Source organism: Vitis vinifera, chromosome 17 (genome assembly GCF_030704535.1).
Source record: "Vitis vinifera cultivar Pinot Noir 40024 chromosome 17, ASM3070453v1".
NCBI classification, from domain to species: Eukaryota; Viridiplantae; Streptophyta; class Magnoliopsida; order Vitales; family Vitaceae; genus Vitis; species Vitis vinifera.
In genome coordinates this window covers 2,173,355-2,453,660 of record NC_081821.1, presented here as the reverse complement: position 1 = coordinate 2,453,660, position 280,306 = coordinate 2,173,355, and the positions used below count along the sequence as shown (strand labels likewise).

The following is a 280,306-nucleotide window of genomic DNA, read 5'->3' as shown; positions in this document are numbered from 1 at the left end:
GCCTGAGTTTGAGAATGTTAGATCCTCAATTCAACACCAAGTTCCTTCACCGGACATTGAGAGAGCGGTTGCTGATGTGAGATCCGAGGAGACTCGACTTGCTCCCCTTTACTAGGTTGGGTGTTGGGGCTCGATTTTATATTACTTAGGGTGCTTCAGATCAGGTTCTTGCAGTTGAGCATGCTACAAATGAACATGTATGTTATTTAGTATTATGTATATGCATCATGCGAAATTATCTTCAAACTCTTGATTTACAGGGATCATATTTTACAATCATAATTGGGGACCTTGTCTACACTTTTGACATTAAGTGGGTGTTTGGTAAACCAACTTAATAACTTAAAGTAATTTAATAACTTAATTTCATTTTTTAAGTAAATTAAGCATGTTTGTTGATATAATTTAATCGTATGACTTACAATCAATAACATTTTAAGTAATAAGTAAAAACAATTAACTTATTTTTAAGTTCACATTTTTATTTTACATTTTTTTGTTTTCATTTGTCATAATTATTTCAGATCTCTTTCATTACTTCATAACTTCCATTATTACTTGACATTTTTTTTTACTCTATTGCAATTTATAAGGATAAATATGTCAATTTGATATTTTATAATAAGTTTTAAGTTAATTTTATCAAATAACTTTAATATTTAAAGCAATAATTAATTAATTAGTTTTAAGATAACAACTTAATTATAATTTAACTTAAATCATTAAGTAATAAATATTAAATTTTACAGAGCAAATATGGTGATAACAATTTTGACTCCACTACAACATTTTTATGCTTAGGTTTTGCTCACAAAGTTGCAAGCATACATCGTTAAAAAGTATTCCCAAACAAACATTTGAATGAAACTCAAACCATGAAACAATTTCATATATTCTAAATTTATATCATTAAAAAAAACATGTTGCTTGATATTTGCTAATTTATTTAACATTTCATCATAGAATACATGAATACATAAATTAAACTAAGGGACAAAATTAATATATTTCTATAAAGTGGGATAATAATTTTTTAGACAATATTCTATCATTTGCTAATTAATTTAACATTTCGTAATAGAGTATATGAATATAGAAATTAAACTAAACCATCAAAATTTTAATATTAGTATAATATGGTAAAACAATTATATATACATATGTGTGTGGTTTTTTTACTAGACAAAGGGTTGAGTATATGATTTTTAACACAAATATTTTTAGAATGCGTTTGGTAGTGATTGTTTTTAACATTTTTAATACTTAAAATATAAAAAATTTGTAAGTATTATAAATATTATAAACATTTCCTATAATTACTATTAAACAGATTCTTAGTTTAAATATCAAATTCTAGAGTACGTAAATTCTTCAACATATAGATACTTTGAAACAAGTTGAAGATTGATTTATAAATTGACTCTTCATTTAATTCTTTGACAACCTTTCAGCCAATAAAATTCCCTTAATTGTTTCAAAGTAGCTACTTCACCCAAAAAGAATATATATAGAGAGAGATAAAAAAAAAAAAAAAAAAAAAGGTATTTACAAAAATATTAAATTAAAAATTCAATAGAAAAATAATTTATATATTTTTTATTTAATAGCACATTTATGATTTTTAATATTTTTATAATTCTTTATATTAAATAAAAAAACCACTCTTAAACTTGTATTTATTCGCATTTATAATTATAAGTATTAATTTGTCTATCCTGATACCTCTTTCCATATATAGGGTAAATTTTTTATTATTTTCTTAAAGTTAAATTCAAAACTATGTCTTCTACTAGTATAATTTAAGATAACTAAAATTTATATGATAATCTTATGATTTGTTGGATTGTAGAGTTTAAATCGATTTTATTACATTTCACATATTGGGCTATTCGATCAACTTGCAGTGAAATAGGAATACATTGATCATCAAAGTACTCTTCTTGATTTTGTGCGTGTGATGACCAAAAGTCAAAACCCATTTGCATTATCATTTATTAAAGTAAAAAAAAAAAAATGATTTAAAATACACTATAGAGGCTTTCCAATAAACTTACATTATTTATTTGTTTATTACCTTCTATACTGCATAGGACCATTACGATTTTCACACGTGTTATGATAGGGGGTGGGGTGTGGGGTTTGCTTTCAATTTGCCACTCATCGATGAAATTAACTATGAACAAAAAAAAAAAAAAAAACAAGAGTTCTCATTTGCACAACTATTGGATTAAAGTTTAGTCTTAATAAATAATATAAATTGTTATAAATAAATAAATAAATAATTAAAGAATTAAAAATTTATCGTTGGGACTAGTTCAAGTTTTCTACCACACAATGATGCTAGATTAACTTTTAATTTTCATATATAATACAAATTCCTCCATAAACAATTAATTGAAATAATGAAAACCGATATATTTTGTTTTACTTAAGAAAAAAACATCGAAGGTGAAATAATTTTTTGATGGGCTATTTTATTATTCATTTGTCATGTTTATTAACTCAAATATTTTCCCTGATCATGTTTTGATGATAATAAATTATTGTTAATTGCTTATAATTTAAAACCAAAATAAGTTTTTTTTTCACATTTTATTTTAAAAATTCAAATGAAAAATCAAAATAATCATCAAACGATAAAAAAAAGAAGTGCAAATTCAAGTGTGCATAATAACTATTTAAGCTTATGAATCATTTGTAAGATAATAAATACATAGATGCACCTAAGTTTTTCATGTTAAAACATGTATTACTTCATACTCGGTTTATGCATTAAAATTAAAATTTCATTAAAACCTGAGTATTTCTACTTAGGACTTTAGGTGAAATGATTTAAACTTGACTTACTAAAACACCTAGATATTTTGTCTAAGTGTTAGAAGAAAAAAAAAATTGAAAAATATAAGTTTTATAATGAGAAATGACCAATAGGTCAAGGATAGGACCAACTAGTTAAGTTAGTTGGGAATCGGTCAAATCGACTATTTTTTATCGATTAAGGATTGGTTAAAGGGTGTACAATAACCTTATTTATTTTTCATAAATATTACTTTATCGATTAAGAGAACCCTTTCCAGGTTGAGGGTTACTTATTATCGTTTAAGGTTTAACCAAACCTTAGTAGTCACCTATCATGCATTTAATGCCAAAATTGATAAAGGTAGAGCTCGACTGGGAAAGGCAAGTTTGAGATTTTTTTGATGTTTGATAGAAACCTATAAATTGAAAGTTATATTTCATTTATGGAATAATAAACACGTGTTATTGCCTCATTACTTGCTTGTTTCTCATTAAAAGTTCTCATATTATCTTTTGGTGTATTAAACAATCACTCACAAATCATTTTTAGTGCACTCATCTATTCATCCTAACTTCAATTGTACTTGTTCATTGAATGTGTTAGTTTGAGTGTTCCCTTATTCACTTTCATAAAAAGAAAAGTTGGAGTGTCAGTGCTTCAAGTTGAGGTTCACTTAAAAAAGACTTGTAATGTCTATTGGAGCCGACAATCCAAATGTAAAATATTTGAAACTTGGTTGAAGATTCATAATCTCCAATATTACATGTTCAACTAATCATAAGTTATACACAAGTGCATGTTGGAATTGGTTTTAATAGATAACGACAATTAAATTATTTTTTAGGGATCTACTTATTAATTATTTCGATAAATAATAATACACAAAAAGTTGTATTATAAATGTTTAAATTGTTGGAATATGTGCCCATAAACAAATGAGATGTTTTTTATTTTGCTGATTATTAATATTTTTAAGGAATTATTTCAATATTATTGTTGCATGCATGTTTTAGATGCTTTATAAATATCGAAAACCCTAGATTATTTAATTGTAACTTTAAATATTGTATATTATATTATCGGTTCCCATAAGAATTCTAAGATCCTTTTGGTGGAGTTCAAATTTATCAGCCTAATCGCAAGGTACAATTCTAAATTACCTATATTTGTTATTTCATTAAATTAATACAAGTATTAATCATTGAGAAAAAATTTTGAGAAAATTTTTCTGGCTTCCGTTTTTCTTTTAATTATCTGGTTTAAAAACCAACATAAATCAGTATATAAATTTATATATCACAATGATCCATGTTTAAATCTATTTAATCATAGTATAGTTTTGACGATCATTATGATGGAGAATGTGATTTAATTAAATTATATTTTTTAATAAATAACACATATATTTACTATAATCTAAATGCACAAGCACCTAACATGATGAAAATAATTACCAAACATGTTTAATATTTATAAAAATTAAAAACAAAAAATTAGTTGTATATATCTTTTTACATTTTCGAAATTAATAAATAGAAATTAAATTGGCAGCCTAGGACACCCATGACGCATCCGAGGTCAGCCTGAAAAGGCTCTTGGTTGAACCGAAGGGCAGCCTAGCCCAGTCAAAAAACAAGCAAAGACTCAAGATCAAGAGGGCCCAGCTCAACCCAAGCCAAAGATAGCCCGGCCCGGCCTGCCGGTTTACAGGCGCGGGCCGCTCTATCTCCTTCTATGTCCAGAAGCCTGAGCTAAAACCCTCCCCTCGACTGTTATACAGGAGGAAAAGAAGCAGCAGCCATTACAAACCCATTTCCTTCCATGCTCTTTTATCCCTACGTCTTTCTTTCTTCTTAGAACACCATAGAAAATGGCGGCCTCAAGATTCTCACTCTTCGGAACTTCAGTCCTCCGCCACCGCACCAACGTTTCTCCAATTCCTGCAATTCGACTCTCCTTTTCCCCATCTCGTTTCACTTGTTCCGCTGCGGTCGATACTGTCACTGCCGACAGCACAGACTCCCACCACCGCCATCCCTGGCCCGAATGGGTGACTTTCATCGACCGCTTGAAGACCAAAGGTTACTTTAGCGAAGCCCTTCCGGCCTCGGCCGACTACGACACTAATATGAACCTCTTCAAGGATGCTTGTCTCATCTTCGCTCGTGACCGCTTTGACGTTTTCAAGTAAGACTTTCGTCTGTTTGGTTCCTGGAAATTGCAGGAAAAGGAAAAGCAAATTTTTCTGGGACTACTTGTCTGTGGAATATTTAAGATTGAGGTTTTTCTGTTTGGTATTATTGTCGTATATTTTTGTTAGGAACCAAACGGTCTATAATTTGTTTGGTAGGCGAAAAAATTACTTTTGAGCATCCAACCTTGTGTTTAAAATCCAAACACCAATGCATGGTCGAGTCTTGCTGGCTCTCTTCCTGGAAAATGGAGAGGAAGGACGAAAATAGACGTGCAAATGGCTAGAGAGCTCTTAATAAGAGTTTTTGACCTTCTAAGAGATGACATTTTTTGTAGTTAGAAATTTCAATGCAAGAGTTAAGATAAGTTTTTTTTTTTTTTGATAGGTAAAGAGATTTCATTAAGAGCCAAAAGGCTAGAGAAAAGGTATACATGGAGTATACCAGAAACAAAGAAGCAAAAAGCAAAGGGGCAAAACAAACCTGACCCATACTTGTTGGCCAGCCAGTCTACAAAATCTATCAAAGACAAAGTGTGTTCTTCTATATATACCCTAGCCCAATTCACAAAAGTGTACAAAAAAATGGATTTAATGTCTTGATCGTTTCTCTCCATATCATCGAAGACCCTCCTATTTCTTTATTTCTAAATGGTCCACATCAGGCAGAGGGGGGCAGCTCTCCAAGCTTTCTTTGTTTTCTTGCCCACAAAGGATCCATGCCAACCCAGGAGGTTTCTTTTCACAGAGGAGTGCATCACCCATTGCACCCCAAACAGGGAGAAGATTAGAAGCCATAACATTCTGGCCTTCTCGCAAAACAAAAGAAGGTGATCCGTGGTTTCCTCCTTATATTTACACAAAAACCACCTGTTGGGGATGCTCCAACCAAATCTCTTCAGGCGGTCTGTGGTGAGCACCCTGCTCCAAGCCGCCTCCCAACCAAAGAAGCTAGCCCTAACTGGAACCCAAGGCGTCCAAATAGTTCTAGCCGGGAAGGGGGGTTTGGTGTCCCTTGAGAATGAGCTATAAAAAGACTTGACATAAAAGGTTCCATTCTTGTTCTCTTTCCACCTGAACAAGTCCTCCACACCTCTTCTAATGGTCAAGGGATGAAGTTTGCTTAATAAGCTTTCAACTTCTCCCACCTCCCAATCATTAAGGTGTCTATTAAAACAAAGCCCCTAGCTACCTCCACCTTCGTCTTCCTTCCAAGCCTCAACAACCCATCCTTCTTTATTGACAGAGAGGTTAAACAAGATGGGGAAAGCTTCTTCCAGAGATTGATTTTCACACCACAAGTCCTTCCAAAACTTCACTCTGGTGCCGTCCCCAATGATGAAGCGGGAATGAGAATGAAATTTCTCCCAACCTTTTCTGATGGCCTTCCAGACCCCCACCCCATAACGGTTTCTTACACCTTTGGAGCACCATCCTCCCTTTTGAAGATCGTACTTACTAAAGATAATGTGCTTCCAAAGGGACTCATTCTCATTAGTGAATCTCCACAACCATTTCCCAAGAAGGGCCTTGTTAAAAAGCTAGACTACGAATGCCCAAGCCACCTTCCTTTTTATCGGCACAAATAACCTTCCAACTCACCAAGTGAGGTTTATTCTCTAAGGCTCCACCGCCCCATAAGAAATCCCTTTGGATCTTTTCAAGCCTTGCACACACTCTCTTGGGGATCACAAAAAGAGAGAGAAAGTAGGTTGGGAGGCTTGAGAGGGTGCTTTTCAGCAGGGTAAGACGGCCGCCTTTGGAGAGGTATTACCTTTTCCTGAATCTTTCTTCCACTGCATCCCACACCCTAGTGGATTTGTAGGGGGCTCCAAGGGGAATACCCAAGTAGGAGGTAGGTAAGCTCCCTATCTTACATCCCAAGACCGACGCAAGAGTCTCCATAGGAATGCCTTCCCCCACTTGGATGGCCTTTGTTTTACTCAGATTGACTTTTAATCCTGAAATCGCCTCAAACCACATAAAGGTTCAACTAAGGTATTGCAATTGATTTGCATCGGCATCACAAAAAATTAAGGTGTCACCGGCAAACAAGAGATGTGACATGAACAACCCCTCACTTTCTCTTCCTCCTGCTCTGAAACCAGAAATAAAGTCCCCATTTCTTGCATGGGTCAACAATTGGCTAAGAGCTTCCATGTCAAAAGAAAGAGATAGGGGGATAGAGGGTCGCCTTGTCTCAATCCCCTAGAGCTACGAAAGAAGCCCGAGGGGCTTCCATTGATGAGGATCGAGAAGGAAGCTGTGGAGCAGCACCATTTTATCCAATTAATCCATCTATGCCCAAATCCCATCTTAGACATCACCTCCATGAGAAAGTTCCAATTGACATGGTCAAAATCCTTCTCAATGTCCATCTTGAGAAGGAGGCTCGGGATGTTGTCTTTCAATCTAGAATCAAGGGCTTCGTTAGCAATAAGAACAACGTCTAAAATCTGTCTCCCATGGACGAAAGCATGCTGAGAATCAAAAATCACCTCCCCATCACTGTTTTCAGTCTGTTGGCTAGGACTTTGGCAAGCAATTTGTACACACTCCTAACCAGGCTGATTGGTCTGAAATCTTTTAGGTCTTCGGTCCCCTCCTTCTTAGGAATGAGCAAGAGGAACGTGGACTTTAAACTTCTTTGGAAGGTCCCAAGGAGGTAGAACTCCCTAAAGAGACCCAAAATCTCTGGTTTAACGACGTCCCAACAGAATAACCAGAAGGCCATTGTGAAGCCGTTCGGACCTGGGGCTTTGTCTCCACAAAAACTGCTAGGGCTGCGAAAATTTATTCCTCAGAAAACATAACTTCTAGGTTGCTGGCCAAGCCTTTTCCCAGTTCCTTGAAGTTCAGGCCGTTTATACTAGGCCTCCAATCCTCAGGATCAGAGAGGAGGGTCTGGTAAGCACTGCAAACACCTTCTTTTATATCTGCCAAGGAAGAGAGATTCACCCCGTTCACTTTAATTTTGGATAGGAAATTCCTTCTTACCCTAGCATTGGCCATTTTGTGGAAATACTTGGTATTTTTATCACCTTCTCTTAACTAGATTTCTCTTGACTTCTGTCTCCAATAAGTTTCTTCCAGAAGGGCCCATTTCTTATATTCCTCAAGATCCAGATTTTTAGCCTCTAGATCTTCAGGAGTAAGAGTGTTCTCATTCTCCTTGACCTCCCACTGCTGCAAGCGGGAGAAGGCCTCTGCTCTATTGAAATAGACGTTGCCTACCATCTCCTTGTTCCATTTTTTCAGGTCCTTCTTAAGAGCTTTGAGTTTCTCAGCGATGCAGTGGCTGCTATAGCCTTCAACCGAATATCCATTCCACCAGCTTCTTATTAGGTCTTTGAATCCATCTATTTTCAGCCACATATTTTCAAAACGGAAGGGGCTTTTGCCTGAAGAGAAACCACCAGCTTCTAGAACTATGGGGCTGTGATCAGAGATCAAGCAAGGGAGAGTAGATTGTGTGATGGCAGAGAAGTGGTCCTCCCATTGGTCAGAGATTAAAAATCGGTCCAATCTAGAGGCAGCTTGAGAGTTCAAGCCCCCTATCCAAGTGAAAGGACCTCCAGCCAGTGGGATATCCCTCAGCCCCAACTCCCCTATCACCTCTGAAAATCTCCTCATAACGGCTGTGAGTCTAGAAGCATTTCTTCTTTCCTCTGGATATCTAACAACATTAAAATCCCCTCCTATGCACCAAGGGTCTTCCCAGAGGCCACAAATGGCTCCAAGCTCTTCCCAAAAGTCTTCCTTTTCGCTACCTATCACTGGCCCGTAAACTCCAGAGAAGATCCAAGAGAAGCCGTTAATGCAGTTTCTAAAACGAACAGAGATGGAGTACCCCCCACTTTCTACCTCCAAATTCTCCAAGACTCTGTTATCCCAAAAGAGAAGGAGGCCTCTTGCCGTGCCCTTGGCGTCCACTGAAGCCCAATTAAGAAATCTTCCTACTCCCACACTTTTCACCAAATGCATAGAAACATCTTTCACCTTCGTCTCCAAGAGACATACCAAATCTGGTTTTTGATTCCTCACCACTCTTTTGATTAGTTTTCTTTTTTCACAATCATTAAGCCCTCGGACGTTCCAGCAAAGAATTTTAATTCTCATTAATCAACTGGAATCAAATCCCATGAGCTTTGACTGGATTTTTTGGTTATCCCTGATGTCCCTTCATAACTAACAGAGCATTCCAATCTTTTTAACTCTCTTTCAAATCGGGTGGAACAAGATTTTTTCTTCTTCCTTCTCTTGCCGAGAGAGTTACTTCCAGTCCTCAGCTTCAATTTCGTAAGCAACTCCAGAATTTCGACTTCATGCCCTTCAACAGGCATTCCCAAGACTTTGCTAAAATGTAATAATTTGAAGAGCTCCTCTTCTGACCAACCTTCCTCACACGAAGGGTAATCTGACAAGTCCCTCTGCTTCACCATGTCTTTTTCCAGATCAGAGGTCGGGGCTTTAGTCAAAATCACTGTCGACCCATCTTTGAGCATGATGGACAGGGGGTTCGGCATCACTTCTACATCCCTTGCCATTGAAATTAAAAGACTAGAGCTAGGTCCCCTTCCCCTTTCAAGCCCCATGTCCCAGAAAGGAGAAGAAGAAGAGGACGACTCCCCTCTCAAGGAGATCGAGGGTAGAGAAAGCATACCTTGTTGATTGCGAGCTTCGACGGGGAGGGAAGGCTTAAATGCAGGCGTTGGCGCTTCCAAAAGGGGTGACGCTTCCAGCCAAGGGGTTTTGCGAGCTTCGACGGGAAGGGAAGGCTCAAATGCAGTCGTCGGTGCATCCAAAAGGGGCGACGCATCCTTCTGGGAAGTCTTTGCGATGGAAAGAGTCATAGCGGGGGTTCCACTCCTCCGACGCGGCGAGTAGCTAGGGCTTTCTTGCCCTAAATCCTTGGAAAGGGCTGGACCGAGGGGTTTACGAGAAGAACCCAAGTAGACTGGGACCTGGGCCTTCCCTAGCCCAAGCCCAAAGGAACTTCCACAGGCCAGGCCCGAATGGGCCATGGCATCCAGATGCTGTCCTGTTTCCTCATTGTGGGCTTGGGAAAGGGAATGCTGGCCCGTCTCCACAGCGTGGGCAGGCGAAGGGCGAGCAGCTGCACCCGTCATGTTTGAGACAGGTGCACCAGTCCCCAAGACCGGTGGGGGCAGCTTTTCAGGCTGCAGAAAGACTGTGGAAGAAGGCTGGGGGTCCACGCTTCCCTTAGTGCGTGAAGGGGCTTGCTCTTCTTCCTCAATCTTCCAAGCACCAGACCCGTGGGCGGGGATCACAGTGGAGAGGCAGGGCTCTTCTTCCCACCATAGTTGCAGAGCATAACAAGAGGAGCCAGGGACCACCTGCAGCGAGCTTGGGTGTTGCCATCCTCTGGTTTCGACGAGGACTCTGGCCCACTTGAGGTTCCGACGCTTAGCTGTGTTTTCATCCATAGCCACGAACCTTCCGCAAGAGTCTCCGAACTTCTTGAAGAGGCTTCTTCCCCAGAGATCCAGAGGGAGTCCTAAAATTCTAACCCACACATGGCGTGCATCCCCTCTATCTCCCTTAAGACATCCCACAGATGGCTTCCATTTTTCTAGGCAGAAGCTTCTTCCTCTGAAATGTCTCGTCCCTGAACTATACACCCTCTCTGCTTCGTCCTCCAATTCAAACTCCAGAAGCATGAGATTTTCTCTCACGTTAGATAGCCAGAGGTTTCCTTCCAAGAACCATGAGTTCTTCGCCCATGATCCGAAAAAAACGAGGTCAGGAAGACGATCAGCGTCTCCCACCCAACAGCCCACAAGACACCTACCTAGCAGCTCCTCATTCCTATCCAAAGTTTCTTTCTCAATTTCTAGCTAGACGGCATCGCGTGGCACGGGGCAGTCCCGAAGAGAAGATGAGTCTTTGACTACACTACTGCTGGGCGAGACTTGGGAAGGTAAGTGGTTGTCCAGCAGAGCACCTTTCCATTGGAGGGGAGGTGACTCCCACACTTCTCAGTTTACTAGCAAGCATTTTCTAGCCTCCAACAAGCCCCTTTCCTTCAGGAAAAGCCAAGGAAAATCTTTTGTTCTCCGCATCTCTTACAATGCAAAACAAGAATCTTCCTGCTCTATTACTTCTGAGTTCCAGACTGTAATCTTTATCACCTTCTGACCAAAACTTCCTGAAAAGAGTTCTTTCCTTTAGCCCACAACATGACTCAACCCCTTCTAGCAGCAGAGATAAGTCTTTTCCTCCAAATTTGATCCATGAAGAAAACTTAGGGCCTCTTTCACAGATCTTTCCACGTACTTTACCTTTGTGTTCTTCTATGTTAATCTCAAAGGTCTTCAACTCGACGCCAAACTAGCACCTACCACTGGGGGAAGTTACCGACATTTTTCATTAGTTAGAGAGCTATTGATAAGAGTTTTATGATCTTTTAAGAGAGTGCCGCCATTGTGTATGTGTATTCTATTGAACATTGAAATAGGAGTGTTACTTAGTTATTGGTCCTTTTGTATAATTTTTTTTTTGTTTTTCACTATTCTAGTAATAATATTTATGGAACTCTAGCTTTTTTTTTTTCAGCTAGAAATTCTTGGAAAAGTAGACTTTGGTTGTTAATGGATTGAATATCTATAACAAGGCTTTCTGTGTTATTTAATAGAAAAGGTTTGGGACAGGGGAACCCCTTTTTTCCCTATCTATTCATTTGAGCAATGAAGGCTCTTAGTCCTCTTTTGTAGATGGTCAGGGAGGGAGGTTTTTTCTGAAGCTTAAAGGTGAGGGGAAGGGGTGAAGAGGGGATGGATTTGTCTCATCTTTTCTTTGCAAAACAATACCGGAGATATGGAGACCCTTGTTTTCTTTGAACCTTCTTAAGACCAGTTGTTATTTTAAAGTTGGACTTTCCTATGGTTTAAAGCTATCTTTAGGTTAAAAATCCATTTTGAGAAGAGTGAGTTTTTCCCATTGGGAGGGTAGCCAATGTAGAGGAGTTGGCTTCTTTATTAGGTTGTAGGGTTGGGCAAACTTCATACTACTTACATGGGTTTTTCCTTTGGGTGCTTTCTTTGAAATTGACGTCATTCTAGAATACGGTATAAAAAGGATTTCTCAAGAGGCTAATTATGTAGCAATATCTATCAAGAGGTGTGAGGCTTACATGATCAGAAACACCTTATTCCACTGCCTATATATTTCATGTCCTTGTTTGTTATCACAAAAAAAGGCAATCTTGAGGCATGGGAAGATTTAACAAGACTTTTTTTTTTGGGTGAGCACATGAAACAAATGTCTCATTTGGTAAAATGATCGATTGTCTTCATAGAAAAGCAAAAAGGGGGACTTGGAATTAAATACCTCTCTTCTCTTAAAAAGGTAGTTTTTGGTGAGTAGAGTTGGTTATCACTAGGAAGTTTGGGGAAAGAGAGAGGTTTGATTTTCTCATGAAATGCAAAGTGAGAGATGAGTTTAGAGTTGGTCTATAAATGGGTTTTAGGAGATATTTTGTCAAATGTAGAACCTCCTTTATTCTGGGTAGTGATAAGAGGGTAGAGTTTGGAAGGGTAGATGGTATGGGAATTGCCCTTTGAGTGTCTTTCCCCCTATTATTTGTTGTAGCTTCCACAAAGGTTGCTTGAGTGGCTGATTTCAGGGACTAGGTAGGTAAGGAAGGTCATTGGGAGTTGGATGGCATAGACGCGTTTCTTAAGATTTCAAGAAAAGTTTGTGAATAGAGACGAGGAGGATAGGATGATTTAGATGGATTTGAGGAGTAAAAAGTTTCTAAACCTATCCTTCTATTATGTTTTAGTGCCTACAAGATCAATGTCTTTTTCATGTGGGGGTAATTTGGAATCCTTGGGTTCCTACAAAAAATGAGGTTGTTTGTTTAGGGAGCAACTCAAGGAATGATTTTTTTGTTTTTTTATCAGAAACAAGAAATATATTTATATTAATGAAAACATGAGAAGGATGAGAAGTCCTTCCCACTATTATAAAAAGAAGTGATCATAATATGATTGACCTCCTCTACCATACAAGGAATCTATACAAATTTTTTTTACTACAAACACAACTCCTCTCTATGATATCCACAACCTTTTGATTTACAAACTAGAACCCAATTGAGTTGGATAACATTAAGAGGAATGCCTTTAAAAGCCTTGGTGCACAAGGCCCAGAAAGAGGAATAGAACTTAGGGAATGATTTTGACTAGTTACAAAGGAGAGGATGGATCTTGGTAAATAGATGTTTTCTTGCAAAGGAAAAAAGGGAACAAATGATCACATTATCCTCCATTACATCTGAAGTAAGGATTTTATGGTAGCTGGTTTTCTCTTTGTTTCACATAGCTTGGGTGCTGCTCTCTTTGGCTAAGATACTCTTTTGGATTGACTCAAGTCTTTTATGGAGAAAAAGTGTGAGAAGGTTTGGAGGGCTGCTTCTTTGTGCATTTTATGAACTATTTGGAAGGATAAAAATCAGAGATTGTTAGAAAGTGAGGAACAAATGGATCAAATGCTCAAATCCACATTTTACCTATTAAAAAAAAAAAAAGAAGCTCAAATCCACATTTCTTTCCACACTTTTGATGTGGTTTAGGATGTTTACAGATTGGGCATTAAGGGAGGGGTTTTTTTTTCCCCTCTTTCTTGGGCTTGCCTTTTGGCTATTTTTTTATATGCTTTCTATACTTTAGTGCGCTTGTTTTCTAGGAACTTTTAATAATTTTTTTTGCTTGTCTATCAAAAGAATTAATAATATTTATTGTGCTCCACTGTAGTTAGCATAGACTTGAATTCAATAATCTGTTTTGTGTAAATTGCATGAGTATATTTGTGAAGTCTTAAAATGCTTTTGTGAAGTCCTAAATTTAACCTCCTTTGCTTTTTCAATGCAGATCATTGTCCAGAAAAGATATTCAAACTGTTGTGGAGGGTGGCTGCCCCAACCTTTTTCGAAAAGCTGTTAATTCAGCGAAAAGGTTGAGAGCATTTGTGCGATTAGATGAAGGAGATGTATGGTTTGCTTTTATAAAAATGGATACTAGATATAATTTTATTTACCTGTTATTATAGTTCTTTTTTTTTTTTTCTTGTTATTCATTTATTTTTATATTTCGGTTTACAGTCAATTTTGGGATGGTATTTTTGTTGCCCGGGACCATAAGAGCTATGACTTTTGGTTTGATTGAAACATTTATGCACACAGGTATGTAGTGCCTGCAATTTGCGAGGATCATGTGATAGAGCCTATGTGTTGCTAAAGGAATCTGAAGCAGCTGCCCGTACAGTAGATATTGTGCGTATTTTGTTGTTCTATGCTCTAGATCCACTTGTTACTTCAGGAGAGAAACCTCCTGGTAGAGAGCTTGTTGAGGTATCAGCAAGGAAACTGCTTTCAGAGTTGATTGAACTGAGCGACACACCTCTTGACCCAGCACTTGCAAAACCTGCTGCCATACCTCCACGTCGTAAGGAACAACATATGAATCTCACGGATGATGAAATGCCTCAAAATGTTCAAATGAAGAAAGGAGATTGGATCTGTCCTAAGTAAGTACCATTGGAAACCTTTTTAGTTTAAACATTTTAGCTTAAGGTTTTATTCCTTAAAAGCTTTAAAATAATTGTTGTTGATTTTTTTTAGGGTTAATTTCATTCACCTCCTTTGAGGTTTTTGGCTAAATACACTTAATCAAACCAATGAGGGTCAGGTGTATTTAACCAAATCCTGAGGGGAGGTGGGTGAAATTAACCTTTTTTTTATTCTTTTATTTTGATGGAGATGCTCTGAAATCAATCCCATAAAATTGATGGACCTAGTACCCACATCTGGATCCAACCATTCACTGAAAATTCACCTTGCTATGTTTGATCATTTCATAATTTCCTTAGGTTAATGTCTGAATTGAATAACCAAAGACACTTTTAACTCTTGTTGTCTGAAGATGACTTTCAAATGTCTTGTTGTCTTCCCTCTTGTAACATTGTTGTCTTTGTTCTTTTCCATGCCTTGCATTCTAAATTGGTTATAATATGTTTATTTGTCCATGAACTGATTGTTTGTCAATTTTGTTGTAGCTGCAATTTCTTGAATTTTGCTAGAAATACACAATGCATGAAATGCCGTGAAGATGGCCCTAAAAGAGATAGTTTGAATGTGATTGAAATGAAGAAAGGAGATTGGACCTGTCCCGAGTAAGTTTCCAATTGTCTTAATAGCTTCAACTGATAATTAAGTTTACGATTGGTGATTTTAATGGACAGATTATGTGTCGCCACCACACTCATTAGTCACTTGCATATGATGTGGTCGTTGGATACACTTGTATACGATGCAGTCTTTGGATACTGTGGTTTTATAATGTCCATACCATACATTAAGTTTAACAAGTATATCTTTCAAAGCTTTATGGTGATATGATGACATGCTTGTATGGTGGTATATTTGGACCCAAGGGGTATCATACCGAGTGTCAAGAAATAGATCCATTGAGCCATTGAAATAAGGTGTTGATTTATGGTCTCATGACCAGCTAAGTAGCCAAATGCTTACACAAAGGTGGCATGCTCTTGTTGTCTCTGTTAGACAGATTCCGTAACACTCCTCGAGCACTCCTCCTGACATATGAGACAAACCCAGGACACACAAAATGTTAGGAGCAATTCTTTTCTTGAATTTCTAGTACTCAGCCTACATGTGCTGGACATGTAGCAGCATTACCAATGTGATTTTCCTTTCATTTTCAGAATGGAGTATATGATTGTGAAGAAAAAGATAACTAAATGATAGTTTATATGCAAAGTATACGTATCTGGGAATAAAATAGAAGAAGCAAGCATATGGCAACATGCATGGATGTTGGGCTTACCATTTTCACATGCTTACTGTGTCAGTGTCCTTTTACCTTCTGTCTTGACATGTTTATACTGTATCAAGTCCCTGTCTATGCAAGATATTTACTCTAGCAATCTCCATATGCCATAAAAAAGTGTGAGAAAAGGTTGATTACAGTCTGCACAGATGATCTTTGGTTGGACCTTCTAATTACTCCAGATTCAGCTCAGGTGTTATGGGGTGGCATATTGTTTTGTATCATTTATATGCTGTATCATGCTGTATGAGGCTTAAGAAAATTCTTTATAACTTATTTGTATTGTAACTTCTAATCTTATCAGGAATTATCTCTGTATTAATGGAATTTTACTATTTGACTTCTCCTTTTTTTTTATTAGAGTCCATTTAGTTCCCTTCTTTCTGGTATATGTCTATATGGTTCTGCAGATTAGAAGTTTTCCATTTTTAGGCATGGATATTAAAGTTTATGTCTATATAGTTCTGTAGATTAGAAGTTTCTCATTTTAGTTATGGTACCTTTATAAAAAGGTTTGAATTTATATTGGAAGCCTGTTAAATTCTTTTGGTGGGCAAGGTTGCTGTAACATTTTTGAGAAGCTGAAGTCATATTTGCATGTTAGAACATAGAAGCATTTTCCCAAAGATATGGGATAATTTGTCTCTATTTTGAAAAAGCTGTTTTTGCTTTTCTTGAAGATATACCGCATTTCTGTTTACTAATAGGATGTATAAACTGTTAGAGAGCAATGATATACATTATGGGCCCTAATTGTAACAGCTTGAGCTTCTAGGAAATTTTTTTATTTGACATGGCATCAGAACCTCATTTAGTGGAAAGTCCCGAGTTTGAACCTTACCGTTTGTTTGTTTTCTCAAATTATTGAGCCCACATGCATGTGCAAAGGAGATGATCGTGATTGTTTGCTGATGGCCTTGTATCTCTTCATGTGCGGGTATCAGGCCGAACGTCGGGGAGGGTATTAGAGAGTGTGATGTACATTATGAGCTTAAATTTTAACAGTTTAAGCTTTTAGAAAAAATTGTTTTTCAACATAAAGAAAAGCTATATTTCTGTTTTTGTAAGCTTTATTTGTTTCAAATTATTTAAAGCCTAGTTTTTTTATTTATTTCTGTAAATCTAAAGGTATCGATTTTTATGGATAGCAAAAATGATAATTTTGAACTCATATTATATGATTTTAACCATAGAGAGATAAGTGAGTTGAATCAATAATAAATAATTATATAAAATTAGAAATTGCAAGCTTTAGTGACCCTGGGCACTTGTGATCATATCTGGGCCTTGGCAGGGGTTGTAACAGGGGGTGGTTGTCCTAAGTCTGGACGCCTAGATTTCTTATGTATGTGTGTGTGTATAAAGTGAAAGTGGAGTTCTGGTGTATGTGTCAAGTGATGTTAATTTCACATTCAAAAACATGCAAAATTACAAATAACAAAGAATCTTGAGTAAAGGATGCATTTTTGACAAGCTTTGCTAAGTCTTTGATTTTTTGATAGTTTCATTTAGAGTGAACACAAGTTCTAATGTTTCCAATTTTCTTTTCTGTTTAACAACTGCTTGTCTGCTTTAACATGCCAAACAATGGATGCATATTGAAATTGCAGCTACATTCTGCAAGTTCTCGTCATCCTTAAATTTTGGAGAAATATGCAATACTATTCCACAAATGCCTTCAAGTGACCAAAGTAGCTTTATTGTGTATAGTTGAAATGTGCTAGAATCAGTTCCTTTGATGATGTTCTGAGAATCCCTTGCCTGGAAGTCATGCCATCTCTAGTTGTTCATGTAGCAGCACTATTTTTAAAACCTCAAAAGACATCTCTTGATGAGGACGGGCATTAGTATTAGTTGGAATTAAATTATGGTTAATATTTATTGGAGTCGAATTAGGAGTATTATTAGAATTCTAGTAGACTTTGGATTTTTTAGAGAAACCTATAAATAAGACTAATTAATGTAAACCAAAGTATTGATTGGTAATTAAATAATATTACACGTTCTTATATATTTTGCAATTCTCAATGGTGAGACTCCATTGATGTTCTTCTAGTTGAGACTTCTAGAAGGCTTAGTACGGCTCTTAAGGTTTTATCCCTTATTCTCCTATCTTCTTTCTCTATATATTTTTTATTTTATTTTTCGCTGCCATAAACTTCATCCCTTGTTCCTCTCCTTAAATTCTAAAAGTTAAAAACCCTAGCCCACCTATTTGATTGTAGGCAACCATCCGAGGGTTTTCCTACATTAATTTTGGTATCAAAGCCAAAATATCTTGGCTTGAAGGCATATGCATTGATGGACGGAGCAACTTATGCAAGCATGAGTTTAAAAAATGCTTCTAACAATCAAGATGCTATTGAACACGCTTAGAGGAAATTTGTGCCACACAAGAATCCTATCAAGATGCTATACTACAACTAAATAGCAAACTTGATGAGATCATGAAGTTATTAAAAAAGAGTTAAGAAAAATGACCAATTGAAGATGAGATTGCATGCCATCAATTTGGACAATTGCCATATAGACCACAAGGAGAACAAGACAATTTTATGATGGGAATTCAAAGAAGGGGAGATTTTTGAGTAAGATGATGTTGTGACAAAAAAGGTACACCCCTTTAAGTTGCTGAATTTTATAAGAAATAAAATCTAATAGTTTTTCTTGATTGGATTATGTCAATGGAAGATTGCTTTGATTGGTATGCTATGCCTGAAAATAGAAAAGTTTATTTTGTGAAAGTAAAGTTGAAAGGAGCAATACATTTATAGTGGCATAATATGATAATCAAATTTATAGAATTGGACGACCACTTATGGACACATGGGACAAAACGAAGTTGAAGATTAGGAGCACTTTCTCTAACTAAACAACTAACAAACCATTGAGCACGACAAATTTCCAAACCTCTAACCATGTGAATGGTGAGGGGTAACAATCACCCAACTTTGAATGTGCCTTGTAGAAATGCTAACAAGGGTAAAACTTGAAGAGTCTTGAAGATAAAAATGTAGGCCTAACTCTTTTATGCTTTATGTGGTGGGCATGGTCATTATGTTGTGCCTAAGCGAAGGTTTACACTTTTGTGTTGAAGAACCAAAATTTGAATTGGAAAATTATCCCAAGGAAGATAAAGACTTACAATGAAGATGAACTTAGTGAAGAATGTGATTACTATGATGGTATGATGGAGCCATAGTCTCGTAGTGCGACCTTTGTTAGCTGTTCCAATGGTTAAAAGACAAGAAGAGTGACAACATACTAGCATTTTCTGTACATGTATCTCTTGCCACCAGAGGTTATGTACCAGGATCATTGATGAAGATGGTAGTTTAAACATAGCTTTGCAAGAGCTTGTTGAGAAACTAAACCTTAAAATAGGGAAATATCCAAATCCATTTTGAGTAGCATGAATTAACAACACCTCCATTCTGGTAAGTTTTTGTTGCTTGGTCACATTTCTTTTTGGTAAGGACTTTGAAGAGTCTATGGTGTGAGTCTTATTGATGAAAGTGAGTCATATTTTGCTTGGAAGACCTTGGTTTTTTGATAGAAGGGTTCAATATGATGGCTTTGAAAATACATATACTCTCATACATAATGAGCTTAACAAGTTCCTTAGTTCAATGAAAGAAGTTTTGCTAGTTAAGAAGCCAAAGGAGACACAACAAAAAAAGGTGCTTACTATGCATTGATTTGAAAAGGAGAGATGGAAATTAAAATTATTTTTGCTCTAATGGCTAAAGAAGTGGATGAATTTAAAGAGAAAGATAAGGACCATCCAATAGAAATATGGACTATCCTTTATTTTTCTGACTCGTGGTGAACAAAATTACCTAATAGACTTCCTTTTATGCTTGACATATAACTTATGATAAACTTGTTAATGACATATAATTATTTTGAGAACTATCAACTTGTTTCATAGCAATGGAAAGTCTTTCGAAGTTTGATACTTGTCTTGCATGAAATTGAAATAGTTCAAGAAATCTGGAAGTCCTATTTTACTGTGGTAAAAAGTTGATGAAGAACAAAATGATGGAAGACATTGCTTTGGGTTCATGGTTCAAAGTCGCGGTATCGGTCTCGGTGTATCGGTCTCGGTGTATCGGTTTGGTATCGGACGATACGTAAAATAAGCTAATTAGAAAATTAAAAAAATTATAAAAATTATTATGTAAATCATCAGAAAAATATATACACTTAAATAAACTCAAAAAATTAATAAAATAAAATTGTATCACATTTAACAGTATTTAAATAGTTATAAAAGTATTTGCTCAAAGTTATTTATGATAATGTTAATAAAAGTAAATATATCAGTCTTGAAATCAACTTGAAGTCAACTATAATCAATATGACCTTTAGAGGTAAGATCTATAGACGGGGGTGCATAAATAAAACAAAATTATCAATTTAGACTAATGCATCAACATAATTATTATTTTAAGCAATTACTTAAATTATCAATCTCCTTCCGAGGTAATATTAATACATTATTCTTATATGATTCTTTAAACAAATTTTAATTTAATTTTTTTTATATATAATTAATTTTAATGATATTTGATTTTTTTTTTATATTTTTATAAAAAATCATGCATGAAAATTTTATTTTTCTTAATATATTTTTCAAGAAATTATTTTTTTTTACATAAGCTTAAAACACCAAATTTTTATTTATTTATTTATACAGAAATACATGGACCGTAGGCTTTCATGAATTGAACTTGGGCTGGGCCTAATCTGGTGGGCCGAACCCATAAAAAAATGTCATGGTGCTGAGCCACATAGGATCACCAATCCTCAGCCTCAAGATCTATTTTCTCCTATCTTGCCCTCCACTGAAAGCAGAGAGTGCGAACTGCAGAGAGTGAAACCGCCATGGCCACTTCTCTCTTCTCCTATCTTGCCCTCCATCTTGGACGCTCACACCGTTGGTTCTGCCGGTGGTGCCATCAAATCCTCTTTCCTTCACTGCACAAAGCTCTTCTCTGCTCTCAAACTCGGAAGGAGGGTTGTCTAGTCGGCGTCTAGTCACCGTTGCGGCACCAGCAGCGCACCAAAGATGTAAAATCTACACTCCTGGTTTCTCTGAAAATGTTGATTCTTGTTGTGATGGGTTTTAGAATCTATTGATTGTTTTTTTTTTTCGAGTCGACCGAGTTAACTTGGAATATCGGTCGAGTCATCCGAGTCTAACCGATTCAAGGCTGAGTCTAGGTATAAAATGTATCTAGTATCAGACTTGTCACGGTCAGCGTCAAGACGGATACAATTCGGCCGAGTCGTACTGGACTCGGCCGATTTTTTGAACCCTGTTTGGGTTTCAATTTACCATGGAAAATCACTAAAACTTGAGATCGGGTTAAGTCACTAAAACTTGAGATCGAGTTAAGTCGGGGGATTGATGAGGATGGACATTAGTATTAGTTGGAATTAAATTAGGATTAATAGTTATTGGAGTCAAATTAGGAGTAGCTAATTAGGTTATAGGAGAATTAGAATTAGAGTTATAATAGGTTATTAAAGTTCTAATAGTTATTGAATTTCTTAGAGAAGCCTATAAATAAGGCTAATTGATGTAAACCAAAGTATTGATTGGTGATTAAATAATGTTATGTTTTCTTGCATATTTTGTAATTTTCAATGGTGAGATTCCATTGATTTTCTTCTAGGTAAGATTCCTAGAAGGCTTTAGTATGACTCTAAGGTTCTATCTCTTCTTTTCCTATCTTTCTCTTTTTTGCTGCTATAAACTTTATTTCTTGTTCCTCTCCTTAAACCATGAAATATAAAAATCCTAATCCACCTATTTGATTGTAGGCAATCATCTTATGGTTGTTTAGTATCATCACCCCCCAACCCCCCCTTTTTTTGCTTCTCATTGTATCATAACATTAAAGGGTTGCATCCAAACTTGTGACTTATATTTACTAGTCTGGTAACTAATGTCCTTTGCATTTTGTTGCAGATGTAACTTCATGAATTTTTCCAGAAATATACGATGCCTAAAGTGCAGAGCAGAAGGGCCTAAGAGGGTTGATGCAGCTGATATTCCAATGAAGAAAGGAGATTGGAATTGCCCACAGTAAATTCATTATTTTCATCCTGCTAAGCTGTGGTTCTTGGAATATTGTTTTGTTCTTGTGGTGGGCAGACAACATATATTTTAACCATCACTGAATGATAATTGCATATGCGATATGTTCCACTATAATCCGAATTTGGCTTTATGATTTGTTTTGGCAGTGAAATTTTTATAGTCATCCCCCATGGCCTATTATTTTCCTTTTCTTTTCTTCATTGTTTTTTTTCCTTTTCTTCACTTTGCTATGCTGCTGATGTTTATTGTTGTATCAGTTTTGATTTGCTAAATACATTTTCTGCTTCTGACAATCTAAAAAATGATTATAGTTAGTCAAATGAAGAAAAAGGTGGCCTATGGATGTTGTGTATCCTCATTTAAATGTGCTTCATATTCGAAGCAAAATCCAGGACCTTAAACTATAGGCTATTGTCATTTATTGAAGCCCTGTTTCTCCTGGGAACTAATCTTGTGTGGAAAATCTGATCATTGTTTCCTTGGAGAGGTCATAAGGATATGACAACCTGCATAATACAGTATCAATTTTCTCCTTCTTAACAAACTTTCAGGAAGAAAAAAATTCTTTAAAGAATTCTTTCTTGTTAGACATTTTAAAGTCTTCATTCTGATGTGACAATAAGTAAACCACATGCATTTTGACCCTCTTTAGTGGTGTAACAAGGAATAAAAGACGCTAGAATATCCTTCTGGTATGTACTGGATTTACATCCTAAAGATGGGAGCCAGACATAACATTGCTGTTGGATTATCATCTCTGGGGTGGACTTTGTTTTTAGTTTTCGAAGGAATTATCACCTCTGACATGAACTTCCTTTTGTAATTTGCTTAATCTAACTTTTGTTCACCTGAAGAATTTTTATGTCCTCATCACTCAAATTCTTTCTTGCAGGTGTGCGTTCATGAATTTTGCTAGCAAAACCGAGTGTTTCCGCTGCAGAGAGCCACGGCCCAAGAGACAGTTAAATCCTGGAGAATGGGAATGCCCCTCGTGAGTGTCTCTCACACCATCTTTCTGTCTCTCTCTCAAACACACACACACGTGCTTGTGCACACATCATACGATGGGATTTGAGGTTAAGTTGTAAAATTATTCATGCATGGATTGCTTTCTGCAGATGTGATTTCGTGAATTACAGAAGAAACACTGTCTGCCTGAAGTGCAATCGTGACCAGCCCAAAGAGGCAGCAACACCATATGAAGAGCATGTATGGAAGAAGCCTAGTAATCTTGGATAAGGGCTAGGTAGTCCCTTTGACAAGCTCAGACACATCAATTTATACATGGAAATGGTCATGATGAGCTTATTGCATGACATACCTATCCAGCACAGACCCCCGCCCCTGCCCCCCCACCCCCTGCTGTCTCTCTGTACAATTGGCGAGATGGATTTTTCAGGCTTTCTCATCTTATATTATTTTGGCTGTTATGTTTTCATTTTCTTGTAAGTTTCTTATTTGCCTATTCACAGAAGCCAAAAGGCTGGATTTGGTGGTTGGTGACTGAAGTTCCCATCATATTTATGGCTCCTCATGCTATTTATGGTAGGGTAGATCAGATATTCACATATCAACCAGTTTGATACCATAGTCCACAGTGTCCGTTCTGGAGAATTGCCTTGAATTTTCTGCAACATAAGAAGTGTTGGAAGTTGATATCCACAGAGAAAGAAGAAATGAGCCGGTTTTCTCGACATATTTTCCCATTGTTTGTCTGTCCCTTTTTGTCTCACATTCAAACAGTTCCTCAAAATGGTAACCAAGGAACCCTCTATGGCTCTATGGCCTAGCCCTTTGGACTTTCCATGGGATTCATCCAAATTAATTTATCAAAATCAATAATAATGTGAAATTTTGACTGATGGAATTGCATCTAACTGGCCTTATCTGCCTTATATGAAGTGGGATTTAGACAAGACTGAATGTAGAAAAATTTTAAAAATAATAATAAAATTTTTAATTAATTAATATATATGAGAATTAAATGGCAAATTTTTTTTTTTTTTTTTTTGCATGAGACGAATTGGAGGGAAAAGTTTGGCGGTTTTTATTTGGCGGGACTTCTAAGGGACTCAAAGTGAAGTGAACAAGAAAATGACAAAAATGCCCTTTCCACCGCAACATTTGGTTATATAAAGGGCTAGGGTTTTGCAAGGAAAGGAGTTGAGTCAATCTGCTACTAGCCTACTGCCAACGGTATAGTCCTGTGTGGGATGGGTGGTGAGGACGACTATAGATTCATGGCCATAGAAGATGCCATGGCCTCACTCAACCAAAAAGTTAACATCATCGGCGTTGTAGTGGAAATGGGCATGCCTAAGCGGTCCAAAGGAACTGGTACCATCTTCAAACATTTGTTTTTTTGGTTTTTTTTTTTCTCAAAGAGAAATAATTATAGTGAATGATCGATGATTATTGCCTCTTTCTTCCAACAAACAGTTGGTTTCTGATCGCATTTTCACAGTTTGGTGTGGAAGGAGTTTCAGTAAGAATGGAAAGAAATTGGGGGCTGGAGTAGTTTCTTTGAAGTGACACTCTTTTAACATTTCTTTTTGAGATTTATTTACTTAAAATTTAAAGGTGTTGAATTGTTATTTGTGATGAAAAATATTGTGAGAGAGAATTTGGGTGTGGATTTTGAATAATGATGCGTTGTGATTTGAGTATTATTCTTATACTGGGTATGTTATTGATTTTGATTTTTTTAGTTCTTATTATACCGGGGGTTTTTCTTATATCTGAGATTATATCCGGCATTATGTGTGCATTCCTAAAAATTCATATGGAGTAGCTGTAATTCTGATGAAGAATCCTCTCAGTGATGGAGAAGTTGTGAGGTGTGGAGTTCTAAGACTTATAATGAGATGCATCTTGGGTAGTAAGAATATATCTAAAATTATTAATCTTGTTTTAGATGTTTTAGAGTAATATAAAAGGTTGACAGACAAAATGGCGAAACAGCAAGAAACCACACTTATCTTCTTGGCTTCATTTAGTAATATAGATGTAGATGCAAAAATCTATAGGAAACCTGTTGAGGAAAATTTATGGTTGGCTTTTTTACTTTTATGCCTTTTGCATGGACATGTATCGGCATAAGGGAACATTCTTTTAACATTTTCCTCTGTGCTTACCAATGACAATTTTCTTTGGTGGTGTTTGTTTTTTGTTTGAAATTTGAATGGACCTAAATTTAGGTTAAATAGTTGAATACATAAGTTTGAATGATATGTTTATTTTTATTAATGTTTGAAAGCTATTAAGTGTTAATTTTGTTTGTCATTTTATGCTAAAAACATCTAAAATTGTAGTAATTAAATGTCTTCACTATTATAAAAAATAATTATTATGTTCATTTTCATTTAAAATAATTAAAATTTCAAAATAAAACATCTTAAAATAATATTTTGACCAAACAATAGTAGTTTAGCATATTTCCAAATATCTCAAAATATTTGTAAGTTAATAATTTCAAAAAACTTAAACCAAATAAAAAGAAGTATAACAATTTTATCACATATGTCCAAATATATATATAATGATTTGGAAAAATCTAAATGAAATTACAAGAAAAATATAATAATTGTATACGTATTTCTAAATATCCAAAAATATCAAATTTTTTATAATAGCAAAAGTATAGAAAATGATGATATTAATTAAATTCTTGAAAGAATTCATTTGTGATTTGATCTTGAAGGTGTTGCATGAACTGTGGTAAAAAGTTTGGACTCTGAAAAGTGACCTTTTCCATTTAGAGAACTAAAAAAAAAAATTTCACTTTTCATTCATGAAAAGTTGTTTTAGGAACAGTGATTGGTTAAAGAATGGATACTTGCAAAAGTGAAATCTCAAAGAAAGTTACTTTCAGACTTAGTAAAAAAAACAAACAAAGCCTTAATATTGGAGCATGTAGATTGGATTTTAAGACTTATTCTTCCAATTTTTTTGGCAGCCAACAAAACTGCTTTCTTTATCTCTTCTACTCTCTCCTGCATCCTCTTTATGAGATCCATAAATAAACACAACAAGCTCACTTGGCAAAGTGACAAAGTTTCCCTTTTGTTCAAATATGAAGCATCATCTTAGCTGATATTTGCAATCATGTTTTTGGTTTCAGAAATACACCTTTGCTCCTTATTCAATGGGAGGATAAAGAAGAAATGGAAAAAGAAATTCTAGAGGCTTTTGGAAAGCAAAGTGATTTGGGTCAATATCCAAAGTCTTGCCCAAGAGACCTTCTCTATAGCACATAAGAGGATCTTCCATATTATAACTTCTCCATCCAATTTAATAGCACCGACAAACATCTGATCAAATTTGCTAATAAAGTTGTGCGAGTGATTTTTTTTTTTGGTTGAGTTACCCATAGGCATGGTTTGGTTAGTCTTTTAGAAGTATTTTTCTTGCCATTAAAAGTAAAAAGATTTTGGATTTTGAATATTAAAGGGGGGAAAATACTTCCAAAATCTCAACCAAACGATCATCATAATGTTAATCAACTACATACAATGAATTTGTTATGTGTTTTGTTGTACTTCTTTTAGAGATTTACTTGATTAGATAATGCATAATTCATGTCAAGCCTCAGATTCTGCTGTTTTAAGCATAAACATGAAACTCATCAAAATGATTAAAAAATGCAGTTAATGTTCAGAACCATGACTCATTTTCCCCCCACATATTTAGTACTAATATATAATTCGGCCAGTCTACAATATTGAAAAATATGGAGGAGAGAGAACTAACTTTCCAAATAGTGTACTATATGGGAAAGCCATTGCACAGTTTTTCTAGAATTTCTATGAATATACTTGTTTTAAGGTGCTTGATGGGGCAATGATTCATGGGGATCTACCTACCTTTATAATCTCAATTTCCAAATCTTTTTAGAGTTGTGATAGCTAGAAATTCTTATATTTCATCCATCCTTGACATCTCTACCCTTTTTTTCTTGGAACTTTAGCTTTCATTGTAACCTTATTGATTTTGAGATAAAGGACTTATATCCTCTCCCTCTCTCTCTTATGTGTACTTGTCTCTGTTTGTCCTTGATTTGAGAGTTTGGTCATTATTTTCTTCAGGTCTAAGTTAAAACCTTTCCTTTTAGCCCTATTCAATCTATGAACTCTAGTTTATTTCTCTCAAGCAAAATTCATTTGCAAATCTAAAGCTCCATCATAGTCAATTGCTATGCTTGGTGGGTAGCCAACCAAAAGTTTAGTACCAATGACTTGCTAGAAGTGAAAGGACATTATAGACTTAGTCTTGATCGTTGCAATATGTGTATTTAGACTTAGGAGTTAAGAGTCGATTGATCATCTTTCTTTATAGTGTGTGATGATTTTGGGGCTATTACATAGAATATTTAGACTAGCCAAGTGAGATTAGGATTCTCTTAGGAGCATAAGTGACGTGATGAACATTTCCTTTAAGGGTTTGGGGAGAATAGTTGGAGGTAAGGTTCTATGACAAATTGCTTGTCTTGCTCTAATTTGGATAGTATAGCGGGAAAGAAATGCAATGATTTTTTAGGATAAATAGAAGATAGTAGGAATAATATGAGATCTAATTTCATCTTGCTCCTCATTTGGGGCTTCTACTACTACAACTTCCAAGGGCACTCCTCTTAGATTGATCGGAATTTAGTGTATAGATCAAGAGGGTTAAAATAACAAGGTATGGGATAATGCTTTAACTTCTTTTGTAGGAAATGTATTGACCCCTATAGGGTGTAGAGTTGCTTTTCCTTGAATGGTTTCATGTGGTACTACCATACTATATCAATTTATATGAGCCTACCAGGGTCGCCCAGTTGGTCAGGACATGTGTTAGGAGGTGTGGTTCCAATAAGAGACTTGGTCTCGAGTTCGACTCCTACCACTGATGATATCTTGATTTACTCGGTGTTGGTTGTTGTGGATGCGATCAACACTCCAAGGTTTGGATTCCTATGGAGAGTCCTATGGGCTTTGCTATGGAAGGTTCCTCGATTATAAATATATATATATATATGTCGTTAGTATATTGGAAAATGCTTATCCATCTTCTATTGATTAGATTTTTTTTTATATTTGGAAAGGATTCCTCATCCTTCACTTGTACTTTTAAATCCTTATCAATGTATATTTTGTTTATGATAAGAAAAGAAAAGAAAAAAATGTTGCAAATAACACGGGTAATGGATATACCAGAATTGAACCATAAGCTAAGCCCAACATCTGCCAGGGAATTCTCAACTATTATGCTCGTTTCAAGGTTTTAAAAGTTTAGACCAATTATAAAAATCATTTTGTTAGTTAGCAAAGAAACTAAAGATTTTAACAAGAATTGTTAGTTTCAATTTACAGGACATGCCTTAACATCTTAGATGGGCCCATGCTCATATGTGACTCTGAGATGGACTTCTTTGTGGTGAAGCCTCAAATTTTCATCTCGAGTCAACTCAAGACAAGATTTGACACGTAAGCCCCATATGCTTTGTAGAAGATTATTTCTTAATATAATTTATTTTTATCAGCTGATGTTCATAGAGATCCAGATTTATCATAATTAGTTTGATGGGACTAGATGGCAACCATCTGTATAAGTCATAGGTTTGGTTTTCCTAACTACTAACTGGTCTCCACCAAGGCTTGCTGTTGGACCTGTCTCCTCCAATCAGTGGCTCAGGATTTAGGCATCAATTGATGGGGTTGAGGCAGTGGTTAGAGCCATTTGTATCTCAATTCTTGATGTACAGAACCAACCCCAAATAATCATGATGAGGTTTAATTATTCTAGTAAATGTGCTTGGATTCAAATTATAAAAAGGAAAACCCTAGCCTTCCTCTGATGCTCCAACCTATTTTCTCAAAATTTTTTATGATCTCAAAACTCTACCAAGAAATGGAGATGGCAATTGACTTTTACTAGAATTCCTTAGTGGGTTCCATATTGTGTAGTCACACATTCAGCTGTGTAGTCAATTCCACATTCCTTATTGGTTTTTTCTTGTGTTCCCTTAATCTTAAATCTGTTCATATGGTAAAGTGATATTGAACATTGTTTCTTACTGGCTATGATGACAAAAAGGCCGGACTTACAGCTGCTTCCAGTGGGTTGGTAGTAGAATGATGAAGTTTTGCTAAGGTGATTCTGAGCCAGTTAATGTCATATTTGAAATATTTAAAATTATTGGCCTACTTTTGGATGTGTAGGCTAAAACATTTGTCTTCTTTGTCTTTTGCTTCTTGACACTTATTAAGTTTGTCTTTGCATTTTGCTCTTTGACCAGTTTTCTCTCTGTTTTAATGGAATTTTTTGAAGAAATTTAACAAATCTTGATATAATTATTTTCTTATTGTTCTCTTTCCCTCTCTATGTGTGTGTGTCTGTGTGTATGTGCTTATCATGGAATTGGAAGTCAAAACAGTTTTCTCTTTTTGTTTTTATCTAGCTTTGCCTTTCACCACAGGTATCTCTAGACTTACCTCTCCAACCTCAGTCCTGCCACCATATTTTAGTTTTGCTCTTGTTTCAGATGACTCTCTAGTCCTTTTTGTATGCCAACTTTCTTCTTATAAAATTTCTTTGCCTATAACAATGAAAACTAAAAAATACTTGAAATTTGGGAACGCAAAATGTAGCATCTCCTTTATCTCTTGGGACTATCCATCTGATTCTAATTTCTTCTGTTTTTCCTTATTACACGGATAAAAATACACAGGAAAGAAACAACATAAATGGATTGATGGACAAAGGGTGTAAAATGCTAAATAACTGGACATTAGTGATGGTAGATTGATTAGCATATGAGTGTAGCAGTAGAAGCAGCTCCACATTACATGATACTTCATGTTTGTGCTCTTTTGGGCCTTATCCAGATTATGCTACAAATGAACAGTGTCTAGCTTTAAATTAGGAGGGAAATAACTCATCTGTAAAGCAGTCTATTCTAGTTCATGAGAACACATTGTATGGGCCACTTCTTAAATTCTAGCTTTTTTTTTGATAAGTAAAGGCAATTGTATTAAAAGAAAAAGTATACACGACATATACAAAACAATCAAGGTGCGAATACACAAAAACAAGCAACTGCATCCTAAGAAGAACCTAACCAATCCACAAAATCTAGCAAGGACATAGAACCATCCCCAATGTACAATCTAGCCCAATCCCAAAATAAATACAAAAAGGAGCTTTTAAAAGTTTGGTCTTAAATTGTAGCTTGTGATTGGCTTTAAAGACTCTGGTTTGGAGCTTTTGGTAAATTTTGAATCTCTTAGTTGGTTATGTTACATGTTTCCTTTCCTTTTATGGGCATATGTTTCTACATTATCAGCTATTGTAGTAAGGACTCTGCTTTGCACATGAACAATGGTATAGTAATATAGATTGTTGTAAAAAAAATACCTCGAAGTATCTTTTTTTTATGCTTCTATTGAGCCCTGATTGTTTTCTTAGTCACTTATACGAATTTATTCCAAATGAGTTTGCTTATTTCTTTGCAGATTGTTTTTGTACTGTAAAGATAGTTGATCAATCACACAGGAGTTCTGGGATATCTGTTAATGTTTTTGCTGAAAATATGGAAAAGCTTCCACATGTCGAGTCAGCTGGAGATATTATTCAGTTTTCCCATGTAGTGGTATTTCCTGAGAGAAAATTCCCCTGAAATTATAATTTCCCCGGTGCTTCTACTAATGGGAACAAGTATTAAATGTTTCTAATTTGTTGTCCATATCTTTTCAAGTTAACCACTTTTAGTTTATTATTCTACATCACAGGTTTTACATCATACATATGGTGTTTTCCTGATTCCATGTTTTCTTTAATGTAACTGTAATAAAAGATAAATTTTTTTATAAGTTCCTACAGTTGTAAAGATGAAATAACATAGAGAACAAAAAGGATGACAGAGAGAAAAAGAATAGGGAGCTTGGATTCTTGCAGAGAACTCACTACAACTTTATGGATGCATAGGTAATAATTGATTGGCCAGTGTAACATGTAGGATTCCAAACAATGATTGGTGGTTTCTTTGCAAATTGTATTTAATGATAGTACCACCACCATCACTTTGATGTCCATACACATTGTTAATGTTATCCTACTTTTGATTGTTCCACATGTGAAAGATCAGGTTAGTGCACAAGGCAATGTTGCTATGCACATTGGATTAAACATGTGGACACAGATATTCACTGTTTTGTGTTTTTATAATCTTGTAGATCTGTTCAGCTGACCTTATGACAAAGGATGACTTGGTCTCACACCATCTTGAACATCTTTGGTCTTTCTCACTTGAAATGATTTCTGTCTACACCTATAATTAAGCAAGTTCTTCATTTGGATTTAAAGTCCTGATCTCCATTATGGAGATTTGACTCTTCATACCAAGTCTAACTCAATTTTGAATATGGATGGATGGTGTTATTATTGAAACTGGATTCAGCTGAGCAAGTTGGCTTTTGTACATATGCTACATGGTAGAAAATCAGGTCTATTTAACATTCAAGAAGAGAGGTACTATGTTAGAAACAGGTTCTTACTGATCAAAATAGTAATGCTTGTGGAACTTGCTAACTTGAGTATTTTATGGAACAACAAAAATAAGGCACAAATCAGTGATAGGTTTGCCTTTTGTGTTTCCTTTTGTAAGAAAATTTGATTTCTTGTGAAGTTGAAAACTCATCGATGAGTGATGAAATTAACTTCCTATTTTTAATCTTATGTTTAAACTTCACCATCCATTAATGTTTATGTCAACATGTGAGAATTGAAGCATTTCTTTTAAGTGGCACTTTTCGTTGCAAGGATATTCTTCAAATATCAGTTCAACAATGCTTCTTAAGTATTGTTGATAAAATTGAGGGTTCATCTAGTTACTCAAGATATTTTGGAACTGGTTCACAACTTTAGATGGGCTAAACTAAGCTTGAGGTCGCCTAGCAAAAAAAAAAAAAGAAGAAAAACTAAGCTTGAGCTGGCTGATATGAGCTAAGCTTGAACAAGATGCAAATGACCCACGTCTTCAGCTATTGTCATTTATGTAGTTACCTATTGAACATGATTTATTTCTCTAGTCTTTCCAAATGGCATTTTGCTTGAAGATGATTTCTTTTGGATAATTCCTAGTTTTTAGGTTTTGAATTTGAAGAATTTCTGAACTCCTTTATTGATAATAAATCGGTACACACCATACACATATATATACACAAATGACTGAATAAGAAACAATCAATCTAGCTTAATTCTCTCCTAAAATTAGGAAACTAAATCATAAGGAAATATCCTAAATGATCTCTCCTTTTTTATTCCTAAATTAAAGTCCTAACTTTGGCATTATTTCAACACTCCCCCTCAAGCTGGAGAATATATATCATATAATCCCAGCTTGCAAGTTAAGTCTTCGAAGTTAGGCCTAGGTAAAGCTTTGGTGAGGATGTCTGCGGTTTGGTGCTTGGTAGGAACATAGTTTAATTTGACCGTCTCACTAGTCACCTTCTCTGTGATAAAGTGTCTGTCAATCTCAACATGCTTGGTCCTGTCATGATGCACGGGGTTCTTTGCTATGCTTATAGCTGCCTGATTATCACACATCATCAGAATTGGAGATGAACTCGTTTGTCCCAGTTCACTAAGAACCCTTTTTATCCAAATCCCTTCACAGATTCCCTGTGCAAGAGCTCTGTACTCAGCTTCTGCACTACTTCTGGCTACAACTGATTGCTTCTTACTCCTCCAGGTAACAAGATTTCCCCAGACAAAAGAACAATATCCGGAAGTGGACCGCCTGTCAATGATGTTTCCTGCCCAATCCGCATCTGAGTATACTTCAGTGTCACGGTTCTCTGTCTTTCTGAAGAATAGGCCTTTCCCTGGTGTCATTTTTAAATATCTAAGAATCCTGTAGACTGCTTCCATGTGTTCCTCAGTGGGGCTGTGCATGAATTGACTTACAACACTCACTGCAAAGCCAATATCTGGCCGAGTGTGTGAGAGATAAATCAAGCGCCCGACAAGCCGCTGATATCTCCCCCTGTCTACCGGTGTACTTTCTTTCTCGATACCAAGTTTCTTCTGACTCTCCATAGGAGTATCAATTGGTTTGCATCCAAGCATACCGGTCTCCTTAAGAAGATCGAGTATGTATTTTCTTTGAGAGACTATGATTCCTTTCCTTGATCTAGCCACTTCCATACCAAGGAAATATTTCAAATTTCCAAGGTCTTTAACTTCAAACTCTTCTGACAAATACTTCTTCAAATTCTGTAACTCCCCCATATCATTTCCAGATAGAATAATATCATCGACATAGACTATCAATATGGCCAATTTCCCGGCATGAGATTTCTTGACAAATAGAGTATGATCAGCCTGACCTTGTTTGTAGCCCAGCTTCAGGACTGCTTTTGTGAATCTATCAAACCAGGCTCGAGGAGATTGTTTAAGGCCGTACAATGATTTTTGGAGTTTGCAAACCTGATTCTTTGCCATACTTTCTTCGAAACCAGGTGGTATTTCCATGTAGACTTCCTCTTCTAGGTCCCCATTTAGAAACGCATTTTTTATGTCCAGTTGTTGCAAGCACCAATCTTGATTGACAGCCAATGAGAGAAGGATCCTGATAGTGTTCAGTTTTGCAACAGGAGCAAAAGTCTCCTGATAGTCTATCCCATAGGATTGTGTAAACCCTCTAGCTACCAAACGAGCCTTGAATCTTTCGACTGATCCATCTGCTTTGTATTTTATGGTGAAAATCCACTTGCACCCCACAGGCCTCTTCCCAACCGGCAAATCTGTGATAGTCCACGTCCCATTCTTCTCAAGTGCATCAATCTCATCTTGTACTGCCTTCTTCCATTCTGAAATTTTTAATGCCTCTTGTATTGTGTTGGGAACCTGAGTATCATCAAGAGAAGTAGCAAATGCTCTGTAAGATGGTGATAACCCTTCATACGTAACATAATTCCCAATTGGATGATCTGTACATCTCCTAACACCCTTCCTCAATGCAATTGGCAAAGTAGAATCATCAATGCTGGGAATTAACACCTCTCCAGCCCTATCCTCACCTATGTTCTCTTCAGGAAGACTTGAATTGGAGTCAATATATTGGCCACATGTTGACTGTGATCCGTGCTCTAATTCCTGTCTTTTCCTCCTCCTGATGTAAACTTGTAAGTTCTCATTAGCAAGTTGTGGGGCTATAGGTTGAATAGGCATGGGAGACTGGATGGTCACGGGAGAAGGAACATTTGTGTGCTGGGCTGGCTGAACTGATGGCGGCATGGGTGTGGACAACTCAGTGGGCGCGAATTGGGAAGGATTTGGTGACTCTGAGTGAAAAGAAGGTACACCATCAAGAAAAGACTCCCAAACTTGATGTTCATTCATGCTCTCCCCCTGAACATGAGATTTGGGATAGAAGAAGACATGTTCAAAGAAAGAGACGTCCATGGTGGTGTAAAATCTTTTGTTGGTTGGAGAATAGCATTTGTACCCTTTTTGGGTTGGAGAATACCCTAGAAAAATGCACTTATTTGCTCGAGGAGCAAATTTGCTACGATTTTGAGGATACACATGAACGAATGCCGTACAACCAAATACTTTGAGTGGTAAATCAGAAGAGGCGGCATGGGTGTGAGGAAACTGTTTTAAGAAAAGTTGACATGGGGATTGAAAGGTAAGCACTCTGGATGGCATACGGTTAATCAAATAGGTAGCTGTGAGAATAGCTTCCCCCCAGAAATAGTTTGGAACATTAGAGGAAAACATAAGGCACCGGGCAACCTCCAAGAGATGTCTATTCTTGCGTTCGGCCACCCCATTTTGTTGTGGGGTGTCAACGCAAGAACTTATGTGGATAATGCCATGATTTTGAAGATAAGTACTGAGACTACTAGTAAAGTATTCCTTTGCATTATCTGACTTGAGGACTTGTATTTTGGAATTGAATTGATTTTGAACCATACGATTGAAGGTTTGAAAAATGTGCCCGACCTCTGACTTTTCTTTCATAAGGAAAACCCATGTTACTCGAGTATGATCATCAACGAATGTCACAAACCATCGAGTGCCAGAAATATTTTTTATCCGGGAGGGACCCCACACATCACTATGTACTAGAGAGAAAACAGTCGAAGGTTTGTATGGGATTTGAGGATATACTGTTTGAGTATGCTTTGCAAACTGACAAATTTCACAGTGATAAGATGCTGGATTTTTATTGATAAATAATCTGGGAAACAATTTTGCAAGGTAAACAAAGCTAGGATGACCAAGGCGATAGTGTAACATTATAATCTCACTATCTTTATTGACCTTAGAATTTGACACAGAATTGAAAGACTCTGACATACTCTGAGACTGTACGCAACTTGCTTGAGAGACTTGGTTGGAGAATTGGCCACATGAAAGGAGGTAGAGCCCGGAACACAGTTCAGCACTGCCAATCATCTTCCCCGATTTCAAGTCCTGAAAAACACACAAGTTTGGATAGAATTTAGTAACACATTGGAGATCATGAGCCAATTTGCTAATGGACAAAAGATTGCAATCCAAGTTTGGAACATGGAGGACAGAGTCAAGATATAAGTCTTTAGTAAGTTTTATAGAACCTGTCCCGGCAATTTTTGACTTTGAACCATCAGCAATATGGACGGATGAATGACCATTACTTGGCTTGTAATTTTGAAGAATGGCAGCATCTCCTGTCATGTGATCAGAAGCACCTGTGTCTACTATCCACGGCCTCATTCCTCCTCGATTAGCAGTGAAGGCTACATCGGTAGTACTGCCACTGCCAACTTGGCTTAATAATTTCTGTAGCATCTCCATCTGCTCTTTGTTGAATGGACTCGGCTCGGGAATAGAGGTGCTCTCAGAGTTGGTAGCCACGTGTGCTCTGCCATCTCTGTCAAACCGTGGCTTTGGTTTCCAATCAGCAGGTTTGCCATGAAGCTTCCAGCAAGTCTCCTTATAATGGCCTGGTTTCTTACAATAATCACACCAAGGCCTATCCCGTTTCTGACGATCTCCACCACTACTATTAAATGACCGAGCCGCAAGGGCAGAGGCATCCAATGTTGGGGCAGGTTGCTCTTTTGATCCCATCATCACTTTCTTTCTACTTTCTTCACGTCTAACCTCTGAAAAAGCCTCCCTGAGACTTGGCAGGGGTTTAATGCCCATGATTCGGCCTCTAACATCATCCAATTCCCTGTTTAGTCCTAGGAAGAACTTGAACAGTCTCTTTTGTTCCACAATTTGCCTGTATGTTGCTGCATCATCCGAACATTTCCATGAGTGAGTCTCAAATAAGTCAAGTTGCTGCCAATACCTTGTGAGTGTGTTGTAATACTGAGTAACTGACTGCTCTCCTTGGCGGAAGTCATGTAGAGCTGATTCAACCTGAAACAGTTCTGAAGTATTTTCAGAACTTGAGTAAGTTTCTTTGGCTGCATCCCATATGTCCTTTGCAGTCCCAAACAGCAAGAAATTTTCGCCTATGTCATTGTTCATGGAATTGATAAGCCATGACATGATCATGCTGTTTTCAATCTTCCACTTCCTGAAACCCGGTTCTGTAGTTTCTGGCATGACTGCTTCTCCAGTGAGGTACTCATCCTTTCCTTTACCGCAAATGAACAGCAACACAGATTGTGACCACTGTAAATAGTTATGGCCATTTAATTTGTGTCCTGTGATGAGAATAGGAGAGGAATCATTGCCACCAAGGTTTGGAATTTCAGATCTGCCCCCTGATTCTGGTGACGTGACGCTGGATACTTGTGATGATGCCATTCCGTATTTTGTCATGGACCGGAAAGGTAGAAGAACACTTTTCAAGGCACGTGCAGGGACTGGAGTTGAGAAAAAATAGCCGAAGGACGCCGGAAAATCTGATCAGAGGGCCCGCGGAAGCAAAAGAACCCCAAAAGAGGCACGTGCAGGGCTCAGATTGCACAAACAGGTAGGAAGGGTGGCTGGTCGGCGTCAGGCGAGCCTGGAGGAGGAAGCGCGTCGCCGGAAAGTGGCTCACGCGCCCTCACGCGCCGGCGCGTGAGATGCAGTCGTCGGCCGGAAAAACGCGCGTGGGCGGCGCGTGGATGGGTTTCTGGTTCCGGTGCTTTGGGACAAATTGGAGATCTCCTCCAGGCGCTCCTTGCGGTGTAGAAAAAAAACCGTCGCCGGAAAGTTCGCCGGAAAAGTTCGCCGGAAAAGTTGCCGGCGGTGAGTGTTTTCTGACGACTATTCGACTGACTGGAAAGTGTTTTCTCCCTTGGCTCTGAGAACAGGGACTGATGGCCGGAATGAGAGAGAGAGAGAGAGAGATGATCGGATTGAGATATGGCCAGAAAGATTTGGCCGGAATGAGTGATGGCCTGAATAAGAGGTGGCCAGAAGGGATTAGGGTTTCAGAAAACTGGCTCTGATACCATGAAGAATTTCTGAACTCCTTTATTGATAATAAATCGGTACACACCATACACATATATATACACAAATGACTGAATAAGAAACAATCAATCTAGCTTAATTCTCTCCTAAAATTAGGAAACTAAATCATAAGGAAATATCCTAAATGATCTCTCCTTTTTTATTCCTAAATTAAAGTCCTAACTTTGGCATTATTTCAACAGAATTTATAGATTTACTATTATCTATAGATTCCCAATTTTAATTTTTTTTTGTTAATCCTTATAGATTTTCTATTTATTTTCATATTATGGTGAGGAAGGTAATTATGATCACAAGTCTTTTTCCTCTTCTTTCTGTGATTATTAGATCTATAAATAAATTATTAGGTTAGAATTTGGGGAGTTGTTAATTTTTACCAAAAAAAAAAAACAGTTATATAATTTCTTTTGAGAATTCTATCAATGAAGATGGTAACCTTCTTCTTTCTTGTTTCTATTTTTATTGGTATTCTGTGCAATCAACAAGACTTTAGATGATGAATTCTTTGTATTTTCTCTAAGAAAAATACGCATGCTCCAGAGAGTGGTGCCTTTTTTGGTCAGTTGTATCTTTACGCACTTGCTGTATCAAGTGGTATGAAAGCTGAAACCATAGATCAAAGTTGTGAATTAGCAAAGACTATGGATTCCATTAGGCCATTGTAATTGGAGTGGCCTCATAGATTGGGGTTTTCTACCAATCTATGATGAATACCTTGAGGATGATGAATGTCATTCACTTTTGTGTTCACCATTTCACAACCTTAGAGGGTGATTGGAGTAAACCACACATATTTTATGAAAAGTCATTCATTTTCATTATGAAAGAAAATTTCTATGTAAATGACTGTTTACTAAAGGAGCAGTAAATTGAAGTACACGTTGATTATTCTGTTAATCACAAATATGATGATCTTGGTGGTTGAATTTGCTTCAGCTCACATCCTTTATGAATTATCAGAAAATAAGTAATAGGTCCTTTTATAAAGTTATTGTTGATTGATTGGGTGCACACTCCAGTGGAGTTTGGAAAAATTCATATCTCTTCATCATTTACAACACAATTTCTTGTTCCATGGGAAAGTGCAATTAATTCCAAAAAACCATGTTACTATGGGAAGGACTTATCTCATTGATGAAACATTTTATCATCAAATCAAATTCAAGAAGGAATTCTTTTCAACTTGGGAGAATGATGCAATTTTGGTGCATAAAGATGATTCTATTGGATAATTCCTAATCTTAGGTTTGTTTCCATTCTTTTTCTAGATTTCCTGATTTTTTTAGCCTTTTGTTTTTAGTTTTGTACTTTATCAGGGTAATCAGGTCAATTATGACTACAATTCTTTTTCCATTCTTTCTAGGATCATTGGGTCTATAAGTACCTTGTTTTAGCTAGGATTTAGGGAGATTGTTATTATCTTTCTTTTTAAAAAATAAAATAAAATTAGTGTTCAAAAGTTCTTTTGAGAATCCCAACAAAGAAGATGGTGATGATCTTCTTGCTTATTCTTATGATTTTTGGTATTCTGTGGAATCAACAAAACTATGAATGCCTAGCTTTTGGTATCTGCAAGAAAATGAACAAGTTTTACAACATGGTGACTTTTTTGTTACTCAACCATGCGCCCCCCCCCCCCCCCCCCCATGCTTGCTGCATCACATTTTTTTTTAAACTTATACGTATTGCTTATTAAACTTCATAATAGGTTACTGGTAGTATTTGATGACCCCAAAGAGATCGTATTTCCCATGGTATTTGATTATAGTGAACTTGGCAAGGACACTAAAATCTGGGGCACTGTTTTGCTGCAGATGAAGACTCATGGTCAGGATGTAAATGCTGTTTTCAACAAAAAATTCTCTTCATTTGCCATCTTTGAAGGGAAATATGGTGAAGATTTCAGTCCTTATCAAGTTTCTTCAAATTTCCGCCCTAGAGACCAGGACAAGAAGTTTGTAAAAGACTTGAGAAAATGGTTGGCTGATTCTGAAATTGATAAAGGTATCTCAATGATACATTGATATCAACTAGCCAAGATTTTTTTTTGCTTAATGTATTGAAGTCACATCTTTTTTTTTATTTTTGTATTTTTGTATTTCCATTTTTAAAAACTAAAATAACATTCAGATATTATTTATTGGTTGATCACATTTATGTATGGTAGAAATCTGAATTCCCCATTAAACCTGATCACATGTATATTTCTTTTTGTTCTTGCCTTTAGGTGCCTCTTGTAAACTCCCTATATGTTTTGGGTTGCCCTTAAGGCGCCCTTTTCTTTTAATATATTTTTTCTGTGTGTTCATCTATAAAAAAAAAAAGGAAATGAGAACTGTATCATCATTTTTTCTTTTTCTTATAAAATGCATTGTAAATTTATTTACAAAAGACATTTAAAATGGATTCAAAATTGAGAAGCCTCAAGCAAAAGGTGATTTATAATTTTATTCAACATTTAATAAGCAATTCAGCCTGGACAGCAAAAGGTGATTTATAAGTTTAACCATCTTTAGGTTTTCCCTTGCTATGCACTTTGTTACATTTGGAGGAAGAAATGAAGTTGGAAATCCTCATGGTGGTCAAGTTGAGATAGTGAAGCTTTATGATTTAGTTTTTAAAATCCCTCTATGGGTTTCCCATATAGGTGATTTTAGGCTGTGTCCTTTTACACTTTCTGAAGAGATGCTAGCTCAGCTATTTTCTAATATTTTGCTTCTTGTTCTTTTTTTGAGTTTACCTTTTCCTAATGCTCTAGTAGGTGGATTTTTCACTCTTTTCTCTATCAAGTTTCAATTTTCCATCTAAAGAAGCACTTTCACATTCTTGGGCATCATATGGCACACATTTCACCTGTTGGGGAAAGTTTACTTGCTAGATGCAAGGTGATTTAGGATTGGTAAAATATTGTCTGATAATTTGGAATTTTTTTGGGGATAATATGGGCTTTTAGATATTTAGCAACTACGGAAACTGAGAAATTTTGGAATTGTGGTTTTCTGATATCTAAATTTAATTGCCATGCCTCTGTTGGTGACTCCTTTCATAACCTCAGAGTATTCTTTTGCTTCAAGTTTAAACCATGCCTCTTGTCCTGAGGCAAAGCTTCAATCTATATAAGTGTGTATATGTGCTTGTTAGGGATGAAAGAACCCCTGTCGTTGAGAGAGATCAGGGAAGGAGAACGTGTTGATTTGTTTTGTAAGGTAATTCAGTCATATCCTTTTATTGCTCTGTACATTTTACGAAGTTGATCCACTGATGGACTATACTGCCCAATAATTTTGAGCATATTTTATTTTATTTAGAAATATCTTAGGAGCTGATGTACTCTGCAGCTTTAATTCTGAAGTACTGACCAGTATTCGTCTTTTTGATTTTTTTGCCATGAGAAGATTCTTCATATCTGTGAAGTCACTAAAGATGAGTGGATAATCTTTGTTTGGGATGGAACTGATACTCCTCCAGTTAGTGTCCAGACAGTGTGAGTGATCATCAGTTTATTTTTCATCATAGGCTGTAAAACATTTCTTTGCTCATTGCATGCAAATAAAAGTTGATTGTCAATAGTGAGAAAATTGTCCACTATTCTGTTGTTTCACACTGTAGCAGATTAGACAAAATCAAATCAGTCATTTCTATTATGTTTGATTCTGTGTAAGAAGGCAAGAGTTTGGCATAGTTTAAGGGAGTGAATATGTGTTTTTTCTCCTGTTCTGCTTAAATATCCATGTTCTGGCTGAAGCCTATTCTGTTAAGTGCTCGGACTGGTGCTTAATGTCCATATAGGATAGTCTAGATTTTCCCTGAAGTTTTAAGGCTGTATCTTTTAGAGAATGGATTTGGGATTGTGTTCCACAGACAAACTGAACCATTTAACTAATGAATCAAAATATGGATTGGACCTATGAAGTTGGCCATGGTGCCATGAGCTTCCTATGACCATGTTTGAAGTGATGGCGATTTGGTCTCCATCTGGTCTCCCTTAGTTTCAGATTTCTCCTCCTTTACAAAAAGTGCGATAATCCCTTTTTATGACAACTGAGAAATCCTAACCGTTGTTTTTATTCTGGAGACATCAAATGGAAAAGAAACCAATATTGGTCGTTTGACATCTACTATTTTGAGATTGGCATCTCCTCTCCCACTGAAACATATCATTTTGGATTTTGCTTCTGTGTTTCAGAAGTCTTTTCTCTTTCTTGAACTTTCAGTATTTTGTGCTATTTGTTTTCTTTTAGTCATTTTTTATTATTGTGAAGAGGAGGGAGAAGGGAGGAGGTATAGGAAAGGGAAAAGTTGCTGCTGCCGTGGTGCTGATGCACTATGCCTATGTTTTTTTTGTTTTTTGTTTTTTTGTTTTTACAATTTTTAGAAACAGGAAGGGGAAGGGTAGGAAGGAAAAAACAAAGAGTGGTATTTTAGACATTTTATTCTTCTTTCAATGACTTACGTGTTGAGGGGTGTGAAGGCATTTTTTAGAAAAGGAGAGTTTCTATGTGCATTTAAGCCTAAATACAGGGGTGCAAACCGTGCAATTGAACTTGCTGATTTTATTGTTCTTTGTTCTGCAGAGTTTTCTAAGCTGTCTTGGCTATATGAGAATTACTCAAGCTTATGAAATGATCAACAGTGTTGTTTTTCCATATGATTATAAGTTGTGTCTTCATTTGACAAACTGTGTTGCACACAGACATTGATTTGTTAATTTACTATTTTGCGTGCACATGAAATTTACTTTAAATATAGGTTTTTTATTTGCTGTTAGAGATCTAATATTATCTAATCAAAATACTAAAGTTGCTGGCTCTGAACTACAGGCTGGAAGATGAAATGGACAATCCACTTCCTTTACAATTGGAGTCTTTGCCTTTAAGTAGAGATATTTTGTGTACATTTCCTACTGTGGGAACTATATTAAGGGTGATTGTTGATCAAGGCAGTGAGAAGCTTAGCCTCCACTTACTAAAGGTTGGAAAGTGGGTGAGATTTCTCAAAATAATCTGTGAAGTGCAAGCAGGATTGTGGCGTGGTGTGTTGATGCCTTCAACAAAGCTTCGATATATGCCAGATGCTGACCTTCTTGTATCACAACGGCAAAGGTTATTTTTATTTCAGTTCATACATCATAGATGTTACTTCACTGAGCACTGCATTTTTAATGAAATTTTTTATGCAATGCATTTTTGAGTCAGATTTTATGATGAGCGGCTGTCTTCAAAATGGGAGCGGATGCCATTGTCAAGCTTTCCTTGGCCTTCTCGTATCACAGGTTTTGTATTGTTAGTTTGTTGAGAATTGAGTTCTTTGTTTCGATTTCTTAGGGCCTATTTGGTCATGTTTTTTAAAACTTGTATTTAAAAGTTGAAAGAACAAAAAACCAGTTTTTCCTAATATAATCAAAATAGGGTGTTAGGCAATTTTTTTTTTTTTAAAACAATTTTTAAAGAACAAAAATATGAAAACTTGTTTGGATAAATAATTTTAAGTTGTTTCTTAAATATAATTTTACTATTTTGATTATACAAAAAAATTGTAAAAATTCGATCCTTATATTAATATTAAATTAAATTTAGTTTAAGTCTTACTAAAAATAAAGAAAAGTTTTGCAACTACAAATCAACTGAAGGCAAATAGTTTTTAATCAAATATAAATACTAATATTATAATAAAATCGTAAATTATATTTTTTTTATTAAAGAAAAATGACACCATTTTAGTAGATATTATAAAATATGGATATTAACATCTTAATAAAGGTCTAATTGTATATAAAAAATGAATAATATATACATATATATATATATGTATGTATGTATCTATGTATGTATGCACATAATATGCATATAATACATAAATCTTTTGTTTCAAGGAATTCCTAATATTTTAGTTTTTAATTCCAAATTATTCTTAAAGATTATTAAACTCATTAAAGCTTCAGGTTTTGCTTAATTTTGCATCTATTTGTCCAAGTTAGGAAATTTGAAAAAATATTACTATGTGCGAGCATAAAAGTTTCCTAAAATTTTTGAGAAATATTGGTGGCCTCTGATATGATATTTGATGAAGTAAGCCATCTACTTTTTCCTTGATTTTTCAGGTATGATTTCTTATATTTTAATGTGTTCTACTTTGTTTTGTTTTTATGATACTTTAAATTTCTTTTTATTTATCTGTATTTTTCTTTTATTTTAAAAATAGTTGAAAACAACTTTTGTTTGTTCTTTAAGAACTGTTTTTTTTATCAGGTTTTTATATATCTTTCCAAACAACTACTAAACAATGCTATGAATTTTTACTAACATTTTTTTTTTAATTTTTAAAAAATTGAAAAATGTTTTTAAGTCACATGGCCATAAAAGCTCTTATTTTCTACTTCTCTAGTTCAACATTTTGGAAGTTGTCATCTTTTGTTTTGTAACTTCTATAATGGTGTTGATCTGTTTACATTGTCCTTTTTTTTCCCCTTTTCATCAGAGACTGATTATGAGCATGTGCCAGTTGTTACATTGATGGATGTTGTCACCCATTCAGAGGTACCTTATCTATTTCATTGAATCCTTTTAGGAAATGGCTATTAAGAGCCACCCTTAAAATTGAACTTTGTGGCCTGTGCTTTCATGCGCACACCTATCATACCCTCTGGGTGTGAGGAACTTGTCATCACCTTTGATGGGGCTGAGATAAAAAAGATCCAATCAATATCCATAATGCCTGATTACCATTGCTCAAAATCATGCATCACCATTGTTGATCCATAGTGGTTGTGGATCTATGTTGAAAACTTATGAGTTAATAAGATGTTCAGGCTATAAATTATAGAGTTAAAACTGGATCAACAGGTATCAATAAATTCCATTGACACACTAATTTCTATATACTATATATCCATCATCATGGTTTGGTTTATTTCCAAATGAACTTGTACAAGTCCTCATGGAAATAAATAAGAAATAGAGAGCCAAAATGCTACCTTGAATCACAAAAAATGGATAACTGCCTTACACAGATTTTTCTTTACTGATTTTTATTTTCTTGAGATTCTATTTGTAAACACATTTCCTCGTCTAACTTAAAATTCAATTTAGATCTCCCAAGCCATCTTTCATAACTATTTGCTTTGTTCAGGATCATGTAACATTAAAATTTTGGAATTACATAAACATTATAATAGAGGGTAATTGTCACAATTTGCTTGTATTTTCTGAAGTAATCTCCCCCTCTCTCTCTAAAGAGATTTCTGTAATCATAATAGAGTAATAATTTTTTGGTTTTGTTATTATTACTCCTTGATTTCTACAGTGTGAAAGTTTTCCCAACTATTTGGGAGCTGTTACACAGACAATTCATCTGCTGATTTAGGGATTTTTGTTTGACTTTATTTTATGTTTCTAGTTTGTTTTTCCAGAGATTGATTGGAAATTTGGAACTATAAATTGGAAAGCTACCTTTTATGTTGAGGAACTTCTGGCTGCTTGAAAATTGATCAGGGTGTTCTTGAAGTAGTGTCCAAACGAGGGTTATTTTGTTTTATTTTATTATTTTTATTTTTTTTGTTTTTGATCTTTTAACTTTGAAGATTATGATGATATAGCCATAATACATTGCTAACTTGTGTAAACACGATGGATTATTTTAATTTCCTTGGGATGTATATAAGCTTGCTATGCCTTTAAAAACTGTAAACCCTTTTCTTACCTGTCCTATATGTTAGTTTAAGATGTGGCTTGAGTTAAACCCAAAAAAAAGAAACAGAAAAATCATGCAGGAGCTGCATGTAACCCATTGTTTCTTCATGCTCGGTCTGCCTCACACCTTACAGGTAACAGCTAAATTCAAGTGTGTAGTTCGAGTTGCAGCAATAGTTCCTTGGCGTGCAGAGGACTTCTGCTCTCCTCCTGGAACATATAGGACGAGGTTGACTCTGGAGGATCCAACTGCCAGAATCCATGCTTTTGTGCATGCTGAAGATGGGGTAATAATATGATCTTGCCAGTTTAATTTACATTCTCTAATTTAAAGATCACAAGATACAACGACAATTAAAAGTTCCAGGTACAAAAAATCGTTCATTCAATATTACTTTCTCATTTGCTTTCCTTGTGTCATGCTTGTGGATTTAAGCCTGCTATGCTTGTCACAACAAATTCATATATATATCTTTTTTATTTCAACTAGTGTGACACCTGTTTGTATTCTCCCTCTTATTGCATAAGCAACTAGGGCAAATTTCAAATTCATTTTCCAAGAGAACATTTAGTGCATTGTTTGAAATGCTGTAATAGGGAACGAAAATGAGAAATTTATTGTCTTTCATGCATTACCACATTTGGATTACTTATGATTAGAAATAAAAAGTACATTCTTATTGGAGTCAAAACCCGCTCTTATTAGGATTTTGATTTCTTTCTTCAACTATTCCTGTACTTATTTAAGTGCACCAAACACAACCTTGGATATGTTTAGAATGTTGGAATAGGGAATGAGAATGAATTTCCATTCCCTATTTATTATTGCTTTTAGATCACTTATTATTAGTAGGAATAAGAAAAAAAATTCATTCTGGAAAAATTTAGGACCAGATATATGAATATACATTTTCTTAACTGTAATAGATGAAAAAGCACAGTTACAAAGCTCCTTTTAGAATTGCTTTTTAACAATTTCCTTTGTATCTTTTGGAGTTTGCCCTTGCTCAATTTGCTCAACGGTGTACATGGTTAGTCATTTCTTTCATCTTTGTCCATGGTAGGAGAAGTTTTTTGAGGGTTATCCCCCAGTTGATGTGTTGAAAAGGAAACGAAACAAATTGCTGGGCATAGCTGAAAGCGATGACGGCAATGAAATCAATAATGCTCCCAGAAATCCACCATGGGTGCAGTGTTGCATTAAGTCGTATTACCTTGTAAAGGGTGATGTTTGGGGCAGTAGGAGGTATCGAATCTTTGGCACCAGGCTGGTAACGTAAGAGTTTTATGACCATGGTTAGATGTGTAGCTTACCTTTTTTCCTTCTCTTTTTGTTTTCCCCACAATGTACAAAGCAGTTCCACTGCATGTGTAAATTTTGTCCATGGACCCAAAAAAAAAAAAACAATTTGTAGAATGATGAATTTGTCATCAAAGTGGTAGAAATAGGTTTTGTTTGTTTGGTTCCAATTTTCAAGAAAAGTTGGAGATGGTTGTTGCGTGGTGCCTTGTGTTTGGTAAGTGGTTGGATGATTTGGGAGGAGTGTTGGGCAAGTGGATAAGCCATTGACTTGTCACCCCCCATCGTCCTCCCCGTGACTCAGTCGTCTTCTTGAGCCTGCGAGCACGTCGTAGTCCTGCTTTGATGTCCACGTGATCCTCATATACTACCTGTCAAGTAAAACCCTTTCTCTTGGATGGGATGAGTTATTGATTTGGTGTCAACTAATTTTCATATTTAATAAATAAAAGTCATTTTTTTATTATAATAAACTTATCTGATTGAAATATGAATTATATAAAATTGAAATTAATTTGATTATTAATTAAAAACACATTATTTTATTAAATAAGTTAAATAGGTTAGGTGAGTTGGATATCTTATCTATCTATTAATTAGATAATACTTGAGTTTATTTTTTAAAATTGATTATCATTTTTATCAGATTTGAGTTCATTTATACAATAGAATGCTTAGATTTTGATTAGATGCAAGGGGTCCATCAATACCACTTGTGGTGCCTAGTCAAAATAATACAATCATAATAATAATTTTTTTTTTCCATTTTCCATAAAAAGTTAAAAATAGAATGTTTCATTTTCATATTAGATAAAGTTTATTTCATATACATTGATAAGTCAATATTTATTATTAAAATAACATAGGATGTTTATTAAAATTTAACATTTATTATTTAATAACTTAAGTTGAATTTAAAATTTATTATTTAATTATTATTTTAATATATTATAGTTATTTGATAAAATTAATTTAAAATTTATTCTAAATCATCATATTAATATGTTTATATTCATAAATTATAATTAGAATAAAGAAAATTGAATATTAATGAAAGTTATAGAGTAGTAAAAAAAATCTTGAAAATAATTAGGGTAAATGATGTAAAAAAGTAAAATAAAAGTTAATTTTTTTTATTTATTATTTAAAATTATTTTTAATTTTAAGTTATATCATTAAATTATTTTATTAAATATATTTAATAACTTAAATTAAGTTATTAAGTTATTTTACATTTTAAGTTGGTTTATCAAATATTCATTTATTTTCATGCTTAGAGTTTACTTAAAAAAAATATTTTAATTTTTAAAAATTCATAAAAATTTTATATTATCAATATTAACTTTTAAATTATAATTTTTATGAATTTTCAATTTTCAATTAAATAGAAAGCAAAAAGCCAAAAACTAGCTTATAATAACCGATCAAAACAATACAAAATAAAAAATAAAAAATTTCATAACACATATAACATGGTGAAGTAAAGAATGAAAATGGAGGAGAAAAGAAGGAAATGGTTGGAGGTAAGAAAATGTGGAGAAGGGGGGAGCCACGTTGAAAAATAGAGAGGAGAGAGACATGGCGTCGTTGACTTATTCACGCCACCGGAATCTCCGGTCAATTACCACTATTTCATCACCTCCATTCGTCTCCCTCTTAATTAATTAAACCCGCCATATCCCTCCCAAGCTCAAATTTTCCACATCCATCTTTCTCTCTTCCCCACCTCTTGTCTCTTCTTCGTCGATTCAGCCTTCTACGGGAGAGCTGAGTGGTAGGGCCCCACTAAACTGTGTCCTGGTGCTGTTATTTTTTTTTTTTTAATTTTTTTTATGGGGTCTGATTTTAATGTTAATTAATTATTTTTCATGTGGGTTTTTTTTTTTTTTTTTTTTTGGCTTTTTGCTTGTTTTGGCGTTACAGAGAATTTGGAGGAAGAGTGGTGGTGGTGGTGGTGGTGTTGTCACTGTTATTATTGCATTGAAACCATCGTTTTATATTTAGTATAAAAGGAAAGATTTCAAGAAAAGGATGGAGTCACCACCAAAAAGTCCAAACAGAACCTCTGGAACCTCTCTCATGGAAAACTTGCTGGGTCTTCTCAGAGTCCGCGTCAAGAGAGGTATCAATCTCGCTGTTCGTGACGTCCGTAGTAGCGATCCTTATGCTGTCATCAAGATGGGGAAGCAGGTATTTTTTTTCACGTGGGTTGAGATTATGGTCTTGTGGGTTTGATTTGATTTTGTGTCCATGAACATCTTCAGCCTTGAATTCGTGTGATTTTTCCCATTTTGGTTGATTCTTAGCTTGATCAGGAAAACCTTCATTGAATTTTATGAGAAAGGGGATGTTGAATTTCTAACTGGCATTGAGCTATGCAAATTTAGATTGGCTGGGTATGGGGATTCTTTGATTTTGGACATGGAAAAGCCCGAAAAGAGGGTAATTGAGGTGGGGAGGAAAGATATATTGTGTTTGATCTGAGGAGGGTATGAACTGGGATCAAATTGAAAGGCGAAGAAAGATTTGTGTAGCTGCCCAAGGCAAAGAGGGTGTTTGGAATTGGGTTTTTATTAACTTGAGTGAATATGAAGGGCATTGGAGATGGACCCACCACCAATACACACCTCAAAAAGAGAATCATTCTTGGGCTTTATGAACAGATTCCAGTCCTTGTCAGGACATAGAAGATAAAGTTGCCCAAAAAAATCTTAACTGTGAGGGTGTCTTCTATTCTTCAATACCAATGCTTTGTCAACTTAATACTTTATTTATTTGCTCATCTTTTTGCAAAGCATCTTTTGTATTGGAATGAGAAAAATTTTCCATTCTTTAGTCAAGCTTTTGGTGTCAACCTTTTATTAGGGGTGCCCTTAAATACTGGATTTTGTCTAGAAATGCTGATTCATAATAAGTTTTAAGTGATGATATCAGCTTGTTGCAAGGAGTTCCATTAGTACCATATTATCACCATGAGTATTGGGCATGGCTAAATCCCTTGTTTGCGAAGTGTTCAGAGTGTTGTATTTAATTCCAGAACAAGATGATGACGCCATTTGTAACATCTAATAGAGAATTATATTAACTTTCACATAATACAGCATTCAAGATGGTTGTTAGCGCTTTTGGAATATATGGTGTTTATACTGCACAAACCACGGTCAGAACCCATATGTTTCTCTCCTTAATTTGGTAATTGATAACCTTGTCAGTTGTTTTTTGGGATAAAATAAAGGAATGCTCAATGAGGGTGTAGTCTGTCCTATATCGCTCACAGGATGACCAGTGCATCTTTCTGCTTTTGAAATTTTCTCATTCATTATAATCAATAAGCAAAATATAGTCTGCACTATGGTAGTGAGAACTTTATTTCATATTCTCATGTGATGCTTTTCAACTACTTGGTGTTTTTCATTTCTTCTAATGTTATAAATGTAAACTTTTGATGCAGAAACTGAAGACACGTGTAATGAAAAAGAATGTTAATCCTGAGTGGAATGAAGATCTAACTCTTTCTATTTCAGATCCTAATCTTCCAATCAAGCTGGTAAGTGCTTCGTTCATTGCGACTAGATGGTGCGAAATTCATTTCGTTAATGAGCAAACATATTTTCCACTAATGGCTATTATGGTCTACATGAAAAATACAGCATAAATCCCAATTGGTCAGAAGACTGAAAAAAACTTCTGATGCTGTAAAGAGAAACCCATTTACACATTGAAATATTCCTCTTGTTAAAAGATATTGTAGGATGATTTGTTCAAGTTTTTGGATAGCACATGAGGTGAAACTGTGTACTTTATGGTTTACTTCTCATTGAAACTGATACTATACTTCCATGCTTCTCTTTTGGTACAAGGTGATGCTTGTTGGAGCATTTTTTATTTTTTTTAGTTTACAATGCTGATTTACTCTTCTTCTTAACAAATTTATTGTGTCTGGAATCATTCCTTTGAGATGATGGATCATCTCTCTGCTGCTATGTAGGTAGGTTTTGAGTGCATTCTTGCCAGATATTTTTTGTTCATTTATTGGTTTTTGTGTGGTGATTCCCTAAGAAGACAATGAAACACCTTCACATGCACATGACTTATGACTCATTGAAAGTGCTTTTAGGCTACAGCAAGACATACTAAATGATTGAAGTGTTTTCAATTTGGTTATATGATTTCATGAACTTGGCTAAATCCATGAATCGGTAACTTCATATGGGCCAGAGGTAATAGTTATGGGAATAGTACTGGGCTCTCTTTTTCTCCCTTCTAATTTGTCACAACCTTGTCTGTTTCCTTGTCTCTTTGGACTTCCTGTTGATGATTAGTGTCAAATCATATTTAAAATAGAAAGCTGTCCAACAGCTACCTGGTTCATCAGTCCAGAATTTTGAAGATATAAAAGGCAACATGTTTGATGTCAGGGTTTTTTTTCTTTCTTATTCTTAGGGTGTGTGTGTGTTGGGAAAGCCACCTTCCAGAGCTAGAAGTTCAAAATTTCAACAAATTTACTAAGAGACTAGAGTCCAAAACATTAATTAACCCCTAGCTGACCATAAGAAAAGCAGTTGCAGCATGGCATATTTGTTGCCTTTTCTTTCCTTCCTATTCACATATTTATGGTTATTATTTTTGTTCATTTTCAGACCGTGTATGACCATGACACATTCAGCAAAGATGACAAGATGGGAGATGCAGAATTCACCATCAATCCATATCTAGAAGCTTTACGGATGCATTTGGAAGGTCTCCCCAGTGGTACCATAATTTCAAGAGTACAACCGAGCAGGCAAAACTGCCTGGCAGAGGAGAGCTGCATTGTCTGGACCGATGGCAGGGTTGTCCAAGACATCTGCCTCAGATTGCGAAATGTTGAATGTGGTGAAGTAGAACTCCAACTGCAATGGATCGACCTTCCGGGTTCCAAGGGCCTATAGAGTTTATCAATGTTCATCATCCATTTGTTCCCATGCTCAAGTAGTTGGGGTCTTCCAAAGCTCTCATTGCCCAGTATCTTTTGAGTCTCATTTTGAGGGTGGTTTGCTCAAACATGTATAAGAACCTGAGTTTGTAACCTATATTACCTATTCAAATGACTTATATAGCTTAGTAAATAGAACCATGTTTTTCCTTTTTTGGTTCTTTTCTGGTTATATATGTCAAGGCATTCCCAGCTTGCAAGTCAATGAAAAACTCTTCTTAGTGGGTGTCTCAATGTGTGTTGACATGGAAAGAAAATGTGTTTCTATAAATTATATTAAAACTGTCGATGGATTGTTAGCATCTTTTCCAGGTTTATGGTATCTGCTGTGCTGTAAGGGCTGCTTCCTAGATGGTTCTTGATGACAGTTTCAACCCATCCGTGGAACCTGAAACCCATCCCTAATTTTTCTTTAATATCCTCCCCTCTCATCCTTTTTTTGGATGAATTACTTCTAACGTATGCAGGGCATGCCAGACTCAAATATGCTGTTAAACAACTTAAACCTATGTCACTGTAAGCAGACTCTGGCTTCGATGGACTTGAGATTGAATTTAGTTAATGTGGCACTAATCTAATTTCTTCACATGATTGTCAGCTGCCCTAGGCTCTTTGCTGTGTCTTGCTTATTAAGAATTTCAACTTTGCAAGAAGGGATGGTGGTATATATGACAACATAGAAAACTAATATGTAATAAGAGTAGATGTGCAGGGAAGTAAATTGTGATGAAGGTAAAATGGGGAATCTATACATTGTAAGTGTGGTGGAAAATAAAGACCAATAAAGTTCAAAGATTAAACTGCAAGTAAATTAAATTGCTCTTGATTGTTCAATCATTCATAACCAGAGTTACTTTTAATAAATAATCACTATGACTTGGGCTTGGTCAATCATTTTCTTAGTTGTTAAGGTGAAGAATTGAACTAAGAATTTTCTTTTTTCGGCATCAATCTAATTACGTTTTACAATTTAGTATTTTGTTTTATCATCAATTCAATCATCAAAGTGAACTCAAATTAAAATATATTACAATCTTCATTAATTCTAGGTTGATCCTAAGAAATGATAAGTTAGCATACCTATACCTATCATTGATCAATTTATCGTTTCCCAAGGATTTCAAATCATATTGGATAAGAAAGAAGTCATAAATAAAAGAAAATATCTCTATAAAGACAATCGTATAATTACATATTAATTAGATATGTTGCTTCCACTAAAACAAACTGAAAGTTACTTCTCATAACGTGTTTCATCCAATGCATATGCTATTACACGTTTTGTCTTTATGAAAATTTTATAGATGGATCTACCACATAAGGTGATTATAACATGATCGCATGACGACACAAATGATAAGTACACAATGGATGAGTAGCATGGTAGTAGACTACGATAGCACTAGAGTAATGGTCTTCTTATTATGGTAGTAGATTATGTTCTTCATCACCAACATTTCTACAAGTTCTATGAATATGTTGATGATGTGTTAGTTTAACACAACAATGAGCCCTATTGAAATGCCCTATCATATGCTTGCAAAGCAATATCTGATAATTTAAATAAATTATTTTACTTCTAGCATTTGATTATGCTTAATCACTTGAAAGTCCATGGAAGTAAATAAAATAATTTTAATAATGATCATTATCTTTAAACTCTTCATTTTACAAAAACCGACCAAGTAAAGAAACATTATATTACATATTAGATAGCGAATTTATGGTTTAAAATAAATTAAAGTATCCACGGTTGTTCGATGAGGTTTCTATCATCATAACAAGATCATTAATGAACAAACATACATATTATAAATGCTACTACCATTAAATTATGAAGTTCAAGTACATTAAAGGAACCCAAGGCATTAATGGAGATGATTCATCATTCATTGAGCATTTTAAAATTCCTTTTTATAGTATGTTATATTGAAAGAACTTTATATTAATTTTGACTTAGAATTTAATATATATCAGATGGGATTTGGAATTTAAATTTGAATGGAGGAAGGTACAATTTTGCACATTAAGAAAGAGGGGAAAAATAATTAAAGACATGTAAATAAAAATTTGAAGCCAAAGAGAGGGTCTTAAATTATGCACAATGTATAACAATTGCAGATTCAAATATCAAATGTCATCCATACATACGACTTAAATTTGTACAATTGAATTCTTTTTTTTTTTGATAAGTGCGCACAAATATATTAAAATAGGCAAAAAGCCACAAGGCATACAGGACGTATACACAGTAGCCAAACCAACAACCACCACTCACCACCCCTTAAGACGCGGCGAGCCATTCCAAAAAACCTATAAGCGAAGAGGACTCCTCTCCCATATACACCCTAGCCCAACTCCACAAGTTACAAACAAAAGAATTCTTTAGCTTCTGAATAGCTAGAGAGCCCCCCCTAAAAGCTAATCTATTTCTCTCCTTCCAAACCGTCCAAAAAATACACAACGGAATGGAAGTCCAAATCCTTTTCCTCTTTCTCCCCACAAAAGGGCCCCTCCAACTGACTAACATATCTTTGACTCTCTCTGGGAACACCCAATTAGCCCCAAACAAGGCCAAGACAATCTCCCAGAGAGCCCTTACAACTATACAGTGTAAAAGTATATGATTTACATTTTCCTCTTCACAACCACATAAGAAACACCTGTTAGGAAACTGCCATCCCCTTCTTTGAAGCTTGTCCAAAGTGAGAACTTTCTCCCAAGACGCCTCCCAAGCGAAAAAGGCAACTTTGGTTGGAACCTTATCCACCCAAATGCCCTTTTTCGGGAAGCTAATGACATTAGACCCTGCCAAAAGCTTGTAGGCATCTCTAATCCGAAAGAGGCCGTGACTCTCTCCTTTCCAAATCACTGCATCCTCTTCAAGAGAAGTCCTCAAATCCCTCAACACCTGCATCAACTCTCCAAAAGCGTCCAACTCCCAATCATTAAGGTTTCTGGAGAGTCTTATATTCCAACCTCCTTGGCCGAGGCTAGAATCCCACATCTCATTTACCGAGGCGTTCCTTTGGACTGCCAATTCAAACAACTGGGGAAAGGTTTGAGCCAGCACCTCATTACCACACCAATGGTCAATCCAGAAACACACCTTAGTCCCCTTTCCCACTTTGAAATCAATATTATCCCAACACCAAGACGACTCCTTCAAGATATCCCTCCAAACCCCCACCCCAAACGTTCCGCGGGCCTCCTTAGTTCTCCAACCAAAACCCAACCGACCATACTTCACCTGAACCACCTTTCTCCAGAATAAATCTTCCTCAATGGCGAACCGCCAAATCCATTTCCCCAACAGAGCCTTATTCAAAAGATCAATTTTCCGAATACCTAGGCCCCCATTCTCCTTTTGGGAACACACCACCGCCCAGTTGATAAGATGAATCTTTCTTTCCAAACTTCCCCCTCCCCAAAGAAAATCCCTTTGAAGCTTTTCAAGCCTTTTAACAATCAGCTTCGGCATGCGAAAAAGAGACAATTGGTAGATCGGCATGCTGGCCAAAGTGCTTTTGATGAGGGTAATCCTCCCACCCTTTGACAAATATTGTCTTTTCCATAGAGCAAGCCTTCTTCTCATTCTTGCTTCAACCCCATCCCACATAGCCATGGCCTTGTGCTTGGCTCCCAAAGGCAGCCCCAAATAAACCAAAGGGAGGGTCCCCACTTTACACCCTATCTCCACCGCCAACATCTCAATGTCTTCCACCTCTCCAACCGGGATTACTTCACTTTTAGCAAGATTTATTCTAAGACCAGAGGCTGCCTCAAACCATACCAAAATCCAGGTTAGGTAAGTAATGTGATCTTGCCTTGCTTCACAAAAGATAATCGTATCATCAGCAAACAGTAAATGGGACACATTTATCTCCATTCCCCCTCTCCCTTGGATTCTACAACCTGAAGTGAAGCCCCCATTAACAGCCCTTCTCAACATAGTGCTTAGAACTTCCATGCCCAACACAAAAAGGTAGGGGGAGAGTGGATCTCCTTGGCGTAACCCCCTAGAGTTGGAGAAGTAACCAGCCGGCACCCCATTAACCAGAATAGAGAAGCTTGCCGTTGAAATACACCACCAAATCCATTTCAACCACCGGTCCCCAAAGCCCATCTTCCGCATGACCTTCATGAGAAAGTTCCAATCAATACTATCATAGGCTTTTTCAATATCCAGTTTACATATCACCCCTTTCTCCTTGCGTTTAAGCCAATAGTCAATTACCTCATTGGCTATGAGTGAAGCATCTAAAATCTGTCTTCCCTTCACAAAGGCATTTTGGTCCGGCGAAACCACCTTGTCTAGCACCTTCTTAATTCTGTTGGACAGCACTTTGGCCAAGAGCTTATAAACACCCCCAAGCAAGCTGATTGGTCTGAAATCCCCCAAATCCTCAGCCCCCCCTTTCTTAGGAATGAGGACAAGAAAGGTAGAGTTAAGGCTCTTGGCAAACGACTTGTCTTCATAAAACTCCTTGAATACGTCCACAATTTCCTCTTTCACGAACTCCCAACAAAACTGCCAAAAGGCCACTGTGAACCCATCCGGGCCTGGGGCCTTATCACCATTCATTCCCATCAGAGCCAAGTGAATCTCTGCCTCAGTAAATGGCTGCTCCAATCCTTCAGCTTCAGCATGGTTTAAGCTTTTGAGCTGCAGCCCTTCTATATCAGGTTTCCATGATTGGTCATCTGACAACAAACATTGAAAGGCATTCACAACCCCCTCTCTCACCTCCCTCTCCTCCTCCAACCACCTCCCATTGATTTTAATCTTATCCATGGAGTTATTTCTTCTATGAGCATTAGCCATCCGGTGAAAGAAACCCGTATTCTTATCACCTTCCCTCAGCCACAACTCCCTAGAAGATTGTCTCCAATGCATTTCTTCCAAAAGGACCCAATTTTTGAAGGCCTCCTTAGCCTCAGTTTTCAACTCTGTCTCCCTTTCAGTTAGGCTCCTGTCACTCTCCACACTATCCCAAAATTCTACCTGTTGCAAGGCTAGATTTTTATTGACTTCCACCCTACCAAACACTTCCCTGTTCCAAGACTTAATTTTATCCTTCAGAAACTTCAATTTGTAAGCCACTCTGAAGCTAGCCCTCCCCCTCCCCCCCGCCTCCTGCCACCACCCCCGAAGGAGATCCTTAAACCCCTCAACTTTGAGCCACATGTTTTCAAACCTAAAAGGGGAGGGGCCCTTTCTTACCCCCCCGCCTTTCAGTAAAATGGGAAAATGGTCAGAGACGGGTCTGGGCAGCCTGCACTGAAGGACCCCACTGAAACAGTCCAGCCAATCTTGGGTCACCAGAAACCGGTCCAGTCTCGCCCAGGCTTGGTTATTCCTTCCCCCACTCCAGGAAGCCACCCCCCCATGCACAGGAATGTCCAAAAGCTCTAACTCATCCGTCACTTGGGCAAATCTTCTCATAGCGCCAGTCAGCCTCCCCTGATTACTCCTTTCCCCAAGCTTTAGAGTGACGTTAAAATTGAATTCTAATATGATGTATAATACATAAATATTAATACGTTTTTCCAACTCCACTTCTGTCATTAAAATTTTCATGTACAAGAAGCAAACTAAGTAAGAAAAATGAAAATGTAAACGTTTTATCTTTTCAAAATAATAAGAAACCGAGCATGCATGGATTGTTGCTTAGAATATTAAAACGCAAAATAATATAGCCAAAAAATAAATAAAAAGGTAAATAGGAATTCAAAACAAAGAAAACCAATTGAAAAAGAAACTGATCAATGGTCCAAAGTTACGTGGCTTAATGAAAAAATGAGAAGACATGATAGTAGTTTATCATGATAGGCAAAACAGTTGCTTTAGAACCATTGAAAAGCCTTTAATGGGAATTTATTTAAATTTTGCATCATATAATTCGTTTTAGGCTATGTTTGGTTATTCGAAAATTACTTTAAAAAAAAAAAAAAAGGGTTCATGAATTTTTCATGTTCAGTTTTGCCATGAAAAATGCAAAAGGAAGTTAAATTTAATTAAAATTAGTTAAAAATTTATACATTTTAAAATTATTTAATTTTTATATAATAAAAAAGGAAATGAGTTTGAATAATCATATAAAAATAATTCATTAACTTTAAACTTATTTTTTATTTTCTTTCACTTTTCCTTTTTATATCTCACACCGAATACGAATTAAAATACAACTTATAATGAGACTTTTGTTCCAAGTAAAACAAAATACAAAAACTAAGAATAGAAAATTTAAGTGGGAATGTCTGGAGAACCTCAATTTTGAGCTAATGAGACAAGTGCTTCATTGTATCCGAATTTAATCATATTTGGAACGTTGTTCGAATAGAAAATAAGAATAAAAAATTAATTCTATTCTCATTCATTCATTAATCAAAGCAGGAACAAGAATCCAATGAAGGGATCAAAGGGTTATCGGAAGTGGAATTAATTAGGTGGAGAAAGAAATCATACCCAAGAAACATTCCTAAAATCATTAGCAATAGTCCGAGAACACATTTTCAAATATTTAATTACAATAAAATAGTTATAAGCTGAACATGATCAGAAGGCAAAATCTTTCAGACCTCCAACAACATAGCAATCAGCAATGGAGGTTGGCGTCAAGGGAAACATATATGGAGAATATTCTTCAAGTCTGGGTTGACCAGATGACAGGACCATCTCCACGCCCAGCAATTTGATGGCAGTACTCATCACAAGCCCTATGGCAAGCATTCACGCTCGCCGTTGCTATCTTCATGCACTGCGGCATGCAGTCTCTAGTGATGCACTGTGGATCAAACTGACCCGCCTCGCTCTGGCCGGCAAAGGCCAGCATCGCCATTGCCAAGATGAGTAGAGCAGCACTTGTTTTCTTCATCATGGCCATATTGCAATTTCCTGGTGAGAAAACGAAGGTTCCTTTGGGTAACATATAGAGGCAGATTGGATGGAAACGCAGCTATATCCTCGGAAAGAAATCTGCTATTCCTCGGGTGGCTTGGAGGAAAACATGGAGAAGCTCAAACAGATTTTATGGTTGGGAATTAAAATACTCCAAGTTATGTTTGGTTGTCTGGAAAAAGTATGAAAAGCCTTTAACGTAAATGCATGAAGAGTTATTTTCGCTACGTGTTAGAAAACCTAGAAAAAAAAGCTACAATAAATAAAATAATTATATTAAAGTCACCTATAATGTGAGAGTGCCAAAAACTTTGAGTAGGGTAAAAAAAAAAATGTGAGGATACTCACATTTTTCGTATGGCCTTCGCATTTTTAGTATATTTCCCTTTATAAAAAAATTAAATAGTATTGTTAATTTATTTTATAATAATTTCAATTCAAAAAATAAAATTAATAATTAAAAAAATGTAAAATTTGAAAGGTATAAAAAATATGATGAAAGTATGAAGAATGTGAGGAGGATAACAAAATTTTGAATGCACAATGAAATTGAAATAATGTTGTAATTATTTCAAAGCATATTGAAATATTGCACTTTTCAAACTAAATGATAGAAGGTAATTACTTGATTAACTAAGACTGTATTTTGGAGTGATTTTAGGAAATATTTTTAGTATTTATAACACTTAAATGATAAAAAATTTCAAATGTCAAAAATAATAGAAGTGTTTTATAGAATCACTAACAAATGAGATTTAAGAATAATTCCAAAATTGTAAAGCATAATAGATTTTACCTTTTAATCTTTAAGAGGTTAGTCTTTCATAGAAAATAGTGCATTTAAAACTTTGTTTTAGGGCATGTTTGGTAACTATTTTTTAAAACTATTTTCTAATTTTTGTAGAATAAAAGTTTATTCGAAAACCTAAAATGTTTTTAACCTATTTTTAATATTTTTAAATATGTTTTAAAAATAATTTTTATATCTAGTACTTATTTTTAACCATGGTTCATGTTTGTATAATTATTTCTTAAAACAACTTTTAGAAAATAAGTGAAAACAACCAAAAAATATTCTCTTAAAACACTAAGTTTTTTATTCTTAAGAACATAAAATAAAAAATGGTTTTTGATTGTCAAATGTGTTTTAGTAATTTTGTTCTGAAGAACAAAAAATTGTTCTCAAAAAACCGTTTTTAAACAGACCCTCATATTTTGTGTAAATTTGTTATTATCTCAAACAAGATAAACTGTCTTCATTTTGGTTTTCTTTTTATTTGGTAGGGTATAAGATAATATACTACCTAATTCTATTATTTGCTTGCTTTGTCATCCTTTCTCCAAATTCCATGCTAAACTTTGGTAAAAAAATATTTGTATTATATTTTATTTGTTAGGCTAAAACGCTTTCTAAAATTACTGTCAAATGAATTCTTGTTGAAAAACAAAGACAAATACAATGCAAATCAAAGTAGTAGAAATGAAATATATCTTACTTTGATATATAATAGGGAAGAAGAAATCAGATAAGAGAGTTGAAAAGTTGAGAGAATGAAAAACACAGAGAGAGAGAGAATGAGAGGAAGAGAATATCTTACTTTTGCTCGGGGATGCTTCTTACGTAGGGTGTAAGAAGCCTTTTATAGGCTTCACAATATGAACTCCCATTACTCATCTTAAAGATGAGTAAATGGAGTTCATAAATGACCATCAATGTGGTCATTCACTACTTCATTTACAACACTCCCCCTTGGATGACCACCATGAATATATCTCATTAAAACCTTGCTAGTAAAAAACCCTTTAGGAAAAACCTAACGAAGGAAAAAGAGTACAATATTCTTTTCTTGGTATATTAGGATTGCCTCGTTAAAAACCTTGCCAGTAAAACCCAGTAGGACAATACCTTGTCAAAGGAAAAAAAAAAGTACAGTACACTAACACCCTTTTACAAGCATACTCCTCCTCATGTCGATATCCTTGAGTTGACACATTCCAATCTTGTGTATTAACTTCTTTAATGTTGAGGTTGGCAATGATTTTGTGAATAAATCTGCTAGATTATCATTTGAGTGTATTTGTTGTACATCAATTTCACCACTTTTCTGGAGTTCATGTGTATAAAAGAATTTTGGTGAAATGTGTTTAGTTCTATCTCCTTTAATATAACCCCTTGTTATTTGTGCAATGCATGCAATATTATCTTCAAATAATATTGTCGGGCCACCTTTGATAGAGGAGAGTCCACATGATTCCCGAATATGCTGGATCATAGATCTTAACCATATACATTCACGACTTGCTTCATGAATTGCCAGCATTTCTGAATGATTTGATGATGCAGCCACCATTGTTTGTTTGAAAAATCTCCATGAAATAATAGTACCATTGCAATTAAACACATACCCTGGTTGTGACCTACCTTTATGTGGATCTGAAAGATATCTTGCATCTGCATATCCAAGCAATTGTTGCTTTGATTCCCTTGAGTAAAATAAACTCATATCAGTAGTTTTGCGAAGATAACGCAATATATGTTTGATACCATTCCAATGTTTTCAAGTTGGAGCGGAATTGTATCTTGCTAATAAATTGACAGAAAAAGCAATGTCTAGACATGTACAATTGGAAAGATACATAAGTGCACCAATAACACCAAGATATGGTACTTCAGGACCAAGTAACTTTTTTTTTTCGCAAGGATGAAATGAGTCATTTTTCACATCAAGTGATCGGACAACCATTGGAGAACTTAAAGGATGCTCTTTATCCATATAAAAACGCTTCAAAACTTTCTTAATGTATGTTGATTGATGTACTAAAACTCCATTTGGAAAATGCTCGATTTGCAGGGTGAGACAAAATTTTGTTTTTCCAAGATCTTTCATCTCAAATTCTTTTTTCAAGTAATTTGTTGTTCTTATGAGCTCTTCAGGAGTTCCAACAAGATTTAAGTCATCAACATACACTGTAATAATTGCAAATTTGGTTTCTAATTTCTTAATGAAGATGCATGGCATATAGGGTTATTCACATACCTTTCTTTTAGCAAGTATTCGCTAAGGCAATTGTACCACATGCGTCCAAATTGCTTTAATCCATACAAGGATCGTTGTAACTTGATTGAGTACATGCTATGAGGCTTTGTACTATTTTCTCCAGGCAATTTAAATCCTTCAGGGATTTTCATGTATATATCATTATCCATGGATCCATATAAATATGTTGTAATAACATCCATGAGATGCATATCTAGTCCTTCTGAGACTGCCAAACTAATTAAGAAATGAAATGTGATTGCGTCCATGATGGGAGAATATGTTTCCTCGTAGTCAATACCAGGTCTCTACGAGAAACCTTGTGCTACTAATTGTGATTTATATCTTATGATCTCATTATTCTCATTGCGCTTTCGTACAAATACCCATTTGTACCCAACAAGCTTTACATCTTCAGGTGTTTGGACTACAGGTCCAAAAATTTCTCGTTTTGTTAATGAGTTTAACTCTGCCTGTATAGCTTCTTTCCATTTTGGTCAATCATTTCTATGTCGACATTCTTCCACATTTCGTGGTTCGAGATCTTCATCATTTCTTATGATATCAGAGGCCACTTGGAAAACAAAAATATTGTTAATAACAATATTATTTCGATCCCATTTTTCTCCCATGTGTACATAACTTACTGAGATCTCACAATTTTCAGGTACTTGTGCTTCTTAAGGGGCTTCTCGTTCAATATGTGGCTCTTCAGGGGCTTCTTGTTCAATATGTGCCTCTTCAGGGGCTTTATGCATTATTTGTGGCTCTTCTAGGGTTATAAATTTATCAATTTTAAACTGATCAGTCATTTTGATGGCCTCTTCTAGAGTGCCAAGTTTTTCTTGGGTTCTCCTCTTCCTAGGAGTTACATTATTTGAGCCAACGGGTCTACCACGCTTCAGGCGTATCTTAGATTCATTTGTTAACTATCCTACAAGGGCATCAATCCATGCTGGAGTATTTGCAGTCGGGATATGTGACTTTGTCACTTTCTTTGTATCAATGAATGCATCTGGTAATTGATTTGCAAGATTTTGAAAATGAATGATCCTTTGAACTTCTAGTTCACATTGATTTGTACGAGGATCAAAATGGGTCATAGACTAGTAGATGTCTTCTAACTAATTTCTCGTCATTCTTCAGGAATCGACTTTTCTCCTCCTAATGACGGGAAAACATTCTCATTAAAATGGCAATCCGCAAAGCGGGCTGTAAAAACATCGTCTGTCAAAGGTTCAAGATATCTTATGATAGATGGAGAATCAAAATCTACATAAATCCCAAGTCTTCGTTGGGGACCCATTTTAGTGTGTTGTGTAGGTGCAATTGGTACATATACTACACAACCAAAGATTTGTAAGTGAGAGATATTTGGTTGTTTTCCAAGCACAAGTTGTGAAGAGAAGTATTCATGATAAGTTGTAGATCAAATACAGACTAAGGTTGCAACATGCATAATAGCATGTCTCCAGGCAGAAGTAGGTAATTTGGTTTTCATTATTAATGGTCGAGCTATTAATTGGAGACATTTGATGAAGGATTCTGCTAAACCATTTTGGGTATGAGTATGAGCAACATGATGCTCAATATTTATTCCTACTGACATGCAATAGTCAATGAATGTTTGAGAACTAAATTCGCCAGCATTATCAAGACGTATTGTCTTAATTGGATAATTTGGAAATTGTACTCGTAATTTGATTATTTGTGCAAGGAGTCTAGCAAAGGCAACGTTACGTGTAGAAAGAAGACAAACATGTGACCACCTAGTATAAGCATATATTAAGATCATAAAATAACGGAATGGTCCACATGGTGGATGGATAGGCCCACATATGTCCCCGTGTATTCTTTCTAAAAAGACTGGTGACTCATATATGACTTTAGTAAAAGATGGTTTGATTATCAATTTACCTTGTGAGTAGGCAGCACATAAGTATTCATTGGGCGAAAGAATCTTCTGGTTCTTTAGTGGATGCCCATGTGAGTGTTCTATTATTCGACGCATCATTGAAGACCTTGGGTGACCTAGCCTGTCATGCCAAAGGACAAAAACTTTTGGGTCGTTGAACTTCTGGTTCACGACAATATATGATTCAATAGGCTTTATAGTTGTATGATACAAACCAGAGGAGAAAGCTGGGAGTCTTTCCATTATAAGCTTCTGGCCAAATATAATGGAAGTAATGTAAAGATATTCTACATTATCTTCATTCATAGTTTCAATATGATATCCATTTCTGCGGATATATTTAAAACTAAGCAAATTTCTTTTGGATTTGCTAGAATATAAACGTCATTTATATGGAATCTAGTTCCATTTGACAACGTTATGTTTGCTCTTCCAGAGCCTTCAACTAAGTTTGTAGTACCAGATATGGTACTTACATTAGCTTTTACTAATGTCAATTTGAGAAAATATCTTTTATCTCGAAGAATTCATATATAAAGTAATATCAATCAATGTTAATTTTCTTATCATTTATCAAATGATCTGTTTTTTCATTGGGACCTCCAAAGAAATCAATGTCATAGTAGGTTAGGTGCAATCCATTACCATCGGTAAAGTTCATCTCTATCTCTTTTCCTTTTGCTTTTATTGATGCTTGGTAGAGGTCGACCAAATGTTTGGGCGTACGACATGTACGAGACCAATGCCCCTTCATACCACATCTATAACAATTATTCTCTTGGTTCTTAGGAGATTTATCTTGTAAACGCTTCCCATTTTCTTGTTTTGCCTTAGTATTGTTCCACTTCTGGTGGTGCAATGAGGCTTTCATTTTTTGAAAATTTGATGAATTATTATTGTAAGAACCATGGTATCAGGGATTTCTTCCACAACCACAACCACGTCCTCATCCACGTCCATGAGTTTGGGACGATATTGCATTCACTTCAGGGAATGATTCAGATCCAGTTGAATGAGACTGGTGATTTCTTATCAAAAACTCTTTTTTTTTTTTTTTAAACCTTCATGGAGATGATGATGAAGGAAAATCACTGTTTCAACATGATCCTGTAGGGATGCTTGATTTCCTTCTTTGATCATAGCTCCAAGATTCATTGCATCAAAATGTATTTTAGCATCAAGGATCCAAGATAAATAGTTCTTTCCGAAATGTCAAGTGCCACAAATTCGAGTTTTGTGATATTCGACATTGTCAAATAACTTCATATATATGACAAAACAATATTATTAGAATCAATTATAATAACTTGATAGCATTGGTATAATTTTGATTATAAACAAAATCAAATAATTTGTTTATAACTTTTAACAATATGTAACAAAACAAATTAACAATAATATAAATATGTAAAATTTTATTCTATATAAATAACTTCAAGTTTAAGATACGAGAATTACCTTCAGAGCAATTCGTGCTGATAACGTATTGTAAAACAAGGACAAATACAATGAAAATCAAAGTAGTAGAGATGAAATATATCTTACTTTGATATATAATAGGAAAGAAGAAATCAGATAAGAGAGTTGAAAAGTTGAGAAAATGAAAAATAAAGAGAGAGAGAATGAGAGGAAAAGAATATCTTTCTTTTACTCGGGGATGCTTCTTACATGGGGTGTAAGAAGCCTTTTATAGGCTTCACAATATGAACTCCCATTACTCATCTTAAAGATGAGTAAATAGAGTTCATAAATGACCATCAATATGGTCATTCACCACTTCATTTACAACAATTCTTAATTTGATTAACTTATGCACATAGAGAGAGAAAAATGGTAAAAAGAAAAAGCTTAATTAATATGTACGTATACATTACATTCTTTGATATAACATTCCTTAAAACAAAAAAACCATAATCTTTTAGACTTCCAAGAACATGGGAATTAACGATGGAGGCGGGGATTTCATAGTATATATGGAGAGTATTATTCAAGTTTGGGTTGACCAAATAACGGGGGACCATTTCCACGTCCAGCAATTTCATGGCAGTACTCATCACAAGATCTTTGGCAAGCATTCGGAGATGCCGTTGGCAGCTTCAAGCATTCCGGCATGCAGTCTCGAGTCATACACTGCGGATCAAACCGACCCACCTCGCTCAGGGCGGCAAAGACCAGCATAGCCATTAATGCAGAGATGAGGAGGCCGGCACTTGTTTTCTTCTTCATGACTAGTTTTCTGACTTCTGATGACTTGATCTTCAGTCTGGTAAGAATATCACGAGGTTCCTTTTCTGCAATATATTGAGGCTTACGGCATGGAGTTGGGGCTATATCCTAGGAAAGAATCTGGTGTTCCTCGGTTTTGGGTGGGTTTCGAGAAACATGGAGAAGCTCAAATACATTTATGGTTGAGAATTAAAATGCTCCTAGTTATGATTTTGAGGATCTAATTAAGCAATGAACCATAGAAAGAATGGGAAGAAAAGTAAGCCACACATTTGTAACCCTCAAGCAAAACACCCAAACCAATTACCGAGTAAAGAAATAAAATTTAGGATTTGGAACTATTTTCAAAAATAATTCTGAGAATATTTTTTGAATTTTGTTCTTTGATTTTTTTAGAATAATTCTGAAAATAGAATCTAAGGGTATATTTGGGACCTGTTATTTATAACAGTTTTCTGTTTTGCAAAACAAAAAACATAAATTATGGTCTCTGAGGCAAATTCTGTTCCTGACTTTACCATAAAATCTACCATAGTCTGTTCCTGACTTTACCGGAGATAGAACAAGTTCGAGTTTCACAGCCTGTAGAAAAGTGAAACAATATGATCTCTGAGGCAAATTCTTCTAAGAATCCATAGATTTTCTTAACCCTTCTAAGGGAAGGGCAAAGAAGAGAGTTAAACAAATGGAATCACAGCCGGTTGCAATTCAAAAGGCTAGCTCAAAAAGTCCAACAATAGAGCTAAGTAACTAGTGTCTTCAATGGAACCCTAAAATTAGCATACTCAATAGTAGTTGTTACTGTTAATTTTTTTTTTGATAACCGTGGATGTCCGGACCAACTTACTCACACCTCGACTAATCCCACGGGACCTTGAAGTTAACAACTGGGTAAACCTCCAATGACGACTCGAATTGGTGACCATTGGAGAGTAAACTCAAAATCGGACCAACTGAGCTACCCCTCAGGGTTTAGTTGTTACTATTAATTCTAATATCATCATGCTAGTTGTGATCACAAATTCAATCTGATTAGAAGAACAGCTCACTCAAATAACTAAACAAATTGAAGTCCTTGTTAAAACCATGAATGAAAAATATCCTCAAATTGTTTTGCTCGAAGATGAAAATCAAAAGTATGGAAGAATTTAATCAAATTATTGTTGATTCATCAAAGGATTTCCACAAGAGAAAATCCTTCTCAAGTTGCTGACAATTCCCTTAAAAGCATTGAATCAACCAAATGAAAATCATCTTTGAAGCTCTTAAAATCAAATATGAATCAGTAATCTTATCTTCTCATAGTTATGCCAAGCCTGCCTTTACAGAGCATCAAACAATTAAGAATGTATCTAGCCTTTCAACCTCCAATATTCTAATATCTCAATGGAAAAGGTAGCCCAAGACAACATATCACTCACTTTGTGGAAACTTACACCAATGCACCCATTGAGTGTAGGCAATTGCTATAATTAAGAATGGCAGATGTTGCCTTTTAGTAATATATTTTCCAATTTTCAATATCCACAAAAATAAGTATCACATGTACAGCTTGGAATAGTACCAGTCTAGCTATACATATTTTTTACATCTTCATATGAGAAGGATGTGTAAGTTATCAATCATAGTTTTTTTGAATCATGCCTAGAATCTAATGGAACAATAAAATTTGAGTTTCAGTAATTGCTATAAACAAGAATGATTTAGGTTGCCCTCTAGCTACATAGTTTTCAATTTTCAATAATCTGAATGGTTCTGGTATAATTTGAAACAGTCTGGATAAAATCTGATATATTCAATGAATCTAGTATCTCTAGACAAGGCAAATGACATTGTAAATAGCAAAAGAAAAAAGAAAAAAAATATAAAACAAAACAAAACAAAAGAGGTTAGATTAGCAATAACTTGCCATCAGATTTTCTATCCTGCTCAGGTCTTAAGTATGTGCATTGCGAAAGAACAATGACAAGATACTTAGCTCCAACCTCGATGAGGTGGAACCGAAAAGAGGACATGAAGATATATGATAATGCTCAATGATTATGGTATTGATGAATTAAATGAATTGAGTAAAGAGCCACCATGATTTTGCCGATGTCTATGAGTTGGGTAAGATAATTATGATGAAAAACCCAAGGTGGACTGAGCATCATGACATGAGAGCTAAGCTCAAGGTGGAAAGATTGGCAGATTGGCAAATCAGAAAACCCAAGCTCAACTTCAGGGAGGCTAAGTTTCTAGAGGCTGAAGATAAATCCATTGGTTTAACTTTAGAGAAAGTGGCTTCTGAGCAAGCACAAGGAAGTGCAACATGCAAGTTTAGGACATGGACCAAGGGCTAAGACGCAAAATAATGGCATATATGTGGGTGACAGGCAAGTTCTATGCATGAGGCCAGGGCAATGTTTTCCAACTTGCTAAAAGTCCTAGAGGATGCCCTCAAACAAACAAGTATAGCTATACGAGTTACTAAATGGCTCGATCAAAAAAATTAAAATAAAATCCATGACTTCTAAAAGGAATTTTACTTCCATCAATTGCAACCATGCCCTTCAATGAGAGTTTTAAGAGCCCATCAAAGCATAATATTGAACCAAAAGCTTGGAAATTTCAGCATAATCCCCATAATTCCTAATTTCTCAAACTAAATCTCATCCACAACAATAATAGAAAATAGAGCATGAAGATCAAATCATTAAGATTTGCAGAAAGAACTGGAGACCAGTTATATGGTTCAAATTGACTTTGGTTACAAGCGGAAGAATTTTTAGGCCTTTTACCTAAAAAAAATGTCACTAAAAAATTGCTCCTGGCCCAAACCTTCCAAGAGGGTCTGATCTTCATTCCCCTAAAATTACATCATAAACAGGCTTTGAAAAGAGTTATGATCCTAATGAACAATTTTTTAAAAGAAAAAAATACAACCCTAGATTGATGTGTAGAAAAATTTAGAACCCAACAAAGTAGTATATAGCAGTAATGAGACATAGGCACTAACTGCTAGATGTTTGGCCTCCCACCATTTAACTTTACATTATGCAGGCAACAAATGGAATGTGCATATCTCATGACATTTGTTAGGTATCTTATCTTTTCCCACAAGATCATCACTCAACGATTAAAAAATACAATTCTCATGTCAATGAATTACTTTGCTCATTTCTATTTTTGGTGTAAATGAATGTGGATACCACGATTAGACTTGGAGACATACCCCCCACAACTGCAGTTCACATGTGCCATATCTATGTTAAATACTGGGTTCTGATGTGGAGGCAAAGATCATCTCTTATTTCCTCCTTGCCAAGTCTCTCTATTGTACAATCTACCTAAAACCAACAGCTCAATTTGGTGACACCAAAACAAACACCTATACATAATTCTTCAATAAAAATCTTTACCTTTTTTTCATGCATGGAGACTGCAATAACAATCTCATGATTTTTAAAGAGCATCAGTCCCACTAATTAATGGGGTGCAGCAAGTACACCGTGCTCATTGGGAAGGAGTGGCAGGGCTGCCTCTGGAGCAGCAGCCACATGCCTACGTTGTCGTTCACGAAGGTAAAGGACTGTCAGTAGGCAGACAAAAAGGGTGAGAATTGTTGCATTTCCTTCCTCCATGATCACATTCTCCACCCATGCTTCCACTTTTGGATAGACTTCAGGCAGTGAATCGACCAAGTCAACCTAATAAAACCCAAGCACAAATCCAATCAGTTCATAATCCTGAGAATGGAGATTCCCTTTTTCTCTATTTAAAAAATTCAAAAACTTAAATGAGAAGACAGAAATAAAAATAAAAATAAAGCATAATACAAGGGCATTCTGCATCTGATCATAGTAATTCACAAATTTAATGATTCACTAATAAATGGGAGGGGAGCAGGTAGACCAACTATAGTTACCTCCAAGAGACTGTTATTCATTATGATTTTGCAAATACAAGTTCATATGTGAGAATTTTTATGTAAGTTTTTCTCTTTGATGCCCTGTTTACGCTTCAGGTGTACATGGGTTGTACAACCACTCTTTGTTAGGTGCCTTTCAATATATTGCTCTTTGCCTATGAAAAAAAGAAAAAAATTGTAATTTGCACATATCAGGATATCACTTAGATTCTGTTCAGCAGCTACATTGCATTTTAAAAAAAAAAAATCCTTTTCCCTTTTTGGTATCCCTACTAAGGGACTCAAAAACCTAAAACTTCCCACATCCCTACCTCAACCCCTTGCCACTTAAGTCAATCCTTAAGGACCACTGTTCACCTCCTTCCATTATGGTCTTGAAAAAAGTGGGATTGGCAAAGGTTTTTGTCTGATTCCAAAATACATGGAACTAGAATCAGGAAAATAACCAGAGTGGAAAGGACAACACGATTATCAAGGGAATTAGAATCAAGCTAAAACCAACTTGGGCATCATTAAATTCATCTCAACATTATCAATTTTCTTTGCTTAATTTCTGTGATTATCTGATCAGAAATTTTTCATGATCATGCTTAAGAAGGGAAGCAAATGCAAGACAAAGAAACATACTAGGAAACTGCTGGCATAGTTCTTTCGTATCCACAAGCTCGTAAGAGCCAATGTAACAGGCAATTTTGCAGCAGAATCAATCTCTAGGGCTTGATCATAGTAACGCTTTGCAAGATGAAGATCAAATGGAAGTCCTTGTCCATGCTCATGCATGTACCCAAGGTTGAACATGGCTTGTGCATTGGATTGGGACTTGGCATGCATGTATGCCTTTGCAGCTCGATCATAATCTCTCTCAGTACCCTGAGAAAGGGAAAGAAGGTAAACAATAAATAAATAAAAATTAAGAAAATTTACATTGTATGGAGAACATAAATGCATACTAGAATCAGAAGTCCTGGACCTAGAGCTCCGACAGGATTAACCCATTTATAGACACATACCCGACCATAGTAATAAGCATCCCCGATCAGCAAAGCAGCATGTTCATTACCCTGCTCAGAAGCTTGCCACCACAAAGAATGTGCCCGCTGAAGCCTTTCTGCATCTGTACAAAATCCAGATTCTCCTATGCACATACTACGTTCCCTATATTTGTCAAGAATCCATGCAGCATTACTTTGTGCCACCTCATAGCCTAGCTCAGCCATCCTAGAGTACAAGAGGAACGCCTTCCCCACATCACCTTTTAGGTATGACTCCAGTGCCCATCTAGACAAGGAACTCCATGGTCCCCGTTCTGCAACTAGTTTGTATAATGCAGTAGCCTGAACGCAGTAGAACTCAACTATAAACAGCTACATAGATGGGCTTATGCATCTCAAGGAAATTCATAATGAATATGAAAAAAAAAAACAAATAATAACAGGAAAATAACACTGATTTTTATTTCTTGAGAAATTATTCATGTTTTGTAGTTAATGCAACATTTACCTAAAATGGAGAACAGTGACACAAATTTCAGGAAAATTCTTTATTTTGGTGAATTGATATGTCAGTTCCACTTCGTTTACAATAATCACATAAGAAAATCATCGGTATTATTCCATCTTCTGGTGATTTAGAAAATAGGGGGAGAACACAGATAGGCCATGTTCATTTTCAAATAGATGGAAGAACAAGAGCTTCTAGCCAATGAAGACAAAAGTAGATATCAGGAAAAAAAAATCAAAACCTCATACATGAGCATATGTACAATCTCAGGTCGATCACATTAATGAAGATGATGAGTCAAACCACTAAAATCAAGAACCATTAATTATAATTATATTAACTTTCAGCATATCATCATTCTAATAGTTGACACTTAAGAGAGAGTGAAATGTAAACTTAGTTTGATTATTTTTATTTTTTATTGCCAATAAATAATAGGAAAAGCACCTCAAGAGTTCCAATGCAGGTGAAAAAAATGCAAAGCACCCACATAAAACAATGAGAAATCTAAAACAGACCAAAATCCAGATGGCATAGTGAAAGGAGCAATGATAACATACAACAACCCCAACCCGTCAAATAGCTCATACTACTAACAAAAGCTTAGACAGAATGCCTCCTAAGTGCTAACTCAGAAAACACTCCCTGTTTGAATATGCAAAGATCTCACACAAGTACTTTGATCTTGCTTTCAGAAGTTTCAAACCACTAAAAGATTCTTTTGTTCCATACCTTCCAAAAATTACTCAGCCAAACATAAAGCAGTAATACTCCACTCCTCCTATATCTTTTAATGAACTAGACATGGTAGCTTGAAAGCACATCTATCATCATCCTGGGAAGAATCCAACTAACCTAAAAAGCATAGAAATGAAATATCTCAAGCAATCAGAGAACAAGTCAAAAGATGGTTAACTGACTCAATTAATTTGCAAATGCAATATCAATTAGCCATGCTCCATCTTTGATACTTCAAGTGTTCAATAGTCAAATCTTATCCTGACTGCTATCCAAACAATGAAAGCCACTTTTTAAGGGCTTGCTGAACTCCAAGTGTTCGATGCTAGGGATATGGCATCCCCACCAAAAGACAATACCTGGAGAAACAATCTTACTGAAATCTGCCTTTCATCAGAATCCCTCCACCTCAACCCATCCCACCTTCCCAGGTAGAATGAAGATATATAAGCCCCATAAAGGATCCAACTCTTTGTCACATGGGATCTTGATACAGCAGAAGGATCCAATTCCTCATCACCTGTGATTGTTAAGAGCTCATTCTCACAAGCTTTGCAACTCTCTACACATCCAAAAAACCTTCAAGTCTCCTCATCAACATCTTTCACCTCCTCAATAGTCTCTCCAGGTGGAAACAAGTCCACCTCTACGTTTGAACAGAATTCCTTAGAACCAATTTACCTGGGGGCCAAAATGTGATGGTTCAAAACCCATACAAGTCATAACCTGGTTTTTAACACAAAAGGACATGCAAAACTCACAACACACCCAAGAAGCAACTTTCTTTATAATGATCGGGCACTGATTAAATTCCTTAGAACCAATTTGAATGGGGGCCAAAATGTGATGGGTTCAAAATCCATACTAGTCATAACCTGGTTTTTAACACAAAAGGATGTGCAAAACTCATAAACCACTGGAGAAGCAACCTCCTTTCATTTATAATCATTGGAAATTGATTACACCCAACCTTTAATTCCATCTCCCACACCATGATTAACCATCTTCATGATCCACTTTATAATGCCCCCAAATCCCATGAACCTAAATCATGATTTGACAATTAATATATGGAACTTAATTCTCAAAAATAAAATGGCAAATACCCAACACTCAACTTGTCAAATAATCAACCATTTGGATAGTAAAACCCATTAGCACTATTAACATTGTTAGTGCATTAGGTTATTTCGATTAAATTGACAATTTTGTTCTATCCATCCTGGTTAGAACTCTGCATATACTCCTTTTGAAGATTTAAGGTTGCTACAGAATCAACCTGAGATTAAACCAATAAATATAGTTGAGTTAAGTAAGAACAATGATGTAAAAGACATAGAATGAAGAATTTTAAATTGAAAATTTTAAAAGAATTTTTTAAAAATAATAAAATTAATTTGGAAAAGAATTTTAAATTGAGAATTTAAAAAGGATAATGTTTCCAAATCTTTTAAGAAATTTGGAAAGAAATTTAAATTAAGAATTTTAAAAAGAAAAATCTTTCTAAATATTTTTTTAACTTCAAAAAAATCGAAAAAATATTTCCAAATATTTCTAAGATTCTTAAGTTTCCTAAATTGTTTTTTGGTAAAATATGATTTATAAATTGACTCCAAGTCCACAAGGCTTTCTCTAATATATGTCTATTAGGAGAGTTCTTTCGAGAACTCGTGTGCCTAAACTTAAAGTCATTATTTTTTGCACTTTACCCGAAATTCTCAAAGGTGCTCATTTTTATTTATGGGTTTGTAAGAGAGATTTGCATCCCCTTAAGGTGCTAAAGAGTCCACCAAGAAGCATGGCGGTGTTGCATCACAAACGTGAGATTAGGTGTAGGTTCTCAGGGATATCAGTCTCAAGAAATAGCAACCACTATGTAAATCTATGTACCTCTTCTTCATATTTAGTGAATTATAGCTTCATGATCTTTGACCTCATGATTTTTATATCCGCAAAGTCTATGAGAGACTTTGTGGATGGTTTCCCCACGTAAATCGTTGTCTCCTTATGCAATTAAATTTATTAACTTCATCTCTAATTCTTAAAGTGAAATTTTAAAAATAATAATTTGGGCTAAAAAGAAATAACTACCTATTCAACCCTCTCTAGGTACTCCATAACTAATATTATTAACTTTCAAATATTATTGCAGCCTGAGTCGGGCTGGAAATGAGAAACTTCCATATTCAATTTCATGTACCAAAAATATAAATAAATTAAAGCAAAAAAAATGCCAATCAGGAAGAGAGAGAGAGATTGAGATTGTATAGCTCATTAACAATTAAATATTCATTTTTATTATGACTCCAATCTGAATCAAACTAGATGATGTTGGAAGCTTAACTCGGCAAACTATATGGGAAATGTATCATGCCAAACAATTTTGTGTACTTATATTTTAAAAACTTAATTTAACAGAGATACAGGACTCTGAAAAATCATCCTCGGACCTGACAAATGATGCATCCAGGGATTTTAGGAAACCTATTTATGATATCAAAGGGTAATTAAAAAAAAATTCTATGGTCTGAACCTTTTTCCCTCCCTCCCTCTGTCACCCAGCAAGACTTGTGAAAATTTTAGACCAAGTAAGGTTGCTCTCATTTCAAATTATAGCATATTAGCGTGCAATACCTATTTTTATATAAAATACACAGCTGTTTATGACCATGATGCAAAAATATAAAATGAAAAATGAAATATTACTCTAGCATAAAGCATAAATTATCTAATAGATAGTTGACAATATTGCACATATTAGGACATAGATATCTTGAGCTTTTCTCAAGCAAATTTCCACCAAAAGGGATCTGGATTAAAGATAAAGAAACATGAATAATGAATCATGTAGATTAATAAAAAAATAAAGCTTATCAATAGGTAAAGGCAATTAAACAAAAGAAAACAAACACGGGAATCCCAACTTACCATAGGAAGATTCCTCTTAAGCCCCACACCAGTATGGAACATCTTTGCCAACTGGTAAAATGCCTTTGGCTGCCCTTCTTTAGCTGCCATTATAAAATAATTGCAAGCTAGCTTCACATCCCTTTTTACTCCAACTCCTTTGAGATACATTACACCTAGGTTATAGTGCCCACCAGCCTCATCATGATCAACAGCCTTCTCAAAGTATTCTTTTGCCTGCAATGAAAGAGAGTCAGCAAGTGCCGAAAACTTAGGAACTAACAAATATGGTAACTAGAGGGCAGTTATTGCTGAAAATTAACAAAGTTCTACAATGAGGTATGCTACTTTCTCTGTTGTTGAAATTATTTCGTGGAAGAACAGCTTTCATTTCCTCTTGCCCTTCACAGATAAATATAAATCTAAATCTTATTCTTACAAGGAAAATGGGAAGGGAAAGAAAAGTTATCTAAGAATTTTCCTCAAGCAATGGGATGGAAAATGAAAAACTGAAAGAGACAGGAATAACATTAATTAAGAAAACACTATTTTCTTCCCATCACAAAGATAGTATAGCATCAGAAGGTCAATACCAATGGCTTACTTCAAGCGAGAAGACCTTTCAAAGCCCTTAGTCTTAATAATTGCACCATATGCATGGTTAATGGAGAATTGATTGATCACTTCTTTTTACATTTCCCAATGATTTAGGGGCTTTGGCACTTGCTATACCGGATTCCTTCTAGAAGCATAAATGACATGATGACCATTTCCTCTAAAGGTTTTGGAAGAACCATAAGAGGCAAAGTTTTACAGTAAATGGCATGTCTTTCATTGATTTGGATAATATGGCAAGAGAGAAATGCAATCACTTTTTAAGACAAATGGAGGACTTAAGAGAAGATATGAGATCTAATTTATTTCTAAGTTGAAAAATTATTGGTCTTGCTCCAAGTTGTTCATAGATGTAGGTCCATTATCATTGATCAACTTTTTTGATTGGTTGGGTTCTAAATGAGGGTGGGTAAGTTTTTGTAACCCTTATTCTTCTTGGTTTTCACCTTGAGGCACCTCTTGTATACTCCCGGTATGCTTTGAGCTGTCCTTTGGGCGCCCTTTTCTCTTTATATATAATATCCTTTTGTCTTTTACTTATCAAAAAATAAATAAATAAATATTTCTACTTCTCCTTATGGGCCTGTGCTACAAAGCATTTAAGGGCACTCTCATCAATGTGATTTAGCTTGATCGGAAAGTGTTGTGGATCAAAGGATTAGGATAGAAAAGGGAGGAATATAGCATTTTGTGGTATTCTATCAATGTGCAATTCCTAGTATTTTGAATAAGGCTTCTCCTCTCCTTCTTTTGATTAGAGTTTGTAATTGTTGGGAAGGATTTCTCATCCTTCATTTACAATTTTATTTCCATGTAAACAAATGTTTTTTTTTTTATTTAAAAAAAAAAGAAAAAAGAAAAAAAAAAGAGTGCACAAATATATAGTGTATAAAAACATGCCAAAAAGCCACACAAAGCAAAGAGAGAGACATAAAAAATAATAGTCGCTCCCTCTTTAAAGCTCAATAATCGATGAAGTCTGCCTAGACATTGAGTAATCACCTATGTACTCTCCAACCTACCCCAATAAGTTAAACATAAACAACCATTTGATCTACATTTTCATTGTTTTCAAAAGCTATCCTTCCAAATGGTCCAAAATAAAAACTAAAAAGACATTTTTCAAGCTTTCTTCCTATTTGTCCTGACAAAGGATCCATGCCAACCCAAAAAGATGCTTCTAACTGAGGAATGCATCACACACTTTATTCCAAATAGGGCATAAAAAATTTGCCACAAGATGATTGCCTTTACATAATGGAAAAGGATGTGATGGGGTGTTTCTTCTTCTTCTTTACAAAGATCACACATGTTCAGCAACTTCCATCTCCTTTGTTTTGAGTTGGTCCAACATTAACATCCTTTAAAGAGGAGTAGAGAAATTTAATTGAGAAATTGCTACCCTTCAAACTCAACCATAATATATCGTCCTCTACTTCCCTACTAATAGTGTAACCTTGTAGTCTTCTAAAGAAAGCCTTCACCCACTCAAGCTCCTAATCATGGATTTGTCTTGAGAAGCGGGAGTTCCAACAACCTCTCTCCCATTCCTGCTCCCACATCTCAGCTAGCCAAGCATCTTTAGCAGTGCAACAGAAAACAACTCAGCTATTTTTGATAACTATATAATTATAAAGTATAAACAGTATCTCCATTCATCTACTTGAATTTTTATTTTTAGTTTTTTTACATTTCGGATGCATTCATTGTGCTCTTCAATCATTTTGGTTTTTGCCAAGTGTTTGCCTTCTTCATGCCACACCAAAACAATTAAATGGATATTTCCAACATATTGCACTCTTTAAAATACAGTGAGCACTGCCAGTATTTTATGATCTTACAAGCAATATCCTTGAGCATCTTTGTATCAAATAGAAAGACACAAGTATGTTTTTTCCTTCTGAGACAAAAGGAATTTTCTTTTGTTCTAAGGTTGAGAATGTGGTACTGAGATATATTTGGTAAAGAAAAGAGCAGGGGCGTGTATAAATGCATTAGTTGTTTCAAGTAATAGATTCTTAATATTTGTGTTCCTCACTAGATGATGCGAACTGGAGCAAACCAATGCCACTAACAATAGAGAGCAAACACAGCCATACCAAAAAAATAATACTGAACATAAAGCAGTATCTTAGCTGAAGCAACTTGGAAGGTGAAAAAAGAAAACCATCGCTACAAAAAAGAAACAGACATACCTAATGAGTAAGCATAACTATATAAGTGAGATGGAAGATAAAGAAACATGGAATGATGCAGTAAAAAAAATATACAGATAACTCTTACTTTGGTGTAGTTCTTCTTTTCCACTCCGTAACCTTTCACATATAAATACCCCATCCCGTTATAAGCTGAAGGGAGTCGTTGGGATGCGAGCGTTAGCCATTCCAACGCCTTAGTGTAGTTCCTCTCAACACCAGCTCCCCTTGCGTAAATCTCCCCAAGAAGTTCCATGGACCTTGGCTCCCCCTTCTCCACAGCCTTTAGAAACCACAACAATGCCTTGGCACGATCACGCCTCAATCCTCTCAATCCAAAGTAGTAAAATATCCCAATTTTATACATAGCTGCTGCATTCCCTTTTTGAGCCTGGTATTCCAAGATCTGGAAGTCTTCATCTTCCTCCCCTCTAGACTTCCTCAGGGCCTCTTTGTTCTCTTCAGCTCCATTATGGAGCCTAACAGGTTCAATCACTGGTGAATCCTTCGAAATTAAAAAACTGTTCACAGCTATTTCTGCTAATTCAGCATATAGCTCAACCGCTTTATCATACATCTGAAAACAAACAATCACCAAACTCATAAACAAGACTATTAAGAAGAAAATAAAAACTTCTATAATGATTTTGTAGAGCTTGTGTTTCCATACAAAAGTTTCAAACACTTAAATTGTTTTCCATAGTACATTTGGAAATAAATTTTTTTTCAAAAACCTCAGTCTGCATTCTGAGAAAACTGAGGGAAGAAAAAGAAAAGACAGAAACTTATGCTTGATGAGATGATTAAAACTCTAAGCATCAATCTATCTTCTACACTTTCCCATCTTTCTTGGCAGTCAAATGGGTCATAATTTCAACAAGTATTTCCATACATCAGAAAATTGGCAAATCTTTGAACTTCCAAATATGAGAAAAATATTATATTTCAATACGGTTGTTTGTAATTGAAGCTTTACGTTGTTACTATTCGGAGAACCTTTGGATGCATTTTGTATTATGCTTAATTGTATAAATTTTTATTATTCCCTCAATTTGATATTGGATAGGAAAACTACCTATGTTTGAGTTGGAATTGTTGAGACTCTACATGGTTGAAAGTTGGTCTAGGACTTTCATTTGAAATTAGATTTCAGACTGCTCAAGGAAAAGTAAGTTAACTAGTTTACAATAAAGGCCAAACCAAAATGACCAAAAACCTAAAATTGAAGCCTTCTATATTTTGCTTCCATAAATTTTACCAGAAACCGCATAGAACAGATAGGTTTCCGAACATGAGAAACTTATAGATTTTTCAACTATTTCCAGATCTAGGTTTCCAGCATCGATAAAACTCTCCCATAATAACTATATATAAGGTTTCCACAGGCTTTGGAATTTTAACTATGAGTAGAATTTCTGCAAAAATTATAATAATAAATAAATAAATAAATCACCACACTCAAATTCCCATTACCTCAGCGACCAAACAGAACCAAAATCCACTCAAACAAAATTAAAGAGCTAGGGTTTCACTCACATCTTGGCGCGAGTAAGTGTAGGCAAGAACCATCTTAGACTGCGTGTTACCGCCATCGGTAGCAAAGTAATGATACATAAACGCCTTGGCTTTGTTCCTCTCCCTCATCATGCCCGTCTCATACAAAAACCCTAACGCCGACTGCGCAAGGGGGTTCCCCGCTGTCGCGGCCGCTTCAATCTCCGATGCCGCCTCCTCCATGACCCTCGGTCCGCCAGAGCTAGCAGCAGCGATCATCTTCGCCACGCCGGAGTAGTACACCGCCTCATCCTCAGTCTTTGGTTCCGGACCCGAATCCGGCTCCAAGATCGGGCGCCAGGAGCCCGGGTCGAGCTCGTCGTCGAGCCTGGCGTCGGAGTCCCCGAACTCATCCCAGTCCGACGTGTCGCCGCTGTCCGCGGCGGATTCGGAGGACGGTGGTGCGGTGTCACTGAGGTCGTCGGGGGTGAGGATGAGGACGAATGGGCGTGCGAGTGTAGAAAGAGGGAGGAGCGCAAGTACGACGAGAAGAGTGTAGCAGAACCTGCGCATGTTTGGAAGAAGAGATGAAGTGGCGCGTGCAGTTTCAAGCCGGACTGTTTTCTTATTGTTCCGGCAAGATGAACGTTAACAGAAATGGAAGAGTGTGCTTGGTGTACCATCGCCACGTCAAGTATACCATCCTTCTTCCAATAATAACTTGCCACGTCGTCCCACCAGTTGTTTTGCCCCAAAACTTTAAATTAGACTTCTTCCTTGTTCCATTTCTATTACAAAGTCGCGCTGCTCTTTCGGAAAATTGTATTTTCTTACACTCGTACGAAAAATTCTCATAAAATAACATCTCAATTTTATAAACTATAAATTAAATAATTATTTAAAAATAATTAACATTTCTTTCTTTCTTTTTTAATCAAATATACTACTTTTAACTATTCAAATATAATTATATCCTTTTTTTTATATATTTTTCCTTCATCTAGTTAAGATATTAAAATGTATATTATTATTATTTTATAAGTAAACACATAGAGAATATATATATTAGAAAAAATGGCACCTTAAGGCTAACCCAAAAGCATACCGGGGGGTATACAACAGGCGCTTAAAAGCAAAAACAAAAAAAAGAGGGGATACAAAAATTCACCAGCCCTCAACTAGAACCCAATCAATAAAAAAAAACTGAATAAATGAAGAGGTCCTTCATTTACAACCGATTTAGTCCAAAACCAAATGTTACATACAAAATAATTTTTCAACCTATGAATCGAAAGGTCCTCATTTTCAAATGCAATCCTATTTCGCCCAAAAAATACACAAAAGGGCTCTATTTCACACATTTCTATGTTTCTTGCCCATGTTAATACCACGCCAACCAAGGAGGGTATCTCTAATCGAATAAGGAATGACTCAAATTATGCCAAAAAGAGCAAACAATAACTCTTGCATTTGTGCAATGAATTAGAATATGATCAATAGACTCTTCTTCCGCATAACAAAGGAAGCATCTATTAGCTAAAGTTCACCCTCTCTTTTTAAGTTGATCCAAAGTTAACACCTTACCCCAAGAGGCTTTCCAAGCAAAAATACCCACTTTAGTAGGAACACAGGGACTCCAAATGATGCTATTAGGAAACTAAACAACACTTCTTGAAACTAGAGCACTATAAAGATATTTAACTGAGAAATCTCATCCTTAGTCTCTTTGCATAGCACTCTATCTTCCAAATTAGGATTAAGCCTCCCTCCCGGATTGTCAAAAGTAATCTCTCCACCTCCCAATCATTGAAGGGCTTAAAGAACCTAAGGCTCCAAACCCCATCCTCTCCCGAAGAGTCCCACAACTCCACTAACCAAGACTCTTTAAAAATCGCAAAAGCATACAAAGAGAGGAAAGAATTACAAAGAGTGAAGTTCCCATACCATTTATCTTTCCAAAATTTCACTTTTCTACCATCCCCCACAAAAAATACAACTTTGTTTTGCATAAGAGACCCTTCCTTCCTTATTTCCTTCCAAAAACCTACTCCAAAACCCTCCCTTACTTCCCTAGTATACCAACCCCCTTATTCCTTCCCAAACTTCTTACTAATGACATGCCTCCAAAAAGTCTCCCTTTTAATAGCAAAGTGTCAGTTCCACTTACATAATAGGGCCCTATTGAGAGTAGAAAGACGTCTAACTCCCAAACCACCTTTTCTTTTGTCCAAACATACAGTATCCTACTTTACTATATGAGACTTCTTCTCCAAAGCTCCCCCTCCTCACAAAAAATCCCTTTGAATTTTTTCCAATCTTAAACTAACCACTCTTGGAATACGCAATAAAGACATCAAATATATGGGCATACTTGACAATGTGCTTCGAATTAGAGTGATTCTCTCTCCTTTAGAGATAAGTTGTCTTTTCCACATGGCAAGTCTTTTCCGAAATCTCACTTCCACCCCATCCCAAATAGCCACAGACTTGTGATGCACACCTAAAGATAGGCCTAAGTAAGAAGTTGGAAGTCTTCCCACTTTACAACCAAACTCAAGAGCTAAACCTACAGATTTTCGACTTTTCCTATCGACAAAATTTCACTCTTATCCAAATTGATTCTCAAACCTGAGATGACTTCAAACCACATCAACAAATAGCTTAAATAAGTTATCTGATCTTGGGAAGCTTCACAAAATACTAGAGTATCGTCAGCGAAAAACAAATGAGAGACCAAAACCCCATTTCCACTTATTCCATTTATCCTACAGCCTGAAAGATACCTCTCTCCCCTCACTGCTCTAAAGATGAGCCTACTAAGAGCCTCAATGTCGATCACAAATAAGTAGGGATAAAGTGGATCCCCCTGACGCGGCCCCCTTGAACTGTTGAAGAATCTTGTCGGAGTACCATTGGTCAAAACAGAAAACGTTGCAGTGGAAATGCACCAAGAAATCCAACCAATCTACTTCTCCCCAAAACCCATTCTTTGCATCACAAACAACAAAAAAATTATAGTTTAAGTGATCATATGTCTTCTCCATATCCAACTTGCACAACATCCCACTCTTATTCTATTTCAACAAAGAGTCTATTGCCTCATTGGCAATTAAGGCATCATCAAGAATTTGTCTTCCTTCAACGAAAGCATTTTGAGCTTAAGATACCACGTTTTCCACTACCTTCTTAAGCTTATTAGCTAACACTTTTGCCAACAGTTTGTACAAGCTTCCCACCAAACTAATTGGTTTAAAATCTCTAAGGTCCTCCGTGCCCGTTTTTTTTTTATTAAGACTAGGAAAGTAGAATTCAAACTCCTTGCAAATCTACTTTGCTCGGGGAACTTTTTCAAAAAACCCATAACCTTATATTTCACAAAATCCTAGCAGAACTGCCAGAAACTTAGAGAAAAGTCATCTAGACTAAGAGTCTTATCCCCGTTTAGATCTGAGAGAGCGGAAAAAACCTCTTCCTCTATAAAAACCTCATCCAATATATCTACTTCCTCAACGTCAATTCTATCAAAGTCTAATCCATCCAAAAGTGGGTGCCAATCACCAAGATCTGCCAGAAAGTTCTGGAATGCACTAACCACGCCCCCATTAATTTCTTACTCTTCTCCTAACCAGATTCAATTTATTTTAATCTTAGACAAACAATTTATCCTTCTATGGGAATTGGTCATCCTATGAAAGAAGCTCGTATTTATGTCACCCTCCCTCAACCACACTTTTCTTGATTTTTGTTTCCAAGAAATCTCCTCCATAAGAGCTCATTTCTTATAATCCTCTTTTGCTTCCTTTCTAGTTTTCAGCTCATTCATTGATAAATAACACAACTTCTCATGAGAGTCCCAGAAAGCCACTTTGTCCAAAGCCAACCTCTTATTCACCCATACCTTCCCAAAAACATCCTTGTTCCAAAATTTTAAAATAGCTTTCAAAGCCTCTAATTTCTCTGCAATGATGAAGCTAAAGAATCCGCTAAAACTTAAACCTTGCCACCACCCCTTTAGTAGATCCTTAAAATCCTTATCTTTCAACCACATGTTTTCGAACCGAAAAGGAGTTGACCACCTCCTCACCCCTTTCCCATCCAATAGAATGGGAAAGTGACCAGACACTGGCCTGGGAAGAATACATTGCACTACCCCATTGAAATGGCCCTATCAATCCTCCGACACCAAAAACCGGTCCAATATTGACATGGCTTGGTTGTTCAACCCACCACTCCAAGTAAACGGGCCCCCCTAAAAAGGGAGATCCCTCAAATCTAGATCATCGATCACCTCCGAGAATCTTCTCATTGAAGGAGACATCCTCCCTCATCTTCTACATTCATTTGGAAATCTGATAATATTAAAATCTCCTTCAATGCACCACGGGTCATTCCAAAGCCCACGAATGACCCCTAACTCTTCCCAAAAAAATTATCTATATCTTTTCATAGTAGGACCATACACTCCTGAAAAAATCTATACGAAACCATCTTCATAATTATTGAATCGATAGGAAATGGAGAAAAGAACCACCTCCATCCCTACCAACTCCAACACTCTGTTATCCCAAAAAACTACCATCCCTCCAACTGCACCCCTAGCATTCAAGGCTCTACACTCCTAGGCTTCACACCATCCCTAAAGACATGTCTGTCATTTTAGTCTCCTGCAGACGGACCAAATCCACTTTTTGAGAACTTATTCAGGCTTTGATTATTTTCCTCTTATTTCTATCATTGACCCATCGAACATTCCAAGATAATATCTTAATCTTCATTTAAAATACAGAACTCTATCTACTCTTTTTCTGTCTGAACCATTCTTTCTGCTCACTCCATCATAATTAATTGAACATTCTAACTTTTTTACTTCTCGAGTTCTCGTTCAAACCTAGTCGTCCCTAAAGTTCCCCTCTTCTTGCCTTGGACTCTTCTATTTTTCAAACTTATAAGCAATTTTAGGATTTCCCATTCCACACTTTTTGTTGTAAACCCCAAAGATTTGCTGAACTTTGCCAGACAACTATCATCCAACCTACTGCCAGGAACCTCCATTTCCTATAGTGCCTCATCAAACTCAAGCTTATCAACTTATTCCCTTACTTTGATCTCAACCAAAGACTTTTCCCCTTTTGTCTCCATCACCCATGGATTACCATCAGTAAAAACAGCACTCAACGGAGCCTGAAAACCGACTCCTTCAATGACGTCCACCTCTCCCAAGCCAGAAAATTCCCCCACCACCAAAGCCCGATCATACCCAGAGGAAGGAGTAGAAGAGAAGATATCTTGATCTCTCCCAAAGACAGAGAGAAAGGAATCGTACCTGGATGCCTCGGCTACCAACGCTTTATCAGTGATTTTCACTTTAACATTTACCGTAAGAGACTCTGAATCCCTCGTAGCCCTTCCGAGAAAGCAAACGAGCCCCTTATTCTCTCTATCTTAAGCTCGCAAAGCCTCCTCTAATGTCCTAACTTCCATCTCAACAACCACAAAAAGGTAAAGAGCTTTATCTCTTTTTAATCCCACTACTCTAGGCCCAAAGGCCATTCCAAACAACTCCTTGCAACCCACTAAAGATCCCTTAAGTAAGAAGGGCCTCTCTTCACAACCTACCAAACAACCTTTTAAAATGATGGGCCTTGGCTTGCTTTCCATCCCTTGCAGCGGGACCTCCACATGAGCAATCTCGTGACTAACCTCCCCAAACCCACTTTTATTATGGGCCTCCCAAAGAACATGCCCAATTTTAACCTCTTCAAGCCCTATTCCTTAAGCTTTCTTTTCCATCAATCGTCTCAGGACTAGACCCCCCTGCAGAGGAATCAGAGGAAAAGCCTGTAGCACTTTTTGAAAAACTTCCAAAGGGAAACATAACTTGTACTCCAGTTTGCTCCTTGGACTGAAACTCATTTTCCAACACGCTTCCACTGCACGCGGCACATGGTTTTCCCCCTGCTTCATCTTCGTCTATTGAAACCCCCTTCCCAAGAAGACTTCCCGCCGGCACCACCTAAGAAAACCAAGGTGGGGTTTTCCACCATAGATGGACTGAGAAACACCTTGACCCAACTACAATTTAAACAGAGGTAGATAAGTCCCTACCAACCACTTTCACCAAAATTCTGGGCCATTGCAACTTTGCCATGGAATTCGTATTTTTGTTCACAACAATGAAACCTCCACAATCGTCACCTATCAATTTAAACACCTCGCGGCTCCAAATGTGAAGATGAAGACCCACCACTCTCACCCAAGCTTCGTTAGCATTGGCTCCATTACAGAAGCACCCCACCTCCGAGTACCATTTTTCCAAAAATAAGACGTTGTCTTTAACCATTCTCTTGTCTCTTACTAGAACACATTCAATCTCACTTAACAACTCGAACTCAAAAAACATGAGTCATCTTCCCAACACAACTATGTTCAACCTCCCTTTGAGGAGCCAAGTGTGATAAGCCCAATTCTTCAGAAAATCCAACTCAGGGAAATGGGTCGAAACATTTTCCCATCTACCCACTAAACAACAATCCAACTACTCCAGTCTTCCATGCATCTCCCTCCTTCCTAACTCCAACTATACTTTATCTCCTAACCTACCCGTTTTCGATTTTGCAACATCTGCAAAAGTCCTTGGTTTTAGCTCATTTTCCTTCCTAAGCATCTCAATGGATAGAGAATCATTTAAACCTCTAGTGGGAACTACCCCAATCTCTCTCAACTTCTCTGCCAAAATATTCCATCCACCAATCAACCCATTCTCTTCTGGAAAAATTAGGCAAAAACGTTTTGCCTCTAGATCACGAACAGAGAAAATGAGCAATCTTCCCGCCTCGTTTGAACGGCGCTCCAGCCTGTACTTCCTTCACTTTTCATCCCATATGAGGGACTAGCTTCTATCATCATTTCCTCTACAACAAGTCTCAACTCCAGTCAACAAACTACTAAGGCTTGCATCCCCAAATCTGATCCAGAAGGTTCGTCCTCTGCATCTCTCCCAAATGCACCCTCCCAACTTTTCTCCTATGTCGTCAATCAAAAGCTCAAAAGATTTGGACTCCATAGCAAACCATCTTTTTCCACTCCTTGGGTCTTCCTTCAAATTTCCAATATCTATATTAAAATATATATTATAAACAACTTCTTCCCTCCCATACAAATATTGTCTTATTTTGGTCTCATAAACCTTTGCAATCCATAAACCTCACAGGAAGAAGGATATGCTTACCTTGGAAAAAATGCATTGATAATATTGGTAATGGTATCCCTTCTAAAGCTTAATTTGCAATATCATTTTATCATTTTGCTAACACTTGATATAATTTTTGTTAATAATATAACATTTGGTATCACATGCTTGAATGATCATATTTGTTAAACCAATGTTTGGATTAAAAATAAGATTTTTTTAATATACACCTAAGTGAAATTGAATGATCATATGCTTATATGTTCTAATAGTGTTATTCAATGCATGAATATATATATATACATATATATATATATATAGCTTGAATGATCATATTTGTTAAACCAATGTTTGGATTAAAAATAAGATTTTTTTAATATACACCTAGGTAAAATTGAATGATCATATGCTTATATGTTCTAATAGTGTTATTCAATGCATGAATATATATATATATATATATATATATATATATATATATATATATATATATATATATATATATTTAATACATATGTTCTCCCATAATTTTTTTTCCAAATTATGCTTTAAATTGGGAATGCTCTAAGGATGAGCAATCATTTATTTAGAAAATGTTCTTAAATGAAAAAGAGGGAGATTCATTTCTATGAGAAATCATATCATACTTATTATTTATTCTTTTTAAAACAAGACTTTTGATAAAATGTGATTCTCCTTATATACTTTATTGAGACTTTTTGTTGATGATAAAAAAGGGGAGAAGTAATGGTAGGTTGCTAACTTGGAAAGAAATGTCAATATTGTTTTAGCAATCCTATTCATATTAATGTTATATGCTTTATTGGTTATAATTGCATGCATTATATTTAATAATAATGTTTTGCCAATTGCTAAATTGCTCTTTATGCTATATATGTTTGATTATATCTTTTTAAGCATCCTTAATATACTCTTTGAAGTTTTTAAACTTTAATATTTTCTAAATTCAAAGGAGCATATATCGAAATGTAGCTTTTTAGCAACTTTGGTTTTGTCATCATAAAAAAATGGGAGATTGTGAAACTAAGATTTGGTTAATCTCGGGTTTGATGATAACAAAACAAAGTTTAGAATTAATGATTATATTTAAAGTGTGATTAGGCAAGAAGATTTTCAAAATGGCAGTCACAAAAACAAATCAAGTCAAGGAGAAATCATGAAGAAAAAGACCACCTCAAAGAGAAGTGTTTTTCAAGACCCAAGTTTCATAAGATCTCTTCGTAAGATTATTGGTGCACTAGGATTTTCATACATACATTATTTAATTATGTACCAAAATCATTCAAGAGTTATTTTGTTTCAAATATTTTAAAATTGGATGATTTCATGTTTTCAACTAAAACCTTGTGTCAAATGTTTTTCAAACTTGTTTAAAAGATTTTAAGTTGAAAAAATTGGTTGTTGAGCCAAAAACGGTTCAACCGGTTGAATCGAATGAGTAACCGGTCGACCCCCAACTCAAGCAGTCTAAGAGCAAGTCGACCCCCAGTTCAACCGGTCAAGGGTCTGAATAATAACCGATCAACCGCCAGCTCAATCGGTCAAGGGGTGCAAAAAACCTTATCTCTCTTCCATAATGGTTGTTCAACCAGATGAGGAACCGATCGACCCACACCTCGATCGGTCGAGGTCCAACAATCACCTACCAAGCATTAAATGTTAATGGTTAGTCAACCGGTCAACCCCCAACTCGACCGGTCAAACCCCCAATGGCTAGTTTGGATTTTTTTTCCTTTATAAAAATGCTTTAAATCTTCATTGTTTGAGAGCTCAACCTTCTCAAACCTTTCTTGAATATATTTGAGCCTTAGAAGAGTGTTTTTAATGTACCATTGTTCTAAAACTTGCATATCATTAGTGTACATTTCAATCCTAGTTTTCTTGTATTATTTAAGCTTAAAGTTTTTGTACTTGGATTTTGTGAGATCAATTATTTATATATCTTTGAGATTAAAATTCTCAAGTGTGAGGTATCACTTGAGAGGTTGTTCAAGAATGGGGTATCTTTTGAGGATTGTAAAGGGTGCTTGGAGCCAAAAGTCCAAAAGGGTGGATTGGAACCAAAATCCAATTGTTTTGCTTGAAGGCTTGGTTTGGAAGCTTTAAATTAGTGGAACTTCAAGTTTGGGATTGAAGTTAGAGGAAAGTAGATGTAGGTTGGGTTGCGCTGAACCACTATAAAATCTTGTATTTGCATTATCTCTTCTCTACTCTTTTACTTTATATGCAATTGTCTTTATATTGTTTTATTATATATTTGCATATATTTGTCTCTTACATTAAATTTACAAAAAAAAAACCATCACCCTATTCACCCCCTCTCTAGAGTGATTATCATAAATTGGATTAGCTTAATTTTTCTAACAGTTTATTTTGAGGCTATGACTCTAGTTTGTTTTTAGAAGATTTTCGAGAGATTATAACTTAATTGAGAGAGTATTTTCAAAAATAATTTTGAAAATTAATTATTTAGAAAATGTTTTTAAAAATATTTATGAAAAATCATTTTTGAAAATAGTTTTTAAAGCAATAAACTATTTGAAAAATTAAAATATTCTTAACCTATTATTTTTTTGTTTTTTAATATGCATTAAAAATATTTTTTATACATAAAAACATTTACAAAAAATAATTATTGAGAATATTTTTAAAACAATAAATTATTTAAAAAATTAAAATGTTTTTAACCTTTTTTTTTTAATATTTTTTAATATACATTAAAATTAATTTTTATAAATAATATTTTATTTTTTATATTTGAATGATTATTTTTTAAAACAATATTATATATATATATATATATATATATATATATATATATATATATAGAAACAACTAAAACATATTATATAAAACATCTTTCTAACTTTAAGAATAAAAATATATATATATATATTTTTTTTGTAAAACCTACTATTTTTTTGTTATGTATAACAAAAAATTGTTTTAAAAACCCGCTACCAAACCCAAACACGAAATTAAATTCTGTAATGAATTTGTTGTTTGTTGTCCAAAAAGTTATGTTTGATAATAAAAAATTAAAAATTAAGGGAAGTTTATTTTTTATGTTTGTAAAATATATATAAATATATATATATATATATTTGATAATTAGAAAATAAAAATAAAAAAATTATTTTTTAAAATGTAAATTAGAGTGTCTTTTAAAAACATATTTGAGTTGTTTTAAATTATTTTTATTTTTTTATGAAGGTTTTTCAACTATATATATAATTACGGGGAAGGATTAAAATAAAACATTACAAATAAAGTTATTTTTAAAAAATATCTTAAAACATAAAAAAAAAAAAACTAAAAACATTTTAATTTTTCAAATAAACCTTTGTCATACGACTCATACCACGTTGGACAAGGGACAACGCAAATTTAGTTTGGAAGAGAGCTGATTTTGCAGATCAAATCTAGGCTAATAGCTCTAGTTTTGGCTCTTGAACTCGCCTTTGTGGAGTAGGGGGCGTGGGCAATGTCAATAGAGATCAAACTTTTCCGACCTAACCGCATCTATTTTCCCGCCGTAATCACATGCTCTCCCCTCCTGTTCTCTCCTTTTTGATTTCTTTAAAATTTTTCTCTAAATGTTGAATTTCAGGAACCTCTTGAAGGCAAAATCATCCTGAAGTCACCCTCTTCAATTTCTCACTATGGGATTCGCCTCACTCTCGATGGATCCGTCAACCGACAGGTGTCAATTAACTCCTCTGTTTGGCTTCTCGAAAAACCCTAGGGAAAACCAGAAATGAAAGAAGAACTCTGCTTATGTTTGAGAAATCTTCCTGACCATTACGATAATCTATTCTGAAATTGTTTTGTTGTTGCTGATAGGTTCGGGGAGGCTCAGCAGGAGCAATTGAGGCCTTGTATGGTGCTGTCAAGCCTATACGCATTGTGTAACGATCTGTCTCTGATGGTTCTGTTCCAATTTATTGCATTATGTATTTGAAATATGATTTCAGTTAATGTGGAATTAGGGAAAAAAAACCAAAAGAGTGTATTTGATTAAGTAGTTGGAGAAGATGGTGGACAGTAATGGCCGAGAAATGTCAAAAATCCCAGTTCACTAATTGCTTCATTGGACTAATGACTGAGAAAATGTGTGAAAATTTAAGAAACTAAATTTTTCACCATAAAATTATCATCATTTGGAGCCCCCCAGATAATGAAAATGCCCACCAAATGCTTAATATAATGATTTGGTATAGCTAGTTAAGTTTTTCACTTGCTGTGAAACAAAACAGCTGGAAATATCAATCAACAATTTAATTAAAGCACTTTTTTTTATTTTATTTTTTTACTTTTACTCCACAGGCTAATAGAGCATGATTTTTATGTAGTTTCTAAGTGTTTCTTCTAAGCCTCACACTCCATTTGTTTCCATAGAAAAAAAAAATCAGGAAATTTTAATTCCGACAGTGAGCTGATTATTGTGGAGATTATAAGATTTAATCTGTAATCTCGATGGATTTACATAATAAGATGGGTTGAAGAAGTTAGTGAGTCTAGCTTACTTCTTGGAGAATGGCATCTCAAAGAAAGTCCATCTTTTCAAAGTACATTATTTTATCAGCAAAGCTACCATGCTTATATCCTGCATGTACAACAATTGGTAGTGGTTCTTCCCAATGGAGTCTCCATATCCTTAACTTATAGTCACCTGCCTCCATTTTATAAAATTACATAAAATATGTGTGCATGTGTGTTTGTGTCTGAGTAGACTCAATACAGTAAGCTGATACACATGATAAAAAACTGCAATCTCCAAAGTTATTTCTTATTGTTAAGTGACAATTATCTTGTTTTAAGCAATAAAATAAATTTGAATTATAGAGAGGATGTCTCTGATGATTTGGCTGTCTTATTAATTCGAGCAAAAAAATATAAAAAAAAAAAAGAAAAAGAAAGAAGAAGGTGCTAAAGTGATAAAAGAGTAACTCTTGTCTATCTCATGGGAAGAATCTTACCAACTTTTGGAGTGCAAAAGGATTACAAATTTGTTGCTCATTTAGTGATACATCATTCTTTTGCCCGATTAGCAAATTGGATATAATGATATTTAGGAGCAAATGAGTCATTTAGTGTTGTATATAGAACTTGAAATTGTCCTCTTAGGGCTCTCCCCAGGTGGAGCTGGATTTGGTGCAAATGAGCTGGAAATTCCACCTGCAAATGATATTGATTCGGTGTCAGCCATAGAAACTGATGGGAATTTTTCTTAGACTTTATTGGTGGTTATTGTGCATACTTTTGTTGTGTGGCTCCTTATGTTTAGAGCTAGCTTAACTGGTGGGAATTGTGGGATATAAGATCCTGACTAGGCCCTGATTTCTCAGAATTGGATCAAGCCTAATCCCTTTAATTTGGGGGCTAGCTTAATTATGTAAGGAAGTTATGCCTTTGTTCTCATCTGGTTCATTCCATCACATTTATTAGGGTAGGATTTTCCTGTGCTAGAATTGCACAACTTAAGGACTGGAAAAACTTAAAATGGGGGAATATTAGAAGCCATCCAGCAAACACTTGGCTAACTTTTGGTATGAGGTGTTCCCCTAGCAACCACCTTGTTGCTCTAGCCCAAGGTGCACTAAAAGGGACCACTTGTTTGGTTGTTAAGCCAAGATATAACTTAGGTGCAAGGATTGTGGGCCCCATTAGGGTGTTTGATTGCTACTTCTCTTGGAAATCTATATTGGCAAATTAGGAAGCTGACAGGGTTGCAAAGAGAGGATCCTCTTCTCTAGTTACGAGCCTAGGGATTTTTTGCAAAGGAGTTTTGTCTCTCTTTTATGTACTCACTGTACATTTTCTTTTCTGAATTACTTCTCATTCTTCAATATACATACATATATATAATATTACATTTGTCTTCTATCTTTTGAGATACGGATATAATTTATTATAAAAGGATTCAAGGTTATAAACATCATCAGTTATAAGCCATGTCTCACTACTTTCAGTTACAATATCTTTATGTATTTTCATACATCACATCCTTGTCTTAAATGCACAGATATTACAATTTCTCCATTGTAATATGAGGTGAAATTAGTAATTATCCTCATTTGCTTTTTTTTTTTTTTCATTTTGAATTCTTGGCTTGTAAGGATAGCTGTACAAATAACTTAATCTTTACTCATTTTCCATATTATTTCCTCCTTTCCTGATTTTTTTCTCTTGGAAACAGGAACAAGAGTGTTGAGATTAGACCTGCCGGAAAGATTGGTTCAGGTACAACTGAGGTAGTATGTTAGAAGAGCAGCATTAGTTTAACATTGCTTTTAGTTTTAAAACCATCTTATGATACCTGATGTGGTTTTAGATGGTGAAATCACTACTGAAACTAAAATCTCTTTTGTTCATAGATTGAAGGCTTTTGAATCTGCTGTATTTTGGGTCTACTAACTTTAGAACTCAATTTCCTGTCACAAATCTTCTCACTCCCATTATGGTTGGTGGGAATTTGTCTTTCTTGTCCTTTCGGCTAACTCCTCTCATCTGATGTTCGTCTGTTTTCTTTTTTCAAGATGTTAGCATTGAAGATTCAGTCCCTTCTTTAATGCACTTTATATTTTATTTTATTTTATTATTTCTAGTTGTATGCTTTTATACTTATTTATTTGTTTGTTTGTTTGTTTTCTTTCAAGAGTTCTGGTAGATGCCATGCTTGTTGTTGTTCTCAGTTTGGCTTTCAGTTTTCAGTACTTGTCTATCCTAATTGAAATATCTGTAGTTTGGTTACAAATTTAATGTAATTTTTTGCTTGCTGGGACAGATACCATTTTCTGTAATTCTGAGGCAGCAAGGAGATGATAGATTTTATGAAACCTTCCATGGGGCAAATATCAGCATCCAGGTAAGGGTTTGTCTTTTTCAGAAAGGTGCAGATCTTCACAGCTTTTGCTTTCTGCTGAGGTTATTGTATCTATTTGGTTTCTCATGATTTATGAATACTGTGGCAGTATCTGGTAACTGTAGATGTAATGAGAGGATACCTATATAAATCATTATCTGCTACAATGGAGTTTATAATTGACAGTGATAAAGGTATGATCCCATTGTGCTATTTCTTTATAATTTCTTCTGTGACTGAATTGGAAAAGTCTCCATCTTTCTGCTGCTGTTCTGCTTTCAGCTAATCTTTTTGAGCCACCAGTTCCTCCTGAAATGGTTATCTTCTACATCACTCAGGACACACAAAGACATCCACTGCTTCCTGAGTTAAGATCAGGTTCTCACTTATTCATCCTGTTGCCCTAATGTCCTTTAATTCAAATCTCAAATAGACATATTTTACTTTCCATGGGTTGTTGGATCTTTTAAGTGACCATTTATCTCAAACACATGCAATGAGCATGAGTTACATTATTGGGTACTTAGGCTCAATACATTTAGAGTTCTTTATTAATCAAAACATGGTAATGCCATCATCACCTGCTGATGGTAGATATTGTTGACTAGGTGGATTTCGAGTGACTGGAAAAGTGTCCTCTCAGTGTTCTTTGTTAGATCCTATCAGCGGTGAGCTAATAGTAGAAGCATCTGCAGTTCCCATTCATTCCATTGATCTTCAACTGCACCGTGTAGAGTCAATTCTTGTTGGAGAGAAGATTGTAACTGAAAGCTCTTTGATTCAGACAACGCAGGCATGTAGCATTTCCCAACTTATCGAGTTATATTAACCTCACTTTCATTTTATTCAACTTTTTTTAATTCCTTCCTCCCATTTACTAGATAGCAGATGGAGATGTGTGTCGTAGAGTGACCATTCCAATCTATGTTATTCTTCCTCGTCTTTTGACTTGTCCGACAGTCTTAGCTGGGTGAGTCCCTGATGCATGATTGTTCCATAATTCCATTTCAATTTCCTTTTTCTATCCTTAATTAAGTTATAGAATGTTTTTCCATGGCATTGATTTTTATTTTGGATAGTTGAAAGGTGTAAATATTCAACAAACCTACCAATTGGGATTAAATTTTGCTGTTTTATTATTACTTCTTGAATACATTTACCTGGCTCATGTTAGCCTCTTTGTCCCTCAAAATGGAACATCACTGCCCAAGGCATTATAACTCTGTATTCTTTGCAAGTTGATAAACGTTTGATTTCACACTTCCTTCTTCTGCTTAAAGAAGTGTGTTATTTTCTTGATTCCTTGACCTCCCAAAATTGATTCCACGAGTTGAGTAGTAATTATGAACAATTGTGCCTTTTGAGTTCTAATTCTATGACTGCTCATTGGAATGCTCTGACTTCAGCTGATATGTTCGGTTTCTCCGCTTCTTCATTCTGGTTCATTTAGACACCACAACTACAATTATAAATCTATAAACTAGCTCATTAAGTTCTGTGTGCAGTCCATTTTCAATTGAGTTCAAAATCTCCATCGTCATTACCTTCGAGTCAGAACTGGTGAAACTGCATCCAAAATCCGATCCCAAAACTCCCAGACTCTGGGTAAGTATAGTTTCAGCAATTCACGAAGAAATGGCAGCTATTTCTCATTTCTAAAAAATTTTCTTTACAACTTTCAGCTGGCAATGGAAACTATACCACTGGAACTGATTCGAACAAAGTGAGATGATCTGCATCTTCTGATCAAGACGAAGAAAACTATGCATGATTTTTTTTTTTTTTCATTTTGAATTGTTAAGATACCCTTTGATGATATATCTGCGGAATAATCACTGCTGATTGTTTATGCTTTTAGTTTTGTTAAGTACATTTATCGAGTTTTGGGATCTAAATTTTGAATCTCGTGAGCAGCATATTCAGAGTGAAAAACATCATATTCATAGAGCTATTTCTTTTATTTAAATTAGAGACTGATATTTAATGTAAAGATTACTATTGTATTTTTCTTCTATATATTCAAATAGAACCAATTTCCTTTAAAAAGTATTTTTGATAGAATTGATACCAAAAGAGTGTTACCAAACTCATTTCTCATCATTTCATTATTTAAGCTTATTGTTATTCAGATTCCATGGTCTCACAGCCATTGAAAACCAAACACAGAGCAGACTTTTCTCAAATATATCTGCTCCTTCACTCAACGGAGAACTCAAACAACATGGTGTGTTGATACTTCTCCCCTGGCTGGACGACGATGGACGGGAAGTTTGGCTGGTTAATGGCGTTTGGGTATCCCTGTGTCTCCAAGCAGAGCCCTGAATGCTTTCCATAAACAGCTCCATCTTTTCCAGCAACTCCATTCACATAGTTTGCAGTGTAGAACTGCATGCCTGGAGCAGTTGTCCACAAGTTCAGGACCCTTGAGCTTGATGGGTCCTTCACCTTTGCAGCATGTTTCAAGCCCTCTTTCTCCTCACCGCAGTCGAGTGCATAGTTGTGGTCGTATCCTAGGCCAACCTCATGGATTGAGGTACCAATCTTCTTCTCAGTCGTGAAATCAAATGGGGTGGCTTTCACTGGCGTGATTTCACCGGTTGGGACTGTGTTCTGATCCACAGGAGTGATATGAGATCCCCATATCTGAATGGAGTGGTCAAGTATGTTGCCGGAGCTGTGGCCTGCTAAGTTCCAGTATGTGTGTTGAGCTAAGTTGATTGGAGTGGGCTTGTTCTCAGGCACAGCTTCCATGTCAAGCCTCATTGTTGTGCTCGAAGTAAGAGTGTAAGTTGCAGTTACGGAAACATCTCCTGGGTAACCTGTTAGAACAGTAACAGAAGAATTAAAAGAGAGGGGGAGAGAGAGAGAGAGAGAGAGAGAGTGGGGGGAAGAGATCGAGGGAGAGAGAACCTTCTTCCCCGTCGTGACTATGGTACTTGAAAGTGATGGATGGGGTTTTGCCTTCTTTCCTTTCAGCCACCTCCCAGACCTTCTTGCTAAAGCCCTTGTGCCCACCTAAAGACAAGAAAATATATAACTTCTGCATAAGAATTCATTCTACATATAACTACATTCAGGTCATGAAATTCTCAACTATGAGCATCATACTTCCCATTTTGAACAAGCAGACCTAAGGCCTTCATAACTATGTTTTCAAAAAAAAGTTGCAAGCTTTCAATTGTTTTTAGGAACAGAATTCTACTTGGGAACTCAAATATGAAAAACATTTTTCCCGGGTTAGTCTTTGTGAAGGTATTGTACACTTTGTATAACGCAAAAGTTTTCAAAGTATTTTCCATCTTTTCAATTATTGCTCAACACTATAAAAAAATGGTAAAAAATCGGACCAAAAAAAACCTTTTGTTTTCCTTCATTTTCTCATCAACCAAACTGGGGGAAATTTGTTTACAAAACTGATCTATGAATTTGTAATTTGATAATCAAAACCGGAATGACAGAAAACATATTTAAACCCAAATACTTATGATAAGGCTTTGTTTGAGATAAGTTCATTCAAGTTATTAACTATCAAAAACACACCCAATGAAGGGGAAAAATGAAAAAAAAAAAAACAGTTTATAAGGAGAAAATTCCATACAAACAACCAAGGCCACAAAACCATTTAACATCACCAGCTCAAATGGTTCAGTGTGCAATAATTTTATCAGAAATTATTTTGTATTTCGGTTTCCATTACCAAAAGGCTGATTGGTAAAATACCTGCAAAGGTGCTAGAGGGCAACTTTCAAGTTTTCAAATAGATCTAACAGTACTGATTAAGCTTCAAAAGACCCAAAAATTTTTACGCAGAAACATCAAAAGCAAGACCATGAATTACAACACAACAACTGTACAAAGTCCATGGAATTCTAAGATTTGGATATTAGGAGAGACCATGATGATGAAAATGTTGAACATTGCAAAAATGAAAAGTCCTTTGTTCAGATGTTTTCAGTATTTCCCTTTCCTTTCCTCAATTTTCCTGAGATCCAAACAAAACCCTAAGGCAATTGAGAAAATCATTAGAATATAAGAGAACAGACAAATTCCATACCGTGGAGACTGTTTGGGGGCTTGTTGATGGGCAATTGGTATTCAATCCCATTGAGAGTAAACTTCCCATCTTTGATTCTATTTGCAACTCTACCAACAATGCACCCAAAATAGGGCACATCACCTTTCTGATCACACAGAAATAACCCAAAAGGACAGATAAAATCAAGCCAAATTGCACCAGAACAGTGAAATTCCAACAAAATATCAACTGGGTCACTTTTCTTTTCCATGAAAAAGGAAAATTCAATCCACCCAGATTCAATTTTCTCATGAAATCTAAAAAACATGAAGAGAAATCAAATGGGTTTGCTTTTTAGCAGTGAAATCCTAACAGAATATCAACTGGATCGCTTCTTTCCCCCATAAGACCCATATTAAAAAAAAAAGTATGCATACCCAAAATCAATTTTCTCAAGGAATCACAAAATCATAAGAGAAATCAAATGGGTTTCGCTTGAAAAGTGAGTAAAAGAATTTACCAGATATGGTTCCAGAGAATCGCACCCAAGAACAACATCAGCCAAGTTTCCTTCAAATTCCCAGAACCCAAACATCAGCAAAACATCTGAGAGCAAAATGAGAGGAGAAACCAATCAAAAGAGAACTGAAAAAAATTACCATCTTTGTCTGGTACAGACAAGGAAGTGATGGTGGCACCATAGTTGGTGATCTTGACCTGCATGGTCCCATTGTTGAGTTCAAAGATCTCTGGTTTCCGCTCAGAAGCCATGGATGATCTCAACACACCAGAAAAGGAGAGTAGAACCAAAGCAAATTATTAGAGTTTGGTCAGGTTGTAGCAGAGAATTGGATTCCTTTGTATAGTTTATTGTGATGATGATGATGTCAATTGCTTATCTTTTTAGTGAGAGGATAAAGCCAATTTTAAAAGGTCAAGTCCTTCCCTTCCCATCTATTTCTCCTTCCTTTTCTCTTTTCAGATTACTTCCCAAAAATGAGGTTTTTATAACGGTGGTTGAAGTTTGTAGAGTTTCTAATCAATATCACACCCAAAAGTAGTGTCATTCAAATTTAAGACTTGGTAGGTTTGAAAATTTTCTACTTTAATTCATGTCTATGAGAAGTAATCATATTAAAAATAAATTTATTTTATAAATAAAATATTATAATTTTTTATAACTTATTCTATTGCACAGTGATTTTTTATTTTATATGTTAATTTTAAAAAATTATTTTTAATTTAATTATATATATAATCGGAATAAGGTGAAAATACCCAATTAGGTTTCAAGAAAATCAAAATTCACTCTAATTTATTATAGGTTTTAAAAAAATTTCATCATTTTTGTGAGCAATCAAAAAACAATATTTTCAACATAAAAACAAATTTTCCACACCAATAAAAAAGTAATTAGGTAAAATTTACCATATATAACTTTCCATTGTTTTGGAATATATGTAGGAACAATTATGAAAACCTAATTATAATAATAATAAAAAACTAAACTTCTAAAAAATTATGATTCCAAATCTCATATGATATATTAAGGAAGTATTGTTAAATATATTTTTATTAGATGTGGATAAAAATATTAATTTAATTTGAATAAGAACGCCTAATTTGAATTGAAACTTAGCATTGTATAAATATTTATGATTTATTATAAATACATTTTTTTATCATTTATTATAATTTTTTTTTTATGTGTTTGTTTTTTAACCTTTTATCGAATGTATTTATTATAAAAATTTTATTAAATAAAAAAAATTAAATGTTTTAATTTTTAAATAAAAAAATAATATATTGATTTTTTTATTTAATATAAATAAAAATATTATAAAAATAAAAAACTTAATAGTATTAAATATTATTTAGTTTTAAATTATATTTAAAATTAAATAAACAAACAAAAATCACTTTGATTTTTTTAAAATAATAAAAAAAAAAAAGCAATATATTGATTCTATTTTAGTTATGATTTTTTGCATTTATTTTTTGTTAGGGTTTATAGTAATTACTATTTACTACTAGGGGTTTTTTCGGGGTTGTTTTTTTGTTAGGGCTTTCTATTTTTTTTTTTTGGTTTATTATAATTTCATTTAAATTTCTATGATGTTTTTGGTTCTTTTTTTGGACACTTTTGGCGTTGTTTCTTGTTGTTTTTCATTAGAGTTTGTTATAGTTAGTAACTTAGTATACAAATTTTAGATTAATATCAGAGGATGAAACCCTATTATAAAATCTGATAAATAGAAGAAAATTCATATTGGAAAATGAAAAAAAAAGGTATGATTTTAAAACGAAGTAGCCTCAGAATTGCAGAATATCAGCAAGGCTTTTGAAGAGCCATTCAGTCCCGAAAGATGGTGTTTTGATAACTGATTTCATCACAGGCATCAACCCAATCAAAATTAAAGAAAAAGAAGAAAAGCAAAAGAAATGTATGTCTCATGGCCAGTCCCAAGAGGTAACTGCAGCAACGCTGCTCCACAAGGCGATGGAATATGAGACACTCTCACCGGCGGAGGAACTCTCGAACCTCTACGCCAACGATCCTTTTTTCTGCGACGTTCACATTGGAATTTGCAAACACTGCCACTGGTTTGCTCCGTTTATGTGAAGGAGTCTCTCAACTCCCCCGTCGCATGCAGAACTACAAATCAGAACGAATCTGAACCCAGACCTATCGTCGAGGACTTCTGAAACCCAATCCTAACCCTAACCCATAGAGAGAGGAGCCCTCTATGGCAAAACCTACAGAACGGGCTCGATGAATGAAGAGCACAGGGGGACGATCATTATTTATAGTTAGGGCTTTTAATCTGCGCCGTGAGATCGAAATCTAACGGTCCAAAAAAATTTTGGGCGCCGCTCATACAAATTTAGGGTTTTGTAACTTTGTTACAACTTACAACTTACAACTTAGTGGCTGAACGTGGCTAAATTACACAAAAATCCAGATTTTGGCACTTCTTTTTTTTTTTTTCAGGATTATTTTATTTTATTTTTACAAGAAAGTATCAACATTATACGTTACTTTTCAATATTTTATGTTGTTAATTATTATTACTTAAATTATTAAATTGATTTATCAAAAATCATTTTTACTTATAATATAAATTTATTTTAAGGATCATGCTTGTTAATTGTTCATTTATATATAATGTAAAAAATTTTAAATAAGATATTTAAATAATTTTTTTTGCCAACATTTATTTGTTTGAATGTTTATTACTATGATTATTTAAAATAGGGTAATATTATTTAAGACATAAATAAAATGTATATGCTTATTAAAATATTAATATTTTTCTTTTATAATTTTTAGTTAAATATTATGATTTTTTTAAATATATAATGTATACTTTTTTTTTTAAAGTTCATTCCTTACATTACTTATTTGATAAATTATTATTTAATAAATTCAAATACGATTTATAAATAAAATTTAGAGTCTATTTAATAACAATTTTAAAAAACGATTATAATTTTTTTAACATTTTAAATTTTTTAACTTTTAAGTATTAAAAGGGATAGAAACACTTCTTATAATCATTATCAAATAAGACTCTTAATTTTTACTATCAAAATAGTTTTTTATTATATTTATGTCTTCATATAATTTATTTAAACATGAAAGTGAGAGTGTGGAGAAATGAGATGTATATTCATATTTCTCATTTCTCGTTCCTCGATAGCAAATATTCCTTAGAAATATATTAATTTTAAAAAATTTTAAAATTTATAAAAATTAATTTAAAACTTTTTTTATTTTAAATTAAAAAAACTTAATTAATATTAACTATTTTTTAAAAATAAACAAAATTTTAGAAACATATACGGCAAATCCACTACTAATGGACATAAAATTTAATTTAGACATTTTTAGCAATAGAACAAAGTGGATTTTCTAGAAGTTTTTTTTTTTTTGTTGGATTTATTTACATAATTTAATAAATCAAAATATAATTCTATAAACTTAAATAATTATGCTTAAAATACCTGAAAAATTCTCTCCAAAATTCAAAAACATTATCCCCTCCTCGTCGACAGTTCCCACCATGTCCATTCCCTCCAAGCTCCTTCCTCTCCCCTACTGCCCTCCGAACCCTAATACTAACCCAAAATTCAGATTCCTAAACCCTAAAAGACCCTTATATTGTCAGCCCAAAACCCTCCAAATCCAGTGTGCTAAGAGAACTGGAAAGCAGAGGTACCCATCCGAGAAGAAGAAGCTCAAGCTGAAACACAAAGCCCTCACTCATGTCAATGACAAATTTCAAGGCATTTGGAGGCTTTCCAAGCTTGGTGTTCCACTTCACTTGGACCCCGGAAAGGATTTTCTTGACGTTTCTGAGGGCTTGCTCCAAGAAATTGCCAAAGTTCTCAAATTCCCGGTAATGAGCTGTTTGGGTACTAAGAAATTTGAGGAAAAGAAAAGAAACCAAGTTTTTTTTTTTTTTTTTCCTTTTTTGAATTGTGTATTTTTTTTTTTTTTGCTTTTGGTGTGGTTGCTGGAAATGTGAGAAAAATCAAACAGGTTTTTTTTTTGTGTGTATTTTTATGGGTTGCTTATAAACATCCATCAAAAGAAACGTTAGTGGTGTATTTGATTTTTTGCTTGAAGGAACTGCCCAACCCTTTGGACTTCCTCTGTTTGGACGCTGAGATAAAACTGAAGAAATGAAAGGAGAGAAAAGAAATTTTCTTTATGCTGGTTTGGTATTTGGATTGACTAAAACGTATGGTTGCAGTGGGCTTTTGAGTTGGGGTTTTTTAGTTTTCCACCTTAGTGGCAGGAAATGAGAAAGATAATATTCGAAATTTCATCTTCTTTTATTTCCCTTCATTTTCATTGCTGTGAAGCCAATTCTTTCATCTTTATGGCAGTTTGTGTGGAACTGTAGTTTGTGCTTGGATGCTTTTCCTGTGGCTCACTTCATTTCTTGGTTTAGTTCAATTTGTTATATCTTTGATTTTTTTAATTCTAGATTGTTATATGGATGGGTGGTATACTAAGTTACCATTTTATATTTATTGTGCTAGGTTGCTTCTATGCTTCCCCCAGAGGCATTCTTGGTTGTAAGGAAGTCTTTTGATGCAAGGAAGGTTTGTTTCTGAAAATAACATATTGATTCCTTTTATGTTCTATATGTATTGTGTTATGTATTACAAGCGAGTATTAGAATCCGTTTGGCAGTGATTCTATGAAGTGTTTTTAGTTTAAAAAGCATTTTTGAAAAAAAAAGAAAGAAGGTATTTGGCAAAATTGAATAGATACTTTTAAAAACCTGAAAAATCACTTATATTTTTGGAAAATCACTTTTAGCATTTTTTGGATAAACACTTGATAGGTGATTCTCCTAAAAGCACTTTCGGATAAAACATTTCCACTAAAAGCACTTTGAGTAGAAACACTGCCGAACGCACTCTTATCCATTCATACTTAACTTCAGATTTATTGGGCTTTGCTAATGCAGTTGCAAAATAAACCGCCTGTGACCTGTCTCTTGATTTGTTGTGTAAATATTTATGATGTACTTATCTATCTATTGTGACTTCTCCTATTTTTTGGTACTCCAAAATTGTTCCTTTATGGCATGCCATGTCCTTCTATTGGTGAGTTGTTATGTTGCTTTGTATTTGATCCTGCTAGATGAAATCAAGTAACAAAGCAAAATGGGATAGTATGTCATTTCTATTGAAATTTGTTGGAAAAAATGAAATTTTTTTTTTAATATATTTTTGAATTTTATTGCAGGCATATTTAATGAAAAGTATAGTTAATATGTTCTATAGGAACTCAAGGTTCTAAAGGCTGGTCCGTTGATGTGTGTAGAAAAATAGGTTTAATAGAGTGGTATTACCAAACAAGGAAGATTTTATAACAGAAAATATACCACAAAAAAGTGTTTTAAGTATGCTACCAGATCGTGAGAAACCAAAAATCAGAGTCTACGGATGTTGCACTGTTAGTTAAGTTCAACATGAAAGCACATTGTTCATTGAATTTGTTAACTTGCAAATTGCAATGCTAGTGAAACAGAGAATTGGGGTCCATATTATTTCAAAAGTTTATATTGCTCCTCATTGAAAGGTGATTATTGAAAACAAAGAACTTGGACAAATTGACATAACAATCATGCATGGCAGGACTATTATGTAATATGAGACTCCAGTGCCACTATTTATCAACAAAGCAGGAAAGAAGCCCTTGAACACTCTTGAATGGGTAAAAAAACTTGTTGGTTAGAAACTATATGCATTTAGGAGAAATACATGCTCTCTCTCTCTCTTTCTATCTCTCTCTCTTTCTCTGTCTCCCTATCCAAATATAAAGGACTTCTGTATAGAAGTTCCATCCAAAATCTCCCAAGATCCTATTTGATTTCTTGTTTTTTCTCCAATTTCTCTTCCTTTCTCATTCTTCTAGTGTTGGACAATTGATCTCTCTAAAATCAAAATTCAGTCTATTAAAGTAATCCATGCTATCTCTTTCGGTATTTTCTTTCCTTATCCTATCTGCTTGATTCCATTCATGTTGTATTTTGTTTTATCCATTGAAAGATGAAAATCATAACATATCTCTGTGGTCATTTGGGTGCTCTCCTGATGTCTGCAGGTGCTGAAGGAGCCCAAATTTGTTTATACGGTTGAAATGGATGTCCATAAGCTCCTGACTCTAGAGCCTCGTACATGGGACTTCATTTCTCGTTTGGAGCCTAAAGTTGGGCTCATAGAGCACATAGAGCATATGCGTGGTTCTTCCGGTGATTTGGTCAGTATAACACGTGATTACAAGATCAATAAAAGTGCAGAGTCAATAAAAGGAGAGAGCATTTACAAGGAGGGATCAGATGACTTCCCAGGATCTAGAAGGCCAAAAGTTGCTGTTGTGGGTAGTGGACCATCGGGCTTGTTTGCTTGTCTTGTTCTTGCAGAACTCGGTGTAGATGTTACTATAATAGAAAGAGGTCAAGCAGTTGAGCAAAGGGGGCGTGATATTGGTGCCTTGATGGTTCGTCGGATTTTACAATTGGAAAGCAATTTTTGCTTTGGGGAGGTAAGATGTTGATTCACTTTATATTTTGAATGTTGTCTTAGTGTTGTTTTGGTCCTTGTACAGTTTGGAATTTTTCTCACTTAACCTAACAGCTATTTGTTTTAAATTACATTCCTTTTATAACAATGCTTGTTTGTTTGGTTTGTTTGTTTCACCCTAATTAGTCTATATACTTCTAAAGCTGAAAGTGAAGGGCTATGGTTTATGCTTTTGGGCAATGTTTGGGACAATAGACCACTTCAATTCTTTACCAGCTTATGTTTCAGGCCACACTTTTTAAATGATTTAAAACCCTTTAGTTTATCTGATTTGGATGCAGCTAAGTTTCTCCTTTGGATGAAGTGGTTTGATAAAGTAATGAAAATAGCTGCTATATTGAAAGTGAAAACACTAGAGGATGTTAGCTGAACCACTACTCTATAGAGAAAGAAATCCAGAACTTGAAGTTTATTGTGCTTCTTATTCAAAATGAACACCTAGTTTATACTTTATATAGCAATGAACCCAAACACCAACTTTATTGTGCTTCCCATTCAAAATATAGGGTGTTACTTTTTGAGATAGTCCTTCTCCAATATGATCTCTTTGGAATTCTGTTAGCTGATTTTCCTTTTCTGATATTAAATTATTAAATATTTTTGAAAATTGACAATTTCATTGCAAAACAAATAGGCATTTGAAGTTGGGATATGATTCCAAGAATGAATTGGACCAAGCTGAAAAGGAACACACAGATTCTTTTCCCTTCTAGAGCGAGACACTAGGCACTAAAACTTTCTTGTGCCATTAATGTATATCTATACTCTGTTTCTATTTTTAGAAGGGTGTTATTGGGATGGATATTTTTTATTAGTAGAATCATTTCTAATAAGTTCAACTGAAGCTCTCCAGCTTCTTTACTGAACTTGTGCTAGCTCATATCAATTCCACTGTTGATAGTCATATATAGAACTGAGAGTCAGGTCTAAGGAAATTTTGTTTGTTACTGCCTTTCCAGCAATATGCTTATCATGCATACGATATGAAAAATTGTACAAGAGATTGGAAAAATCAATCATTCAGAACCACAGATGAAAGATTTGTACCTGGTGCAAGCATGGCCACAGAAATGCTTTTTGCTGAAGCTCATTAAAAACATGCTACACATGGTTTGTTGGAACATTGTACAAATTCACAACCATGATTGTTTTATGTACATCAACACAAATCTCCTCCCTGTGTAGTTATTAGATGACTATAACTTAGATGCTGAAGTAAAGAGCAATATTTGGCTTGTGTATGCCTCATACATTCTTTAGCGCTTATACTGCCTGTTTTTTCTTTTTTCTAATTCAATATCCACATTCCAGCAGTTGGTAAAAAGTTTTTGGTGCAATTTGTTGAAGCAGCATTGCAGTTTTTGTACTTTTTAAGCTTATATAACTTTGCAAGTTAAAGTAATTGCATACTGCTAGTGTGTGGGAATTTATATAGTTTGACATGCATATAGAATACTGCCATTTACTTTTTTTCTGAGTTGCAGCTTTTGCTTATAAGCATGTGTATGTCTAACAATGTTGCTGAAATACATCCTAGTTGTTGTTGTGCCAACGGAAGTTTTGATTCCAACAATGTTAGATCAAGAACACAAAGATAAAACAATTACACACACGGTATACAAGATTTTAATGTGGTTTGGCCAACCATGCCTCCTTCCACGGATGAGAGAGAATTATTCCACTATACAATGGAGAATATTATAGAGGATAGAACTAGATACTACTATTGGGTTCCTGAAACATCTCATGTTTCCCCACTCCTTATATTCATACCCTACCATGAGCCCTTTCGCTCCACCGGGTATCTCTTGTTCTTCCTCACATCTCTATCCACCTCGTATAGTCTCTACAAGCCCATCTCCATTTCATGACTTTTTCCCCTCATAACCTAGAATATTTATAGAGATATTTCTAACAACTTTCCTTATTCTATGAAGAAATATAATATTACAATGATATATCAACCTAGAAAATTATTTTATACAATATTCTTTACAACAAAGAATCTTTACTAATTTCCAAACAGTTGTTTGTTTAAATTAGGTCATTGCTTAGTTACTTATCATCAATCATCTTAATATATTAAAAAGGTTTCCTTCTGCTTGTACTGATTCTTATCTTTCTATCAACTTCTGAGTCATTATTAAGGACTTATGCATGGCAGGGTGGTGCAGGTACCTGGAGTGATGGAAAGTTGGTGACTAGAATTGGAAGGAATAGTGGCAGTGTTCTGGCGGTGAGAATCATTCCCCGATTCTTTTGATCTTATATTAGTGTAATTAGATATGTTCTAATGATTATACTATGTGTGTGCAAGTGTTCAAAGGTACTCTTTCCTCATACTTATAGTGGTATGTGTATTTTTCACTGTTCAAAGAACTAGTTTCACTCTTGTTTTCAAGTTGTTATTGGAGACAAGCTTCTGAAAAATAGAAAATAATTATATGGTAAAAAATCAGGGCTATAAGTCCAATGGTGTTTCTAGGCCTTAGAAAATTTGGAAAAATAACATTGGGTAGTATATGCCCTATAGAATCTGTTCCATGTCTTCTTCACTATACACATCTCAGATCATGCCCATTTAATACTTTTGCTGAATTTATTTTTTAAAAGGCAAAAATTTGGAAATTAGGAAAAAATTCATAGAATTGGATTTTTTTTAGGGAAATGCAAGTCCATGGATGGGATTTTCTTCTAAATAGACCATGGTATTTCGTGTTAAAAATCATGTGAAACCATTTAAACATTGTTCAGAAACAATATTTCAAAATTAAAAAATTCAAGAAATTACCAGCGATTGTACTTCCATACCTAATGATCTATGAAGAAGTTGCTGCCTTAAAATTTTTGAAACCATTAGTTTAATTTAGTTTAATTCCAGGCTCAGAGCTATTGTATCTAGATGGCACAACCTCATATTGCAGGTACGTATAAGCTGTTGTTGGTCAATATTGGTTTTGGAAGAACCTTTAGAATTTTAAAGGATCCATATACTGTTTGGTTGTATTGAATCATCCCTTACCAAGACCTATATGTCTCAGTGTCTCAGTGTCTCAGTGTCTCAGTGGGTGCATATCAGTTTTGGATGAAACTCTGAGGCATGGTAGTTTTAAAAGTCAAGAAGTCACTCTTTTGTGTTGTTTATTTGTATAAGTTTTGATTTTTTATTCTGTCTATATTCAGTAAGTAATTTATATTACTGTTTATTTATTTATTATAGGAAAAATTATTTATTTGATCCTATGCTATCCCTTGGAAGAATGGGAAGGCCTGTACTGGGAAGAGGTTGACAAGAACTAGATTCAAGTTAACAGTCACCTTGGCTGGTTAATTCAATGAAACCATTCTGTCTCTCCATCATAGCCCATAACTTGCCCAGGTTGCTTGCAGCTTGTCCATTCTTGTGGTAGCCTATTGTATGTCATTATTAAAGATGTCCATCTTACCTACAGGAAGCTTAAAAACTTGGGATTTTCGAGTATATAAAAAATAATACAGGATAATCAATGAAATCCTTATTTATTGTCTGTGTTCTGAAGGAATGCATATTGATGGTGGTTTGAGGTACATATTATCATTTTATTTGGTACATGTAGGTTGTTGTTGGTGTATTATTGGTACCATCTAGCAAAAGAAAATGCTTACCTGGGGCTGAGGCACAGGGGAAATTTCCTGATCCAGATGGACAACCTTGAGGCCCACTGTACCCATTACTCCCCCACCTTGAAGTTGTGAGGTTCTGTCTGTGTTACAGCTTGAGAATTGTTTTATGCCTAAAATATGGGCATCAGAAACTAAACTATAGCTTTCTCAACATCCTGCTATAATCCTAGGTAGCATGCCCTGGAAACAAGATTTGAATGATCCTTCTATTGTACTCTTAGCTCTTGCAATATAACTGATAATCCAATTGATTCAATGCTTTTGCTTTAGATATCAATATCACTGTACTAAATAAAATCTGATTGGGAGGAACCTTGGATTGAAATGTTTTGTCATATACATTTTCTTTTCAAGAGTGATTATTTTGGTTGCCTATCAGCCCTTGAGGTCTGGCTCAAGTGGTAAGGGGTTGGAGTGGGGGATTTCAGGTTTGAGTCCTAGTGGGACAAAAAAAAGTGTTTTTAATAAAAACTACTTACCTATAGGTTTCGCATGGTATTAAATTATACTCTGCATTCTGCTCTCCAGCATGTGTACTTCACCTTTCCTAGTGCTGTGTTATTAAGATTTGTGAACTAATGTGCAGTTGCAGGTTCAGACCCAAGCATGGAAAAAATATGAAGTGTTTAGAAATATTGTATTTTGGCTTGTTTCATCATGTGTCATTTGTAGTTTTAATTCTCTATTATGTAATTTTCTGATTAGCCATTCAATGATTTGATTTACATTTATTATTGTCTTAGGTTATGAAAACTTTAGTTCACTTTGGAGCTCCAGAAAGTATCTTGGTTGATGGGAAGCCTCATTTGGGAACAGATAGGCTGATTCCATTACTCCGCAACTTTCGACAACATCTAGAAAGCTTGGGTGTGAGTCACTTATATAGATGGCATTTAGGAACTAATTTTCATGTTTGCATATTTTAATTTTTTTTTTCTTGTTTTGACATGTCTAGGTTACCATCAGGTTTGGGACTAAAGTTGATGATCTGGTTGTAGAGGATGCTAATGTTGTGGGAGTTGAAGTTTCTGATTCAAGAGAAAAATCAGAGCATAATAGTCAGAAGTTGAGATATGATGCAGTTGTTTTAGCAGTAGGGCATTCTGCACGTGATGCATACCAGATGCTTCTGTCTCATAATATGGATTTGGTCCCAAAAGATTTTGCTGTGAGTTCTTTATAATATCCAGTGGCACTTCAGATTCTTTCTTCATTCCTGTAGATATATTATAGAAAGCTAGCTTTTTATTTTTAATTTAATTTTTTATTTTTTTATGTAAAACTGCAAGTTCTACCTGGCATGTTGTGCACCTGACAGTAGTATTGGCAGCTTTGGAAGAGTTGGTGTTGGTGGTGACTGGTGATTTGGGTGGGTTAGTGTTACTAAGGTGTTCGATGTTTGGTAGTGATGCACACACTTGCACATACGTGTTTGTTTGGTAGGCATATACAATGTTGGTTATGAATAGTTGTGCAATTCCTTCAATTTCTATATTAGAAAGTTATATTATGAATATTTGATCCACTATTATGTTCTTTTGTTTGACATCTGTTTTCTGTATAATTGAATAGAATCTAGTGATGACTATTGGTTGTTCTGTGGACTTAGACATTATGCTTATGCTTGTGCTTGCAAAGTTTTTAACAATTACATGGGCAAACAGGTTGGCTTGCGGATTGAGCATCCTCAGGAACTAATAAACAGCATACAGGTTGGTTGTGTAATAAGTTTCTTTTATTGAAGAATTTGATCATTTGCTGATTTTATAAAAGATTTACTGTGCATTTGAATTTGGATGTGAAGTTATTTTTCATTGGCAATATTCTGCTCCACAATCTTTACCCTTTACCAATTAACAACTGGCAACTCTAGAAAGATCTACAATATGATGCAGCCACTGATTATATATCCACGGCCCTCTTGCAGCCTGTAACACCTAGAATAAAAGGAAAAATTGCAGAATTATCTCCCATCAAAAGGTTTGAGACACATGATGGATGCCTCTATCATGCTTCTGACTCCAAAATTTTTCAGAATGCAATACATGCTATATTGCAGGTCTTTAAAAATAAAAATCCTATGGCACTCTCTCAATCGGAAGGGATATGAAGCTTTGAAATGATGTAATATAGAGAAAAGTAGGCCCTGATCTGAGCATTATTTGAGAGAAAAATCAAATCAAACACATTTTTTTTGGGAAATACAAAGGAGGGGATTAAAACCATATCAAACAAATCTCAATGAGGCTGAAATTTGGCAAGCTAGTATATCAGAGGTGGGTGATTCCATGGGTAAAATAGCTTTATTATTTTTTATTTTTATCCTTTCTGAAATTAGGTCTCTGTGGATGGCATGGTCACTGGAGCTGAATTTTTTTGCTTATCCCCTTGTTCTCCTCACTCTGGTATGATATTAGTTTGAATGGTATGAAGCTAGGTGCTTTATACACACACCGACACATGCTCTATGGTTGTATGCATGCATGTATGTATGAATGTGGATATATTATAAATTTGCCTATTAAGAAAGCCCTGTCATAAGCTTGTTAGATGAAGAGAAAGAAGGAAAGAACTGGAGAAAATGGTAACAATGCCCCTTACCAAGGTAGTATTTGCCTGTAGGGTGGGATTGCCGGAACCCACCCAAGGGATAACCAGCACTGGTAAACTTTGTAGTATTGTGGCAAAAATAGAAAAAAAAAAAAAGCCTTAAAAGTCACTCCACTTTGGACCCTGTTTTTTCCCGAATCCTATCCTGAGTTTGTCACCTATCTTCCAATTAGTAATGTCTCGCACACCTAATTCATCCAAACCAGTTAACATCAAATGTCGTTTTGAATGAACACATCACTTCCTACATTCATCTAATGCAAAGATAACCTAAACAGATGCTTGGAAAACCTAGCCAAGCATGTTAGTTTCAAAAGCCTTGCATGTTAGTGGCATCTCCACTCACAACAAGTGCTACTACTGGATAGGTGTGAATGACATGGGAGTTTCCAAGTTTCTCAATATTGGGCCCCGGAACATGTCTGACAAGGTGGTATATTTGGGTGGAACAATGAACGTGTGGAAATTTTGAATAACAAGTGGATATGGCTGGAATCTGATTGAACTCGTCTTCTTCAGTCCCTACATTTTCTGGGTGGCTTAGATAATACTGTGATGCTCATTCAATTGTATCTCTGTAGATATGGTTGCAGTTATAAGTCAAGATTCACTCCCTACATTTTTGGGCCATGCAGATATACTCACTCAATTCTATCTCTACAGATATCACTGAAAACCAGTAGAAGGCATGTTTCTCACTCCTTAAATTTTCTGGGTGGTCTAGACAATACCTCAATGTTCATTCAATTATATCTCCGTAGATATGGCTGAGAGACAGTCAAAGTCAAGTTGATCTACTCTCCTTATTTGCTAGGTAGCTTAAAAAATATGGAGTTGCTTGCTCAAAATTATCTCAATAAATATGGCTGAAAACTTGGAAAAGTTAAAATGATTCAATATGTGTCATCCTTGGCTTAACTTTTAGCAATATATAGTATCATCCAATCATTACTTTGATCATAATAGAAACATGAACAAGCATGGAGCAAATTCTAGTTCTCCGTAACTTTCAAATTTTTCTTATGTATGGACTATTTGCAACATATGGGAAGAAGAAGAAAAAATCAGTCTTGAAATTTAATAGAAAAAGTTTCTAGAAATAAAATAATGATATTCTTTTGCTTAGTGAAAATATATGGTATGTGGTGGCTAATAGTTCAAATTTGATTTATAAGATGTAAGGTGATTTAGTATTGAGTGAACCTTGTTACTGAGATACTTTATGTTTCCTGGAGCATCTTTTGCAATGTTTCGAAAACTCATACTGAAATCCAAAATTGAAGGGAACTTCTTGATGAGTTAAAAAGTTCCAGAGCCTAACCTGTGCCACGTAGACCTTGACAAGAAAATAAGGAAGCATAAAAAATGAATATGGTATGTTTTGTTCATAAAAATATCTGCAAATAACTTGATGCAAATCATGCGATATGACATGAAAAATTCATCATATAGACTAAGTTTAGATTTGATTCCCAAGTGTATGGTATTCCAATATTTTTAGGCTACCAGGTTGATTTGAAGTTTGAGGCTTCACAATTCATGTGGGTCTACTGCCCTATTTAGTCAAATTCTAGAAGCATGGATCTTGTGTCCTCAAGATATGGCAATACTCTACAACCTAACTGCACCCTCCAAAATTTCAAGACAGTGGGTTCAACACCTCAACAAACACCATAGCTTGCAGGAATTTTGGAGTTGAATAGCTGTATGAAGCCAAAGTTTAAGCTAGAATTCTTTATAGTCACTTGGTGAGGTTCTTTTGCTCCTTGGAATTTCCTTACTTGATTGAAGGTCGACTAGGCTGTGTAAGTCGTTGATTTCCTATGCTCATTGCATCATCTTTTGTGATTTGGTCAATTTTGAGTGATATTTGGTGGATTTATTTGAAATTTTCTGTTTACATTCCTTTTTATTTATTTATTTATTTATTTATTTATTGCAATTTCACATTTTGGCAATCAAAATATAAACATATTTGTTTATATGAACATGTAGTATTCAAGCTTGGCTGCTGAGGTTCACAAGGGACGTGGAAAAGTTCCTGTTGCAGATTACAAGGTTGTCAAGTATCTCCAGGGAGAAGATGGAGACACATCCTTTGATTCAGGGGCAACAAGTCGTAGTTGTTATTCCTTCTGCATGTGTCCTGGCGGACAGGTATATTTTTTCTTTTCATAGTCCTACTGCAAAAATTGTGTTTTGCAGGCTGTGATATAACAGTAATTCAAATCATCCTTGTACCTGTGACTTTCTTGCTTCTTGATGCACTGGAAGAAGTGTGTTTTAGCCCAAAAGGATTGATGAGACTATCTTAATGGTCTGTTCTTGAAATTTTTTTATGGAATATTGTCAATCAAGTGGTAAGGTGTATCCAATTTGATGCAGTTCTGATTCTTCAGAACTAAAATTTATACTGGAGATGCCTTGTTAAATGATATGGTTGGATTGATTAGGCTCCAGAAGATTGGAGTGATGAGAGTCAAAATCCCATGATTACTACTGAGTTTGTGTTCATACTATATTCTACCAGATGGAGTTACTTTATAAGGTGCTTGCAGGTTGTTCTCACTAGTACGAATCCATCAGAAATTTGTATCAATGGCATGTCATTTTCTCGGCGTGCCTCCAGGTGGGCAAATGCAGCACTTGTCGCCACTGTCTCATCAAAGGATTTCGGGGCATTGAATTGTGATGGACCCCTTGCAGGGGTTGAATTTCAGGTTGCTTTTGAGTTCTACTTAGTGTGTTGCATTTATTACTTTCTGTTTCTTGTAAGATTCCTTCCTCTCACTTTTGCAAATCTCAATTAACTACATACCTGAACGTAAAATCCATCTGCCCTTCCAGTTGGCCACAATTTTCCTGTTTGACCAACTTACCATATGGTAAATCAGTCCTTGTTTCTACCATATATGGTATTTAAAATAGCTATATTTTCAGTCTAAAAATGTTTGGGCCTGGTTGGAACCTTCATAATTTCCATCTAAGCTGTAGCAGTATTTCTCTACATTCATTGTTTAATATGCTTATATAATTTCTACTGTCATTGTTTAGAGGGAATTTGAGCGAAGAGCAGCCATGATGGGAGGCGGAAATTTTGTGGTGCCTGTTCAGACAGTCACAGATTTTATGGAAAACAAATTGTCAGGTAAAAACTCTGTTCTGTTTCTTGGTTGCCTTCACTCCTAAGATTTCATCTAGTATGACTTGCTCTTATATTTGCAGTAACATCTGTACCACCATCAAGTTATCGGTTAGGAGTCAAGGCAGCCAATCTCCATGAGTTGTTCCCCTTACATATAACAAAGGCTTTGCAGCACTCAATCTCAATGTTTGATGAAGAGGTATTCCATTCCCTTTCGTTTGGTTTTTCTTATTCGTGGCCTCCCCTTTTACTTTTCTAGTTAAAGACGAGTTTTATGGTTTTCCTTATTCACGTTCCTTTTTACCTCTCAAGTTGTCATGAATGTATGGAATTCTAATAACTACACTTGTTTTTTGCTGAACTTTGGAACTCCCAGTTACCTGGATTTATATCCAAAGACGCCTTGCTCCATGGAGTCGAGGTATCCTGTTTACTTATTTCCCACGTATTTTGGACTTCTCATGAATGAGATTCTGTAACATCTTCTTAAGATTTTAACATCTCTTTAGATCTTGGGTCCTATATCTGATCCAATTCATATTGTTTGAACAAGTGGTCTCAAGAAGTAGAAATGAATTATTCTTAACATCTTTCTTCCAGACAAGAACCAGCTCCCCCATCCAAATTCCTCGTAACAGTGACACATATGAAAGCACATCACTGAGAGGACTCTACCCCATTGGAGAAGGAGCAGGCTATGCTGGTGGAATTGTCAGTGCAGCAGTTGATGGCATGTATGCTGGCTTTGCTGTGGCAAAAAGTCTAGGTTTGTACTCCGGTGACATCGAGTCAATTCTGGGCAAGGCTCAGTATGGTGGATGGGCAAAGTATTGAGAGACCTTATGGCTGTTACTCCTGAAAAAATGGCTGCATGAAGTTAAAAACAAGCATGATCAATTCAAAGAACCAAGAAAAATTCCCGTCTGGGCATCGATTTGAACTTGCAATTCATCCCGGGGACCTGTAAGTTTAACATACACATTACACTATTTTCCCACTAAGAATCCAGAAATGTAGACATCTTTTCCACTGATCTTATTGTTATGATTCTGCAGATGTGATTTCTCATATAATCAGTGGACAAATACTGAACATTGCCTTCAAATCTGAAGGATGAATTTGCAGCAGACATGAAGAAAATCCAATTCTATTAGCTTGGATGCTTGTAACGAAGGAATCCAAGAGTTTGGGTTGTGGAGTGGGGATACAGTTGAGTCTGATGATTCCAATTGCAAGCTTCCATGGAAAGTTGGTTCTGTAACTCTCCCAAATAACCGTAATCTCTAGCACTGTTTGTTTGTAAATGTGGAAATATCTCTATGTTAAGACCTTGTCTGGTAAGGAATTTTGAAAACAGTTTTCTTTTCTTCAAAAAATAAAAAATGGCAAAAATATTTTTATGTTTTCAAAAAATATTTTTGGGTTGTTTTCAAATGTTTTTTGAGAATTGCTTTAAAAAAAAGATCATGAAGAATGATTAAAAATAAAATATTGTGTAAAAAAATTATTTTTAAAATATATTTATAAATGTGTAAAATATGTCAGAAATATTTTGGGTTTTAAAATAAATCTTTGTTTTATAAAATGTGAAAAAATAGTTTTTAGAATTGTTTTTAAAAATGGTTATCAAATTAGTCGGAGTTTTGTTTTGCAATGTGAATTTTTTTTTTTAAGGGGCACATGCCTAATGATTTTTATACGAGACTCATTTTGAATTTTGGAAAAATACGAGGAAAAGGACTTGCATATGGCAATAAAAGATGCACAGAAAAAAAAAATTATAAAAAAAAGAGGGGGAGGAAATAGGAAATAAATTCGCACCAACTGTTTAGTAGACTAATTTAATAATTTAAAGTGATTTAATAATTTAATTTAAGTTATTAAGTAAATTAATATGTTTAGTAAAATAATTTAATGGTATAACTTAAAGTTAAAAATAATTTTAAATAATAAGTAAAAATAATTAATTTATTGTTAAGTTTAAATTTTATTTTATTATTTTATATTTATTTGTTTTAATTATTTTCACAATTTTTTTTTATTACTACACAATCTTTTATACCTTAATTATATAATTTGATGATTTATAATTAATTTTAAGTTAATTTTATCTAATAATCTTAATACTTAAAATAAAAATTAAGTAATAAATTTTAAATTAACAACTCAAGTATAATTTAACTTAAAGTCAACTTAAGCCATTAATTAATAAATATTAAGTTTTACCAAACACCCTCTTAATATATATTTTTTCTATTATTTCTCTAATTTTTCTTATCTTTAAGTAAAGAATTAAAAGTTAAAAAAGAGGCGAGTTTTCTAATAGGTTTAAAAATGTCTCAGGCTCGGAGGGCTGAGTTGACTCAGATTTTCAAAAGCTTGTCTCGACAGCCATGGCCAACCTGTAACTGGGCCATGCTTTATAAGCCCAAAATATTAGTAAAAGCCCAACGATTTTTGGTTTGGGCAAAGGGGTGTTAGCCCACCAATCAGGCTCTTTTTTAGAGCCCACCGACAAACCACCCTTAAATTTCGACTGAGCCTGAAATTTGGCTAAAAGGTGAGAAGTGAGAACCCCCAATTCTCTTGTCCTAAAACGACACCGGTTCTCTCGTCTTTCTGTTTCTCCCAGAAAGCGACAACTCCATCTCTTCCACCAGGTAGTCTCTCCCAACACTTCTTCCAGCTTCTCTTTCTCCATTTTATTTTAATTTTTGTGTAATTGCTTACAAACTCTGAGATTAATACATTTCGGTTTTTTTTTTTGAATTTACAAACTCTGGATTTTTTCATGGGATACGGTTTTTGGAGTTCTTTGTTTGATGCTAAATTATGTTTCTGAGCTTTTTTTCCTGATTTTTTTGGGGGTCTTTTAGGTTATGGCGTTTTTTTGATTATGGTATGTTTATTTATTTTTCTTCTGGAATTATTTAATGAAATTCTTCATTAAACTACTGAATGTTCTTTATGCAGAAAATTAGGAAAAAAAAATGTTGGGACGAGAGAAGTAAGATGTTTTTGATTGGGAATCATCTGCCAAGGATCAATAGTTATTCAAAAACTATGTTGCCCTCTGATGGGGTTGGATGTATCTTTAAGTAAAGTAAAATGTCATCTAAAACATTGGATTTGTTCCTTCTAATTCATAGGTTTCATCTTCTTATGTGGAAGGTAGATTCACAAGTTCTTGCGTTTATTTTCTGATCCAATCTCGCAATAGTGAATGTAATTACATAAAACTAAAGATTATGATATATGCCAGCTACGTAAGGAAGAGATTTCCTCAATCATGGTTGGTTGTGTGAACAGTGTGTCCTAGAATTATATGGCGATGATTCTAATATCCAAGATTCTCTACTTCACAAACGGCTTGTCGATGAACCTAGGAATCAAGGAAGTGGCTGTGAATGTCGTTGCCTACTTGCCAAGTGGCATTGGAATTCTAGCAATCACCACCTAGTAGCGCTAGGTGGGCGAGGGTTAAGGACTGCATCATGATTGAAGCATAGCTCTTTATCGCTTAGTGCTTGCATTTCTATGGTTGATATTTGTTATACTAGGGGTATGTCGGAGTTGGAATTGGTTTTAAGACTGACCATATGGTCATGGTGGTCTTTGGGTTGATGATAGAATGAGAAATAATTCCAAACCATGAAATAACACTATTAGTAGGAGGAAGGTGTTACAAAGTTCAATGGGATTTTGCTTTGAAGAGGCTAGTTTGCCCTCTTGAATGATAGCAAAAAAGGAAAAAGAAAAAAGAAGAAGAATTTGTTTGGCAAAGGATAACCAGTTTAGTGGGATTTCACCATTAAAACTTTCAAGTTTCAATGAATTTGGACTTGCTTAGGTGACTCTATCATTAATCTTGCTAGATTTATTTAAAATCTAGGATTAGGAACTTTTGTGATGGATACATCTTTAAGTAAGGGCAAGAATCATCTAAAATCGTTGGAGGTGTCCGTCTGAGTCATATCTTTGACCTGCTAATTTGGAAGGTAGTTTCTCGAGATCTTGAGTTGATTCTCTAAATTGATGTAACAATTCTAGGATATTATTATATAAAATGAACTATTGTGTAAGGAAGTTTTTATTAATCATGGTTGGTCATGCAATCTCTGAAGGCAAAGCATATCTTTATGCTCATTGTATGCTACAAATGATAATACAATAATAATGATAATTGCAAACTTCCAACCAAAAAATTATTTCTTTGTTATGTAAATTATGTTGTATTAGCTATTTCAAGTCTTTTCCCCTTTGTGGATAATTGCATGAATATTGATCTTTGATACATTTGATAATTATTGCTTAAATAGAGTTTGAGGGTTCAAATTCTAGAAAGGATTTGGGGTGGAAAAATTCCTATTTAGATTGCCAGTTTTGTGGAAAATTGACTAAAAAAGCATTACTGCATGTCCAAATTTGCAATATTAATTTTTTTTTTATCATAAATAGAAATGTATTAAATATGGATAAAAAGTACATGAGAAGGATAAGGAGTCCTCCCCATAGTTACAAAAAGTTGATAAAAAATAATGCTAAACTCTTCCATTATACAAGGAGACCTAACCATACGGATCAGTCCAAAAGAAAGTACAATAGTATCTTCTTAAACCCAATCAAAACTCCTTTCATTGCTTTTCAAATCCTTTTGTTTTGTACATTGAGGACCAATCAAGCTGAACAACATTGAGAGGAATGCCTTTTAAAGCAGCTATACAAGAGGCTTAGAAAGAGGAATAAAAGTGCATTAGATTCCATAGTGTCTCTATCATGTCCCCCTATGCAATCCACATCAATGCGATACAAGCGATTTGGCAAAGGATCTTGCTTCTAACGGTACTCCCTAAAACCCTATATGAAATGGTCATTGTGTCATCATGTCATATATGCTCCTAGGTGGAACCCTATTCTTTGTAGCTTGTTTGAATAGATTGTGCCATAACCCCAAAATTGTCTGAAAATGTAAAAAAAGATGATAAATTGTTTCTCCCCTCCCCATGCATAGAATGCACCAGCTAGGGCTAGAGGATTTGTAAGGTCTTCTCAATTGTAACATATTATTGGTATTTGCCTTCTTATGTGCCATTAGCCAAACAAAGGCCTTAACCTTAGATGGGTTTAGACTTCCATACAACTTTGGTCAAAGAAAAGGGACTTGTATTTGATAGATGAGACAAGACCACAACCAAGGATTATATTGAGAACAAACCTAAGGAGGATAATGACCAGGCTGTTGCATCTGGGATAGTTGAAGACAAATGCATGTGATTGAGAGAGGACATAAATCTTTCAAGGTCCTCAATCTCCAAATCAGTGAGGTTATTCATTAATTGCTCATTAAATTATTTAAAATTCCTTACGTACATTAGATTGGTCTGGTCTTTTTTCAGGTGTACGTCTTGTGTTTTGCTTTGTTTGTAGGCTCTAGGAGGCCTTCTTGCCTTAGATAAGTGTTGGCTTGGCTTTGTGCCTTGGCTCTACACTAGGAGACATTTGCTTTAATGTTCAAACTAGTGGCCTTAGGCTCTCTGCATGAGATTGAGGCCATGACATGGTCCTGCTGGTCTTAAATTTGAGTCAGGGGTTGGTTGCTTTGTGTACTAATCAATTTGGAATTAAATTTAAATTCCTTATAATACTGGTTTTCAAATTTAACAGAATTGGAATTCCAAATCAAATCCATTTCTGCACTACTAAGGAGCAACCTTAGGCAATTCACTAACAAAAGCTCATCAGTATGATCTCTATGAAAAGAAAATAATTGCAGCATGGATTGAAAGAGAGCTAATCAATAGGCTAGTTGAAACCAGAGAAACTTGTCTATGAATATCAGGAGAGTAAAATGTGTGATGCTTATAGCATATGGAAAAATGTTGATCATGAGGGTTGCAGCACATTGGAGAAGAAGTTGAACTCAAGGGAATCAATCATTTGAACATTTTCCCTTGGATGATTCTTGGTTTCTGAATCTCAGGTTCTTAGCTAGAATTTAAATAATTTCAAATCCATAGATATGTAAAGCAACTAAACCTAAGACTGGAATTTGATATGGAATTTTCAACCTGAATCTTAATTCCAAATTTTAGGCAATTAAGTATGGCCTAAGTCTTTTCAAGAGATTGCCCTCTAATTGTTTTAGGATTCTTTTATGATGTAAGTGAATTTTAGGATACTATTTAGTTATGTGAATCAGAATGTTATTTTAATTCATTTTGGCAGGAATTGCTTGACAGACTCTAGCAAAAAGAAGCATCAGAAGTCGGGGTCTTTATCGCATTGTCTACATGGTATGTTTGTATTCTTCTGATTCCTTGATTTCCCTTTTTAGTTCTCAATTTTGTTGAAACTTACATTTTCAAACTGACCAACTGTTAATTAGGATCTTGGTAGACATGAGTTTATGAAAATGTAACAATAAGAAATCATTTGGTAATATTTCAATAGTAAGTGTTGGTTTGCGTGCAGAGAACAAGATAATCTTAGTGGTTATGGAGGCATATCAGAGTTATTGGTTGTTATCTTGTTTTTTTTGATCAATAAGCAAAAGAATTGTATTATGAAGAGGCGCTAAAATAGCGACCCACAAAAATACAGCACAGAGACACTCACTCCCTTACAATTGGACCCAAAACAACAAGGAAAAACAAAAAACCTTCTCCCTCATCGCAAACCCATCCAATCTATAAAATATATTAAGGTCGAAGGACCACTTTTTATCCACAATTTGGTCTCCGACCAAAGTAAATACACAAAAGAAGCTTTCAGCCTTTGGATGGACAACACACTTTCTTCAAAAGCAATATTATTCCTTGCCTTCCAAATGACCCAAAACAAGCATAACAGTCCCACTTGCCACACCGCCTTCCTCTTTTTACCCACAAAAGAGCCCCTCCACCCTAAAAGGGTTTCCTTTACCGAAGAAGGAAACACCCAAGGCACTCCAAATAAAGAAAGGAGCAACATCCACACTTCCCTTGTTTTCTCACAATGAAGAAGGAGGTGATCAATCGACTCGTCAAACATTTGGCACAGAAAGCATCTATTGGTTGTTATCTTACTTGTTATATCACAGGAACAGGCTTTGAGGATGCAAACTGTGAATTGCCTAAATATCCTGAACAGTGAAGTATTTCACTGTTATTTCCGTACTCTGTTTTGGCCTGCATATGCAGAGGATAAGATATAGTTTGTGTTAAATGGTAATAGATACAAATCATAGGCTGTTGGTGGTGTCTTTGCTATTATATCACAATAGCAGGCTGTAAAGATGTAAACTGTGAAGATTGATCTGGATATTTGTTAATTCACAAGTGACATCATTTCTTATTTTTTTAAATTGGGAATGATAAAGTTGCAATTATGTGAGATCTGAGATGGAAAGAAAGCTGCACGCCACTGTAAGAAAAAATTTTGAGATCAGGGAAGGAGATGGAACTGGAGATTCTTGGTTGCAGCTAACTAAATGAGGTAGAAGAACCCTGAAACTCTAAGGCTTGATAAAGAAGGGTTCTTTGGCCGGTTGGCCAACTTCACAAAATGACAGCTGGTGGCTGTGAGGTTGGATTCTACAGTGAGAGATGGGGGGCTGTTTGGATACATGCTTGTGACTCAGTGACATAGGGAAGGAACATTTTGTAATGGTCTTTGAAAAAGAGAACACATTCAATTTAATCCCAGAAAGGGAAAATTGTAGTGGTTGGTTAAGTTTACATTGTCCCATTTCACAGGGTTCTTCAAATCTATAAAGTTTAAGGCTGCTACTAGTAAGAGCCAAGTAAATTGAAGTTGGAATACAATACCTTAAACTACCAACCAGGTTTCCTAAAAGTAGTGATTGAATTTGAAAGTGATGAAGATTGTCTTGGATCTTTCAGTTGTCTTGGTGTTTACGAGGTTACAATTCCTTTTGAAGGAACTGGATAAGGCCTCTACCAAACACTAGCTTAAGAAGGCTGCTATTCCACACAAAATAGAGTAAGGAGGAAGAGGCTATTTTATGAGGGAACGGCAATCATCTTAAGAAATCCAAACCAGTGGTTTGAGTGGGAAACAATTGATCGTAGGCTAGCTGTTGCTATAGGAATAAATAGGTCTCTTGTGATTTATCTTTTTCAGCCATGGAAGGCATTTTTATTGGATCAAATCAACAAACGTAGCAGAGGAATCAAGTAATCTGGGAGAGGTTATGGTTCAAAAAGAGTAAAGTTTGCTTGGGAAGGTGATGTTCAAGAACAAATACAATTAGGAATGTGACTTAAAGAGTGGTTAGGTTGAATTGAGAGGCTGAGAGGCTTACCTTTCCATCTATGGACATGGGAGCTTTTGAAGCCATTCTGAAATCCTTTGGTGCCTTAACTGAATTGTGTACTTGCACAATATGTCACATTTGATGAAAGGGGAGATCTTATTGACATCAATTAAGGTGAATGGTAGAGGAATTTTTTTCCTGCTGCTGATTTCAGAAGTATTGGAGGCCAAAGAAGAATCAAAAACAAGTTGAAGGGATGAGTTAGACTCATATTTCCAAAAGCAACCGGATAAACCATTTAGCTTACCCTTAGCACGAGATTGGGGTTGCAGTGCAGAAGTCAGAAAACCTGCAAACTCTATAAACAAGTTGAAGGGTGCACAAGTATGGATAACCATGGACAGCCTGCAACTAGGATAAGCCAACTGGGGTTAATTTTCTAAATTTAAACAAGGATGGCAATGGACCTTTTGCCCCAAAAAAGGTGCTCAAGATCCATTTCAGGGTGACGGGCCATACTTTGTGCCTAGGGACCAACTAAGAAGATTTTCTAAGCCCAATGACATTAAGCCTAACATTGTAGAGTAGCCAAACTCTTTTGGCTCGGCCAAGGGATGGTAGCCTAGTGAAAGCCTCAAGCAAAGGGGCTACAAGTTGGACCTTTGCAGCAACAATGCAGGTAGATTTCTGCTATGCTCAGTGTTGTCATCAAAGGAGAAAAGGCTCTCCTTATTATTTCCCGAAGGAAAAGATGTCCTAGGGGGATGAAAGGCTCTTGCCTCCAAATTGAGGGGCATCAGTGCCCTTAGTAAAAGCCTCAAGCAAAGCTAGACCGCATAATTCAAGGGACCATGACTTGGCAAAGCCCATGAGGTTAGGCCTTTTATTTAATCCAACTGACAAATGACTTTCAACATTAGGGCTTCTTAAATTTCAATGCCCCAATTCCTCCACTTTCCCATTATGTAGCAAGGAGCCAAAAAGGGCTCCAAGTCTTTGATCTTAGACAACAAAATTTGCTCCATCAGAGGTTAGACGATTTCAGTTCTGTGATAGAGTGATGCCGAGAGTGAATTGAAGTATAGGGGGGAGTACTCCAAAGGCACAAGGGACTTCTGCTGAGGAAGTAGACACAAGCCAAAGATCACTTACCCTTGTAGAAGGAAAAAGAAAGGCTGACATGAAGGAAGGTGATGATGAGGAGAACAGCTCCTTTAATTCTGTCTTGTCAGGCAACTCCTTGTTGGGGAAAAGACCCAACTCTAGAAGAATCGTCAAGTTGGAAAAGGGAGAGTGCTCTATGGGGGCAAAAAAATTTCCTCAATTAGAGATAGATGAGGTATAGTCTTCTAAGCCTTCAAACCTTGTGGATGCTCTTGAATTGGAAGAAGACCCATTGTTAAATTCGTCATTTAGGACAACCTTAGATGGTTGTTTACAATCAAATGAGGTAGGTAAGGGTTTCACTTTTTTGGGGATTTAAGGAGGGGGATTTATAGAGAGGAATAGAGGAATTAAGATTATAGCAGCAGGGAAAAATAAATAAATGAAAGTGAGAAAAGGAAAGTGAAGATGGAGAACAAAAGATAGGAAACTCCTTAGTGTCTCATAAGAAACTTTCATTAATCTCATCTAGAAGAGGAACTATGCAGTTGCTCCTTTACAAGTTGCAAAGCATGGACCCAAAAAAAAAAAAAAAAATCATATTCATTGTCCCTCTTGGTTGCATCAACTAGCTCATTTAAAGGCTTTAAAAAACCTAAAATACTCAATAAACTATAGAAAAAGAAATCTAATCTAAATGGCAACTTATTATGATTCTTAATTCTTTTCTAAAATTATTCAACCTTCCATTTAAGAAAAAAACATAAACTTTTTTAAAAACTAGAAGTTTTTAGAAAGTATAAACTTTTAGAAAACAAAAACTTTCTAGAAAATTGAACTTGTAGAAAATAGGAATTAGAAAATAGAAACTTTAGAAAACACAAGCTTTTAAAAAATAGATTTCTAGAAATGGAAATTTTTAGAAAATGGAAGGCTTAGGAGTTTCACAATAATGGGATAATCAATCAGAGTACCTACTCAACTTTCTTGGAGCTTGTCCCAGGAAATATGAGTAATCTTGTGGTAATAAACTTTAGACCCATTTTCCTGATGTCAGGCCTTCATAACATCATTTGTGAAGGTTCCTTCTGAGCCTTAGCTTTGTGATTCCTGAGAGTATCTCTCCTTCTTAGGAAGCTGCCTTTATTCATGGTGGATATATTCTTGATGTTGTACTGTTAGGAAATAAAATTGTTGGTGAAAACCGGAGATTAAGGTAGGGAGTAGCAGTGGTCTTCAAAGTGGATTTTGAAAAGGTTTGTGACTATGTTTATGGGAACTTCTTGGATTATACCCTTTGCAAGAAAGGTCTCGGATAAAGGAGGTGCATGCAAAGTTGTTATTCCTATTAGTTCTGCATTGTTCTTTGGAAATACCAAAAGTTGGTTTGGTGCCTCCAGAGGAGTTCGCCTATGTGACCCTCTTTCAACATTTTTGTTCGCTCTTATGGTATATATGCTAGCATATTGATATCCAAATTTATGATTTTTGTCTAATAGAGGGCTTTCAAGTTGGCAAAGACAGGTGGGGCATCTCACCTCTAGTTTGTAGATGACGCCATTTTTTTCTTCTCTACAAAGGGACCGTACATTCACAACCTTGAGCTAATTTTTAAACTTTCTAGGATGGTGTCTGGGCTTATGATCAATATGGATGAAAGCACCTTTGTTGGTACATATATTAATTTGACACACTTAGAGGGAACCTAAGGGTGAGTCTTCTTTGGGATCCGCTAGTGCTGAATTCTTCAATCATCAAGATGTTGGAAGAAAGCCTATTTGACAAGGTGAAATCACCTTAATTCAAGTCCATTTAACTGATTTTACTACCTACTATTGTCATTGTTCAAAATTATGTCGGAGGTGGCTTCTCAAAACTTGAAATTCAAAGAGGTTCTCTTTGTGGTCAAGATTCAATTAAGGTTGGAGAGACCACCTAGTCCTGTTAAGACCAAGTTTAAGGGCCTAAGCTCGAGAGGGGCTTAGGTTTGGGGGAAGTTCTTTATGGAATTGCCTCAACCATTTTCCAATAAGGTTTTATTCCCTAACTCCCAAAACCTAAGCCCCTCTTAGAATTAGGTCTATAAACTTGATCTTAACAGGAGTGGGTGGTCTTTCCTGCCTTCACTGATTCCTGACCACAAAAAAATCTCCTAGAATTTTCACAATTTGAGAAGCCACCTCTGATGTAATTCTAAACAATGACATGTAGTAGGTTTTCTTCTAACATCTAAATGTTTGAAAGCTTCATTGGAAAATGGTTGTGGCATTTCACATAAAGTTAGATAGAAAGAAGTATTGCTCTGCATAAATCTTTTGTGGGAAAAAAGGGGAAAAAACTGAGGAAGTCCATCCCGCTGTACATTTTTTGGATGATTTGGAAGGAGAGGAATAGACTAGCTTTTAGGGGGGGGGTGTTAGCAATTCAGAAGTTAAAAACTTCTTTTGTGTGTAATTTATGGGGTTGGGCTAAATTGTATATTGGAGAGGAGCCGCTCTCCCTTATAGGCTTTTTGGAGTGGTTAGCCTCCATTTAGGGGTTGGTGTGTTTTGTTCTTTTTTGGTTGGGAGGCCTTAGTCGCCTCGTATACTCCCTGTATGCTTTGCGGCTCTTTTGCCTCCTGTTAATTTATTCTGCGTTTACTTATCAAAAAAAAAAAGTATTGCTCTGCATAAAGTTAGATACTATGCAACATTTAATTAAAGCAATCCAAGATGTTTAGAGATGTCTATAATAGGCTACATTTATTGTAGCAATCCAAGATATAAAAGCATCATATGCATTTTTAGGTCTTGCTCCACATAAAGTTTGATGATATGGTATTTCTTTGTCCTTTGAATTAATCTAGATTGTAATTTTTGTGCAGGCTATGTATATACGTGTTAAACGCAGTAAGACAACCTACTTTCTACAGTGTGATCCAACTGAGACAATTCTAGATGTTAAGCAGAAATTGCATACCCTCATTGATCAACCAATCAATGATCAGCGTTTGATCTTAGTAGGAACTGGGGAAATATTAGATGATTCCAAAACGTTGGCAGATCAGAAGGTACCAATTTGATGACTCCATGCCCTTTATTTGATAGTTTTTTTTCCTCTTATTATGTACTGGGGAAGTAGCAATCCTTGGTTCTTAATTTTAATAAAAAAAAGTTATGTTTTGTTTGGATTAAAAATTTCCTACGGATGTACCTATATTTTTAATGAATATTTGAGGCTTAAATTAGTGATAACCTTATCACTTCCGAATCTTTTCAGGTCGAAAATGATGCTGTTGTGGCACTGACATTGAGAAAAGGTCTGTTATTTTGCTTACCTGTTTTCTATTTCTGTCTCACTTTAATGCATGTTATTTCCATACTAACTGGCATATGCATATTTAATGTCCTGGTTTATAAGTTGACTGATTTGACTAAAGGTGGTAGCTCATTTGACTTGTATGGTGTTCAATATGAACTATTCTGATCTTGTAAGGGGAGGGAAAGAAGTTGGATTGATGGACAAAGAATTGTATTCTATTCAGATACTATATCAAGGGGTAACGGACATCCTTTTGTTGTTGCACATTTTATGAGGGATCATAATTTATTCAGATTCTATCCATTTGGTAGAGAACATGGTTTTGATGTTCCAGATCTCTTTTTGGTGTTGCTGAACTTGATGTGCCTCCTTGAGGCCCTAGTTGTCTTCTTTGTTTCTTTAATTCTAATATCTCCTATTTTCGTTCTTGTTGATGAAGGATAGAAACAAAACAATATGCTAGGGCAACACCTATGAGATAAGTGAAGAAAAGAGGTTTTAGCTTCATCAGAGCACCTGCTGTACAATCTCATTGTGGGATCTGCTCACTTCTGTTATTAGCCGTAAACTCTGAAATAAATAGTTTCCTCTAAGTACATGCAGTACCTAAGAAAAATAATGCTTTTTTCAGTAGTATCCTATAATCTTCCATTGGAGCAATCCCGATTCTTTGAAGTTTCTGCTTCGTTTTACTGTGCTCTTTTCCCTAGGGGTAATCCTTTCCATGAAATTACTTTGGAAGCTATAATAGGCAAACTCCCAAAAAAAATTTATTAGCTGTTTGCAGACCTGCAAAACATTTAAGAAATCCCACAACTACATTTTGCAGGTAGTCAGGTAACACTGTTATCCTTGGTAGAACCTTTTTGAAATGTTTGGTCCAATATTTTTCTACTTTTTTTGTCTTTAACATTTAGATTTCTGTTGCATGTTCCATCTATCTATTTTATTGTGGTTTCTCATATTTATCTTTAGGTTCCCCATGTTCTATCCATTTTCATTTCTATTTTGATTCCTATTTTCTAAATTGGTAAATACGGTTTTGCTTAATGAAATTGATTTCTCCTTGCCTTCTATTTCTATGATATTATGTAGGCTTCTCCTTCCACTTGCAATCCAAAAACTATTTTTGATATCCCATTAGTCTGCTTTAATGCTTGAATATCATCCTTTCTTACAGGTTTCCACACCATATTTCCTGTTCCAATGAAATCCCAAGCCTTATCAATGGTTATCATTTTCCTGAGGAAGGTTCAAACAATTGATAGTGCTAAGTTTTACTGAACCAATAGGAGGCAGTTTCCTGTGGAGTTGCTTGGACCTCTTCAGGTTGAAATTTGAATTAGGGTTTTGGAAGCATTGTAGATTCTTGTGGCAAACAGAATGAAAGAACCACCAATTGAACTGTGTTATCATGCTCTTGATGTCATTATAGTTTCAGTTGTTAAAAAGGTTCCTTGAATATCTGGGAGCCTGGTGGACACAGTTCTTCCCTTTTGAACATTTATCTTAGGTTGTCTTACGATGTCTTAGGATCTTAATCCTGTTTATGAGGGCCATCCTGAATTAGCCTGCAAATCTGACTAATAACAAAAAGAAGCTGCCTGTTGTAGTGGGTAGTAATTTGCTGTTCTTGGACCCTGGATCAGGTGTTATAAAACAGACTGGACGTTGTCAACTTGCAACCAGTAAGCAGTGGTTCCAGTGTATGAACTTATAATTAAAGGATTATCCTTTAATTATAATCAATATCTAGTAATGTAAATTTTGTATTTGCAAAGATGCTTGTCCACCCAAGGTTTTAAACTTATTTTTCAACTGAACTCCATCCATGTTTGAACTGTGAAGATATTTGTATTACACAGAGCAGGGGGAAAGTGACTGGTGTTGTATAAGTTCTGGGCCTTGGGGTCTGGGTCACATTCATTGATTCCCATATCTTAAGGCATGGAGACTCTTTAAATAACCAGATTTCCAATTTTTTCTTAATCTATCCCGTAGGCCAAATTAAAATGTTTGACCAAGAATATTCATCGAGTCTAAGTTTACTTACATGAACTAGAAACTTGTTCCTATTTTTTCTTCTCTGGGCAGACTTATTGGTTACAAATCTTACTAATAGGCATGTAGGCAACAACAATATCCTTTACCAAAGCCCTGTCCTGTTATGTTTGGCATGGATACTTCCTATGCTTTAAGGTGTCCATGTAACATAGAAAACTATAATTGAGAAAGCCACTCAATTGGATTGGATGATGTGGATATCATTCACAACTCCAGATTACTAGCAAATAGAGGGTGGACGAATTTGATGGATTCAGTCATCCCATGGACTAAAGTGAGGAATTTCTATTATACAAGAATGATGAAATTGTAGAATGTGAGGTCCCACATGGACTAGGTGGGAACATAAATTGATGTAGGACCAATAAGAGGGATGGAATTCAAGACACCATCACGACGATACAAGTGAAATCAACTAGGTTAGTTGAGGAGATAGTCCCTATATGGACGACTCCTCCGTCAAGTTGAATTTTGATGGGTGTCCCTTAGGTAACCTTGGACTGTTAGGAATTGGTGGAAGGCTCATGGATCATCTGAAAGACTAGTGAGAGAATATTCCCTAAACATGCTAGAGGGAGTCTATCCATTAGGGTGGAGATAATACTGGCCTTCTTTGAAGGCCTAAAACTTTGCTAAAGCTGTGGGTCTATCCAGTCTTCTAGTATAGGGAGATTTTGTTGTAGTCCTATCTTAGGTGAACAAGAAGGAAAGAGGCTTGTGGAAATTTGATAATTGGCTTCACCAAATTTTGGATATTATTTTAGAGTTGGGGGTTTTCCTTTTATTAGATTCTTTACTTAGCTAATTATATGGTCGATATGTTAGCAAAACAGGGAGCCAATGTAGGGGGTTTTCTACTTCCGGAGTATTTGAGTTTATAATTGCATCCACTTTTAGTTGTCTCTAGTTATGTAGTGGTTGTGTTACAAGTGAAGGATTTTTCATCCTCCTTCATATTTACTTATTTCATGGGATTTTTGGGAAAAAAAGGTCCAAAAATTAAATCTTCTTAGGCTTTAGCTATAATTGAAAGTTCTAAGTGACTGTTTTTCTCCTAATAAATATTATTATGGTAAAAGTTTGAAGTTACTAGAAGCACTAATCAATATGCAAACGTGCACTTGGTGTGGTTGCCTTTATGTTTTGCTTTTCTTTTCTTTTCCTTTTGGTTTCTTATTTTATGCATGTATGTTTGTATGTCTTTGATCAGTGTTTCAGGGTGGAGGTGAGGAGGGCATGGGTGTGGTTGTTGTTATTGGTGACAATTGTGTAGAACTTGGTTAACTTTTCTCATTTCAAGTTTTAATCACTGTAATTTAGTGGCATGTTTTGTTCCCATCTCTAATACCAGCACTCAAGAATAGATTCCTCTAACTGCCTTTCAACTAACAATTTTCTGAAAATGCTCAAGCAAACAGGTTTTTAGAGTGTTCCCTATTTTTATATTCTCCTAGCACACTTAGGTTATGTTTGGTTCCCGGAAAATACTAAGGAAAGAAAAAAAATGCAAAGGAAAATGATTTTTTCATGTTTGGTTGTCATATGAAAAATATCAAAGAAAATCAAATATAATTAAAACTAATTAAAAGCTTATATATTTTTAAATTATTTAATCTTTATATTAATGAGTTAAAATAAATAAAATGAGTTTGAAGTAACAAAAAAATAATTTATCAACTTTTAATCTATTTTTTTATTTTCCTTCACTTTTTCTTTCCTTCTACTTTTCCTTTATATTTTCTTTCCCTTGCATTTTCCTTCAAATTTTCTGGGAACCAAACATAGCCTTAGAGTTTTTATTTATTTACTTGTGATTTATTCATGAAGCAGTTTATGTTTTTGTCTCCAGAGACAGAAAACTGTTCTCAAGAATAGATCCCAACAGGCCCTATGATTCTATTAATTCTTTTGTTTTTATTTCAAAACCGATACCTACATTGTGAAAAGATGTCCAGGAATAGGCAAAAGGATTAATAAAAGGTGAAATGACATATTTGGAGAAAATTGTAAACATCACTAATCAATAGTGAAACATATTAGTCAAGACTGTCAAGTAGGTGATCCATTTAGATTGTGTCCGTTTTGCAGTTTCTTCAAAAATACTGAAACCTTGGCTTTATTCTGAGTTGTTTCATGGGGAATGTCCCTAATGACCAAATCAATAAATTGAAAATTTTCATTTACTGTTTGAAAACCCACTCTCCATCTCCTGTTCCCAGCTGGAAATGGGATTATTTTCTGAGTAAGCAATCAGGATGAATTAAATTTCTCCAGTATTATGAAAATTTTAGTTTTGAATCATGATGAACATAGATGGTCTCATATTCCTGACTTTTGTTGTGCATTTTTTGACCAAGATTCTAAGACCCTTTATCTTGCTTCCAGATGACAATGAATTTGAGGATGTCAACATCGTGCGGCCAAATGATGATTTCTATCAGTCTCGTGATCCAGATGGCAGTTGGTAAGCCGGGAAATCGCCTGAAACAACTCAGTTTCAGTATACAATGTATGCCCATTACCCATTGTCCATACATATGGTTGTTATTTCACATCCATTGTCCCCTTCTGGAGTCCTCTTTAAACAAGGCTATTTTCTTGTTGCAGCAGCTAAAGCAAGTTGTTCGTGTATGAAGTTGATGAGGACTTCCATTCTCAACATTCTGAAATTAGCTAAAACCTTCTCATGTATGAATCATAACTTTTCCTGAACATGACTCTTGAACTTGGATTGGTTTGTGCTTTTGTTATATTTTGTTTCTTTTGGTATGAAGTAGACTGAGAGGTCAGCATATGGATTGAAACTTTGTCGATGAATACTCTGAACTGAACATCCATTCAATAAATAAAGGAGCTAGCTAGCATGCTGAACTATCATTTTCATAGACTTGTTTCCTTCACTACAACTTACCAAAACGTCCTGCCTCTTTTATTTGGAAATTTTTTCAAATGAATCCTCAGACCTTTATAATCATTCTGGAAAAGGAAAAGTTAAAAGAAGTATTGATCTGGGCAGCACCAGGAGACCCTGGATCCTTGTATGGGAATTGAACCCTGGAAGCATTCAAACATGGGTATTAGTGCATGTTCAAGGTGAAGCTGTTACTACTCTTTCCTAGCTTGTCGATTACTTTTGCTATAATGGGCATGTTTGGAACATTGGAACAGAGAATGACCACTGTATACAGGGATTGGTTTTTTCTCTTTTTTTGATATTATGATTCATTTTTATTCTCATCTTATCTTCATTCAGATTCCTGCATAGCAAACAAATCCTTATGGCCACTCCATCGCGTGAAGCCCAAGCAACAAACTTAACCCTATTTGCAGCCTCAGTCATTGCTCCTGAGATTTACTTGAATGTTCAGTCATGTGGTGCCATTATATTTTTGGATCCCATGGGAGTCCTACGGGCTTGGTGATGGAATTTTTTTTTTTTTTTTGCATGTAAGGTTGGGTTCTGCTCCCAAGAAAAGTTAGTTGTAATTTTTATTGAAATATTTATAATATATATATATATATATATATATATATATATATAAATTCACCTATCGTAATGGCGTGCCTTTTCGACAAGGTAAGAGCATATCTTGGCACATAAGACACTATAACTAGAGAGTGGTGGGACCTTGAGCTTAGGTGTGCTTAAAGTTTGTCTTTTAAAGACAAACACCTAGAAAGATATTTAAAGAAGATTATATTACAAGGAATGATAAAAATTTATGGAGGGGAAAATTTTTAATTTTGGTTACTTTCAATCATAAATGTAGTAAAATTAAAGCTCGTCTGGTGGTCTATCACTATCATAAATAAAAAAATCTAGTTTGAAGTTGTGGTTTGGAACTTGGGACCATGCCATGTTGTCCGATTATAGTAATAATATAGGTTGACGTAAGCATACACATCATCATGTAGATTCTGAATTTTCCAATTAAAAATTAAATGAAAAGGTTGATAAAGATTCTAAATTTCCAAATAAAGAATGAAAAGATTTTTAATTTTTAAATATGGAAAGAGAACGTGTCGCCCCAGCAAGAATTATTATTATTATAATAATAATATAAAAATATAAAATCAGAGGACAGAGGATGGTGAAGTGAAAAAGCTGGCAAGTGGACGGACAAATCATTTATTGTTTGAATAATTAAAATGGGGGACCAATCACCCGTGGACCCAACCACCCTTCTTATCTAATTAGGCTTGCCTTTCACATGCCCTATCTTCCTTCCACATGTTTACACATGTTACCAAAAGTAGATGTGACAGGTGGACTGTTAGTTAATAAAATTAATATTATATAAATTCTCTTTTTAAGTATTTAATAGGAGTTACATATAAAATTACTATGAAAATAAAATAATATTTTTTTAAAAAATATTATGAAATTATCATTTAATTAATATATTTATGATTAAATAATAAGATTGTTCTGATTTACTTATTTTATAATTGAGTGTTTTAATAACATATGTTATGATTAATATTTTTAAATGCTTGACAACACATAAGATATGTTGGATACCACACTTCATAGGTTGCTTTCCAAACAACTCCAAAAAATTTATTGGTTAAAAATTTGATATATTACTTTAAAGACAAGCCTTCAAATATTAAAAAATAATCCAAAAGCAAAAAAGTCCACTAATTGTGCTCTCAATATTAAAATGATTTCTAGAAATGACTTTTACTTTGGTAGCAAATTAGCCTCTTTATCTAACTTCATTCACATGGATCATATTATTATTGTTCGGTGGTTTAAGATATCTCTCTTTTAAGGAAGCGGCGGAAATTCAACTTTCCATAAAATAGGAAGAAAGGAAATTGATTATGAAGTATCAATAATCTTAGAATTAATTCTTCTTGGGTCGATGTCCAAGCGGTTAATGGGGATGGACTGTAAACTTGTTTGCAATATGTCTACATTGGTTCAAATCCTGGACCTAATAATTTCTTGATCCAACATGAAATACTATAACTCATTTGTTCATTAGAAATGTTAATGTATTTATTAACTATTTATCTAACTTGTGTATTTATAAAAAATGGAATTGCTTTATGTCCATCGATACAAGTGAGACTTCCATTTTTAATTTTTTTTTATATTTAGATTATATTTGGTTTTTGAAAACTACTTAGAAAATAAAGGAAATATTAAAAAAATGATTTTATCATATTTAGTTATCCTATAAAAAATACTAAAAAAAATTTATATTAAAAATAAATATAAATTTGACAACCCATTTAGTATATATCGATATTTATATAACTTATTCATGCTTATCCTATTCATTTTTTTTTCTTATTATTATATGCTCAAATTTGTAAAATATGCATGTGCTTGTGTTGAAAATAAAAGGGCAAAATATGATAGGTACTTTTATACCCTTCTTTTCTAATGGTAAAAATTTGAGAGGAATGTATTTGAAATAGGATGGGAAAAATATTTATAAAATTAGGAGTGGGTGTATATGTCATCTCACCCTCCCCATTATAAAGGTAGGAAATTGGATAATTCAAGATAAAAAAAAATGTAATAATTAGGAAATCTAATCTTTCATCATTTTTTAGTCTTATTTTGATATAAAAAAAAAAGTCGTCACTATTTTCTTGTAAAAATAATAATTTCTTTTAAAATATATTGTAAATATTTGAAATAATTAAGGGTATTTATGTTAGAAATGAGTTACTCTTCAAATAAAACATGGGTGAGGATAAATTCATGAGTATGAAGAGTATTTAATCATTTTTAACCAATTATTTTTTATTTTAACACATAAAATAGAAATAATTTGAATTCTTAAATATCCTTAAAGCACTATGTCATTAGTCTACAATTAACAAAATTTCAATGATATAGAAGGGCTTATAGCCTTGTGGGTGTTACAAATATGGTGTCATTTGGGCATTAGTTAAAGAAAAACATATTTTAAATCATCTTAGACTTAGCAACTTAGGGTTGGCATCTTTAGGGTTTGATGTTGCTTTATTTCTTTAACATGTCCTTTTCACAAGGCAGTCATGATTTATGAAGTGGGTGTGAGCTTTTCTTTTGAAGATGATGGAATCAATGATTTTGGTATGTAGTAAAATATTGATTTTTGACCAAAAAAAAAAAAAAAAAGGCAAAACTTTTCTCCATTATGGGAAGGGATGCCAATGAAGTATGAACAATGGGGTCCAAGAGAGGAAGAAAAGTAGTATTTCTTACCATTCAATAGTTGAGCTATGGACAATAATGGAAGCTAACGATATTGTTTTTTCCACAACATAAAATTGAAGGCTTTTTTTCTTATGAAAAATGTTTTGAATAGGGAAATAAATCTAACACTATGTGGTTCATACTCATGTAGATATCATCTATTTGAGTCAATCTCAAGCAATATGAAATATAATAAGCACATAACAAAATTTCAACACATGTTAATGATTGTTTGTTTTTAATGAATTTAATGTTTCAAGTAGAAGTATGTCTTTTGATATTTAGAGCTTGTCTGAGAATGATTTTTGAAAACATTTTTAAATTAAAAAGTGTTTAGGAAAAAAAAAAAGTGTTCAACAAATTTTAGAAAACACTTTAAAAATTTTGAAAAATTACTTATAAAGTTAAAAAATCATTTATAATGTTTTATAAAGACATTATTTTAAGTCATTATTTTAAATACTTGATATTCAAGTCATTATTTTAAATACTCTACAAAAATAATTAAAAACATTTTATATTTGTTTTAAAATTTTTTTTTCAAAACAAATCCTCTAAAAATCTTTTTTTTTTGGTAAAAAATTTATCGAACATATTTTCTAAGTTCAAAAACTATTTTCCATTTTAAAATTTAACAACCCTATACACCTCAATTACATTCAGTAAAACTGATTTACATGATGACCATATCTTAATAATGTAATTATTAGAATTACATGAAAAATAATTTAAATGACCATATCTTACTAATGTAATTATTAGAATTATAGTTAAACAAGAGTGACTCCTACAAATAAGTTTTTAACATTAATATTTTTAAAGAAAGCCTTATTTAATTATATTGATGTACATACGCATATACTTATATAACATATATCTATATATATATATAAATAATCCTTTTATTTTAAAAATAACTATTATTTTGATAATTAATATGGCTTAAGACTATAGTCATCTCATCTACAAATTAATTAATTATGATGGATGTTAAATTAAATCTTTGTATTTAGCTAAATATTAAACTCATATCAATTCTTAATAATCACGTATAGGAATGACAATGGGTGAGTTTTGAACAAAATTCTTACCTATCCCAAACCTGATTTGGGTTTTTAAAATATCCTCAAACTCAATCTATACACATTTTTTATATTTCATACCCATTTCAATAAGAGCAGGTTATCCAAATAACCCACAAAATTAACACCCCTAATCACATAATTAAAAAAAAAAAGTCTTCGACCATCTCATAACGCACCTATCTCTAAAATTTTTCCTATTTAAAAGCTTTCGATGGAGACTTTCATGCACAAACTTAAGTGGTGTTTGTTTTTTGGCTGAATATTTTGGTTTTTTCTATTCAGCTAAAAGTAATTTATTGACATTAACCAACATCATTAAACTAAATTTATTGATAATAAACTCATTTTAACTATGTTGGATAATATCAACAAGTTATTTTTAGCTTAATAGAAAAAGTCAAAATATTTAATTTTTTCTATTAAGTCAAAAAACAAACATCACCTTACACTTTTTCTTATCTCGAGATCTGCTCATGTCAAATTTATAAATATACAGGTATCAAAATTATTTCTTAATGATTGAGTCTATGATCTACAAGTTTTTAATGATTGAGTACTTTTGAAGGACTTATTATAATTTCATTTGACCATTAACAACTTAAAAAAAGCATAGATTAAATAATCATTACTAGAACTTTAGCCACTTAGAGCTGGCATCTAGTGGAGTGGGTCCATGCGTCCTTTTTAGGTTATAGAATCTATGACCCCTTTGGATGAGCTCTTCAAAAGTCAAAAACCCTTGTCTTAAAATTTCAATAATTTTTTTTTATTTTCTTATTTTTATTGGAAGAGCTTATAATTTGAAGTGGGACAATCAGCTTTTACTTTTTTTTTAAAAAAAAAGTAATACACACACATATATATATAAATTAATTTTTAATTATGTTTAAATTTTTTTTTTATAATAAACATGTTTTATAATTCTAATTTTAATTTTCTTAAAAAGATTGAAAACTTTTCATGAGTTATAATTTTTTTTATAATCACATATTGAAACATTGTATCTCATGAGATTGTAAGACTTAATAGGTAGATATTCGTTATAAAATTAGATAGATAAAGTCTCATAATAAGGTCATAATTAATTTTGATAACATTATCTAATAACCCTCTTTTTGTAATATATAATTACATTATCGATTTAGATTTAATGAATATTTATAATTTTAAAACACATATATGTAATTAAAGTAGCATGGGAGTATGCTCATGTAGATATCATTCGATTTGAGCTAATGATTTCTTACAACTTTAAAACATGTGATAAGAACTTATTTTCTTAATCAATTCGAAATATCGTAAGTTATAGATTAAAAAAATAATATCAATCCTGAGATGTTGCAGGTACATTTTGATTCCATTATTTATATCTTATATTCTTATTTTCTTTTAACATTATTTTCTACATTTCTATTTTGTACCGTTGAGGTTTTATTGTATAGTGTCGGGATTTAAAGTTTGATTTTATTATATAGTGTCAGGATTTTAATTGTCAGTGTTATTGTAAATTTGTACAAAATAAATAATCATGACAAATAAAAGACCAGAAAATTGCCAATTTGAGCCGCTGGAAAACGACCAGATTCCCCTGACTCCTGTCATCGTCAAGCATTAACCAATTCCAACTTGCCACGTACCAAAATAAATCTCATGAAAATACTAAAATAATAATCTTACGTCCCAAATTCCCCGTCGCACGTGGGAAGCGATCCAGAATAGCCGGTGGGAAACCTGACGACCCGGTACACGGTGGACGGGAGACAGAGAATCTTCCGATCCGACGATCGAGATTTGTCACTAGGAATTTTCCTTTTCAGAGCTCCAATAACTAGCTAACTTTTTCTCTAGTCTTGGTTCATAAGCAAACCAGCAGGCCATTCTCTCTGTTGCGAATGCCGCGTCTTTCTTGTAGGCTTTGTACGATTCCTTTGGAGCTTGAATTTTGTCAAATTTGATCCGTGTTTCTTTCGGTATGGAGAGAGATTTCTTGTGTTTGGGGTCGGGGAAAGTTTTGCCATCGGGGAAGGAGGAATCCGGTGATTCAGGTACTAATTCTGTTTTCTTTCTGGGGATTTCTCGTTCGTTTGGTTGCTGAGAAAGCGTGGGAAATGAGCTGAAAGCTTGAATTGGTTGGGGCTTATGTGGAATTCCATCCTTTTTTTTTGTTTCTTCTTTCCTTGCCTTTTCTCAGCAACCGAACGGAACATTATGAAAAAAAAAACCAAAGAATCAGTGCACGACATTTACAGCACGAGGTAGAACCGTTTCACAACTGCCGGGGTTTTCCAGTTTTCTTCTACTCTTAATTTTCATTCTTCTTTGGAGTTTGCTTATGTGCGCCTGGGGCGCCTAGTTGCTGCAGAAATGGGATGCAGAAACTTGGCTTTATTGCAGAGTTCTTTATTTATTTTATTTTTTTAGTATTATTTTTAACAATTTTAGTATAATTTTAAATTTTTTTAGTATAATTTTTTGCTAACATGTGCTTGAAGTGGCTATTATCAATTAATATAAGGTTGAATTGCACCATGTTTAAAATAATTAAAAAAATAAAAAATAAAAAAGAAATGTTTTTCTGAGTAGAAGTGCCTGCCCAGTTGGTTCAAACATCTATTATTTGTTATTGCAATAAATAATATCAAATAGTTACAATCCAACTGGAATATAAAAAAAAAATAAAAAAAATCTTATTCTTTGATGAAAATCTCATGGGGTTCAAGCTGATGATATGATGTGTTATTCATGGTGATTCCATTGTTCCATAATAATTTATAATGTTGATTCTTGATGAGCTTTGACTGAGTTGAGGCCAAATTGGTGTTTTAGTTCTTAATCCAGAGGCACTACAAGGGTTGATGAGTATGGTGCTTGTTATCAAATAAGATCTGAAGTATAATGGATTGTTCTGGGGTTTTGATTTTAATTTTGGTTTTGTAGTGCCTGCTAGAGGGTTGGGGATGCAGTGGCCCTTCCCCAACAAGGTTTCAGCCATTCCTCATTTTCTGTCCTTTAAGGCAGTTCAAGAAGATAGGCCTAGAAGGAGTGTGTATGATCGTCCCTTTGCATCATCTGGGCTAATGTCTGTATCCACTGCAGATGCACTTGAATCTAACCAGCAACCACACCCTGGTGTTTTGCAGGTTTGATATTGCCTCTTTCTTGAATCATGGTTTGTATCTGAGATAAGTTACAGCAAGGAGAACTTAAACTTGAAGTGCAGATATGAAACCGTGTATGGAGGTTTTGATTTAATATAAAGATAGATTTAAAAGCTTTAATGTTGTATTTATATTGATGGGGCGGCAACTGATCTATCTTTTTTCTTCAGAAAAATTTGAATCTTGAAAAGCAAGTGGGAAGCCAGTTTGTAATGACAGGCTATCCTCTTCAACACTTAGATGCACGGTCAGTCCGCCGTGCTCATGAAGTCGGGAAATTCCCAGCCTCCAACCAACCAAACCATTCCATTTCTGTTGCTTTTAGCAACCCAGTTCTCCAATCTCAAATTGCTTTCAGTGGACCCAGTGTGGGCAGTTCTGCTGTAAAGCCACAGCCTCTTGGAGGCGTTCCAGTAGCAGCCCCTGGTTCCTATCCTACCATCTGTTCCTTCATTGGTACTACTGATCAAAAGTGTGTAACCATCTACTACTTTAGTTTTTTCAGTTACACTGAAATTGATATGAAAGCTAAATTGAAACTATTATTCCAAAAGAACATCTAGAAAATCAAGTTAACTTGAATCTCTTTTTGTAGGAATGCTTCCAAGCCCCCTGGGCCAGCTACTCAGCTGACTATCTTTTATGCCGGTTCAGTGAATGTTTTTGATGGCATCTCTCCTGAGCAGGTATCAGTTTCTATTCGCCTTCTGATCTATGAAAACCTCTTTTGCTTTACATGTCTGTTTTTGGTGGGTTTTTGTTTAATGCTTTACTTTGTATCCAGGCTCAGGCTATTATGTTATTGGCTGGAAATGTCCCTCCTGTAAGTCCCAATACTACACTTCCCGCATCTCAAGGACAGGGACCGATCATAATGCCCTCTGGAGGTGATGGTTTTATGGGGAACCAAGCTCATACTTCACAACCTGGCTCAGGTCTTCCAACCCTTATTTCTGCTTCATCTAATGTTGGCTCTCAGCCAGGGGGAGGACCTAATAGCATTGATGAGTTGATGGCAGGGAAAACAAAAGGAGCTTTGACATCTACCAACCAACCAGAGCCTCCCAACGTAGTCACTTCACTAGGATCCACTACTCCAACCTATATTCCAGCAGGTACAATCTTGTGTTGTTTAAGGTTCTTCAAAGTCTGAGATAAGCAATAGATTTTATTTGCCTGCATTTTTATAATGTGAAATCACCATACCAAGTCGATCACTACTGTCTTACTTTTCGCAGTACCTCAGGCTCGTAAAGCATCATTGGCTAGATTTTTAGAGAAGCGCAAAGAGAGGTATAAACTAAGTACTAGTTGATTCAAATCTGCCTATATTTATTTCATGTGAATAGATATTCCAAACTGTTCCAATTAGCCTTTTAGTTTGCAATCTTGCATGTAGATAGAAGATGTTTGCATTATATTTTGGATTTGAAAGTCTCACTGTAGAAGTCGAGCTCGTGCGTTTAATTTTGAAGTCTGTTTGGATGTCCAAATGAAATGAAAACTTTCCTTTTTGTTTTCCATATCTTCTGAAATGTTTCCAGTTTGTTTTCAAACATATTTGAGATCATTAATCATGTTCTGGCCTCATTTTGCTCAGTAGGTGCCAGACTCCATCCCAAAGTTATTCTGCCATACCAAAGAGGTTCAGCTGTAGGTGATTTCCCGGTTTTTTCAGTTACTAATTCAAATGTTACTCAAACTGCCCTTACATCATGTAGATGGAAAGATTGAATGTAGATGAAGTTTCAGTTACAAAACCACCAGATGAAAACAAAATGGTTGTGTTGTTTTGAACTCTGGATACACGTTGGAACAAATCCATTTAGTCTTTCATATGAGAGCTTGTTTTGTCTATGTAGGAACACTGTAAATGTGAAAAGTGTTTTTTGCTTGTCTCGTATAGGAAAAAGAGGAACACTTTAGTGGGTTTATTAGCTAGCCCATTTTCCTTAGCCTAATGGGCTTGTGAAGAGGTGTGGGAGAGCCACCCATTTGAGTGGGGCTTCAAGCTAGTTGGGCTAGAATTCCTTAACCCGTTCCATTTATATGTAGAATCTTTTAGAGAGTTTTTTGGGACTATGTTAGTGGCTTATAAAAGCAGGTCATCCTTCACTATCTAAATATGAGTACAAATTTTTTAGAGAGTTTATCTATTTGGAGAAATTTTTTCAGAACCCAAGCTGCCCTAGCGCACTGAGTTCCTTTGAGGAGAAGGGATCTATTTCAAAGACAATATTTATCACGTCTCAGTCTATAAGTTTTTTTTACTATTCATTCTGTTATTTGCTTGTATCTTTTGAGATAGTCCTTTGTTTCCATACCCTTAAACCAACAGTCTCTTCCCCCATTTAGAATCAATTTCCCTGAGATGTCATGAGACACTGACTAAACTAATAGAATTGTACTTATAGTTGGTTTGCTAATGAGGACTTTCTCCGTTAAATCATGCTCTTCTGTGGATTCAGGATGATGAGCGCATCGCCCTATAATGGCAGCACCCCTGCATCAAATGTTGTTGGTTTCTCCATGAATTCTGCACTCTGCTAGTTCTCTCCCAGCCATGGGTTAGCGTTCAAGGAAGTCAAGAAAAAGTTGCCCAGGGATTTAGATATGGCAGCGGAGAATCTTCTTCCGGTTCATTGTTAATTCTAGTAAAAGCTCAATTCTTTCTACCCCAGAACTCAGTTTGAGTCTCTTAGATATATGGTTTTAGTCTGGTGTTTTTCTTTACTGTGATTGTAGTCTTTTTATTGGATAGAAGAATACTGTATGACCACCTTTTAAAACAAATTAATCTTCATCATGCTGTAAAAATAATTATTATAGCCTTTTGATTCCTTCTTCTCTGTATTTCTATTCCTTAGCTCTTCACATCCACTTTGGACATTGACATGAATGCTGCTGAAGGTGCAGACAGGGTCCAAGGTGTGGTGTAATGCTAACAATGACAGGAAAGATAATTACAGGAAAATGATATTTTTCTTATTTGATTTTGTAATGGAAAACATGAAAGAAAATTAAATATAATTAAAATTAGTTAAAAAAATTTCATTTTCAAATTTAATTTTTATATAGAATGGTTAAGATTAGTAAAATAGATTTGAAGTAACATGCGAAAATAATTTATTGATTTTAAATTTATTTTTTATTTTTCTTTTCTTATACTTTTTTTCCTGTCATTTTATTTCCTTTGGTTATGTTTAATTGGGACATCATATCACATTGGATAGGAAGTGCATATCTTAAGATATCGTTTTCAATGGGATATAATATCTTTTAATATTATATCAAATAAATATGATATTTTAACGTAGTTTATCTAATGAGATATGTTATGTTATACTTATAATTATTTTGTAAAATGAATAAAAAAATAAAATGAAATGTATATTGTTTTCCAATATTTAAAATAAAATTATATTGTATGTCACTATTTTCTATTTAAAAAAAATGAAATAGCTCTTACCTTTAATAATATTTATGATTAAAATATTTAAATTTTATAGATATTTTTTTTATATTATGTTATTTAATATACAAAAATAATATATATATATATATATATATATATATATATATATATATATATATATATATATATATATATATATTAAATGATACATATATTAATATTATTTTATAATATATTTTTAGTTAATGACAAATTTAATTTTTAATAAAAATTTTTTTACAAGTAATATAAAAAATAACAAAATTGATAAAAATAAATAAATAAATTTGCAATACATGTAAAAGAGGTTAAAAAAAATGGATGGATGGATAAAAAAAAAAGATAAAAGTGGATTTACGTAAAAGAGATAAAAAAAAATGGATGGATAATATATTCCATCACTTGAAATCACTTACCTTCTTATCAACAAATATGATATGTTATCCATTCTTGGATACTATACGATGATATATCCCATCAATCAAATATGACCAGTACATTTTTCCTTAAATTTTTAAGAACCAAATATACCGTAGATGATTTTATTTTATTTTTAACATAAAATGTTATAATATAGTTTTGTGATTTTTTTATGACACCAAAAAGTTACTTCATTGCATCAAATATTGACATCAAATCACAAGTAGCTGGGTGGCCTAAATAAGTCCCATTTTTGTATCTTGCCTAGTTGCCATAGTTTTATGTATCTCTTCATGTTTAAGTCTCTTTTTTTTTTTTAAAAAATCTTTCTTCTATTTATTAGTATTAAGTATTGTCTATCAAACTAGCTAAAAGCTGGTTCACATCCGGACTTTGATTTAATATTGAAAACTACAAGAGAGATAATAATAATAATGTAAATTCACATTATTTAATTTAATTTAATTCCCATTTGAATGTTAACAATATTTCAACACGTCAGCATGGTTTCAGCTGAGATGTCATAATAATGGACATGTGTGTTTTGTGGTGAAGGAATGAAAGTTTCCTTTTGTATTCATATGAATGTCCCCATAAATAGGGCTTTAAATATCCTACCAAACGGTACCTGCCCACTTGCTGTCTGAATTATATTTAATTTACAGGAATGAGGACCACGATTGTATTAATTGTAATGCTCATGTCAATTTATGCCAGGTGAAGGACCACATTTGTGGATGAGAAAATCAAAGCAGAATGTGAGGTTTAAGATCTTTCCCCGTCTAAACATAAATAGGGATGACAATGGTACTGATATTTCATGTTGCATTTAACCCTTCCTTGAAAAGTGTTTGGGGAAAGTATAATCTGGTCCGGATGGATTTGTAATTTTGTTTTCAATTTTTAAAGTAGGGTGGCTCTTCATGTGTCACCTTCCCTCAATACTACCGATAGCGGCTGCAATATCCGAAGTTTTTCATTCAAACCATGAGGCCAGACAAAAAGCAAGACCGAATTCCCTAACGAACGAAACCACCCAGTCAGCCTTCAAGGCCTATTGACTTGCATAATCATTCGTATCTGACAGGAAAATGACTGATAGAATTTTCCTCAACCCTTAAGTCGATGTTAATTAATTACCGCATACAACCCCACACCTCCAACAAGTTGAGGGAACAGATAACTGCATGATCAAACATCATGTGATATCTTCTGACGGTGCCTGTCAGTCGCCTAAAGCTGTAATGATTGTCCTGTCACTTGTAGGACAATCATCATTATAAAGAAGTCAAAGTGCTTAATCAACACTATAGTAACTTTCTTTTGAGCATTATAAAAACCCTCCTAAAGCATAAATAAGGTACGTACACTTAAATTGGCTCACTCATTCCCTCCTTAAAAGGACTTGACTTATCTCTGTCTAACTTAAGTTTTGGAGGGGCGTGCCTGGACCACCTATCCGGACATCCTTTGTGTAGGGAAGAAGCTCACCCAGTTTTTCATCACTAGCTAAGAGTTTTGAGAGGCACAATGTAAAAAAGATCCGACTCTAGTTGACCTTGCGTCATAGGTTACGTGGTTCCTCTTTTCCCATTTAATTTTTTTTTAAAATTACATTATTTCTTTATCATTTATAATTTATAAATAAGAAATTTTAGTATACAAATAATTATTATTTTATTTTAAATTAATTAATAATTAAAAAACATTTCTCTTCATATTAATTGTTTGCATTAAAAATTAATTTATATCAATTAATTATAAAGTAAGAAATTAATTTATATTATTTAAAAACTCAATTAAAATAAAACAAATAATATATTTATTTTTTTAAAACTAGAATAATATAAAATTGATAATTTAATTTAAGCATTCTACTTTTTTTCAAGTTTATAAACATTTTTTTGTAACAAGTTAAATATAATATAATATAATTTAAAAAAATTTATATAATCACTTGTAAGAAAATTAAGCTTTTAGGCAATATAAAATAATACAATGGATACATAGACAACTGTATCAATGAAAATAGTTGGGCTTTTACTAATATTTCGGGCTTAGGAGGGGTGGCCCAGTTGCATGTTGTCTATGGCTGTTGAGACAAGCTTTTGAAAATCTGAGTGAACCCAGCCCTCCGAGCCTGAGACATGTTTGAACCTATTCGAAAACTCACAAATTTTTAAATTGAAATCAACCCCGCTAAGGTGCTTTTAATATTAAAAATATTTTTATTAAAAATAAAAAATAATAATATATATGATTTTGCAGTGAAGCTTCATGCCAGCTCTTGGTTTAATGTGGTGATGACATCATCATGTAGATGGGCCCTGATCTCTCTAGGTGGGTAAGATGGACTTGATTCGGAATGGGCTCGGGCCCAGATCTACAACCCAAATAAAATCTGACCTTAATCTAATATTTTAACATAATTTTTAATTTCTGGAAATAATACAAATAGGTAGTAATATATTTTTTTACAAAATTTTATGCACGAATAATCTGTCCATCAAATTAAATTTCCCTCACTTTCTCGAACAAATTCGGAATCAGATAGAGCGATTCCATCGCAGCTACCGTACTTCACCATGTCCCGGTCCCCCCACCGCACGATCAAAATCTTATGACGATGAAGATTCACTAGACCATGAGTCCCACCAATGGAACGATACAAGTGGTCCCCACCAGAAAATGGAGAATACTAGCGGGTCTCACACAACCGCTGCTCCACCTCTTTCAAAACAGAATCCTCGAGGTTTCCAGAGAAAGGAGGAGAGAGAGAGTGAGACTGAGAGAGAAGCCATGGACGATGCAAAGATCTCAGAGCTGAAACAGTTCGTGAACAGTGTTAAATCAGATCCTTCTATTCTCTACAATCCATCTCTATCCTTCTTCAAATCATATCTCCAGAGGTACACTTATCAAATCTTCCCTTTTCCTTTTCCTTTTCCTTTTCCTTTTTGTTTTTTTTTTTTGATTTTATTGTTTGTTTGTTTTGCAGTCTAGGGGCTAGAATTCCGGAAAAACCAGTAAGATAATTTCCTGGAAAACCTTCAATTGGTTAAGCTATTTTCATTTGTTTGATCTTTTTCTTTATATTTTCTTTATTAGTTATGAATGTGATCGACATTAATATCCTTTTGGGAATGGCACCAGTCCAACATAAAATGAAGTACCTGACATTCTGATCAAGCCCCATTTTGATTGCTGAATTTTATTAGGGCTGCAATTCGGACTGGCTGGGTTGGGCTGGCCTTAAAAAAACATCCAAACCTCAAATCCGAGTTACTCAAACCAAAGTAACCTCATTTCTTTTTCCAGCTTGAGTTGGACTCGGATTAGTTGGACTTCAGTTTTTGGAGCTTGGGTTAGATTCCATTAGTTGGGTTGGACTTGATCAGGTTGTGTTACTCCAAATTGATTGGATTAAGTTGAACCCGTGCATTTTTTTAATATAGAAATTTCATATATATTATACTGAAATTTAATTATTTAAATAGTGAATGAGACAACATTTCAAGACAATAATAAAAAAAAGTAAAAATGTACTTATGTATCTTTCTACTAAAATAAAATAACACATGCTATATTTTGACAAATTTCTTTAAAATTAAGAAAAAAAAAAGAATGTTATTGTATAAGCTAACTTAATTTATGAATATTATGAAAATATTAAATTGAGTTCAAATTACACTTGGGAATATTATTTGATGGATTTTATGAACATTTGCATCAATTCCTAAGCAATTATTACGATAACCAAATGTTAAAATGTGAATAAAACTTGATAGGAATCTCAAAAGCTAACTTCAATTTAGATTGAAAACCTCATCGTATTTTAGGATTTATTTCTAGAAGTATAATTTTGATTCCCAAGTTGGATGTTAATGAATCAAACACTCTCTTGGAGGGTCTTACTCAAGCCTTGTTAGGCAAGGTACCTAAAGAAGAAGGTACCTTCTTCTTTTGGAGTATTCTCAGTAAGCCTTGTCTAATTTATTAGATTTAGTTGCTTTCCACCCAACTAAATTTTTATGGAAATTAAGAGTGCCTTCTAAGGTCATGACATTTGACTGGTTAGTGGCATATAAGAAGGTAAATACCAGTGACATGCTACAATTGAGAAGGTTGTTTAAAGCCCTTAGTCCTAACTGGTGCATCCTATGTAGGTTATTCTCACATGCTAGGATGGTGCGGGTTCAACCAAGCAGTATTTGCAATATGATGGTTATTTCTTTTAGGTGTTTTGGGAACTCTACTAGAGACAAGACTCTTTGAAAGATTGTTTGTCTCACTCTGTTGTGGATAGTATGGAGAGAGAGGAATGCTAAGATTTTTTTAGGATACTTGGAAGATGCTTGAGATGATGTGGGACTTGCTTTATTTCTATGTTTCTTTTTGGGTCTACTGTACGCTTTTAAACCCTTTCCATTGAGTGTAATTCAGCTTAGTTAGCTTCCGGTATGTACACCTTAGGGTTGGGCCTACATTGTGAGGTTCTCAAATGAATTTTAGGAGATGTTATACTTGTATAGGCTTTTTTTGTTCCTTTTGTACAGTTCTTCATGTAAAGCGGAGGTTTTTTTGGGTCTTTTGATCAAGTTTGTGTATCATGGGTTGGATTTCTCATCCTTATCATGTTTTTCTTCACTTTAATTAATACATCTTTTGTTTTTGGTAAAAAAAAAAAAAAAAAAAATGTCATGCCAGCAAGTGTTTTAGCAATTAAACCAAAAAAGTTGTTTGCAACACAAATCATATTTTAAAAATTAGAACCAGAAAGGGGAATGAGTAACATTACTTGGAAAGAATTACTTTGCTAGAGCCTCCCGCCCATCTCACGATATAATACCTTTCTCAATTTCTCGGACACCACTAAATTACTTTGTGTACTTTTGGGTTGGGTACCAATGCCTCCATTTCTAGTATGTATTTGAGTAAATGATGTAAATAATATAAAATTGAATGACTAAATTGATTTCCCATTTTTTCTATTGTTTAAAAACATAAGATGAAAGAGTTACATGAATATGCTGCTATAGAGTTAATATCCTAATTATTTTAGTATAATAAAATAGGAAACATAAGATTTTTCTGTTCTAATTAATACATGTTTGGCCTACTTTGGACTGAAAACAGATTTTTGAGAATTTGTTCTAAAAATAGGGTGATTTTTTAGAACAAATTTGAGGTGTTTTTAAGTGTGTTCTGTAGAGTTTTCTGAGAAACAGTTGGAAACAAGGAGAATAGGCCAGAAGCTTTTTCATTGTATATAAGTGCACTGGGCCTTCATTGAGAATAGGCCAAAAAACTGTTTTTCATATTTGAGTTCTTAAATAATAAGATTTTGTTTCTAAAAACAATTGAGAACTGGTTTTAAGTGCATTTGGGTGGATAAGGTTCCAACCAAAGCTGTCTTTTTTGCTTGGGAGGCCACGTGGGGGAAAATTCTCACCCTGGATAGGCTTCAAAAACGGGGGTGGCAGCTCCCTAATCGTTGTTTTTTGTGTGGTTGTGAAGAAGAAACTATAAATCATATTCTTTTACACTGTATAGTGGTCAGGGTCCTCTAGGAGATCGTCCTTGCTTTGTTTGGGGTTCAGTGGTGTTCCCAGAGACAGTTAAAGAGGTGTTATTCAGTTGGAGGGGCCCTTTTGTGGGGAAAAAAAGGAAAAAGATCTGGAATTCCATTCCGTTGTGTATTTTTTGAACGGTTTGGAAGGAAAGGAATAAATTAACTTTTAAGGGGGGGGGGGGGGGGGGGGGTCTAGCTATACAGAAGCTCAAAAATTCTTTTATATGTAATTTGTGAAGTTGGGCTAGGGTGCATATTGGAGAGGAGTTCTCTTCGCTCTTAGGCTTTTTGGAGTGGCTAGCGTCCACTTAAGGGCTAGTGAGATTGCTTTTTTTTGCATTTTTAGGTTTAGGTTGCTGTGTATACTCCCTGTATGCTTTGTGGCCTTTTGCCTTTTATTATTCTATTTCGTGCTTATTTATCAAAAAAAAAAAATATTGTCAAACAAACCTTATTTAGATTGGAAGCAGTAGTAGCAAGTTGGGATGGAATCAAAATGGAATTCATGGAAAAAATTTGTAATTTGATAGTGGAAGTCAATTAGATAGGGAAGTCTTCTGCTTATCATGGAATGTTGATTCAGGTGATTCTGAATTTTTGATCATATGACTTCATATGATCCTTTTTTCTCTTGTACTAGTTCAGATAAGAGATGTAATCAAAATCTGATCGTTCCCTAGCTTGTTGAGTTTTCGGTTCACGTAATTAAATTCTTTTTGTACATTCATCTGTAATTCTTCAATTCTTAGTGGTTTACCTTCTACTAATAACTTTGGGAATCCCATATAGATTATGACCTGAATCGGATTGATTCTTTTTTGAATCGCTATACGTGCAATTCCCTCGACACCAGAGTGTCAAAGGACAGCTTTGCTGTCCACACTTCTTTCCTTATTTTAATCCACACTTCTTTCCTTATTTTAGCCTACAACTGTTTCCTTATTTCTCCATTTATTATTCTGTACAATTAGCATATATTATTTGACAGATTATAATTTACATGTATAGGACTAGAATCATGAGGGAATTTATTTGCTTTTATTTGCTTTTCATGTATAGCATCCTTGTAAAGTCTATATATAATATACAAAACTCAAGGCCAAGGTATTCGGCCATTCACACAATATTTTGACATGGTATCAGAGCTTGTATTTTGAACCTAGAGTTTACACGCTTTCTAGGTTTTTCTTTGGGTTTTCTCGGATTTAGCCCTAGGGGCTCTCGGATTTAGCCCTAGGGGCTCTCGGACTCTAGCCCAGCTTTAGTTTAAGATGTTTGTGAAAAGTAAGAAGCAAGACAGAGTCTCTAAGTCATCTACGGAATCTGAGTACTGGGTGATGTCTCTTGCTTGTTCTGAAATCATTTGGCTTCGAGGTTTGCTTGCGGAGTTAGATTTTTCTGAGACCGATCCTACACCTCTACATGCCGATAATACAAGTGCTATTCAAATCACGACCAATCCTGTCTATCATGAGCGCACAAAGCATATTGAAGTGGATTGTCACTCTATCCGTGAAGCCTATGAAGCTCGTGTTATCACTCTTCTACATATTTCCACTGACTTACAAATTGCTGATATCTTCACCAAGGCTCTCCCTCGTCATCGACATTGCTTGCTAAGTAGCAAATTGATGCTTGTTGATCAACCTGCATCAATTTGAGGGGGGCTGTCAAAGGGCAGCTTTGCTGTCCACACTTCTTTCCTTATTTTAACCCACACTTCTTTCCTTATTTTAGCCTACAACTGTTTCCTTATTTCTCCATTTATTATTCTGTACAATTAGCATATATTATTTGACAGATTATAATTTACATGTATAGGACTAGAATCATGAGGGAATTTATTTGCTTTTATTTGCTTTCCATGTATAGCATCCTTGTAAAGTCTATATATAATATACAAAACTCAAGGCCAAGGTATTCGGCCATTCACACAATATTTTGACACAGAGGACATTCTTATATTTTTTTTGTACATAATTCTTGATACAATCCCGTATTTTTTGATCTTCTTGTAGACCCTTGGAATAATTTTTTGGTTGTGCAAACCAAAGCAAATGATGACCTTGGGTTGTACCAAGTCTGAAACCCAGTGGATTTATTTTTTGTCCCATACTCCCCATTTCAGTATCTGGTGAAGGTTCTGGTTCTGTTTTTTCTTCTACACCCTTCAACTCTGTGTAAACTGCACTTAATTTTCCCACCAGTTTGTATCTTTCAGTACTATTGCAAAGTAATTGTAGTATGCTCTATCCCTCCCATCATATCCTGTAGGACCGAGTAACTAGGTTAGATGCTTGGTAGCCAGAGAGAGAAGGAGGGACCCTGTCTTTTCCATATGCCTCCATCTCTGTTGAATAGATATTAATCTGGTTTTGGAGAGTGACAGTTCTTTATTGCTCAGTTAATATTGGTGGCATGATGTTTTATGCTGAGTTTCCTCTCTCCCTACCCGCTGTCTTTCCAAGACAAATGCTCCTTCATTGTTAGCTTCTAAATTGATTATATTCTGAAATGAGTGTAAGCTTGCAAAATATTTTAGAACTCCTTATTACATATTTTGAATGGAAGTATTATTCCTTTTTGTTGTTCATGATGCTTTTTAGTGTCTGTCCTGCATTTCAATTTTAATTATACTTGGCTTGTTAGTTTTGTGGATAATTTTTCATTGGGTAGCTGGATGCATCTCTTAAGAGGGAAGAATAGAGTTTTCACTCCTATAAAAATTTCTGCCACTTTATCCACCCTCAATTTGATATAAGATCCTCTGTTTTGAGGGGGAAGGGGTTGGGAAGAATTTGTATGAGCCTTATCCTTTTTTTTCTTTTTGTAGTTATTTATTTATTTTTATGATAATAATCATTTTATGATGAACACTTCAACAAAATGGTGAGCCCAAGGTTGTCCTCTTTTTCAAAACTTTGGGATCTTTAGCAGCTAGTTAAGGCTGAAAATTGGTCAGCTAAGTAACGTGGTTACGCCTAGAATTTGTAAAGATGCTCCCTTTCTATGAGGTTTCCAGGAAATTACTTCATGTAGCCTCCATTTATGACAAGGGGAAATTCTGACACTAACATAAGTCTTGGGACAATCCTATCAAATGTTCTTGATTTGTCATCCACCTTGGGACCTTCAATCCATAGTTGCTAAATCAAGACTATCTCAAAATACTTGCCTATGGGAAAGGCTGGTTCCCCTATGGAGGTGCACTAGGTTTTTTTCATGCTAGAACACTTTAGCCCTGCTTCTAACTTCGGTAAATCCATCAGTATCTGGATGCCATGTCAAGGATGAACCTTTGAGGTGTATGGGAGATGACTAGGATATGACCTCTCAAAGGAAAATTAATCCTCCATGGATGATGGAAGCCAAGTAGTCTCTCTTAAATCCATATCACTACAGGTGATGTAGGAGAACCCCTTCAACATCAACTAATGGAAAGCATCAGTAACTTGTGGGCATTGAAGATGTTCTTGACCTCCAAAAAGTGGGCTTTTTGTGCCTTGGTAAAACAATTCTTTAACATCAGAGTATATATTGTGCTATCAGCTAGGGCAAATCTACGTGGGGATAAAAGACGGGATATGCTGCATTTCTAATGGAAAATTGCATTATCTGTGTGGCACTAGGTTAAATGATACATGTTGCTTTTTTGATAGGTCTAGCAGTCATATAGCTTAAGTGCAACTTGACATGTGACATGCAATGATTGGATTTTGTGAAGTGATGAAGACCGGAAGTCCCAGCCTGATAATTTTAGCCCTATCTCCATCTTGCTGTGTTGTAGACAGAAGAGGTGGTCTATTTTCCATAAAAGGCAAAAGCTTAGCATTTTGTTTCCATACTATCAAGAAAATAAAAAGTGGCTCTTGCTTTATCATCTTTTGGGATGCCAATGGGGTGTGTCTTGCCTGACCTAGGACCAAAAGGAAAACCATATACCCATACATTGCTCAAACCAGATATGGGTGGGGATCGGGGCTAGAATTACCCATACCTGAATCATGGAGGGTGGGTTGGGACATGGTTTAACAAAAAAGGAAAAATCTATCACATACATTTGTTTGCTTGGGAAGAAAATAAAATGAAAGAAAAACTAGACAATAAGCTAATAATCAATACAAAAGTGAAACCTTCAACAAACAAATTCAAGGTTTTAGTGAAAAGCTGTCAAAAATAAAAAATAAAAATGAAATGAAAAAAGAAAAATTGAACTTCAATCTTTAAATAGACTTAATTGTAAAAAAAATAAAAATGCATAATCATATGGAAAAAAAATTCTCAGCTTTATCCTTTCAACGAATGCAATCTAAGAACATCTTTGTGTAAATTTAATAAACACAAAAACATATCCTCAATTGAACAAAATCTGATGGAAAAAGAATTCAACAATCTCATGATTTCTATGAAAGCTGTTCATAAAAGTAAAATGGAAAAAAAAAAATTACATAAACTTAGAAAGATCCCAAGGGCTAAAGATGACAAAGGCAACAACTAGGGGTTAAACATGTTGCTTGAGCAAGAAGAAATGGGAAAATGAGGTGGCAGCTCCCGAGGGGAGGAGGGGGGAGAGGGGGGAGAGGAGGAAAGGAAATGAGTCTCGGTTAAGGTAAGTATCCATAATGACATTCATGTACTAATGGAAAATTCAAGGATAAGATGGTAAAATATACCATTATCGGCCGGAGTTTGGGTGGGACACTCAAATACTATACCTGCTCAAACCTGAGTTGGCTTATCCCATTTTCTCCTAAACCTTCTCCTATCCTGTTTATCTATTCCAACCCACCCTAATAGAGATGGGATGGGTTACCCAAAAAACCCGCCCCATTGCCATCTTTAATCATCTCTAATGAAAAAAAAAAGGAAAAAATTGCAATCCTTAATGTGAAAATGTAAGTAAATCAAAGCTTTTAACAAAGCCAATCTCAAAAAACAAACCTTATCATATAAAAAAGTCTCGGCTTTATTCTTTCAATAAACATAATCCAATAACATCTTTGTGTCAATCTAATAAACCTAGACTCAAATCCTTAATCAAACAAAATTTAATGGAACAAGAATTCAACAATCTGATGGTTTTCTTGAAAGACATTCATAAAAATAAAATGGAAAAACTAAAAGAATATAAAGCTAGAATGATATCAATGACTAGAGATGATAAAGGCAGCAACAAAGGGGCTGAACATGTTGCTTGAGCAGGGAGAAATGGGAAAGTGAGGTGTTAGCTATGGGAAGGAAAACAAAAATGAGGTTAGGGTTGTGAATTTGGGTATATGTAATGGCATTCATGTAATTTATTGGCACATTCAAGGATAAGATGGTAAAATAACACTATATTCAGGCCAGGCTAGGCTGGGACATTCAAATACCGTAGCCGTCTGGAAATTGAGCCAGGTTATCCCATTTTCTCCCAAACCTGCCCCTACCCTGTTTATGTATTACCACCTCTAATCATCTTCACCAACATATATGCACCCCATGGCTAGTCGTCTTGGAATTGGTTATAATTAATTAATCATTGAACTCTTTTCATATTGCAAGATAGTGTCATCTTGTGTATCCATTGCTTAAACTAAACAATTTTAGCAGCATTCCTTTAAGATTTTATAGAGATTTTAATGATTGGGAGCTGGACTTGATTAGAGGATTGCTTAATATGCTCAGGGACTTTAGGATATCTTTAGAGGAGGACTCAGTACTATGGAAAGGTGGGGGTCATGGCAAATTTGGGGTTAAGGATGCTTATAATGTGCTGGTTGTTCCCAATGCATGCGCCTTCCCGACTAAATGCATTTGGGTGGACAAGGTCCCAACCAAAGCTGCTTTTTTTGCTTGGGAAGCCGCATGGAGGAAGATTCTCACCTTGGATAGGCTTAAAAAACGGGGATGGCAGCTCCTTAATCGCTGTTTTTTGTGTGGTTGTGAAGAGGAAAATGTAAATCACATTCTTTTACACTGTATAGTGGTAAGGACCCTCTGGGAGATCGTCCTTGCCCTTGTTGGGGTTCAGTGGGTGTTCCCAGAGTCGGTTAAAGAGGCGTTATTCAGTTGGAGGGGCTCTTTTGTGGGGAAAAAAAGGAAAAAGATTTGGAATTCCATCCCGTCGTGTATTTTTTGGACGGTATGGAAGGAATGAATAGATTAGCTTTTAGGGAAGGTTCTTTAGCTATACAGAAACTCAAAAATTCTTTTGTATGTAACTTGTGGAGTTGGGATAGGGTGTATATTGGAGAGGAGTCCTCTTCGCTCTTAGGCTTTTTGGAGTGGCTAGCGGCCACTTAAGGGTGGGTGAGGTTGCTTGTTTTTTGTGTTCTTGTTTTAGGCTGATTTGTATACTCCCTATATGCTTTGGAGAGGAGTCCTCTTCACTCTTAGGCTTTTTGGAGTGGCTAGCGGCCACTTAAGGGTGGGTGAGGTTGCTTGCTTTTTGTGTTCTTGTTTTAGGCTGATTTGTATACTCCCTATATGCTTTGTGGCCTTTGCCCTTTAATATATTTGTGATTATCTATCAAAAAAAAAAAAATTTAGCAGCATTCCTTTCGGATGAGTCTGATGGCAGTATCCTAAATTTCCTTTGTAGTCTTCATAAAAATATTTCTGTTGCTTAGTTCAGGTTGCATGCAATAAAGAACCAAGGATATGATTGTAGCATTCTCAGAGCATATCTTCCCAAAAGAAAAAAAAAATGTAGGATTTTCAGAGTCTGAGTAAGCATACGGAGGATCAGTGGTAGCTGGTTCTTTGAGTCTGCCTTAAAAATAATCCTTTATTCCTGCCATCTAAATAACTGATCTTTGCTCTCTATTATAATGAAGAAAACTGCTTCCAGGACCAGTTGTCAGTGAGTTTTAACTGACATGGTTCTTAGGCAAGTCAGACATGCTCACAACTGAATCAACAACTCAAACAAGCACTGAAGAAAGACAGAGATAGAACTGAGATCAACTGTCTCAAAAGGAAAGCATAAAAGCCACAAAACAGAAACAATGTAGGGCTGGTTGTGATAAGTTGAATGGCCATTTCTTTATTTAAAAGCTTAAATTCAGAGACACTGATAACAATACGTCCATAAAGTTTGAAGAGCAGCAGACATTAAAAGTTAAAACTGACCCAGGAGTTACCGCCAGATACAAACAAAAATGGAGAAAAGGAGCTGCAATCCAGATCCATCTGAACAGTATCCAATTTTGTTGTCATCAATAGAAAGGTTTAAAAACCATTAAGGTCAACTTTGATTGTGGTGAAAATTGAGGAGGACAGACCTTCTGGTGGGTGTAGAAGGTGATGACACCAGTTGATTAACTCTGATTATGATCAAAATTCACCAGAAGGATCTTAATGGGCTTAAAAGTTGTTAAGATCAACCCTGGTTATTATGATTCTTCTTGCCAATTAGCGCAAATTTTGACCGTGCCATATATGTGAACTTTGAGTAGCTGACTTGCATTGCACTTGGACCAGTTCAGGGACTTTCTTTAGAGAACCCATGTTTTTTTTATTGTTTTCCTTTTCAAAAGTTTGATATTCTTGTAATTCATGTTTTAATTATAGAAATGTCACATGATGCAGGATAAATGTGGTTGTGGCACTTCAGACCATGGGGAACATGTTGATGCCAAAAAAACAAATCTATGTAGTGAAGATGACAAGTTTGAGGATGATATTGTTGAGTCTGATATTGAATTGGATGACACTGATGTTGTGGAGCCTGATAATGATCCTCCACAAAAGGTAGGTGGTAAAAAGAATGATAGAGATGAAGTTGAGGTTGATCATATGTTTCAGACTTAAAAAGAACTGCTTGTATTATTTGGTTGCAGATGGGAGATCTGTCAATTGATGTAACCGAAGAAAATCAGGATGCTGCACAAATGTTGAAATCAAAAGCCATGGAGGCCATTTCTGAAGGCATGCCATCAATTTGTTGTGATTTAAATTTCTCATTGTGCCTTGTCTTGCCCAACTTGTCCATTTGTTAGCCAAACTGTACTTGCCTTGCAGGAAAGCTAGATGAAGCAACAGATAATCTAACAGAAGCCATCATGTTGAATCCAAGTTCAGCAATATTATATGCAACTAGAGGTAATATGTTTTAAATTCAAGTTGTCTTAGTTGAATCTCTAGTTGTTTTCATTGTATATTCAGTTCTTGTTACCCGATCATTCCCTTGGAAATCTGAGTTGCTTCTTCCTTTTTTATCCAGCTAGTGTCTATGTTAAGCTGAAGAAACCAAATGCTGCAATCCGTGATGCTGATGCAGCTTTAAAGGCTAGTCTAGATGCCTATCTATTCTGTGCTTGAATAAACTGTGGAAGAAATTTCAACTCAATCAATTATGATTTTTCTGAGCTTGAATTCGTCTTGTCCAACACTATCTGGTTACTGATGAAGAATAATATTTGTTTGTTTTAGATCAACCCTGACTCTGCAAAAGGATATAAAATACGAGGAATGGCGAGGGCCATGTTGGGCCTGTGGGAAGAAGCAGCAACTGATTTGCATGTGGCATCAAGGCTAGATCACGATGAGGAGATTGCTTTGGTTCTTAAAAAGGTATGATTTGTGTTTCTGTTTCCTGTTTGCTCTTTTTTATAGGGTTTTTGTGTGCCATGTGTGTATCTCCATTAGGACTTGAACTTTGAAACCTCAACCCTTTTCATTTCTTTTCTTTTTTTTAATCCTTCCTTCCCTTTTCTTTTTATGGGAGATATCATAAGGAATGTTGCTAGATATTACATTGAATCCACAGGTTGAACCTAATGCACACAAGATTGAGGAGCATCGCAGAAAATATGCACGGTTGTGCAAAGAGAGGGAGCTAAGAAAATCTGGGCATCAGAAGCAACAGCAGCAAGCTCAACCCCATGTAAGAAGAGTTAATATTATCTTATGATTGTTTAGCATCAGGAATAATAATGACTTTATTGAAGACAACCTATGATTTATGAAAGGGATAAAAAAAAGCATCTTAGTAAAATGAGAGCCTCACCAAGTTTGATTTTGTTTAGAATCTTAAGATAATGCTATCCATCTTTGGTAATAAGATTTATATAATGGTAAGGACTTAGGCTCCCATCTTTCTGGGGCCTCAGTCTGTGGGGTTTTGGTAAAGTACTAGTTTGTTTACACAGTGCCAAAGTAACTGTTAGATAGTGTATAGTTATTTAGGTTATTTACTTTTCCTTTTCCTTTTCTTTCCTTATTGTATTGTGGGTCCCACTAACATGTATATATATACCCAAGTCCAATGTGTATTTTTTACAGTTTTTCAATAACAATAATTAGGGATTCTCCCTTTTCTTTCTCTCTTCACATGGTATCAGAGCCAAGGGAGAAAAAAAAACCCTAATTATTTTCGGTTTATCCGTGGATCCATTCTGGGAAATCTTTCAGTGACCGTGTTTCATTCCGGTCACCCTTCCCATCTCCTAAAGCTTTCCGATCAACCGTATCACCGTCAGAAAACCCTCACCGCCGGCGATTTTTCCGGCGACTTTTTTTCGGCGACATCCTTTTCCGACACCGACCATACCATCAGGTGCGCAAGGAGGAGATCTTCAAGTTATCTCAAAGCACCGGAGGGAGAATCTTAGCCATGCGCCGGCCACGCGCGTTTCTTCTCCTGCGGCTTGAATCTCACGCGCCGGCGCGTGAAGGCGCGTGGAGCACTTTCCGGCCACGCGCTTCCACCTCCAGCCTCGCCTGACGCCATCTAGCCATCCTCCATCTGTGCTTGTGTCATCCGAGCCCTGAAAGTGCATTTTTTGGGGTTTTTTTGTCTCCGCCGGCCATCTAAACAGCCTTTCTGGCGACCTCTGGTGACTTCCTCTCCATCCCGAGTCTTGCACGTGTCTTAGGAAGTCCGCAATAAGCCGTATTAGGGTTCTCTTCGATCCAAACGTATTTCGTTCACCAGATAAGTAGATATGGCTACTAAAAGTTCCACTTTTTCCTCTGTCATATCTGGATCTCCTATGATTACTTCGGAGAAATTGATTGACAGTGAAAATTATTTGTCCCGGTCTGCCTCTGTGGAGCTTTGGTTTATGGGTCAAGGTTATGAGGATCACCTTGTTACGTAGGAGGCGGATATCCCTGAGGTTGACAGAGTACAATGGAGGAAGATAGATGCACAGTTATGTAGTGTGTTATGACAATCAGTTGATCATAAGATTCTGCTTCATCTTCGGGCCTACAAAACATGCTTTAAATTTTGGAATCAGGCGAAAGGGCTATACACAAATGATATCCAACGTCTTTATAAGGTGGCTTCTTCTATTGTCAATGTCAGACAACAAGACATGGATTTATCTACTTATATTGGCTAGATTGCCTCTCTTAAGGAGGAATTCTTGACCGTGATGCCTCTTACTACTGATGTTGGGGATCAACGAACACAGATTGACAAGTTCTTCATGGTTCTTACGCTTATTGGCCTCCATCCAGATCTCGAGACCGTTCGCGATTAGATTCTTGGCAGTTCCTCTGTTCCATCCTTGGATGATGTGTTTGCTCGCCTCTTCCGTATCTCCTCCACTTAGACTTTGCCATCTGATAACACTTTAGATTCTTCTGTGTTAGTTTCTCAAACTAGCTCTCGAGGAGGACGCAGTGGTAAACGAGGTAGAGGCCAATGTCCTCATTGCACCTATTACAATAAGCTTGGCTACACTCGTGATCGGTGTTATCAGTTACATGGGCGGCCTCCCCGCACTGCCCACGTGGCCTAGTCATCTGATCCTCAGTCGCCTCAACCTCCCAGTTCCTTCACATCTCAGGGTATTTCCCTCACTGACAGTGAGTATGATGACTATCTCCGCTATCAGGCCACCAAGTCAGCTTCTGTTGCTTCTGTTGCCCAGACTAGTAATGCTTCTACTTGTCTTACCCACACATCTTCTCTTGGACCTTGGATTCTAGATTCTGGCACTTATGATCACATGTCTGGTAATAAGGATCTTTTCTCTTCTATTACTACTACCTCTACCTTACCTATTGTTACTTTAGCTAATGGTTCCCAAACTATGGCTAAAGGTTTTGGTTTCGCTCATCCTCTCCTTTCCTTACCTCTCCATTCTGTCCTTTATGCCCCTGAGTGTCCTTTTAATCTTATTTCCATCAGCAAAATAACTCGCACTCTTAACTGTTCTATCACTTTCTTTGATAAATTTGTGACCTTGCAGGACCGGAGTACGGGGAAGACGATTGGCATAGGACGTGAGTCTCAAGGCCTCTATCACCTCACCGCGCCTTCAACTCCTGCAGTTTGCATTTCCACTGATGCTCCCCTCCTCATCCACAATCGTTTGGGCCACCCTAGTCTATCCAAGTTCCAGAAAATGGTCCCTAGTTTTTCATCTTTGTCGTCGCTTGCGTGTGAGTCCTGTCAACTTGGGAAACATACTCGTGTCTCGTTCCCAAAGCGTTTGAATAATGGGGCAAAGTCTCCTTTTGAACTTGTTCACACTGATGTTTGGAGTCCTTGTCGGATAGCGTCTACTTTAGGATTTCAGTATTTTGTCACTTTCATTGATGACTATTCTCAATGTACTTGGTTATTTTTAATGAAAAATCGAGCTGAGTTATTCTTTATTTTTCAGAAATTTTATGTTGAAATCCAAACCCAGTTCAATATTTCTATTCGTGTGTTGCGCAGTGACAATGCCAGGGAATATTTTTCTACACCATTTACTTCATTTATGTCCCAACATGGGATCATTCATTAGTCTTCTTGTGCTCATACTCAACAAAATGGGGTAGTTGAACGTAAGAATCGACATCTTGTTGAGACAGCTCGTACTCTCCTTCTCCATAGTCATGTTCCTTTTCGTTTTTGGGGGATGCTGTTCTTACAGCATGTTATTTGATTAATCGTATGCCCTCATTTGTATTACACAATCAGATTACTCATTCCCTTCTTTTCCCTGACCAACCACTTTATTTTCTTCCTCCTCGTGTTTTTTGTTGTACTTGCTTTGTTCATATTCTCACTCCTGGACAGGACAAACTTTCTGTCAGAGCCACAAAATGCATCTTCTTGGGATATTCTAAACTTCAAAAGGGTTATCGTTGTTATTCCTCTGAAACTCATTGCTACTTTCTCTCCGCTTATGTCACTTTCTTTGAGGACTCCCCGTTCTTCTCCACCTCTGAGTCTCTTCCTGTTTCTGAAGTCTTACCCCTTCCCATTATCTCCCCACCTGATGTAGTGCCTTCTCGACCACTTTAGGTTTATCATTGCCGTCATCGTGTCGATGTTTCTCCTTCTTTGGCCGAGGTACCTGCTGACTCACTTCCTATCCCTTCGGCTTCTCCTGCCCCGGCTCTGCCTCCTTCTGTTGACTTACCCATTGCTCTTCGGAAAGGTAATCGATCTACTCGTAATCCTCATCCCATTTACAATTTTTTGAGTTACCATCGATTATCTTTACCCTATTCTGCATTTGTTTCTGCTATATCTTTTGTTTCTCTTCCCAAGAGCACCCCTGAGGCTCTTTCCCATCCAGGCTGGCAACAGGGAATGGTAGATGAAATGGTTGCTTTACACTCCAATGGCACTTGGGATCTTGTTGTTTTACCCTCTGATAAATCTACAGTTGGTTGTCGTTGGGTCTACACAGTTAAGGTTGGCCCTGATGGTCAGGTTGATCGCCTTAAGGCCCGCTTAGTTGCTAAAGGCTATACTCAGGTTTATGGTTCTGATTATGGTGACACTTTCTCTCCTGTTCCTAGATAGCTTCTGTTCGTCTATTGCTCTCCATGGCTGCTATGCGTTCTTGGCCTCTTTATCAGTTAGATATTAAAAATGCTTTCCTTCATGGGGATCTTGCTGAGGAAGTTTATATAGAGCAACCACCTGGTTTTGTTGCTCAGGGGGAGTCTGGTTTAGTGTGCAGGTTACGCCGTTCTCTATATGGCTTGAAACAATCTCCTTAAGCATGGTTTAGCCGTTTTAGTTCTATTGTTCAGGAGTTTGACATGTTCCGCAGTACAGCAGACCATTCCGTTTTCTATCATCATAACTCTTCGGTGCAGTGTATTTATTTGGTAATTTATGTGGACGATATCGTCATTACAGGCAGTGATCAGAATGGTATTCAGAAACTAAAGCAATACCTTTTCACCCACTTTTAGACTAAAGACTTGGGGAAACTCAAGTATTTCTTAGGGATTGAGATAGCTCAATCCAGTTCCGGTGTGGTTCTTTCCCAAAGGAAGTATGCTTTAGACATCTTGGAAGAAACCGGTATGTTAGACTGTAAACCGGTAGACACTCCTATGGATCCAAATGTCAAACTTATACCAGGACAGGGGGAGCCTTTAGGAGATCATGGGAGATATCGGCGACTTGTAGGTAAACTGAACTACCTCACCATTACTCGTCTAGACATTTCTTTTCCTGTAAGTGTTGTTAGTCAATTCCTACAGTCACCATGTGATAGCCATTGGGATGTTGTAATCCGCATTCTTCGATATATCAAAAGCACACCAGGCCAAGGTGTGTTGTACGAGAACAGAGGTCATACCCAAGTTGTTGGTTACACAGATGCAGATTGGGCTGGCTCATCCACAGATAGACGTTCCACTTCCGGATATTGTGTTTTTATTGGAGGTAACCTAATATCTTGGAAGAATAAGAAACAAGATGTAGTGGCCAGATCTAGTGCTGAAACCGAGTATCGAGCTATGGCTCTGGCAACATGTGAACTCATATGGCTGAAACATCTTATTCGGGAGTTGAGATTTGGAAAGGATGAACAGATGAAGCTCATCTGTGACAACCAAGCCGCTTTGTATATTGCATCTAATCCAATCTTCCATGAAAGGACCAAACACATTGAAGTTGACTGTCACTTCATTAGAAAGAAGATCGCATCAGGATGTGTGGCGACTAGTTTTGTTAATTCAAATGATCAACTAGCAGATATTTTTACTAAATCTCTCAAAGGTCCTAGAATTAAATACATTTGTAACAAGTTTGGTGCATATAACATATATGCTCTAGCTTTAGGGGGAGTGTTAGATAGTGTATAGTTATTTAGGTTATTTACTTTTCCTTTTCCTTTTATTTCCTTATTGTATTGTGGGTCCCACTAACATGTATATATATACCCAAGTCCAATGTGTATTTTTTACAGTTTTTCAATAATAACAATTAGGAATTCTCCCTTTTCTCTCTCTCTTCACAATAACCAACAGGTCTAAATTGCATATGACTGATTCATGACTTAAAATCATTATGTGTATAGGTTTGTGTCATGATTACTGGTCAAGCCAGAAATATGGACCTTAAATCTGAATGATTGGTCATATCTTTCTTTCTTTGATCTCTGTTGCTGAAATTCTTTCAATTTTAATGCAGGATTCAGAAGCTGCAGCTGCTTTTAAGGATGGTATGATTTCTATCTCTTCATTTTTTATCAAGACGTGTGTCTGTGCATTCATTTGCACTGTATGTATATTGCACTCGTTTCTTTTGATAGGAAACCGTATTTCATTAGTTGTGGAGAAAGGTTCAGAAGATGAGCTATCTTTCAAACCGAAGGGAGGGTAGGGGTGGGGGAGAGGGAGGGGGGAAACCATCTGACAAACCTTGTCCTCTAAAGCTCTACATTTAGCCACCCTGTCTGCTACCTGATTGATCATTCTAGATATCCAGGATAAAGAATAACTTAAACCTCTTGAGAGATCAATATTTTGTGAAACCAATGGCCCAAATTCTGAGTCCCTCTGTTTTCTTGAGGCTCAACTTCTGAATTCTTTCCTATGCTATTAGGAACAGTGACTATCAAATCTTTAATACTTCTAGATCTGAACCAAGGAATACCAACTAGTGGTCTGTGAAAGACTCCCAGAGAAGCAGGACAGTAAAGAAAAAGATGATGCACTATCTTGTCAGTCTGCATAAAACACAATGCTTCACGTAAAGGACTCCAGTGGCTTAATAATCTCTAGCAAGTTGCTGGTGCCTTGCACTTTTTTATTGACCAACCACAAGGGCCTTGACTTTAGGTGGAGCATTATATTTCTAGATAAAGGTAGCTTGATGTAAAAATACTTGGGGACAAGCTGTTAAGACAATGCATGAAACAAGGAGTTTGAGGAAAACAAGCTTGATGTGTTAAAGGCACAAACCTTCTTATCCAGAAATGTTGGGGATATATAACTATGGATCAAGGTTGCATTGCATGAGAGGATAAAAAGATTGCCAATTTCTTAGTCTGTTAAATTTCGGCAGGAGGTGAAAATTCCACAAATGGGTTGAGTGAGAATGGACAATAAAAAGGGAAGCAGGGGAATTTGGGGAATTTCTAGCCTTGAATTGAATTAAGGCATCTGGGATATCGGAAGTAAAAAAGGTTGATCCTCTCCACCATAATTCCTCTTAAAACCTGATCAGACACAATCACTAACTGAAAAGTGAGAAAAAGGAACTAAAAATAGAAACCCTTGGGGGATGGCTTGATCAATGTTACCACCCTTTTAAAGTGTCAGTGTCCCATGCATTGGAATGCAGAATATAGATGCCTGCAATAACATTACGTCCCAAGAAGTTATTTTTGTTAGGAACACCCACAACCATTAAGACTTTGAAGATATTTATACTCTTTCAGCTCACTAAATGAGCCCTCTTCCCATCTTAGGACCTGACTGTAGAAAATCAAGCTGAATTTTTTTCCATCCTTGAGGCTACCTCATTGAGATTTTGAAGATAGACAGGTGGTACATTAGATATTTGAGCTAGGCAAAATTGATAAGGGTTAACCTATCTCCAGTTCTTTCAACTACAAGATCCCAGTAGTGAGGAGCTCTAGAGTTCCCTCATAAAGGGACGGTAAGAAGTAGGGCAACCAATGGTTCTGTGCCCAATAGAAGAGGCAGGACTTCTAAGGAGAACCCAATCCATATTGATTCCAGAGAATTTTCTTTTTCCTAACTTGATCTTAAGACCTGACCTAAAATCAGAAAGCTAAGTGAATGAGTTCAATTTATGAAATCTTGACACTTAAAAGTTGGTGTCATGTACAAACTAAAGGTAAGAGACACTAAAGATCCATTATACTAAGCTAATGTGTATCCATTTTGAAGAGATGGAAGGAATTTAGCATCAGCCTTTCAAGGAAGAAGTCACCATTACCTCTAAAATGGAAAATTGATGAGTTTTTGATTGCTGAAAATTTTGAGGTTGTGCTGGATCAAGAATATGCATGTGCTGGTTCGTAAGTGTGTAAAACATGACTAGCTTATAGTGTTCATAGGAGTGTAAAACAGACAAGATATTTCTGCTTAAATTTCCCTGCAAATATTGACGCTTTTTGACTCATCAACTCAATAAAGCCTTAATTCAATTAGTTTAAATCAGCTCTACATCTTTCTCCAAATCTGATGAGAACTTTTTTTTTTCTTTTTCAGACAAATGTAAGTTTGCTACTCATAATGAAAATCAAAAGAGGAATAAGAAGTCCTTATTTCATCAATTCATTGTAAATACTCTAGTTAGAATCCTAACATCTTTAACAATAGAAGTAGTAAAATTTCTTATTCATTTATAATTTGCCAAAACTGAATATTTCTAATTCATTCGTAAGTTGCTAGAACTGGATTTAAATCATTCAAAAACGAGTATGGAATTAAATGAAATTTTGAATTAACAAAAATTTCCACAAAGAAACTGTTTTTGGTAGGAGCTTAAGTAGTTTTCTTTTCTGATAAGTGTTAGAAATTAGACCGCTGTGCAATCCAATTTGAAGCTGAAATGCATCACGCAGGGATTTGTGAAATGTGGTTTCCAAGTCATAGCAGATCCTTTCATGCTTGATTTATTGTTTGTCACTGTCATCATTTGCCACTTGACATGATTTTTATAGCATTGCATAAGCTGTATGGCCACTTGTTTACCGCTGCATGGACCTATAAACTCTCAAAGTTTTTATGCTTGATATAGTTGTGACAAACTACACGGTTTTGGTCTTTAGTTGTAAATGACATGTCATATTCCGCGTGATATAGTTGTGACAAACTACATGCTTTTGATCTTTAGTTATAAATGACATGTCATATTCACCCTTCTTTTTCCTTTTATTTTTGTTTGGGTTGTGGGGGTTCTTGGTGATTAACAGGCCAAGTAATGGCAATTCATTCTTCTTCTGAACTGGAAACTAAGTTAAAAGCTGCTTCGAAGACGTCTCGCTTGGCAATCCTGTATTTCACTGCAACATGGTGTGGGCCTTGTCGTTATATTTCTCCCGTCTTTACAAGCCTATCAGGAAAGTACCCAAAAGTTGTTTTCTTGAAAGTTGACATAGATGGTGCCCAGGATGTGGCTGTAAGCTGGAATGTTAGCAGTGTTCCAACTTTCTTCTTCATAAAAAATGGCAAGGAGATTGATAAAGTGGTAGGGGTTGACAAAAGTGCACTTGAAACAAAGATTGCACAATATGCAGGCCAATCTTAAGTTTATTCTGGGTTGTTTCTTTGATTAACTTTTCTGTATACAATTCCTGTTATACTTGTTGCACCACTCAAGTCAAGTAGGTGTTACCTTTGTTGTAATACTCAAGTCAAGTGGATGTTATCTTTGTTGTAACGGGTGTTGTTACCTATGTATGATTAATAGATAAATAATGTTCGAAGATTTGCCACAAAAAAAAAAAAAAAAAAAAAACCAAACTTAGATTTTGTTTTAAATCTTCATTGACAGGAGCATATAAATACATGTATTCCGATACTATATGAATTATGTATTAGCTATGTTCTGAAACTTAAAAGACAGGCATGGAAGTGGAAAGAGAGATCAAATACATAGGTACTGTGGAAACTTCATTTCCTCTCATTCTTGGAGTAAAATCTCAGAACCACGTAGAAGAAGAGGCGGTAAAGAACTCCCCACCCCAACAGGATAGCAATATCATACCAAATGTTCTTCAACTGAAGATCCATGGAGGACAGAATATCATCACCTATCAATGTGCAGTTTATTGATACAAATTTGTTGTGCTCTGGGCTGTAGTTCAAGTTACCAAGAGGGCCTGGCGAAAGATCAGCAGGAGATCCCTTGTAGCAGCGGGTGCCTTGGAACTCATTTATCAGTAATGCTTCAAATGGGTATTTGATTGCAGATATGTAATGGAGCCAGATCCAGTAGTTGGGTATTTTAGTTCGCTTCAAGAAGAACCCACAAGATAGGAAGAAAAGAGCAGTGGTGGCAATGACGACAGCATAACCTGTGATGTAGCTTGGCACCAGTGCGCTAACAAGCATCACATAAGCATTTGTGGTGATGAGTGATGCATAAAGGATTAGCCAGAAGAAGATGACGTCGCTTTTCAGGTGGAGTATATACCGGGTGATCATGGCAAACGTGAGGCCCTGAATGGCAAAAAACGGGAGGTAGACAATGAGGGACGATACGACGTAAGAAGAAGCCCGGTATGCATTGTGGGCTGTTTCTCTCATGAAGATAAATCGCTCTTGGATGAAGGTTGGAACGGCATCATTGGAAGAGAAGAAGACAAGACAGACTGCAAAGATATAGAAATTAAGAAGCCGGTTCACTGTCTTCAAGCTATCGTCTCCCAGGTTTGGGAAGAGAGAAGAGAGGATGAGAGCCATAACCAACAGAACGATCTCACGGGAGAGGAAGAGCTCTGGGGTGCGGATGATATTGAGTATGTTCCGCCATGACAGTACTGCTACTTCGCGAAGCCATGGATTTGCAAATTTGGCCCTGTGTTCTGGCTCATCTAGTACTTCCATCTCCAACTCATAGGAAGCTTCATATGTTTCTGCAGAAGGGCTGAACACTGGAGTTTTTACGTGGGCAGGTGTCTGCTGAGGTAATGAGTACCGGCTTGAAACATATCTTCTTGGGCCGGCCATGGGTGTTTTTCCAGGTGTTCGGCCTGGAGTTCTTGCCGGAGTCCATGTAGGTGGACGACGAGGGGTCCCCTTGACACCATTATAGAGCCAAACCGGGAAGTCCTTGTAGAAATGAGAAGCCAATCGTGGATTATAAGCAGCACTACCATGAAAATGCTTTGGTGTTGCGATTTTTCTTTCAAGGGAGTTGTCAAAATCATCATCGTCATCATCATTGTAATGAGCATCTAGCCGAGGAGTCGAATTCCCAGTCGAAAATGGTTGGCTTCGGAGACTGAAAAGCTGTGATGCAGGAGTCTTTCTGTAAGGAGTGTTGGGGGTCTTGGGTGTTTTTGGAATAGGGGTTCTTGCCACTTGATCAGGCTTGATGCCATCCCGCTGGTACAGAACAAGAGGATCAACTCCTATGGTTGATTCATCATACTCTTTGATCACATCCAGGAGATATTCAAGGCTGTTCTCACCATCTGGAACTGGTCTTCCGAATGCAGAGAGGTAGGTAGGAAGATCAGTTGGTCTTCCAGTATATATCAGTCTGCCCCTGTTGACACAGCATATGGGATCTTATTAAGCATCAACTCTCAGGCTTTGATGTTGATCATAGGCTTTGATTGTGTTTTACCTTGCTAGGACTGTGATACGGTCGAGGAGCATCTGGATTCTGAAAGATGGTTGGTGTATGGTCATGAGGACAATGCTACCACTTCTTGCAATGTCCTGAACCTTTTCCACCACACTGTAAGCGCTTGTAGAGTCCAGACCGGAGGTGGGTTCATCCAGGAACAGCAGCGGTGGCTTGTGGATTATATCAATCCCTATAGATACTCTCCGCCGCTCTCCACCGGACACTCCCCGTCTGCCTTCATTGCCGATATATGTATGGGTTGCACTCTATTTGCAGATCAATGAAGTTATCAGCTGTTTTTTTTTGGTAGTTTGCAAAAGAAGACTCATTCATAATTCTCATACCTGTAAGCCCAGTTGATCAATGAGCTCGAAAACTCGTTTTCTCTTCTCTGATCTGGAAATTGAAGGAGGAAGCCTAACCTCAGCTGCAAACATGAGGGTCTCAAAGACTGTCAACATGGCAAAGAGCTGATCATCTTGCATTACATAAGAAGAAACCATCTTCATATAGCTTGCGGAAACCTGAAAAACCATTAATCCTTGTGAGTATCGTCCTACTGTTCTTGAAAAATGATGTTTTCTGAGATCAGATGATGAATAAACTAACCGGCTTTCCATTGATTTTGACAGACCCCTCAAGACTTCCACGAGCAATCCTCCCAGCCAAGGCGTCCAGAAACGTGGATTTTCCAGCCCCGCTAGGCCCCAAGATGGCCATGATTTCACCTCTAACTGCCTGGCCAGAAAGATCATTAAGAAGGTAAACTTCTTTGGTGATTGTCGCGCCATCCTTCTTCTGCTGCTTCGGCACACTATAGGAAAGGTTACTAAACTCCAGTCCTTGGCCTGGAATCATTTTCCGGGGTTCATGCGTGACAGCCTGGTTCTCAATTTTCACCGACTTGTCCATGACCAGCAGGGTTTCCAGGTTTCTGTTTCTCCCCGTCCTACTGACCTTCGCCATTGGGCTGACGGCAATCAAGCAGTTTCAGCCTCTTTGGGTTTTCTGAATCCGGGTTGTCTTAGTTTATAGAGCTAAGTTTTGAGCTGGGGGTGATGATATAAATTGAGGAGAGATGAGGTGTTAAGTATTGACAAGAGCTGCGACGGTTAAAATCATGAAAAGGAAGAAATCTGTAGGGTTGTGGACAAAGGCAAAGGAGAATGGACCATCGGGCGGCAACACTAATGTTGAAGCTTCAAGAAGCTTTTCATGCTCTTAGTTGGTTTGCTTTGAGTTTTCCGCTTGGTAGTTTTGTTTCATTCAGAGTTAGCATAGGAACCTGTTTATTTATTTGTATTAATTCCTCTTACTAATGGTTCATCAGTTCAATAAGATGAAAGCCCAGAAATGAGTGGAGAATGGACATATGGTAGAAGTAATTAGACTTAGACCCATGGTCATATATGGGGAAAAGGTGAGAAGTTGGAAGCTCTTAGCAAAAGTTGCCTATAAATTGAAGACAACAAGAAAGATGTTGGCTGCTCAAAGAGGCATAATCTCATTTTTATTTATCATGCATGCCCTTGGGTTGCTAAGTTGGTGTGTATGCAATCTTATTGCTTTCGTATTATACATTGTTTTATACTATATTAGAGTTGATGACTAGACATAGTAATCTTGGCACAACATAAAAGATTAGAGAGTTGACTAGCCCAATAACAACTGGCTCTATACCCCTAAAGCCAGTCAAGCAATAGTCAATTCAACAGTGGTTGACTAACCCTAATTAAGCCCATGATGGGTGTCTATGGATGCCTCAGCCCCAGAAAGACCAACTTGTTTGTTTCCCTTGCAACCCTATTAATCCATCCATACTCAAACTTCAGACTTGATGCTGAAGTGGGTCCATTGGCTTGGTCAATAGCCAGCCGGGCGAGGAGGTAGCTAGACTTCCCCACTTACCATAGGGGTTGCCAGATCAAATCATTATGACATATCTTATGAAAGCGGTCTTTCTCACTCAAAGAAATACACTTGAAATTAATTCATGTGACGTGAATAGATGAAAAAGAAACATACATTGAAACTGATCATGTTGTTGTCTCTGGACTGATTTCCAAAAAGGGATCATTTCTCTCTCCTGTGACCAAGAATATCAATATTAATGTGTCCAAATTGGATCACTTTTATGGGTTATTAAACGGCAAGTTTTGGAACCATTCAGGCTGTTGTATTTCCCTTCAAGAGATGAGCAAATGAGGAAAACCTTCACAGGCCAGCCGGCTATATGCCTAGAGAACCTCGCCGGCCGAGCTTGGAGAGCCTTCATATACGCTTATTTGGACAATTCGTTGTCTTTTTTTTGTATAGAAAAGCTCACCCTTCTTTTTCTTACCATCTGGATGATCAAGCCTACACAAGCATCAACGTTATAAAGGGAAGGTCTATGAATTCTCCCTTGATCCATCAATTCCATAGATCCAAGCTTAGTCTTCAGCTTTCACGAGATGTTGGTGCGGTTCAACCTAACTGTAGTGTCCATGAATGTATCGACTCTGATGTTTGGTTGAGCCGCGCCAATATCCCGTCTATCTTATGTTTTGGTTTTCTCACTGACTGCATCTTGTGCAAGGCAATTGTGTGCAGTGGCAGAAGGGGTGGCTCGTCAGGACAGCGTTGGCTGTCATTGCCAGAAGTGGACTTGATCTCACTGCAAATGGAATCCCTAGTAACTGCAGCACGCCAAGGTGCATGCACGCCACGCATCAAGGTATGCTCATTGCAGGAATATGCTACCGACGCCTGTCACATTGGGAAAATTTGGAAACTAAAGTTAACAAATTAAATGGAACTGTAACTCGTTGGCAAAACTATAGAACCCCAATTGCTTGAATAGGATTATTCCATCTTTCAGCTTAGATCAGTATAGTTGTCTCACTGTATACTTATGATTCGGCTGAGATAGAGAGCTTGTTCTATCTGATCATATGCACTCCATGGACTTATTTCCTCACACATCCAAGAAAAAGACCTACGGTTGGCAACCTCAAATTGGTATACAAAACCAAACAGTTCTCTTTTGTTTTTTTTGGGCAGGATTAAATTAATTAGTGTTAGAAACTGAGCAAGATTCTTTGACAGATACACAAAAACAAAAGATCAGAGACCATCACGAGAATTTTGATTGAGATGTGATGAATTTCAAAAGCCGATGCATATGTAATTCTAATTGTTGATATGCACATAATTTTAAGTCAAGTATCTTCCTCCATTTGAAATATAAATTCATCTTGAGGGTACCAGATCTCAAAGGACTCATGAATGACACAAAAAGAAGGGTAAAGAAAGGCTAGATTCACACACTTTTTTTTTCCTGTCAATTAGTATATAAACATCATGTGTAGGATGGTTTATATGTTGGTATGATTCCAGGAAAAAAAAAAAAAAAAGTGGTGCCTGGAGTAACCAAAAGGACTGATAGAGATGATTTTCCTTACTTTGATATTATATCATATCACCTTTCAATTGTGACTGATAACTGAAGGCAGGTAGAAGATTCTATCAGACTAAAAGTTTTCAAGTAAGGCAGAAGATCATGGCTCTGGTGGGAAGATCAAGAAGAATAGGTAAATCAGCTAAATTTTGAGTGTGGGATTTGTTCAAGAGCCAAGTTGGGTGCAATTTTCCCAATTGAGATAAAACACATGACAGAACTATATTTTCCTGGTTTGGCTGCATAAATTACTGGATGTTTTTCCAAATGCTTGGTCATGATACTGTGTGGGAAAATGGCTTGAAGCTTCAGCAATCAGCAAGGTCCCATTCTTGGTAATATTTTTTTTACTGGATTTGGGAAAATGAAAAAAGAAAAAATAAAAGTTGTTTTCACTACATTGAAATTATTGAATTACAAATTTTCCTAAAAATTTAACCTTATAAGATTTAAACTCAATATGCATACCTATACTATAGGTGAAGACACAAACAGAATCGTGGAAATACAAACATAGTTTGGATTTATATCCAACAAATAAAGATAGGTAGAATTTTGGATTTTTATTAATTTCTCAAAATCTTAAACTTGAACGATTCGGGTTTAATATGTATATCATGTTCCTTAACAATGATACCAATAATGAACTATTATAAATCATAAACTTAATAGAAAGAATTGTGTTTTTGGAGTATCTAATAATTTGATTAAATTTCATTTACATTTATTAAATGGCTAATTTTCTAGTTTAGTAGTATAATTATATTTGGATTTCTTTATTATTTTTTATAGTAAAATCAAATTTGAGAAAAAAAAAACTCAAATATTTTTTTAGAACCAAACATAGCTTAAAGCCGATTGAGATTAAAAATGAGAAGGGAGGAAACTTTTCCATTATTATTTGCGGAAATGATTACATATCTTCTAATCATTCTCATCATATTAATTTTCCTATATCATATATCATATTAACAGAATGCATGCATGCTTGGATTATCTCCATGGAATTTTTTGAAAATGGTCAATTTTATATATACATTGAAGTTACTTTTTATTACCCTTCACTCAAAGAGATTCTTGTTGTCAAATCCAAATATATACACATGGCAGAGCCATAGACTTTGACGAAGAAAAATATTATATTATAGTTATCATTCATAAATTGTAAAGTAATTAATAGTATTTTATATTATTATAAATAATTAAATAATTTTAAATGTTAATTGTGAAAATATATCAAATTCAGCCACCATGTTACTAAGAACACTTAAAAAACTTTTAAATTTTATATAAAAAAGAATTATCAAGAATACTAAAAGGAAAATTTCAAAAGAATTAAAAAATAGAGCAAAAAATCATTAGGAATTTTTAATAATTTTAATTATTTCATAGCAAAAACCTTTAAAATTATTTTAATGGTTAGATTTTGATGGACTTATATTGCATTCTTACTTCTAAGTAAAAATATAAATAGTTAATAAAAACTAATCAAATATTAGTTTTTATGACTTAGTTAAACACACCATAAAAAATAAGTATAAAAAAGAAAAATAATGAATCAACAAGAAAAAATAAGTATGAATAATATTAAATAAGATTTTTTTTTAAAAAAATTATATTAGTTTAATCTTAATATATTATTAGTAATTAATGGTAAATATTATGTTTTTGTAATATTATTTAGTTACCATTATTTTTTATTTTTAAAAATTTTAAAATTAAATTTATATTTTTTTAGAGGGGGCAAATTTTCCATTTTGGGTTTTATTTTCCTACAAATTATTACAAGCAAGGATTTTATTTTATTTATTTTGTAAAATTGAGGGCAAATTTCCATTTTGGTTTTTATTTTCCTAAAAAGGGAATTTTGTTTTTTTGGAAAATTGAGGGGTGGCGTGTGCCCCCATGAGCATTGGCTGGCTCCGCCGGTGACCTCAGCCCACGTTCTTCTCAAAGATAAGATGAGCTATGATCAGCAACCGTTTTGATCCGTTTATCAAAACGGTTGAAGATGGGAGTGAGATCAGGAACAAAACCATCCAAAGAAACCTCTATAAAGAGAAGTAGAGAAGCCACTAACTACTCAATAACATAGTATCGTTCATTAGGGTTTCAATATCAGTGTGCAGTAGCAGTAGTCTTCAATTTTTTTTCATTGAATCATGGATTATTCTATGCTATTTCTCTCCATTATTTCTTCACTGGCTTTTCTGGGGTTGTCTGCAGACCCTGGTGCTTCCTTACCATGCATGAAGAAACTGCTCCCTTGCCAGCCATACTTGCACTCACCATCACCGCCGGCGTCTTGCTGTGTTCCGCTGAAGGGCATGGTGGAAGACGACGGCGACTGCCTCTGCCAGTTTGTCAACAATCCCACTATATTGAAGTCTCTCAATCTTACTCGGGATGATGCTTTGAAGCTTCCCAAGGCTTGCGGCTCCAATCCCGATATTTCAGTTTGCAAAAATGGTAACCATCATACTTTTTTTTGCTTTTTCTTGAAAATATTAATTATCTATGGGATTATCAAAAACATTTTTAATTTTTAATTTTTTTTATTTGGTTTGAATTCATTTCCTAAGGCTTGGGATGATCAAATCCTTCTTCTGAAGTACTAGAATCATCTTATGCAATTTTCTTTGTTTTCCTTGCAACAGCTGCAACACCACCTACTTCACCAGTACCTCCATCTCCATCAACTTCTTCCAACAGTGAGTTTTCCCACATTTTTATATTTTCTCTAATACGGTTTCATGTGAATTATAAGACTGGATTTATTTGGATTCTAAAATTTTCAGATCCGAGTGGCTCTGGTGGGGGTTCAACTGCAAAAAATGCAGCAAATGGGATATCTTATTTTGGAGGATATGGCTTTGTAGCACTGTTTGTTTCAGTATTCTAGACATCTTGTTCATCTAAATTATTGACACCATTCAGATGTATACTGTTTTTCAATTTAGTGGCATGGAAGTTGTTTTATGCTTCTATTTGTTAACATTACCATTCTCTTCCCTTGTATATTTAAAAAAGGATTAATTGATTAAAAATGATGAAATGATCCAAAATTTGTATAAGTAAACTAATTATTTAAATTTGGAGGGTATTTTAACAATTTTTATTAAAAAAAAAATCATAATATAAGGATGGATGAAGAATCAATAGAGAGAGAAAGATTGCAATTAACCGTTTTTTTAATGGAAGTGTTTTTTGTGAGAGTATTTTCTCCAAAATAAACACTATAAGTGGGCTTAAAACATTTCCTAAAATCATTATCAAATAGACTCAAAGCAAACTCAAAGCATCAAAATATAACACCATCTAATAATAGGAGAAAAAGGATTTTGGAGATTAGAAGGTTAAAACTCTAAATATTTTTTTGATGTTTTAATTAATGAAATTATAGAAATGAATGAAAATATATATGATAGCTAAACTTAGAATTCTAAGTGTATTTTAAGTCATGTTTGGTGGTTGGAAAAAAAGTTAAAAGAAGAAAATTGTGTATGTTAAAGAAAAATAAGTAAAATTTTAAGTGCTCATTTAAATATATATTTTTTTACCTTTTATTTTTAAATATAAAAATAGTAATAAATTTTATATAATATATTAAAAATATAATATTTTTTTAAAAATGATTAAAAAAATTGAGATATTTAATTATTTTCATTACCTTAAGTTTAAAAAAAATTTAAAGTAATTTTTAAGAACATAAATAAGGGCTATAACTTTTGCATAATAATTTCTATTTTTTTTTATAAAGATATTCATATTTAAAAAAAAAAAAAAGGAAATCTAATATTATTCAAGAAAATTCTTTTATTATTATTTTTCTTTAATTTTTAAAAAATTAAAAAAAAAGTACCTTTTCCAATGAGAATTGAACAAGTTGGGCCCGGCCCAATAGCAAAAACCCTGATAAAGCCCTCTCCTTTTGGCTTTGTCCCTCTCCCGCAAAACATGAATTGTTGAAGAAGGAGATGGCAGCAGCTTCCATTTCCAAAACCCTATCAAAGGGCGCCCGGAGTTTAAAAAACCACTGGATCCCAACTCCATTGTTTCCACATCTATATTCATCCTCTGCCCCTGTCTCAGCTTCTGCATCTGCTTCTGTTTCTTCTGCTTCGTCCGTCTCCTCTCTTACTGAACCTCAATCTTCAGGTCTCTGTTTGGTTCCCCAGAAAATATTTTAAAATTCTCTGGGAATTTTTCTGAATTTTAGCTTCCTTTTTTTTGGTATTTTTTCTGATTAGCAGGAGGGGAACAGAGACGGGGTTGGACAAAATGGTTGCTTTTCGTTCCTGGGGCTGTCACCTTTGGCCTTGGAAGTTGGCAGATCTTGAGAAGACAAGACAAGGTGATCATGGGTCTGAATTAAATTTCTTTTCTTCACAATTACATATGTTTTTCCATCGTAAAACAGAGAATTTTATTCTTTGCTTTAAGCATTCTGTTGCTTTTAAATTTAGGAATTTAGGGTAATTGCTTCTCCTTTTCCTTTCTCATATCTGTTGGCATACTGACCTTACTGAATACTTGGGGATTTTTTTTATCTTCTTTGGCACTACTTACTGATTCGGAAACAGGAAAGTGTTTGGTAGTATAATTTTTTGAAACTGTTTCTTGGAACGTTTGATCATTTTCAAGAATGCAAAACACTTTATGAACTGAAAATCGTTTGATAGACATGGCTTTAATAATTGAAAATGATGGAAAATGATTGTCTCTTGTTTTTATTTTAAATATGAAAACTTGTCTGCAGGAACCTTTTTTTTTCTTTTTTTTTTATCAGAAAAAAAAAATATTTATTGATGATAATGAAAGTAAAGGAGAAGGATGAGAGGTCTTTCCCTCGAATCACTGATCCAGATCAAAGTAAGACAAACACCCCACTATACAAAAACTATACACAAAGGCATTCCCCAACTATCTCAAAATTTTGAATCACAAACTGAAAGTCAATTGAGTTAAATAATATTAAGTGGAACTCCTCTAAAAGCGGCAGTACAGGAGGCCCAAAGAGAGGAGTAGAAATGAAGTAAACCTCACAACATCCCTTCTGATCTCCACTTTTCCTCAAAAATCCTAGCATTTCTCCCTTGCCACACAATTCATAATAAAGTAAGGCAAGCAATTTGCCAAAAGTCTTGCCTTTAATTGAATTCCCCAATCCTCTAAAAGAAATAATATTAATCATCATATCTTATTGATACAGGAACTATTTCATTTCCTGTACCAAATATATATTTTTTTTTCCTCAGATGGCTGTTTCTTTGGCTCACTTCTCTCAGTGATGAAAACTTATTGATCTTGGAAATGCTAAATCACATGAAGAAACTACCCAGATGGATTTTTTTGGAAAAATGAGGGATGATTTTTACTTGTGTAAATTTGGAGAAGTCCTTCGTGTCATATTACATCTCATATTAACCAAGTGGGTTGGAGAAGTAGAACAGATATTTGACTATTTAGTTTAACATTTTTTGTTATTTATATAGATAAATATGCTGGATTACAGACGAAAAAGATTGGATTTGGAACCCATTCCAGGAAGCAACTTATACTCTCTGAATGAAAAATTGGATTCCCTGGAGTTCAGGAGGGTTAAAGCCAAAGGATTTTTCGATGAGAAGAAATCTATTTACGTGGGTCCACGTTCCAGAAGTATATCCGGAGTGACTGAAAATGGCTACTATCTCATCACACCCCTTATGCCGATTCCTGATGACCCTGATAGGTAACCTCAGGAAAGAAGTGTATTTTTAATTATGTAACATTCCTTATGATCCTTGTTTATCCATTAAAGTACATCAACCTAACAAATTCATGGGCTCTGAAATGAATTTTTATGGTATGACTTGTCATTTGCTGACATGGTTTTTCTTGTTTGGGATTTTTTCTATTCCTTCTCACATTGTGCGGGTTTGTACTTCCTTTCATTATGTTCTGGTGATAATTATAAACTTCTTTGCCTTGTGGCATGAAAATGTACATTGAAGAAAAACTTGGATGTTGCTATTGGAGTTGAATTAATTTTATAGAAGGATGTTTACAGCATGAAATACCCTTAGATGTGGATTTTATTATCTTAGTAAGTGTTTCAAAATTTTGTCATCTTGCCCATATTAACATTAATTTATTTTTACTAATCATTTTATTTGGTTGATACTAGTCTCTGACATCAATATATTATTGCCTCTTAGGATTCTTGATTTGTACTCTGTTGACTTAAGTTCTTTTGCACCTAATAATGTACTAAAAATTCTTCTCAGTGTGCAGTCACCAATTCTTGTCAATAGAGGATGGGTTCCGCGCAGTTGGCGAGACAAGTTTTTACAAGATCTACCAGTTGATGAACAATCTAAAAATATAGCATCGCCTTCCATTCAAGAGAGTGAAAGGAGCTCTTGGTGGAGGTTTTGGTCTAAAAAGCCTAAAACTGTTGAGGTCGTTGCCTATGATTTCATAACATCTTGGTTAATGGAAACAAATGATTTTGAATATAAAATTGGGTGGTAAAGCATCTTGGAACTTGCAGGATCAGGTTCCTGCTGTGACTCCTGTGGAGGTTGTTGGAGTAGTTCGTGGAAGTGAGAAGCCTAGCATATTTGTTCCAGAAAATGACCTATGTTCTCGGCAATGGTTTTATGTTGATGTACCTGCAATTTCCCGTGCCTCTGGACTTGCTGAAAATACTATCTACGTTGATGACATAAATGAAAATGTCAATCCCAGTAATCCTTACCCTGTTCCTAAGGAAGTCAGCACATTGATTCGCAGTTCAGTCATGCCACAGGACCATCTAAACTATACATTAACATGGTATGCCTGTTGCTTCTTTCAATATTCAAATGCGTGCATGCACATGCTGATTCTTTTACACCTGGCTATTTTAATATTTGTCTTTTGTATCTTCAGTATTTGCCTTATCTCTGCTTTTTCATTTTACTTATGATTGCTCCACTTTGAAAAAGTAGACAATTGATTCACTTTGTGCCAATTTAATTTGCATCCAGTGGATCAAGACTCTAGGTGCACTGATTCCACTTCCACTTCCTGTAGTGATCAGTGCATTACAGAAGAGGTGGTAATCATCTCCAGCTCCTTGTCATGGAACTCCCAGATGTGCTAGGATTCTAGTCAACCCTGACTCAGAGCAGTGTCAATCGTCTCGTCTTGTGCCCTTTCTATTTTCTACTATTCTAAAGGGATGTGGGGAACTCAATCCAAAACCTCATTTTCTGCCATTCTTTACTTGTATATCTTATAGAACTCAAAAAATCTTCCTCCCTGATATTTGTTAGATGGACTCTAGTACAAGTGTTAGGTTGTCGGTGTGTGTCTAAGAATCAGATCCCTTTTAATCCCGTGTTCATATCCCTTTGGGGCAAATTGAACAGTATAAGAATATTCAACATGAGTGTAATGTTGGGCACGCCTAATTGATACATATATCATCAATAGGCATTATTAGAACATATCCCATCTACACACATCATGTCATGTTTGATGTGGGTATTTTGCATACTTAGAATGTGTATATAACATGGCCTGATACTCATCCAAAGACCCTTCCATTGCAATTTCCTGATTCTTGTTTAACTAGAAGTATTTTGATACTGTTAAGACTTAATCCAACAAAAAACTACATTAAAAATTAAAAGAATTCAATAGTGATTTGGTTTTTGCCTGTTATAATTCGTCATTTTTAAATCAAGTGAGTCTAGGGATTGTAATCTGATGCATTTTTTATATTGGGAATACTGTTCAAGTTCCTAGGAATAGTCTTTTGATGGTCTTTGCTGTTCTTTTTCATGAGAACTTGGTGGTTAAATAAAAAATTTCACCTCAAATTCCACAAGTCAACCTATTTGATATTTCATGATCAGTTTGGAATCAGTGCAACCACATGCTTGATCACTACAATGAGGCATAAGGCTATTAACACTGACTCAGCTCCTATTACAATGAGACATAAGCCTACTAACACCGAGTCAGCTCCTATTACCAGTAACTATATGTTTTTTGTCCCCCAAGAAGGTGGAAGTCCTGCAGTGGTCATGCACTCCCATTTTATTTTCATTATAAGGCTGTGTGTGAAACCCATCACTTTTTTGTCTAATTCTTAAACTGAAAATAACTGAATATAGGTTAGCATCATATGGCCTGTTGAGATGTGTTTTGTTTGAGAAATGTCATATTATGAGAACGTAGAAATCTAGGTTTTAAGTTTTAGAGAAAGCTCTAGAGCAATGATCATAGTGTATAAAATCTGTTTTGTGGTTTGCCTAATTAAAAAAGGGAAAAAACAAAAAATTATTAGCTTGCTTATCACCGTCCAAAGGATCCAAAAATGGTATGGGTACTTGGACACATCATAAATTAAATGGTACCTGAAGATAGTTAACAATGAATATAAGCAACTATATTTACTAGTGCACACTTTTGTTTACATCATCTAACATAAATATCAACAACTAAGTAAATATGATTAGATGTTGAAACAAGATAATGAAGTGAAAAAGTTGTGATAAATTTATTAACTATAAGTGCGATTTTATATGATTAGAGAGTCACATATAATCACATATGCACGGTTATGAACCTGAAGCTAAAAATAAGGCTAAGAGTGAGAACTTGTAATAGACCTAGTAACCATGAAGCAGGGAGGCATGTCATCACTGATCACATGTTGAACACCTACATTTTGTACCATCTGTTTGATGTGATATAAGGTGGAGCAATAGAATGTAAACTCAGCAGTCATATCTATAATAAGGTCTCAGTCTTATTCCTAATATGCTGCATTGACTGTATGGTTAACATGAATTGGATAGGAGTCAGTAAATTCGATAAATTCATTCAACATCTCCACTTGCTTATGGAAGGCCCAAATATGTATACATCATTACCTAGATATCAGCAGTTTGATTTTTTAAGGGTCTTATACCATAAAGTGGATCAAAGAAAATGAAAACATAATGCCACATTTAGAAGAAAAGCAGATTTCTTGGAAATTCCATGTTATGTTTTTTGTTCCCATTGCATATAGCTCATGTTCCTGGGGTTCATTTTCCTAATTTTCATCATTGAGTTTTGTGTGAAATTTTTTTACCCTTTTAATCCCCAGTAGAACTAAGGGGCATCTTTCATTGGCTTGCAACTGGAGAACACAGCAATAATATAAGACATACCATTCTTTAATGCTTTTCCTCTGATAACAATTTTGTTCCACACAGGTATTCTCTGTCAGCAGCAGTAACATTTATGGCTTTCAAAAGAATAACGCCAAAAAAGAGCCGGAGATAACAAGCCTTTGTTAGAGATATAAAGTTTGTCATGTATCCTCCTTTTAGATCACATACTGGAAATTGATTTATAAAAATAAGGAGCTGGGATATACCCATTTCCTTGCCATTGTTTGTTTCTGATTTAATACCCTTGTTCCAGTCATTCTTTTCACCATGGCCTCATTAAAACACTGGGGATCATTTGCTGAAAGATTATTGTTTCCTTTTTGTCAGCTACTCACCTCATTAAACAAGCTGATTTTGATATTGCATGATAGTGGATAAACTTGTTTCATAGGGGCAACTGTTCAATATCATGTTTTATGCCATTTCCCTTCACCCTTTCCTGTTAAGCATGAAAGGGAATTATAAATTACCAAAGATGCTGTTCAAATCATGTATTTATTTTTGAGCAATGATTTCTTGTAACAGAGCCTATATTAGTGATTTAGCTTGTTGTAACAAGGGTGGTGTGTGCAAATTTAATTTCTGCTATTACCTATGGGAAATTCTTTTTCTGTTTTTGGGATAAATAGAACTTGATTGCAGAAACAGTTGCTTTGCTCATTTGCTAATTGGGGATGATGCTGGATTTTGTTTTGTTCTCTGTTTTATCTTTTATTATTATAGTAGTGGATTCAAACTAGTTATAGCGTCTCTGTATGTGATTCTTAGTAGATTACAAGGAGCTATGGATTTTCATTTGTTGTAAGCCTCACTAGCAAAACAAGATAGGGGATAAGTTTTTGGTCCTTAGAGGGGAAAATGGAGTTGAATCTCTAGCAATAGAGACGATGACTTAACCCTAGCTGAGGAAAAGAAGAAAGGATCCTGATTCCAAGCAAACAGACCCTCTTGTTGATAAACTTCTTTAAACCCCCTTCTTGATGAACTTCTTATTGGATCTTCTAGCAAGAGTGGATTGTTGGAAGGGCTGAAACTTGATGAAAACCAAGTTTTGCAACATTAATTTCTTGCAGATTGATCTCCGGATATCTTGAGTTTTCATCAGATTTCCTTCTACTTCCGAAGTATTTAACGGATTAACGGATTAGGTGATGATGATTGTGTTTAACTCCTTACCAACATTGGTAGTTTGAGGTAGTGCTGCTGCTATCTCTCGACGCTGCTTGGGATGATTGGATACACTTCTGTATTTTATATAGAAATTACTATTATTTTCTACATATATTCCAATGAAAATTTATATCTGTTTAAATACATCTCCTTTTTCTATTTTTAAAATAAAAATAATAATATTAACTTTTATATGAGATACAAGAAGTAATGACCTTAAAAATAAAAATGCATCCACGCCCAACACTCAGTCAAAGGTATTTTCCTTGTGCACAGAGGAAAGAAACTAGATCATTGCAGCCTTGGAAAGGTACGAACAGAAACCCTTGAATGGAACTTTCAAGTCGATACGCCAATTTATTTGTTGGGTGGTTATAGATTTTCCGGTGGACGGGTAAAACTGCTTGAATCGCATAATCATGAAATGCTTGCAAAGATATTAATTGTATTTATATGGAAATAATTAATAGGGAGGTGACGCAAAATCAACATCTTACACTTTTATACACAACAAAGAAGCTTGTCGATAAGGTGTTTCTTTAAATTATGTAGAGGAATATATATTAGTTTCCTATTGTAAGATGTAGAGAAAACATTGGGAGAAGAGATTGCTAGGAAATTGGTGCAATAACTATGGGAATGAGAGTGGATTTTCAATTTTCCAACTTTTTAGATAAATAATTATTCCAAAAATTTAAATGTATAAACAAAAAATAAAACCACATTACACATGGATGTTTTTAGTGAAAAGGGAATGAATCAATGCGATTTTGTTCACTGTTCTATTCTGTACAATTTGTTTCATTTACAGGCCTAAAACAAGACACAAATCATTAAAGAATACCCCAAAAAAAAGCTACTTTTGCTCACCACACTACATGAACTCAAAAAAATAAAGGGAAACACCCAAATCAAAGAATGAAATGAATATGAAACCAACCCCACCACCCCCCACCCAAAAAGATATTAAAAAAGGACTAAATGAATTAAGAGTTTTATGATATACATCTTACTGGTAAAGGGGACATGGTGGCTCCTGCATGGATTGCCTTAAAGAGTGCCACAAACTTGAATAGACTCTCTTCTGAGAACCACTTGAGCTTCCATGTCAGAGACCCCGAAGCTGTCTTTTCTTTATCAAGTCCCACCTGCTCCTTGTCTGTGTTGGTTGATGGGCACAACTCTGACGTGGCTCGTACAAGAGCCAAGGTAACACACTGACTCTCCCTCGCCTCAATCACCTGAAAATATTGTTTCCATCTGACAGTAAGTTTTACATCTTCAACCACCAAATAACTGAAAATTTGCTCTGTAGTGCCATAATAGTTAAAAGTTATCTTTGCAAACTAGAGGGAAAATCTATTTATCACATTCATTATTTAGTGTGATTACTTTGTAGCGAAGGAAAGGAAAAAGGTGTGGAAAGTTGTCCCCCTATGCAACAATTTGGCGGCAACCAATCAAAGAGCTTTTGAAAATAAGGAACAGACTGATCAAAAGATAAAACATTCTTTCCTTTGTAATCTTTGAGCTTGGATTAGCATGGACATAAACAAAGGCTCAATGTCTTTATTTGATTTTGTAGATTGGGTGGGAGTCTTGTTGAGTCTCAAGGTGGTCTTTTGTGCACGCTCTTTTGAGGCCTTCCTTTAGGTGCTCCTTGTAGACATCCTGTGTACTCTATTGTACACTTTCCTGTTATTAATTTGTACATACCTATCTTTAACTAACTATATATATACATATATATGCCTCCCAGAGATAATATATTATAGAAGTCAAGTCAAATTACCATCATCTTCTGGTAACATTTGTTGAAGCTGTTCACATTTGATTCAGGTACAAGTATCTGAAGTTGTTGTCTACCTAGGAATGATGTTTTAATCCTGAACCTTACGAGATTTGAGACACATATTAGTAACCTAATTTTTCATTTTTTCCCCATTCTTTACCCAAGGCTGAAGTGAAGTGTGTTTAATGTCCAAAACAAGTCTTACAGTTACAATTAACTATGAAAAAATTCTTCCTTCCCATTATTTGCCGCACCTGTTCACATATTTATCATGCATGTCATACAACATTCATGCCCCAACCATCATCATGTCATGTTCAACACCAGTACTTAAACATTACCACGAAGGATACATGTCACATAGCTTCTACTTAACATACTATAAGTGTACATGTTAGCATAGAAGTGGCTTTCCTGAGATAAAAAGGGCATAACTGCTAGACAGATGCTCCAAAACTAGAATCCCATGCTGATTGCTGACCTTTCATTCCCCTGGAGTCTGGCTACTATGTCAATTCAATTTTCTATATAAAGCCCTCAACCAGAACAAAATCAACTCTACATGCCCCTCCAACATCTGCCTCTCCGGCATTTCCTCTTGTGCATACATCCTTATTGAGTTTAGCCCAACCCGCAACATCCGTCTTAGAAGTAGAAGAGCTAACTGGTGAAACTTGAAAAGAGCTAAGCTGAAGCCTCAGGCCATGGATCACTAATAAAAGTTTTTTCCATATGGAAAAAAACTATGTTCGCTTTTGTATGCGAAGATTCAGGCATAGAATAAAACAACTACTTAGTCAATAGCAAATTCTATTGATAACAATGGAAACATTCCTGACACTTTCTCTTTTCTCAGTGCTGAAGTAGGTGCCATATTCAACAGGAAACCTATGGCCCAGAGAAGCACATTTTGCATTTACACCTAATCTGGCCTCTCCAGCTAAAATGTAGCTAGTGAACAAATACCACGAAACCCCAACATATCCACGCCCCACCCAAACCACAATTTGCACATCGTTGACACCATTACCTATGGTGGAATCTGCTAATTACAATGTTTCAAACAAATCGACTTCTCCAAAGACATGCACCTTGAGTTCACTTGGTATTTGTTAGTGAAATGCAGAATGAAGCAAGAAGAACAAGATTGATGGTTAAATGAAGTAACAAAGGAAGGAAAACAGTAAGATCATTGATGAATGGGAGTAACAAAATCAAGGAAAAAAATAGATGCTTTGGATGATGTATCACGAAAACAAGTACTGTTTTCCATGATATACCACACAAAACATCAATTTATTATGGCTAATTCAAGTGATGTGAAAAAGTGAATACCAAATTTTAACCCATTGAATATGCATTTTGATTTCAAATGAGATTGCTACACGGCTATTACCTTGCTACCATTGCAATAAATTATGATCACACTGGCAGTTGTATAAGATTTCATCAACAAAAGAGATGAGAAAATAATACCCAAAGACTCGAACAACAATTTTGTTAGTAGTGTTAAAGAAAGGGAAATTGTTTGTGCATTTAGGCCACAAATCTTAAAGAAAGCCTTTGTAAGGTTGTACTTACCATTTCAGATACATCAGTGATGGAGCAGCATGAATCAAGGGAGAAATATGTTGATGAAGATGCATCTATTGAAAGAGCGCTAAATTGCATGAAGTCTTCAATGCACACAAGCAAATGTCCTCCAATTACAAATAGTGACCTTGAAAGCCATAATTCATCTGCCAAGTTTTTAAACACAATGATTCTAAGCATTAAAACAGAAAAACCTCTTCTTTGAAGAAAAATTAAAATACATGTGCAAAGTGAACAGAATTCAAAAGTATTTGTGGTATTTTTTTTTATAACTGAGGAACCTTCCATGGCCAAGCTGTTAAAACCAGCCCTGGGTAAATCAAGGTATCATCAGTGGCGATTTGAACATGAGACCGTATACCTCTTACTGGGACCACACCTCCCAGCATTCACCCTGACCAACTGGGCTACCCTAGTGGGCTATTTGTGGTATATCACTCATCAGGAGAAAACAAATATACAACAAACTAAAACTGAAATCTGTTTTCATTAAGAAAAAGTTTCTAAAAGAAGGGCCAAACTTATTCATAAAGCACAGAGCAGAGCAGAGTGAACAAAATTTGAACACAACATGCTAAAGACCCAGCTAACCCTGTGGGCAGCACCTAGACTGAGAATTTTTGCTATGGCTTTAGTTTTTGCCCAATTACGCAGCCTAGTTTATACTTGCAAGATGTCTAATCACCATCTGGTCCCCTTGGGTTAATGCTTCAGTGAACACAGATCATATGACCGGTATCTGATGTATGTCTTCCTAGTAAATGCCTTATAGCACATACATGTTATTGAAGAGAAAAGGTCAGGGTTGCAAACATCTTTGTGTCAGCACAGGGCTCCATCTCCTTTTTCATCTTCCATGTCTCTTTCTTTAATGTTGCATGCTCTAATTTTTATTTACTTATTTGATAAGAAACCTTATTGTATTTAATAAATGTCAGAACATGAATGTCCAGTATTTTATTGTTGGTCTTTTATTTGTCAGTGAAACCTCTCAGTCAAGAGAGTGGTGAACATAAAGCCTAAGTGAGTTCCCTGACCAAATGGCATTCTAAAACTTAATTTGATGGATGCTACTGGGGTAATTCAAGTCATACATTGGCAGATTCACAAAGAGAGATGATTACAAACTAGCTGTTAAAAAATAAAGAAATGCCTCATTTATTTGATAATCTTAAAATTTCAAGAGAACTGGGTGTCACCAATGATTAAAAATCAATAATTTTGGCTGAAATATTAAAATTTTGGTTAAATCAGGCATCCAAAATGAAACCAAGGGGTAATATATAATCATGGGAAAATCAAGAAAAATCAGCAATTTATTGCCAAAAAAAATAATTATAAAAAAATGTAGGCACAGGAGATGTAGCATCTTTTCTCGCAATTTATCACCATATAGTGTCCTCTGTTGCTGATGATGCACCACAAGAGTCTTAGCCATCTGATTAGATTGTTTTTATATCCCTAACCATTTATTTTGTACATTTATGGTTGTATTGTGCTACTTTCAGTTGGTCATTTTGGGTATGTGTACTTCATTCCATGTTACTTTGGTTATCAATCTTTTATTTCATTGCTTTAATTTGCTCCATTTTATTTTAGTCATATCTCACTTGCTTTGTGTCAATAAATAGATAATTTCATGCCAATTCTTTGAAAAAAAAAAAAAGGAAAAATTTTCGGGCTCACTTTTTTCCCTTTTTGCATCCAAACGTTAGTTTTTGCCACATTAATTCTTTCTTTAAAAGAAATTATGTTATATTAAATATAAAACACAAAACAAATATTCATTTTTTAATAGAACAAAATGTTTATTTTTTATTTTAAAATTCAACATTTTTTACCAGTCAATAGATGTGTAAAGCCTTCATGATAAAAAGAACATTTAAATATAGAAAATCCTTTTAATTGGGGTCCAACACCTATGAGTTAATTGATCCTCCTCTTACCTGTGAGTCAATATTTTTTATTTTAAAATTCAACATTTTTTACTAGTCAATAGATTTGTAAAGCCTTCTTGATAAAAAGAACATTTAAATATGGAAAATCCTTTTAATTAGGGGCCAAGACCTGTGAGTTAATTGATCCTCCTCTTAGGAATGCATCCTTCACATGGTCAAATTCGCAAGAAACCCCTGTTTGCAAAAGGTTGGATAGATTCTTATTTTCTAGTGAGTGGGAGCAAGGATTCCCTCAAAGCATCCAAGAAGCACTCCCCAAATTGACTTTGGATAATTGTCCAGTTGTGTCAAACACCAATCTTTTTAAATGGGGGGCAACACCTTTTAGATTTGAAAACATGTGGTTGTTTCATTCAGATTTTAAGGATAATTTAGGCTGTTGGTGGAATGAGTATTGGTTTGAAGGATGGGAAGGTCAAAAACTCATGAAAAAGTTTCAATTTGTCAAGTCAAAATTGAAAGAGTTGAATAAGGTGTCTTTTGGAGACTTAAAAGAAAAAAAGAAAAATATTCTTTTGGACATTGTGGGTTTGGATGAGAATGAACAAGGGATTTTTAATCCTGAACTAGCAACAAAGAAGACTTTAAGGAAGGGGCAATTGGAAGAAGTGTTGCTAAAAGACGAGGTGTATTGGAGGCAAAAAACTAGGGTCAAATGAACAATAGAAGGGGATTGTAACTCGAAATTTTTCATAGGGTGGCCAATAGCAGGTGGAATAGGAAGTTCATCAAGTCCTTGGTGTCATATGGGGTAGTCTTTGATAACATTGAAAACATTTCAGAGGAGATTAAAAGCCATTTTGGGAAGTTATTCTCCAAGCCTTCAGGTGGTTCATGGAGGATTGAAGGTTTGGACTGGTCTCCTATTTCAATAGAGAGTGTCGAGTGGTTGGATTACCTTTTTTCAAAAGAGGAGATTCACAATGTTATGTTTTATTTAAACATGGAAAAGGCCACCAGGCCAAATGGCTTCACCATTAGGTTTTATCAAGAGCGTTGAGAGATGATTAAGGCTGATCTTTTAAGAATGTTCTTAGAGTTTCACAATAATGGGATAATTAATCAAAGCACAAATGCTACCTTCATTGCTCTAGTCTAAAAAAAGAGTCAAACAAGTAGGATCTCAAATTAAGACCCATCAGTTTGGTTACCATTCTGTACAAAATCATAGCTAAGGTACTTTCAAGGTGATTGTGTAAAGTGCTCCAAGACACCATTTTCTTGACTCAAGATGCTTTAGTTGAGGGAAGGCAGATTGTAGATGTTGTCTTGATTGCTAATGAAATGGTAGATAAGAAAAGGAGATCAAGAGAGGAACGGATAGTCTTCAAAATTGATTTTGAAAAGGCCTATGACCATGTTGATTAGGATTTTTTGGACCATGTACTTGAAAGAAAAGGATTTAGTTCAAAATGGAGGTCTTGGATGAGGGGATGTTTATCTTTGGCAACTTTTGCAATCTTAGTGAATAGAAATGCCAAAGGTTGGGTTAAGGCATACAAAGGCTTAAGACAAGGAGATCCCCTTTCCCCTTTCCTCTTCACCATTGTGGGCGATGTTTGAAGTAGATTGGTAATGGAAGAGAAGGAGAAAGGTTTATTTGAGGGGCTTCTAGTGGGAAAAAATAGGACCAGAACGTCTCATTTACGATTTGCTGACAACACTATCTTTTTTCTAGAGCTTACTTGGAAGAGTTGCAATCCTTTAAGCTAATTTTTTTGGAATCAACATTAGTCAAGATCAAACCAAAAGGTTGGCTTCTCTGCTAAATCAATACAATCTCCGAGTGGCCTTTAACATGTTTGGGTCTTCCGTTAGGAGGGAATCCAAAATTAATTTCTGTCTAGGATCAAGTGTCGAATAGAGTCTCTAGGAGGTTGGATGAATGAAAAAAAAGTCTTTTTGCCCTTAGGAGGTAAAATTACCCTAATTCGGTCTTTTCGCACATCCCAAGCTACTTTTTATCTCTTTCCAAGATTTCAGCTTTAATAACTTTAAGAATTGAAAAAATACAAAGAGATTTTTTATGGTCGGGTTTTGGTGAGGGTAAAAGGGATCATTTGGTCAATTGGGACATAGTGTGTAGGCCTTAGGAGTTTGGTGGGCAAGGGTATAGGAAAATTACTCTAAGAAACCAAGCTTTATTAAGAAAGTGGCTTTAGAGGTACCTTAAGGAAAGTTTTGCCCTTTGACATCAGGTTATCTTGAGTATCTATAGTACACATTCTAATGGATGGGACGCCAACAATATGGTAAGATGGTCACATTGTTGCCCCTGGAAGGCCATTACACATATTCTCCAAGTTTTTTCTACACACACTCACTTTGCGGTGGGTGATGGGACCAAAATTCGTTTTTGGGAAGATTTGTGGTGGGGGGACCAACTTTTATGCTTACAACTTCCAAGACTTTTTAGAGTCACCACAACCAAAAACCTTTCCATATCAGCCATCTGGGGTAATAACATCTCTCTGTCTTGGGATCTTATCTTCCACCGCAATCTAACTGATGTGAAAATTGAGGAACTTGAAAGAGAAATGTCTTTACTTCCCCACGTACATTTGACTCCTTTTGTTCCAAATGCGAAAGCTTGGGTACCGTCCTCTTTAGGAGTATTTTTAGTAAAAAAAAATAAAAATGAAAATAACCTTATTTAATTTCTTAGTTTTTGTTCCTTCATACCTATCTAATTTTTTGTGGAAATCAAGAGTCCCCTCTAAGGTCATGGTCTTTGTCTGGTTAATGGAGCATAAAAAAGTAAATGCCAATGACATGCTACAATTGAGAAAGTCTTTCAAAGCCTTTAGCCCTGATTGGTGCATCCTATGTAGGAGGAATAAAGAGACAATTGATCATTTTTTCTTACATTATTTGATTACTTAAGGATTGTGGCATAGGATATTTTCACAAGCTGGAATGGCGTTGGTTTAGCCAAGTAGTATTCGCGATATGATGGTGATTTCTTTCAAGTGCTTTGGGAACTTTATTAGAGGCAAGATTCTTTAAAGGATCGTGTGTCTCTCTTTGTTGTGAATTGTGTGGAGAGAAAGGAACGCTAGGATTTTCTAGGACACTTAGAAGACATCGGGGATGATATGAGATGTGTTTTATTTCTATGTTTCTTTTTGGGCTTACTATACAAATGTTTTTAAACTCTATCCTTTGAGTATAATTCGGCTTAATTAGCTTTCGATATGTACACCCTAGGGTTAGGCCTATAAGTCAGGAGATGTTATACTTGTATAGGTTTTTTTGTTCCTTTTGCATAGCCCTCCTTTTATAGTGGAGGTTTCCCCATGTTTTTTTTATCATGTTTGTATATCATAGGGAGGATTTCTCATCCTTCTCATGTTTTATTCTTTCTCAATTAATATATTTGTTTGTTTTCGACATTAAATAATAAATTGCTAATTTTTATCTTTTACAAAAATAAACAATATAAAATGAATTTTTTGAATTATCTTTTCAAGATAAAATTTAAAATTACAAGAAAATTAAAATTTTCCTTTTAATGCCAATTCAATTTATTATAAAAGTAATATTAGTTTCTATATTAAAATTCAGTTTTTTTTCCCTTAATCAAACAATAAAGAATAAAAGATTATGATCTTTCAAGATAGATTCCAAACTAGTCACCATATGTAGGGCGCAAGACAAATTCACTAGGAAGCCGCTCATAGAATCCTGAGATGTTCCAAGCAAATAAATGTAGATGTGTAAACACACACCCCACACATGAAAGAAGCCGAAGTTTTCATTTGCTTAGTATTTTAGATGCTGATGAGGTAGGTTGTTAGTCCTACTGCAGAGGTAGAGTATTGTTAACTAGGAGTCCATATTAAAAGTGCTTTGTTAATGTACTAATAATCCTGTATATCAAGAGCAAAACACACACATTGAGGGTTGATTGTCAGTTTATCTTAAGGTTGATCCAATTTATAATAGGAGAGGCCATGAAAGCAGAAGTTATTATTCCTTATTTACCACTCTATTAAGTCAGAAGATCAGATAAGAGACCCTCTTCACCATAACTGTTCCTAAGGTCATGTTCTTGCATCTTTGCTCTTAGACAAGGAAGATCTACGCTATGGCTTGATAGAGAATGTGGAAAGAGGCCCAATGCTTTTCAGTTTAGCATCTGACAAGGATGCTGCAGTAGCAGATTTGCGGGAAGGGGGAAGGAATGGAGACCATTGGTCCATTCAGATCAGAAGGCACTTTCAGGGATTGGGAAATGGATGCAGTGGTTTACTTCAAGTTCATTCATTTGGTGAGGATGCAAGGAGTAAAGACAGACAGACAGACAGCTTACAATGGAAACAAGAGAGGAATGGAAAATTTGTAAGTCCTACAGTTTTTTATGTGGTGGGAGTAGACTCACAGTTGTGAAAACTGTGCTTAAAGTGGAAATAGGCTCAATGCACAACCACTCCCTAGTTATAGTGCCTCACTTGCCAAGGCGTGTTTAAAACACTTCTATACTTAAAATTTCTAACTATATATTAAAATTTAAATAATTTCATTATTTTTATTCTTTTTGCCTATTAAAAAAAATTAATTTCTTCCTATTTTGCCACTATTTTTTATGATAGAAGGGCATATTTATTTTGTTTTGTAATTTTTCTTCTTTCTTTAGACATTCTAACTATCTTTTCCTTTTTAAGTTAGGAGAATATTTTATTTTCTTTTTTTGTTAAGATATTATATTATTTCCCTTCTGTTAAATTAGGAGAATAACTTTATATCATTAGCATCTATGTACATGATTTAATGTAAGGAATGAAAACTAGTGCTTTCTCTCAACTTTGTTTGGAATTTCCCGCCTCCTATAGTTTTTGTTATCTTGTTCCCCCTAACGAATGGGAAGCCAAAGGCTTCCTGCCATGGGGACTTTTTATTCCCCTCTTTTCTTTTTACTCGTGTACATTTTCTTTTTGTGAAAGATTCTCATCCTTTGTTTTGTTGCACAACCTTCTTTTCTTTTATCTAATATGCTATGGTATAGGTTGTATTTAGAAAACAAAGGCTTGTAAGTAGAAACTTTTGGCCACACATAAATATTTTGATACTATTTTGCACTGTTTGTCATGCTTAGGTGACATTTCCAAATTGGATTTTCCAATTTGTGCTAACCATCCAACAGACTATATCCACAATTATTTTCATAACCATTTAACACACAAGTACAGTGGCACAAGCGCACACAAATTCCAAGCATTTTACAATCGTGAAAACTTTCTTCCTTTTTCTGTTCTTTTGCATGTGTGCCTTAGCGCCTTTCATAATGCTTCTACTAACATTTTCTTTGCCAACAAACTCCCTTTTTTGATAAACCAAAAGTCATCTCCCAAACATTCCAAAACATGCTAAGGAGCATCTCGCTAACTAATTTTAACAAGAAAAATCATTTCCACAGTGAAGATGCATGAACATACCTTCAATATTATTGCGCCAGAAAAGCACCAAAGAATATTGGAATATGCTTATTTTTGAACCTCCACATATATGTTTCTCAAACAATTCCACCTGAACCTGCTCCAAACTGCCATTTAAATTTCCAAAAACCCAGTCCATCATAACAGACAAGAAAAAACATACTTGACGGCACTAACTGATTTTGGGAATAACAACAAATATAGAACTTAGAAACCCTGACCACAAAGTTTCAGATATCAATGTGAAAGGGCATAGAGAAGATAAATACTCACCTCCTCAAAGAACATTTGCTGCATGTTTCATTTGAATCAACAACTTGCAAGGTACACAGTAATTGCCTTGATTTCTCCATACTCCTTGTTAGAAACATATATGCTGCATCCCTCTCAATATACACCCTGACAAATATTTTTTTTTTTTATCAGAACACCCTGACAAATATATGGAGGAAGAGATATTTAGAGAAGTGAGAATTCTATAATTTCTAGGACTACCAGAAATCACTAACCTCACAACCTGAAGTCCTACACCAACCAAAACCTCTCTAACATCTTCAAGCCTGTGGCAACCCAAAAGTTTTAAGATGGTTCCTGCAAAATTAAAATAATTTTAGATGCAGTAATCATATAAAACTGAACTACAAAAATATGGAATTTTCCAAATTAAAAACATTTAGCACAGAATGTAGGAAAGTATGCCTCCTGCTGAGAGTTCATACCACAACAAACCTAACCTGACCCATCAAACGTGACATCAACGAGTAGTACATACAACTTGTGTTCACTGCTCAGTAGTATAGCCACTTCTCTGCATGTGGAACAAAATAGAAATAAAGCATGAGAAAGCAGAGTATTTCCAACTCTTTCTTTTGATAAGCTGTATGAATGTACAATTTTGTCTAACTACATATTACCAAGAACCACTTTAGTTCTACAATGAACCAAAGGTTAAGAGTAATACCAACAGTGAACAAATAGATCTCAAGAAAAATATCTTGGGAGGACATAATTAAATACATGTATCAAATCTTTATATAAAAAAGGCAGTTTAGAAAAATGAAAAGCCAGAAAAAATGGGCTGAATCTCTTCAACCATTTTTATTTTTTAACAAGAAACAACAATGCATTACATTGAAATAGGAATTAAGAAGTACAATAGAAGGATGAGGAATCCCCCCACAAACGAAAGCTAAACATATTGAATACCAAAAGCAAAAAGTCATATGGTAATTACAAAAAGCAACCTCTCCTTACAAACCCACACCCTTGGAGCTACACACCAACTAATCTAGTTGAACCACATTAAGGGGAATGCCCTTAAAAGTTGTGGTGCAAAATGACCAAAAAGAAGCAAGGAAGTGAATAGCATCCCATAGAACCTCTGAATTCCTTGTCTTGTCCTAAAAAACCCTAGCATTTCTTTCCCACCACACAATCCAAATTAAATTAATACAAGCGGTTTGCCACAATACTAGGCCTCTCTTGGATCTTCCCAATCCCTTATAATTAATGGTCATCATGTCACAAATGCTCCTCGAGGGAACCTAATCCATCTTGGCTATTCAAAATAATCTGTGTCACAGCCCCATCGTTGAAGGACAATTAAGAAGAGATGATTTGTTCATTCTCCATGCTCCATACACAACTTACACATATTAGGACTAAGAGCTTTGTAAGGCCTTCTTAACTGTAGCATGTCATTAGTATTTTCCTTCTTATACGCCACTAACCAAAAAAAGGACTTGACCTTAAAAGAGACTTAAGATTTCCAAACAAATTAGTAGGGAAAGCAAGAGATGAATCAGAAAGGTGGGACAAGACTAGAAAGAAAGATTTGACTGTAAATAACCCTAAAAAAGATAAAAACCAAGCTCTCAGATCTAGAACAAATGGGGTTAAGTGCAAACAAGCAAGAGAAGACATGAGACTTTCTAATTCTTCTATCTCAGAATCGAAAAGATTACCACATAAATTAAAGTTCCAAGATAACGGATAAGTAGACCCAAGAAATGAAGAGATGGGAAGATTTTTAACAACCATTACAACTGGAAGTCCGAAAATACTTGTTTTAGCAATGGGACAAAACATAACAGGAAATATCACTACATGACAACAAACCCACATCAACTATACCCACAACTGGCAAAGAAAGCAAGGAGAGAAATGTTTTCATTTTAAAGTAAGAAGAAAGCCACACGAATAACAGGGCCCATTCTCTGACATCAATTCTAAAAGTCTATAAATAAAATCATATCATTTTTAGCATGCAAGAAAAGAATAGACAGACTCATCCAAGTTAAATTCAACTTGGGAATAAAAGTATCAAGAGTTACTGTGCTATTGTTATTAAAACAAGAATAAATAGAATTTGGAAATAGAATTTGGAAAAGGGGATGAAAAAGGTAGTTGGTTTGATAATCCAGCCATGTCTTACTTCTAATAGAGAATAAAAGAAAATATTTAAGTCCTCTTCAAACTGAGCTTGAGGATGATTTCTCTGAATGAGAGTTCCCATGTATAACTTGAAGAAACTTTGTAAAGCTGTTTCTGATTTTTTATTTTTTTATTTTTTGGATGGGTAAGGGAAGCAATATGTTAATATGCATGCATATGGGAAAGAAAAGACTGGACTGACAGTAGAGGAAGTACATAGGACATATACAAAGGAGCCACACGGCAAAGAACAAGGGAGAAAACAAAAAACACTTCCTCCCCTTACTTGCAGCCTAACCAATGCCATTAAGTGAAACTCAATCACTTAACACCCCATGGGATAGCTTATAGGCCTTATTTTATCAGAAACAGTTTTAGTAAAAGTCAATAACTAATAAGATTCAAGTTTTTTCTAGGCATGACCACATATTAAAGGAAATTAATAAAACTTAAGTTAATGTAGTTTCAAAATTGAAGCCCTAGCCGCCTTGTATACCCCCTGTATGCTTTGTGGCTTTTTGTCTCTCTATTAATGCATCTCCTTTTACTTATCAAAAAAAAAAAATTGAGAACTCAAAAACACTTGATCACTTTATTCCTATCATTTTTTGTAGTTAATAGAAACATTTGAAAGATTTTAATAAGTAAACTTTTGCCTATTTCAGGTAAATCTGTTAGCCATGTGATCACCCCTTCAAAGAAGGGACTAGGGCTGCAACCCATGTGGGTCCATCAGCTTAGAAGCCATCTAAAGCTCAACTTAACCTCACCCCAAGTTGAAGATTTTCAACCAAAGGTTGGTTCCGTCGGTTTTAGGCTGATTCTTTGGACAACTCAGGTTGGCTAATTAGTTTTTCCTCTAATTTATATATTTTGTTTTCTTTAATACATTAATTATATAGTTAATTAAGCATACTTCAAAAACAAGTTATATAAAAAACAATTTATCCAAGACTATTTAGAGTAGTCTTGGATAAAAACATTCATATTTCTTCAGTTCTCGGCCCTACTCGCCCTTTCTCTTGGAATTTAAATTTCAGCCGTAACCTGTCAGATTCTGAGATAGAGGACTTAGAAGGCCTCATGCGGTCATTTGATGGATTGCATCTATCTCCTTCGGTTCCAAATGCCAAATTTTGGCCATTATCTTCTTTAGGGCTTTTTTCAGTCAAATCCTTCTTTCTAGCATTATCTCAATTTTCTGGATCTCCTCAGGTTTTCCCTTCTAAGTTCGTTTGGAATTCTCAAGTTCCTTTCAAAGTGAAGTCCTTTATCTGGTTAGTAGCACACAAGAAGGTGAATACTAATGACATGCTACAAGTGAGAAGACCCTACAAAGCCCTTAGTCCTGATATTTGTATTATGTGCATGAAGCATGGGGAATCAGCAGATCATCTTTTTCTTCATTGTTCCTTGACGATAGGGTTGTAGCACAGGTTATTTCAATTAGCTAAGATGGATTGGGTCCCCCCGATGAGCATCTTTGACATGATGTCCATCAAATTTAATGGTTTTGGTTCTTCTAAAAGGGGGATAGTTTTGTGGCAAGTTGCGAGCATTGCTCTAATTCGGGTTGTGTGGTGGGAAAGAAACGCGATGATTTTTTAGGATAAAGATGGAATTTAGAGTATCTTTGGGAGTCTATTGTTTTCCTTGTTTCTCTTTAGGCTTTCTGTTCCAAGGTTTTTAAGGGGACTCCCCTTAATGTGCTACAACTTGATTGGTTAGCGATGTGTACTCCATAAGGAATGGTCCTTTATAGAGTGTTTGCTTGTTTTACAATGTAATTTCCTATAGCTTAGTTTTGGCAGGAGGATTTCTCATCCTTCTATTTGTACTTCTTTTTATCTATCAATATATCTCTGTGTCATTTCCAATCAAAAAAAAAACATTTATCCATATAAATATCTTATAATTGTTATAGATAATGGCATGAATTAAGGTTTCTTATTAACTTTTTCTTTGATAGATTCAAGTAGAAGAGTTATCCAAGGCTTCTAATTAACTTCATAGTTACAAGAAAGATCTTTCCATTTACCTCTTCATATCCTATTTCATTATATTATGTTTTCATTCATATATTAAAAGCACAAAAAAAATAGGGCAACGTGAACCTATCATTGGTAAAAATATTCAATAAGTAATTTATCAAAATTTCAAATCATTTATCATATTTAATAAAAAAATAATGTATAATATATCAAAATATAGTTATACGACATAGAGCATATATATATAGAATGACAAATTTTCTCCTTTTTTTTGGCTCAGAAACACACTAAATTTTTCTATTAATCAAAAAGACCGAGAAGGCTAAGACATCCTTCCATAATATACAAATATAATCAAAACAAGAGAAAAACTACTTATAGCAAAAGCCATAAAAGTTGGATGACCAATGAAGATTACAAAAATTTAAGAACGAACCACAACAAACACTAATTACAACTCAAGAAGTCAAAATCCACAACGAAAGACATAATGTTCCATCACTCCCTTTTTTAACCTAATTGGCCAAGCAAGGAACCTAACAAAGGGAGCACCCAAACTCTTAAACAATATCAAATATTTGGTGGAGCTCCTTTTCCAACCCAACATTAATGACCACAATTTCTCACATGTTAGAAAACTTTTCCTGAACCAAGAGGATTACAAAAACAATTACCTTTCTGTGTACCTGGATTCCAGCTCAAGAAAACAACTAGACCGCATATACTGCTTACAAGTTTCATTAACACTTGAATCCGCAATGTTTAAATTGAAATAGTTCTTAATGAAATCATCAGCCCCAGTAGTTGGCCCTCTCAATCCCGAAAGGATTCTACCAGCATCATCAATAAGTGGGGTTATAGTTGCACTTGCACAAGTCTGTTCCCCATCAACAAATCCGTCCCAAAAATTCCAACCAAAAATCTGTTCTCCTTGTTCATCTTCCATATCACCTCCACAAAAATCTGGATTGCCAACTAATGTTTGTGAGTCTTCTGCCCTCCCAACCATATTATTCTGTGATACTGAAACAATTTTTCTTGGCTTCCTTTTGCACTTTTTCTTGTCCAACCAATCAGCTTCTTCGTTTGAAAGACTAGCAATTTCACCATCATGAGCACCAGCACAAAAATCATTACTGCACAATTGCAGAGATTGCTCCGGTTTTAAAAGTTTCAGAGTGGCAGAGGCTTGTCCAGCATGTGAATCTAATAAATATCTCCCATTTTCTCTTACCAGTGGAATTTGGTGTCTTTGTTCATAATAAATGTTACCAAAAAAAGTGGTCAACGAGTGCCCCACACTCCTATTGGAAATTTCTTCATTTACTGATTGCTCAACTTCAGATACGGATGATTCAACTTCACAGAGATCATTGCTGTCACTTGTATTGCTATCAGATGATGCCACTGAATAGGATTCAGCAGATAGCTGCAAAATATCTTCAACTAAGATGTGGCGGCGATGCAGAAGGTCCTCTTGATAATGCGGAGGTGATCCAGGGCAATCAGAGGACAAATGAGACTCCACGATATCATCAATCACAGTCAATGGTGTGACACTGACATCTGGAACCATCCTATTACTACCTTGAGCGGTAAGGGCATTAAGATGTGAGTCTTTAGCTTTCACAGGCACACAATTAATCCCTTCATGTGAATAAGATTTTGACTGATCCTGTATAGCATCCACACCAGTGTCCCTCAATGCAAACATAGAACCTGATTCACCACTACGATCAACGTATTGAGGAACCAAACCTATGGAGATATCTGCAAAGGAGTTATTAGATTCCAATATGTCCGTGCCACTTTCATCCCCTGAAGCTTGAACAGAGTCTGAGACATATCTTGAGCTTTCACCAAGATGCCTTTGACCAGCCTTCTTTCTCATATAATTTTCTGTACCAGAATCCAAGACAGACCCATATTTATTGCCTTCTGCAAAACTGTCAGAAGCCAGATCCATCCACTCCTTAAACTCCCGCAACCAAAGAACGGAACGCTCCTTCTTCATGAGCTCAACTCTTTTCATCAAATCAACTATTTCGGCTTCATCATCAGAAATGGCATTATCCTCTTTACTTCTGACCTCATTATCACATGACACTGAATCTTGGTCAGAGCATATATACATGCTCCCCTCAGTCTCAATACAAGCAAGTCGAGATAGCTTTTTCTGCCAAAAATAGCAACACAGTTTATTTAATAAAAGAATAAGCAAATAGCGGTGAAGAAAAAGTGACCCGCAGAAGTTACATACAAGCACTTCATTCCAGAAAGCATATATATAATAACTGCAAGGAAGTGCTAGAACTTAACCAGGAAAATTACATGTTGAACCCTAGAGATTTAAAGCAACTACCCTTTATCCCTGAACTTTCAAAAGGCAGTTAACAGGAACCCCTCCTTGGGCGATCAATTTGTTTGATTAATTTAAATTCAGAGACAGAGGAAAGGAGTTGCTAAGAATCACAGTATAAGATTGAGATGGAATGCAGTTTGCCCCAAATGACAGGAAGTAAATACATACTTTTACCCAACTTATTAACTGGGTGACCAAACCTGCCGGGAAACTTCAAAAATCACCTACCCTTTTTGTGCTTATACCCCCTTCTCCAGCATCCTCTCTCGCAGGATAATAGAATCCAAAGCTAGCAGGCCGTTTCTGCCTACTGGCAATAATAATTTGCCTCTTCCAAAACTCTCTTGTGCTGATTTCCATTTCATCTAATTTCACCTAATCAAACATACAAGAGGAAGCAAACAAAAAACAACAAAGAGATTATTAGTTTAGCAGGAGAGAAATTCTTGAAACTCTGATCTCAGATGTTATCCTATTATGATTTTACGGTCTACCAATAGCATACAAAAAAGAAACTTACAACGAGGAGTTTCAAAAGGGAAAAGGAACCATAAAAAAAATAAAAATAAAAAAAGGCTCCAAAGTTACAACAAACCTTGACTTACTTTATCTGGATGAGCAAAAAAACTGAATACTTGTGCTCGATACCATCTGGCACAACATATTGGATTTCCTTCTAACCACAAGCGCCGTAGAGATGGAAGGCCAGCAAGGATCTCAATCTCTGAAAAATTGGAAATAACATTGTAGGAAAGATCAAGGTCTTCAAGTGACTTCAAATTCTCAATCCCACGCAACGTAGTTAGAGCATTGTTCCTCATAACAAGTTTAACAATATGACAAGAGACCTGCATAGTCCAACAACATCGACGTATGGGTCCAAAGCTAATTCCTAAATCAGAAATTCTGAAGAGAGATAAAATATTTGGGCCACAAACTAGAAAACATACCACTTCACATTTTAATCTGTTTATGTAATTTCCCGACATAAATTTTTGAAAGTTAATCTCAGAAGTTTTTTTTTCTCCTGGTAAATAGGACATGTCTAACCTTTAAAAGTTATAGCATTCAATATACAAGTTGGTTTACCCAATTCCAAACTGAATAGAATTTTTTCAGGTTGAGGTAATGCATCTAAATAATAGGAAATTTCTTAGGCATGAAATATCAGGCATTTATGAATTGGTCTCCCCTTCCGTACTACTTGCCAGACACAGAATTCAAAAACAATTGGTTGATCATCCATGTGTCCACAATGCAATACCTCATTTCATTACAATAGCTAGAGCAATCAAACCCCACTCCATGGTCCTTTCCCCAGTTGATGGGTTATTCCTTTTTGAAACATTCAATTGTGGGAAGGTGAATTGTTTACCTATGCCTTTTGAGTCTTTGTCCAGAAAAGTAGAAATTGGGAGGCAAGAGCTGCTACTTTGTAATAAATTCAAATGTTCGAAAAGTTGAACAATGGGGTGATCCTAGTATTGAATAGAATATGACCAAGAGAAGATAAAACCATGAATCATATCCAGTAGAAAATGGGTTTCAGTACTGATAAGCCATGTCAAGTAATTAAAAAAGGAAAGAAAAAAAAAAAAAAAGCAAAAGAAGGAACACTCAAGAAATTTTTTTCTTCACCAAATTGACTAAAGCATGCGCTTTTTTGAATTCAAAAATATATATTCTAAATGTCTAATTTATGTACCCTCAAATGTGCTCACATTATGCACATGTATGCACTTTTTTGAATATTGCTTTTTACCCTAGAATCAACAGCCTCACTAGCAATGAGCACAGCATCCAAAATCTGTCTACCTTGAATGAAGGCTTGCTGATTTTCCGAAACCACCTCCCCACTACTGACTTCAACCTATTTTCCAAAACTTTGACAAGCAACTTGTACAAACTCCCAACCAAATTGATTGATCTAAAGTCTCTTAAGTCTTCAGCTCCCCATTTTTTCAGAATCAAAACCAGAAAGGTGGAATTTAGCCTTCTTTGGAATGTGCCATGCAGAAAGAACTCTTCAAAGGAGGCCATAATCTCTAGTTTGGAAAAATCCCAACAAAGATGCCAAAAATCCATGGTAAAACCATCTAGGCCTGGAGCTTTATCACCAGAGAGATTCTTAGGGCTTCAAAAGCTTCCTCCTCCAAGAAAGACGCCTCTAGACTTCTGAACCTATATTTCCCCAACACTTCAAAGTGTAAACCCCTTATGCTCAATCTCCAATCCTTCATTTCTGAGAAAAGAGTAAGACAGGCCCTGCACACCCCAACCTTAATCTCCTCATCATCAGTCAATGTAACCCCATTGAATTCTCACCTTGGTTAACAAAACCCTTCTTGGACAAGCATTGACCATCTTGTGAAAAAACCTAGTGTTCTTGTCTCCCTCCCTTAACCAAATTTCTCTAGATTTTTGTCTCCACGAAGTTTCCTCCAATAAAGCCCACTTCTTATAATCTTCCAAGGCCTCCTTTCTAGCCTTTGCCTCCTCAAGGGAAAGAGGACATTCTATTTCCTTAATAGTCCCAAAATTGAACACGAGAAAAGGCTTCTGATTTGTTGCAGGAAACATTGCCAAAAACTTCTTTATTGCACACTCTAAGATCCTTTTTAAGAGCTTTCAATTTCTTAACAAGGCAATGACTGCTAGTACCAGTAAACATATACCCAGTCCAACAGTTTCTCACCAGCTCTTTGAATTCATCCTTCAAAAGCCACATATTCTCAAACCTAAAAGGGGACTAGCCCTTTTTTACCCCTCTACATTTGAGAATTATGGGACAGTGGTTAGAAGCAATCCTAGGAAGGGTAAATTGAGAAATACCCGAAAAATGGTCCTCTCACTCATCAGACACTAACAAGCGGTCCAACCTTAAAGCTGCCTGAGAATTTAAACCACCACTCCTCGTGAACAAGCCTCCAAAAAGAGGAAAGTCTTTCAGCCTTAACTCCTCTATGACATCAGAGAACCTCCTCATATCTGTCATGAATCTAAATTCATTCCTTTTTTCCCCTGGAAATGTAACAGAGTTAAAATCCCCTCTATGTTGGATCTTAATAGAGCATAATTGGCTAGTGTATGGATGCCCAAGAGGGTAATGGATAGATTTTGGATGAAAATGGTTTTCTGGGCTAAGTTTGGTGTTTTGGTGGTAGTGCTAGGAGGTATACAAAGGCTTGAGGAAGCATAGATAAGGGAACCAAGGGAGGGGAATCTGAACAGATTTAAGGGGAGAGATGGCTTTAGAGGCATTGCTTCCATTGATGTGGGCAATCGTCAAAGAATGCATTTCTAGCTCAATGTTTGGCATGAAGAAATGGCTCTCAAGTATCTTTTTCAAATCTATTCTCTTTAGCAACTAATAACTAAGTTGTAGTTGTTGATTGTTACAATCTAGAGGGAGTATGCACACTGCATTCCGTATTTTACCAGAAGCTTTCATGATAGGAGTTACAAATGGTGGTTTCTTTCATGGCCCACATTATCACTTTTTATACTGGGGAAGGAGGAGAACACCTTGCATTAGAAGCTGGAGGGGGTTGATGATGTCCCGTTTCAAGGTGCTTTCTTTCAAGCACTTTCCTCCTTTCTCGACTTCAAAAGTTAGTTAGGGTCCTAGCATCCCATCAAAGATATGTTTTTTTTTCTATCACAACCAAAATCAATTCATTTCTAATAAATAAAAATCAAAGATGTTCTTCATGCAGGACACAGTTTTTCAAGATCCTTACAATCAATCAACTGAGGAGAAGAGGATGTAACCCAGTTAATTAATATTGTTTTATGTCATCAGAGTGAGGATGAGACCATTAGTCATATCATCCTCCTCTTTGCTTGGTGGCTTGTGCATTACAGCATTCCATTGACAATTTCAGTGCATTGAGAATGAGCATGATTGAAGGACCTTTGTGGTACATTGAGAAATGGCACAATTGAAGGATGTTTAAAGGATTCAAGTTGTGTGCGATCAGGGAGTTAGTGAACTTGTCTGTGCTCAAGGAAGGATTGAAATCATCTGTACTCAGGCCAGGATTGAAGCAGTCTGTACTCAGGCAAGGATCGAGTTGTCCGTGTTTATGCAAGGATCGAGTTGTCCGTGTTTATGCAAGGATTGAGTTGTCCGTGTTTATGCAAGGATTGAAGTGGTCTACAATCAAGTATGGATTGAATTTCTCTATGTTCAGTTCGTTTTATATTAGGTCTTTGATTTAGTGGTTGATTTCTATAGGGCAGGAGATTTTTTTTCTAGATAGTATGATGATTGCTCCTGTTCAAGGATCTTGTCCACCCTTTTTTGTTTTAGTATTTTCATCATGCTTCCCATTGTTATTTCCACCAGAAATATCTTCCAAGCTCTTCTATAGCTAAAGAATACTTACATAACTAATAGTTTTTTTTTATAGGTAAATAAACAAATAAATTAAAAGCACTTGAAAAAGCCACACCAAAATACACACAGAGTATAAAAATAGAGCCAAAAGGCAAGGAAAAGAGTAACAACAAACCACCCTCCAAAACAAAACCAACACCCTTCTACAAATAATAGTTGCAAAGATTACCATAAATTTAGCATCAGATTGTGTTAGATTTTATGGGGAACAAAACACAAGCAAAATGTTATTTTGTTAAAGTTGTATATGTGAGTTTTCTTTTATGCTCACCGTTTTCAGCCAACCTATTTGCACATTAGAGATAAATTGGTTAAGCAGATCTAACCACCTCCCAAGATGAAATTTACCATGATGCATACTGTTGAGCATTTTGTCAGATCAAAAATTCTTAGATCAATAAGAAAGATATGGAATAGGTAGTATTAGAATTAAAATTCCACAGACAAAAATGTAATTTCCAACTAATCAATGCATATCCAATAAATTAAGTAACAACTATGAGCCAACTAGTAAGTAATAGTTCTAATTAATTTTACCTCACTAAATGATGATATTGTTCTCAGGTGATTGAACCCAAGATCCAGGTGCTTCAATTTTGTACACTTCCGTAGATTATCAACCTTTGAAAACTTGTTTCTGCTTAGATCAAGAGTTTCAACAGCAGGAAGAAGTTGCAAAGACTCATCCATGAGAAGCAAGCCATTACAAGCACATGAAACAAATGACAATCGTTTCCACTGTGGTGAGTCCTTTATTGCCACAATTCTACTTGCAAACAAATGCCGAAGAGCATCCTGAATTATTCAAAAATTAAAAAAAAAAAAAAAAATGCAGACATTTCAAGAACTAATCAAAAACTATTCCTCACATCAATGCAAGCACAAGGACGCTATCTAAACAAAAGAATACTGAACGTTTTCAATAAGTATGAGAGGGAAATCTTGGATTGTCGACAAAAATAGGAATGATAGCGTACAGTTTTGCAAAAATGAAATTAGATTGCCATCAAATTCAACAATGGTTTATCCTTACGTTCAGTTGCAAAGAAAACGGCAGTTAAACTTGAAATTGGAAACATCGGAACTTCCAGTGTGGAGGAAAAAACAAAAAACACCCAATCAACTGCAAGTATCACACCATTCCCCCTTTTGACATAATAGAAGTGAGACAACAAAACAGTGGATCCAATTTTTCACTTTACCACCTTTCCCTCAATTTCCTTACCAACAAAACACCACAAGGTAAAACACAACCATAACAAACTCACAGTAGAATTATGGCAAATGATCTTCTCCAACGTGTGCCTCAATTCAAGAAGCCCCCTAGCAGCAGAAGTGGATAGATCGCACCCGCGGAGCTCCAAAACCCTCAACCGCCCAAACGGCAACAACGACAGCCTCGTCGGATCCCTCACCGACGGCGGAAGCACTGACACGACCTTCAGCGAGGTCAGCAGGCGCAGAATCCGCCGAAGCTGCTCGAGCGCTCGGTGGTCGCCTAGGTCGGAGATGTAGGCCCGGAGATAATCAACCGGGGCACCGGCGAGAAGACTCTCCAACTCATGAAGCGCCTCGAGCCTCGACTGCACATAGTGAAGGCCCACGGGGTTGAGTTTCAGCACCACACTCCCTTCGATCAACGGCCCCGCCTGCTTCTCCACGAACTTCACCAGCGATTCCAGGTACCTATCTCCCGTCACGATCGCCATATTTTCCGAAATTTTGCCAGGAAACGAAAACAACGAATTCAACCATTCCAATAATTCATGCTCAAGGCTAGGGTTTCTAGAGAGAGAAAGTACTGGGAAGAGGCATGGCGTGTAGATGTACAGTTGGCTTAATCATTGGTTAAGACTTAGGGGAAGAGGGGTTTGTTCTGTGAAAAACACGAAATTAAAATGAAATGAAATGAAATGTATACGGTGGAGAGATTGGGTGATTTTGTCGACACCTGGCAAACATGCACCCCACATTGGGACCCACTTACAACGTGACTCCCCACGTTCTGGATAAAGCGTCTCCCGTACCTCTCTTTTGGGGAGTGTTCCTGTTTGGCACCTACGTCATTGTTGTCTTGCTCTGGGTTGAGGATTCTGGATTGTCCCTGTCCTGGACTAGAGGTTGGTATGTAATTATTTTTTGTTTTTTTTCTTTTATTTTTGCACTAACAATGATTATATACTAATAGAGGAGGTTTCACATCTAAAAAAAAGCAAGACATAGCAAGAACAACGGAATTTATTTTTTTTGTTTATTTATTAATATAAAAAAATAATTATAATAAAAAAAGGTTATTTTAATAATTTTATATGTTAAAAAAAAAAAAGTGTGAGCAACGAAGAAAAAAAATTGTCCTTTTCTCATAGGAATACATGATTACATGTGTGTGAAAGAAGCCTTAAAACCATTTTTCTTTGATAATGACTAAAGATAAAAACAAAACAAAGAAGGGGTCAAAAATTCTCCCTTCTATTAAATGGGATGAAAATACGACCAAAAAATAATAATTCATTTTAATAATTTCACATGTTAAAAAAAAAAAAGAGTGTGACAACAATGAAGGAAAAACAAAGTATCTTTTTCTCATAGGAGCATTCTATTAGATTTATGTGCAAGAACCTTTTTAACGCATCTTTCCTTAAAAATGACTAAAGATATAAAAAAAATCTATCATATATTAGATGAGATAAAAATATGACCAAAAAATAATAATTTACATCCTATATGATATGAGTAAAAAAAAATATAATAGAGGATTTTATGATGTTTTAACAACAAAATTTCTTGTAATATTTTGGCTTATAATATGTATCATACTTTCCACAAAAGTTTTAAAAATATATTAATATTAATACAAAGAAGTTCTTGAATAAGCTTGAAGTATTGTGATAATATAGAAACAAAATTTTCTACCCATAAGTAAGACGAGGCTTAAGTTTGAAAAAAATGGGATAAACCTTAAGTTTGAATAGGTGGTGGTGAGTATCGTAAATGGGTGTTGCTCAAGTTTATAGATTGAATTCTTAACATTATGTTTTGTTCAAATAAAGTATTAAGAAAAAAAATTATTAAGGAAACTATTTTCTCATATTTTTATTTTTCATGAAAAATACAAAAAAAATATAATTAAAATTAATTACAAACTTATACATTTTCAAATTATTTAATTGTTATATTAAAATCGAAAAATAAATGAAAAGAGTTTGAAATATGTAAAAATCTTACTTGCATTAAACTCTTTTTTAAGCATTATTACAAGGACTTAAAATTTCCATAAGCAAAGAATAATGCCAAAGGAAAAGTAAATTTTGAGTCACTCTACTTCTAAAACAAGATTTGGTAGTCAAATGAAAGGAGAAAAAAAAAATTCTACTAAGTTGAATTACAAGATAACTTAGCCAATAAGAAATGAGAAGATTGGTTTTTTGGTGAACTACTACTCCATTTGTCTTTTTACAAAAAAGATGAATGTATCCATCTCCCATGAACTTTCCTTGATGGTGATATTTCTCGATTTTCGAAAATATTTGCATATTTTTTTATTTCTTTTATTATTTTTTATGTGCATTTATTTGAAACTATTTGAATCATTCTATATAATAAATAAATAAATCATTTTAATTGTTCTTAAAGGTCAACAATGTTTGTCACTTTTAATTGTTCAAAATTTTCATCAATTTGTCCCACAATTTGTCTATAATTTTATTTTAAGAAAGATTATTAAATAAGGTGGTCGGTCCATGTGCCCTACATCAATTTAAATTCAAATGAGTACTTCATTTGATTTTTAAAAATGGTTCGTAATATAAATATGTTATAAAGTATATTATGATCATACAAATTTGTCAGCATCATAAAAAAAAAAGTTCGAAATTTTCTAAATTAATTTTGATAAATTGTATTGTAATGTTAGTATATTTATATTATAAATATAATATATTTTTGTCCTACATGTATTTTATAACAAAAACAATAATGATAGAGATATTTTTTAATACATTCTTAACATCTAACACATTATATGGATGTTTTAACATGAACTTCGTGCATTAAAAGAAAGAAAAAAGATATAAAAATTAAGGAAAAAAACACCATGAAAAAAAAACTTTGAAGTTTATATAATATTTTTAAAATTATTTTATTACAAAAAACTAAAGTCGATTAAGCATTTTGCATACTTCTATAATTCTTTTAGACAACCCAAATGAAAAATTACACATTCCATATTCCTTAAACTCAAAACAAAAACATAATTTATCATTACAAAATTAGAAAAAATTATGAAAAAATCATTGTTCTTACTACATGATCATGGAACTTTGTTTTTTTTTTTTTTCTTTTTAATAAAAAAATTATACTAAAAATAGAAATGTGTAAAAAAAAAACACATTAGATGTGGTTTTGAAAATGTTTTTTTTAGAAATCTTTTGGTTTTGAATAATAAATTATGTCATAGTCATTCTTAATCCAAGTAATTAATAACAATTAAACAAACATATTTGCATGCTTTAAATACCTTGCAAAAATTTAACCTGCTTTTAATTTAAGGAAATTTTTGGAATTTTAGTTTTTTATTTAGCTAAATGTCATTTGATAATTTAAGGTCATTATCATCACCAACTCATCTTATCTGATATTTTTTATTTTATTTTATAAATTAAGACTAATACACCAATAAAAGAGGTTTCTCATTTGAAATGGACATAAATATTAAAATTTAATTCTACCATAATGATTTAAGGTAATTACATTTTTATTTTATAGTAGAAGAGTAATTACTATTCTATGTAAGGGAAAAAATGATGTAATGCGAAGAAGAAATAAAATGACTCTTTCTTAATAATACAAATGAATGATTTTTTATAGTAATAAATTCTTGATTCTCAACACGTGTTATTCTTGTGGGTTAACAATATCAACTTCTTCATCCATGCATCTTACAAATTTTACCTATGTCTTTTGTTTTGCTTAGTTATAATAATGTGTCCATAAAAGAGATTTAACATTTGAAAATGTGACCTAAAAGAATAATCACAATGAAAAATATTATTTTAATCATTATGCATAAAAAAATAAAAGATGATGTGATGTAAAGATGAAAGAATTTGTCTTTTTCTTAATAATTAAGATGAATGATTTCACATATTAATTTTAGATTTTTAACTTTGCAATAAGTTAATATTCTATTAGATACGTAAATAAGAAGCCTTTGAATTATTTCTTTTAACAATGACCGACTGATGAGTGTGTCATATAATTCTTAAAATACAAAAAAAAAATGAGATGAGATATAAAAAAAAACAAAGAATTTAAATGTGCACTTTAACCCTGTGTTGCTCTTAATTATAGGTCAATGATACGCTTTTTAATGTTCAATTTTTTCGGCCGTGATGGTTTTTATTTTATACATTAAGAATAACAAATCAATAAAAGAGGTTTCATGTTTGAAAACTGGGACACAACATAAATAACAAAATTTAATTATACAATAGCTCATGGTCGCACATAATTATTATTATTATTGTTTTATAGTATAAGAATGATCATAATGGAAAATGTTAACTACTCTCTATTAAGAAAAAAAAAAGTTGAATATTTCTTAATAATACAAATGAATAATTTTGTATAATAGTAGATTCCTTATTCTCATGCATGAATTAATGATATCAACTTTCTTCATCCATGCACCTTACAAATTTTACCTAAGTCTTTTATTTTTATTTATTTTTATGTTTAAAATAATATGCTAATGACAAAGGTTTAACATTTGAAAATATGAAATGTGCGTTTTATAGTCTAAGAATAATCATAATGGATAATATTACTTTAACCATTTTGCATAAAAAAAATGACGACCTGATATAGAGAATAAATAAATTTGTTTTTTTCTTAATAATACTATGAATGATTTTCCATACTAATTCCAAATTTTGAACTTGCAATATGTTACAATATTTTAGTGGATGTGTATGTGAGAAACCTTTGAACTATTTGTTTGAACTATTTCTTTGAACAATGACCAAAGGTATGAGAGTGTTGTATAATTCTTAAAATATAAAAATGGAGACGGAATATAAATAAATAAATAAATAATAATAAAAAATCGAACAATTTAAATATGCAATTCGGCCACGTGTTACTTTTAATTATAGGTCAATAATGTCTATCGCTTTTTAATGTTCAATTTTTTTGTCCATGATGACTTTTTATTTTATACATTAAGAATAACAAATCAATAAAAGAGGTTTCATGTTTGAAAAACATGACACAACATGCATAAATAATAAAATTTAATTATACAAATCAATAATGGAAAATGTTAATTACTCTCCATAAGAAAAAAAAAACAAGTTGAATCTTTCTTAATAGTACAAATGAATAATTTTGTATAATGATGAATCTACTTTCTTCAATTCATCCATGTACCTTACAAATTTTACCTAAATCTTTTTTTTTTTTTTTATGCTTAAAATAACATGTTAATAGCAAAGGTTTAACATTTGAAAAAAATGAGATATGCATTTTGTATTCTAAGAATTATCATAATGGATAATATTACTTTAATCATTTTGTATAAAAAAAAAATGACAACATGATATAAAGAAGAAAGAAATTTGTTTTTTTCTTAATAATAATGATGAATAATTTTCCATCCTTATTGGATGCATATGTGAGAAACCTTTGAAATACTTCTTTTAAGATGAGATAGAAAAATAAAATTTTAAAGTTTAAACATCCAATTTGACCATGCGTTCCTCTTATAGATTAATGATGTATGTTTATCGCTTCTTAGAGTTCAATTTTTTCATTCATGTGCCTTATAACCCCTGTCTATGACTTTTATCTTATACATTAAGATTAATGTATCAACAAAAGAGTTTTCACATGTAAGAGGTTTCACATTTGAAAACATGTCATAATATAAATAATAAAATTTATATTTATCATAGCTCATAGTTGCAAATAATAATAATTATTTTATTAGGATAATTTCATTCACATATCTTGGGTTTAGATTAAATACATACAACCTCTATAAATTTAAAATTTCATCAAATATCTCCCCTATTTTTTTTCATTTTTTATTTCGACTCGTCTCATCCTCTCACTCAAATTAAGGGAAGTATTTAATAAAATTTCAAATCATTGAGAACTAAATGTAGTTAGCCAAAATATAAAAAAAGATGAATGAATTAACTCTTTTTTATTTTATAGTATAAGAAAAATCATAATGGAAAATGTTAACTAATCTACATAAGAAAAGAAAGACGTGATATGAAGAATAAAAACATTTACTCTTAATGATTTTTTGAATGCTTAGTGTGGTTGCAACTTGTATGTAGAAGTTGAGACATAGTAAGCTTTTTTTTATATGAGTACAAGGATTAAAATTTCTTTATTAAAAAGAAATACCAAATGAAATATAGATATTTAAGTTACGACGACTCATAAAACAAGAATTTGCAAATGAAATGAACAAAAAATTTAGTTTCATTAAATTAAATGAAAGTATACACTAATAAGCTAGAGAAAGATCAATTTTTTTACAAGTTACACGACTTTATTTTGTCTCTTTGTAAAAAAGAAAAACCAAATTTATCCATTGTTTATAAACTTCGACTAAATGAAGAAAATGTTTAACTTCTCAAAGTACTTTTATGTTCATGTCCTTGTTTATAAGTAATTGAAACTTAAGTCATTGTTACTCTCAAGGTCAATAATGCACAATGCCTTTTAATATTCAAATTCTTCATAAATTCTACTATGTATTTTATTTATTTTTATATGAAGAGTGATTATACAAGTAAAAGAGGCTTCACATATAAAAGCATGATATAGCGAAAACAATGGATTTATTTATACATTTGATCATAGCTACAAATTATTATTATTTTCATTTGTAGCATAAAAATAATCATAATGAAAATTATGTCAGTCGCTTGGTATGTGAAAAGAAAGATGGAAGACAAATATGAAAGAAACTCATCTGTTTTTTAATCAAACGTAAAGATGATTTTATATAACAACAAATTCCAGGTTCATGAACCTGCAACAAATTGGAGTATTTTATTAGATGTGTGTTTGAGAAGCCTTTGAAGCATCTTTCATTGATGATGACTAGAGATATGAAGAAAAAAATTATATCATATGTTTTTTAAAATATAAAATACAATATTAAATAAAAAATAAAATATTTAAAGAACTTTTTTTAAAAATTAAGGCGAGGAAATTTTGAAGAGATTTGAATTATTTAAGAGACCTTTAGTAAGATATGAGAGTGTTGTAGCAAAGTTTCCCCCAAAAAGCTAGGTTTGGCACCAATTTATAAAAACCAATGAGTGTGTAAGTGCTAAAGGAAGTAATACTTACATCTATTGATACCTTTTGAGTCAAATGTTTACATTTGTCTTAAATGATATGAATCAACTAATGTGAAGTTAAGCTAAACAATCCTATGTTAACATCTAGGAGGGAAGGGGGAATTGATTTTTCATAGTGATTTAATAATTATCTACTTCTACTCTTCCTTGCTTCAAACTGAGCTTTAGGTTTATTTTCATCATTCCAAAGCTTCCTTTAATCTAAAGCTTTTAAGCATTTTGCATTTGGATTCAAGGTTTTGGTATACATTTACAAATCTGCAAGTGACGTCTCACATTTGAAAATCTCTCTTCGCAAAGTACAAGAAAATATTATCACAAATTTGGTCTTGTTTGTAATTGGAGCTCAAAGATAAGGATAAATTAGCGTTAAAGGCGCACACTAAATGAATAGTGCACTTAAAAAAAATTATTTCAAAGCTTTTTAATATCATACTATAGTAATTTCAAGAAGTTAGTAAGCCCATAAATAAAGTTAGAAAGCTTTAAATAGGAGTGTGATAATGAAACTAGTCGTTAGGCATAGTTTTAACTAAATAAGTCAACTAAGTGATAAACTAGAAGTTAGATGTTTGGATATTTTGTAGGTAATCGTTATAGTTAGAAACCTTGACTAGTTGATGCCAAACCTCAACCACCCTTTGTCCATTAGGTATTGGTTGAAAAATGCATAAGTTTGCTTGATTGATTGTTTAGCCCCACTTTTTCCAATTTTTGATTTTTTGCAAGTTGTAGGTCCAAGAAAAATTGGGTACTAGCTATGACATGCTCCTTATACATTTTGAAAATCTTTTTAACCAAGAATTGCGTTGAAAAGACATCAGTTTTCAATTTAAAAATATTTCATCTAATTTTTTTAAAGGATATAAGATAATTTAAGATTTCAATTGTATAAGTTTTCAATTTATACTTTTTTTATATAGTCCTAACTTAGTGCACCTCAACTTTGCAATTTTAAGTTCTTAAAGAAAAACCTTTAAGCTTGATGAGTTGTCCATGGTGCATGATCTAGTATCCTTTACTCAAATTGTTCTTGTTAATGGCTTGTCAATTTTAAACCTAATATAAACATGTTAACACATGATTGAATGACAATATTTTTGTTTTGTAATCATCAAAATCTACTACGAGAAAACTTGGCATAGATAATCAACCATGCTTATTCGGCTTCTTAGCATAGTTGTGTACATTGCAATATCATTCTTTTCCATGTATTGGTGCAAGGGCTTAAAATTTCCTTACCCATACTGCAATGCTAAGAAAATGTATATTCCATTAAATTAAATAAAATGAAGAAGCTAAATGAAATGAAAATACTAGTTTTTGGTGAAGCATTACTTAATTTTATCACTCCATAAATAAGTCAAATTTAAAGAGATTGACTCTAAGTAATTATAACCCATCATCCATGAACCTTAACTAATGGAGATAACACTCTACTTCTCTAAATATTTCCATAGTTTTCTCCATTTTTTTTTTTTACAACCAATTGAAATTTAGATTAATGCAACCAAATATCAGCTTCAACCCTATGCTCCTTTCAGACCCTTAAGGGATTCTCATTATCACTTCCAACTTTTTAAGATTGAATGACCCTCAAAATCATTCTTTTCCTTTGATTTTCATTTGCCACAACCTCTCTATGCCTACATCATTGAAAAAGAAAGTTTCCATGGCATGTTTTCCTTCGAGGAGAAGGAGCACATAAACTTAGCATCAACCTCTAGTATTTGTTTCATGTATTTATCCTTCAACTCTGTATTCATTTTTACCATCACACCTGATATTTTTAACTAGGTGAGAAAATTCAGACTTTTTTGAAAATTATTCTTAAAATAAGGTTATTTATTTATTCATTTATTGAGAATAGTTTTACTTCAAAAACACATTCATATATATATATTTAGAATTTTTTGGAGTGATTTTTAGAACTAATTTAAGTTGTTTTTCTTGGTCAAACTCTTGTTAATCCTTTAGCTTTTGGTAAGGATAAAATTAATATTTATTTATTTATAATTTTTTTATTTTTAATATAATTAATTTTTTTTCCTAAAATTAAACATGACACGACAAGATGACTATGAAAAACTTCCATACATGCCTCATCCTGTTTAAATTTTTTATTGGAATGAGAATAAGTTTATATAGATGGAATGATGACTATTTGTCCTGAACTCATTTCGTTGTCATCCCAACTCATAAGCATGAAGGACAAAGTTTTTAGTGAACTACACGATCAACCAACAAGTCTACTATTGGGTTTTGATGTTCATGTTTAGGGGTGGCTCTGCTTAAATTTCAATAGGCAATACACCCTATGAACTTTCCATTTCTCTTTTCAACTGGAATGATATAATCCCGGAAACCCACCCCACATATTTGGTGGTCCTAATTAACAGTTTTGGTTTCTGATTGTTCAGATAATCACATACAGAAATGATAAAAGAAATGGATTCAACAATATGTGCCTCCTGTGCAGTTGGTACAAATGAGGCAAACTCTACAATGTCTTTGTGTAACTAACTATTCTATACAAGGAAATTTAGGCTTCATTTACTGTGAAAACTTTAATGGATGAAAATGATAAGGTAAATGAGAATCAGTTAACCTGTTCACCACTCACTAAGCGTCTCTTCTCTTCTTCAACTTGCTCAAGCAATACTTCTAGCTCTGCTTCTGTTAAGCCCTCCAACCGCTTCTGAAAAATTGAAGAAAAAAATTTACTGAACTTTAGGCCTTGGTGATAATGAAAACGATATCCTGAAAATGGTTCTAAAATACTAACGCTACTATTGCTTCTAAGAACAGCAAACAGATGATTGGATAACTTGTTCTAAATCAATGAAGAAGGAAAGTGGCTTCCTTGGAAGAAAAATGGTTGGGGGTGGGGTGGGAGGAAGGAATTTTATTTAAAAAAAAAAAAAAAACTGAAAAAAAAATAAAGGGACAAGACAGCTTTATGGGAGATACTGCTCATCTATATGTCATTCATCTCACACGACTGTAATTCTGTATAACAATCTCTTACTTATCAAAAAAAAGAAAAAAAGAAAAATTCTGTATATAATTCAGAACACAACATAACAGAATCATCTCAATGCATATACATCATCTAGCAACACCAAAAATTGTATTTTATCATCTCATTCTCCATTTTGAAACTAATGGAACCTCAATAGCAAACGGGTGGACAAGGGTATTTGAAAATTTCTCAAAAAAGATGATAATAGCAGCATGTCACTCCATCTGCTAAAACCAATGTACTGCTGCGTCTTTTTAACCAAAAGACCAGATGAATAAAAAATATGATGAATTTGAAACCAAAGGCACAAATGAAAAGAGAAACTTCCTTTTTCTCCAGTTGAGTAATTAATATGGAATGAAATTTTGGTAACAGAGAAGACCCCAGATTTTCTATGTTATTTTAGCTAAAATCAGAAAGATAAATCTAAGAAGACCATACCTGCATGACTTTATTTTCATAGTCACGTAATTGCTGTGCATATGTCATTTCCTTGTTTGAGACTCTAAAGATGTACGTAGAAATCCATCCAATTGTGAGGCCCAAAACCAGCACTAACTGAACAACATTTCCAGCTTGTAGAGGATCAACACCCACAAACTACACAACACATCGTGGTAAGAACTATAACACAATGGAATATGCAGTAGACTATCTCAATGTGGGGTATCTATCCTGCGATGGCATAAAATTCATGTGCAGTGTAAACTCATGGTATACACTTAAAAGGAAAAGCAAAGAGACCAAAAGGGAACTCAAAAGCTAAGCCCATTTAAGTAAAACAAAAATTGATCAGAAACAAGATCATCTGAGAACTGGCAAATGAAAAGCTTCTTGGCAACAAAGCATGAATGGAGTAGATTTGACTTGTGATCAATCCAAGTTCTATGTTTTTTGTATTTGAACCCTTTGTTATAATCCAATCTTTTCTTTAAGATTTGATTTAGATGTGGGCTGTTAGGACCCTGCGGATGGATCCAAATGAAAATTGGTTTGAAAGTGTATTAATATTGAAGTGAACTAAAGAAGTTGTGGTCGCTGATTATTGCAATTTGGTAGGTGGTGGTGGTGGTAGTGGTAGTGGTCATCGGAACCTGAGGTCCATCAGAAGTTGCATGACCAGGAACTGGAGTTGGTGGAATTGGTTTTATCCTGTATTCAGGATGTGGAAATGTATATGGATGGGTATGATAAAAATAGTTTGGGATTTATTCAACAACAATGGCTTCTTCACGAAATCCTACTGTAGAGCTCTAGATCCAGATTTCAATATTTCTTTTCCAATTTTGCATAAGGGGGTGTAAAATTTAAATCTGTCACTTCCTCAAAGGTTGGTTTCTTTGCAAGGAAGTTGTTTGGGAGAAAATTCTCATTGTAAACCAGCTTATGGAAAGGACTATGGTTCTAGGTAAATTGGTGTGGCATTATGCAAATGGAATGGGGAATCAACCAATCACTTGATCATCCATTGTGGGATAGTTCCAAAGCCTTTGATGGATGTTTTTTTCCTATGGTGTTTACTAGGTGTTTGCTCTATCAGTTAATGACACTTTGGGTAGTAGGCATGAAAGGTTTGTTTGAGCTGGTAAGAGGGAAATATCAAATTCAGCCCATTTGTCTTATTCTGGTGTTGGTCGAAAAGAAGTGCAGAAAAGAAAATAGGGTGTCCCTTATTATTCTCACCATATTAAAGAGGTGTCACTCTATAGGAGGCTCACACTGCATAGGAAGAGGGAAACTGAAATTTTTTTATCATCCAAAGCAGTTGAAGCTGTAGTTGAAGAATGTTCTTGCTAACTCTTTCTGTGGTTGCAAAGATTTTTATGGAGTCAATTATTAGATTTCATTGATTTGCTGGTTGCACCTAAGGCTTTTAGGTTTCCATTTTTTTCCTCTCTTCTTTTCCTTTTGCTTGCTTTAGTGCTCCTTAAATCATGTACCAGAGTTATGCCCCTTTTGTTAACCAAATGTTGAGATATAATAATTTGCCCATAAAAAAGTTATATTATCATTTCTTAAATCACATATCATTTTTCGTTTTTTTTTTTTTTTTTTAATTATAGTCCAAATCAGTTTAAATGGGGGAAACTGTATTTCATACCAGCATGATCTAGTTTAAATTAATTCCAGCTTCTGTGTGGGTCCTATGCTGGGGCAAATAGAGCAGAACGGATCCAGGCATTAAGATTGAACTAGAGGTTTGGATCTGTAATTGGATCCAAACGTTAAATCAGCCATCATGAGTCCAATTCATATGGTCATTTTATGTTTCACTATTCACTAGCCACAGAAACTAAACCCCCCACCCCCCAACTTCACCACTAGAAACTTATTACTGTTTAAAAGTTTTCCTATTCATCTCCATGAGGTGCTCCTTTCCACACCGCTCACATTCTTTCCTGCCTCCAACCCAGTCATTAGTAGTCAATTCAAGCACTAAACCACAAAAAACCAGATGATCCCCAAACAAAGAGATATTAGAGCCAAAATAACTGAAGTCACTTGATAAGTAAAGAAACTATGCCACTTCCTGCCATGTAAGGATGGTATATATCACATGCAAGCATTATTACAACATAGGCAATACTATAATACTCTTCCATATATCAGGCAAAACAATTTGTCCAATACATTTTTTAAGTGTATTGGCTATTTTGTTCCATGAATCCTTAAAAACAAACATTAAGAAGGAGAAGAAAGCAAACATTAAGAAGGAGAAGAAAATATCGAGGGAAACAAAATTTGCGATAACTAATTTAAAAAACAAAGCCAGGGTACCTCCAGTCCACTTTTCAATCCAATGCCAAGAACAGTGACTCCAACTCCTATCAGTAGAACATCTTTCCTATTGTATCCAAAAGGTACCTGCCACACAAACAAGTTACAGATCAGACCACTTAAATCCAAGGCCAGAAGATTATATTTCTAAAAGTGGTAACAGTAGCCCTCACTTAAGAAACTCTAATATTTGTGTTGCTTATTTGACAATTGACACTATAATACAACTAGTATGCATTTGTCATTTTTGTCCTTTTCCTCTCAGGTTTGCAGATATTGTGATCTATTAACTACTGCTTTAAATGATGCCCAAATATTATTTCAGGAACAAGAAGAAACTTGGCAGTATTGGCATGTGGAGTAACAGGAGCTGCAGAGGATCCAAGGAATACTAATTGGCAGCCAGTGTATCATCCAAATTTCTAGCTGAGGAAAACCATGCAACATAAAAAAAAAAATTCACTGAGAAACAAAGAGGTATGTAACCACGGTAAGAAAAAGCTGACAAACAAAACAGTTAAAAAAGAAACTTACATGTAAATGGTATTTGCCATTTTATTGTTAAATTTTAATTTTCTTAAATAAATAAAGCAGCATCTTCAACATTGGATTTACAGTATCAAATCCTGACAGAAACAAAATTAATGGAGTTTCATGAACTATGGCAGCAAGCAAGATATTATAGATTAAAAGACTAACATTCTTGTTAGAAAAGCAAGAAAATCTGATTCTTAATACATGTTAGATAACCTTTGATCCAGTTGGAAACCTTTAGATTCTAAATACATGCCTTGTCCTGGTTGGTGGAGTCATCTTTACTGCCATCAGAGTTTGATGAACCGCTGCTTCTGGGAGTAAACACCAATTTCTTTGGTATCATGCTGTTGGATCCTTTTCTTGGAAAAGTGGAAGTTTCCTTTGTATATGCACTTTGAGAAATAATGCTTCCTAAAGAAGGTGAAAGAAAAATGTGACATAACTAAAAAAAGGGACGTGTCCTATAATAAAAAAAAATCTAGTTATAGCACAAACTCTTATAATTGACATTGAGAAGGTTTTTCATACAACATTCCCATTCCCTTATTGGAACATGAGTAATTACTAGAAAAGAGTATGGACATTTATACAAATTAGTGGATCCGACTGCAAATTAGTGAGAAGCTTCATGTTCTTATTTTTTTATTCAATTTCAATACATTATACTCCGCATATCTACATAATATTTCATATTCCATCTTATTTAGAAATTTGGACAGTAACTTGTCTGCATGTTAAAAAAAATTATCATTTTTTTAATATTTCTTTAAAATGTTCACTGTGGTTGTTGTTAGGTTATCAGTCTTTAAAGGATCTTAAGGTTCTGAGATGAACCGAAGTCCGGCCAGAATATAAATGTGTTAGACATAGCGTCTTCCTAATATTACAAGGCCATTTTGATCATTCTCTTTGTCACCCTCTTTTAATTACTCTCTTCATCTGTGTGTGGTCTGTTTACCATCCTGCTGCCACCAATCCCCATAATATAGATGTAACCCACTAAGAATCTGCTTGGTAGTGATTTTAGGAAGTGTTTCCAACCTTTCTAGCACTTGAAAAAATTTATCAAAAGAGTAGCTTTTAAGTGCTAGAAAGACTAAAAACGTATCCCAAAATTACTGCCAAATAAGATCTAAATCCTAGTTCTCACAACAGAACCCCATATAGAAGGAGAGAAAGACAAATAAGTAGAAAGTGATAACTCTACCAAAATGACAGATCCAAGCAATACGTATGAAATTACATCATTTGATAGCTTTTACCTTCAAAATAATCCAATACCCGATATTTTCAACTTTAAAGGATAAACCATTTTTTTTCAAAAGCAATTCTAATGATCAGAAAAGATATGCACAAGCTATAATGTAAGAGGGAAAGTTAGAGTACAGACAAAGGCTATAGAAGCCAAAATCCCCAACATAAAATGAGATCTTGTTAAAAAGTCTGTCAGTATCTCAATCCATCTGAGAACACTAGCCATAGAAGCAAAACTATAGACAACAATAGTCAAGGTTTAAGTGTTGTCCTACTTTAGTTTTCTGTGCCTGATTAATTGAAAACCATGTTTACAGATTTGTTTAAGAACTAATTTTTCAATAGGAATTGTATCAATCAAATAAATTTTTATGGAACATACACTAATATTTTAGAGCCCACTCCAGCAAAAACCACCACTTTTACTGTTATTATAATAAAACATGCGTACATACATAATTGACTAGTGAAAATTGTTCTGACAAATTTCATTTCCAGAAAAAAAATATAAAAAAAATCAGCAACATGGGTCCAAACCCACTCGGCAAAATCACTTCTCCAAAATACAAAACATTTCATTAGACCAAAAATTCAGCATTTTTTTCATAACACTAGAATACATGCCCCATATGATATGTGTGAAAAAAAATAAAAGTGAAATGAACGGAATATTAATGCAAAATCATTGATGGTAATTAAAGAAAGAAAAATAAAAATACGTTGAGAGTTGTGAGTTGGTAACTATTTCTTAATATCTTAATAACCTTTTGCTACAAGTAAGTAATAGCACAAAGATAAAACCCAAACGCCAAAAAGTAAACTAATAGCTTAGTACTTGTTTGGATACACTTCCTGTTTTTTATTTTTAAAAACATAAAATAGTAATAACTTGTACATAAAATATAGGAACTCTTATATAAAATGTATGGACTTACTTTATGTTCTTAAAAATCACTTTTAAAAATTTTAAAATTTGAGGTAGTAAATTTTTTTTGATACCTCAATTATTTCAAATCATTTTTAAAAACCATTATCTTTTTAAAAGTTAGTCTTAAATAGTTATTGCATTTTGTAAAGAAGTTACTATTATTTTTCGTTTTCAAAAATAGAAAACAAAAAGAATATCCAAACAACGCCTTAGTTAAAACTTTGAATTTTAAATATCTAATTAAATGGCTAAGCTAGTAACATGGATTTTTGCTATGCCACCAAAATACACCTAAGCTTTACATAATACTCGTGTTTATACCAAAGAAAACTAATTTCACCAAAATGAATGGTAAGGAGAGGGGCGATAAGTTAGCTATTAACTTTAAGTGCCCATTTCTCACAGTTGTAACTTTCAATATAGTGATTTCTTTGAAAAAAATATTGATATCCATAAAAGAAGAGAGATATAAATAAATTTTTAAACCTCCTCTTGAAAGCACTTCTCCTAAATATCCCACCCTTTACTTCTATGGGAAATTAGGCCTGTTTTCTTCTAAGGCTTCATTTGGATCAGGGAGAATACTAAGAAAGGAAAAATACCATGGAAAGAATTCAAGCTTTTTATTTGGTGTACCATGGAAAGTATGAATTATACATTTTCAAATTCTTCATTTTTGAACTGAAAAGAATCAAAGAGAAATAAATTTGGACAAGCATGTGATGTCCCACGTCGGATAGGGGAGAATGTTTCTGGTGCTATATATGTAGAGGTTCCTCTTAACCAAGTAGACGCGTTTTAAAGCCGTGAGGGCCTCCTTGGGCCCAAAGCGGACAATATCTACATGGTTGGGTGCGGGTCGTTACAAATGGTATCAGAGTCGATCCCCGACCCCGGTGTGGGGGTTTGTTTGACTCCGTAAGGGATGTTTGTATGTTTGACCCTGCAATCCCATGGGACACAACGAGGACGTTGTGTCTGCATGGGGGGGTGTTTGTGATGTCCCACATCGGATAGGGGAGAATGTTCCTGGTGCTATATATGTAGAGGCTCCTCTTAACCAAGTAGACGCGTTTTAAAACCGTGAGGGCCCCCTTAGGCCCAAAGCGGACAATATCTACATGGTTGGGTACATCGGATAGGGAAGAATGTTCCTGGTGCTATATATGTAGAGACTCCTCTTAACCAAGTAGACGCGTTTTAAAACCGTGAGAGCCCCCTTGGGCCCAAAGCGGACAATATCTATATGGTTGGGTGCGGGTCGTTACAAATGGTATCAGAGCTGATCCCCGACCCCGGTGTGGGGGTTTGTTTGGCTTCGTAAGGGGTGTTTGTCTGTTTGGCCCTACAATCTCATGGGACACAACGAGGACGTTGTGTCTGCATGGAGGGGTGTTTGTGATGTCCCACATCGGATAGGGGAGAATGTTTCTGGTGCTATATATGTAGAGGCTCCTCTTAACCAAGTAGACGCGTTTTAAAACCATGAGGGCCTCCTTGGGCCCAAAGTGGACAATATCTACATGGTTGGGTGTGGGTCGTTACAAAGCATGTAAGAATATTGTATTGAGTTTAAACCTAAGTTTTATTTTCCTTCATTCTTTGTTTTCTTCAATTTTTATTCTATGTTTTATTTCCCTTGTCTCAACCTTCCAAGAATCAAAGGAAGCAAGTGTTTTAATCGTGTAACCATAAATTTTATAGAAGTTCTTTATGTTGTAGTATAGATATACAAGAAAAACTTTGCTGGAAAGATCCACTGAAATTCATCCCTATGTCAACTCAAATCTAAAAGATAGGCTATTGACAGAAGATGCAAGAAATCCCAACTGACCTCTCATCAATCCTCCTACAGCTCTGACCCGCTGTTGCAATAATGGAAGAGCTGAAACTCCCATAATAGAAATACTTCCCCTTTCACAAAAAATGCTGCAATTTGGACTTTTGAGCGGAAGAGAAGCCATGCCTGATGCTTCTGCTCTCTGCAGAATTCACAAAGATGAACAAACAATATTTACACAGATGACTTGGGAAACATGACATCATAACTCCCTTCTGTTAAATTAAAGACTACCCATTAACATTCATGTCAACACAGTCACGATAAATGCAAAATCTTGAAAAAATGATTAAACCCATTTGTCATTCAGTTAAAGGGATGAAAACTGAGATAGCTTGGCAACCGAACAACTTGCTTTGTTCTTGGATTTTTCTCGACTACCAAACAGAAGCTCGAAGAATGAAGAAGAGAACAACTACCTGCTAATCGTCGCTGCCCGGATGTAGCAGATAATGCTAAGAGAACGTTTTGGCTTTTGCTTCCTTCCTTTTATGTGTGTGTGAAATGAAGTGGTAACGTATCTTCAATTCCCTCGGAAATATCTTCACTTCACAGAAGAAAAAAAAAAAAAAAAGTGTTAAATATAACAAAAATTATTAAAAATTAAATATTTTCCAGCACTGCATTTTTTAAACATAAATTTTCAAAATAATTCATATAAATTTGTTAAATAAATTTCTTGAATATTTTTTAGCTCAATTGAATGTTAATTAAAAAAAAAACCTGCATGCCATACAAATTTTTACGTGTTAACGTTTACTTCTTAGAAATTACAAGACAAAATTTTTTTTTTTAAGAAAATAAAAATAAATTCAGGGTTGTAAATTATTTTTATATATTATTTTAACTTTATTTTTTATTTTAATTTTTTATATAAAGATTAAATAAGTAATCTTTTAATTAAAAATTAATATTTTATTTTCTATGATAAGATTACTAGAAAATTAATTTTATATATTTTTCTATTTCCTTAATTCTTTTATGAAGAATCAGCATCAAAATAAAAAGATGGAAAAAAAAGTTGGCCCCATTGAGAGGAAGATGAAAGAGGGGGAAAGAATGGGTGGGGCTGACGCTCATACCATGCTTGGGCTGATATATAATCCCAGTTCTGGACCCAAGCAAGTGGGCCATAATGGGCCGGATCTAGGACTCAAGACTTTTCACAGCCCATGTTTAGTCCACTGTTAAGCCCAGCAAGTTGAACTTTGGGTCTTTTTCTTTAATCCCTCAAAACTTGGAGCCCAAGCAAATTAACGAGTGGAATCCTGAAAGCCCTGGAAGTCAAAGAATGATAAAGGGATTACTTGGAAGCATCAGTTCTCAATGACTTGGTTCCCAAGTATACATCCAATGGGCAGAATTCAAACTCTCAAATTTTAATTTTATTAAAAAAATTGGACAAAGTCATTCATTGTCTTGGATGTGTGTACACATACAATATATATGAGGGTTGGGATGGTTATGAATCCCCCAACATAGAGAAGCTCTTGCCATATTCTGACGAATAGAGCCCACAAGTATATTGGTAACAATGGCATCAATGAAGCTGCAAAAGAGATTAGCTGCCTGTCTTCTCCATTGTGGTCAAGGAAAAGTGTGGCTTGACCCTAATGAGATCTCTAATATCTCCCTTGCCAATTCAAGTATGCTATTTTTTTCCCCTTTCTTTCTGTCTTATATATAACTTTATGTGTGAAAGCCAACATTAGATCAAAGAAAACGTTCATAATGTTATATATGTATAAGTTTTTCTTAATTTTATAGATGTGTTTTAAAATTATGAGAACTCCTTTGAGCCTAAAGCATGCTTAAAATGCGGGTTCAGATGTTTACAAGTGAAGCAGGCCCCTTTATGCCAACTTTGACATGGGTAAAAACCTTTAACATCTATATTTTTCAAATAATTTTTACAAATGATTCTCCATTTTCGGATAAGTCAAGTAGTTTTAATTTGTTATTATTTAAAAAATAAAAAACAAGAAATACATCCCAACACCAACCTTAATTGATTTTTGAAAAGAAAACTTTTCTAATTGTCTTAAAATTACCAATTAAAAAAAAAATCATATATTTATGTATTATTGAAATCTTATGAGGAAGAAAAAAGTTTACATTGCTCTTAAAACAATCAAAGCTTCACAAGGCATTGCGTGCATGCATGCAGGGACAGACATAAGAAAGCTGGTAAAGGATGGTTTCGTCATCAAGAAACCAAGCAAGACACACTCAAGAGGCCGTGCACGGCGCTCCCTCGAAGGGAAAGCAAAAGGGAGGCATTCAGGGGAGGGGAAGCGCAAGGGAACAAGAGAGGCCAGGCTGCCATCGAAGGTGGTGTGGATGAGGAAGCTGAGGGTGTTGCGCCGCCTGCTCCGCAAGTACCGGGAATTGGAGAAGATCGATAGGCATGTCTACCATGAGATGTACATGAAGGCGAAGGGAAATACCTTCAAGAACAAGCGTGCTCTTATGGAGACTATTCACAAGTTGAAGGCCGAAAGAGCAAGAGAGAAAGTGATTTCTCATCAGTTTGAGACCAAGAGGAAGGCTGCAATGCATCACAGAAGATGGTCGGTAAACAATAATGAATGCAAGTTGTGTGTTTGATCATTTTTTTTTTCATGGTTTCTAAATGTAGTTTTAGTTGAAATTGTCAAGTGTCATTTTGTTCAAAATTGTTGATTACCTTTCCCATTTTGTTGCATTAATTTTAGAATTAGTAATGGGTTTGGATCATTTAAGTGAAAAAAGTCCCAAATTAATTTTGATTAGGCACAATCCAAAATTATTTTTAGAATTAGGTAGTGTTTGTTTTTTGTCTGAATATAAAAAGTCAAAATATTTGGTTTTTTCTATTTAACTAAAAATAATATGTTAATATCATCCAACATAATTAAAGTGAACTTATAGAAAAAACCAAATATTTTGGTTTTTTCTATTCAGTAAAAAAATAAACACCACCTTAGTAATGGGCTTGGATCATTTAAGTGAAAAAATTAAGTCCTTTTAATCTTAGGGTGTTGATTGCCCTATAACAATCAACATTGAGTAAATTTAAGGTATCATCAATCAATGAATCCAGAACCTTGTACCACTAAAACTATCCAATGTCTATTATGAACCATATCATTTCCTTATTTTTTTTAGTTTTTATATATCTGTATAAACTGGTTCATTAACACCACAATTAAAAAGAGAAACAAATTTAAAATGCCAATAATATAAAAATTTAAAATAAACTAAACATTCAACAACATTCCAACATGCCATCATCCCAAACATAGCCTTAAAGCAAGTCATAGATGCTTTATTGCATAATCACTTCTAGAAACCAACTGTTTGCTACAAAAAGCCTCCACTAGTAGGAGAAATTACAGAGAATTTCAGCCCTGATGATTGATAAAACTTAAATAATGGATATTATTAACAAAGGAATGAAGAAAATTGAACCTTGTCAATCAGATGGCAAGGCATACCAAGGACAAAAGAGAAAATGACAGATTGTGGGATGAGTCATTTATAAATTGACTCAAATGTTTCATTTTCATTATTGGGGGAAATGCAAAAATTTTGTCATGCTTTCCCAGCTGAACCAAACAGATGCATCTTCTCTGCAACCACAGCTTTCATGGCTTCCTTTGCATTTGACATAACATGTACTAAGTCTTTCCCAGGGCTGCTCAGTGACTCCATGTAAGCCTTTCGCACCTCTGTGTTCACATTGAACTTTGTCACGCCTCGTTCTATGCATTCCTGTTCCAAGCAGTAAGCAGTTCGATGTCAATGATGGTAGCCACAGATCTGATAACCGAAGTTGGTTTATGCTTAACGTACCTTGATGAGTTTCTCTGACAACCCAGAAGCTCCATGAAGAACTAGAAGAACTCCTTTCTTTGAGCACAAATTGTGCAGTTCCTGGACGTAGAGCAAAAGGTTGGAAGCCAGAAACTCGGATGATAAGAATGCTACTGGAGCTCATGTAACATAAATTTCAAAAGAAAGACGGGTTTCTTTCCTGAAGAACAGAAATGTTGCATGCTTTCCATTACTGAATGTCAAAGAAAAATATGAGTTTCAGTCCTTTTCGGTCTATTTGTTCAATGATTTTGAGAGAACATTCTGAAGAGAGGAATTTGACTGGGAATGATTTGAACTTCTGGATTGATGGAATTCAGAGAACAGAAACCCTTTCAACAAGTGCTGTTTTTATTCAACCCTTCCGGGCAGTCTAAAAAGGGACTGGGTCTAAGGGCACACCAGAAAAAAAAATGATTAGTTTCAGATTAGGCAGTTGTGGTGTTGGCTTGATGTGTATGACTGGTTTAACAATAGTTCAAACAATAGAAATGCCTTTAAGGGACCTCTGGAAGAAGAAAATCACATATAAGGGACAAACATGGCCACAGAAACACTCTGAAAATCACGATGATTTCTAGGATATACAAGTAGAATAAGTTGAACCAAAGAATTTAACAGGTTATGCATGTTTTCGTGAAGTAGGCAGATGGGTTGAAAATTTCAAATTGATCTGGGACTCGGTGATTATTTCACTCAACTTTGAGAAGTGATGCTAAAGATTTGAGTTGGGTAACAGGTATGCAGGATGCAATATGAGACTATTTTGTCACCGAATAATTTAACACCTAAAGAAAATAGCATATACTAACAGCCTATAACATGCTTATACTTGAGGATGAAGTAAATCCGGTGTCATAGAGTAACAGAATCCTGAATAAAAATACTCTAAACCAAGTGGTGCCCATGAGTAACAAGGTGAACATTGTTGGAAAGAGATCAATTAGCAGTAATCTCAACCATAATGCAAAATGTACAATTATGACTACTTATACTTAACCTTAAGTAAATCAAGTCTGAGATTTGGGCCAGTTGCAGGGTATTTTCCATGGACATTTCCGATACAAACTGCCAAAGCATCTATACCAGTTTCATCAATGAACTCTAGAGCCTGCAATTCACACAGGGCCAACCATGATGACATCGAGATTTTTAAAAAGAGAAAAGAGTAAGTTGATTTTGATTTATTTGAAAGAGCAGTGACCTGATCAACATCAGTCAGCTTTGCTTCATAATCTTCAACGGTCAAGTCATCTTCAGTTCCTGATAATCTTCCTAATTCAGCTTCCACCATCATATCTTTTGAGTGCGCCAAGAGTGATATGTATTTTGTGTATGAGATATTGTCCTTGAAGGGAAGATGAGAACCATCTACCATAACTGAATCAAATCCCTGAAGCAATTTGATTTAAAAGTACATTTTGATTAACAAGTAGATGTTTTGTATAGCTGAGCCAAACATCAAGCCGCCAATACTAATTTATGCTGTAGAACAAACATATATGCTCCATTTGGATCTCACATTTGTACAAGGCAAAATGGAAAAATAAAAAAGAAAAAAGAAAAAAAGGGAAAGAATCTCAAATTCTCTTATTTGATTTGTCATGGAAAACATGAAGGAAAATACAATATAATGAGAATTATGTAAAAACTAGCAAATTTTTTTTTTTTTTTTTTTAAAAAAAGCATTCTCTATAAAAAAGGATGAGAAGAATCAGATTAAAAATTTATTGAACTCAAACTTATATTTCATTTTTTTTCATTTTTCTCTTTCATTTCCCTCACATTTTCTGTAATTCAAATAGAGCCATATTGTATGTCTTCAAGGAAAACAAGCAACCAACTTACCAACTCAAGAACATCCACCAGCTCTCTCTTGGAACTTCCATGATCAAAGTGAACAGTAATGGGAACCTGTCATGCAAGCATACAAAATTATATATCATACAGTTAACTTGCAGGTCATGTAGCGTTAATGCATGTTTAACATAGCACTAATGCATGGCATAATGCATCAACTCTATCTTAATAATCAAAATAATCCCAATGATTTCATTCCCAGACAAGTTTCTCTTATCAGTGCTTGAGTTAAATAAGAGTCATATAATGGTAAACACTTATTTAAAAGGCTATTTAACACTAGACAGCTTAAAAATCTAGCAGAAAGAAGACAATTCAGGTACAACTAGATAAAAACAACACATACTTGTGTGTTTATATTTTTCGACAAGAAACCAAATTGTATTATCAAATCCACTACGAAAACTTTTGGGGACCTAGCACCCCTCTTGGCAAGCCCATCAACCACTAAATCTATGTTTGGAGGTACCCCTTGCTTCTGGGTAAATGCCCCTCAGTAAGAATCTATAACCCCCATGAAATACACCTCTCTGAAGCCTCCAGTGGGCAAAATCTCTGCCTAGATAGTCAATTGAATCCCAACTAGCTAGAGAAGACCTGGTTGATATGCCACTTATTATGGTCTCTAATAGTCACTCCAATGGCTGTTCATCCCAAGTTTCCTAGCAAGACCCATCAGAATTTTGTTTGGTATAGGGGAGATTGAATGTAGGTATCTCTTTCCTTCTCCTGTTCAAGTCAATAGTCTTAATCCATCATAATAAGGCTCAAAGGACTCCCACCAAGCCTGGTAACCAATACCTGAAAAAAGGTCCATCACCTCATCATTGAAGATTCTTGCATCCCTCCTGCTAAAACCACCCAACCAGTACCTAAAACACACATAGCAAAAGCACTCCACTTCTTCTCCAACCAAAACCCTCAGAAGTAAATTATCATGATATCAGACATTCCATTTTCTTGGAAGCCATCAAATGGATCGTTGCATCTAATACTATGAACATCCAACTGACATGTAGTGTGACCATAGAAGTCCTAGTCAACTTGATGGCAGGCTTTCTCAAGATTGACAACAGAATGTGTTTAAACTGGGGCATGTTTATCTGGTCAATAGACTTTTATTGATTTGACTGCACAGCAAGAAATCAAACAAAATGTGATGTCCAATCTAAACAGATATATCTATGCATTATAAAATTAAGATGTCCTGACCGATGGGTTTTTTTTTTTACCAAACATACCCTTCATATCTAGTGATATAAAGAAAATCCAAGTTTTTGACCCTTGAACCAAATTCAGTGCTTTAAAACCTAGGCGTTAAAATATGAATCAGCAGAAAGCCAACTCATATCCTTCATACCAAGCATACCCATTCGTGATCACTATTCATGTCTAACAGGTTATAGATACTATTAGAAAATGAATGATACAAGATAATGCTGCTTATTTTTCTCTTTTGTTTTTAAAAGGGATATTGTCCCCACTTACACTAGCTTGTGCAGCAGCAGCAATACAACATGCGACCAAGGGAATTCCTCCTTGTTTTAAAGCACTAGGATGGATCTGGAAAAACAACAGAGTCAATTTTAGTAAGTGCCCAGAATTTTGATCAATTAAATCAGGCTTCTAACACCAAAATGAATAATAATGAATTGTCTATATATTTTTGACATATGAAAACTGAAGCCATCTATTGTGATTGAGCATGGAGAAAGATCTATTCTGTTCAACAACTTTGAGGCAATCAGTTTTTATCTCCAAGCAAAAGCTGTTTTCAATCATCTAGTTTTCTCATTTTGGTATTGGAGAAAATCTTGACAATGGAAAATTTTTGCTGGGGCCTAGAACTTGGATAGATATATTTATAAAAGAAGTTAATACTGAGTATTGTCCATGTCTTGACAGTCCATAGCTTCTAACCTGTAAAATGGCAGGACTTTGTTCTTCCTCTGCAGCAGCAACAACTGCCTCAACTCCTTCCAGATTATAAACATTGAATGCTCCAACAGCATATCCACCCCTTTCTGCATCCTATATGTGGACTAATATGTCACTATCTGAAGAAAAAGGTAATGTTGAGACAATAAGTTTAAGCACTCTTACAAGAAGAAGCCCCTTTGTTGATGAAAGTCTAAAAGGACGAACCCAAGATTTCACTACATCTGCCAGTGCTTTACTGTCACCAACATTACCTAAAAAAGGTGCAGTTTACCAATCAAATGCCTACAATAGAAACTATATAACAAAATCAATTAAAAAAAAAATCAATATAATCTCATGTTTACCTGGGAAAACAATATATGGAACTCCTGGATGTCTACTTTCGGGGCCTAGCTGCCACAAGGGAACACCAGCAAGGGCTTGCCCAACTACTTTAGCACGTCTTGCTTCTAGAGCTTTTGTAGCAAGGTCAGATGATGTGATTCCACCCTAAGCCAAGTTATTGGTAAGTCTAGAGATACATATATATTTCAATTGAATGTAGGTCATTTAAAAGAGCAGAACTTCTCATATAGATACTAAAAGCCAGAAGAGCACAGCAAAAATTGTGTAAGTTACACACATATGAAAGCTATAAGACAGCCTTCTGTTGGGAATAAAGTGGCAGATAACACACACATAAAAGCTATAAGATAACCTTTTTTTGGGAAATAAAGAGACATACTATCACTAAGATTCTCTTAGGACCAAAAACTGAGAATTCAGTTCAAAGAAGGCATTAAATTGAATAAAAAGCACATAAGTAGTTAAAAAACTAGTGAAGAAAATAAAAATATGATTTTTTTTATCAGAGAAATAAAAAAATACAATTTCAGGGCAGTTTCTTCAAGAGTTTTATTAATAGTATATGACACTTGAGGCCTTAAATATTAGTCTTTCTTAAATTAGAAAAAATAAAAAGAAGAAAAATAAAACATTGGAATGATTGTTTGCCAATTTAATATCTTCGAAGGATTATTGTAATCCAATAAAATCTGCCTTCCAAGATTACTAGTATTGTTGTGAATAAACAGCGCAGCTACAATTGACAAAAAAGCTTAAGTTGATACATAATGAATCAATAATGCATATTATGCTGACAAATTTAGGCTTATAGTCTTAACACCCTGCTTCACAGGCAGACTCCTTCCACTTGAATATGGACGCAAGAAATGGGGAATAAACAAACAGTGAGGTTCAAACTAGATGCCTCCAAAAAACCAAGCTTCCAGTATTACATTAAGTTAATAATTAACCCAAAAGCTTAACCAGTTAAGTAATAGACTAAAACGTATATCAAACCAACATACTTTCGGTTTATAGCCTTAAAACAAAGAATTGAAAAAGGGAATAGTTCAAGTGATAAGTGGATCCCATGCGCTTAGTGCAAGCTATAATCCTAAACAAACCAGGAAGCAGTAGCACAGAACAAACAGTCACTATTTGCCTCACCAAGGAAAAAATAATGACAAAATAGAAGAAATCAAGGGCTGCTTGTTCTAGTGTAACAGTGGAAAGGAAACAACACTCTGAAAAGCAAATAGAAGTACCTTTGCAAGGATATATCGAGGTCTTGTAGTTATCCGCCTAACAATTTCCACCAGTGCAGAGCTCACTTTGAAATTGATCTCCAAACTCTCAGAAGGAGCTGTCAAGAAGGAAAAGCTAGTCATTTGAAGAAGAAGGGGAAGAAGAAGCTTTCATTTCCTAAAACTATGTAGTTGTACTATTTTCTTCATCTGCTTTATACTGAAGACAATCAGCAATTATCTTTATCGAGTGCTAAATGTAAAGAGACTTTATGCAGCTCAAACATTTTAATATAAAAAAGCTTCACAAGCCATTGGAGGGGTCCTTGGATACGTAGCTTGTTATGAGTGTTGAATTACAATGATTATCAGACACAAAAACCATATGATAAGAGAAGAGAACACTAACATTTTCCTGTAATGAGCTCTCGACTGGTCATTATTAGAGTGTCTTTAGAAGCCCTGAGGAAAACATCTGCCATCTCTGCAGCTCGACTGATTTCTTCCTCCCTCTCTTCTGATGACTTCATGGCAAGTTTATCAACAGATATCTGTCCATAATGGAAGAAAAATCAGATCCCTTCTGCTGGCAATAACATTTGAAAATCATAAATAGTGGGTGCTCAAATGGAAACTGATATGCAACAATCAAATATTTAAAACCACAGCAGCACACAGAGATTTGGCATTTGGATAACCTCAATGCTTCGTAAGATCTGACCGCATTGTAATTTAAGCTCTTCAACCTGTGGGAAAATGGAAATGATATTAAAATGAACTGTATAAAGAATATCAACAAAACTGAGGGAGAAAATAAGCAAGAGATATTTAGAAACCACCATGCTCACCTGTTTTGTTGTTTTTGGAACATATGACCCCACAACTATGAGTCCACCGTTCCTTTCTTTGTTTATTCCTAGATCTTTTGGCAAAATTGGAGCTTTCGGGATAATGCCAATCCGAGCTGAAACAAAACTAGCAGCAGTGCGGCATAAGAAATGCTTTCCCTTCCTTTCTGCCTGTCAGTTGAATAAAAGCCAATGAAAAAGAACTTTCTAGCATTTTATTAGACAAAACAAAGAAGATACCAAAGCAAGAGATTTTGCCTGGATCATTCCAGCTGCAAATACAGCCATGTCTCTTTCACTAGCTGCATTAACTATACATGTTGAACCCTGATTCATCCAACAAACCACAGCCTTAGTAATGTTTCAAATTAAATAACTTCTGGAAGTGCATCTAAAAATATCATAGAAAATAACACAATGGAGAAATGCCTTTGCACAACAGGCTAAACAATTGAACCAACAAGGAGATGGTGTCCCTCAACAAGGAATGCTCCTTAACTAGTGAGAGAGCCTTCGAGGACAACATGCATAAACCCACCACCCACTTTGCTCTCTGATGACACCCACTCCTTAGATTTAGAGCAATTAGAGTTCATGGCAAAAAAAAACTATATGCCTTCCCCATGCCAAAGTTGTCAAAAGAAGTAACTAACAACTAGAGATGCTCTCAGGGGTTGCCTAAGGAAACCAAACAGGACAAAGAAGAAATAGAAGGTCATTAATTTTCCATCTCCTTACACAGCAGATAACCATGTAAGGATTAGTGTTGGCCATCTTTTAGGACTCCAAACCATGCAAATACTTTGAACTTAGCGTCACGGACTTAGTCTTCCCCTAAGCACCAATCCAGCACAGACCATGACATTTCCCCCAATCCCCTTTTCTTTCTTTCTTCTTCTTCTTCGGATCTGCTATCATTTCTTGTATGCTTTTATATGTGACTATGTTTTAGTGCTTCAATAGTATTTCTGCCTTCCAACAAAAGGAAAACTCATAGACGATTATTTACAAACAGTTGGGTGAGGTTCACACTCTGTGCTTTCTAAGGTCAAAATCATATTTGATCCATTGGAGATTCCATTGCATTTGATCCGTTTAATGATTATCTCAATTCTAGTCCAAGATGTGTAGACCTGAAGGTAGCTGAAAACAATGCCAATTATTGCTTTGAGGACTCAAAGAGGCAAGAAAAGAGCCATGGATATATACCCTCGTAGAGGGGGACTCAGCAACAGTTGTCTTTATGATGACTAGTGGCCAGAAAGGATAATGGATATCTACCCATTGGCTGCAGAGGATTGTCCACCTTAGGTAGCTAAGTTGCTCTTTATCATGGTAGTCTAGATTGGCAAACCAGAAAGCTAATGGATTGGCCAAAAGAGAAGGCTCATAAATTATTTACTTCGTTGGAGACCTTATAACCACTTTAGTTTTGGTAGTTCATTCCCTTTGAAATGGGAAGCCAAAGGTTTTTACTTCATTTTTTTTTTTTTTGTGCAAAACTTTTCCTTTTATCTAATATAATAAAGGCATGGTTTCCCATCTTATCTTGAGAGAAAAAAAGGGAAAAAAATAAATTGAAGTAGCATTTTTTCACCAACAACATTAAGGCATCTAGGTAGAAATAATAACTCAATCCATGAATTACACAACCTCAAAGCAGGGTTCCACAGAATTCTCATAAGCATAAAAAAATGCCAAATATGGAAAAGGAATTCAACATATCTGCTTTTATATACAGTTTGACATGTATAAAGGCATGCAAATAAGTCAACAAAATAATACTTCACATAGAGATATATTATTTGTACCTTTTGCAAAGAACAAAGATGCATGCAAACAGCATCAGGTCCACCTTTCCTTAAAAGTTGGATAGAAATAGACGTAACACTGCTGGCTGGTATGCGACCTATTGTTTTCTCCTCTACCCACTGAAATTCAGATGAAGAAAGTTGCAAATAACAATTAAATCTAACACCATTTAAGATCTACTCAAATTCCATGTCTTTGATGTAGATAATGATAAAGACTAGACCTCACGGAGGTTTGAAGATTTATAGCCAAAAGAAGCATCTTTAGCAAACTCTGTGTCCCCTGCAGGAACAAGACTGTTGACACCAAACCACAATGTTTCAGTATTAACCATGTCCAACCAAGATTCAACATTATTCACAGGAAAATAAATAAATAAATAAAAAGAAAGCCAATTACCGGTCAGAATCTGCAACATAGTGTATGTCATCAATAGTATACCGGCCTCCTTGCAGGAAAAATGGACATATGATCCATGCATCCATCTCACCCAGCACTGAAACTGCTGCATTTGCTTCCTGGACAGTTAGGAAACTTTGAGTCATTGTGTGGGTTAAAGGTTAAGTTCCAAGTTCTATAATCATATGAATTTTGAAATTAAATGTGCTTGCCTCTGGAAAATGACCCCGTAATGTTGAATCTCCTCTTAGAACAACAGTATAATCAATATTACCCACTGAGTTCGCTGCATTACGTATGTTTGTGCAGATATCTTTAATCAATGCAGTGGCCTATAAGAAGTCAAACTTCTAATCAGGAACGCGATCCTCAAATAAGCAAATGGTACAGAGACCTTTCATAAAAACAAACCTAATTTCTGGATATAGATATCTTGTTTGATTGTAATAGGAAACAAGTCTTGAGAACCAAAAATTGTATGTGTTTGAAGAAAACTCTTTACCTTCTCTGGAGTCAATGCCCGGGAATTAGTCAAAATGAAGAAGCATTTGGGCCTTTTTCTGAATTGTTCAACAAGAGGTTCGACGTTCCTGCAACAGATAACATGCAACAAAAGCAATCTGAAATTTACCTTCTGGAAGTTCTCAAAGAAATTTTCCTACATGTGCTCTTGTTTATATAGAACAGGATAAGAAATTATCAAGGAATAAAATTTGCAATAGCATGCAAAGAAAACAAGGCAGCTTAACTGTAGAACAATAAAGCATATTAGGCCCACTAAAAATAAATAAAAATGTACAGACCATTTGTCTTGCAAAGCATAAAATAAACAAGTTGCAGGACTCTCACCATTCCGTTAAAACTTCAATATCATGAACAGTCTGGGTTCCAGTTGGATCATCATCCAGGACAATCAAAGTTTTCAAATTGCTTTGATCCAATGTACGTATGTCATCAATGGGATCTGATGGCCATTCAGGTGGAAGAGAATGGAGAACTTCTTCTTTCTTAACAACAGGAAGCTTGCCTTCAACTTTAACACCAGTTAGAGTTTCGTAGACCTGCAGAGACATGAAAAATTGCAAATAAACCTGGGTCCAATTCTTCAATCATTCCCAACTTTTGTAAATTGTGACATATTCTGATATTCCACTGTAGGTGATAGTGTCAAAGAAGGAGAGGAGTAAACAGAATATTTAAAATTTTAAAAATTGCAAATGAATAATTTTTGTCCCAACAAAAATAATGGATATCTTGTGTCCATACCTTAACCACAGCAGCGTCATCATACCGACCCCAACCAGCAGCAGAACCTGCAAAATAATATCAAGAAACATTTCTTTTAAGTAACAGCACAAAAGGCATAAGGGAGAAAGGTAGTGAAAATGCTTTCTCATTTTCCCTTCTTTTTTTTCTTTTTCTTTTTTTTTTTCTTTTTTTTTTAAAAAAAAGAGACTAAAACTAAGAAGTTAAAAAAAAAAAGAATACCTTTGGTATGCCCAAGAGAAATGCTTTTTTCCCACATGGAAATCAGAATCACTTTATGTAAATCAACTCAAAGCTATTTTTATTTGGAAACAATAGATCTCACCAAATACAATAGTATTTATGGCAAGAAAAATCATTGAGGGTAGTTCTAGATCTGGTCTAAGGAAAACTACTGTAGGGGATTCGTTGAAGCCTTTGAATTTAGAATATGATAGCATGCAACTTAATTCATGCAGAGGCATTTGAGAAAAGAAGGGCATGGAACTGGACCAGTTCAAGTGGCAAATCAGTTTGGTACAAACCAGATTATATAATCAACACAAAAAATAAAAATAAATAAATAAATAAGAAGAGAAAAGTGGAGGAAAAGAACAGAAAAGTTTGTTGGGGTTAGGGTTAAGTAATGAGAAAAATATGCAGAGGAAGTTCTATGATCTGCAAATGAAATTTATTTAGATCTTATTAATTAATTCATAAAAAGATAAAGATGAAGTTCAGAGGATCCTAAGAAATTTAATCAGTCACAAAGTTCAAGTATGTTATAATCATCAACATGATTCAATCCTTGGGAGAAAAGGTTATTTGTTTCTCTATTCTTTCCTATTCAAATTCATGTGACCTGTCTCCATAGGTTATGATGCAGAGAGATAAAAGACCATATAATTGAGTAAGAAAAGGATTGTCTTCATCCAGTTTAAAATACCTGACAGGAAAAGTTGGTGTGCAACAGTAGAAAGAAGAAGTGGAACTTTATAGGATGAGCACTCATGAGAAACAATGCCCTGTGGACAATTATAACTATAGTTATGACAAACAGACAATAATTCCAAAGAACGTGTTTCATTTTGATAAAAAAGAAAGAAAAAAAAAGCATCAAGCATGTTAGCCTAACCAAATCCTTCACAAAGATATCCAGGGCAGAGCATGGTGTATAGTCATTATTCAGCATGTGAGGAGTACGATTCTCAAACATCCTGAAACAGAAGCAAATTCCACTCACAAAATTGATATAAAAATGAAGAACGCCAACATTTCATTCAGCATACAAAATTTTGGATGTCACAGATAATGCATCATACCTTGTTTAAGGATGTGAAAGAAAAGGAGGAGAGAAGATGTTTTTCATATATATTCTTTTTAAAAAAATAAAGAATATAGCAGCAAACTATATTCTCAGTAAATATGTCTTCAAACTGGAATCCTGATTTGGCAAAAGAAGTAACCATACCACCTCTTATCACTACTTCATGAATGAGATGAAATCCACTTTAATATGTCTAGCATGTTCATGACACATTGGATTTACTAGAAGTACATTTAGCAGCCTAATTACCACAAAACGTGAGCTAATTCCAAAGGTTTTGTATCCATATTAGTTCACAAGTAATGTGAACCATAAAACGGCAATCTAACTCGACATTAGATCCAGCCATAACATTTTGCTTCTTACTTCTCTGGGTTGTCAAATTGCTTCCCACAAAAATACAATAATCAATAGTAGACCGATTGTTAAATTACTTCCCATTGTTCTTTGAATCTTCAGAAGATGAATCATCAAACAAAAATTGAACTTTCCATTTGCCCTAAGAAATACATTAATACCTTTGGCCTGAAGTAGATAATTAGATAAGTTCACTTTTATGGTAGTAATTTGGATAGCAATATTGTCTTGACTTGATGCAACTATTCAAATCCATTGGAACAAACCACTAAACCAGAAGCAATTACTATCAAAAACCAATATAAAGAGAATGAGAAGCAGATTTCAGAAGGGGATTGAGTTCCCTCGAAGTAAGGCTTAAGCCCTATCTCTCCTCGCTTGGCCAACCAAGATGCTACCTAGTTGGTAACAAAGGTTTCCAAGAAAATTTAAGTCCCTACTACTCAAAAGAAAAGAGATAGAAGAAGATTTTACAAAATTATTTCAGTCAAAAGAAAAAATGAAAAGAACAGAAGATATCCCTGCATTACAGTGAGCATTAAACATACCAAGATGTTCCCCCACTATTTGTGATGAAATCGAACAACTTTCTTGTATTAAGACCCAATCGAGCACCAATTGCCATTGCCTCAGCTGATGCTGCTATATGCACTCCCGCCAGCAGTTGATTGACCATCTTTACAGCACTAGAGAACAAAATATAGATGAAAAGGTAACTAAAATTTTGCTTTTTTTCAGAAAATCAAAACATAACAGTTCTTATATAGTCACAAATTTTCCTTGATGGCATGGCACCTATGAGAAGATAATAACATGCATGAAGAGACATGGATAAAATCAGAAGTACCTTCCAGACCCACAACCTCCCCTGATAATGTAGAGTTTCTCACTTAGTGCTGTTCATAAGACGCACCCAAAGAAAAGAGAAGCATAAATTTCATCTCTCTTTGAAATACAACAAAGAAAAATCAATTTTGATGATTATGCTACACATTTGTTACCTGATAGAACTGAACCAGCAGATGTAAGAGCTTCATCTGTTCCTGAAGCAATTATCTTAAAAAGAAATATTTAACTTTAGTGAAATATTAACTCACCAGAATCAATGAGAACCATTTTGGTTAAACAAGGAAATGTAGCTTGAAACTGAAAAAGAACAAACTAGTTCTGCATACCGTAAGGGTTCCCATGGAGGCCCTCTTGACACCACCAGAAACAGGAGCATCCACCAATTTCAAATTCTTGTTTTCATCTATGCCATTTGCAGGTGGGTTATTGTATGAACACCATTATAAACCAAAAAAATAAAAAACGGATAAAAGCACAAGAGCATGGAGTAGAAGAAACTCATAAGAACCAAAACCAATAAAATAAAATAAAAAGAAAGAACCTATAAAAATAACATAAGAATAGGAAGTTTCTCCCACTTCAGTCCTCCCTTCTACTTCATCACAAGCATTAAATTCAAAAAAATAAGAAAATAGTGATTACGGTGCATAACAAGACATGTTTAGACTCATGGCTGTAAACCATTCTGCAAATTTCAGAACTCCTAGTAAGTCAATAGGCTACAAATCTAGTTCACATGACAATCTGAAATACACTAAAAGCATCAAATATTAACCAATCATGATTTCAACTACCAGAATTTATGATTTATTTTCTAAAGTGGTGCTCAACAATTCAAGTTTACTCTGTTTGTCTTGAAAAAAAGGAACAAATACAAAATTTGTCGTGCTGAGATTTCATCAAGCGAAGAAAAAATGTGAAAGAGAAGGATGAAGAAACAATATGGTAGTTAAGAAAGCTCTAAAAAAATGATTTAACTAGTAAAAAAAGTGAACATTCACGATTTTCTATGAATATGACTGATAATTTCCAAAATGAACATGCTGACCATGAAGGAACGTGCCAATGTTAGTGGAATTCATTGCCTTCCACTCCATTTTAAGGTGGTGAAGAAATCCTACTTTAGGGTTTGATTAGCCATTTTGAGAAAAGTTATTTGTACCCATTAGGTGTGGCCATCCTAACTACATTATTGCCAAAAAAACAAGTAACTTATTTGATGTAAAATAAGATAGCCCACTTTATGACAGTATGATGATCGTTATTGTTATTTTTCTAATTTAGTGGTTAGAGTATGATACACTGTGGGTCTAAATCCTAACAACCTAAGCTTTTAGGAACATTAGTAACTTAACCTAGTATTAGAACTCAGGCTAACTTGAGATTGTGGGTTCAAGTCCTTCCCCCATCTAATTATCCATAACCATATACATTGTGGGCCTAGATCCTAATTGCTTTAGCTTTTAGGAAAGTTGGTAACTCTTAGCATCTTTTCAAAGGATCTTGGTTCTTTGTTTGACATAAAATATAAAATAAAAATAAATTTTAAAAATCCTCCAATGTTTTTAAAGAGTTTAATTGGTCATTTTTGTTTTTAGGGTTGTATGGAGTTATAAGTTTGATCTACAAACAGAAAAAATGGGATCTTTATTCTATTGTTGATTAAAAAACATATACTTTCAGCTCTCCTTGTTACTCAGGGTGGCCCCAAGTGGATTCTAAGTTTGGTGCCTAATACAGTTGGTGACAGAGGGGAGGCTCCTGTGAGAGCTCAATTCAGAACTCCCATTATGAAATTGAATGAACCTTTCAAGATATACAGGCAACCATTGATAGCCTAACAGGGAAGTCTAACAGAAATCATCAAGATTGTAGAGTAGGTGCTAATGATATTCCATTGATTAAAAGGATGGTGAATATGTGTTGTGAAAACTCGGTGTCAGCAGGTGAAACCATATAGATCATATTCTCGGCACATTAATATAGACCTCTGTAACTTTGCAGCCATCTTCATGTTGAGGACTTTCCTCACTGGCTTCAGGAAGTGGAGATTCTCTGAGCTAAAAAGGATTCTTTTTTGTTTTGTTAATTAATTTACCTTTTGTAAAAAGATAATGGCGATTCCAGAGGAAAAGCAGTTTAAGACTTATTGCAAAACTGCTTGCAGGTTGAGAGGGATACTTACAGTATACTGCACCTGGCAGTGAAATGCATAAGGTCCTGCAGGAGAAGGAAGGAACTGCTAATCGATTGATTTTCTACCCTGCAACAGCTAATGGACATACTTCCACCAGAACTTGCTGACATTATAGAAGGTCCATACTTGTGCATAGAAAAAATTATTCTATAAGAAAAGATACGAAAATGACATCGGTGAATGGTGATATTTAGGAAGTTGTTCAAAATTTTCCTATAAAAATTGGCAGATACAAAGGAGGAGGTGTTCAATAGGTCAAATGAGAAGGGAAGCAACATATATGGAAGTGGAGTGTCACTTTCTAAGGGCAAACTGAGAAGTCAGAGACCATGAATTTCTTACTTAGTGTCTTACAGATTGGTCAGGAATCATCTTGTGTGAATTGCTCATGATTTTCACCTGATGGAATTGCAGGCCTAAAGATAAAAGAGTACCATAATCGATGGACTCATCATATCTAAAAAGGTTTAAGATTAACTTAGATTAGAAGTCGTGAACATTTTAAAATTATCAAATTAAGAATTTTCACTTTCACTGATTTAATTACGTATTAATATTTTCTTACACAAGAAAAACAAGAATTATAATTATCACCAGGGCACCAATAACAGTATTTATGAGATTTCCTTGTACAGCAGTGGAGGATGAGAACTTGTAAAGTATCAAACTATCTCAATGCAAGCTACAACAATAATTATAGAACTGATTATAGATCATAGAATTTAATTTACCAAAAAAACGTTGAATAACAAAAAAATAAAACAAATGAAATTCAAATCTAGTGCACGAATTAGAACCATTGCTTGAATTACTAAACAAATGATAACAATACCAAATAGAAGAGTTCTTACTTTTCAATCGGCGCTCAAGCTGGATCACAAATCCCGGAGAAACAGTGGATGAAAGGATAATAGATGCCCCAGGTGGAAGGACTATAAGAACATGAAATATGGTCAATTAAAAAGACTGCTCAAAAAATGGAGAAGGGATGCTGAAACTACCTTTTACTGCACCAAGATCTCCAAATAGAACACTTTCAGCTTGAGCTTCATTTGTGACCATGATTACAAGCACATCTACATCTGAAAGAATACGGGTGTCAGAACCAAGAAAGATCAAGGAATCATTTAAAGATTGAGTTTAAAAGTAAAAATGAGTTTAAAAGAAAGCTCAACAAGTACTTGTCTTACAAGAAACTAAAAAAATGAGTTTAAAAGTACCAATCTGAACATGATGTTCACAAAGCCAATAGAATTTGGAAATGAAGTGAAGCACATAGTTCATATTCTTCACCTTACATATTTTGACTTTTTTTTCCTCACTTGTATTATATTTATTATGAAAAATTGAGGGAACTCATAAGCTACTTGTAGAATTTAGTATACAGGACAGATTTTTACTCTTTGATGAACACCAGAAACATTTGTCTAAAATGTTCTATCGACATACATATAGACATTATAGGAATACAAGAAAAAAGAAGGATGATATATTCTTTGCAAGGCCAATAGGTATCCACTATAAACAACTCTAGAGATCTTGAACCTCTCTTGGCCAAAAAGTCAGCCACCTGGTGCAAGCCAACATATGCCTCTGTCAATTCGTAGATTTAGTGAGCAGATTGGCTTGATCAGTCTCTTGGTCCCCTCATTCAGCTAAAGAGATTGCTGATTATTTAGCTAAACCTGGAGCCAAGCAGATGGGTTCTTTTGTAGGGGATTTTTCATCCCCTTGAGTTATACATTGTTGCATATTTTGTACATGTTTTTGTCCCATACTTTTTCACTCTAGTTTTTTTGCTGCTCTTAATATCTCTCTTTTATCATCCTTTGTATTTTGAAAGGATTTTTCATCTTCACTTGTTCTTAAAATTTATGTCCATGAGTAGTTATTTTCTCATTAAAAAAAAAATTTAAGTCAGCATAATAACTAAAGCTTTTAGGAAAGTTGGTACCTTAACATTAATATCAGAGCTATCGTCAACTAGAGGTCTCAAGTTTAAGTCTCTCCTACTGCCTATTTCCCTATTCATTTCTCTGTAATTTGTAGCTGCAACTTTGCCTATCCATGTCTTGTGCAAATATGAGGCCACACTTGAGGCAGGGTGTTAGTGTGACATACACTGGGATCATATCTTAAAAGCTTAAACGTTTAGAAAAGTTGGTAGCTGAACAAGTAGAAACACCCTAGAGCTCCTAACCAATATAAAAACATGTTACTCAAATTTTACTCCTAAAACCATTGAATAAATACAGCAATACTAAGTAAATGATTTCTAACAAAACATATACTACTAAACTTTGAAGATCATCATCTTTTTGTTGGTTCAACAACAAATGATCATTCAGAATCTCAATTATAACATGGCTAACTTGATTGATCATATGAACAATGGGTCATGATAATAGGATACATCACTCTATAGCAATGGGTGTTGCCTTAATGGAAGTGCAGGGGAGTTGGGTGGGTATTTACCCTTCCTTTCCATTCTAATAGAAATAATTACTATACTCTACTTTGGGGACCCCGAAGAGCAACAGGGGAAGAAACCAAAAGAAAGGAAAAAATCTCTAGTTATCTTTTTTGGTTTGCTAAAGGAAAACAATAAGTTCAAAATTTTCTATAAGTTTAAGATCCTTCAGTCTAGACCATCATGAATTACCTTTGGATACTTCTGCTGGAGACTCCCCAACTAACCCACCAGCATTGGCAAATCGAGATAGTGTTGGCTTATATACCTGCCATCCAAAGGACAATACATAGATTATTACTTGTAAAGGTATTTTTTTTAAAACACAGTGCAGAAGCAAATGAAAAGGAGGTATTACATCAAAACCAAGAACACAGAAGTTTGATTTTAGAAGGCTTGTTGCCATCCCAAACCCCATTGCTCCGAGACCAATGAAACCAACACGTTTCACAGTCTTTGGTTTGGCTGTAATTTGACTTCCCAGTTCCAGAGGGCTGTAGATTTCTGCATTGGCTGCAGCAGTGAGATTCACTCCAAATACTTTTTCCCAAACCTGTGTAACAGTAGTTTGATGGATGCATCACAAAACAAACTGAAGTCAACATCAGACATAGCATCTGTTAAAATAATTTTATATATAACATGAGCAGAAAGCAAGCAATGACACCAACTAAACAAACTTTCATGATTAAAACTGCATGAGAATAACCTTGACCAAAGTGGCATCATTATGTCCATGACCATATGAAGAACCTGAAATAGAAACATACAAAGCAGGTAAGTAGGAATGAGGTTGCTACCAAGCATTTGGCAAATGCCAAATTCCATACATGATTTAGGGGATGTGTAATGCATTTAGAGTAGTACCAGAAATAAGTTGTTGATGAGCAACCGCCAAAAGTGGAAGAGGAAATGGAAGTGATTTAGCCATATCCAATATGCTCCCCTTAAATTTGAACAAAAATCCATTACAGTCATTTACGATCATAAGGAGAAAATTCAGGTACCAAGAAGCAGATACAGATCAACATATATTTTGGAAGCCAACAACATAATTACGCATTAATTCCAGGTATTCCCCCCACAATACAAGTAAATTAATATGTAATGCTTACAACCTTAGATTGTTAAATGTAAGATACTAACATGAAAATGCTGATTATCATGTATTCATATTCTAACTAGTCTTATTCACTGTTATAAACTGTTGTCCCACATCATTTCCAAAGTCAAACATCATCAATTGTGAAAGGCCAATCTCATTTTTCAAATTGGTTAGCTCCGAAATTTGAAAAGCAACCATATTTTATAAGATATCACTTAGGTTACAGGATAAAAATATTTTCATATATACATTGTATTATATTGTTGCTAGGTTTATTTTCCAGTATATTGATGCTCAAGTTTAAAGTTTCAGCTCATTTAAAATTCATGATCTAAAAGATATTCTAGAACAAGCCAAAGGAATCAACTTATACAAATTCAGCAATGAACAAATCAAAATTTCAGCAACTAGGAGCCAAATAAATGGACAGATAGTCACAATTTAAAATCATGTAAATATTAAACCTGATAGAAAACACAAAACCAAAGTTGTAATGGAAAATTGAAAAAGAAAAGGTTTGGCTACACATCACCCAAAATCACTAACTTAAGAACCACCAAAAACTTCAGCACAAAAAGAAGTTTCATAACAAACAATGAGTAGCAATTGAAATGAAAGTTAACCATGATCCAAAAATATCTTACCACATTTTGGACAGCAGTATTCAGGAAATGTTGTTTGGTAAGATTACCCCTTAACAATTGGGGAACATGATTCTTGAAAACCCTGCATATATTGAAACAGAAAAAGGGAAACAATAGGTAGAAGTTAAAGTATTTGAATTGCCAAAGCAAAAAAATAGAAGAGATGTTCATGTACTACATATTATACAGCCTGCTTTTTAAAAGCTTAAGTTGTTAGGATATGAGCCCACAATGTATATTCATCCTCAGCAAGTAGAAAGACAAATCAGCAGTTATTACAGATTACAAATAAATTGATGGGAAAACAGTAGTAGGAGAAACTCCAACTCAAGACCTCTAGTTAACCAAGTTCCAATACCATATTAAGCTGCAAACTCCCCTAAAAGTTTAAGTTGTTAGGATATGGGTCATCAGACCAACACTATATCAGAGACCATGGAAGCCAACCGCTTCAACTAATGGCTGAAGAAATTCAACATTTAGATATCCCATATTCTATGTTCAATGCCATCCTCAATGTTTGTGACAAATGATTACCCCCAAGTAATGAAAACAGTCACTTCTAATTTCAACTATTCGTTCATTCCTTTCCTTAATTTTACTTGAGTTGCCTTGAAAATATTTCATTTTTCCCTCCTTACCTCTAAAAACATTTTTATTCTCTTTCATTTTTTTTCCCTATCAGGACTTGAACTTTGAACCTAATTGTTTGCAGCCCTTCATGAGTAAAAACACTTCTAATGAAAAAATGGAGGTGATTTAATGGTTGAGAGTGTGGTGAACTGTACATCCAAATGAATATAATATTAATTTTTAAAATTTTTCTCACAATAAAAAATACAAATACTCCTAAATTGAGGGACTAAGTCCAATATATATAGACACGTGAACATAGCGCTATATCCCTTATCAACTTATTTTGTGGGCTAAACATTTAGGGAGAAGTGCCCTATTTCGCTCAGAGATAAGTTGTCAACATTATGCTACTTTTGCAAGTATTGCACAATAGTCTCAACTTCAAAGCATTCCAATGTGATGGTACTTCTCTCTTTTCTTATAAAAAATAAAAAATAAAAAAAGGAACATGAGGTACTTCCTTGCATGGAAGCCTAGGTCAGCTAACTAGATGGTGATATATTGGGAAAGAGGGAGCCATTATGTAAGACCTTATGCGATACTTGAAGATTAAATTATATTTGACTTCTGACTACTCAGAATACTAATAGACATGTTCATGCTTTTCTACAACTATCATAGAGATCTAAAAAATACTCAATTGTACCATCCAAACATTTTGAATCTGCTATATGAACATACAACCTCTAGTTACTTAAATTATTCCAAATGCTTATCTGTATGCTTTCAAGCTACGATCCTTCGAAGATGAAAAATAACAATCAAAACAGAACTATGAACAGGTATAGACAATGCACTCACCATGAATTTCCAGCCGCATTAGCAATGATATCATAGATAATCCATGGATGAATCCCAGCCTGCACACCAAGAGCAATGGCCTCTGCAGAAGCAACAAGATGAATGCCCTCCAGCAGCCCATTAACCATTTTAATTTTACTGCAAGGAAAAGGAAATAAACAATTAATAATGTAAATTTTTGAAAACCCAATGCTACAAAACAACCTCTATTTCAGTTAACTTGCCACAACCAGGAAAAGAATTTTCCAAATTACTTTGCTTGCAAAGTTAGAAGAAAAGATTTTAAAATCATGGGGAGGACTAAAATTCTCATGTTTGAGAATTTAAAAATAATGTGAGAAAAGGGCTATATTCAAATCTTCATAACTAAATCGAGGGGGGAGATGGATATAACCACCACCATAGCTACCATCATCACTGCAGCCACCAGCACCATATCACCCCCATTAGACCAATTCTTGTGCAGCCATCATTGCCACATGCGCCAATACTATCACTACTATTGACACAAGCACAACATCAATCACAACCACCATTGCCACAGCAAGGCCACCATATCACAACAACCACAGCCACTACCATGACTCACCTCAATGATGCCTCCACTTCTATCAACATTCTCACCACCATCACCACTGGTATATCACCCCCACAAAGTTCAATGAAACTGAATATGCCCATCCAAAGAGTGAATTTCAATTAAAGGAATTGTCATTCTCTTCATAAGTTATAGTAATTTTATAAAAATATTTCATCAAGAAAATACTATTTAACATTCATGAGGATGACCGGAGATTAACAGGTCCAAGAAGAAAGCACACCTTCCAGCACCCACTTCACCCTCAAAAATGTAAAGCTTTTCACACATTGCTGCATGCCAAAACACAACAATTTCACTGAGAAATGATATGTAGTATAATGAAAAACCTTATAGAAATGATGTCCCCTTAGAGGTTTTCCTAATTATGAGAGTGGATTGTACCAGAGAGGATAGGCTGTGCCCTTGCAATAGCGTCTGACCTTCCTGAGGAAGTGATCTAGACATTACAAAATAGATCAGCACTATACCATAAATAAACTAGCTGACAACAAGAAGAAATAAACCTCCATACATGCAACTATTAAGAAAGAAACAAGAAGGCAAAATTTTATGTAAGAGTAAGACTGTAAAACATAATATTACCATGACTTTTCCATTCAAAGAATCTGACATTCCCTTAGAGACATATATATCAACTAGAAAAGCCGCCTCACCATCGTCTGTATATTATCAGAAGGTTATCAATCATCAAAATTATAAACTGCTAGTTAGTATGTAACAAGAACTACCATGCAATAGTCTAATTTAATCTCTGTAGAACATGAAGGGAGCATAAGGAAGAGAGAAAATAAATTCAGAAATAACATCCAACTAGCTGGTGATGACATGCAACTTCACGCATATTTGAAATCTAAATAGGGCCCATTGGATTCATCTTGACCATTTATTAAGCAACAGCGGTTTATTTTTATACATACATTTTTTTTTATTGATAGGCAAAAGAAATTGATTAAAGAGTGCCTAACAAAAGGGGATGCAATGCCCATACACAGGATTATCTTTATAGTCTTGGATCATATTCATATCAAGCATTGCCTTACTCTTGAAGCCCTCACTCCCAAAGCTGGAAGTGCATTAATCTTCAACCAAACAAAATCCAATATTCTTGTAAAGAAAACTACAACAGGAAAGGGGAAAAACAATTCATAATAGTCTTCCATTGTTCAAATCCTACAATAAGAATCCCTTAGCTTGTAGTTATAGAGAACCCCTACTCTATTCTCTTGCACTTTTTTAGTCACGTAGAAGGGAGAGATGGATAGGTAAAGAGAGAGACAAAGGAGGTAGGTTAAGGAGGAGGCCAAAGAATGAAGAAAAAGAGAGTATGAACTGAAAAGTTTCTCTCTCATTATTTTGGAAAAGGCACAAGTATCCTACATGAAAGTATATAAACAAGGTGGTAATAATAAATGTTACCATCATCACCACAGTGTCCATTGGGTTATTCTCGCACTCATAAATGTTGAAATATCCAATGAAATGGCCATACTACCAGCAATGATGTCACATAAGAAACTGGTACAATAGTGAGAGAGAGAGAGAGAGAGAGAGAGAGAGAGAGAGAGAGTGCAACTGAGGATGAAAAATTATACTAACAGTTAGTACAACAAGCAGGAGAAATGGTGAACAATTTGATCTCCAATCTAGCAAAAGGAAGTTACATTATTTGAAAGGCTTGCATTCTTCTTTTACAGAACAACAATCCCTAGGGATCAATCTTCTTTCTTGTGACAAGGGAGAGTTATTTTCCTTTTCCCTAACATGTCTATCCATTTTTATTGATTCATTTACAGGCTTGCAAAGAAGCTACAGGCTTTGAAATACGACTTGAAGATGTGGAATAAAGAGACCCTTGGCAATGTATCAGTTAGGAAGGATGCAGCCTTGGAGAAGTTAAACTATTGGGATAGTTTAAAAAGGCTTGGTTCTCTTTCTGAGGAAGATAGGAATAGTCAACAGATAGCCAGAGATGAATTTAGTCATTGTGCCATCCTTGAAGAAATTTCTTGGAGGCAGAAGTCGAGGGCTCTTTGGCTGAAGAAGGGAGACAGCAATACCAAGTTCTTTCACCGTATGGCTAATGCTAGGAGAAAGGGAAATTTTATCAGTAGCATGACAGTTAAGGGTGTTCGGTTGGATAAAGAGGAGGAGCTTAAAGAAAGTATTGGTTCCTTCTTTAAATCCTTGTTTGAAGAATCTCGAGTGAGAAGACCTAATGTGGAGTCAGGTCTTTTTAAAACTCTTGACTCCTTGGATAATGAGATTTTGGAGGGGCAATTTTCGGAGAAGGAGGTTTCCAAAGCTTTCTCAAATTTGAGGGGAGATAAGGCGCCAGGGTCGGATGGTTTTAAGCTGGCGTTCTGGAAGTTTTGTTGGCCTATAGTTGGGGGGAAAGTGATGCAGATGTTTGAGGAGCTTCATGTGCAGAATGTTGTTTTTCGAAACCTTAATGCAACTTTTTTAGTGCTTATCCCGAAGAAAGAAGGGGCTAGTGATGTGCAGGATTTTAGGCCCATCAGTCTTATGGGGAGTCTTTATAAAATTATGGCCAAAGTCCTAGCAAATAGGTTGAAAAGAGTGATGGGAAAAGTGGTCTCATACAGTCAGAATGCGTTTGTGGGAGGGAGGCAGATTTTAGATGCAGTTTTGGTAGCTAATGAGCTTATAGACTCAAGGAAACGAAATGTCGGTGCAGGTTTAGTGTGTAAATTGGATATTGAAAAGACTTACGATCACGTAAACTGAAGGTTCCTTTTTTCAGTTTTGGAGAAAATGGGTTTTGGTCCCAAGTGGCAAAACTGGATTTTTTTCTGCATTTTAACTGTGAGAATGACAATTTTAGTGAATGGTACTCCCACAGATTTCTTCTCAACATTTAGAGGCCTAAGGCAGGGAGACCCACTCTCACCTTATCTGTTTGTGCTGACAATGGAAGCTTTTAGTAGCTTAATATCAAGAGCTGAGGAGAAAGGTTTCATTAAGGGCTTCAAAGTAATGGAGAGACGTGGAGAAAGGGTTTCAGTTTCCCATCTGTTGTTTGCAAATGACACTTTTCTTTTTTGCGAGGATAACAGGGACCAGTTGGATTTTTGGAAGTGGGTTGTGTATTGTTTTGAAGTGGTTTCAAGCCTAAAAATTAACATGCAAAAAAGTGAAATTATTCCAGTGGGGGGCGTGGAGGATATGGACAGAGCAGCTGCGGTTTTTGGGTGTAAAGTAGGGAATCTCCCTACTACTTATCTAGGTTTACCTCTTGGAGCCCCTCACAATTCGTGTAGAGTTTGGGATGTTGTAGAGGAAAGATTCAAGAGAAATTTGGCTACGTGGAAAAAACAATATCTTTCGAAGGGAGGTCGTCTTACTCTCATTAAGAGCACTCTCTCAAATATCCCCATCTATTTTATGTCGCTTTTTGTAATCCCAAGGAAAATGAGACTTAGATTGGAGAAAATTCAAATGGAGTTTTTGTGGGGAGACTTGGAGGAAAGAAGGAAGATTCACTTGGTAAGATGGACGGTTATTTGCAAAGATAAGAGGTATGGAGGGTTGGGGTTAAGGCATTTGAAGGATTTCAATCATGCTTTGCTCAGAAAATGGCTTTGGAGATTTCCTCTAGAGAGTGAGAGTTTTTGGAGGAAAGTCATTATTGGTAAATTTGGAGAGGAGGAAGGGGGCTAAACCACTAGAGAGGTGAGGGAGTCTCATGGGATGGGCCTTTGGAAAAACATTAGAAAGGGTTGAGAGGAGTTCTTTCTTAGAACTAGTATTCGTATTGGAAATGGCAGATGCACTAGATTTTGGTGGGACGTCTGGGTAGGAGATTCTAAGTTGAGGGATCTCTTCTCTTTCCTGTTCAGAATTGCAACGCATAATTCTACTGTAGTGGCTGATCTTTAAGGGAGACAAGGAGGTGGTGGCGGGGGTTGGGAGGTGCACTTTAGAAAATCCTTTCAAGATTGGGAATTGGAGAAGGTGACTCGTTTTCTGAATCATATTTCCGCAGTAAAGGTTCAAGAAAGGGAGGATTCTTTAGTTTGGATGATTGAGAGGAGGGAAAAGTTTAGTGTTAAATCTTATTATAGGTCTTTAAAGGATGAGAACAACCTTTTTTTTCTAGCCAAAGAGGTTTGGGGTTCGCATGCCCCTTTTAGAACTCGTTTTTTTTGCTTGGAAAGCAATTTGGGGCAAAATTTATATTGTTGATATGTTAGTGAGGAGGGGTTGGTCTATGGTTAATAGATGCATTCTTTGTAAAGAGAATGAGGAATCGGCGGACCACATCCTTATTCATTGCGGTAAGACAAGGGAGCTTTGGACTTTGCTGCTGTCTTCTTTTGGGGTGATGTGGGTGTTCCCGGCTTCAGTGAGAAATTTGTTTTTCAAATGGAAAATTAAGGGCCTAGGGAAGAAAATGAGGGCAGTTTGGAGACTGGCGCTTATATGTCTTTTTTGGTGCATTTGGGGAGAGCGAAACCGAAAAACGTTCCAAGAGGAAGAAATGTCAAATACGAGCTTGAGGAACCTCTTTTTTCAGTCTCTTCTTGAGTGGTCTAAACAGTTTCTGGATTTGGACTATCTCTCTTTTCTGAATTTTTTGGGTGATGGGATTGTTGTTTAGCTTTTTCCTCTCTAGGTTTTTTCCTTCTTTTGTGGCCTTGGGTTTGGCTTTCTTTGTATACTGTCTGTGTACGTAGGGAGCGCCCCCTGTTTAGGCGTGTTTTAATCAATTTTTCTCTTTTTCTATCAAAAAAAAAATTTAGTGATTCATTTACTCATGTGGTTATGCCTTGGATACTAGAATGGACTGTAAAACTTGTCAAAGCAGATCAATCATTTCAAATGAAGATCAGGAGGACTGACCTTTTTCAGTTAAATGCAGGTTGATACAGTTCTGGAGCTGCTTACTTGATTAATCATATGCCTTTAGAGGATTGAATTGTAAACCAACTGTAGAAGTCATATTCCATCTTCATGATTGTTTTTGAATTTTAAACCAACTGTACAAGTCATATTCCATCTTCATGATTGTTTTCTATTCCACTTTACCTATTTGGATGTAATTTACTTCTTGTTCAACTCAGTGGGAAAAATGTGCCTATCCCAATATTCTGCTATTCAAAACAGATTAAGTCTTAACCTCCAACAAGAAAAAAAATTATTAACAGGGATGTTAAATTTTTTGAGTTAAGACCCAACTTCCTTAGTTTTTTATGCCTCCTCATTGGGAAACCCTAAGGGAGAGATGTCACATGTTCATATTCCTCAGCTACCACTTCAGTCGATTCCTCCCCATATCCATTTCCTGCAGCCTCATCCTCAGGCTGATTCTTTGGAGAAAAGTAAAGATGAAATTGCTAGTAATGAAATATAGGTTTATACCAAGCATCCACATGAAAAGAAGCCATTGTAGAGGAGATAAGAGCTCTAAGAAAGGATAATAAGTTGGAGCCAATGCCCTTGAGACCTAGCTCAAGTGGTAAAGTGTCAGGATGGGTTCGTGGGAGGTTCCAAGTTCAAGTCCCAATGGAGACAAAAAAGGGAAAAAAATTACCTACAAAAAAAATGTTGGAGCTGATAATTTTCCAATGGATAAGAAGGTTTGGGGAAGTAATCAGGTGTTCATACTAAAGTATGAGGTTTATGGCTTTGTCAAGAGGTAGAAGGCTAGATTAGTGGCCAAGAACTTCCATTGGACCTATGATTTGATTTCAGGTTGATTCTTTGGAGAAAAGTAAAGATGAAGTTGCTAGTTAAGAAATATAGGTTTATACCAGGCGTCCACATGAAAAGAAGCCATTGTAGAGGAGATAAGAACTCTAAGAAAGAATAATAAGTCGTAGTTGATGCCCTTGAGACCTGGCCAAGTGGCAAAGGGTTGGGATGGGTTCATGGGAGGTTCCAGATTCAAGTCCCAATAGGGACACTAAAAAAAGGAAAAAAATTACCTATAAACAAAAGGTTGGAGCTGATATGGGTAAGAAGGTTTGGGGATGTAATCAGATCTTCATACAAAAGTATTTGGTTCATGGCTTTGTCAAGAGGTAGAAGGCTACATTGGTGGCCAAGAACTTCCATTTGACTTATGATTTGATTTTTTTTATCAAAAACAAATCATTTGATTTCATTGAAATAAAAGTATAAAGAAGGATAGGTGTATACTAGTCCAAAAGGCCAAATCTATCTACACAGGTCAAAATGGTCAAAACAACACTTGCTATAACTCAAGGAAATAGAAAATCTCATACAAAAGAAACCAAATATCTTGCACCACACTTCGCTAACACATCAGCTGCAAGATTGTTTCAGTGAGAAAAAAAAGGAGCATCCCAACTCTCAAGAAATATCAGTTAACTTAGTGCATCATGATCAAACTTTCATTGTCCTCATTCTTTTGAAGCCCATGATATGTCAATGTCATAATGACAGCTTTCCTAAGAGATTGGAGAGGCCCAAAGCTTTTGCCTTCAACAAACCCTCCAAAAGAGCTAGAATCTTTGCCTCAACCACTAAACCCAGACCAATAGATTTATAGAATGTTCCTACCATTCTATCAAAGCGGTCCTTGAGCAATCCTCCAAAACAACTTTGATTTGATTATGAAGAAACATTAGCACCAACAGCCAAGATGAACTTTACTCCCTAGAAACTTTTCTTTACCAGGCATCACAGTCAAAGCCCACCCCAAAATCAACTCAGCAAACATCTAGCCATGAATCTGAGGCTCTCCACACAGAATTTTCAATCACCCACAATGGCTCAGCTAGACTCTTCCTTGCAATTCTCCACTCTAGAAACCAACTTTTGGCAAAACCCACAAAAGGTAAAAGCCCAAAAAGACTTCTGCCCACCCAACAACTCCAAAACCAATCAAAACCATCCTGTGATCACAGAATATTTGTTCGGAAACCTCCTTGGCACCATATATTATTGCTATTTACTCTAGAAGAAATATCCCAGAGCATCAAAGCCAAGATGACCAGCCAAAACTACTTGCAATTTCCAAGAAAACAAAACAAAACATTTGCCCTCATCCAAAAACATAAACAAACCACATCATCCTTTTACATCTCCAATCTAAATAACCCACCTGTCTTCTTCTTTCAGGCTATGCACCATTGGTTCCTCTTCCTTCTGGATGAACCACTTCCCATAATCATCCACCTAGAAAAATGCTACTCAATATCTATGAAAAGGTACAGACTAACATTACCTTACCTTTCATAGGATACAGGTTGATATTATGTCCACCTCTTTTTTCCCCCTGCTCCTTATTCTATTTTCTGCTTTTCTTTACTTTATTTATATAACAATATAAAAAATGTACAATGATATTTGTCATTGTTGGACAGAAACCATATGCTCCATTAGATTGCTGAGAAGATGGAGGTTTAAAAAAAAAATATTTGGACCTTGCCATGTTGTCTTCTCAGCAACTAAATGAAGCATAAAATATTATTTAATATGAACTTCTTTCAGAGAAGTTTACTCATATAATGTCAATTATTGCCAAAAAATATGAGAAAACAAGTTGCCTGTAAGACGCTTCTCAAGCTTCTGTATATTCGCTGGTAATATGGTTGAACGGACAATGATCACTGCATTTTTGGCTAACCCTGCAATTCCATAAAAATAATACATTCTTTATATCAACCAAGTGACCAGCAATTATTTTAGATACTTTGTAGATGAGTTTCATATAAAAACCTCCTAAAGCACCCTCATCACTGAAAAATATGTTATTTATTTGATCTGCGTGCGATATCAATACGACCAAAGCTGAAACATCTGCATCCAAAGAAATAAAGGAAAACAATGGAGTCAACATAAGACATCAAACTCAGGCAAACACTACAGATCAGACATGCTTTCACAAATTTCAGATAATAATAATAGGAAGAAGAAGAAGAAAGGTAACTGCAAGAAGCAAGCTACACCATGAATAAAATGATTCTGATCTTTGAATTTACTCTGTATAAAGTTTTAAATGTCCTTTTGGGGCTTTATCATCCATAACTCCAGAGATGGAATTGACTGGAAGTTTATGCAAGTTTGTGCAAATTTAAAGCCAAAACTAGCAGCATATGAATTTTAAATTTTCATGGCCCTTCACTTGTGAATTTTCGGTGATGAAGGTCAAATTAGGTACACTAAAGTGGCACCTAATTAGCTGTCTTCTCAAAATTATAGGAATACTACAGAAAGATTAATGTTAAAGTGGAAATAGCTATTTTACTCATTGTCATCCACCAACTACAAGGCCTTAAATCTAGATATTGAAATACAGAGATATCAAGATAGACTAATCTTGTGAAGATTTCAGCTATTTTACTGAGATCTAAGAGCATAGACTGCCCCTACAAAATTTCCAAACCCCACTCCTCGGACATGACCCCCCTTTCATCTACTCCCCCACCTTGATGAGATATGAATCCATTTGACACAAAATCAACAAGCATGCATGTGAGAATTTTGAAAAAGAATTGAATAATATATAAAATAAAATAAAATAAAAAATCCAAGAAGCTATCAATTTATGCCAGGCCTTGTCAAGAACCACCTTTTTAAAATAGATGAACACCATGGCAACACCTTTGAGATTTTATCTAAAGCTTGCAGCCTTTTGGCTAAGTTCATGGAGGCTATCAATTCTATCTCAGGTTAAGAGCAAATGTCATAATAAGCATAAACAAATGTCACAATTTGCCACAAGCATAGGAAGACAGACATAGAACTTAGCAACTTCTATGGCTTCAATATCTATGATATACATTGCCATATTCTTGGATGAAGAAAAATTGGAAATTGCAACACCACAACTAATATTTCAACCATGTTGGGGCTCTTTCCACCAAAAATAATTGAAAACCCTCTAAATTTTTCCTTTTAGGCAAATTCTTCCTTTAGATATTCTATTTTAAGAATTTCTAACTATCATTGAAACAACAACAAATAATTCTTGAACTAAGAGACATTAGAAGCAACCTCAAATTTTATGTAGATCTAATCTCACTTATAAAAAAAATGTAGATCTGATATCAAGTGGGGTTACCCACATATCTTTGCATAAGATTGATAAATGATGATGCCTTTTGCAAAGAGCTATAAAGTTTTGGATGGTATAATTGGGAACATAGGGAACGTCTATAAAGTTTTTGATGGTTTATTATTTATGAAAAACCTAAAAATAGTTTTTTTTTTTTTTTTTTTTGATATTATTGAAAGACACAAATGCAAGAAGAATTGAAATACAGATTGTGAGTAGCATTTTTTTTCTTTCATGAAACCTTTTTTTTCTTTTTTTTACTTTTTTCAAAAAAAAAAAATAATTTACAAAACGAACCTTTAAAGGCAATAACAAATATATTTAATTAATTTCTAACCATCACATTTACAAAAACGCTTTTCTAGTTTCAAAGCTTCGAATATCGTAACGAGATATTGATTTGCATCAGAACAAAAGGTTGAATATAATCATTTGCGTGCATGGTGCAATTACCTTTCCCTGTCTCCAAAGGGGTAGTGCATCTAACTCCCCCCAACTTCAAAAACCCATCCATTAGAGGGCCAAATATCTGCAAATGAAATAATGCCAATCAAACATTGAACAACAATCAAAACAAAATCATCAGCTCATAAAAAAAATAACTAATCAAAATGACCGCCAAGCATTTAGTGAAGAAATGCAATGGAACTCATATATTTTTTTCTCCTTTTTGGGTAAATTACAGCCCCTCGCCTGAGATACAAATCAATGAAGCTTCTCTCTCATTTCAGAAAATCAAGCTCATAGGGTTTGACTACATGACCATCTCTTGCCATCCACTTGTTAACTAATGGATGGAAAGTAATATCAAAGATGAAATCAAATAAAAAAAATTTAAAATACCCAACTTATCTTTATCGAACCATGTCAGCCCTAAATTAACCCTTATATTTAATAGACAAATAAGAGTTTACTAAACAAGTGCCTAACAAAAGAAGGGGCATAGCCCAAGTATACAAGATGCACAGAAAGAACATCTGCAAAGGAGAAAAAAAAAACATTGTACAACACACTAACTTAGACTTAAACAACCAATGAAGTCCATCAAAGACCAAGAACTCACATCAAAAGACTTTCTAGAGAAAAAATATATAAACTAAAAAAATAAAAAATAAAAATGATTGTGGACCCGTGTTTCTCACAAAGTGGGAACGCAGGTGAAAAATGCGGGTCCACAGTGACAAAATGAGAGAGAGATAACTAAAAAAAATCCATTTTAAAGATTGAATCAAGTCTTCAAATATATTTCAATTTTGCTACTACCAAATGATCTAGAACAAGCACAAAATGTCATCTTACACTTCTTCTCAATGAACCTACCATGTCGTTCAATTGTTCTTCTTTGACAAACTGAGGAAGCACCCAAGAAAGGACCAAAAGAGAGAGAAAGAGAGTAAAAGATGCCAAAGGCTTCAATACATAGAACGCTTGGCTCCTCCCAAACTCAACAACCTAAGCCTCCTTAAGACATAGAAATGCTAAATAAAGAAGTGAAAGAGACACACATCTAAGAGTCTCCATGCTACACATCATTCCAAAACTTAGCTCTCCCACTAGTAACCATTGTCAAGAAAATCCTAGCATGAATTCTTAATCTAAAATCAATAGCTTCACCATCCCCCACTCTCTCACAAATTCTCAATCTAGAATCAATGACCTCATTACTCATTAGCAATAAAAACCATATCTAAAATTTTGTCCCCTCCTCAAAGTCATTTTGGAAGCTAAAAACCGCCTTTTCCATACTTTCTTCAACCTATTTATCAACACTTTCACTATCAGCTTGTATAGACTTCCAATCAAAATAGTAGGTTTAAAATCTCCTAAATCTTCCCTTTCCCCAACAAACATAAAAATGTAGCAACTAAACTTCTCAAAATTACATGTCCCATGAAACTCCCTAAAAGGCTTATCACCTCACCCTTGACTAAATTTCCAACAATTTTGCCAAAATGCCAAAAAGAATCAATCTGTCCCAAAAGCCTAATTCACCCTCTAGCCCAAAAACAATTGCAAGAACTTCCTCTTCAGAAAAGGGCCCTCCAAACCATCCAAATCAGCCCTATCTAAAGATTTGAAAGCAACTCCACCTATATTTGACTTCCAATTATCATTTCAAAAACAATTGCCTTCAAAACCAAATACAATCCATCCTTAACCTTCTCCAATGTGTTTCCTTCTATGATAGGGATTAGCCATACTATGAAAACACTTGGTGTTTTTATCACCCTCCTTAAGCCACAACCCAAATCAAGATCCTAATATCAGAATGTAATCCAAAATTAACCCTGTATGAAGCAACCAAACTAGCTTTAAATCAATCCTCGATGAAGCTCCAAATTAGGCCCTTAATCTCATAATTTAATCCTCAACCAAGCCCTATGTCAAGCAATCAAATTAACACTTACTACGGGTAGATCTAGTTGTGCAACAACCCAGAATTGAATAGGTTCATGGTCAACAATGTTTTCTTTCTCTCTTTTTTAAAGTACTTCAAATTAAACTATCGTCTCTCCATAAATAAAAATATTTTTAAAATAATATTAAAAAAAACTGAAGGAAAATTTTTAGGTTAAATTGTTTTACTTGGAATAGTTGATTAGCTAAGGGTTTTAAGGGATTTAGGGTTTTCAGATTCACAATGGATGATTTGGGTTTATGATTTTGGGGAGAAAAGGAAAAAGTAAGTTATGATTTAGTAGAGAAATATGGTCAAATATCGTACTCAGGTGCTCATTTAAAGGGATTTTTGTCTTTTCATTCCCCATTAAGAACCATAGGCGACAAAGTCAAAAATAGGAGCTCACCCTAAAATCAAATAATAGAGGAGTAGTTAGTATAACTAGGGCATACCTCAAGGAAGTGGAGAATAATTCACCCAATTCTTTTATAAGAAAATAAACAACATTATGGAATGATAAAAAGAGTAACCCTTCTAAAAGTGGGAAAACCCCAAAATATGAGTATACAAAAAGCATACCAAAAATAAATAAAAATAAACAGAAAACCTTAATGCTAAAGAGGGAAAAATGGCCCTTAAAGGCAATACCAACCAAGACTCCCCTCTTCACTAAGTGACATGCTTTGTTGCTTATTGATATAAACACCAATCCCATCTCCTCTTCTAATCTAACAAACTATCATCACCTTCATTTGGTGAGCATATCTGAAAGAGTCCCACCTCCTCTCACTAACTAACCAATGATAATAAAAGAGTCCATAATGTGATATGAAAAAAGAACCTTAATACAAGCTATTATTATGAATATTCTCACGACAATTCTGATTAATAGAAACATACGAGTGTGTGTAACTCGTACTATTCTAAATAAGTTTGATTTGTGATATTTATGCACCGACTTAAAGGGGTGGCATTACGATTTGCAAACTCCTTGCTTCAAAATATTTAGTAGTTTTCCCATTGGAATGCATCAAGTAAAAAATCAGCCATGCTCAGTTTCTCCTTGATGAAATGCTTATCAGCCCACATTAGGTTAAATTTATCACACTCTATTAATCAGTCACAACACAATAGATTACACAGTATAATAGCTACATTATTATCAAAAACTCAAAACCCAACTCCCCCATACTGATTCTTAATCGAAGGAGCTCAAAAACTCAGTCACCCAACACCCCAGATTCAGCTTCTAGATTGGATCTGGCAACAACAAACTGTTTGTCACAAGTTTTCCTCCTGCAAATGCATCAGAAAAGTGTCTCTTTTTAAAGGGGCTCAAAGAGATTCTTAAAAAGGAGGTTTTCTTATGTATATAGAGAGAGAGATATACATGTCATGGGGGAATACAGTCAGAGGAAGAGAAATTTTTACAGAAAGAGGGTATTCCAATGTAATTGGGGCTTTGGAAATAAAGAGCTCTAGGATGTAATCTCTTTCCACGATAATTAAAGTTTCTTGCCACCTTTACCCATGGACATAGGTTATACTCTGAACCACATAGATTTTATGTGCCTTATGATTGTGATTCTTATTCTCCCTAATCACTTTTTTTTATAGTGGTTCATAACAACAGAGTTCCTTTATTATGACAGAATGAGCAATACCGAGATTCTCATCAACTGAACTTACCTAATCTGAATCAATAAGCTACTCTACCCCAGGTAACCTTGTTTCCCAAATACAACTCTTCCAGTGACAGATGACAGGGATCAAAGAATCCTGAAGATTGATTTCTAGAGGGAAGATTAAGGTGTAAGGTGCATGAATAAACCCATAACACCTCACAGCATAGGCAATGACAGCCTAACATAAGACAACCAATTGCTTCCATACTAACAATTAGCGTCTCACAGCATCCAACAGAGCACTCCCACTATCCTCTCCTCACCTGTGGTTGCCTCAATAGGAGTATCAGTAGGACCGTAACCTAACATTCATGTCTCATAAAGAAAATCAAAATATTCTGCCTTCAACAAATGAAGATAGACTTTTCAGTTTGACACTCTGGGTAACTCGATAGCAAGGAAGTACTTCAGGTTTCCCAACTATTTTATCAGAGGCTCTTTGGCTACACCAGACTTCAGCCTGTGGATCTCCTCAGGAGCATCCCCAGCCATCACAATATCACCAGGATAGAAAATAAGTGATAAAACTATGCCTTAAACATGCTTAATGTAAAGTCTCATCTGCCTGTTTTTAATTGCACTAACACTTTCTGAAATCTCTCAAAACATGACCTAGGTAATTGTCTTAATCCAGAAATCCTTCTCCCTTTTTTTTTGGTTAAATATACACAGCATTCTTCAACCTGCACACTTTGCCTCTAGCGGAAGAAGGTGTAAAGCTACGAAGAAAATCCATATAAACTAGTTTATTTAATCATGTCTTGACATATGAGTCAAGACACTTTTTACAGCTAAGTAATTCTTTTTCCCCCTCTTCCTTTTATTTATTTGTTCATCTATTTTTCTGTTCTATCTGAACTAGAGCCAACTGTCATAAGCATAAGAATTGTGATAATGAAGCTTCCTGATCACCTCCAACAGGGAAATGCTGCCTCTACCAAAACAATTGCTTTAGCATCTAATTCTAGCATAAGATACATCTTTAGCATCCAATAACAACTGAGTAAAGAACATTTATGACAACATACTTCAGATTCCATAATTAATAAACTTGGGGCATGCAACAGAAGATCAGCAAGAGCATGCTGATATGTTGTGGGTCTTTGCAGGCAATTTACAAGTAATTCTTTCTCAGACATTTTCAAGAGCCAATTTCCTGTGACTCCAAATCTACCCCCACTGCTCTTCACATATGGAACAAGATGGCAAACATGACAATAGACTATCTCTCCAATAAATTCCCCAGATTGTTCTAATATAGGTTCATTCATGAATCAAATCTAGATTTAACTCCTGTAGACATGTATGCACCGACTTAATTAGAACACCAAATTTGAATCTTTCCTGCTAGTACTTTATTTTTTCGACAATAACTTCCTCTTACACGAAATCGCTGGATCTCACCCACCACAACTCCTTTACCAGCAAGCCACACCTCAGGGGCCCTACAATCATTTTGTTAACCTTGCAACCCACAAAATCTCCCGGAGACTGTACCAAACCCAGAATCAAACTCCACCTCCATCATCCATCAAAAGTCAATAAATTAGTGGCTAAAGGGAGGGCGAAAGACACAAAAGTCAATAAATTCATGAATCATCCCAGGTTTATATTTGATTGTATGGTAGAATACCCGCTATAGACACAACCCAACATGGAGGGCTATTCTATTTTCCTATTTGGATTACAATTCATACAAGGTTACAGATAAGGCTACCATGTTAGATTACCACAAACACCCAACACCCATCCTCACATTTCCATAATCATTCTAAAATTTCTTTCCAATTTTAGATTTCTCAACAACAAGCCCCATTACCCTCATAGATCTATTACAAATTCTTGAATCATCTCTCGTTCATATTTGATTGTGTAGTAGTATACCCACTATCAACACAATTCAAAATGGACGGTTATTCTATTTTCATAGAATGGTTATTCAATTCTTTTTCCTCTTTGGGTCATAATTCATATAAGATTACAGACATGGTTACCATGTTAGACTACCACAAACACCCAACACCCATCCCCACATGCGACCTCCCCTGCATCCGGATGAGGTGCAAACCAAACAAGGTAAAAGGTATACAGAATTTTAGACTCCCACTTACCCAAATAGCAAACCAAATATAAAAAACACATGTATGACAATGGCATGTGACATGAGGCCCATCCTGTCTCCTCTGGACCCCAAAACCAAAACCCCATTAAAAAAACCTTGAAGACCATCTTTTGTCACCAATTTCAAAAGAAACCCATAAAGAGATGATGTTGATGATCATGATGATGATTGCCATTACCAACAACAAGAAATGAACACCCAAAAAAAAAAAAAGATTACAACAACAGAGCTCCATTGCCTCATACCATAACTCCAATATCTACAAAATCCACGCGATCAAAAACAAGAAAAACAATATGGGAAAGAATGGATACAAGGGAAAAATAAAAAACATAAATAAATAAAAACCTCAAAGGCTTTAACAGCATAGCCGGCGCGAATGAGAGAAGCAGCCAACTCCAAACTCAAATCGTCCAACCCAACAAAACCCACCGCACCTGAAGAAGCCATTGCAGAAGCAATAAAGAGAAGCAAGAAGAAAACTCAGCCGCCGTTTGTAGTGTAACGGGGTTGATCTTGAAGCGTGAGGCTAAGGAGATGGATGGTCCAATATATATGGTATCCATAATGCCAGGCCTGTTTGGATATATAGAAAACGAATTTGTTCAATTCAAGAATCAAAAAGTGGATGTCAGAAGCATCAGTGTCGCCACGTCAGATTGCCACCTTTTTTTATGACCACCCTCCCAGTGTTCCAACTTTAATTTCCACGCCAAAACCATGTATTCACTCTTGCATATTTTTTATTTTATTTAATCCTCCGACAGCTCATATTATTTTTTTTTTTCCTTGTGTATTAAAAGAGTATTTAATCCATTCGGATATATTTCCTATTTTTATTTTTAAAACTAATAATTAATAAATATTAAAAAAAAAATATATCTTAATTTTAAAAAAAACGTACAAGTTTGAAATAGTATTTGAAGCCTAACAAACACCCATTAAACCCCTTAAATTTTGGTACGTGGGATGGTAAAAAAATATTTTGAAAAATTAATTTCTTGTATTTGATTTTATCAAAAAATAATAAAATATAAATGATAGATGATAATAATAACGTTCAGCTTTGGATGAGATCTTTGAGCACTTAAGTCGTAGCAATAGCTTGTTAGACCTTTAAATGTTGAGGTTTGATTTTTATTTATTTTTAATAAAATTTAAATTTACAAAAAATAAAATTATAATTTTAATATTTTTTATTAATAAATAATAATTTTGGATATTTTTTTAAAATTAGTACCTATATATGGATAATCTCTAGCCAAGTGGGCTGATCCCTATTCATTTATTTATTGAAAATATTTGGAAAAAAAAGTAAGGCAAATTTTGAAGGATAAGATATGATAAAGTTTTTGACAGAGGAGAAAAAATCATGTCCACGTGTTTGAAATTCACATTATTTTGGTAAATTTATATTTTATTTTAAATATTTTTTCTCACCACAATTTGTAGGAGGTAAATTTGTGATGTGATGTGCAATATGTCTTCACCTAATATATTTTGCATTATTATTTATATATATAAAGCAATTACAACTATTATTTTCAATATTTATTATTTAATAAAGAAAAATTATGACATGTCCTTTTCAGTTGCCACATCACCTCCCAGGATGGATGGTAATAAAATAAAATAAAATGAAAATTGAGAATAAAATAAGAAATAATTGATGAAGTGCATTAAAAAGAGCCACATTAAATATTAAATATTACTGTTATTTTGTTTTTATTTTGGATAAATTATAAAAACCATTTTATATTTTCACTCATGTAATATGCTCAAACATTAAATAAGTCATTTTATTAAAAAATTACATTTACATGAATTTTATACTATGTGTTTAATAATATTCAATTTGCATGCATATTTCGGGGCAAATTAATGATGTATTTGACATTTAAGTATGATATTTAGGGTTGGTATTACTTAAAAGAATTAAAAAGTTAAGAGTGTGTTTAATAGTATTTTTAATTAAAGTGTTTTTTTATAAATATTTTTAGAAAAATTAAAGTATACTTATCATGTGATTTAAAAATAGTTTTTTATTTTAAAATTTCTTAAAACATTGTTTGATGTTCCTTTCTATAAATAAATTTTAAAAATAAAGTGAAATAGATAACAAATTTTAAATGATAAGTAGAAATTGTCTACATCAATTTTTAAAAATAAAATGAAAATATCGTATGTTTATCCATGTTTTCTAAAAAAAATATTTTAAAAAAATTATTTGTAAGTTAAAAAAATAAAAATTAAGTTTTTCTTCACAAAAATGTTATAGTAATTTTTTAATATTATAAATAATTTTTTCAAAATACTTTTTAGATTAAAAATGATTTTTAGAATCATTCAAATAAAGTTCATATTTTTTATAAAATAAATATTATATTTCTTTTATATTTAATTTACTATTATTTTATGCTTTTAAAAACAACAAAAATTATATAAAAAATGAATTATTATTTTGCTTTTACTATTAGAAAAGTTGATAGACGTCCTAAACATTCTCTTCTTCATCACGATTTTCTCCTCCATCATGATTCTTTTCAAGATTCCACGACAAAAAATTATTTTTAAAATTATCTTTAGTCATATTATATTTATTAAAAATAAAAAACAAAAAACAAAAAAAAAAATTGTTTTTATGTTTCACCTACCTTACCTAATGTATTTGGCATTGTTAAAAATAAAAACAAAAACAAACTTTTTAATAATTATTTTATACATTTTATTTTAGAAAATGAAAAAAGTATTAAAAAAAAAAGTTGAAATGAACGATGGGAGTAAAACAAGAAAACAAAAAAAAAATTAAAAAAAAAGGACTAAATTATTGAAAAGAAGAAAAAGGGTCCCCCTCTATTTTGTTTTTTTATTTATTATATTACTACCCTACAAAATTACTTGATTAACCCCACCCATTGCCCTATTTTACTCCAACATCCAAATTTATCAATTTTACAGAAGAAAAAAAAAATAACTATAAAGAAAATTGTAAAAATATGTTATTTATTATTAAACAAGAATTGGTTTGATAATCATCTAAAAAACGCTTGTACCTTAAAAATAGTTTTTTTAAAAAAATTAAATAGGTATTTGATAAATCAATTTAATAACTTAAAATGATTCAATAACTTAATTTAAGTTATTAAATAAATTAAATATATTTGATAAAATAGTTTAATGATATGATTTAAAATAAAATTGAATTTTAAAAAGTAAAAAAAATAATTTATTTATTTTTAAATTCACATATTCATTTTACTTTTTTACTTTTATTCATTATAATTATCTTTATAATTTTTTTTTGTTACTTCATTATTTTTATTGTTACTAAACTTCTTTTACCATAATTATAATTTATGGTGATAAATAAATCTATTTTATGATTTAAAATAAATTTTAAATTAATTTTATCAAATAATCTTAATATTTAAAGTAAAAAAATTAAATTATAAGTTTTAAATGAATAATTTAAGTATATTTTAACTTAAAACCAACTTAATTTATTAAGAAATATATATTAATATCAAACACTTTTAACAAAATCTGAAAAATCATTTATAATGTTATAAAATCACTTACGGTATTAAAAAATCATTTATAATATTTTCTAAAAAAATGTTTTTCAAATAAAAATATTGTGAAACGTAGTTTAACTAGTTTAATTATGTGTTACATTTTAAATAAAATATAGAAACTCATATAAAAAAAATTAGATTATATTTATTAAAATTATTATAGAAATTTAGGGTTAAATCACATTAATTTATTAATTAAAACTGGGCAATAAGTAATGATTTTAAATAATTTTATTAATTAGGATGACGTGGAAAATATACAAGAAGGAGGAAATTAGGCAAGTTTGTGCTTATCCATTTTATTCATTTCCAATAAATGTTTTGTGGCTTTTGTCCTTTTGTTTGGGACCCCTTGCCCTTTGTTGGGACTCCTTGTCCTCCAAAATCCTAACTTTCAGCCACCAACCGTGACCAAATCTTTTCAAATCATTAGTTTACTTGTAAACATCAACTTCTCTTCCCTTCGAATTTCAATCATTGACCAAGCATCATCCTAATCCTTAAAATCATCCTCTATATATATGTTATTGTCTAAGTGACCTATTTCACAACATTTTAAAAATTGTTATCAAAAAATAATTTTTTAAAACAATAGTTTTCTCGACTAATTTTATATAAAACATGCATTTATATACTATAAAAAAATTCAAAATATTGTTCATGATTTTTATTATTCCTTCATAACAAAATCTTTAAAAAAAACTAATTTTAAGAATAAAAAAATATTATTTAAAAATGGTTCCTGAGTAGTGTAGAAGAAAAAATGTTTTGATAAGAAAGTTAAAAGACGTTGACACATGCATAATTTTATATGTCTATATATATATATATAAATTAAGGGTAATAAAAGTTTTTGAGATAGATTTGTGAAACATGTTTTCTAAACTGATTTTCAAGAATATATTGTTTTTAAAAACTGCTTAGGAAAGTTGAAAACGGTGACACATGTATAATTTCATATGCCTGTATTTATATCTTAATAAAAAAGTAAAGGGAAAGAAAAGATTGATAGGAGTAGTCAAGATCCGCAAAGAAAAAAATATTTGATAAAGGGAGTATCTTCTTTGTATAGATTAAAATTTGGATTTGGATCATTGAAATTTTTTGGATTATTAAACAAGGGCTCGGATATATAGACTTTGGTACAAACAATTAAAATTAATGCATAAAATAATAAGATCAAGATGCAAGTAAATGAAATTAAGGTATAACGAGATATCATAAGATATGAGATAGTAAAAGAGAGATGACAATGAGATATAATTTCTTTGCATCCATGTCTATTGAAACGAATTTGATTTTTCTTTTTTTTAATTTAAGTGGTGTTTGTTTTAATTTTTTTTTTAATGAAAGCTATTTGCTTTCAGATTTTAAATTATTTATTATTTATTTATTGTTAACTTATTGTTTATTTCTTAAACTTTTTTATTAGATAAAAAAAAAATCAAAATATCAAACTTTTTATTTTTTATTATATGTTCATTTTTTTTTTACTTTTTTTTATACTCAATATAAATGAAATATTAAAAAAAAATAAACACCTTAAGACTTAACACTATTAATTCTTATTTAGTTTTAAGTTCTATTTAAAAATAAAAATAAAAAACATAACCTTCATTTTTTAATTTTTAAAACATATTATTATATTAAAATAAATATATTTAATAAATAAATAATTATTATATTTTTTATGATTTATTTTATTAAAAGTAGTTTTTTATTGTTATAGGTTGGAGAAATTCTTGTATCAACCTCGTGTGATTTAAATATTTTATTAAAATAAAGGTAAAAACCACTTTTGGTGTTTTTCTTAATAAATAACGCTTCTAAAAATACTTTGAGATAAAACATTTCTATTAAAAAATTTGCATTTTAAGTAATTTAATTATGAGTTACATTTAAAATAAAATATAGAAATTTATATAAAAAATTAGAAAATTAATGTTTTATTTATTAAAATTATTATAGAAATTTAGTGTTAAACCACATTATTTTATTAATTAAACTAATGTAGAATAAGTAATACCAACAAATAATTTAAAATAATTTTATTAATTAGAATAATGTGGAAATATAAAAGTGGGGTGAAATTAGGCAAGTTCGTCCTTATCCAAGGGATATTTGGACGTATGTGCTTTTGTTGGGACCCCTTGACTTGCCCTTTGTTGGGACTCCTTGGCCTACAAAAATCCTAACTTTCAGCAACCATCCGTGGCCAAATCTTTCCAAATCATTAGTTTACTTGCAAAACATCAACTTCTCTTCCCTTCGAATTTCAATCATTTTGTCAAGCATCATCCTAATCTCCAAAATGATCCTAAATTGTATTCATAAAATTATTAAATTCATGAAACTATATATATATATATTGCTTAAGTGACCTATTTTGGAATATTTTAAAAATTGTTATCAAAAATTAATTTTTGAGAATTTTATTTTTAAAACTATAGTTGTATCCATATATGAAACATGTATTTATGTAGGATATAAAATTGTTCAAAATGCTTTTAATGTTTTTTATTATTCTTTAGTCACAAAATCTCCAAAAAAAAATATATTTTTAAGAATAAAAAAAAAGTTTTTAAAAATGTTTCCTGAAAGCAGCAAAAAGAAAAAATTGCCTCGATAAGGGAGTTGAAGTTGCTCACACATGCATAATTTCATCCGCCTATATGTATATATATTAATAAAAAAAAATAAAGGGTAATAGTTTTTTTTAATATAAATCTTTTAAACATGTTTTCTAAACTATTTTCAAGAATAAAATTATTGTTTTTAAAAATTGCTTTAAAAATAACAAAGAAAAAAATATTTGAATAAGGGAGTTGATGGGGAACAACTGACCTTTAACCTCTAAAATTCAAGGTATTTGATTTAGTGATGGCTAAATATAATATAATATGGATTTTGGACGTCACAAATAAAATTAATATATACAATAATGAGATCAAGATAGAGTAAATGAAATTAAGGTATAACAAGATGACACATGATATGATATAATAAGAGAGAGGTGACAATAAGATAGATTTTTTTGGGCATCCATCTCTATTAGAATGAATTTGAAATTCTTTTTGAAATTTAGGTGGTATTTGTTATTTTATTTTTTTCCCAAAAAAAAGAAGAAAGAAGTTGCTTTCAAACTCCAAAATGACTGTCTTTTAACCTTTGTTAATTTATTATTTATTTTAAAAAATTTATAATTGAATAAAAAAACCAAAATATTTGATTTTTTAAAATACGAAAAGTAATGTATTGGTTTTCTTTATTTCTTCATTCCTGAATAAATTAAAATATTTAAAAAAAACATATTAATATTTAATACTATTAACCATTATTTAATTTTAAATTATATTTTGAATTAGAAAAACTCCATACTCTAAAATTTTTCAAAATTTAAAGTAAATATATTTAATAAATAATTAATTATTTTAATTTCTTGCGACTTATTTTATTAAAAAGTAGTCTTTTATTGTTATATGCATGAGAAATATAAAATAAGTTTTAGTTAGGATAGATTTAGGCAAAATATAAATAAAAAATTTTTTAGGTAGGAGGCAGGTGGATTTGAAAGGAAAAAATAAAATTGAGAACAGCAAAATGGTAATGAGAAGGTCGACGTGCATGGGTGGGGTAAGCTTTGGACGAAGTAGACAACGCTTTTAATTTGGTGATGGTTTCGTGCACGAGTCTAATCCCCCACGTCACTATCAGTGTGTACGGACTCACCAATCCTAGTAGTCATGAAATTCAAATGTCAGAATTCATTATTTTGTAATTAAATCTTATTGTTTTATAAAATTTATTATTAAACTACTCTTGTATTTGATGTGCTCTAAATCAAAACTTATTAAATGCCTAAAATCCAATTCGTTGACATATTCTCAACCCCCAAGTTATAAATGTAACTATAAAATGAGAACCGAAATATTTCCACACCACAAATACCTTAATCTTTATTTTCAAGTATATATATATTTGATAGGGAGTAAGCAAGTGAGAATTTTTATTTTTAATAATTTTATAATGATAGTTTTTTTTTGATCTTTTGTAGTATGTAGCTCATATTCAGGGAAAGACATATATAAAAAAAATGAGCAAATATCGGAGTGGAGTAGAGTGGAACAATTGCATTTGTCATTCAAACTTATATTTTTATTGTTAAGGACAAATGATAGTGATACGGTTCAGGGATATCTTTGGAATTTCGTTACCCGAGAATTAGTATAAATATCATTTTATGTAACATTAATTTGATATATAGTGAAATCGTTGCACTAGCTAGGAATAGTTGCATGAAAATCAATAGGATCGAATCATGTTAATCCACTTAAGCATCCAAACATAACTTCAATATATTATATTTATAGTCTTGTGTTTATTTTATTTTATTACCATTTTTTTAATAAAAAAATCGAAAATCAAGTCCACCAAGATAATTAGGTTATGAAACGTGTGAGATTGACCATTAATTATATACGTATTTCCTTTTATGGCATGATCTTTATCCATAAAATTCAATATATAATAATATGGTAATATAACATTAAATTTCACATAGAATATATAAATAAAAAAATTATAAAATGTTTTTGAGGTGGGAGTCACGTATCTTTCCAAGAAGAGTGATAATTTTGATGAAGATTATCTTTTGTTGATAAGGATATGATTCATATGATGTGTGTATGTGTTGGGTGGTTTTGTTTGTGATCAAATGACAATTTCGTGAACAAATTTAATTGCAACGTCATCATGATGTGTAATCAATAGGTTGTTGACTATGCATGTGTGAAAAACGTAACTCTTTCTAATGTGCATGGACCCATCACTTTAGGAAAAAACCATAAGAAAAATGCTTGATTTTTTTTTCTTCTTAAAATTGGATTTGAATTCTATTCACCGACACATCGAATCTTTGAAGTAATTCTTGTTTTCTTTGCTATAGTATCGCTTGTAAGCTCGAGAATTGATTACTTAAATGATAATAATTTAAGTTTATTTCAACATTTTAAATAGAAATTCAGTCAAATCAATTTTAAAATCATTATCTCATCGGTTCTAAATCTAACTCATATAAAAAAAATGAGTTGTCAAATATCTAATTTTTATGAAAAGAAAAACACTCTTAACCCGCTTTTAAAATCATTCCCAAACAGATTCTAAACCTACTCCATCGAATCATCTATAAAAAAAAATGATAAAACTTATGTAAAGAACAATAAGAGCAAAATATGTACGAAAATGATATCGATTATAGATTTCAAAAGAATAAGTTATCTTTTCTCATTGGTAATCAAAATCCCATATAGAAAAACCATCACTTGATACCACACCATAGGACAACCCAATGAATGATGAAAGACAATTGGAAGGTGAATACAATGAGTTATGTACAAACAAGCAAACAACTACACTTGAAAAACACCCATGAACAAAAACAAAGGGGGGCTCTCCAAGTTGCCAAGGCTGACCAGGAACCTTCACGTTTTCCCCCAAAAAGGGGGGGAGGAAAGCACTCGGAAGTTTCACGAATGATAATTAAAAAAAGAAAGTGAAGAAAAATATTATATCTGCAAGAGATAAGATTGGAATCTTGCTGGCATGAATAGACTCTTTGCTTTGGACTATGTATATAAGTTAATGCATCTCCAACTTGTAGTTCATTCAAGTTGAAGCCAGCTTTATACATATTGGCTATGAGCAACTGAGCAAGTTGAGCCCTACTTTGCCTTTCTTTGTCTTTACTTCATAAAAGGTACTAAAAAAATTCTCATGCTTGATGATGACTAACAAATAAAGAGAGCAAAAGGAAATAATAAAGGGCCTTTTTATGGTATACAAAAGCCATTTTTTCTCATGATTTAAAAGGTCGCATGGTTATATAGACCTTTTTTTTATTTTTTATTTTTTTATAATTTGATAATGGTTTTAATTTTTTAATATTTTATTTAATAATATAGATTTAATTATGTGTATATTTATTTATATTATTCTATTTTTTTTTAGAATAATTTTCAGACATATTCTTAATTTTCTATTTGACATTTGTCTAGAAAAACACAAAATAATATAATCATGATTTCCATATAGGACAAGCCTTTTGAGCAATCTTGGTTTGGGCTTGGGCTCGGGCTGGGTTCTAGCTGGCTTTAGATTGGTTAATACCAGCTTTGGGCCGGAACTTGGGCTTCAAATTGAGGTTTTGAACTAACCTAGATTTTTGGTTTAGGAATTTAGCAAGGGGATTGTTGATGAACAAGTATTTAAGTCCCTCAACAGGATGTTTAGGGATGGGTTTTGTCAGTGGTTGAGCTTCAACTAGTCCATGGGCAGATTGGTCTCAAGCCTGCTCCGACATGGGCTCCAAACATGATTTCCGACTAACAGGCCCAATTTACATCCTTTAATTATGTGATCAGCTAATTTTCCTTAACATATTGACAATTTTTCTTACAACGTAGTGAATTCAGCCCACTTAGTCCAATAGTTTAAATATTGGGCCGGCCCAGGTGAGCGCAATATCACCTGAGCAATGCTAAACAGCAGAGGGAAGGGAAGGGACGATCTTGATTTACACGGAAGCATTCGATCATTTATTCTCCAAACGCTGCGTTTCCATCGATTTCTGAGTTCAGGGTACTGCTCCAATCTCTATTCCCAATTCCATCTATCCACTTCTAGGTTAGATACCCTCGTTTGGATGCTGTATAAATAATGGGAAATGAAGGAAAATTTTGAGTTGTAAATCTTTACTAGGGCTCAAGAATACTGAAAATGGTAGGTTTACCTAGAACCCATTTAACTCTTTGGCTTAGTTAGTGTGATGGTTTTGGATTTTTGGCAGCAAAGAAAGTGAGACAGATAACGCAGGAATCATAATGTGGTTTTCTTTTATTTTTCTTCGGTTTCCTTGTGACCAAGCGTACGGCTCGGATTTCACTTTGAGTGCTTTATAACTTGGAAATGCTATTGCTGGAAATTTTGAATTCTGGGATTTCTCTATGAAGAGTTGTGGAGCTATTGTAAGTGTGGATTACAGCTCGGACTGAAATTTTTGTTTGATTGACGAGTTTGGAATATAGAAGAATGCTACTTTACTTGAGAATTACACGAATGTTTGGCTCAGTTAACCTAGGTTTTCTTTTATTGGTCTATTCTCTTGGAAACCAAACAAAGGGCTAGGGTTTCTCTTTGAATGCTTCTAACTTGTCAATGCTATTGCTGAAAATTTTGAATTCTAGGATTTCAGAGCAGAGGAAACAGTGAGGGTTTGTGGTTTATTTCTGTTCCACAGTTTTTGTTTTCGGTATTAAGAATGTTTCTGTAGCTCATTGCAGTGCCATATTTTTATTGGGTCTCTTTTAGGAATGTTTCTGTGTCTAGAATTGGATTGATGCCATTAGATTTTATTGGGGTTGCTTACAAGTCCTTGTTATGGTGTATGGGGGCACATAGGATCTGGAAAGTCAGAAATTGTGGGCAATAAAAAAAATTTCAGATTTTGAGATTTTCTTGTTTTCTTCTCTTTCTTCGTCAAGACTGCACCTTTAAGCTAGCAGCATGTGGATTTTATGCTTGCTTCATTTTATCCACTGGTCTATGCATTCTATGTTCCACATTAGGATTCTAGCTTTTGGATGTCCATCCGGGCCAAAATCAGTCATGAGTCTCATCAAGGTCCTATTGGCATTGGTGAGATGAATTAGCAATAGCCTGTGAGACCATTTTCCTTTAATTTCTATTTGATGATTCCCACTCCGTTGATTAATCTTCAAGGTGATATAAGGTTTCACCATTTTGGCAAGCATGCCATTTAATGGTGGGATTGGGAAAGGATACTTGATTGTGATTTTGTTGATGGTTGTGCTATTGATACTCATCCTTTGATTCCCATTTTTGTTATGTGTAGGTTGAGTGAGCACAATACATGTGTGCAAACTCTTGATGAGTCCTTCCTTTACAACTTGGGATGACAATGGGGCGAGTTTTTTCAGGTACTTGTCTCGCCCCACTCCTAATAGGGCGAGTTTGGGATAAGCTTAAATGAGTTAGGATTGGGTTTGGATTTTTTTTTTAAAACTTAGGTTGAGTTCGGTGTTGGGTTTGGTGTTGCATTATCTCACCCCACTCTATCCTCATTATATATATATAACATATAAAATAAAAATAATTTGTTTTTCATAAAAATAAATTTTTGGTGCAACTGTGTTCAGAGTACCCAGTTTGGGCTTTATTTTTTATTTTTTATTTTGGGTTTAAGTTCATCATGTGAAATTGTGCTTCAATTTGAATATTTTTGGTGATTTGTGATGAACGTTTGCTTGTTAATTCTAATAATCATGTCGGTGCATTTCTGATTTGCAATATTATTTTTTAATGAGTAGAAATTTTGGAGAAGAATTCACCTCTTTGGGCGGTTATCATACTTTAATCAATCAACCTTAATAGTTTCCCAACGAACTGCCTAATGTTGATTTTCTTGCTGATATTGGTGATTGGAAAGAAAAATAGCTTTGTCAAAGATTCTCTTTTACTGAGCTTTATGACCACTGCAAGATCATTGTGGGGATTTTTCTCTGTTTCTGATTATATATTTCCATGGCCTTGGGATGGATTGCTGCCTAGGAGTCAAGCTTGTCATCAAATAATTATATAGATTACCAAAGGAATTTGATAGTCCATGGTATTCTGATGTTAAAGGCAAATATGACTTCATCTTCCACCTAGAAATGAAAATCAGAACTGCAAATATGGCCAGCATAGAAAGGATTGGGGCTCCAATTCTACAATTAGACAAATGCACTGTTTCTTGGTGAAAATTGTAAATCAACTACCTTCTTCCCTTCATTCTTTCTTAGGATTCTTGTTTAGCCAGGGCATATGGTAGGATCATATTTGGGAAGATCTTTGATGGAGCTATTTTTGTATCATGTCTCTATGTCATTTCTCATTTCAAAGATGCCATCTTTGAGGATCTCTGACTCCTTTTGACCAAAGACCTTCTGGGAATTTGAATGTTCTTCACAATTTTAGTGAACTTGATCTGCCCTTTGGAATTTGGTAAGATAGTTTATTTATTTCCTTCCTAGTTGGGTATCTGAGAATGTTCCTTGGAATCACTTGTCTTGTTATTTGACTCCTTTGGTGCACTAGAGTGATTATGTATTAAAATAGAAAAAATTGAGGGCACTCTTTCTTACCAAGAGTAATTGGTATCAGGGACTGTAAGGCTATTGAGGATCTTGTCCTTCATGGTGCTTTATTAAATACCATCTATTTTTTGAGGCTAGCTTTCTGGGGTTTGGTTGTCTTTGTGGTAGGATTCTTCAGATGGCCACTGTCATTACATTCATTTGTTCTTATGGGAGTAAAGAAATCAAGGATTTTTTTTAATAATTTATATTGGAATGTGGGGAACCCAACTAAACTAGCAATAATTTTGGTTGTCATTGTTGAGGCTGTTAGACAACTAATTTTCTTAAAAGCTTAAGCTTGTAGGATTTGGACCCACAGTGTATATCATGCACTTAACACCCTCCTCTCTTGTAGCCTCCTTTGGGCTTACGCGTTGGTTCAATGAATTGGGACTGCCTTATTTGGTATATCATGCTCTCCTCACAGAAGTGATAGACTATTATTTGTTAAGACTTGTCAGGAAACTAGTTTTGTGTGGAGTTGTTTTACCCTTTATGTAATAGCTCTCAATTGATCACACTAATTATCTGAGCCTTTTGATGGAAATCCTTTAACATCCAGTGTATCATGTATACTTGAACTTGTTCAAAGCCACATAGGGAGCCAAGGATGTTCTCAGGACTAGTTGCATGATGTAGTTTCAAAAATCATTACAGAAGTGGGCATTTTGGGTGCTGTGAATTTGATTGATTAGGTTCAGGTAAATTCCTCAAAATGGGCAAGTTAGAATGGCCATTCTTAGAAGATGTTATCTGCACAATATGTATTTGTTGTTTGTTTTGACTTTTAATTTCTTTATGTGTGCCTCTGTTTCATTCTGTTGCATTTTAGTTTTATAGGAAATCATCACCTCTACCCACTTCCTTTCTCATTTTTGCAGTCTTTTCTATTTTTTTTCTTTTTTTTAGAAGTCACTTACTTATGTGCACTGACATTAACTTTAGTTTGGGTGCAGATAGGGCTAGTTTTTCATGGAGAGCTCAGATGATGAAAAGGATGGTGTCCTTGAGGGTTACATACCAAAAGAGCTGAGCTATGGTTTAGCTGCTAATGGTACAAAATTTGTAGATGAAGTACTTAATGGTCAAAATGAGAGTTGTTTGGAGAATTTCCGTATGGATAAGCATGTCTTTTATAAGTTGTGTGACATCCTGCAAGCCAAGGGCCTTCTCCGCCATACAAATCGAATCAAGATTGAGGAGCAACTAGCAATCTTCATGTTTATAATTGGCCACAATTTACGAACTCGAGCTGTTCAAGAGCTATTCCGGTATTCAGGGGAAACCATTAGTCGCCACTTCAACAATGTCCTGAATGCAATTATGGCAATTTCATTAGACTTCTTTGAGCCTCCAGTTTTGGATATTCCTCCAGAAATCCTAGAGGATGGCAGATTCTATCCCTATTTTCAGGTAATAAAATAAAAAATGATGACCCATATCTCTATTTCCCTTTCTGTTGTGATTTTTTTCTCACCTTTTATTCTTCTGTTAGGATTGTGTGGGAGCGGTTGATGGTATACATATTCCAGTGATGGTGGGTGTAGACGAGCAGGGACCTTTCCGTAATAAGAGTGGATTTCTTTCACAAAATGTTCTGGCAGCCTGCTCACTGGATTTGAAGTTCCATTATATCCTCGCTGGCTGGGAAGGCTCAGCAGCAGATTTGCGAGTTCTAAATTCAGCACTCACAAGGCGCAACAAACTGCAGATCCCTGAAGGTATCACAAGTCTTCAATACAGCCTCAAATGATATCGTTATTTGAGAAGTCTCGGTTGTTCCATCTATATGATCACTCTCATCATTTCAAGAAATTTAACTCCATTTCCATGAGCTGTCTAAACTCTGATCCGATTTAAGATACTTCAATGCTGCAGGTAAGTACTACCTTGTGGACACCAAGTATGCAAACATGCCAGGATTCATTGCCCCATATCCTGGTGTCCCATATCACCTGAATGAATCCTCTGCTGGTTTTCATCCACAAGATGCCAAAGAGCTGTTCAATTATCGACACTTCCTCCTGCGAAGTGCAACAGATCGCATCTTTGGGGCCCTGAAGGCACGCTTCCCTATTCTGATGTCGGCTCCTCCATACCCATTACAGACACAGGTGAAGCTGGTTGTAGCGGCCTGTGCCATACACAATTACATCCGGAGGGAGAAGCCTGATGACTGGCTGTTCAAGATATATGAACAGGAGACTGGGATACAAATGGAGGAATCATTCCCGGCACCAGAGATGGAACAGCCGGTTGTGCATGTTGAGCCTCCTCCCCTGGAGATGGCCTTCGATGCAGACCAACTGGAAGTTACTTCCCGGTTGAGGGATACCATTGCAGCAGAGATGTGGGATGACTATATCCGTGATTTTGGTGTGTAGTTAGTCCGCAGTTTCCAGGTGAGTTTGACATTTTTTTTTTCGGTTTTCTTTTCCAAAGAGTAGCCATGATATGGGAGTTTTGATTTTGGGGACTGGACTTGGAACTTGTTTATAGAAATGAAAATGAAATATAATAATGAAAATGTAGGACTCGTTTCGTGTAGATCGTGTAGATATCATCCGCTTTGTTCAAAAAAATGTAGATGGTTTTTAGCGCCTCTAAAACTCTGCATTTGTCTTGTTTCCTGGATTTGGGTGCCAGTGATGGGTGTTGATACTATTTCTAATGGTCTCCTCTCTCTACTTTTGATTAAATATAAATTTAATTTATCCACATTCAAAAAACTTATACTTTTCTCCAGCAAAAGCATATTCTAATTTATGAAAATTGAGAATGATTAAAATTAACCTTATTTACATCAACCCACAACTGCTAAAATAATTACTTCTGCTTTCTCTTATCATTAAGGATTGAAATTTCAAACATGCCCCACTCTGAATTATTGACTTCCAAAAAAGGCAATCCAAAGTCCAAACCCCACCATAAAGATATGATTGAATTGAATTTAATTTAATTTAATTTTTGCTATTATACATGGTATGGTTGTCACTTGTCATGCCAGCAGTTATCTAAAAGTTCAAAACCTCAGAGACTGTTAAATGTTGAAGAGAACAGCAGGTTCCTCTACTGCTCAAGAACCTAGGGATGACAACAGATGTTAAAGCAAGGGAAGATGTGAGATCAATTATGATGGATTGTTTGCTTTTACACCACCTGCAGGCAGCCTACCATGCAAGAATAATTATGTCACTCTGTCACATAGGCTTTCTGTCCAGGGGAATCTTTTTATTTTTATTTTTTTAAACTATTATAGGAAAAAGATATTTTTATCTAATTATAAATTGTAAGACCGATAAAAATTAATACATCCATCAACATTATGGAATTATGAATTTATATTAAATATAATAGTGTTTAAATCAAATTTCATCTTCTCGTATAATTTGTTTATTAGACAGGTTAAATAAAAGGCTTTGATCTAAATAAATACGATTGTAGTTAATTTAAATCAAATTTTATTGACCTGCATAACTTTTTTTAGGTAACTTATATTACACAAATTTATCTAAATTAACTTATTTGGTTATGTTAATTAATCTAATTATAGTTATAACTTATTCAATTTGCATTTGGCTCATTTAAAATTTGATTTTGAATAAATAGATTAATTAAGTTATAAATATATCAAGGTGAAAGAATAATCATATTCATTCTCAAATATGATCTAATTTTACCTAATTATTAAACTGGTTATATGATGTGTTTAATAATTAAATTGTATTATATTTTTAATATTATTATTATTTGAATTGTGTTTGGATTGACCTATTTAATCGAGTGCTCGAGTATGACTTCTAGTGTCTTGCTTTATTCTTATATTCATGCTATTTATTTAGATCTTGGCTATATTTCTTTGCACTCAAGTCTTATATAGATTTTAATTATATTAAAAACATAATATCAATATTATATTTTAAAAATTATGATTTTAATTTTCAACAAAGTAAAAAATAGAAAGTTATTGACAATGAAAGTTTAACAACTTAGTACAAAACATTTAATCTTTACTCACGAAAACTTAGGCAACAAGTATTTAAAAATAGTCACAACGACTCATATATATAATTGGTTAACTATAAATTATTATAGCTATAATTGGTCCCGAAAATGCTAGGAAATGAAAAAAAAATATGTGAAGAAAAATAAATTTTTTCATAATTTATTTTATTATAGAAAATGTTAAAGAAAGTTAAATATAATAATAATTCTTAAAAAAATTGTATATTTTAAAATTATTTAATTTTTATATAAAATAGTTAAAAAAGTGAAAATTTTAAAATAATATATAAAATAATTTATTAATTTTAAATATTTTTTATTTTATTTTATAATTTTTTTCCTTTGTATTTTTCTCCAAATATATATACCCAAAATTTGTGGAACACTTTGCTCATAATTTTTTGAGATAAACAAAACAATGGGTTTGTTAAGCAACGAAGAAGCTTGTAGGTGTCTTGTTTCCCTGCAAAGTCTGTCACTTTCCTGGGAAAAATTTCCCTTGTTTTCCCCTGGTGAGGTGGAACATAAGGCAATCATGAACAAGGCAAAGCCTTTACATTAGCCCAAATTTTATATGTGTTAGGTAAAACAACCAATCACAGGTTTATCTAGGTTTATAGGAACCTATGCAATTGGGTAAAAAGAAAGGTTTGTAGCCCTTTTGGAATATATCCCAATAGTCTTATATTTCAAATCAAATCATGAACTTTTTATTGTTAGGAAAAGTCTACAATACCTCCTTCGGTACCATGCCTCCATTTTTTTTCATCCATTGGATGAAAATGATTAAATCTATAGTTGATAGTGAAGTAAAAATAGTTTATCTGTTTTCAAGAAGTAAAATAAAAAAACAAAACATTTTTTAATAATACATTTTTCAAAAGTGCATTGTCCTCTTAGTGATTGATTGAAGAAAAAGTCAAAAAGAAGGAGAAAAAAAAAAAGAAAGAAAAGAAAAGGGATAATGGGCATTAGGACTTTAGGAGATAAGATTAAGCGAAATTTTATAGAAAGGAAATTAAAATAATTTTTTTCAGTGTTATTAAACTTTTAAAATAAGAACAATGAATATATTTGGTTTTCAATCATTTTAATATAGAAAATGATTTTAATTTTTTTTAAACATATGTTTTAAAATAATTATTATAAACATGAAAACAACTTAAAAAAAATATTCTTTAAAAATATATATTTTTTAAATGTCATGTTTTATTTTTTTGTGTTTTCAAAAATAGAAAATTGGATTCTAATTGGTAACTGTTTTTAAAAACTGTTCTAAAAAATAGTTTTGTAGAATCAAAATTTGTTTGAAAACTTGAATTTTTATTTTTACCTATTTTAATATTTTTTTATGTCTCTAGTTTTTTTTTAATCATTATATATATTTATATAATTATTTTTTAAGACAATTTAAAAAAAAAAAGTAAAAATAATTGAAAACAACTTAAAGATATTTTATCAAATTATCTTGTTTTATGTTATTGAGAATAAAAAATAAAAAATAATTTTTTATTTATTAAAAACAAAAAACAGAAAAGAGTTGTCAATATGTTTTTTTTTAATTTTTTTGTTCTAAAAAATAAAAAACTATTCTAAAGAATAATGGTTAAACATACCCTTATTTTCTATTTTTGAGTTATACTTATTAGATGCAATATTTTTTTAGAAAATAAAAAATTAATTTTGAAAATAATTATCAAATATATTT

At 34.6% G+C, this 280,306-nt stretch overlaps 17 protein-coding genes, 1 long non-coding RNA gene, 3 other non-coding genes and 1 pseudogene across 52 annotated transcripts; 15 read left to right on the top strand and 7 right to left on the bottom strand.

Moving 5' to 3' along the window:
* Positions 1–4,405: 4,405 nt before the first annotated feature.
* Positions 4,406–23,561, top strand: LOC100268018 (zinc finger protein VAR3, chloroplastic). Its single transcript, XM_002278635.4, has 7 exons — positions 4,406–4,987; positions 13,886–14,003; positions 14,197–14,540; positions 15,069–15,185; positions 21,840–21,956; positions 22,864–22,962; positions 23,090–23,561. The coding sequence occupies exons 1-7, from the start codon at positions 4,671–4,673 to the stop codon at positions 23,208–23,210; spliced, it is 1,233 nt and encodes a 410-aa protein (XP_002278671.2). The 5' UTR covers positions 4,406–4,670; the 3' UTR covers positions 23,211–23,561.
* Positions 23,562–24,118: 557 nt separating this feature from the next.
* Positions 24,119–46,596, top strand: LOC100262869 (protection of telomeres protein 1b). Of its 3 annotated transcripts, none has more exons than XM_019226597.2 (9): positions 24,119–24,308; positions 30,464–30,600; positions 39,233–39,422; positions 40,560–40,624; positions 40,814–40,902; positions 42,239–42,520; positions 42,614–42,690; positions 43,896–43,954; positions 45,241–46,596. In XM_019226597.2, exons 1-9 carry the CDS (start codon positions 24,185–24,187, stop codon positions 45,403–45,405), a joined length of 1,188 nt encoding a protein of 395 aa, XP_019082142.1. In that variant the 5' UTR covers positions 24,119–24,184; the 3' UTR covers positions 45,406–46,596. The 3 variants fall into 3 exon arrangements, with proteins under 3 accessions (XP_019082142.1, XP_019082144.1, XP_019082143.1); XM_019226599.2 differs by lacking the exon at positions 45,241–46,596 and adding an exon at positions 44,827–45,097; XM_019226598.2 differs by lacking the exon at positions 45,241–46,596 and adding an exon at positions 44,814–45,097.
* Positions 29,027–29,117, top strand: LOC132253034 (small nucleolar RNA snoR113). The gene has a single exon (XR_009464814.1). It is a non-coding gene; the product is annotated as a small nucleolar RNA snoR113 (small nucleolar RNA).
* Positions 46,597–47,896: 1,300 nt separating the features above from the next.
* On the top strand, positions 47,897–51,615 carry LOC100261135 (protein C2-DOMAIN ABA-RELATED 4). The gene is made up of 4 exons (XM_010665383.3): positions 47,897–48,180; positions 48,330–48,596; positions 49,858–49,953; positions 51,047–51,615. Exons 2-4 carry the CDS (start codon positions 48,438–48,440, stop codon positions 51,335–51,337), a joined length of 546 nt encoding a protein of 181 aa, XP_010663685.1. The 5' UTR covers positions 47,897–48,180; positions 48,330–48,437; the 3' UTR covers positions 51,338–51,615.
* A 16,983-nt stretch (positions 51,616–68,598) lies between these two features.
* On the bottom strand, positions 68,599–79,655 carry LOC100256050 (ERAD-associated E3 ubiquitin-protein ligase component HRD3A). Its single transcript, XM_002282575.5, has 6 exons — positions 78,863–79,655; positions 77,415–77,903; positions 74,538–74,753; positions 70,382–70,705; positions 69,999–70,241; positions 68,599–69,150 (listed from the first exon to the last, which is right to left on the bottom strand). Exons 1-6 carry the CDS (start codon positions 79,391–79,393, stop codon positions 68,929–68,931), a joined length of 2,025 nt encoding a protein of 674 aa, XP_002282611.1. The 5' UTR covers positions 79,394–79,655; the 3' UTR covers positions 68,599–68,928.
* A 9,708-nt stretch (positions 79,656–89,363) lies between these two features.
* LOC100259471 (uncharacterized) lies at positions 89,364–94,941 on the top strand. The gene is made up of 11 exons (XM_002278755.5): positions 89,364–89,565; positions 89,641–89,733; positions 89,874–89,938; positions 92,230–92,284; positions 92,818–92,898; positions 93,005–93,089; positions 93,178–93,273; positions 93,504–93,688; positions 93,777–93,865; positions 94,401–94,500; positions 94,578–94,941. The coding sequence occupies exons 1-11, from the start codon at positions 89,515–89,517 to the stop codon at positions 94,620–94,622; spliced, it is 945 nt and encodes a 314-aa protein (XP_002278791.1). The 5' UTR covers positions 89,364–89,514; the 3' UTR covers positions 94,623–94,941.
* Positions 94,942–94,971: 30 nt separating this feature from the next.
* LOC100250907 (uncharacterized) lies at positions 94,972–98,858 on the bottom strand. Its single transcript, XM_002282598.3, has 5 exons — positions 97,570–98,858; positions 97,431–97,480; positions 96,950–97,076; positions 95,806–95,910; positions 94,972–95,714 (listed from the first exon to the last, which is right to left on the bottom strand). The coding sequence occupies exons 1-5, from the start codon at positions 97,679–97,681 to the stop codon at positions 95,092–95,094; spliced, it is 1,017 nt and encodes a 338-aa protein (XP_002282634.1). The 5' UTR covers positions 97,682–98,858; the 3' UTR covers positions 94,972–95,091.
* Positions 98,859–99,218: 360 nt separating this feature from the next.
* On the bottom strand, positions 99,219–99,310 carry LOC132253027 (small nucleolar RNA SNORD96 family). The gene has a single exon (XR_009464808.1). It is a non-coding gene; the product is annotated as a small nucleolar RNA SNORD96 family (small nucleolar RNA).
* A 1,613-nt stretch (positions 99,311–100,923) lies between these two features.
* On the top strand, positions 100,924–114,786 carry LOC100249260 (uncharacterized). 3 transcript variants are annotated; one of them, XM_002278786.5, is made up of 14 exons: positions 100,924–101,310; positions 101,960–102,022; positions 103,536–103,976; positions 106,179–106,250; positions 108,421–108,546; positions 108,633–108,845; positions 109,342–109,389; positions 112,283–112,444; positions 112,846–113,007; positions 113,342–113,435; positions 113,513–113,631; positions 113,809–113,853; positions 114,033–114,395; positions 114,488–114,786. In XM_002278786.5, exons 1-13 carry the CDS (start codon positions 100,975–100,977, stop codon positions 114,264–114,266), a joined length of 2,115 nt encoding a protein of 704 aa, XP_002278822.2. In that variant the 5' UTR covers positions 100,924–100,974; the 3' UTR covers positions 114,267–114,395; positions 114,488–114,786. The 3 variants fall into 3 exon arrangements, with proteins under 3 accessions (XP_002278822.2, XP_019082241.1, XP_019082242.1); XM_019226696.2 differs by lacking the exons at positions 108,421–108,546; positions 108,633–108,845; XM_019226697.2 differs by lacking the exons at positions 113,809–113,853; positions 114,033–114,395; positions 114,488–114,786 and having other exon boundaries at positions 113,535–113,634.
* A 1,181-nt stretch (positions 114,787–115,967) lies between these two features.
* On the top strand, positions 115,968–131,686 carry LOC100244093 (polyubiquitin 9). Of its 7 annotated transcripts, none has more exons than XR_009464552.1 (7): positions 115,968–116,092; positions 119,658–119,725; positions 125,657–125,842; positions 126,052–126,091; positions 130,543–130,666; positions 130,768–130,845; positions 131,411–131,686. XR_009464552.1 is itself a non-coding variant. In XM_019226655.2 (7 exons), the coding sequence occupies exons 3-6, from the start codon at positions 119,723–119,725 to the stop codon at positions 130,623–130,625; spliced, it is 312 nt and encodes a 103-aa protein (XP_019082200.1). In that variant the 5' UTR covers positions 115,981–116,092; positions 116,406–116,603; positions 119,658–119,722; the 3' UTR covers positions 130,626–130,666; positions 130,765–131,042. The 7 variants fall into 7 exon arrangements, 5 of the variants coding, with proteins under 5 accessions (XP_010663686.1, XP_003634209.1, XP_059590025.1 ...); XR_009464551.1 differs by having other exon boundaries at positions 130,765–130,845; XM_019226655.2 differs by lacking the exon at positions 131,411–131,686 and adding an exon at positions 116,406–116,603 and having other exon boundaries at positions 115,981–116,092; positions 130,765–131,042.
* A 5,337-nt stretch (positions 131,687–137,023) lies between these two features.
* Positions 137,024–141,439, top strand: LOC100245759 (protein TIFY 6B). 2 transcript variants are annotated; one of them, XM_010665387.3, is made up of 8 exons: positions 137,097–137,486; positions 138,379–138,581; positions 138,770–139,071; positions 139,195–139,285; positions 139,384–139,534; positions 139,619–139,714; positions 139,838–139,892; positions 141,068–141,439. In XM_010665387.3, exons 1-8 carry the CDS (start codon positions 137,414–137,416, stop codon positions 141,147–141,149), a joined length of 1,053 nt encoding a protein of 350 aa, XP_010663689.1. In that variant the 5' UTR covers positions 137,097–137,413; the 3' UTR covers positions 141,150–141,439. The 2 variants fall into 2 exon arrangements, with proteins under 2 accessions (XP_002282688.1, XP_010663689.1); XM_002282652.5 differs by having other exon boundaries at positions 137,024–137,486; positions 139,384–139,714.
* Positions 141,440–145,020: 3,581 nt separating this feature from the next.
* On the top strand, positions 145,021–165,679 carry LOC100268081 (TPR repeat-containing thioredoxin TDX). Its single transcript, XM_002282684.4, has 10 exons — positions 145,021–145,382; positions 145,472–145,499; positions 155,618–155,779; positions 155,869–155,956; positions 156,050–156,130; positions 156,252–156,316; positions 156,461–156,601; positions 156,798–156,914; positions 162,411–162,441; positions 165,169–165,679. Exons 1-10 carry the CDS (start codon positions 145,162–145,164, stop codon positions 165,501–165,503), a joined length of 1,269 nt encoding a protein of 422 aa, XP_002282720.2. The 5' UTR covers positions 145,021–145,161; the 3' UTR covers positions 165,504–165,679.
* Positions 165,680–165,754: 75 nt separating this feature from the next.
* LOC100266434 (ABC transporter G family member STR) lies at positions 165,755–168,518 on the bottom strand. The gene is made up of 4 exons (XM_002278820.4): positions 168,162–168,518; positions 167,897–168,076; positions 167,550–167,818; positions 165,755–167,468 (listed from the first exon to the last, which is right to left on the bottom strand). Exons 1-4 carry the CDS (start codon positions 168,516–168,518, stop codon positions 165,869–165,871), a joined length of 2,406 nt encoding a protein of 801 aa, XP_002278856.1. The 3' UTR covers positions 165,755–165,868.
* On the top strand, positions 167,981–169,076 carry LOC132252796 (uncharacterized). Its single transcript, XR_009464554.1, has 2 exons — positions 167,981–168,096; positions 168,185–169,076. It is a non-coding gene; the product is annotated as an uncharacterized LOC132252796 (long non-coding RNA).
* A 920-nt stretch (positions 169,077–169,996) lies between these two features.
* On the top strand, positions 169,997–170,092 carry MIR171H (microRNA MIR171h). Its single transcript, NR_127788.1, has one exon. It is a non-coding gene; the product is annotated as a microRNA MIR171h (primary transcript).
* Positions 170,093–173,077: 2,985 nt separating this feature from the next.
* On the top strand, positions 173,078–173,986 carry LOC100852506 (non-specific lipid transfer protein GPI-anchored 3). The gene is made up of 3 exons (XM_010665388.3): positions 173,078–173,460; positions 173,649–173,702; positions 173,790–173,986. The coding sequence occupies exons 1-3, from the start codon at positions 173,154–173,156 to the stop codon at positions 173,891–173,893; spliced, it is 465 nt and encodes a 154-aa protein (XP_010663690.1). The 5' UTR covers positions 173,078–173,153; the 3' UTR covers positions 173,894–173,986.
* A 936-nt stretch (positions 173,987–174,922) lies between these two features.
* LOC100256138 (surfeit locus protein 1) lies at positions 174,923–180,575 on the top strand. Its single transcript, XM_002282706.5, has 6 exons — positions 174,923–175,149; positions 175,245–175,345; positions 176,487–176,725; positions 177,261–177,435; positions 177,527–177,810; positions 180,228–180,575. The coding sequence occupies exons 1-6, from the start codon at positions 174,969–174,971 to the stop codon at positions 180,295–180,297; spliced, it is 1,050 nt and encodes a 349-aa protein (XP_002282742.1). The 5' UTR covers positions 174,923–174,968; the 3' UTR covers positions 180,298–180,575.
* A 1,517-nt stretch (positions 180,576–182,092) lies between these two features.
* LOC100250985 (uncharacterized) lies at positions 182,093–205,223 on the bottom strand. Of its 2 annotated transcripts, XM_010665390.3 has the most exons (11): positions 204,587–205,223; positions 203,856–204,113; positions 199,525–199,767; positions 199,148–199,294; positions 197,232–198,733; positions 192,868–192,941; positions 192,643–192,724; positions 192,407–192,532; positions 192,134–192,240; positions 184,729–184,886; positions 182,093–182,596 (listed from the first exon to the last, which is right to left on the bottom strand). In XM_010665390.3, exons 1-11 carry the CDS (start codon positions 205,025–205,027, stop codon positions 182,351–182,353), a joined length of 3,384 nt encoding a protein of 1,127 aa, XP_010663692.1. In that variant the 5' UTR covers positions 205,028–205,223; the 3' UTR covers positions 182,093–182,350. The 2 variants fall into 2 exon arrangements, with proteins under 2 accessions (XP_010663692.1, XP_059590031.1); XM_059734048.1 differs by lacking the exons at positions 182,093–182,596; positions 184,729–184,886 and having other exon boundaries at positions 192,134–192,230.
* Positions 205,224–214,136: 8,913 nt separating this feature from the next.
* On the bottom strand, positions 214,137–222,608 carry LOC100245848 (uncharacterized). Its single transcript, XM_010665391.3, has 6 exons — positions 222,478–222,608; positions 222,053–222,200; positions 218,290–218,447; positions 217,500–217,586; positions 215,163–215,321; positions 214,137–214,397 (listed from the first exon to the last, which is right to left on the bottom strand). The coding sequence occupies exons 2-6, from the start codon at positions 222,180–222,182 to the stop codon at positions 214,299–214,301; spliced, it is 633 nt and encodes a 210-aa protein (XP_010663693.1). The 5' UTR covers positions 222,183–222,200; positions 222,478–222,608; the 3' UTR covers positions 214,137–214,298.
* An 886-nt stretch (positions 222,609–223,494) lies between these two features.
* Positions 223,495–224,656, top strand: LOC100267867 (60S ribosomal protein L19-like pseudogene; annotated as a pseudogene). Its single transcript, NR_166057.1, has 2 exons — positions 223,495–223,704; positions 224,226–224,656. The product of NR_166057.1 is annotated as a 60S ribosomal protein L19-like pseudogene (transcript).
* Positions 224,657–225,344: 688 nt separating this feature from the next.
* On the bottom strand, positions 225,345–262,391 carry LOC100262718 (uncharacterized). Of its 2 annotated transcripts, none has more exons than XM_010665393.3 (42): positions 262,173–262,391; positions 256,070–256,145; positions 254,278–254,358; positions 254,106–254,186; positions 247,156–247,232; positions 246,955–247,009; positions 246,794–246,842; positions 245,973–246,110; positions 244,536–244,617; positions 243,654–243,732; positions 243,496–243,539; positions 243,145–243,339; positions 242,979–243,054; positions 241,318–241,398; positions 241,168–241,248; positions 238,446–238,522; positions 238,272–238,326; positions 238,118–238,166; positions 237,819–237,956; positions 236,722–236,803; positions 236,533–236,611; positions 235,608–235,654; positions 235,191–235,402; positions 234,844–234,931; positions 234,554–234,673; positions 234,342–234,460; positions 234,166–234,238; positions 233,942–234,061; positions 232,389–232,457; positions 232,131–232,301; positions 231,981–232,028; positions 231,692–231,833; positions 231,304–231,401; positions 230,059–230,203; positions 229,877–229,965; positions 229,694–229,804; positions 229,262–229,336; positions 227,762–227,827; positions 227,118–227,306; positions 226,914–227,024; positions 225,893–225,973; positions 225,345–225,811 (listed from the first exon to the last, which is right to left on the bottom strand). In XM_010665393.3, the coding sequence occupies exons 1-42, from the start codon at positions 262,272–262,274 to the stop codon at positions 225,632–225,634; spliced, it is 4,131 nt and encodes a 1,376-aa protein (XP_010663695.1). In that variant the 5' UTR covers positions 262,275–262,391; the 3' UTR covers positions 225,345–225,631. The 2 variants fall into 2 exon arrangements, with proteins under 2 accessions (XP_010663695.1, XP_010663694.2); XM_010665392.3 differs by lacking the exon at positions 262,173–262,391 and adding an exon at positions 260,731–260,886.
* A 9,305-nt stretch (positions 262,392–271,696) lies between these two features.
* LOC100262931 (uncharacterized) lies at positions 271,697–277,949 on the top strand. Of its 18 annotated transcripts, none has more exons than XM_010665398.3 (5): positions 271,697–272,035; positions 273,309–273,393; positions 275,550–276,006; positions 276,089–276,314; positions 276,472–277,140. In XM_010665398.3, exons 3-5 carry the CDS (start codon positions 275,566–275,568, stop codon positions 276,975–276,977), a joined length of 1,173 nt encoding a protein of 390 aa, XP_010663700.1. In that variant the 5' UTR covers positions 271,697–272,035; positions 273,309–273,393; positions 275,550–275,565; the 3' UTR covers positions 276,978–277,140. The 18 variants fall into 18 exon arrangements, with proteins under 18 accessions (XP_010663700.1, XP_010663698.1, XP_019082214.1 ...); XM_019226669.2 differs by lacking the exon at positions 273,309–273,393 and adding an exon at positions 277,654–277,949 and having other exon boundaries at positions 271,885–272,035; positions 276,472–276,995; XM_019226667.2 differs by lacking the exon at positions 273,309–273,393 and adding an exon at positions 277,647–277,949 and having other exon boundaries at positions 271,885–272,035; positions 276,472–276,995.
* The last annotated feature ends 2,357 nt before the right edge of the window (positions 277,950–280,306 follow it).

What these genes read in the sequence shown, in the direction of transcription:
- LOC100250907 (XM_002282598.3), bottom strand. Translation starts at nt 97,681, where the DNA reads ATGGCTTCTGAGCGGAAACCAGAGATCTTTGAACTCAACAATGGGACC. An exon ending in GCCCCCAAACAGTCTCCACG is followed by an intron (nt 95,911 to 96,949) that starts GTATGGAATTTG and finishes TCTTGTCTTTAG; the next exon opens with GTGGGCACAAGGGCTTTAGC. An exon ending in TAGTCACGACGGGGAAGAAG is followed by an intron (nt 95,715 to 95,805) that starts GTTCTCTCTCCC and finishes CTGTTCTAACAG; the next exon opens with GTTACCCAGGAGATGTTTCC.
- LOC100852506 (XM_010665388.3), top strand. Translation starts at nt 173,154, where the DNA reads ATGGATTATTCTATGCTATTTCTCTCCATTATTTCTTCACTGGCTTTT. An exon ending in TATTTCAGTTTGCAAAAATG is followed by an intron (nt 173,461 to 173,648) that starts GTAACCATCATA and finishes TCCTTGCAACAG; the next exon opens with CTGCAACACCACCTACTTCA. An exon ending in TCCATCAACTTCTTCCAACA is followed by an intron (nt 173,703 to 173,789) that starts GTGAGTTTTCCC and finishes TAAAATTTTCAG; the next exon opens with ATCCGAGTGGCTCTGGTGGG.
- LOC100262869 (XM_019226597.2), top strand. Translation starts at nt 24,185, where the DNA reads ATGGGTGGTGAGGACGACTATAGATTCATGGCCATAGAAGATGCCATG. An exon ending in TGATTCTGAAATTGATAAAG is followed by an intron (nt 39,423 to 40,559) that starts GTATCTCAATGA and finishes TGTGCTTGTTAG; the next exon opens with GGATGAAAGAACCCCTGTCG. An exon ending in CCAGTTAGTGTCCAGACAGT is followed by an intron (nt 40,903 to 42,238) that starts GTGAGTGATCAT and finishes TCTGAACTACAG; the next exon opens with GCTGGAAGATGAAATGGACA.
- LOC100245848 (XM_010665391.3), bottom strand. Translation starts at nt 222,182, where the DNA reads ATGGCTTCTCTTCCGCTCAAAAGTCCAAATTGCAGCATTTTTTGTGAA. An exon ending in TGTAGGAGGATTGATGAGAG is followed by an intron (nt 218,448 to 222,052) that starts GTCAGTTGGGAT and finishes CACCTTCTTTAG; the next exon opens with GAAGCATTATTTCTCAAAGT. An exon ending in GATTGAAAAGTGGACTGGAG is followed by an intron (nt 215,322 to 217,499) that starts GTACCCTGGCTT and finishes TGTGTTGTGTAG; the next exon opens with TTTGTGGGTGTTGATCCTCT.
- LOC100249260 (XM_002278786.5), top strand. Translation starts at nt 100,975, where the DNA reads ATGTCCATTCCCTCCAAGCTCCTTCCTCTCCCCTACTGCCCTCCGAAC. An exon ending in GCAATTTTTGCTTTGGGGAG is followed by an intron (nt 103,977 to 106,178) that starts GTAAGATGTTGA and finishes TATGCATGGCAG; the next exon opens with GGTGGTGCAGGTACCTGGAG. An exon ending in AACATCTAGAAAGCTTGGGT is followed by an intron (nt 108,547 to 108,632) that starts GTGAGTCACTTA and finishes TGACATGTCTAG; the next exon opens with GTTACCATCAGGTTTGGGAC.
- LOC100256138 (XM_002282706.5), top strand. Translation starts at nt 174,969, where the DNA reads ATGGCAGCAGCTTCCATTTCCAAAACCCTATCAAAGGGCGCCCGGAGT. An exon ending in TCTTGAGAAGACAAGACAAG is followed by an intron (nt 175,346 to 176,486) that starts GTGATCATGGGT and finishes TTATTTATATAG; the next exon opens with ATAAATATGCTGGATTACAG. An exon ending in AAAAGCCTAAAACTGTTGAG is followed by an intron (nt 177,436 to 177,526) that starts GTCGTTGCCTAT and finishes TGGAACTTGCAG; the next exon opens with GATCAGGTTCCTGCTGTGAC.
- LOC100259471 (XM_002278755.5), top strand. Translation starts at nt 89,515, where the DNA reads ATGTCAATAGAGATCAAACTTTTCCGACCTAACCGCATCTATTTTCCC. An exon ending in GGGCAAATATCAGCATCCAG is followed by an intron (nt 92,899 to 93,004) that starts GTAAGGGTTTGT and finishes ATACTGTGGCAG; the next exon opens with TATCTGGTAACTGTAGATGT. An exon ending in CCAAAACTCCCAGACTCTGG is followed by an intron (nt 94,501 to 94,577) that starts GTAAGTATAGTT and finishes TACAACTTTCAG; the next exon opens with CTGGCAATGGAAACTATACC.
- LOC100244093 (XM_010665384.2), top strand. An exon ending in AAACGTTGGCAGATCAGAAG is followed by an intron (nt 125,843 to 126,051) that starts GTACCAATTTGA and finishes GAATCTTTTCAG; the next exon opens with GTCGAAAATGATGCTGTTGT. An exon ending in GGCACTGACATTGAGAAAAG is followed by an intron (nt 126,092 to 130,542) that starts GTCTGTTATTTT and finishes TCTTGCTTCCAG; the next exon opens with ATGACAATGAATTTGAGGAT.
- LOC100256050 (XM_002282575.5), bottom strand. Translation starts at nt 79,393, where the DNA reads ATGCGCAGGTTCTGCTACACTCTTCTCGTCGTACTTGCGCTCCTCCCT. An exon ending in AAAAGAAGAACTACACCAAA is followed by an intron (nt 74,754 to 77,414) that starts GTAAGAGTTATC and finishes CTTTCATTGCAG; the next exon opens with GCAAAAGAATACTTTGAGAA. An exon ending in ATGCTTATTACTATGGTCGG is followed by an intron (nt 70,242 to 70,381) that starts GTATGTGTCTAT and finishes TCCCTTTCTCAG; the next exon opens with GGTACTGAGAGAGATTATGA.
- LOC100266434 (XM_002278820.4), bottom strand. Translation starts at nt 168,518, where the DNA reads ATGGCGAAGGTCAGTAGGACGGGGAGAAACAGAAACCTGGAAACCCTG. An exon ending in TTGATCAACTGGGCTTACAG is followed by an intron (nt 167,819 to 167,896) that starts GTATGAGAATTA and finishes ATCTGCAAATAG; the next exon opens with AGTGCAACCCATACATATAT. An exon ending in CGTATCACAGTCCTAGCAAG is followed by an intron (nt 167,469 to 167,549) that starts GTAAAACACAAT and finishes CTGTGTCAACAG; the next exon opens with GGGCAGACTGATATATACTG.
- LOC100250985 (XM_010665390.3), bottom strand. Translation starts at nt 205,027, where the DNA reads ATGGCGATCGTGACGGGAGATAGGTACCTGGAATCGCTGGTGAAGTTC. An exon ending in TCATTTGCCATAATTCTACT is followed by an intron (nt 204,114 to 204,586) that starts GTGAGTTTGTTA and finishes TGAATAATTCAG; the next exon opens with GATGCTCTTCGGCATTTGTT. An exon ending in CAATATCATCATTTAGTGAG is followed by an intron (nt 199,768 to 203,855) that starts GTAAAATTAATT and finishes TGGACTATGCAG; the next exon opens with GTCTCTTGTCATATTGTTAA.
- LOC100268081 (XM_002282684.4), top strand. Translation starts at nt 145,162, where the DNA reads ATGGAGAATACTAGCGGGTCTCACACAACCGCTGCTCCACCTCTTTCA. An exon ending in CTAGAATTCCGGAAAAACCA is followed by an intron (nt 145,500 to 155,617) that starts GTAAGATAATTT and finishes CACATGATGCAG; the next exon opens with GATAAATGTGGTTGTGGCAC. An exon ending in ATGCTGATGCAGCTTTAAAG is followed by an intron (nt 156,317 to 156,460) that starts GCTAGTCTAGAT and finishes TGTTTGTTTTAG; the next exon opens with ATCAACCCTGACTCTGCAAA.
- LOC100268018 (XM_002278635.4), top strand. Translation starts at nt 4,671, where the DNA reads ATGGCGGCCTCAAGATTCTCACTCTTCGGAACTTCAGTCCTCCGCCAC. An exon ending in GGAGATTGGATCTGTCCTAA is followed by an intron (nt 14,541 to 15,068) that starts GTAAGTACCATT and finishes ATTTTGTTGTAG; the next exon opens with CTGCAATTTCTTGAATTTTG. An exon ending in GGAGATTGGACCTGTCCCGA is followed by an intron (nt 15,186 to 21,839) that starts GTAAGTTTCCAA and finishes ATTTTGTTGCAG; the next exon opens with ATGTAACTTCATGAATTTTT.
- LOC100262931 (XM_019226669.2), top strand. Translation starts at nt 275,566, where the DNA reads ATGGAGAGCTCAGATGATGAAAAGGATGGTGTCCTTGAGGGTTACATA. An exon ending in GATTCTATCCCTATTTTCAG is followed by an intron (nt 276,007 to 276,088) that starts GTAATAAAATAA and finishes TTCTTCTGTTAG; the next exon opens with GATTGTGTGGGAGCGGTTGA. An exon ending in CAAACTGCAGATCCCTGAAG is followed by an intron (nt 276,315 to 276,471) that starts GTATCACAAGTC and finishes TCAATGCTGCAG; the next exon opens with GTAAGTACTACCTTGTGGAC.
- LOC100245759 (XM_002282652.5), top strand. Translation starts at nt 137,414, where the DNA reads ATGGAGAGAGATTTCTTGTGTTTGGGGTCGGGGAAAGTTTTGCCATCG. An exon ending in ATGGCATCTCTCCTGAGCAG is followed by an intron (nt 139,286 to 139,383) that starts GTATCAGTTTCT and finishes CTTTGTATCCAG; the next exon opens with GCTCAGGCTATTATGTTATT. An exon ending in TTAGAGAAGCGCAAAGAGAG is followed by an intron (nt 139,893 to 141,067) that starts GTATAAACTAAG and finishes CTGTGGATTCAG; the next exon opens with GATGATGAGCGCATCGCCCT.
- LOC100262718 (XM_010665392.3), bottom strand. Translation starts at nt 260,841, where the DNA reads ATGTCTGAGAAAGAATTACTTGTAAATTGCCTGCAAAGACCCACAACA. An exon ending in CTTTGAATGGAAAAGTCATG is followed by an intron (nt 247,010 to 247,155) that starts GTAATATTATGT and finishes TGTAATGTCTAG; the next exon opens with ATCACTTCCTCAGGAAGGTC. An exon ending in TGTCAGAGAAACTCATCAAG is followed by an intron (nt 225,812 to 225,892) that starts GTACGTTAAGCA and finishes TGCTTGGAACAG; the next exon opens with GAATGCATAGAACGAGGCGT.
- LOC100261135 (XM_010665383.3), top strand. Translation starts at nt 48,438, where the DNA reads ATGGAGTCACCACCAAAAAGTCCAAACAGAACCTCTGGAACCTCTCTC. An exon ending in TCATCAAGATGGGGAAGCAG is followed by an intron (nt 48,597 to 49,857) that starts GTATTTTTTTTC and finishes CTTTTGATGCAG; the next exon opens with AAACTGAAGACACGTGTAAT. An exon ending in CTAATCTTCCAATCAAGCTG is followed by an intron (nt 49,954 to 51,046) that starts GTAAGTGCTTCG and finishes GTTCATTTTCAG; the next exon opens with ACCGTGTATGACCATGACAC.